At 43.3% G+C, this 288,358-nt stretch overlaps 3 protein-coding genes and 1 long non-coding RNA gene across 4 annotated transcripts in view; 2 read left to right on the top strand and 2 right to left on the bottom strand.

Annotated features, from left to right (window-relative positions):
* The window catches only part of LOC117513646 (dolichyl-diphosphooligosaccharide--protein glycosyltransferase subunit STT3B-like), a 123,395-nt gene extending 77,721 nt beyond the window's left edge, over positions 1 to 45,674 (bottom strand). Inside the window, exon 1 of the mRNA XM_034173878.1 lies at positions 45,092 to 45,674. Coding sequence (XP_034029769.1) covers positions 45,092 to 45,375 — 284 coding nt within the window. The 5' untranslated portion in view covers positions 45,376 to 45,674. The remainder of the gene's footprint in view (positions 1 to 45,091) is intronic.
* Positions 45,675 to 114,517: 68,843 nt separating this feature from the next.
* On the top strand, positions 114,518 to 144,613 carry LOC117513225 (acidic amino acid decarboxylase GADL1-like). Its single transcript, XM_034173514.1, has 12 exons — positions 114,518 to 114,617; positions 119,818 to 119,927; positions 120,042 to 120,157; positions 122,387 to 122,466; positions 122,614 to 122,668; positions 122,777 to 122,893; positions 124,321 to 124,385; positions 124,467 to 124,548; positions 124,623 to 124,822; positions 126,113 to 126,164; positions 130,829 to 130,918; positions 144,423 to 144,613. The coding sequence occupies exons 1-12, from the start codon at positions 114,562 to 114,564 to the stop codon at positions 144,594 to 144,596; spliced, it is 1,197 nt and encodes a 398-aa protein (XP_034029405.1). The 5' UTR covers positions 114,518 to 114,561; the 3' UTR covers positions 144,597 to 144,613.
* A 3,681-nt stretch (positions 144,614 to 148,294) lies between these two features.
* Positions 148,295 to 163,936, top strand: LOC117513645. The gene is made up of 3 exons (XR_004561658.1): positions 148,295 to 148,388; positions 157,756 to 157,760; positions 163,925 to 163,936. It is a non-coding gene; the product is annotated as an uncharacterized LOC117513645 (long non-coding RNA).
* On the bottom strand, positions 162,754 to 247,791 carry LOC117513644 (TGF-beta receptor type-2-like). The gene is made up of 10 exons (XM_034173877.1): positions 247,559 to 247,791; positions 237,145 to 237,289; positions 235,483 to 235,673; positions 190,638 to 190,936; positions 189,746 to 189,994; positions 189,438 to 189,551; positions 189,221 to 189,358; positions 184,269 to 184,410; positions 165,704 to 165,831; positions 162,754 to 165,254 (listed from the first exon to the last, which is right to left on the bottom strand). Exons 1-10 carry the CDS (start codon positions 247,641 to 247,643, stop codon positions 164,994 to 164,996), a joined length of 1,752 nt encoding a protein of 583 aa, XP_034029768.1. The 5' UTR covers positions 247,644 to 247,791; the 3' UTR covers positions 162,754 to 164,993.
* Positions 247,792 to 288,358: the final 40,567 nt, after the last annotated feature.

Genomic DNA, 288,358 nt, shown 5'->3' with positions numbered 1-288,358 from the left:
TCACCACACATGGATCCAGCATGGTTCCACGTTAATTTGGCACGTCGACCAATCATCAGCACAACAAACGTCTATGCAAACTAGATATACCTCCTCGGTTTGTAGCTGTGAGGATGTAGATGAAGAGATCAGAGTGAAATTAACAAGTAGAATGCTTCTACTATTCTGCAAATGCACAACAGCTACATTATTACACATTCTTATCAGAAACAAAGCAGAAAGCAGTTATTTGACCCAGAGCTCAGAACTAATGGAAACATGCTTTAAAAATCACATGTTAGCCTGGAAATGTAAAAGCATTAATGATTCCACGCAGAGCTGCTTTAATCACTTCCCTAAAGCAAAACCATATTTACTGCTGCCAGAGAAGCAGAGTCAAACACAGCCACAGTTATGACGTGCTGCTATCTATAGGCTTGTTAGTGCAGGAATACGCTGCAAAAGAAGCAGCAGCTTCCCATTATCACCACTTCATCAGGCACAAAGTGGAAACCATGGAGAACGAGTACTCAACATTCCTTCATCTGACTGGGATACGATTCATTTTCGAGAGGCATCTTACGGTGCAAATTATTGCTGCTGCAGAATGTGTTCAAATAGCTCACAAAAGAAATCCCATTCAAAGAGAGGTGTTTGAAGCAGCAGCTTTCATAGGCTGACTTTCTGCAGTAAAACCTTACAGGAAGAACCCTATGGATGTGATCATGCTATTGCACGATCAGCCCGGGACTAACAGCTCTGATCAATAAAGAGCTGCAGTTAGACTTTTGGTGACTTTTTGCAGGTTGTGCAGTGCGGAGTTAAAAGTCACAGCCAAATATCAAATCATCTTTAATACGACAGTTATTTTACTATTTATTTATTTATACCAAATCCATAAGTGGGCACTGCCAAACACTAAACATACAGAATTCACTGTGATTAGGAGAAACAGTGAATTAATGGAGTCAGTGAGTAGGTCTGCAAAATTTCCATAACTAATCCTGATGCCCCCACGAATCTTAATTGGAGTAAGATCAGAATCAGAATAGAATTTTAATTTGCATTGCAACGAGATTTGAGTGCAACTCCAAAAGGTGCTTATCCGAGGTGCAAGTAATTATTAGCCAAATAAAAGCTAATAAAATAAATGTTAACAAAATAAATTATCTAAATATATGTATAACTAAAAATAAAATGTGGACAAAATATAAAATGTAAAATGAGAAATTATGTACAACTGTGGAATGATATTGCACGGGAAAATATTGTACATGGGTACAGATATTGTAGGAGATGAATGAATGAACGAACGAACAAACGAACTCCAGAGGCTGAGCCAGAAGGAAAGGCTCTATTTTCACTCCTACCCTCACCTATGGTCAGGAGTTTTGGGTACTGACCGAAGAACAAGGTCGTGGAGACAGTCACCAGAAATTAGGTTTCCTTCGTCAGGTAAGTGGGATACACTCAGGGACAAGACGACAAGCTCCATTATCCGGGAGGGACTCGAACTATAGCCATTGCTCCTTCACAATGAAAGGAGCCATCTGAACTAGTTTAGGAATGTAGTGAGGACGCACCCTGGTAGTGTCACTGATCATGTCTTTCAGGCATGCCCGCCGGGGAAGAAACCCCAAGAAAGACACAGGGCACGCTGGAGGGATTATATATCCCGACTGCTTTGGGAATGCTTCAGGCCAACAGTCCCTCTGGTCAAGCTAGGATTTGTAGTTAACACTTTGTATCAGGTTAAGATTTTAGCTCCAAATGGGGCCAGGAGATTAATGTGTTAATAGTCCTGTTCATGTGAAGTTTTTCTTTAAAAGTTCTAGCATTAATTGTGGTACACACAACTTTACCAGAGTAAACTATACCCCAGTGGGCAATTTCACAGTAACCCTACATTAGGTTTTATGGCTGATCTCAACACTTATCCTGCCCTCCTTTAAATATTAATTGGCTGTAACAAAAGTTATTCTGTATATGAGCAGATAACATGATCCACACACATACACAATGCAGTATGTGGATGTAAATATAAATATTTATGGATGTATGTACATCCATATATACACATATAGCTGCACCTATATATACACGTTAAAATAATAAAAAGACCCACAGACCTCCGGCACAACAGCATGTCGAAAACAGCTTTTACTTGGGACATAAATAAACTGAGGAAGCCTAATGACCTAATTCCCAAGGGGAGACTGCTCTATAGTCTGGCACGAAGGACAGAAAAATGCTCAATCTCCTTGTGTCTTCAGTCTTGAGAGGGGTATGACTAAAAGATGTTGAGATGATCTGAAGGGCCTAATGAAGGTATTGAGTGCCAAAGATTCAGGTGCCAGGTTATCCAGAGAGAAGGCAGAGGATCTTAAACTGACACCAAAATGAAACTGGAAGCCAGTGATGCAAGCGGGGTGAAGTGAGAGATGGAGTTTTACTAAGTATTCTTTCTGCAGAGGTCTAGACTAACTGTAAACGGGAAAGTGGCTGTTGTTTTAGGCAGAAATTGTGAGCAATGCAATAATTTAAGCAGAAGGACACAAATGCATTAATTTTTGAATTGGTTCTTAGATAAAACTAACCGGATTTGACCTGTTTGTCAAATTTCAATTGAGAATTGAATCAAAGGTTCTACTGCTGGTAAATGAGCAGAGGTGTGAATCGGTGTGTAAGGAAATGTGGCCAGGGTGTAAACAATAGGAAACAACAGGAAACTTGCCAAGAAATGTACAAAACTGCAATGCTGATGGAGATACAGGCTCCTCCCCAAACCTGAGGGGCCTCTGTACTGAATAAAAGGCTTATAGCTGAACCTATACAAATGATGGATGAGGTGTCTGACAGAAAGGAAGGAAAAAAAAAAATATATATATATAAAAAAAATCCTAACTCATCTGCTGGCTTAATGTAGTTTAGAGGAACCACTGTTCATGAAATCACATTAACAATAATGCACACAAGCAAAAGGTTATCATCTTAAAAAAACATTTAGGAGAACAGGAGAGAAAACGTGCCCTCGCTGTGAAACATAATGGCACATTCTCACATGTTTGAAATGTCAATCGATTTCCTGCCTCACATTAGACCAAAGCGCTGCCTGGGTGCTTTTCATATCCTCTGTCAGCTCAGACACTCGCCGTTTCTTTTCAAGCAAATCCTGTTGAAACTGCATTTTCCTGCTGCAGCAGTCACCCAACACGCACGGTCGATTCCGACACACGTAAAGTTACACTCGTTGCTGTAGCAGGTGGGAAAAGGTGAAAAACTATAACGTCTCCAATGCGGCTGCCGCTCTCACGGTCAGCACTGGCGGAATTTTCCAAAGTAAATATGTACACATGAATGAATGATGAAGCAAGGACAGACATGAACATATTTTCTAAGACAGACATCATGTGCCACCTATTGGTAGCATTTTTGTTTAGATTTTTTTTTTATCACTATCAACTGTTTAACTGTCAGATTGTTCAAACCCATAACAGTCTATATTTTACACTTTGTTTTTTCAGACAATTTTGTCATTATTATGCTCTCCCACCCGTTTCCCCCCCCCCCCCCCCCACTTAGTGCTCCATATTTCAAGACTCCGGTTCAGGTAAAATTTTGAATGGCCCTGAAAACAGACTGCAATATTCCAGAATTTTACAGAATTGCAGAAACTGTGCTCTGACATAAAGGACTGTTAGATTAAAAAAAAAAAAAAAAAAAAAAAAAAAAAAAACAATGCCAGTGAGGTCCATTAGTAGGGGTGTGCGACAGCAGAACGTGTGTCCAACCATTGGACTGGTCGCACATATAGTCTACAATAATACTGTGATTGTTGTTTTAAGAATGGCAGCACAGTGGCTTAGTGGTTAGCACTGTTGCCTCACAGCAAGGTGGTCATGGGATCAATTCCCACCTTTGGCCTTTCTGTGTGGAGTGTGCACATTCTCCCTGTGTTTGCATGGGTTCTCTCTGGGTGCTCCGGCTTCCTCCCACATCCACAGACACGTATGTCCTTCGATATCTGGCCCTGTGATGTGGGGCATCCTGTCCAGGTCCTATCCTCATGCCCCATGACTGCTGGGATAGGCTCCAGCCCCCCGCGACCCGATCCTGGACAAGTGGTTGAAGGTGTGTGTTTTTAAGGATGTGCAATCTGACACTTGAGTATTTAAGTTCCTAATTGCAGCAGAACAATGTCTGATTTGGCATTTTTTTTTATTTTGTTTTCTCAGCTGAAGGCAGCTGCAATAGACCGGCATCCTGTCCAGGGTCTACCCCGACCTATGGCTCCAGCTTACCCGTGGTCTTTGATTGGAGTGAGTGAGTATAGAAATTAATGAACAGCCATTGAAAATCAGCAGCTCTATCTGACAACACTGCACTGAGTCATGATCTCTTACTGCAAGACTGAAGAATATTGCTAATTTTTAAAAAGGCTCATTTTTATTTTTCTCCATATTTTTGCTTTCACTTGCATAATGAAAGGCCAACTTGTGTAAATAATAATACAATAACATGCTTTTGGAGGGCGGTATGCATTTTCTGAGTCCCTCCGTTCATGCCCAGTCACCCAAAATGACCGATATTCGCCCGAGTTAGACATATCAGTCATTTTGGGTGACTGGGCATGAACGGAGGGACTCAGAAAATGCATACTGCACGACAACAGCATGTTATTTGCATTATCGTCACTTTACTGAGATACACAACAACGCATACATAACAAGTTGGCTCACTTTAACTTTTGTCATGTCGGCTGGTGCGCGCTGCTCTCCAAATTCGGCAGTGCATCCTCATCAAGCTGGCTGCTTTGGCTGCGCTGTTCATTGTCGTACTATCCGTGAGAAAATCATTCAGAATATCCATATTGGGACCAACACACACTTCTCGCCTTTTTATGTTTTCCTCTGTGGACAGTTCTTGGGCTGCGCGCTATGACGTCATTTGTTTATGCACAGTGGGCGGGTATAGCCAGATAGCGTCGACATAAATCTACAATACCGGCCTAGCAATGCCTCGGTAAAGTGATAATGTCCAATAATGAGGTCTGGAATTATGGTAAACAATAGCATTTTATCTTGATGCTTTAAAAAGTTATTACTAAAAAAAAGTGGCCACAGGAGTATAACATTTACAAGGCTTACAGCATTACATTCCTGACATATTTAAAACACCTGAATATCTGCAGAAGAATACAACTGCTGTTTTCCCCCCTCCCCATCATACCACACATCACAACTCCTGAAATAAGACAAAGCAGAGGATGTACAAGAATAATAATCATGACTGTAAATTCTGTGACACTCCTAACACTTTATTTTCCATACCTCTGGACATTATTTGAAACAAATTAGCTTCTGATTATGCAAGTGAATGCTAAAAAATGAAGGGGAAAATGAAATTTGCCTTTTTTTAATTACTCATATGTAATATTTGTATGTGTATATATAATCACAGCGAAGAATATGAAAGGAAAGCTTAAATCAGCTGAGGTCCCTGTGCAACACACAAAGTTTATTTGACCCAAGTAGCATCTGCACTTGTGATGAATGTTTTTGGTTTTTAACTTTCATTCTTAAGTTTTAAGGAAATCAACACGAGCCGTTTTCCTTAAACACTGTGCCCATTAATGTCATTACTAAGCAATAATTAATGCCTAACAGCAGTAAGACTTTTATAAACACATTTTTAGAATATCACCTATCATCAAAGTCACAAAAAGATATTTTTGTCCATATCGCACAGCTCCATCAATCAGATACATAGCTCATACACAGAGATGAAAAAAGATGACTGATTTTAAACAAGTCAGAAGTATTTACAGTGCTTTTTCGACATTTAAGAAGAAAACAAGCATTCAACAGCAATCTCATCGTAAAGTTCTGATCTAAAAAGTGAATTCCCAAAGTCAGGAAACAGACTTATTTTTCATATCTGTCAAAGAAATATGAGCATAAACTTAAGTCCCGAAGCATCATACTGACTGTATCGTGATCCGTCTCACATCGGTAGCTAATGGACTTTGAAGTGCAGGATCGGTGTATTCCAGGCTTTCATATTTCCTACGGAGTTATGAGTCCATTTCCGTTCTGCACTTTTGTAACCGATGTGCTGCTTGTTGGCATCACCTTATATTCCCGCGAGCGTGTGTATGTCCCGTCTGCTACTTAACGCCGAGTGTGAAACACAGCACTCAGGAATATAAATGCAGAAAGGTTCAGCTTTGCTAACCCGAGCGAGCAGCAGAGTTTATGTCAAAAACACTTTTTAGCTTTGAGAGATTAAAGAGAGGCGGTGGCCCTGCTGGCTTGTTTACTCCACTACTGAGCAGACTAATCATCCCAATGAGAATAAAGTGCATCCTCTGAAAATTCTGCCAAGATCATGAAAGATAAAATAGTGGTGCAGCTTAGCTAAAAGTTGTTCTTTTTGTGATAAAAGCATGGAATTTCACACACATATTCTAAATGAACTAATGTTTATTTTCAGATATGGAGCCATCCTGAAGCTGACCTCTAATGAGCTACAGGGGTCAAAGAATTATACAGGGGTCAAAATTTAAAAATTCTCCAATCGTGTTGAAAACTACACCACATTATTTGTCTGATCATACCAATTCCATAAAGGTATAGTTTTGACTATCTATGACTGAAGTCCATGGAGTTATGGGGTAAAACCAGTAAAAATTGTGCCAAAGGCCGGTTTCAGTTTGTACATGGGTGAAAAGTTAAAGTTGCTCCAATTTTGGTAAAATAAACAGTTAATTTAGAATGTGTGCACCACTGTCCATGCTTTTATCACAAAATGAACAATTGTTTTGCTATGCTGCCCCACTAAAATGGGGCCTTGGCCGCTACAATTCAACGTCATGTGGCAGATTTAAAAAAAAAAAAAAAAAAAAAAAAAAAAAAAAAAAAAAAATCAAACCTAAAACTAATTAGTGATCCTACACAGACAGAAAATGAGTGTCATAACTGGAGCAATTTTTCACCTACTCATATTGGCCCACTCTGAAAACAAATGGCAGCTGGTCACTTTGCCTAGTTTCTTGTAGTTAATGTGACCAAGGAGTCATGGGGTTCCCAGCCATGCTTGACAACATTGTTTACAATGTTTTAACATGAAAAAATACATGCGTGTGGTAATCAATCAATCAAATCAATCAATTTTTTTTTTTATATCGCGCCAAATCACAACAAACAGTTGCCCCAAGGTGCTCTATATTGTAAGGCAAGGCCATACAATAATTATGTAAAACACCAACGGTCAAAACGACCCCCTGTGAGCAAGCACTTGGCTACAGTGGGAAGGAAAAACTCCCTTTTAACAGGAAGAAACCTCCAGCAGAACCAGGCTCAGGGAGGGGCAGTCTTCTGCTGGGACTGGTTGGGGCTGAGGGAGAGAACCACGAAAAAGACATGCTGTGGAGGGGAGCAGAGATCAATCACTAATGATTAAATGCAGAGTGGTGCATACAGAGCAAAAAGAGAAAGAAACAGTGCATCATGGGAACCCCCCAGCAGTCTACGTCTATAGCAGCATAACTAAGGGATGGTTCAGGGTCACCTGATCCAGCCCTAACTAAAAGCTTTAGCAAAAAGGAAAGTTTTAAGCCTAATCTTAAAAGTAGAGAGGGTGTCTGTCTCCCTGATCTGAATTGGGAGCTGGTTCCACAGGAGAGGAGCCTGAAAACTGAAGGCTCTGCCTCCCATTCTACTCTTACAAACCCTAGGAACTACAAGTAAGCCTGCAGTCTGAGAGCGAAGCGCTGTATTGGGGTGATATGGTACTACGAGGTCCCTAAGATAAGATGGGACCTGATTATTCAAAACCTTATAAGAAGAAGAATTTTAAATTCTATTCTAGAATTAACAGGAAGCCAATGAAGAGAGGCCAATATGGGTGAGATATGCTCTCTCCTTCTAGTCCCCGTTAGTACTCTAGCTGCAGCATTTTTAATTAACTGAAGGCTTTTTAGGGAACTTTTAGGACAACCTGTTAATAATGAATTACAATAGTCCAGCCTAGAGGAAATAAATCAAATAAATAATCAATTCATTCATTCATTCTACTGTAAATGCAACTTCAAAATTAATGTATAAACTTGTTACCACGATATTTGACAATTGTCCCATTACAGTACCACAAATATTTCATTGGCTTCTTTTCCCTTCCTGATCACTGCCAATGACAGATGACATTTTGAACACTTTAATCCATGCAATGCTTGAAAACACATCTATGATAAATTAAGCGACTCACCTTTGTACCCTGTGCCTTACTCTGCAGACAGGTTATGAACAGTTTAACCTGCAAAGCAGAATGACGCGCCCCAAACGCTCTTACTCTTCAGATCCTGACCTGGGCGACATGGTTTCAAAACAGTCATTTGACTTTGACACCTAAACAATAATGCCAGATTTATGCAATTACAGAGTGAGTGTGTCCTGTCATCTATCTCATAAGCCATCTCCAGGCACAACATACAATCAAAGTCTAGATCCTGCCCATTCCCATGAGCAAGGAAATTAACAGTGGCAATAAAATAAATAAATAAAAAAAAAAACCTCACTCAGGCTTTTTTTTATTATATGAAGAAACTTTCTGCTTTGGTCATGTAGTGTTAAAATGATGCAGCTGATCATCCACAAACAGTCCAGTGTTGACAATAATAGATTGAAAAGACAACCAGGAGGTGATTGGGTTCTATATAGCTTCTCAAAACTTGATACAAAATGATTCATATCACTGGACACCTGATACTCATCATGATATTGATACATTCATGTGCTTAACACTGCTTATATAAATTTGATTTAAATGCGTGCATAAATTAGTGACTGTGTTGGCGTGTAAGCCAGCTTTTTGATATGTCAGTTGTATTGTTTAATGTGAATAGTATTAACATGTTCTTTTGCACATTTTCATCTTTTCTTCGCCTTTAACCAAGAGCCTTAATCTTTTTCATATTTACGGCTTCCCTAAACGTAACTGAACTGACCTGATTTTAAGGCTAGAACCCCAAACAGACCCAGTTATGTCCTAGCTTAAGTAAGTTCAATATAGGCCCTAAGGCCCGCGGATGAGAGTCTATGACTCCACCATGTATGAGATGCCAGGCTACTTCCCAAGCCGAGGTAGGTACCCATTTACAGCTCTGTGGACTGAGACAATGTAGATTAAGTGCGCTGTCAAAGAACACAGACAGATAGCACAAGCAGAATTCAGACCCAGGTCTAGTCATTGGCAGGCCAGCTCTTTATCCTACCTGCAACCTGCTCATCACTTTAAAAGACAAAAGTACTTCACATCCCACTAGTTATTCATAAATGTTAAATTAAACTTATTTTCATATGGCTCATCAATTCCACTTAGTGCAGAACTGTAGTAAAACAATGGTGCAGAATAATACAGATGAAACATTTTAGTTATTATTATTAGTTGTAGCAGTAGTAGTAGTAGTAGTAGTGTGCCATCCTCAGAAAAAGACTGTGCATAATTTTTTTCGTGGGGGACACACATGAACACACCTAGCTCAGCCGGGTGTGTTCAGCCAGTCAACACCTGGCTGGACAATGGATTTGGCTTATTACGTGCAGGTAGAGCAGGGAATTTATCAAGAAAAAATAAATAAATAAATAAAAGAGTGCTCTGAGAGTGGAATATCCCCCGCTGGCAAATGCTGCTTTGGTACAAGTGCTTGCTACATTCTGATAACATTTCAAGGTATGTGACAGTTGATTTCAGAACGCAGACACCCACTCATGAAACTGGCAGTGTCTAGGTTTGTTAATCAAGGGCCATAACCTTTTCCAAAATGTTTCTATCTTGTACAATATGCATATTACCAACCTATAACAAGGGATTGTAGCAGGGTTTCCCAAAATTCCTACTAAAAATGTGAGGACTTGATTTCAGAATGCAGGCACCCACTCATGAAACTGATAGAGTCTAGATTTGTTAATCAAGGGCCATAACTCTGATAAACAGGGGGCCCAATTTGAACAAACCTATAAACCAACCTATAACAAGGACTTTTACCAAGTTTCAAGAAATTCCTCCTATAAATGTGAGAGGAGTTGACTTTGGAATAATTATACCCTCTTTTGGAGGGAGGGATGGACAGAAGATAGACGAGACAGATGGACTGAAACTGCTACAACATAATTCCCCTTCGGACCTTTGGCCAGTGGGGGACAAATGCTGTTGGACACAGACATGAGGTTATACTGAACATTACTGAAATAATGAACTGCTCTGCATTCAAAATGCTTCTACAGTGACTGTGAGAAAAGAGAGAAAGCACGACAGCCAGGCTACAACTGCTTACACCTCAAATGAGCCAAGACAAATCCTCTCTAGCCAAGTGCACAAAGGATATACATACAGCCAACAAAGCTCATTTGATTCCAAACAGACAGCAAACAGACCAAAGCCGTTACGGAGGACTTTCTTCAATCTCACGAGCCAATCTGCAAGCGCAGCAAATTCACCCTACATTGATGCCGTTACAAGAGCTCGGTGCTAAATCAGACGTCGACTTTGATTCCCCCTTGCCTCTGTCAAGCTTCAATGTACAAACACAAAACAACCAACACCACAAGAGCAGACGCACAAGTACAGCATTCAATATTAACACTTAATGCACAAGCACAATTTGAAGTTTAAAAGGGTCATTATTTTCTCCTTGTTCGCATGGAACTCAATGACAGACAACGTTTGGCTTTCTTCAGGAATCCTCTGAATGTTCCTCCAGTGGACGCATGAAACACATTCATGTTCGTACAAAACCGTTGACAGAATGTGCACTCAGTGTCTGAGAGGATTATGAGGAGTACTCGTAAATTTGGTGTGGGGGGCAAAAAAAAAAAAAAAAAACAACAATGATGCAGAGGTTTGGCATTTCAGCCAGTTGCTTCAACAAAGTGTCAAAGCTTGAAGCCACATTTAATAACTCAGTAATACTGGATTTTTTGCAACATTTCTTTGCTTGTTACATCCGCCAAGGACACAACAAATTCATCTGCCTTTATTTATTTATTTATGTGTCTGTCTGTTAGCAACATTACATCAAAACTACTGCACAGATTTTGGTGAAACTTTCACCAGATAGATATTAGGCCAAGGAAGACTCCCATTAAATTTTGGAGGTGATTCAGATCCTGGATCAAGTTTCACTTTACATACAACCCCAATTCCAATGAAGTTGGGACGTTGTGTAAAATGTAAATAAAAACAGAATACAATGATTTGCAAACCCTCTTCAACCTATATTCAACTGAATACACCACAAAGACAAGATACTTAACGTTCAACCTGGAAACGTTGTTTTTGTGCAAACATTTGCTCATTTTGAAATGGATGCCTACAACACGTTTCAAAAACATCTGGGGCAGTGATATGTTTACCACTGTGTAGGGATGGGTATCGAGAACCGGTTCCTTTCGGGTATCGGTAAGAAATGATTCGATCCACCGACATCAATAAGCTTTGTGCTTAACGATTCTGTTATCGGTCCTTCAGAATGGCCGTTGTTTTGGGGGGTGTTTGTCAGGAAAATGATAATTTCTCTACATTGATTACAGACCCTGCAGCGGGTACGTAATCAACTTTTCTGCTGCACGGCTTTGCTTTGAACCTTGAACCAATCGAAGCAGTGGTTCGCAGATTGAAGCAATGCTTCGATCTATTGCTTCGTTTATTCTTTCGCTTAATTTTCCCCCGCTAAAACCCTAAAGAGCATACGTCTGAGTATTATTTACCTTTTCTATGTTAAACCAACCTGTTATGGTCTTCTGAAACAGTTGATAGATGTATTTTATAACAAAAACGGGAGCGATGCTAACGTGTTAGCATGTCTATGGCATTTTCAATGTTAAAAGTTAGCATTAAGCAGTTGCAGCTCGTCACGTTCGGGTGCATTCATTTTCAAATTGTAATATTTCTTAAATTTATTTTTGTTTATATATTAATAATCTAATGATTATTATATACAATTTTAGAGAAAGAGACAAAAAGAACCTGAATAGAAACACAACAGAAAATATAAAAGCAACCAACAATGAACATACATAAATAAATACATACAGAAATAAATAAGTGTTTCCTGTGAACACCTAGTGACTCTTACACCTCCATTTCATTCCTGTCTTATTTAAGTTTAATGACAGTTTGTTTCGGTCAAACCATATTTTCAATGTGTTAATTTCTTCAGTGATTTCCTCCAGAACTATCTGCCAAACTTGAAAACTGCTACATCCTAGTAAGAGCAGAATACTACTGGAATGAATCTGAATAAGGAAAGTTGTTTTTTTTTCCCCCTCACTAAATGGATGCTGCACTCCCTCCAGTTTATCATCTGGAATAGTCCCAGATTGCATTTCAGAGCTTCTAGAATTGAAACATTTTCGTGCACGTGGTGTTGGGGGGTAATTTTGGTTACAGCTTTTTTTGTTTTTCACCACTTTCATCCCTGAACATGTCAATCGTGAGTCACGTTTGTGCGGATTAAAGCTACTGAGACTCCTGTCTTGTTGCGAGAAAGAAATGAGAATCGTCCTCCATTCTGTTCACACAGCTCCAAACGTTGCGCAGCTCTCTGACGAGTCAAGTCAGAACGACAGAACCAAATCTGAATTAATAACTTCAAAGTGAAACACCGTTTTGTTTATTTTTATTTATGTCCAGAGATCAAGGATACAGTGACCAGTTTCATATTTATTTACTTTAAGACTCAATGAAATACATAGAAAACCTGTAAAGCCTACTTTTAGTACAAAGTTCATGAGGTATCGATAAGGGAATCGATAAGAAATCAGATCGATAAGCAGAATCGATAATGGCATCGATAGATAAAATCTTATCAATACCCATCCCTACCACTGTGTTACATCACCTTTCCTTTTAACAACACTCAAGCGTTTGGGAACTGAGGACCTTAATTGTTGAAGCTTTGTAGGTGGAATTCTTCTCTTTCCCAATCTTGCTTGTCTAGTACCCGCACTCTTTTACTACAAAGCCACGCTGTTGTAACACGTGCAGAATGTGGCTTGCCATTGTCTTGCTGAAATAAGCAGGGGCGTCCCTGAAAAAGACGTTGCTTGGATGGCAGCATGTGTTGCTCCAAAACCTGGATGTACCTTTCAGCGCTGATTGTGCCATCACAGATGTGTAAGTTGCCCATGCCATGGGCACTAACACACCCCCATACCATCACAGATGCTGGCTTTAGAACTTTGCACTGGTAACAATCTGGATGGTCTTTTTCCTCTTTTGTCACAACGTCCATGATTTCCAAAAACAATTTGAAATGTGGACTCATCAGACCACAGCACACTTTTCCACTTTGTCTGTCCATTTCAAATGAGTTCAGACCCAGAAAAGGCGGCAGTGTTTCTGGATGTTGTTGATGTATGGCTTTCACTTTGTATGGTAGAGTTTTAACTTGCACTTGTAGATGTAGCGATGAACTGTGTTAACTGACGATGGTTTTCTGAAGTGCTCCTGAGCCCACACAGTAAGATCCTTTACACAATGATGTTGGTTTTTAATGCAGTGCCACCTGAGGGATCCAAGGTCACGGGCATTCAATGATGGTTTTCAGCCTTGCCACTTATGTGTAGAAAGTTATCCAGATTCTCCAAATTATATTATGGACTGTAGATGGTGGAATCCCTAAATTCCCTGCAACTGAACGTTGAGAAATATTGTTCTTAAACTGCTGGACTATTTTTTCCACACAGTTGTTCATAAAGTGGTGATCCTCATCCCATCTTTGCTTGTGAATGGCTGAGCCTTTTGGGGATGGTCCTTTTATACCCAATCATGACACTCACCTGTTTCCAATTAACCTGTTCACCTGTGGAATGTTCCAAACAGGTGTTCTTTGAGCATTCATCAACTTTCCCAGTCTTTTGTTGCCACTGTCCCAGCTTTTTTGAAATGTGTTGCAGACATCCATTTCAAAATGAGCAAATAATCCCACAAAAACAAAAAAGTCCATCAGTTTGAATGTAAAATACCGTGTCTTTGTGGTGTATTCAATTGAATATAGGTTGAAGAGGATTTGCAAATCATTGTATTCTGTTTGTGTTTAAATTTCACACAATGCCCCAACTTCATTGGAATTGGGGTTGTAGGCTTTGAAGGATTATGTCAAACTACTTCATGAATTCTCACCAAATTTTCACCACGGATGCATATTAGACCATGGAAGATTCCAATGAATTTTGGAGGTGATCCAGATCCGGATTCTGGATGAAGTTTTTCCTTATATAGGCTTTGAAGGATTACTTCAAATCTACTCCACAGATTCTGACCAAATGTGCACCACAGATCGATTATATCATAGGCATGGAAGTCTCCACTGAATTTTGGAGGTGATCTGGACTGGCAGAAATATATACCACGATATGAATTTTAAGTCACATCACCCAGCCCCACTCGCATGTACCGGACAGATCAGTTTGGACGTGCCCAGTAAGAAAGGTATGAAATTAAGTTCAGTGGTACCATATTTCCGTGAATAAAAGGCCGGCAGTTTATTTTTTCCCAAACTGTGCCCAGACACAGGACCTAAACGAGGCAGGGCGTAATTTAAGGCTCGTGATTATTAACAAAATGCTGCTGGTTGCCTCTTTGCGTGACTGCGAAACCTCCCCATGACATGCATCTGCAAAGTGACCGAGACTGCAAAAGGCTGTGATTTGTCACTTACATTGTCATACCTTCCTCTCTAGTCATATTTTAATTTGCAGTGAGCCCGCAATTACATTTCGATCATGGATCAAATACATTTGGCAGTAAAGTCCGCAAATATGACCAGCTTCCCAATATGGAGGCGGAAACATCACTGCATGGCCATGGAGCTGGAGAAGCATAAATCAGGCTTTAGGATTTTAAGGTACCACTCCGCAGCTGACCTAGAACAAAAACAGTGGCTTGAGTAAAAGTAATCTTTTTAATGCACAAAAATGTCTGGCGCTTATTTAAGGCAGGCGTTTTTTTCCCCCCCAGACGAAGTTTTGACCAGGTCATTAAATGATATATATATATATATATATATAAAAATAAAATCTCTTCTTGGCACCGGGCCTTTATGAAAATGTGAAGACACCCATTCCAGACCACACCAAACATTTTCACCAGCTTCCTTAAAATGTCCTCATTAGTAAAACCAAAGCTTTTTTTGTCCATTATTATGAATTTAATAAATCTGCTCAGTTGAATACATCAGTCTGAAATTATTTTCTTTCCTGTGCATCTTCACATGGTGCACTCCCACTGTGAAATTCCATCAAAATCCATGAGATGGTTTTAGAGAAGCTGTAATGACACAATTTATGGACAGACGCACAGACTGGATGACTCCTATATTTTTGTTTGTTTGGGTACAAAAAGTGCAAGTGTCCTTTAAAACAAAACCAGCGTTGGAGTTATGGTGCAATCAGCTATAGGCCACTCCAATGACAACCACGGGTGACATCACATAAACATCATTGACATGATCAAATGACGGCCAGTGTGGACACGCGGTGTTATTGAACAGACGTTTCATCATCACCTGCCGTTAGTGCTCCTTCACACCATTTATACTGTAGAGAGCAAAAAAAGGGAGGAAAAAACAAAGTGTTCTTGGGTGCAATTCATGCACAGCCATACCTCAGCAGCTTACAGAGCTACATGCACAAGTGCACATGGCAGACATGCTTGAGAGAATAAAAGCAGTCAAGGTACGAGAGGATCGGAAGGCAACCAGCAATGATGGAAAAAGTAAGTGTCAGGCAGTGTGAAGCTCACAGCTGAAAGTTAAAAAAAAACAAAAAAAAAAAACAGGCAGATCACAGTGCAGATGGTCACAATGCTCATGGTCCAATGCAAAACTCAAACCACAACATCTGCATCATTCCAATGCAGGCAAACGCCACACCCAACATTTTGCATTTACAGTAAAAATCTATGGCTTCACTATTATGGGAAAGAAGGGGTTTTTTTTTTAATTAGTATTAGATTTTATAAGCTATTTGGACAGAGTGGTGGGCAGGGCGGTGGCATAAGCTGGTACTGTACTTGGTTTTAAAAACAAATGGTTCCCATTCAGAAAGTGTGCAATAATTCTTTAAACAAAATTAGGCAGGTGCATAAATTTTGGCACACCAACAGAAACAAATACATCAATATTTAGTAGATCCTTCTTTTGCAGAAATAACAGCCTCTAAATGCTTCCTATAGCTTCCAATGAGAGTTTGGATTCTGGCTGAAGGTATTTTGGACCATTCTTCTTTACAAAACATCTCAGGTTTGTTGTTTTCTGAGCATGGACAGCCCGCGTAAAATCATACCACAGATTTTCAATACTGTTCAGGTCTGGGGACTGAGATGGCCATTCCAGAATGCTGTACTTGTTCCTCTGCATGAATGCCTTAGTAGATTTTGAGCAGTGTTTAGGGTTGTTGTCTTGTTGAAAGATCCAGCCCCGGCGCAACTTCAACTTTGTCACTGATTCATGAACATTGGTCTCAAGAATCTGCTGATATTGACTGGAAGCCATGTGACCCTCAACTTTAACAAGATTCCCAGTACCTGCACTGGCCACACAGCCCCACAGCATAATGGAACCACCTGCAAATTTTACTGTAGGTAGCAAGTGTTTTTTCTTGGAATGCTGTGTTCTTTTTCAGCCATGCATACCGCGCCTTGTTACGTCCAAATAACTCAATTTTAGTTTCATCAGTCCACAGCACCTTATTTCAAAATGAGGCTGGCTTGTCCAAATGTGCTTTAGCATACCTCAAGCGACTCTGTAGCATGTACGCAGAAAAGGCTTTCTCTGCATTAACTGATTAACTGATTCCAGCTGTTCAAAGTAATATTAATCAGTGAAATCACCTGGTGGAGTCAGTGGCTGCAAAGAAAACATGCATCCTCTAGGCCCTTTATGGAACAAGTTGCCCACCCCTGCCCTAAACCATGATGTTGAATAATCCTTGTTTTCAGGTCATTTGAGAGCTGTTTTTGCGACTCATTAGAAGAGATGCAAAGAGGGGAAACATTTGCAAATGGCCACCTTAAATACCCTTTCTCATGATTGGATTCACCTGTGTAAGGCGGTCAAGGGTCAATGAGCTTACCAAACCAATTTTGTGTTCCAATAATTAGTGCTAAATGTATTCAAAGCAATAACATGACAAGGGTGCCCAAATTTATGCACCTGTCTAATTTTGTTTAAATAATTATTGCACACTTTCTGTAAATACTAGAAACTTCATTTCACTTCTCAAATATCAGTGTGTTGTTCTGCTATATGACATATTTAACTGAATTTTTTGATTCAGACAACCAATGATTTATAAAGGAAAATCATGAAAATTATCAGGGGTGCCCAAACTTTTGCATACAACTGTATCATTGCTTCAGTTTTTTTTTCCCCTACTGTACACTTTCCCTCCAGACCTGCTGAACTCTGTTGTCTCTCAGATACTTCATTATTATTATTATCATCATTATCATTATTATCATCATTATTATTATTTTATTCACCGTAAGTAATGACTGAAACAACAAGATTGTGGATGCAAGTGGCAGAAATGAGATCCCTCCATTGGGTAACTGGATTTACATTACAACTATCTGGGAGGGACTCTGAGTAGAGTCACTGCTTCTTCGTATTGAAAGGAGCCAGCTGAGGTGGTTCAGGCATCTGGTTGCCCCCTGGTCCTCTCCCTAGGGAGATCTTCCATGCACTTCAAGCTGGGAAGTGGCCAGACGAAGACCCAGGACACAGTGGAGGGATTATATTTCCCACCTCGCTTGGGAACACCACAACCTGGACAAGCTGTAGAAAATGAATGGATGAACGAACGAACGAACGAACGAACATGTCTTTATGTGAGTCATGAAGCAACAAAAATATTTTAACTTTACCAGGACTTTGTTTGATCAGCAATGTCATTATTCAGTACCTCGACTCCAAGTCCAAACGACAACAACTACTCTCAGTTTTGCCAAAAGCCATTCTGCATGGAGCATGAGCAGAAAACTGTGAGCAGAAAATTACAAGTCAATCGGCTGTTTCTCTGAGAGACGATAAGTTCACAAACCATTAGCTTTTAGTGAGTCCGACAGAAATAGGCGTCCATCTTGCTATGCGTTATTTTTCCCTTCCTGATTCATGCGGCACAAAAACCATGCATAAAAATCTACTCAAGGGCCGGCTGCCTGACGCTCATTCTGATCCGCTCTGCTGTCAGATGTAATGGTTCGCTCCAGCGCGTGTGAGGGGAAAAGCATCATTAACTAGCCACATCAAAGAGAACATCAGAGAGTGTAAGTGAAGGAGATAAAGGGATAAGAAGGAGAAGAAACGGGGTGACAACTATTAGCGCTCCTCCTCTCCTCTAAAGATAAGTTACAGCCTGACGGCAACCTCGCACTGAGGTCGCAGCGTTTCTGCCATCCAGCAGTGATCAGAAAACCTTGTAAACCAAAGCTCTGAAAACTCACTGCCTTTTATCCCGCTGACTGGTTGACACGCTTAAAGTTTTTTTTCAGTGAGACATCTGAAGAAATCTTTTATACATTAGAAATCTGTTTGACAGGAAGAACTTCAGGCCAATATTTCCATTTACAGCGGAGACATAGCTTGTTTGTGCTATATGTGCATAATGTCATGCACACACAAACATGTTCATCCTTCAATTAAAGGAGACTGACTGTTCCCCAACTTTGAGACTTTCTCCACCTTGAGGTCAGATACTTTGCATTAGGTTGTGATGATCTCGGAATTTATGCAAACTCGGGTCACAGTGTGGAGCAGGTCTATGAGTGGATAAGGAGCTGGCCTGGGTTTGAATCCCACTCATGCTACCTGCCTGTGTCTTTGGACAAGGCACTTGATCTACATTTAGTCCATGAGCCAGTTGACAATTTTGACCTGATTAGTGTCGCTTATGGGGACTAAGTGACACTTACAATCCAGCCTCAGTGTAATGTATGGTGGTCATCCCAGGATGTCAGCTGTAGGCAGGTGGGTGGTCAAAAAGGAAGTACACAGGGCTCAAAATCTAAAAATACTCCAATAGGAGCCAATAAGATTTATTTTTTATTAATACAATAGTTTTGACCATTTTGAATGCTTGGGCTCCAAAGTAAAAGATCAAACAAAGTGAACATCCATCAGATTCTATGACATTATCACGTTACCCCGTAACATAACTAATAATTTGCATCACTTTTTACCACAATTGGAGCAACTTTAATTTTTGACCCCTGTACAAACTGAAATTGACCTTTGTCACCATTTTTGCTGTTTTTACCCCATAACATAAATAGTCGCTGGGAGACGAAGTGGTACTGAAAACCAAACCCTAACCCACCCAGGGTGAGTTGTAAACTTTCATCTGCTTGATGCTAGTAATGGGGCTGATCCGATCGAATATTGGGATCTAGTTCCGATACCAATGTAATTCATGGATCGGAATCTCCAAATACAACCTGGTAAGATTTCCGATCCTGGACCTGTCTGTGTGTGAGCTGAAAGTCTGACTGCTGTGCACTGCTGCTGGGCTGCTGCTGTGTGCGGGGTGATTAACACTGGTCACTCTGACATTTAATGAGAGGAAGGATCCAACCATTTATCCAGACGGACTTCAAACATGAGTAAATTAAGTACTTTTATTTCTGATTTTGGCCCTGTGACAGACTGGTGTCTTGTCTGGGGTGTACCCCGCCTTGCGCTCTGTGACTGCTGGAATAGGCTCCAGCCCCCCATGACTCTTAATTGGATTAAGCAGTTGAAGATGAGTGTGCGTGTATTTATGGTTTGTCGCATTTTAAAAATGCGCATGTTTCAGCATTTTAAAAAGAGATAATTTCTTGGAGAGAGACAGACGAAGAGAGCACGCGAGCACGAGAAAGAGACAGACAGACAGACGTAGAGACAGCACACGAGCAGGGAAGAGAGAGAGGACTTAATTTTTATCTTTTGCTCTATGTAACACTTGTTTTGACAATGTAAGCGCATTTCCCCTGTCAATACAGCACCACTGAAACTGAAATTGAGAGGGAGAGAGTGCTGTCTTTCTCTCTATAAAAGTGTTTTGTTTTTGTTTTTTTTTTGCCATTTTTCATCAATCAAGATTTGATTGAGTTGATTTTTTTTCACAGGGGTGCCCCAAAACGTGTGTACAAGTATGTGTACTGTTTTGAGGAAGGTGCATTTCCAAAATGCCACAAGAAACCACCACCACACACACACAAAAAAAAAAACAACCATCAATTCTTTTACCAAAACATTAAACCTAGGCTTGCATTCTTACATGTACCTTCTGGCAAACTGTAGCTGAACTTTCAGGTATTCTTTTTAAGAAAATCCTCCTCTATACCACTTTATCATGAAGCTGTATAACTGGGGATAAAAAATATCCTCATATGAAATCAACAATAATGACGATAACAACAACAACAATAATAATGATAAAGCAAACACAGCTCTAGTATTGGAATAGTATCGGTATCGGCAGATATCCAAATTCAGGTACTGGGATTGGATCGGAAGTGAAGAAATGTGGATTGGCGCATCCCTACTTGACGCTGTGGAATCCAGACTTAAGCACTGGCACCATTGGGCCTATATGAGACTTACACTGGAGCATCGGTAACCTTGACGGTGCTCACAACCAAAATTACCAAAATGTTCAATTTGATGCAACAAAAACAATCTTTGGCAACTTGCTATTTTAAGCGCTTTTGTGTCTCCAAGCAACATTGTTCAATAATCTGTTACACATGTATAAAGTCTAACTGGTGACACAGTTAGGACGATACTCACTGGACACACTATAAAGTTTGGAGTTATGTTGTTTAAAAAAAAAGTGGATGAAGAATAGCAGTTAAAAGCAGAACAACATTCCAACAGAAGCATCAAAGTAGTGCAGATATGAATCTCCACTTGCAGTCAAATTTTTCAAAATAAAATTAGAATGCACATATTTCTGAGCTGGGGACTTTAGCCTAAGTTGGTCTGATTCAGATGTGGATTATGATTCCACTCCAAAATACTGTCATATGATCTGGCCAGACTGCGCACCCCGAGCTACTCCGGTCGTTGTGGTCCTGTAATCACTTAAGATTTTCAGCTGTTCTCTGCGTTGCTGTAATGTCCGGTGAGCCGGGCGCAGCCAAAGACTGGGAGATTTTCTCATTTCAGATTGCTTCATCCACCTCTCTGTATTCTCTCCTCCGCCACCAAACACAAACATCCGCAACTCATCCACAGACCACGGTGTGGTTTTGTGCGAGAGGAAAAAAAAAAAAAAAAAAAAAAACTCGCCGTGAAACGAAAGAAAAGTACGTCACTGTAACGCCACTGTGAGTATTTAAAAATGGCGGGTTTTGATTTTCATCTCGGACGGCGCGCTCATGACTCATCCAGTGACGACATTCTCTGACCAATAAGTGGCCGGCAGCCTGTTGACGTCACATTTTAGTATCGGCTTGGCTCGCTTGGAACCGCTCCTGAGCAGGTACTAAAAAAAGCACCCGGTACCAGGTACTAACCCTAATGGAAAAGCAAAAAAAAAAAAACGAGTAGAGTCGAGCTGAGTAGTGCTACTTTTGTGAAGTAGAAAAGCGCCTTTAGAGACCAACCTCTAACTTGTGCAAGGCCCTCTCTCTGTACAATCTACAGTGGGAGATTTTCATCATGATCCATGAAGTCCTTGTGATATTATCTCATACAAAAGGTTTCAGAAACTGTGACCTCTGTTGGCCACAATTAGAATTTAAACACATCCAACACTGAACATGTCTAAGGTCTAAGTGAGTTGGCCTTGTATACCAACTTTCACAGTGATACCTGAAGTCTTTTTCAAGATATCTTGTACTCAGATCACTCAGAAACACACAGAGTCAAGCCTTTCCTAGACCTGCTCTGCCTTTGACAATGCCAGTTTATTTATATATGTATATAAAATATTTACACCAAGACTCCAATCTGTGTTTCACTTTAACAAATGCACTGTGTGTGATCTTTTAAGATCCTCTCAGGGGAAAAACACTGGCATACATACACTCGAGGTCTATAGTTCAGTTTACATAATGTTGCCAGTCCAAAATGAAAGGAAACTGTCAGAACAACAAAGCAGAATATGAATAAATTTTACTCCATGTCAGACCATGTTAGGTTTTCAGACAGCAACACACAAACTGAGGGATTCTTGTCTCGCTAAAGCTTTCAAGCCTTTTCTTTTATTCAGTAGACAGACATGAAGCTGACAGTTTAATCCACATTGCCGCTCTCACAATAATATTTAAATGCTTCCAGTGATGCAACGCAGTCATTGACCATGCAACACCGCATTAGTATGCAAATAAAAAGCATGGGCATTTTTGGCAGAGACCAAGCTGGTTTGGGGTAGGCATAATGCAACCCAGTTTATTCTGAAGTGGTTCTCTATCAGAGGTTCGAAATGAGCTGGAAGGGGATACAACAACAAGTCCAAAACTAGTCAAGCTCTCAGCGGTGGTTCTTGCACATTAACTCGTCGATAACTTCAGCTGTCACAGTTCAACTGTAAGCTGATGTTGGACACAGCGTGAGAAAATCCGCTTCATGTTTATAAACTAGACATTGTGCTTCCAGAGAACACTCCAAGGCTCATAAGGCCTCATTACAAAGTGGAAAAAAATGTCAATAATCACAATTTTCTGACTTTGCTCATTTCTGCAAACTTACACAATTCTTAGTTCCCACTACTTGATGTGGCCTAACAAAACCTATACAGGCCCTGAGGATCACTGGTGCCGGTGGTCATCTCCAGAATTATAGTGTGTAGTGCCCAAGAGTCTACAGTCATCACAGATTACTTTTTCAGCCAATGCTGGTACCCATTTGGACAATGCAGATCAACTGTTCAAGGACACAGACCAATAGCATGACTGGGAAGTGAACCTGTTTAAACACATTAAAGAACGCAAAGATTTTTCAACTGGAGCAGACAGACAAAATCAACCAGGCTACAACAATTTACTCAGACTGACTTCAAATATGAGTAAATTAAGTACTTATTTTTTGTGGGGGTTTTCTGTTGCATTTTAAAAATGAGAAGAAGCACTCAGACCATCCTGAAAACATTCATGTACAACCCCTGGCAAAAATTATGGAATCACCGGCCTCGGAGGATGTTCATTCAGTTGTTTAATTTTGTAGAAAAAAGCAGATCACAGACATGACACAAAACTAAAGTCATTTCAAATGGCAACTTTCTGGCTTTAAGAAACACTATAATAACAAAAGATTGTGGCAGTCAGTAACGGTTACTTTTTTAGACCAAGCAGAGGAAAAAAATATGGAATCACTCAATTCTGAGGAAAAAATTATGGAATCACCCTGTAAATTTTCATCCCCAAAACTAACACCTGCATCAAATCAGATCTGCTCGTTAGTCTGCATCTAAAAAGGAGTGAACACACCTTGGAGAGCTGTTGCACCAAGTGGACAGACATGAATCATGGCTCCAACACGAGAGATGTCAATTGAAACAAAGGAGAGGATTATCAAACTCTTAAAAGAGTAAATCATCACACAATGTTGCAAAAGATGTTGGTTGTTCACAGTCAGCTGTGTCTAAACTCTGGACCAAATACAAAACAACATGGGAAGGATGTAAAAGGCAAACATACTGGTAGACCAAGGAAGACATCAAAGCGTCAAGACAGAAAACTTAAAGCAATATGTCTCAAAAATCAAAAATTGTACAACAAAACAAATGAGGAACGAATGGGAGGAAACTGGAGTCAACGTCTGTGACCGAACTGTAAGAAACCGCCTAAAGGAAATGGGATTTACATACAGAAAAGCTAAACGAAAGGCATCATTAACACCTAAACAGAAAAAAACAAGGTTACAATGGGCTAAGGAAAAGCAATTGTGGACTGTGGATGACTGGATGAAAGTCATATTCAGTGATGAATCTCGAATCTGCATTGGGCAAGGTGATGATGCTGGAACTTTTGTTTGGTGCCTTTCCAATGAGATTTATAAAGATGATTGCCTGAAGAGAACATGTAAATTTCCACAGTCATTGATGATATGGGGCTGCATGTCAGGTAAAGGCACTGGGGAGATGGCTGTCATTACATCATCAATAAATGCACAAGTTTATGTTGATATTTTGGACAATTGAAAGGATGTTTGGGGATGATGAAATCATTTTTCAAGATGATAATGCATCTTGCCATAGAGCAAAAACTGCAAAAACATTCCTTGCAAAAAGACACATAGGGTCAATGTCATGGCATAGGGTCAATGTCAATGAGCAGATCTGATTTGATGCAGGTGTTAATTTGGGGGATGAAAATTTACAGGGTGATTCCATAATTTTTTCCCTCAGAATTGAGTGATTCCATATTTTTTTCCTCTGCTTGGTCTAAAAAAGTAACCGTTACTAACTGCCACAATCTTTTTTTTCTTGATTTCTTGTAGTGTTTCTTAAAGCCAGAAAGTTACCATTTGAAATGACTTTAGTTTTATGTCATGTCTGTGATCTGCTTTTTTTCTACAAAATTAAACAACTGAATGAACATCCTCTGAGGCCGGTGATTCCATAATTTTTGCCAGGGGTTGTAGTCAGAGCAGGTGTGCCATCTAGTGTTCAAGAAATGAAACTTCAGCCACTGACCCAACAAGACGGATGTACACCAGGTTTTGGTGCATACACAGGCTTTGTACATGAGGCCCCTGGTCACCAGGGTACCAACAAGAAAACATCTGTCATTATGAGTCGTTAGTTCTGGTCAGGTCAGTACAAGGACATTGCAGACTTTACTGGTAAGATCTTTATAATATATTAAATGTGTATCACAGTATCAAGGTTAATTTCCTATGGCACAGAAACTGTACCCCTTGCATTTTATGTATATTATAGCACACACCCATTAGGGCTGTAGTTATCAATTATTTTAGTAATCGAGTGTTCTACTGATTCTGGCAATTAATCAAATAAAAAGTACTTTTGTGTTTTTAAACATCAACAGTCCAGGGCCCTCCCTAAGCAATGGCACAATGTCACTGCGCCACCACAGTTTGTCAAATTTTGTATATCCCTTTGTTTTCCTGTGAAATTAATTATTTTTTCACATCTTTACAAGTTTTGGATCTTTCCCAGTGTCAGGCCCTCAGCCAAAGTCAGGCCAAAGTCTTGATATTTTGCAGAAATGGCGATGGGATGTGGCTTTTTCTTTTTTCTTTTCCCCAACTTGTAAAATTTAATCAAGGGGTTTTTTTTTTTTTATAAAAAGGTTGGTGGACTGGGTCCCTGCATGAATTTTTTTTATCCCTCTTTCTCTGCAATTCAGCAGATGCATTTCAGCTGGAGGTTGAACATGCAAGCCTCAGTCACTTTTTATTATTATTATTATTTTATTTAAGTTTCTGTATTTGTGAAGCATTGTGTGTTGCCCAAAAAGAGAAAATTAAAAAGCGAAACACAGGGTGAAGAGAAGAGTGACTATTCAGAGTGACTATTCATCTCTGAATAGTCACTCCCCACGTAGAGCGGAGAGCAGCCAGGGGACGAAACTGTTTTGTTTTTTTTAAAAAACAGAAACACACTGTGCTTTAAATGCATAAGATATTTCATTTGATCAGCGTGGACCGTCTTTCTCCTAAAAGGCTTTATTTAGTGTCACATTGGAAAGCTGTAGCTTTTGTGCTAAATGGCTTAGCGCTTACACGGCTAAAGTGCATGCTTCTGTTTTTCTTCTGTTTTTTTTCTGGGGACGTTACAGCGCCACACACAGACTTGGCATATGTTCCAAAACATTTTTTTTTTGTCATTTAAGTTTTTGTTATTTTAACAAGAAGAACATAAATACATAACATAAAAATAATATTTTACAGTGGCACATTTCAAGGATCAGCTCTGAGTCCTTTTCATGTTTGCAGTGGTGATGGACAGGTTGACGGATGAGATCAGACAGGAGTCCCCATGGACTATGATGTTTGCAGATGACATTGTGATCTGTAGTGAGAGTAGAGAGCAAGTTGAGTCTAGTCTGGAGAAGTGGAGATATGCTTTGGAGAGAAGGGGAATGAAAGTCAGTAGAAGCAAGACTGAGTACATGTGTGTGAATGAGAGGGAGCCCAGTGGAATAGTGCAGTTACAAGGAGTAGAAGTGGTGAAAGTAGATGAGTTTAAATATTTGGGGTCAACTGTTCAAAGTAATGGAGAGTGTGGTAGAGAGGTGAAGAAGAGAATGCAGGCAGGGTGGAGTGGGTGGAGAAAGGTGGCAGGAGTGATTTGTGACCGAAGAATATCAGCAAAAGTGAAGGGGAAAGTTTACAAGACAGCAGTGAGACCAGCTATGTTGTATGGTTTAGAGACGGTGGCACTAACAAAAAGACAGGAGGCAGAGCTGGAGGTGGCAGAGGTGAAGATGTTGAGATTCTCTTTGGGAGTGGCAAGAATGGACAAGATTAGGAATGAACATATCAGAGGGACAGCTCAAGTGGGACGGTTTGGAGACAAAGTCAGAGGTGAGATTGAGATGGTTTGGACATGTGCAGAGGAGGGACCCAGGGTATATAGGGAGAAGGATGCTGAGGATGGATCCACCAGGCAGGAGGAGAAGAGGGAGGCCAAAGAGGAGGTTTATGGATGTGATGAGGGAGGACATGCAGGTGGTTGGTGTGACAGAGGAAGATACAGAGGACAGGGTGAGATGGAAGCAATTGATCTGCTGTGGCGACCCCTAACGGGAACAGCCGAGAAACAAAGAAGAAGACATTTCAATTAAAGTACAGTAAATTCAGCAGAGTTAGATCCTTTTACAAATTCAAAAAAATACGTCCAAATCTGGCTTGTTTTATCCCGAGTGTCATGAATTTTTGATAACAGTTTCTCATATGAAGCAGTTTCTGTCATCAATCTAAGCCAGTCCTCTACTTGTGGTCTGTGGGGGCTTTTCCAGATTCGTAAAATTAAACATGCAGCAACAAGAAAACCAGTCACAGCAAACCTGTACGTTTCTATAGTGAATCCAGGAGGCACAAAAGATTTACCGCCAAGAAGACACATTTGCGGTGATGCTGGGATAGGTAAACCGACACATTTTTTCAAATACTTTACAACCTCTGTCCAAAATGAAGCCACCAGAGGGCACTCCCAGAATACATGAATATATGTACCAATGTCACAATTACATTTCCAGCAGGTGTCATTCTGTAATAAACCCATTTTGAATAATTTGGATGGTGTAAAATAAAATCGCTGAACAATTTTATAGTGAATAAATTTACTTCTCGCTTCCCTGGTGGCCCATCCTACATTAGAAACAACATCTTCCCACACATCTTCCTTAATAATAATATTTAAATCTTTTTGCCAGCTCAGTCTTAAACCTTCACATATTGCACCCTGGTTACTTAAAAGTTTCTTATAATGCGATGATGCAGTTTGCACATTATTTGATAAGTTTAGCCAGGCCTGTAATGTATTTTCTTTTTGCATATTGCTCAAATCAAAAACTGATCCTACACTACTTCTAATTTGAAAATATTTTATGTTCTACAACATTAAACGAAGCTTTGAGGCACAGAATTTGCCTCAAACATTTTTTTGTAATCAAATTATTCGAGTTACTCGACTAATCGTTTCAGCCCTACCTGGCATGCAGGGTTCTAGCTAGGACCATTTTAGTGCCAGGTAAATTATGTGATTGCAGCTTATAGCTATAGGGAAGCTATAGGGTTTTATACAACTAAAACATTATTGGCAAGCCTTATTTTAACTAATTTTGGGTGGTTTTCGATGCATTGAAAGGAAGAATAAACAAAAAAAATTACATTTATGTTGTAATATTTAAAAGATCAAAGTTCTTTTTTGCAAGTTTCTGTCAAAGCCGAAGTTAATGAATTAAATAACATTGAAAAGGTTGAAAACACATTAATATTTGATGGACATAGCATTTACTCGCTTCTTCAAAAATGACACACAGTAGCTTTTAATCCAGTGAAGCAGGCAGTTTTTCTGTCATCCTGACAGTTTTTGGGGGTTTTTTTTCCCAACATTTTTGAGTGTAATTGCATTACGTTTTCTTTTTAAACAATACAACACCTAACTGTCTTGTTTGAACAAGAGCTGAATCTGGACTGATTTGTCAAACCTGCTCATTTAAATGAAAAACTTTCTCAATCAGTTTATAACTTTCCTCTTTCACTGACGCTGTGCCCCTCCTCCTCTCCACCCCTCCTCCTGGTCTCTCTCTGACTCCCCCTCCCTCGCTGCGCATTCACGCCGTCTGCTGTTTATCAAACTCGGAGCCGTTTGAAAACACGAAACCTTTCAACTGTAAAATAAACTGTAAATTTCTGAATGTATGATCAGATATGGACACAGAAAGACCTCTGGATTACTTAATTTAGGATTTTGATCGCAGGTTTTTTTTTTCCCCTCAGATCAGAGCGCAGCAGAGACGCTGTTTTCAGCTGCTGCTGTTCACTGCACTGTAGCCACAGAACATGCTGACTCTCTGATCTCTGCTGTTTGTAATTTGATATAAAGAAATTGATAAGAAATATTTATTACTTTAATTATTGGTTTAAAACTGCAAAACTATGACTAAGCTTGAAATACAATTTAATTGGTACATTTTCAGCATCATTTCAGTTCAATTTTTAGAAATTCTATGCTGGGTGGCACATCCAATTTGAACCCGAGTGCTGGGCGGAAATGTGCAGTACCAGGCAGTGCCGCCCGGTCCTGCCCACCGTGACTAGAACCCTGCCGGCATGGCATAGAATATGGACCCGGTGAAAATCACCATTTCTAACTAAAACATTCAATCAGTATTACACAGTGTCCTAGTTTTACTCCTACAATATATATATAAAAATTTTTTTTAAATATTTAAAAAAAAATAAATGTTTACTTTAAAAAATAAATAAATAAGTAAAACTGAAAGGAGTAGCGTTTATTAAAAGGTGATTTTGCTTCCCCCTTAATGCATGGCAGAGCTGTTAACTTGTCAAACATTCAGAATGGATTGATTTTTAATCCCCTGGAGTCAACTGACATGGTGAAGCGTCAAAGTCACATGACCGAATTAAGATGATGTACCATCAAATAGACTACAGTTTCAGTCTTTGTTTGAATGTGTCTTGAAAGTGCGGACTTCAAGCTATATTACAGTTTTTAAATTGTGTTGATAGGCCTAGCAAAACCTGAATCATGATTAATAATTTACACCATGTTTGTTTCTGAATATTATATTATGGTCATGTTTGGTGTGTGTTTCATGCAGAAATGCCCTGCAAAAAAGGAGTTTCTCTTCCTTTTTCTATTCTCTCTCATCTGAGCAATTGCAAGGAGGAAAGAAAACATGAATTCCCCTTAATCATTAGTGGAAAAATGCATGATCTAAACCAATCAAAAATGATCACCAACCCACATATTTGGTTGCTGAGGAAGGAAAACACCGCGGGAGAAAGAGAGACACTGATGGCGATTAGAAAGTTTTGATGTTTGTGATATTTAGTGTGTTTGAAGTGTACAGTTAGTGTGTAGTAGAGTGTATTTAGCATGCAGTATAGTGTGGTTAGTGTGTAATGTCTTTTTATTCTGTGCATCAAAACAATGAGGTGACTTACGAATGTGGAGCAGGCCCTTCAGCTCTTTTTTGAGCTGGAAGCTCAGAGAGAGTTTGAGCCAGAGAGTGAGGATTCTGACGATGAAGTGGATGAACGCTCTCATTTTGGAAGAGGGGTGAGAGGACGAGGAGCCACGGACATGCGCACAGAGCGCTACACGGAAGTCTGCATGGTATCGAGAACCAGTTCCTTTCGGGTATCGTTAAGAAATGATTCGATCCACCGACATAAATAACCTTTTTGCTTAACGATTCCCTTATCGGTCCTTCAGAGTGGCCATTGTTTTTGGGGGTGTTTGTCAGGAAAATAATCATTTCTCTACATTGATTACAGACCCTGGAGCTGGTCTGTAATCAACTTTTCTGCAGCGTGGCTTTGCTTTGAACCAATTGAAGCAGTGCTTCGATCATTGCTTCGTTGGTTCATTTTTTTCTTTCGCTTCATCTTAATTTCCCCAGCTAAAATCCTAAAGAGCATATGGCTGTGAGTATTATTTACCTTTTTTTTATGTTAAACCGACCTGTTATGGTCTTCTGAAACAGTTGATGTATTTTGTAACTTACAAACAGGACCAATGCTAACATGTTAGCATGTCTATGGCATTTTCAATGTTAAAGTTAGCATTAAGCAGTGGCAGCTGTCAGCACGTCCGGGGTGCATTGGTTTCTGTATAATAAGCGTTTGTCGTCGTAAAAGAGTCAAATGTATTACAAATTGTAATTTTTTTTTGTTTATATATTAATAATAATAGCAACCACAACAATAATAGTAATAATAACTAATCTAATGAGTATATACAATTTTAGAGAAACAGACAAAAAGAACCTGAATAAAACAGAAAATATAAAACCAACTAACAATGAACATACATAAATAAATACATACAGAAATAAATAAGTGTTTCCTGTGAACACCTAGTGACTCTTACACCTCCATTTTATCCCTGTCTTATTTACAGTTTGTTTCGGTCAAACCATATTTTCAATGTGTTAATTTCTTCAGCGATTTCCTCCAGCACTATCTGCCAAACTAGAAAACTGCTGCATCCTATTAAGAGCAGAATACTACTGGAATGAATTTGAATAAGGAAAGATTTTTTTTGGGGGGGGGGGTTCCTCACCAAAATGGATGCTGCACTCACTGCAGTTTATTGTCTGGAATAGTCCCAGATTGCATTTCAGATCTTCGAGAATTTAAACATTTTCGTGCACGTGGTGTTGGGGGGTAATTTTGGGTTTCAGCTTTTTTTGTTTTTCACCACTTTCATCCCTGAATATGTCAATCGTAAGTCACTTTTGTGCGGATTAAAGTTACTAACTGGGACTCCTGTCTTGTTGCGAGAAAGAAACGAGAATCGTCCTCCGTTCTGTTCACACAGCTCCAAACACTGCGCGGCTCTCTGCCGAGTCAAGTTAGAATGATAGAGTCCAGTTGGAATTAATAACTTCAAAGCGAAACACCATTTTGTTTATTTTTATTTATGTCCAGAGATCAAGGATACAGTGACCAATTTCATATTTATTTGCTTTAAGACTCAATGAAATACATAGAAACCTGTAAAGCCTACTTTTAGTACAAAATTCACGAGGTATCGATAAGGGAATCGATAAGGAATTGGATCGATAAGCAGAATCGATAGATAAAATCTTATCAATACCCATCCCTACATCCCTAGTCTGCACAGAGGATGGGATGCCTCTACTTCCAGGTCCAGATCTCCGCTGGCTCAGCCAACAGAGCCACGACCCTGGAAGACAGAAGGATGCGGACACTGCCCCAGCAACAATAAGCAGGTCCCCGCCACAGAGAACATCAGGAGCACAGGTAGAGACACTTTCCCCCACAGTCCAAAAGACATTTTTCTATTGTTTTGTAACCACTGACACAGTCAGGACAATCTGCAGCAACACAGCAAAAATGCTGCAAAAAACAAGGAATTATGGAAGAAGTACAAATGGACTAGTTTTCTGGTCTTCTGATATACACGGTGTCACCGCCAAGTTTCCAAGAATGCTGGAGACAGAACCACATTTTATCTGTGTCCCTTCCAGCAAAAGTGATGACAAGAGACAGGTTCCGATCAATATTTATCCATCTCAGTGATGTGGATGAGGATGTAAAAAATAAAAAGAAGGGAACACCAGGCCATGACAAACTGTTTAGAGTCAGGCTTCTTTATGACAACATCCTCAGTGCCTGCCAGGCTTAATACCACCAGAGGAAAGAGCTGGCAGTGGGTGAATCGATGGTGGCAATGAAGGCAAAAAACTGGCATGACGTAATACACAAAGGACAAGCCAACTAAATGGGGCACGAAACGTTTTGTATTGGCTGATTCGAGCGGTGGCTACACCATCAGGTTCAGCATCTACACTGGGAAGACTGTGGGCTGTCTTGGCACTGGATACCATATTTTAGGGGCGCTGGGGAAAAATAAATAAATCGATTCACGTCCGAATTGCGATTCTGAATCGATCCAAAATGTCCAAGAATCGATTTTTAAAAAGCATTTGTTTAAACATTTGACATGACTTATGCAGTGTGCAAAATCAAAGTCAAGTACTTCGGAAACACTTCAAATCCGCAAGTCCACATGCTACGCCATCACCCAGAGCTAAAAGAAGTGGAGCAGCGGTCTCTGCCCACTACTGACCAGTGCTTCGCTAAACCGCCAGCCAACTCTGAACGAGCAAAGCAGATAATTTATATCTTTAGAATCACTTGATTAACCTTGTAAAGCTGCATTTTCTTAAACTTTTTTTAAGTAATATAACTATTTCTCAGAGCTCTTTCAATCGAAAATTGATTCTGAATCAAATCATCACCCCAAGAATCGGAATCGAATTGAATCGTGAGTTGTTGTAAGATTCAAATCCCTACCATATTTATATGCACAATTTTTATACCAGTTCCAAACTGTTCATGGACCTGGCCAACATGACATTTTAGAGCATGTGGCACACACAGAGAGAACAGAAAAGGATAACCCCAGAGGGAGAGCAAATGCTCTCAGAAACTGTGGAAGGAGACCTGTGAAGTGGAAGGACACCCAGGAGGTGTCTGTGTGCTCCATCATCCATCCTGCATTTTCAGGTGAGATGGTGCGGAGAAGGGCTAAGGACAAAAAGAATGGACACTGAACTATGAAAGACATTCTCTGTCCTACACCAATCATGGCGTTGACCTGTCAGACCAGCTTATTCAGTCCTACTCCACACAGAGAAAAACTGCTCGCTGGTAAAGGACCACGTTGCTGTACTTCCTGGACACTGCAATGACAAATGGCTTCATTGTGCACTGTGAGATGAGCAGTGCCAAGCAGGTGCAGCCAATGGCACACAAAGACTTCATGGTGGAGCGTCTGTGTCAGTTTTGTGTGTCTTCTTTTGACAAGGCAGGTATCCCCCTCAAAGCAGGAGAGAGGATCACATTCCTGTGCCCACTGCCACAGCCACAGATGCTGGCCAAAATGCCACCAAAGGCAGACTGCAAATTTTATTTAAAAATCATACATAAATTTTTTTTTTTTTTTTTTTTTTAGATTCTGTCTCTCACAGCTGAAGTGTACCTATGATGTGAGTTACAGACCTCTCCATTCATTGTAGGTGGGAAAATTTGTAAACTCAACTGGGGGTCAAATACTTATTTGCCTCACCCTACAGATATACGTATATCTCTCAATCAAGATTTACTTATAAAGAGCTTTACAGCACCAGATGGTGTCCGAAGTGCTTAACAGTAATAACACAGATTCACAAAAACAAAGCACATATACAATAAATTAAAAATAGCAAAATAGCGCAACATTTTATATTGCAATTGAATGTTGAGAAACATTGTTCTTAAACTGCTGGGCTATTTTTTCATGCAGTTGTTCACAAAGTGGTGATCCTCGCCCCATCTTTGCCTGTGAACGGCTGAGCCTTTTGGGGATGCTCCTTTTATATCCAATCATGACACTCAATTAGTGTCCTCAGTTCCTCAGGCAGGTGTGTATCAGAGGGTGATTCATGACCCCCTCAGATTTGTGCCAAAAACATTTTTATGGGTAGATGTATGTTAGAAAGGAACAAAATCTATTTTTTTTTATATCCTTGATAGGTTCTGCTTTATATATATATATATATATATATATATATATATATAAAAATTTGGGGTCAAAATGAGCTAAAATAACAAAAATCACAAAATTTAGGTTTTCGAATGCTCATATTTCCGTGTGCCCTTAGTGAGTCAAACTGATTTTCATTTATGTTCGTCTATCGGGTATGGACTCTCCAAAAAACACACACACACACACACACATATACATACATATACACTTTATTTTACTCTTTGTCGCATTGGAAAGCGGTAGCTTTAAGAGCTAAATTATTAGCTGTTATGCTGCGTTCACACCGGGCGCGACATGAGCGACAGCAGCAACAGGTTGCCATGTAATCCCTATAGAACAACGCGTTTTGGCGCCAAGTCACGCAGCGCGACGCGTTGGACGCGAATGAAGCAACGCGAGTGAAGCGATTGAGCGATTGGCGCCTTTGTGGCGCGATATTGCGTCGCATCACGTCGCGTTGCCCTCCTCCCCAAGTTGAAAAATCGGAACATTTTCGTCTCATCGCGCCGCGATGACCAATCAGGGACTGAATATGTAGTGACATGGAGATGTCTGGAGTTTGACTGAAGATGTGAACATGTCCTGTATCTGGTGTCTCTTTTGTCCTTTATTTCATAATTATGACAGTTTTTGGAGCGAGCAGAAGCCCTGCAGCAGCGGGAGCGGAGTTTCTTTTTCTTTACGTGCGCGCGCGAGATTATTTTACTTATTAACTACACAGATGTATAATAAAACAAATGTTGACTGGTTTCTAAACACAATTATGACAGAATTGTTGGGGGAAGAGTGAGGAGCAGCCCCGCAACAGGCAGCAGAGTTTCTTTTTTTTTTTTTTTATATTGTTTACATGTGTGCACGTGAACGGGACAGGAGGTCCTCAAACTGGGTCCCACAGAGGTGGAAGCACCGCTGAAAGCGGTCGTCATCCAGACGCAGCTCCTGCAGCAAATAATGATACTCCCTGAATTGGGAACGTCTCATGACGTTTGTCAGCTTTCCACAACAACTCGCTCCGTGTGATCAAGGTCTGTCATGTTAACTTGACTGACAACCGGAGCCGGCAAGCGGAATGGAAGCTCCTCCTATTTGATGACGCACCGGGGCAAATTTTCGCAGCAAAAGCAGAGCGACACACCGGGCGATGGTGGCACGTCCGTCGCCACGCGACCCCCGCAAATTTGTAGTGTCTGATCGCGCCCGGTGTGAACGTGGCATTACACGGTCTGAGCGCATGCTCTAGTCTTCTTCTGTTTTTCTGGGGACATTTCAGCACCACACACAGGCCTGGCATATGTACTACAATGTTAAACTAAGCTTCAAGGCACAGAATTTGCCTCGATCACTTTTTTTTTAATCGAATTATTCAAGTTATTCAAGTAATCGTTTCAGCCCTAGTTTGAACATTAAATATCTTGTCTTTGTGGTGTATTCAATTGAATATAGGTTGAAGAGGATTTGCAAATGGGTCAGTCCATCTCAAATCACCCAAAAAGAAAAAGGAAAAAAAAAAATGGCATTTTTAAACCTCACCCCCTCCAATTTTTATGAAATTTGGTATATAGGTAACACATAGCCAGAAACTTTTTCGCGAAAAAGGGTGCAGCCGGCAAATTTCAAATTACTGTAACTCAGCAACCACTGGTCCAATTTTTTTTAAGACATTTCTGTAATGGGGAGAACCTAAGGAATGTGGCATTGTTTTGTGCATTTCGGGTACTTTTTGTTGGATGACTTTTTGACCTATATTTTGACCCTAAAATTGACACTGAGGGACACGCCCGACCACTTCGGCCTCAGTATGAAAAATGTAGCCCTATATGCCAACTACAACATATAAAAAAAAAAATTGGAGGGTTTTTTTTTTTTATTTTCTTGTGGAAGTTTTCATACCCATTTCTTCAGAGATCCATTCAGTGTCCATTCTGTATACTTCAGTACATTTATATACATGGTGTCTCAAGTTGATGTATTCCACAAAATATTGCCCGTCAAGTTAAAATTTGAAATTCTGGCTTTTCCGGCTATGAGTTACCTATATACCAAATTTCATGAAAATTGGAGGAGGTGGGGTTTAATTCACTGGTTGATCTGAGATGGACTGACCCAAAACAATGTATTGTGTTTTATTTACATTTCACACAACATCCCAACTTCATTGGAATTGGGGTTCTACACAAGAGACATATTTCTCTCAAATATTGTTCATAAATCTGTCTAAATTTGTGTGTGACATATCAAGATGCTGATTACACACCATGATTATTGCACAAGTGTGCCTTAGGCTGGTCACAATAAAAGGCCACACTGAAATGTGCAGTTTTATAGGCTGGTCACAATAAAAGGCCACAATGAAATGTGCAGTTTTACTTTATTGGGGCGAGTCTCAGGGAGTCAGAAATCCAGTCAGTATCTGGTGTGACCACCATTTGCCTCACGCAGTGCAACACATCTCCTTCACATAGAGTTGATCAGCAGCCAGACTTCATCGAATTTGAGCATTTGCCCACTCAAGTCAGTTACAATGAGGAACTGCAGTCAGGTCGAGACCCCAGTGAAGATGACGAGCATGCAGATGAGCTTCCCTGAGATGGTTTCTGACAGTTTGTGCAGAAATTCTTTGGTTCTGCAAACCGATTGTTGCAGCAGCTGCCTGGGTGGTTGGTCTCAGACGATCTTAGAGGTGAACATGCTGAACGTGGAGATCCTGGGCTGGTGTGGTTACACGTGGTCTGCGGTTGTGAGAACGAATAGAAGTACTGCCAAATTCTTTGAAACACCTTTGGAGACTACTTATGGTAGAAAAAAAAGAACATTCCATTCACAGGCAACAGCTCTGGTGGACATTCCTGCAGTCAGCATGCCAATTGCACGCTCCCTCAAAACGTGAGACATCTGTGGCATTGTGCTGTGTGATAAAACTGACATTTTAGAGTGGCCTTTTATTGTAGCCAGCCTAAGGCACGCCTGTGCCTTATTATGCTGTCGAATCAGCTTCTTGATATGCCACATCTGTAAGGTGGGATGGATTATCTCAGCAAAGGAGAAGGGCTCACTACCACAGATTTAGACAGATTTGTGAACAATATTTCAGGAAAAGTGGTCTTTTGTGTATATGAAAATGGCATGAATGCCTAATCTATGCCCTCCTTTTAACTAGGGGAGATAAAAATGTTGCCTCTGCAATAACTGTTGACCTCCTGAAGGTTAAAGGTTAGAATGGTTGACAAAATCATCACATAATGTATTGTGGTAAAATTCAGCTCAATAACAAAAAGTGTTGGACATTTATACACAGTATGGACTGAGATAACTACACAGCAAAAAAATTAACACCAACACTGTCTGCAGATCAAAGTGCACAATCATTTCATGCTGCAAAGCATTGCTGTTTGCCACCGGGACCAAAATCAAGGTAAGCAACACACAAAAAAAAAAAAAATGTTTGAGATATCGGTGGTGAGGAAAGCACTAAATAGATTGAGAGAGAGAGAGAGAAGAACCAGTGAGAGGGGGTCAAAAATTATAAAAGCCAACTCGCATCTTTCTCTATAGCTGAGAAAATCAGTTAGTGAAACAACAAAATAAAGCCAAAGAGGCACTGGTGTCCAAACAGAGATTAACAAAACTTGGCCCCACTGAAGTCCCAAGCACTTAATTTGTAATAAAACAAAGACAAATACATTGTTAATCGGGTATTAAAAGTGTCTTCATTCCTGGTTTTCATTTTCATTTCTTGAACTGACTGAGTCTATGTACATCTTTGCAGACATGTGGCCTTCATTTGTAATCATAAAATGTTATCAAGTTTAATCTGACAATTCCTGTCTGTATTCACCTTATTCAGGAAGTCAGGGTGGGCGGCTCCATTTTGTCAAACAACTTCTGGTTTGTCACTGCTTCTAATGATTATCTACGTGGGAACACAATAGGCTAGAAGTACCCCAACATGAGCAGCATTAATTGTTCAGTTAGTGGGTGCCACAATAACTGGAAAAAGAGGAAACTATTTCAGAACGATGTTTTGACATGGAAAGGAGAGATCTGAGTGCTGTGGACGAGCATTTAACTTGTTCCCTCCTCCATTGAAAAGACGAGGATCTCCATTGCTGGCTAAAAGCGCTGAATTTGAAAAATCCAAACGTCCCTATGGCTGTTCTTTTCATTTTATGAAGAAAAAACCCACACCACTGAATCCTTACCCAGAGAAATTATTGGACTATAACGCTCCATTGAAGAAGCCACGGCGGATGCTAATGAAATAAACAGGTAAGCTGTGTTTGTAGCATTAGCTGCTATCTAATTTACGCATTTTCTGGTGTTTGATACAACCAAACACTGCATGAAATAACACCATATGTACAACCCCTGGCAAAAATTATGGAATCACTGGCCTCGGATGATGTTCATTCAGTTGTTTAATTTTGTAGAAAAAAAAGCAGATCACAGACATGACACAAAACTAAAGTCATTTCAAATGGCAACTTTCTGGCTTTAAGAAACACTATAAGAAATCAAGAAAAAGATTGTGACAGTCAGTAACGGTTACTTTTTAGAACAAGCAGAGGAAAAAAATATGGAATCACTCAATTCTGAGGAATAAATTATGGAATCACCCTGTAAATTTTCATCCCCCAAACTAACACCTGCATCAAATCAGATCTGCTCATTGACATTTACCCTATGCCATGACATTGACCCTATGTGTCTTTTTGCAAGGAATGTTTTCACAGTTTTTGCTCTATGGCAAGATGCATTATCATCTTGAAAAATGATTTAATCATGCCCAAACATCCTTTCAATTGTCCAAAATATCAACGTAAACTTGTGCATTTATTGATGATGTAATGACAGCCATCTCCCCAGTGCCTTTACCTGACATGCAGCCCCATATCATCAATGACTGTGGAAATTTACATGTTCTCTTCAGGCAGTCATCTTTATAAATCTCATTGGAACAGCACCAAACAAAAGTTCCAGCATCATCACCTTGCCCAATGCAGATTCGAGATTCATCACTGAATATGACTTTCATCCAGTCATCCACAGTCCACGATTGCTTTTCCTTAGCCCATTGTAACCTTGTTTTTTTTTCTGTTTAGGTGTTAATGATGGCTTTTGTTTAGCTTTTCTGTATGTAAATCCCATTTCCTTTAGGCGGTTTCTTACAGTTCGGTCACAGACGTTGACTCCAGTTTCCTCCCATTCGTTCCTCATTTGTTTTGTTGTGCATTTTTCGATTTTTGAGACATATTGCTTTAAGTTTTCTGTCTTGATGCTTTGATGTCTTCCTTGGTCTACCAGTATGTTTGCCTTTAACAACCTTCCCATGTTGTTTGTATTTGGTCCAGAGTTTAGACACAGCTGACTGTGAACAACCAACATCTTTTGCAACATTGCGTGATGATTTACCCTCTTTTAAGAGTTTGATAATCCTCTCCTTTGTTTCAATTGACATCTCTCGTGTTGGAGCCATGATTCATGTCAGTCCACTTGGTGCAACAGCTCTCCAAGGTGTGATCACTCCTTTTTAGATGCAGACTAACGAGCAGATCTGATATGATGCAGGTGTTAATTTTGGGGATGAAAATTTACAGGGTGATTCCATAATTTGTTCCTCAGAATTGAGTGATTCCATATTTTTTTCCTCTGCTTGGTCTAAAAAAGTAACCGTTACTGACTGCCACAATCTTTTGTTATTATAGTGTTTCTTAAAGCCAGAAAGTTGCCATTTGAAATGACTTTAGTTTTGTGTCATGTCTGTGATCTGCTTTTTTTCTACAAAATTAAACAACTGAATGAACATCCTCCGAGGCCGGTGATTCCATATTTTTTGCCAGGGGTTGTATATTAACGTTACATAATCTTGGCATTACGGTGACACTACGTGGCGGGTAGTACTTTAACTTGATTGTGCTTTTATACAAGCTTCAGTGGTGCTGTGCGGTGTGAAGCTTGTAGTTCCTCATAGCCAAACCATCTGCGCCGAGTGACAACACAAAGTAGTTAAAAATAATCGAGGGCCACTTTTTCATGTCATCTTCCCCACTCTGTTATGACCCGTGGGTGAACCAGAGTCGATCCCTTTGAGCTTTTCAAAAAGGTTTTTGTTTCTACCCATGGAATATCTTCCGTTGTTCTATATTGAAAACACTGCTCACCAGAAGTCCTAAGGCAAAACTTAAATGCCTCTGTTGTAAAAGTGGGCGGGACTGAATAAGGTGAATAGGACCAGTAGAAGACAACTTGTCACATGTTCAACAGAACAATTTGACTGTCCAGAATGGCCAGACAAACATTACTGCCAAGACTAGACACACAATGCAAGATAAAGTATACTTTATTGTCCCCAAAGAGGAAATTCATCTTGGGCTCCGGTCACTGGATCACATAAAAATATTGTACTACACAGCAACAGTCTAAATGATCACACAAACTGTATTCAATAATATACAAACAATTCATATTTATGAGTGCAATGGCAATATTTGTATGAGTTGAATGGAACAGTCTAGCAGTCTTTGGCTTACACAAACAGAAAACATTTATTTTATTTAAATACAGTCAAGGCAAAGTCCACATGTTGCAGATGGCTTCCTCGTATCATGGGTGGATTCTTATAAAAAAGGAAGTACAGTCAAAATGGAGCAAAATGTATGGATGTATGGGGAGGTGATAGTCTAGTGGTTAAGTGTTAGGCTTAAGACCAGAGGATCCTCAGTTCAAAACCCAGCCTGACTGGAAAATCATTAAGGGCCCTTGGGCAAAGTCCTTAATCCCCTAGTTGCTCCTGGTGTGTAGTGAGCACCTTGTCTGGCAGCACCCTGACATCGGTGTGCAAGTGTGTTTGTGTGAATGGGTGAATGTGAAGCATAATTGTAAAGCTCTTTGAGAGTCTGATGCAGATGGAAAAGTACTATATATATATATATATATATATATATATATATATATATATATATATATATATATATATATATATATATATATATATATATATAAATGCAGTCCATTTAACCAAACTGCATGAAAAATCACAGACTACAGCCTGGGTCACACCATGACAGATAAAGGAATCAGTCTGTGATCATTTTTGTCTTAAAAAAGCAGGGCTCGACATAGCCATATGCCCGCTGGCCAGGCGCCAATTCGGCCCACTTTCAGGCCAGTACAATTTATCAAATGATGACCCGCTCGGGCCACTACAAAAATATGCAAAATTCTATTTATTTTACCATATTTTGCGGCGGCAAAGTCGAATTTCTTCACATCTCCGTGTCATCAAACTTCATCGAGTCCACCATGTTTGTTTTGGTCTTCTTCTTTGTTTGTTTGTTTTGGTCTTGCACCACATCCCGCATCTCGGGTCGGGTATCATTAAGAAATGATTCGATCCACCAATATCAATAGTCTTTTTGCTTAACGATTCCCTTATCAGTCCTTCAGAGTGGCTGTTGTTTTTGAGGGTGTTTGTCAGGAAAATTATCATTTCTCTACATTGATTACAGACCATGCAGCGGGTCTGTAATCAACCGCTTCTGCAAAGCAACTGCACTGTGAAGCATGAACCAATGGTTCGATCCGCTGGGTCGTTGGACTTTATCTTAATTTTTCCCCGCTAAAACCCTAAAGAGCATATGCCTGTGAGTAATATATATCCTTTTATGTTAAACCGAACTGTTACGGTCTTCTGAAAGAGTTAATAGATGTATTTTATAACTTAAAAACGGGACAGATGCTAACGCGTTAGCATGTCTAGAGTATTTTCAATGTTATAGTTAGCATTAGCTGTTGGCATTTCAGCACATTTGTGTGCATTTGTTTTCTGTATAATAATTAATGGCTCAGCACTTGTTGTAAAAGAGTCAAATGTATTAAAAATTTTTTATTTTTTTATTTATAAATTATTAATAATAATAATAGTAATAGCGACAACAACAGCATTAATAGTAATAACTCTTCAGAAGCGGCAAGTCTGTTTCTTAACTCCTCTCAAAGCCAATATAATATGTCAATCTTGACTGTGAGTCACTTTTGTGCAGTTTAAAGTCGCTAAGTGGGATCTTGTCTTGTTGCAGTCAAGAAACGAGAATCGTCCTCCGTTAGGTTGGCACAGCTCCAAACACTGCGCGGCTCTCTGCTGAGACAGAGTCCAGTCTGAATTAATAACTTCAAAATGAACTGCCGCTTTAAATAAAATGACACCTCTTTCCAAATGCTGTAATACAGAAAATAAACTACAATCGACTAAAATGTTTTTTTCCTCCCAAAATGAGTGTCCGAAAGGAAATGCTTTTGACAAAAACTACAGATTCTGTTTATTTCTATTTATATTCAGAGATCAAGGATCCACCACGTAGAGTTTATTTAGGTCCAGAGTTTAAGGATCCAGTGACCAATTTCATATTTATTTACTTTAAAGACTCAAAATGTTGTTGACATAGAAAACCTTTAAAGCCTACTTTTAGTACACAGAAAATTCACAAACGGTATCGATAAGGAATCAGATCGATAAGCGGAATCGATAGATAAAATCTTAGCAATACCCATCCCTAACCACGCTCCATGCCCCCGCACAATCTTGCGCATATCGAAATGTATGTTGTCGATGCGTGGAGCGTGTGTTTGGCCGTTTCCGTCACCAATCTTCGGCAATGTACGTTAGCATCTTTAAATGCACAGGAAGCTGCAAGAAACGAAGACGAACAAGATGCAAATCTAACAGAACGCTTTGAAATTAGAATTGAAATATGCTTAAACTACATCCAACCAAACCCGGACAACAACCAGGAAAGAGTTTTGCTAAAGGAATTGGCCAGAAGAGGAAGCTTAGTGATGATGAGTTAAGGGAGAGAGACAGGCTATACGTAAGAAACAAGAGAAAGTGAGGTTTTGTGCCGACCTGGCCACAGAAATGGCCGTGGCTTGGTCATAACCAAGAGAAGAATGAGGTTTTCTGACAAATCTGCAGGGGCTATCTGTCGTATGATGACAAGTAAGTAAAGTATATGCTTGGTCCTGGTAGACCCTGGCTGTTTTGAAGCTAGTTTAAAAGTCTAACCAGCTTGCCTTTGTGGAAACCCCAGGGTGACATTAGCAAAGGAGCCAAGCATATTTTTTTCAATTTTTAGATCTATAACTCCAATCCAAACAAGCCATACTTTTTAGTTTGATATGGACCTACATCTGTATTTTACATTTCTGACTGTGAGTTAGCCAACTCTGAGGGTTGCTTAAAAAATGCCCTCTAAATTTTATGGAAGTCACTATTTTTTTACACTTGAGAATGCCCTCTGATAATTTTTTTTTTTTTAATTTCATGGTCCATAGATTATTTTATGGTTTTTCTGGATTGGTTTATATTATATAGGCAGTTTTATTTGCAGGATTACAAGGTGGAATATCATGAACTCTTGCGTGCAAAACCATAGGCCAGTGCTCCTACACTGTGGGCCACTAAGTTCTAAATTTTACTTTTTTAGTGGGGCAAATTGGTTCATGTCAAGCCCTGAAAAGTCTTTTTCCCATCCGCAAAATGACTTCCTTGTCAACTGATGTCTGAGAAGTCCGTCAAAAGGTTTTATACGGGTGCAGAAATTTGAGTAGACATCAAGCAGAGAGCTTTCATGCTGCCTGCATGTTTGTTTACCATTTTGTCCTCTACTTGTCATTTACTTTTATGATATTCATGCATTCATATCCTGTGGCTGTCCGATGCTTCACATTGGGCTTCTGACTGGCCAAAGCTAGAGCACGGGGTGTGAATTCTGCACAAGCAGACAGAGGACCATTAACGACACAGCAACATGTAGCGCGGCAGTTCATTTAGCCAAGTTCACTGAAGAAAAAGACAGTGCAGTTGTGTGCATTTTTTTTTTTTATCTGGACATCAAGAGTGTGTTCTGAATTCTCTCGGCAAGGAGGTGGTGCAGCTTGTTTGATGTCCTCACTGCTGTAGCCACAATGAATACCAGCACAGCTATCAGAGCAGGAACATAGTGAGGAAACATAATATCATGATCCTTGAGCAAACCAGATTCTATCCACATTTGTGGACAGAACTCGGCAAATCCCACTCAAATCCTGCTACTCCCACCTCACACATATGTCTTGAAACCGGGAAAACCATCCTGCTTGAATGCAGCTCAACATCATCTGTCCATCAGAGCCCCAAACCACAGGAGACCAACAGACTGAGCGATATTGCCACCAGACAAAATATTCAATTGCATAAGTAATACATTTGCTCTATCCATCACAGTGTGACAACGGCTTATTTTTCTACACAACAGGACAACTAATCAATGCCATGTGACAAACAAGCCACAAATCAAGTGCCCAGGATGTATTTAGACATAATAAATGACAAAACAACCAAGCCATAATATTCCAGAGTGTGGGCCACACCTAGCCCGTGTGCAATGGATCAATTGTTACAGACAGCAAGTTCCTAATCTGATATCGGTCCATTCAGATTTATATCAAACTGCAAGCTTCATTCAGGAGTTTATGATAGTTTCTAAAAAAACAGTAGTACAGTACAAGCTTCTACCTGCTGGCTGTGCACTCGTGAACAAACTGCAAAGTGGCTATGTCTACATAGCTGTACTAATACAAAAATCTATTTGTACATGGTGCAGTTGTGTTAATCTCGAATTCACAAATCTCAAATTCTATTTGTACGTAGTGCTGCCTTGTTATGGTTAGTGGGTAACATAATTTAGAACTCTATATCACGATACTCCTCATGATGTCATCAATCTGGTCACGTGGGTTTACTGATGATCTGGAAGCCTACAAAGAGCTTCGTTATAGGTTAGCACAGAGAAATATATTGCTTTTGCGGTACTATCTAGGTTTCAAATGTATTCAGAGACCGCCGAATCACTTCCTGAACTTGAAGACATCATACTTTTTTCTGTCATGTTAATTTACACGCGTTCTTGCCAACCACGTCAATGCACATGCTTGTGACATCAATGCTTATAAACAAGAAGTACCACTATAGCAAATACATGTACAAGTACGAGCCTCATGATCATGTGACCTATTCTGACCAATGACAGAGACGCTACATACCAATACAAGTTGTAGGGATAGAGCCAAGGTGTTTGAAAAATGTTTCAAACATAATTTGAAGGAACTGTTCCGGCTATTACTTTATTTTCTGATTCTGGTTGCTAAACTGGAGATCCCCCCCGCCTCTTTAACAATGAATGTGTTTGGCTCTGGAAAATGTCAGAGACGAAATAAACTTAAAAAATAGTATTAACTGAATCACACAGACTTGATGGCGAATAGGTTTCCTTGTTAAACCACAAACTTTGTTCACGTAGCGTGACAGAAGAACTCACCAGGGGTCGAACTCGTGGATGATGCTCTCGAAGCGGATGACAGCGAACAGCCTGGAGCTGAAGCCGGCCAGCCAGGCCAGGAAGAGGACGGTGAAGGAGAGCAAGGACTGCCAGCCGGCTGGCTGCGACAGGCCGCCGGACAGACCGCCTCCTCCTCCGCCGGACAGACCGCCTGCTCCGCCGGGCACCGCCGCCGCGCTGCTGCGCCCGTTCCCCGCGTACGTCGCTCCGGAGTTCAGCGCAGATTTGTGTTTGCTGTCGGAAACCTGGTGATGCTCCGCCATGTTCTACGTCAGTCCCGTCGAGGCAAACGAGAAGCCAGTGTGAAAAAGCCGCCTTCTTCCGTCTTTTCGCCACGCTCCGTGTCCAAAAACCACTTCCACCACCTTCCTGACGCGCCCCCGAACTCCGGCTGGAAACCCGAACTTTCCGACGGTCGCCCTGAAGTAGTCAAGTGTGCTCAGAGAGGACTCACATATTCGCACGGTCGGTAACTGCTGCTGCGGACTGGAAAATACACACACGCGGCTGGAGCGGTGCGTCCTTCCTTCCTTCTTTCCTCGGAGCTGGACGGGGAGGCGGGAGCAGGAAGAGCCGTCAGCCTGTCACAGCCAGACAGGTAGAGCCAACGGAGACACGCTCCCAAAGGAAGCCAATCACAAGAAAGAGCGGGCCTACCAGACAGGTGTCGCGACCAATGAGAGAACAGAACTCCGAACTGAACACGCTCCACCGCGAGAGTCCGGGCCTGCGCTGTCAGAGGAGCACAAAGCAGCCGGGGTCCCCGGGCTGAAGCCCCCTCAACCCGCATCCACACTGCTCATTGAGCCGCTCTCGTTGGAGCGACATCTCTGCTATTTTGGCATTGTGGAAAAGCTCGCCGGACTACTTTCGCATGACCCAGCACTGAATGAGAAGATGCTCATTTAGGCGTAAAAACACACGAGATACACAAGTTCTTGTGCCAGATACACTCCTTATGTTTTTGTTACCCATGAAAACACACTGTCATCGCAAATACAGCATTGTTTGGGAACTACTTTTTGCGCAGGAATTCATCAAGCACGTGGCCACGGGTGCGTACTAACATACAAAAAACTGTATGGTTGTTCGCCAAAACCAGTGTCCACTTTTAGCTTGCCATAAGCTAGTGGCGTGTGTGAGAGTATGTCACACAGTCTGACAAAATCACTCATGAGTCATGACTAAATATAAACAAACACAAAACATCAATATATAAAATAAAATGGATAGCAGTGGCAGTGATGTAACACTTAAAAACGGCTCAAAAACAAACCTGTCAACACAGGTGAGCTGTACAGAATCTCATGTTTTGTTTTAATTTATTTATTGTAATTGTTTGTTGCTGTGTGTGTCTGGTGACTACAGACACACAGCTTTTAGCTAAATCTGGCATATTTACACCAAGGCATGAAAATGTACAAATTGCATTGTCCTCATCAAATAAACGATAAATAAATAAATAAAAGCATGTTTCCCACTAAGGGTCTCTACCAGGTCAAGGTATTATCAATATTCCCATCTCCATATTTTCAGTATATCAGCACAGGATGTGGAGAGCCTCAGAGCTGTTAGTGTGTTGTTTTGTGTAGCAGCTCCAAGCTGAAAAAACAGTTTGCACCTTCTGATCGTGTTTCACATCGCAGTGATGACACAACAAACAAGTAGCACACCCACAGTGAGTTTTAGAAGTTTATTTAAGCTTTCCTTTCTTTTAAAGTTTGCACATGTCCTGTGGTTGTGTTAGTACAAAGCTGATAGCAGGTTAAAAACAGAACAGCAGCACACCTGCAAAGGGGTTAAAAAATAACAAGCAAGGAAAGGAAAAGTTCCCCGCGGTTCTGCCAAGCACAACAATCTGGTGCAACAAATAATAGAGATAATTTTAGCCATGTCATTGTATATTTGATGTCCCTTTTGTTAAGGTGTAAGTTTGCATTGCATAGTGTTTGTGGTCATCATTCATTTTCAATGAATTTGTGACATTCATGACACTCAAGTGAATTCAGATTCAGAAAACTTTATTTACCCCAAGGGGCAATTCAGTTTGCAGTCATGGGTTTCAGCAAAGGACGTGACATTATCACACACACAAACATACCCTATATTGCACAAGAATGTTACAAAACAGGATAAAACATCAGCCAAGAATGATAATAAAAAAGGTGATAGCATGTCATATCACTGTAATGTTCTGGCACACTATATACACTATAAGTTATATAGGGTGTCCCCAAAAAATATACAACATTTAAAACACTCGGTTTGATCCTTAAATGCTACAAACTTAATCACTTATGTTTCTTTTTTACTTGCAGAGACCCTGAAGTTTATGTTGATGCCAAGCATCGATGCATTGAAGGAAAACATCTGCCGAGAAATCTGAAACGTTCCTCAGGACACTTTCCCCAAAGCGTTTGCAGGCCGTAATTGGCCAACACAGGGCCTACATTGAACATGTTGTCTAAGAGACTGACAAAATGCAGGGCCAATATTGACACTGGTATGAAAAACTTCAACCTTTCAGCTTTCTATCCAGCCATAAATTTATTTCCTAGACATGTGCTTTGACCATTTTCTTTGCTGATAAAATGTTGCATATTTTTTCGGGACACCTGATATGTAAATATACATATATCTGGCTTGGAAACTCTACAAAGCTCTACATCTCTCCAAATCATGTAACTGTTCAATGTTCTGGAGCTGATGTATGTTTGTAGGGCTTGGGTTTAGTTCTTCAGTTTTACAGTGGGCCAAAAGGCAAGTCGAGGAGCACGAGCTGGTGCCATACCCACCACACCACGGAACCACCTTGGATGATTGATATCAACCACCCAGACAGATAATCAGGTCATGTATCTGATGCAGACAGGTGAAACATGGGCATGTCTTTGGCCTTCGCCAGTCACTGGAGCAGAGAAACGCACCACATGGTCAATTTGTCATAGGTGGCATTCCCTCATGATGCAAATGATACTCCACTCCATGTTCCAGTGGTACCCAAGGACCCTCTGGGAGACTTAGTACCAAAGATATCCAGCCATGGCCTGTGAGTGTCCAAGTCTCACAACCATGCAGGAAGACAGGAAGCACCAGGACCTGAAGGACTTGGCTCTTCATTCTCCAGCATCATCAAACACCTCTGTCCAGAGACCTCATGACTCCATGAGCTCTTCCCAGGTTTTCTGAATCTCAATGCTGATATAAGTGGATGTCTCTTCAAGTTCACTGCTCACATGTATACCTCATACTTCTGATGGCACATTCTAGAACGTCATTGAAAGCCTAGAGCTTAATCTTGATCCAGGACAATCGCAAACACAAACACTCCCATTCCTCACTCAGCTCCTCAAGTGTTGCAATCAGAGTGTCCATTGATCCCACAAAGATCACAGCATCATCTGCAAAGTCAGCAACAGTAACATTTCCTTGCCCCTGGGCCACCAGACGTATTAAAGACATTCTATTCCACCCATCTACAATCATTTATTTCCAAGAGAGGCAACATCTTCAGTGGCTCAACAAGGCTTGGTTTCTCTGATCGTTTGGGGAATCAGAGACTCATAGATGCTTGTGTCTCAGTCAGATATGAGCAGACAGACTGAAGAAGCCCAACAGAAGAAAAGAGCAGGAGGATCCTCTCAAAATCAAAGAGCCACGCTGCTTCAGGAGCAGCTCGATAATTTATCAAAGCTCTGCTGGGATGAGAGATTCTGCAAAAGAACACGTTTGGAGCATCACCCCTGTGTTTTTATAGAGATCATTCCTGGATTTACCCTTGTGCTGGTCCATAGATGTTCTGACTATTCAGAAACTGTTATTTATGGTGGGGTTAAATACTGTATCTGTCAGGTGGTGTCACTTTAGAAATTCATCACTCTGCCACAGCTTCATAATGCAACGTGTCTTTCTTGAGAAACACGAGAGAGGAAATGCTGTAATCTCCAGATCTGCCAGAGTGGCAGTTTTACACTGAGGAACACTTTGCAGAGTGTTTCTGTGTTTGTGTCAGAATCAGAATAGCTTTTATTCGCCAAGTACCCACAGTATACAAGGAATTTGACTTTGGTTTGAGCTATGTGTGGACAAGATGATTCAAAAATGGCCTGACAGATTGCCTTTAAACGTGGTGGGAATATTACTTGAAAATATGTCTACAGCTGATTAGATTTTGGAGCAATGTGGTCAAAGGTCAAGGAAAAATGGTTTGAAAAACACACACACACACACACACACACACACACACACACACACACACACACACACACACACACACACATATTTATATATATATATATATATACATATATATATATATATATATATATATATATATATATATATATATATATATATATATATATATATATATATATATATATCAAGGGCACAATTTAGAACTAGAAATTGGGGGGGAGAAAGTGTGAGGCCCACAGGGCCGAAGCCCATAGGCCAGGGGTCTAAAGGTTTCTAGATAAGCTCAGATGCATTCTGAGCATCCAGAACAGTAATTTTAATGATTTGAGAAGACCATAAAGTGGACACCATTTGACTTATACAATTTGAAACTGTGGATATAAGTACTTTATTCTGAGAATAGCCAGCATTGATTTTATTAACATCCTGGTGTAAATAAGGTATCACCACATGTGTAGAACTCAAAAAGAATGATAGGTTGAGTTTTCATTTAAAAAACAACTACAATGTGGTAAAATGTATTCATAAATATGAAAGAACAGGCTCTTAATAATTATTAACTATAGCATACTGTATTTTTTTTTCTCAAGATTTGTTTTTGCTTAAGTTTGAAAAAAACAACAGATCATAAGTTCAGGATAAATTACTTATGAATTTAATTTTCAAAGTGGCACTAATGACAGCACTCATACTGAACATAATTTCGCTTGCACAGACTGATTTTGGAGATCAAGCAATAATTGCAGATGGGCTTTCTGAGGTCCCAGATAGCTTTTTTGATTTCCTTTTCTAACTTTCAAAATTTAGTAAATTAGCATATGGTCCATTGATACTTATGTGTGTAGACACTAGTCCCTAGAGGCAACTATTTTTGGTTTCAGATCTGGGAAAATGCAGTCTCAGAAAATTCTGAATGTGACAAACAAGAAACAGGTGTTGTAAACAAGTCAATGCTGCTAAAAATACAAACTTGCAGAAACAAAGATACTATTCTGACATGGTTTGCACATAGAATAGAATAGAATAGAATTTATTATTATCATTGTACATGACACCAGGAAAAAAATACTGTACATGACAATGAAATTAAAAACAATCTCTTAAAAGCACATTTAAAATAAACATACAGTTCCTCTAATGAAGGCAAGAGACAACCACTGATCTTCTGGGCTGTGGTGACGACCCTCTGGGGAGCTTTCCTGTCTGTGACTGTGCAGCTGGAAAACCACACACACAGACAGTAGGTCAAAATGCTCTCTATGGAGCAGCGATAGAAAGACACCAGCAGTCTCTGTGGCAGATGGTTATTCCTGAGAACCCTCAGGAAATAGAGTCTCTGCTGTGCCTTCTTGATGGTAGCCATAGTATTTGTGCTTCAAGTTAGGTCGTCTCTCAAATACAAGTACACGCCCAGAAAACAAAATTCAGAGACCCACTCCACACAGTCCCCATTTATGACCAGTGGCTGGATGACTGTTTTCCTCCTTCTATAGTCCACCACCATCTCCTTTGTCTTTGAGGTGTTGAGGATCAAATTGTTCTCCCTACACCAGACCGACAACCACTGCACCTCCTCTCTATAGGCGGACTCATCCTCACCAGAAATGAGTCCCACCACAGTAGTATCATCAGCAAACTTAATGATATTGTTGCTGAAGTGACAGGGGGTGCATTCATAGGTGTAGAGAGTGTAGAGCAAAGGACTCAGCACGCAGCCCTGAGGGGAGCCGGTGCTGAGGCTAATGGCCGAAGAGATGTGAGGGCCAACTTTCACCCTCTGAGAGTGGTCTGTGAGGAAGTCCAAGATCCACCGGCAAATGGAGTGGGACACCCCCAGGTCCAACAACTTAATCACCAGCCTGCTTGGAAGGATGGTATTAAATGCTGAGCTAAAGTCCACAAAGAGCAGCCTCACATAGCTCCCCTGCTGCTCCAGATGGGACAGAGCAGCATGTAGAGCCATAATGATGGCATCCTCCGTGGACCTGCTTGCACGATAAGCAAACTGGTGAGGGTCAAACCCAGGGGGAAGGCAGGAGATGATGTAGGCCCGGACTAACTTTTCGAAGCACTTCATAATAATCGGAGTTAGTGCCACCGGGCGATAGTCATTCAGATCACTGAGCCTGGTCTTCTTAGGGAGGGGGACAATAACAGAAGACTTCAGGCAGGGGGGGACAGCAGCCTGGTTCAGGGACTGGTTGAAAATGTTTGTAAACACACCAGCTAACTGAGCTGCACATTCCCTCAACACCCGTCCAGAGACGCCGTACGGACCTGTAGCTTTCCTTGAATTCACCCCCCTCAACACCCGTCCCGAGACGTCGTCCAGACCTGCAGCTTTCCTTGAATTCACCCCCCTCAACACCCACCTCACATCCTGTTCCTCCAGCGTGAGGATGTAGCTGTTGAGGGCAGGTGAGGGGACGACGACTGTCTCTGGTGGCTGCACCTCAAAACGGGCAAAGAAGCTATTAAGGTTCTCTGCCAGTGAGGCATCACTGTAGTCTGCCAACAGGGTGCTGGGTCGGTGGTTCTTGATGTGCTGAACATCGGGGATGGTAATCCACGGAGCGCCCGGAACTCTAGTGATGTCCTCCAAAATGTTATGAGAGCGGAGAAACTCGGCTGTAATCATCTGTTTACTGCTTAATCCAATCTGCAGGAGCTGAAGTCTGGTGTACATGATGCTCGCCCAATGAAACGACAAATAAAAACAACGAAAACACACACAAACACACTTGCACTTAAAAGAGACCGCAAGCAGCTGCGTCTGAACGCGCCGCCATCAAAAAAACAAAACTAAAAAAGACACATAAGACTGGCATAGCATGTTTCAAGTACACACATATATGTCAGAAGGTGGGGGGACATACCATATTCTGTCCCCCCTGGTTGAAAAGGTGGAGGGGACATGTCCCCCCTATCCCCTACCAAATTGCGCCCATGCATGAAGCCTAGATACGAGGTCTGTTAGAAAGTAACGGACCTTTTTATTTTTTGCAAAAACTATATGGATTTGAATCATGTGCGCTTGCATCAGCCAAGCTTGAACCTTCGTGCGCATGCGTGAGTTTTTTCACGCCTGACAGTTGCATCATTCGCCTGTGGGCAGGCTTTGAGTGAGCACTGGTCCAGCCCCCTCGTCGGATTTTCATTGTCAGGAAAATGTCTGAACGATTGGAGCAGCGCTGCATCAAATTTTTTCAGAAACTGTGAGAGACAGCCAGGTGGAAACCATTCTGAAAATTCAGATGGCTTTCAGTGAAGATTCTATGGGTGTCACAAGGATTAAGGAGCATTACAACCGGATTAAAGACGGCCCACAGCGGCTGAGGGCGCGCCGCGCTCAGAGCGGCCATCGACAGGCTGAAATGACCAGATCATTTCCAAAGTGAAGGCTGTGTTGATCCGGGACGTCGTGTGACCCAGAGAAATTGCGGAAGAGGTGCGCATAGCCATTTTTCGGCACATTCCACTGTTAAAGGAGATTTTGTAATGAAAGACATGCGGCGGAATTCGCGCGTCGAGATGAAGCCGCAATGGCGGGGAACAAAAGCAAGTCCGTGTTGGAAGTCTCACAGGACATGTTGACATGCCCAGCTCTCCACAATTTCTTGGATACTCACTCGACTAAAAAGCCACTGAAAGCCATCTGAATCTTCTGAATGGTGGAAGACATGTCCCGTGAGACTGATCTGGTCATTACAGCCTGCCGATGGCCGCTCGGAGCGCGGTGCACCCTCAGCCGCTGTGGGCCGTCTTTAATCCGGTTGTAATGCTCCTTAATCCTTGTGACGCCCATAGAATCTTCACTGAAAGCCGTCTGAATTTTCCGAATGGTTTCCACCTGGCTGTCTCTCACAGTTTCTGAAAAAATTTGATGCAGCGCTGCTCCAATCGTTCAGACATTTTCCTGACAATGAAAATCCGACGAGGAGGCTGGACCAGTGCTCACTCAAAGCCTGCCCACAGGCGAATGACGCAACCGACAGGCGTGAAAAAACTCACACATGCGCACAAAGGTTCAAGCTTGGCTGATGCAAGCGCACATGATTCAAATCCATATAGTTTTTGCAAAAAATAAAAGGTCCGTTACTTTTCTAACAGACCTCGCAGATGTTCTGATCCAAAGTAAATTTTGGAGAGTAAAATATGCTCTGCCAGGATAACATTTGGTCTCAGTCCAAATAGAGTTAAATCAACTCTATCACCGTGTAAAATCAACTCCATCATGCTGTGAATGACTCTTATTGGAGTAGAAAAACTTAATTTGACAAGACGGTAGAGCTGATTTCACTCTATAATAAAGTGTATTTTACTCTGTGTAGACTGGGACCAAATGTTATCCCGGCAGAGTATAATTTTACTGTGTATTGATCAGCAAAATATCAGTGATTGATTGGGGTGAATATTGTGGTTTGTGGAGCACGCTGGGTAAACATCAGCCCCCTGATACCTTTCATTCTAATAGTTAATTGCTGCTTGCTGCACTTTAAATTGCACCCTATAGCACTCGACTGTTTTTGCATTTGTGTAATATTTGAATTAATAAGCATAATGTAATACTGAATCATGCACATGTGTGGTTGTGCAGTTTCTAACACATCAGTAGTAATGTATTTCATCTTTGTTGCTGTTTCATATATGTGTATAAATAATGTTTTTATTATGTTTGTCTCATAACTTTTGTTTCAAAATGTTTCAGATCGGGCGCTGATAAGTAACATTTGGAGACAGTTTCTCTTGCAGACTAAATCTCGTAGTTCCTTTCTAGAAAAGTATCAAATGTTTGCTTAAATGCATTTGATAATAAAGATACATTTGTGGTCTTCCTCTTGCAGACTTTTCTGAACGTTGTTCAGCGTGCGCTTTGTGCACATGCAGAGACGGAAACCATCGTATTATCAACCGCAAACACGCAGAGTGCCTCAAAACTGCACTTCCTCTTACACATCCACAACCAAATGGTGAAAGTGAGAAAAAGATGTACAAATGTGTTGTGTCATTCACTCTGTGTGACATGTGAAGCTGAAAGTAACAGCCAATCAGATTCATGTTTCACATTTGTCCAGTGAAAGCATTTTTTGTTTTCATAATGTTTGCCACTGATGTGAGATTTTGTAGCTTTTGTTAGAGATTTCAGCTGCATTTTTATCCAGAACAGCTTCCAGTTATAAGGATTTAATGCCTTGCTCAAGGACATTACAGATGTGAGTACAGAGGACTTGTTTAAGCGCCGCTGGAGGTCTCCCAAAAAAAAAAAAAAAAAAAAATCAAAAGTGCTCGGACGGCACAGCAACACCACGCCCCCAGTGCAAAGTATCAAACATCACATGATAACTTCAGCAGTGTTTGTTTGCTGGTTTGTTTGTTTGTTTGTTTGTTCTTCTTCTCCTTCCAGACCCTTTGGCCAGTTTCCTTTGGCCAGTTTCCTTTGGCCAGTTTCCACCAAATCTGATATGTGGACAGCAATTAAACCCAGAATTTCCCTTAGAGGATTTGTTTTTTGAAAGGTCAACACCAGTGGGGCCAAAGGTCAAAATTTTAGTTTTCTCTCCACTGTCCACCAAAGGTGGGTCTGGTTGAGTGAGTTCTGGAATTACTCAGCAAGGGCAAAATGGCCAAAGGTCAGTCATTGATGCCAAGGTCATGTTTGACTGTCTGTTTGTTGTCTGACTCTTCCCACGTCCTTTTGTGGATTTCTGCCAAACTTGGCATGTCAATGAAGGTTGACCCCGAAAATACCCTTAAAAGGGAATTCTGTCATTTTACTCTTGGCTCCATTTTTAGATGTTTTGCAGGGCATCTTTTCTCTCTGTACCAAAATAAAAAATAATCAGCACATTTTTTATCTAGAACACAAACACCTTCATGGGCTAACCAGCTAATTAACGCCGTGACGCAGGCAGTCAGAAGCATTCACAGTAAACCGCTTCTTGTCATCGCTGAACAGGTGAAAGGTCATCAGAAATGCCTGGTAGCACGGTCAGGGTCCTTGTTTACCTCACCAATTACCTCCGCCAAGGAGGTTATGTTTTCGGTCGCGTTTGTTTGTCTGTCTGTCTGTTTGTCAGCAGGATAACTCAAAAAGTTTTGAACGGATTTTGATGAAATTTTGTGGAGTGGTTGGAAATGACAAGAGGAACAAGTGATTAAATTTTAGTGGTGATCCGGATCACGATCCGGATCCAGGAATTTTTTTAATGATTCTTCATCATTGCGGGATAGGGGGAATTTTGACATTGTAGTTCCTAACTCCACAAAAACAAGGCAGAAAGGCTTGAAAAAAATAGGGTGTAACATAGTCAAATGTTCTATCAAACAACAAAGTTTGGTGATGATCGGATCCAGGAGCTAGATCCAGAAGAAAACCGCCATTACCGAAAAATGGCTTTTATACAATAACTTTTGAACTAATAAAGACATAAAAGTGATTCCAAGTTCTAGTGGTGTGTTTTCATGGTCAAGCATGTCAAATATAAAGGAAAGAAAAGTGTATGTATCATAGTTTTGGTTGTAACACTGAACTGTTGAATAGATCACTGTGCCAAGGAGGGAATCTCTTTAGGGTCAGTGACCCTATGGCATTGTTTAGAGAAGTGTTTCATAAATGTTAAAAAATTCATATATTTGCAGTTTATTTGAATAATAAATTGAATTTTGTCTCTTATTTGTTTTTGTCTATAAGCACATGCAATATCAATATCAGTGCTCAGATGACAGTAGCTTCTGGGAAAGGTGCAAGTTGCAATAAACTGTGATGCCAAGCACTAAGGATACATGCTATCCAGTCACAGCAGATGAAACTTTTTTATTACTGAGCAAACATCATTGTTAGACTTTTTTAGGTTCAATGATTCCACGGCGTGTAGATGTTATGGCGTCAGTGACCCCATGGCCTTGGCGGAGGTTTGCACTCTCTGAGTGCTTCTAGTTTTATTATTATTTTTTTCTGGCTGGGCCTTACTTAGGACTGAAAACTGCTTTTTGTAATATTTTCTTAAAAAAAAAAGACTGACCTCTGAGAAAGTACATGACTATATTTTAAAAAATTGTCCACAACATTGTTGTGAATGTTTTATTTCAACAGTGTACCTGATTGATGGCATTAAATGGAGATTTCAAGGTCAGTGTAAAGGTCAGAGTATAACTTTATGCATTTTTCAGGTTTCATGATAGATGGATGTTTGACTCACATTTGATCTTGACATGGCAAAGTGACCTTTAGATTTAAAAAAAAATGTTAAAAGATAAAGCTGAAGGGAACCCACAGTGTGTGCAGACAGGACTCTTTTGTCCAGGACGTCAGTGTGTGTCTCCTTGAACCAGAAGCTTCGATTGACTAAATGTGTCGACTCTGCACTTGCTGTTCTTACTGTTCCTGTGGTCACAGATTGTGTATCAGATAATTTATTGTCCACAGACACAGTAGGTCAGATTTAACATTTCATCAGCGAATCACAAGACTTCTGCACAAACAGCTGCACACAGCTGCAGTGCCACCTTTAGCCACCTGATGGCGATATAAACCCGTTTTATGGTAATATACAGCAAGTTGTCTGCAGAAAATCCTGCTGCATTTGATTAATGCAAACAGAATATTTTAGACTTGAAGCAAAACAGCATCACGGCGGAGCTGCTCATAATCTACTGAATCTACTAAAATAATGTAGCTGATGATCCAGCTGCAGGAATTAATGATCACTTTCCTTAATGTTAGATATCAGTCACACAGTATCTTGATTAAAATGTACTGTTAGGGTGCACAATATGAGTTGCACAACTGATTGCAATTTGCTCTGTTTTGAAGGCAGACTGGCCCTGCAACAGACTGGCATCCTGTCCAGGGTCCACGCCCTGTGACTGCTGGGATAGGCTCCAGTGGCCCCGTGACCCTAAGTAAGCGGTTGAATGAGTGAGTGAGAAGGCAGATTCTTGACTCATTGATAAAGTGCGCTCTCTACTGGCTGCTTATCACACTACTACAATTATGGATACATTTGAAACAGTGATCAAAACCAAGGAAACGTTGGAATTACTTCCAGCTCACAGGAGTGGGTCAACCCAAAACTGCACAAGCGGAATTCATCATAATGCTCCCAGGAGAAATAACAACACCCAGGAAGGAGGCAGACAAGTGGTGGATCTCACACATTTCTGCTTTTACAAAATATAAAATAACCTCTGCTGTCTTCTTTATAATTTGCAGTTGTTTAATTACTTATTAAGATCCTATTGTCTTCCGTACAATTTGTACATGTTCAATAAAGCCCCTCTATCAATCAATCAGTCAGTCTGTCATAAACAATATTTACATTTTAATGGAATCTGCAGAAGGGCGTGGATGTGCGGCATGTACATGAGCTTTTGACAAGAGTGGAAGTTATCTTTGAGTTAGCAGAAATTAGCTTTCACGCTGGCGTCCATGAAATGTCTTGTAAATCACTCCATAGACGTTAGCAGGCTACAAAAACAGCATTTTCAAATGGACTGCATTTGACTGCCAACCCGGACAGTGGGAATACCACCTCAACCGGCAACTTAGTCCCGCGACTGGACAGCAACAACGTCCGAGGCCCGCCCAATGTGGTGAATTCACAGAGGCCGCGTGCTGCGTCATTAAAGCCGCGCGTCACGAGTGCCGCTTCCCCGAGGCCTTGTGCAGCCACCGCGGATCCATCAGCGCGGAAACACCGAGGCCGTGCGGCACCAGCGCAGTGCAGATCCATCCCGGTGACAAACAACGCAGGCTGTTAACATCGGCGATCGTCAAGCTGCCCATAAGCCGACCATGGGGCCTAAGAAGGTTCTGACAGCGGAGGAAGGTGACGATATTAAAAAATCTCTGGACTTTCTATCAGAGGAGATTTCTGTTGTGAAGCAGCAACAGAAATCAATCATGGATCTGGTGAAGGAGGTGAAGGCATTATGGCTCCAGAACGCTGAGAAAGACCGGCATCTGGTGCAGCTGGAAAATAGAGTGGCTGAACTGGAGCAGTACACCAGAATCAACGACGTCATCATCACCGGTCTTCACATCAAACCACGGTCCTACGCACGGGTGGTAACAGATGAGAGCGGAGGGGAGCTCAGTGAACAGGAGGTCAGCTCTGTGGAAAAACAGTTGTTGATTTCCTCCTATCTAAAGGTATAGAAATGGATTTAAATAACATTGAAGCATGCCACCCTCTGCCCCAGAGAAATGACGGTGATAAACGAACCGTCATCATGAGATTTATCAACAGAAAACACAGAAAACAGCACTGTTAAAACAAGGAAGAAAACTGAAAGGGACAAACGTATTCATCAATGAACATCTCACCAAATGGAATGCCGACATCGCCAGGAAAGCACGCTTCTTAAAGAAACAGGGAAAAATCCAGCACACATGGACTTCAAACTGTAAAATATTCATCAAACTGAACGGATCACCAGAACAAGCAAAGGTTATGGCAATAAGGAACATCGAGGAGCTGGACAAATATGAACAATAGGTATGAGGACTCAAACACATCACAGCACCATGATGCAGACTGGAGCTACCCACTCATCCACATCATCTACACCCGGAGACAAGAGAGACATAATGAGTAAGGATAATGATCCGTTTATTTCTGCCCAGGAGCTCTGTCTAGATACATTTAATTATAATAACTCTGCTAACCACCCCTTCGAATCTGAAAATGATCCTGATACCTTTTTCAGTGAGAATATTGTGAGACAGTGCAAATATTTTACAGAAGAACAATTCAAAAATTATAAAATCAATGATGAAGATTTTTCAATTATACATTTCAACAGCAGAAGTCTCTCTCGTAATCTGTCCACTATTAATGATTGTATGAAAACATCCAAAAAACGTTTTTCAGTTATTGCAATTTCAGAAACATGGTTAAATGAGGATAATAAAGATCTGGTATATCTTGATGGTTATGAATTGTTCCTGGTTAATAGGCAGACGAGAAGGGGCGGAGGCATTGCATTGTTTGTAAAGTCAGATTATAACTGTAAACTCATTAACAACATGTCATTTACAGTGGACAACATCATGGAATGTGTTACCATAGAAATTACATCTATAAACTCCAAAAACATAGTTGTTAGTTGTATTTACAGAGCTCCTGGGACAAATATTGACACCTTTGAAGACATTATCTTAGGAATGTACAACAAAATCAACAGAAATAAGCATTTATTTGTCTGTGGAGATTTCAATATAGATTTTTTAAATCCTCACAATCATCCACAAATCACTTCATTTATAAACACCTTGTACTGTTTAGGACTGTTTCCAACCATCATTCATCCTAGCAGAATAACTATGGACTCAACAACTCTCATTGACAATATTTTAACTAACGTTATATCCGGTAATCTTAGTGGGGGACTACTGGTCATTGATATCAGTGATCACTTGCCAGTTTTCTCAGTCTTTGCATTGGAGGGTTGTTGTATGTATCGAAGCAATATCAAATTCATGAGTAGAAAAGTAACACCTGAAACAATTGATAATTTAAGGGAGGATTTATCAAGTCAGAATTGGTCAGATGTTTTTATTGATGATGTTGACAGGTCATATGATGCTTTCATCTCCATTTTTTCCAGTTTGTATAATAAACACTGTCCATTTGTTGACAAAATATACAGAAATCAATATAGCAACAAACCATGGATAACTAAGGGGCTTCAGAGGGCATGTAAAAAGAAAAACGTACTATATAAACAATTCATAAAACTACGAACTAAGGAAGCTGAAAGTAAGTATAAAACATATAAGAATAAGTTAATCAATATCATGAGACTCAGTAAAAAAAATATATTATGAGTTACTTGTCAAAAATAGAAATAACATCAAAAACACATGGAACATATTAAATGAAATAGTAAAAAAGAATAGAGTAACTAGAGATTATCCTTCATTTTTTCAGAGTAACAACTACATCACGATTGATAACGACGAGTCTGTTGCTGAACACTGAAAAATCTTGCCAGTAAAATTGACTCATTAACTAATAACTTCTGGGTAAATAATTCAACGTTTAACAAATCTGTTTCAATGTTCATTGGTGGTACTCATGAAAGGGAAATACTTGATCTGGTTCATGGTTCAAAAAGTAAGAAATCGACTGATTTTAATAATTTGGATATGGCTTTATTAAAAAAAGCTATTGATTGTATAGTAAAACCGTTCAATTATATTTGCAATATGTCACTAAGTACTGGTAAATTTCCTTCTCAAATGAAAATAGCCAAAGTAATTCCTCTGTTTAAAACTGGTGACAAACACAGTTATAGACCTATATCACTCCTGCCACAATTTTCCAAAATTTTGGAAAAAATATTTGCTAAAAGATTAAATGATTATTTACTGAAGCATAACATCATTTGTGAAGAACAATACGGATTCAGAAGATCTCGAACTACATCACATGCTTTGATGGACTTTGTGGAAAGTATAGCAACTGCAATTGACAATAAACAATACACAATAGGTGTTTTTTTTTATTTACAGAAAGCGTTTGACACAATTAACCATGGAATACTATTAATTAAACTGCAGAAATATGGAATCAGAGGTCTGGCATATGAATGGATAGCTAGTTATTTACAAGGCAGATTTCAGTATGTTCAATTCAATAATACAAATTCTGAACTCAGGGATGTCACATGTGGGGTGCCGCAGGGCTCAGTGCTGGGTCCTTTGTTGTTTATAATCTATATAAATGATATAAGTTGGGTGTTGAGTTCACTGAGATGTGTCCTTTTTGCGGATGATACAACTGTGTTCTGTAGCGGTGAAAATCTTGAACAGCTTCTGGACATAGTGGAGAAAGAACTGGAAAAATTTAAGGTTTGGTTTGACGCTAATAAGTTGTCACTCAACCTTGGGAAAACTAAATGTATTATATTTGGAAATAAACAGGCACCCAAATGTAAAAATTTAACTATAAACAATAAGGAAATTGAGTTAGTAACAGAGAATACATTTTTAGGTGTTATAATTGATAATAAACTTAGCTGGAAACCACATATAAATTATGTGAAATCAAAATAGTCAAAAACTATAGCCATTCTGTATAAAGCCAAAGACCTACTGCCGCAAGAAGGGTTACTTACTTTATATCATTCTCTGATGGTACCATATATGACATATTGTGTTGAGTCATGGGGAAACACTTACAAATCAAATACCAATCCAATATTCCTTTTGCAAAAACGAGCCATACGAATCATCTGCAATAAACAATATCGTGAACCAACTCATTCTTTATTTGTGTCTTTAAATTTATTAAAATTCATAGATTTGGTCGATTACATTACAATTCAAACTTTATTTCGAGCGAAAAACCAAGCCTTACCGAGACATGTCCAGAGTCTGTTCCGATTGAGGGAATCCAGATATAGTTTAAGAGGTTGTGCAATTTTTATGAAACCACCAGTAAGAAAAAATGTAAAGGGGTTTTGTGTGTCTGTGGTTGGGGTGAGGAAATGGAACAAATGTTCAACAGAGGTTAGAATGAGTAGTACCTTAGTAAGATTTAAGAAACTACTCAAAAAGTACATCATGTCTAAGTATCATAAAGAAGCAAATATAATTTGATTTATATGGAATGTTCAATTTATAAGTGGGACTTATTGTATATTTGAATGTGTGGGTATGTATATGCGTATGTAGATATATAGATATGGGTAGGTGTATATGTATATAAGTGACTGTGTATATGTATGTATATATTTATGTTTGTAAAGTATATAAGTATGTATATAGGTATATATGGCACAGCCCAAGCAGAGGGTCACCCCCAAGAGCCTGGTCTGCTTGAGGTTTCTTCCTTATAGGGAGTTTTTCCTCACCACAGTTGCCTAGTGCTCGCTCTGGGGGTTGATAAGGTTAGTCCTTACTGGCGTAAAGTGCCTTGATTCGACTTTCTTGTGATCTGGTACTATATAAATATAATTATAAGTGAATAGTATATTGATGTGTATGTCTGTGTGTCGACATGTAGTAGTGAATTTGTATTTATGTAAATATGACTGATTAAAATTGTTGGACTTGTACGAGCAGGGGTGGGCGCTAATAAGCTTTGCTTCAGCCCACACCCTTTCGGACTCACTAGTTTTGTCTGTGTTTGTTTGTGGAATTGTTCATTTTTTTCTATTTGAATATTTTGTGTGCCGAATAAAAACTTTGTCACTTGTCACATATAGCCATTTCCATCTGTATCAGACGCTCAAAGCGCTTTACACATCAATGCCTCACATTCACCCCGATGTCAGGCTGCTACCATAGAAGGCACCAAGGTTTTCAGTTTTAGAAGTGTTTATTTCTCGCTAGCTTTCACATAATATATGACAAAGAGGTTATATTTACACACGAATGAAACATAGTTTGCAGCTAGCTAGACCAGCCTGTGATGTCACCACACTAACGTCCATAAAATGTCTTGTAAATCACTTTGAAGATGTTACTAGGTTACAAAAACATTTTCAGTTTTAAAAGTGTTTATTTCTCGCTAGCTTTTACATAATATGACAAAGAGGTTATATTTACACACAAATGAAACATAGTTTGCAGCTAGCTAGACCAGCCTGTGATGTCACCACGCTAATGTCCGTAAAATGTCTTGTAAATCACTTTGAAGATGTTACTAGGTTACAAAAACGTTTTCAGTTTTAAAAGTGTTTATTTCTTGCTAGCTTTTACATAATATGACAAAGAGGTTATATTTACACACAAATGAAACACAGTTTGCAGCTAGCTAGACCAGCCTGTGATGTCACCACGCTAACGTCCGTAAAATGTCTTGTAAATCACTTTGAAGATGTTACTACGTTATAAAAACAGTGTTTTCGGTTTTAAAAGTGTTTATTTCTCGCTAGCTTTTACATAATATATGACAAAGAGGTTATATTTACACACAAATGAAACACAGTTTGCAGCTAGCTAGACCAGCCTGTGATGTCACCACGCTAACGTCCGTAAAATGTCTTGTAAATCACTTTGAAGATGTTACTACGTTACAAAAACAGCGTTTTCAGTTTTGGAAGTGTTTATTTCTCGCTAGCTTTTACAAGAAAAGAACTAATGCCAAAACTGAAAGCTGCACATGAAAGAGGTGACATCGCTTATCTCCGACATGATAAGCCTATCATCCGTCCTCGTTCCAGCACTCCAAAGTAATCTCTGAACTTTAAGGTTATGATGACACAAAAGTTCTTTTTTTAATCGTTATATGACTGACACAATCACATCACAACATGGATTACCAAAGAGGGGGCTGAGAATCGCACATATTAACATTGTTGTTTGCTGTTACTACCACATCTGGATTTACTCAGGTTATTAATAAACCTACAAGAATATATGTTAAGAATGATGGTGCCAGAATATCAGCATGTATTGATCACATTTTTACTAATTCTCCTAAGCGGTGTAGTAAAGAAATTTCTGTTCCCATTGGCTGTAGTGATCATAACCTGATCATATAATTGTATTAGCTGCGATGGTAGGTAGACCTGGATCCACAGTTATATTCAAGAGGTCATATAAAATGTTTAATAATGAGAAATTTGTTGATGATGTGAACGCCATTTGCTGGTGTGCGGTGTTGTCTATTCATAAACCTGAAAGTGCACTTTCAAGATTTAATATCTTATTCCTGACTCCTTTGAAGAAGTTTACTGTCAGGAATATAGTCACACCCTGGTTAGATGATGAAATTAAAGACTCTATTAAAATGAGAGATCAGATGAAAAAGACGGCAATTAAAACAGGAAATAAATCTGACTGGGACCTTTATCATAAAATGAGGAACCAAATTCAATAAAAATAAAAAGAAAGTTTTTTTGAGGGTAGAGATCAGAAAGCAGGAACTGACAGTAGAAAGATATGGAATGTTTTAAATGTTTTAAAACAGGTAAGAAAAACAAAATTAACCTGTGCTTTCTTGAGGTAGATAAGAAATTCATAACAAAGCCTGTAGATATTGCTAATTATATTAATGATTATTTTATAAGCAACTAGACAAATTAAGAGAAAATATGCCTAATCCAAGTAATGTTAAATCGTATCTATTGATAAGAAATAAAATTATGAATAATAAAAACACCAGGATTAAATCTGAAAAAGTAAGTACAAATAAGGTAAAGGAATTCCTGAAATCCTGTAAAGACAAGTCCCACGGGTGTTGACGGTCTTGACAGTAGGCTTCTCAAACTAGCAGCTGATTGTATTGCTCCTGTTTTACAACCCCTGGCAAAAATTATGGAATCACCGGTCTCGGAGGATGTTCATTCTGTTGTTTAATTTTGTAGAAAAAAAGCAGATCACAGACATGACACAAAACTAAAGTCATTTCAAATGGCAACTTTCTGGCTTTAAGAAACACTATAAGAAATCAAGAAAAAAAAGATTGTGACAGTCAGTAACGGTTACTTTTTTAGACCAAGCAGAGGAAAAAATATGGACTCACTCAATTCTGAGGAATAAATTATGGAATCACCCTGTAAATTTCCATCCCCAAAACTAACACCTACATCAAATCACATCTGCTCGTTGACATTGACCCTATGTCATGAAATTGACCCTATGTGTCTTTTTGCAAGGAATGTTTTCACAGTTTTTGCTCTATGGCAAGATGCATTATCTTCTTGAAAAATGATTTCATCATCCTCAAACATCAGAAAAGTGTCCAAAATATCAACGTAAACTTGTGCATTTATTGATGATGTAATGACAGCCATCTCCCCAGTGCCTTTACCTGACATGCAGCCCCATATCATCAATGACTGTGGAAATTTACATGTTCTCTTCAGGCAGTCATCTTTATAAATCTCATTGGAACGGCACCAAACAAAAGTTCCAGCATCATCACCTTGCCCAATGCAGATTCGAGATTCATCACTGAATATGACTTTCATCCAGTCATCCACAGTCCACGACTGCTTTTCCTTAGCCCATTGTAACCTTGTTTTTTTCTGTTTAGGTGTTAATGATGGCTTTCGTTTAGCTTTTCTGTATGTAAATCCCATTTCCTTTAGGCGGTTTCTTACAGTTCGGTCACAGACGTTGACTCCAGTTTCCTCCCATTCGTTCCTCATTTGTTTTGTTGTGCATTTTCGATTTTTGAGACATATTGCTTTAAGTTTTCTGTCTTGACGCTTTGATGTCTTCCTTGGTCTACCAGTATGTTTGCCTTTAACAACCTTCCCATGTTGTTTGTATTTGGTCCAGAGTTTAGACACAGCTGACTGTGAACAACCAACATCTTTTGCAACATTGGGTGATGATTTACCCTCTTTTAAGAGTTTGATAATCCTCTCCTTTGTTTCAATTGACATCTCTCGTGTTGGAGCCATGATTCATGTCAGTCCACTTGGTGCAACAGCTCTCCAAGGTGTGATCACTCCTTTTTAGATGAAGACTAACAAGCAGATGTGATTTGATGCAGGTGTTAGTTTTGGGGATGAATATTTACAGGGTAATTCCATAATTTATTCCTCAGAATTGAGTGAGTCCATATTTTTTTCCTCTGCTTGGTCTAAAAAAGTAACCGTTACTGACTGCCACAATCTTTTTTCTTGATTTCTTATAGTGTTTCTTAAAGGCAGAAAGTTGCCATTTGAAATTACTTTAGTTTTGTGTCATGTCTGTGATCTGCTTTTTTTCTACAAAATTAAACAACAGAATGAACATCCTCCGAGGCCGGTGATTCCATAATTTTTGCCAGGGGTTGTAGCCCATATAATAAACCTCAGCTTTACTTGCAATACATATCTGCAAGCGTGGAAACAGGCTAAAATTATCCCACTACCGAAAAATAAGAAAATTCCTTTCTCAACTTTAAATAGTCGACCCATGAGTATTCTACCTGTGTTAGGAAAAATTATGGAGTCTGTATTAATTGCACCTGTTTGAACTTGTTACCTGGAAAAAAGACACCTGTTCACAAACTCAAATCAATCACACTCCAACCTGTCCACCATAGCCAAGACCAAAGCGCTGTCTAAGGACACCAGGGACAAAACTGTAGACCTGCACATGGCTGGGATGGACTACAGGACAACAAGCAAGCAGCTTGGTAGAAGACAACAACTGTTATGATTATTTATTAGAAAGTGGAAGAAACACAAGATGACTGTCAATCTTCCTCGGTCTGGGATTCCATGCAAGATTCTCACTTTGTGTGGTAAGGATGATTCTGAGAAAGCTCAGAAATACACAGGAGGACCTGGTCAATGACCTGAAGAGAGCTGGGACCACAGTCACAAAGATTACATTAGTAACACATGATGCTGTCATGGTTTAAAATCCTGCAGGGCAGCAAGGTCCCCCTGCTCAAGCCAGCACATGTCCAGGCCCATTTGAAGTTCACCAGTGACCATCTGGATGATCCAGAGGAGGCATGGGAGAAGGTCATGTGGTCAGATGAGACCAGAATAGAGCTTTTTGGAATCAACTCCACTTACCATGTTTAGAGGATGAGAACAACCCCAAGAAAACCATCTCAACCGTGAAGCATGGTGGTGGAAACATCATACTCTGGGGGTGCTCTTCTGCAAAGCGGACAGGACGACTGCACCGTATTGAAGGGAGGATGGATGGGGTCATGTATTGCAAGATTTTGGCAAACAACCTCCTTCCCTCAGTAACAACACTGAAGATGGGTCATAGCTGGGTCTTCCAGCATGACAATGACCCCAAACACACAGCCAGGGCAACTAAGGAGGTGCTCCGTAAGAAGCATTTCAAGGTCCTGGAGTGGCCTGGCCAGTCTCCAGACCTGAAGTCATAGAAAATCTTTGGAGGGAGCTGACCTCCAAACCTGACAGATCTAGAGAAGATCTGTATGGAGGAGTGGAGCAAAATCCCTGCTGCAGTGTGTGCAAACCTGGTGAAAAACTACAGGAAACGTTTGACCTCTGTAATTGCAAACAAAGGCTATTGTACCAAATATTAACATTGATTTTCACAGGTGTTCAAATACTTATTTGCATCAGTAACATACAAACAAATTATTAAAAAAAATCATACATTGTGATTTCCGGATTTTTTTTTTTTTAGATTATGTATCTCACAGTGGACATGCACCTAAGATGAAAATTTCAGACCCCTCCATGATTTCTAAGTGGGAGAACTTGCAAAACCGCAGGGTGTTCAAATACTTATTTTCCTCACTGTATAGCACTTAAGTGCAGTTATAGGACAAATATCATTTGCATAAAAATTTAAACTGGCTGTTAGTCAAAGACAAACTTTTATATTCACTGATCATTTTTACTAGAAAGATTATTGTCACTAAGTTACCTTGTATTTTGTTTAGGAATTTTTCTTTCAGTTCAGAAAATCATAGATACATAGCCAGACATGCTGTGGTGGGAAACTTTACGCTACCTGCAGCTAGAACTAATGCCATTAAGAACATTGTCATCTTTAGGGGTATGAATGAATGAATGAAAGAATTTATTACCTGAGCACATCAAACTCATTACAAAAAAAAAAAAACAACAACAACAAAAAAAAAAACCGTCTAAAACTGCATTTATTGACATAACGAGCAACTTGGGTGAAACCTTTAAACATATATAGACAATTTTTTTTATATGTATATAGACTGACCATGTGTGATGATTCATTTGATTGTATATATATATATATATATATATATATATATATATATATATATATATATATATATTTGAATGCAATTTTGATTTATGTATATTATGTATATTGTGTTTGTAAACCTGTGTGGACCCCAGGAAGAGTAGCTGCAGCTAATGGGGGTCCAAATAAATAAATAAAATATGATGAAGACGATATATTTGCACACAAACGAAACTGAGTTTGCAGCTAGCTAGACCAGCCGCTGACGTCACGGTACCACTCCATTTTGATTGGCTGTTACCAACTGTGAACATACCAAAAATTGATAACTCTGTTGGGACATGTGGAGACTACAAAGTGTCTATAAACCCTTGGTTGACGGTAGATCAGTACCCCATTCCAAAACCACAAGACTTGTTCACAAAGTTGGCAGGAGGTGACAGATTCACCAAATTAGATTTGCAACAAGCATGTCAACAAGTAGAACTGGATGAAGGTTTTAAACAGTACCTAACAATGAACACTCACAAAGGCCTGTATAAAGTAAACAGATTTCCTTATGGGATGGCCAGTACACCTCCAATCTTCCAAAAATTGATGGATCAAGTTTTACAGGGTTTAGATGGAGTCATATGTTAATTTGATGGTATATGAATCACTGGACAAGACAGAGAACAGCACATGAAAAACTTGGAAGAAGTTCTGAAAAGGTGGCAAAACCATAACCTTCATGTCAACAAAGACAAATGTGCCTTTTCCCAACACAGCGTGTCTTATTTAGGACACATGATCGATCCAGAGGGAATCCATCCTATGCAAGAAAAATGTGAGGCTATTGTTAAGGCCGCAATCCCAAGTAATGTAATTGAGTTAAGTCTTTCCTCTCTCTATTGAGTTGCTATGGGAAGTTCATACCAAATGTGTCTACATTAATCAATCAATCAATCAATCAACTTTTTTCTTGTATAGCGCCAAATCACAACAAACAGTTGCCCCAAGGCGCTCCACATTGCAAGGCAAGGCCATACAATAATTATGAAACACAGTCTACGTCTAAAGCAACATAACCAAGGGATGGTCCAGGGTCACCCGATCCAGCCCTAACTATAAGCCTTAGCGAAAAGGAAAGTTTTAAGCCTAATCTTAAAAGTAGAGAGGGTATCTGTCTCCCTGATCTGAATTGGGAGCTGGTTCCACAGGAGAGGAGCCTGAAAGCTGAAGGCTCTGCCTCCCATTCTACTCTTACAAACCCTAGGAACTACAAGTAAGCCCGCAGTCTGAGAGCGAAGCGCTCTAATGGAGTAATATGGTACTACGAGGTCCCTAAGATAAGATGGGACCTGATTATTCAAAACCTTATAAGTAAGAAGAAGAATTTTAAATTCTATTCTAGCATTAACAGGAAGCCAATGAAGGGAGGCCAACACGGGTGAGATATGCTCTCTCCTGCTAGTCCCCGTCAGTACTCTAGCTGCAGCATTCTGAACCAACTGAAGGCTTTTTAGGGAACGTTTAGGACAACCTGATAATAATGAATTACAATAGTCCAGCCTAGAGGAAATAAATGCATGAATTAGTTTTTCAGCATCACTCTGAGACAAGACCTTTCTGATTTTAGAGATATTGCGTAAATGCAAAAAAGCAGTCCTACATATTTGTTTAATATGCGCTTTGAATGACATATCCTGATCAAAAATAACTCCAAGATTTCTCACAGTATTACTAGAGGTCAGGGTAATGCCATCCAGAGTAACGATCTGGTTAGACACCATGCTTCTAAGATTTGTGGGGCCAAGTACAATAACTTCAGTTTTATCTGAGTTTAAAAGCAGGAAATTAGAGGTCATCCATGTCTTTATGTCTGTAAGACAATCCTGCAGTTTAGCTAATTGGTGCGTATCCTCTGGCTTCATGGATAGATAAAGCTGGGTATCATCTGCGTAACAATGAAAATTTAAGCAATACCGTCTAATAATACTGCCCAAGGGAAGCATGTATAAAGTGAATAAAATTGGTCCTAGCACAGAACCTTGTGGAACTCCATAATTAACTTTAGTCTGTGAAGAAGATTCCCCATTTACATGAACAAACTGTAATCTATTAGACAAATATGATTCAAACCACCGCAGCGCAATGCCTTTAATACCTATGACATGCTCTAATCTCTGTAATAAAATTTTATGGTCAACAGTATCAAAAGCAGCACTGAGGTCCAACAGAACAAGCACAGAGATAAGTCCACTGTCCGAAGCCATAAGAAGATCATTTGTAACCTTCACTAATGCTGTTTCTGTACTATGATGAATTCTAAAACCTGACTGAAACTCTTCAAATAGACCATTCCTCTGCAGGTGATCAGTTAGCTGTTTTACAACTACCCTCTCAAGAATCTTTGAGAGAAAAGGAAGGTTGGAGATTGGCCTATAATTAGCTAAGATAGCTGGGTCAAGTGATGGCTTTTTAAGTAATGGTTTAATTACTGCCACCTTAAAGGCCTGTGGTACATAACCAACTAACAAAGATAGATTGATCATATTTAAGATTGAAGCATTAAATAATGGTAGGACTTCCTTGAGCAGCCTGGCAGGAATGGGGTCTAATAAGCATGTTGATGGTTTGGATGAAGTAACTAATGAAAATAACTCAGACAGAACAATCGGAGAGAAAGAGTCTAACCAAATACCGGCATCACTGAAAGCAGCCAAAGATAACGATACATCTTTGGGATGGTTATGAGTAATTTTTTCTCTAATAGTCAAAATTTTGTTAGCAAAGAAAGTCATGAAGTCATTACTAGTTAAAGTTAATGGAATACTCAGCTCAATAGAGCTCTGACTCTTTGTCAGCCTGGCTACAGTGCTGAAAAGAAACCTGGGGTTGTTCTTATTTTCTTCAATTAGTGATGAGTAGAAAGATGTCCTAGCTTCACGAAGGGCTTTCTTATAGAGCAACAAACTCTTTTTCCAGGCTAAGTGAAGATCTTCTAAATTAGTGAGACGCCATTTCCTCTCCAACTTACGGGTTATCAGCTTTAAGCTACGAGTTTGTGAGTTATACCACGGAGTCAGACACTTCTGATTTAAAGCTCTCTTTTTCAGAGGAGCTACAGCATCCAAAGTTGTCTTCAATGAGGATGTAAAACTATTGACAAGATACTCTAACTCCCTTACAGAGTTTAGGTAGCTACTCTGCTCTGTGTTGGTATATGACATTAGAGAACATAAAGAAGGAATCATATCCTTAAACCTAGTTACAGCGCTTTCTGAAAGACTTCTAGTGTAATGAAACTTATTCCCCACTGCAGGGTAGTCCATCAGGGTAAATGTAAATGTTATTAAAAAATGATCAGACAAAAGGGAGTTTTCAGGGAATACTGTTAAGTCTTCTATTTCCATACCATAAGTCAGAACAAGATCTAAAATATGATTAAAGTGGTGGGTGGACTCATTTACTTTTTGAGCAAAGCCGATAGAGTCTAATAATAGATTAAATGCAGTGTTGAGGCTGTCATTCTCAGCATCTGTGTGGATGTTAAAATCGCCCACTATAATTATCTTATCTGAGCTAAGCACTAAGTCAGACAAAAGGTCTGAAAATTCACAGAGAAACTCACAGTAACGACCAGGTGGACGATAGATAATAACAAATAAAACTGGTTTTTGGGACTTCCAATTTGGATGGACAAGACTAAGAGACAAGCTTTCAAATGAATTAAAGCTCTGTCTAGGTTTTTGATTAATTAATAAGCTGGAATGGAAGATTGCTGCTAATCCTCCGCCCCGGCCCGTGCTACGAGCATTCTGACAGTTAGTGTGACTCGGGGGTGTTGACTCATTTAAACTAACATATTCATCCTGCTGTAACCAAGTTTCTGTTAGGCAGAATAAATCAATACGTTGATCAATTATTATATCATTTACCAACAGGGACTTAGAAGAAAGAGACCTAATGTTTAATAGACCACATTTAACTGTTTTAGTCTGTGGTGCAATTGAAGGTGCTATATTATTTTTTCTTTTTGAATTTTTATGCTTAAATAGATTTTTGCTAGTTATTGGTGGTCTGGGAGCAGGCACCGTCTCTACGGGGATGGGGTAATAGGGGGATGGCAGGGGGAGAGAAGCTGCAGAGAGGTGTATAAGACCACAGCTCTGCCTCCTGGTCCCAACGCTAGACAGTCACAGTTTGGAGGATCCCAAAAAATTGGCCAGATTTCTAGAAATGAGAGCTGCTCCCTCTAAAGTGGGATGGATGCCGTCTCTCCTAACAAGACCAGGTTTTCCCCAGAAGCTTTGCCAATTATCAATGAAGCCCACCTCATTTTTTGGACACCACTCAGACAGCCAGCAATTCAAGGAGAACATGCGGCTAAACATGTCACTCCCGGTCTGATTGGGGAGGGGCCCAGAGAAAACAACAGAGTCCGACATTGTTTTTGCAAAGTTACACACCGATTCAATGTTAATTTTAGTGACCTCCGATTGGCGTAACCGAGTGTCATTACTGCCGACGTGAATTGCAATCTTACCAAATTTACGCTTAGCCTTAGCCAGCAATTTCAAATGTCCTTCGATGTCGCCTGCTCTGGCCCCCGGAAGACAATTGACAATGGTTGCTGGTGTCGCTAACTTCACATTTCTCAAAACAGAGTCGCCAATAACCAGAGTTTGATCCTCGGCGAGTGTATCGTCGAGTGGGGAAAAACGGTTAGAGATGTGAATGGGTTGACGGTGTACACGGGGCTTCTGTTTAGGGCTACGCTTCCTCCTCACAGTCACCCAGTCAGCCTGCCTTCCCGACTGCACGGGGTCTGCCAGGGGGGAACTAACGGCGGCTAAGCTACCTTGGTCCGCACCGACTACAGGGGCCTGGCTAGCTGTAGAATTTTCCACGGTGCGGAGCCGAGCCTCCAATTCGCCCAGCCTGGCCTCCAAAGCTACGAATAAGCTGCACTTATTACAAGTACCGTTACTGCTAAAAGAGGCCGAGGAATAACTAAACATTTCACACCCAGAGCAGAAAAGTACGGGAGAGACAGGAGAAGCCGCCATGCTAAAACGGCTAAGAGCTAGTAGCTACGCTAAGCTAGCGGATTCCCAAACAGGGAATCCGACACTAGACAGGCTGTGGAGCAGCACAGGTAACGCACGACAACAGTGCTAAAATAAAATAAAAATCCACTAGACAGGCTGTGGAGCAGCACAGGTAACGCACAACAACAGTGCTAAAAAATAAAATAAAATAAAAATAAAAATTCACAGGACAGGCTGTGGAGCAGCACAGGCAACGCACGACAACAGTGCTAAAACAAAATAAAAATCCACTAGACAGGCTGTGGAGCAGCACAGGTAACGCACGACAACAGTGCTAAAACAAAATAAAAATCCACTGGACAGGCTGTGGAGCAGCACAGGTAACGCACGACAACAGTGCTAAATCAAAATCCACTGGACAGGCTGTGGAGCAGCACAGGTAACGCACGACAACAGTGCTAAAACAAAATAAAAATCCACTAGACAGGCTGTGGAGCAGCACAGGTAACGCACAACAGTGCCAAAAAATAAAATAAAATAAAAATAAAAATCCACTGGACAGGCTGTGGAGCAGCACAGGCAACGCACGACAACAGTGCTAAAACAAAATAAAAATCCACTAGACAGGCTGTGGAGCAGCACAGGTAACGCACGACAACAGCGCTAAATAAAAATCCACTGGACAGGCTGTGGAGCAGCACAGGTAACGCACGACAACAGCGCCAAAAAAAATAAAAAAATAAAAATAAAAATCAAAATCCACTGGACAGGCTGTGGAGCAGCACAGGTAACGCACGACAACAGTGCTAAAAAATAAAATAAAAATCCACTGGACAGGCTGTGGAGCAGCACAGGTAACGCACGACAACAGTGCTAAAATAAATAAATAAATAAATAAATAAATAAATAAAAAAAAATAAAAAAATAATAATAAAATAAAAATCCACTGGACAGGCTGCGGAGCAGCACAGGTAACACACGACAACAGTGGTAAAAATAAAATAAAAATCCACTAGACAGGCTGTGGAGCAGCACAGGTAACACACGACAACAGTGCTAAAAAAAATAAAATAAAAATCAAAATCCACTGGACAGGCTGTGGAGCAGCACAGGTAACGCACGACAACAGTGCCAAAAAATAAAATAAAAATCCACTGGACAGGCTGTGGAGCAGCACAGGTAACGCACGACAACAGTGCCAAAAAACAAAACAAAAATCCACTGAACAGGCTGTGGAGCAGCGCAGGTAACACACGACAACAGTGCCAAAAAATAAAATAAAAATCCACTGGACAGGCTGTGGAGCAGCACAGGTAACACACGACAACAGTGGTAAAAAATAAAATAAAAATCCACTGGACAGGCTGTGGAACAGCACAGGTAACGCACGACAACAGTGCTAAAAATAAAATAAAAATCCACTGACAGGCTGTGGAGCAGCACAGGTAACGCACGACAACAGTGCCAAAAATAAAATAAAAATCCACTGGACAGGCTGTGGAGCAGCACAGGTAACACACGACAACAGTGGTAAAAATAAAATAAAAATCCACTGGACAGGCTGTGGAACAGCACAGGTAACGCACGACAACAGTGCTAAAAAATAAATAAAAATCCACTGAACAGGCTGTGGAGCAGCACAGGTAACGCACGACAACAGTGCTAAAATAAAATAAAAATCCACTGAACAGGCTGTGGAGCAGCACAGGCAACGCACGACAACAGCTGCTAAAAATAAAATAAAAATCCACTGAACAGGCTGTGGAGCAGCACAGGTAACAGCACGACAACAGTGCTAAAAAATAAAATAAAAATCCACTGAACAGGCTGTGGAGCAGCACAGGTAACGCACGACAACAGTGCTAAAAAATAAAATAAAAATCCACTGGACAGGCTGTAGAGCAGCACAGGTAACACACGACAACAGTGCTAAAATAAAATAAAAATCCACTAGGCAAGCTGTGGAGCAGCACGACAACAGTGCTAAAAAATAAAACAAAAATAAAAACGAAAGCGTTAGCAAGCTAGTTAGCCTGCCAACGCTGATGAAGGCCAGCTGATAAAAGTGCTCCGTCGCGATGCTTCGACCGTTAGAGGTCTTCCTTAGGCGTTGGAGCACGGTGAAAAAGTAAAAAAAAGTAAAAAAGTCTTGAAAAAGACTGTTAATTCAAAGAACTCAAACAGCTCAGTTCAAACAGCTAACAGATACAGCAGAACACCGCTGTGCTCCGGAACAGGAAGTCAACTGATGAAACTCCATCCACACCAATGCAGTCAGAGCCAGAGTCATCAAGCCCATCAATTAATAGCACCAGTGTATGGGTTGCTATGCAAAGATGTCAAGTCAGAGTGGACAGAATCATGTCAAAAGGCTTTTATGGAAGCTAAGAAACAACTGATTTCAAACAAAGTCTTAGTACATTTCAACTCAGATCTTCCACTTTTATCGGCCTGTGATGCTTATTGGCCTGTGATGCGTCACCAGTAGGTGTTGGTGCAGTGATACAGTTGTATGTAAACATTTGGGCACCCCTGATGATTTTCATGATTTTCCTTTATAAATCATTGGTTGTTTGGATCAGCAATTTCAGTTAAATATATCATATAGCAGACAAACACAGTGATATTTGAGAAGTGAAATGAAGTTTATAGTATTTACAGAAAGTGTGCAATAATTTTTTTAACAAAATTAGGCAGGTGCAGAAATTTGGACACCCACCCCCCCCAAAAAACATCAATATTTAGTAGATCCTCCTTTTGCAGAAATAACAGCCTCCAAATGCTTCCTATAGCTTCCAATGAGAGTCTGGATTCTGGCCGAAGGTATTTTGGACCATTCTTCTTTACAAAACATCTCAGGTTTGTTGGTTTCCGAGCATGGACAGCCCGCTTAAAATCACACCACAGATTTTCAATAATATTCAGGTGTGGGGACTGAGATGGCCATTCCAGAATGTTGTACTTGTTCCTCTGCATGAATGCCTTAGTAGATTTTGAGCAGTGTTTAGGGTTGTTATTTTGTTGAAAGATCCAGCCCCGGCGCAGCTTCAACTTTGTCACCGGTTCATGAACATTGTTCTCAAGAATCTGCTGATATTGACTGGAATCCATGTGACCCTCAACTTTAACAAGATTCCCAGTACCTGCACTGGCCACACAGCCCCACAGCATGATGGAACCACCTTCAAATTTTACTGTAGGTAGCAAGTGTTTTTCTTGGAATGCGGTGTTCTTTTTCAGCCATGCATACCGCCCCTTGTTATATCCAAATAACTCAATTTATTTTCATCAGTCCACAGCACCTTATTCCAAAATGAAGCTGGCTTGTCCAAATGTGCTTTAGCATACCTCAAGCAACTCTGTTTGTAGCATGTATGCAGAAAAGGCTTCCTCTGCATTACAGCATCATACAGCATCTGTTTGTGCAAAGTGCGCTGTATAGGTGAACGATGCACAGAGACACTATCTGCAGCAAGATCATGCTGTAGGTCTTTGGAGCAGGTCTGTGGGTTGACTATGACTGTTCTCACCATCCTTCGCTTCAGCTTATCTGAGATTTTTCTTGGCCTGCCACTTCAGGCCTTAACTAGTACTGTGCCTGTGGGCTTCCATTTCCTCACTATGTTCCTCACGGTGGAAACTGACAGCTGAAATCTCTGAGACAGCTTTTTGTATCCTTCCCCTAAACCATGAACAATCTTTGTTTTCAGGTCATTTGAGAGTTGTTTAGAGGCTCCCATGTTGCCATTCATTAGAAGAGATGCAAAGAGGGGAAACATTTGCAAATGGTCACCTTAAAGGAGACCTGTTGTTATGTGTCGGACGCAGCCCGGAGAACCGACCAGCGTTTGAAGGACCCAGTATAAAATAAGCAGAGCACGGTACAAAGGATAACAGAGTTTAATGAACATAACAGTGCTGTGAAAAATATAAAAGTGCGCGGTCTGGCGTGGTGGATTGCGGTGCGCTCCCAGCAGCGCTAACGGTCCGGAGCCAGAACTGGTTCGGACCCAAGGACCCCGCCGACACCCCCCAGGTGGCCGCGACAAACCCAGTCTGTGAAAGAAGGAATCATTATGTGAGTCCACACTCAACACACAGAGAGAACGCTCAAAGGTGCACAAACAGCAAACACTTCCTGGCTTAATTACTAATCAGCTTCCCACCCTGCAGGCATGGAACATCCAGTTCACAAAACTCCACTGCAGTGGAAGCTGATTTAAACGACCAACATACAGCTCAATATAATAAGGTGTGAGGGACACCACATTTACTGACTGTATAAATGTTAGTCACAAAATCTAACGTACCTCAGGAAGTGTGCTGACGAGCGTGAGACCTCACCCTCTCCTCTTTCACAGACCATGCATCAAACCTGGACGTTCTCTGCATCCACTGATGATGAGATGGCTCCCGAGACGACGATCTCACCCGTCTGGTCACAAGGTCGAGTCTCTGGCCAATACACACTGTGTACTCCAGTCTTAAATGCCACCATGTTCCAATCCATGTAGATGCACCACAGCTGTGAGTCCTGATGAGCCGCAGGTGATCAGCCTCAGGTGATCAGGGTGAGGTCCTGACAAACTCAGCTACACAGCCACTCAGTCCCAAATGCAAGCCACCTGGAAGGAAAAACAAAAGACAGGACAAAAGACAAACAAAAAGGCAGCCAGGCCCCCCCAGCCATACAACAGTACCCCACCCTCACGGGAAGCCTCCCGGCGACCACACAAACCTGGCCCAGGAGAAACACCCCCCTCCAGGGACCATGGCTGGAAACCGTATCCGCCTTCGTCTTCCAACAGAATGGTTGATGTCTTCTCCTCTGGCTGCATCTTTGCCTTTGTTTCTGTCAGTCACTTAGCACAGGTGTGGCCAGGAGTTCTTAAACCTGTGCGGTCAGCCTTTGTCCAACCATGTTCACAGTCTGATTAGTCATAAAACAAAAAAGACAAACACAAACAACCAAAACACCCCCCCCCCTCCCCAGGGGACCGTCCCATCAAACCCCGGGAAGAGGAGAAAAGAAAAACACAACCCAAACTTAAGCTTACAAATAAAAATGCTAACACCCCCCCCCCCCCTCCCCAGAGGACCGTTCCATCAAACCCCGGGAAGGGGAGAAAAGAAAAACAACCCAAACTTAAGCTAACAAATAAAAACACTAACACCCCCCCCCCCCCCCAACGACATGTAGGGACCAACACCCCCCCAGAGGACATCCCGCCAGCTCCAGGAGTAATAACCACAGCTGAGGTCCCTCTGGGATCCAACGTCACCCACGGGGACTCCCAGCGCCTCACAGAGGACCATTCCATCAACCCCAGGAGATGCCTCCCCGCACGACCAACGGACCCAGCCCCGGCCGTCTATGGCTAGATGGACCCACAGCCCTTTCCCCCCCAGAGGACACCACAGTCAAACCCTGAGGGCGGAAACTGGGGGGAAAAAACAAAAAGAGAAAAAAAAAACATACAAACAAAACAACCCCAACCCCACCCCCTTGGCGCAGTGGAAACTGGAAGCACGTCCAGTGTCACCAACCGTGACTATACCCCAGAAGCCAACCGGGAGGAGTGGAACAACGGTTATGGCAGACGGCACAAAACGGCGCCACTCCTCCGACTTCCAAACCAGCCACCAGCTGCGGGTATATCCCACTGCCCCAAACCTCAGCCACGCCGATGGCAGATGGCTCAAAGGCGCGCTGAAGCCGGAGGTGGAACAGGGAATCAACAAACAAAAACACCCCCCCCCCCCAGGTGCAGAGGTTACCTGGGAAACGCCCAGCATAACCAAACTGCACCACTCCAGCAACGCCGACACTATGGCTCACACGGCTGGAGCCAGAGGAGAAGAGAGGGCATAACAAAAAACAAAACAAAAAGAAAAAGAAACAACAACCCAATTACCCCCCATCACCCCCCAGGGGACCGTCCCATCAAAACCTGGGGAGGTGAAACTAAAAGGAATAAAAAGAAAGACTAACAGACTAACATAAAGTTGCTTGGGTCCTGTTTTGTTGCTCCAAACAGGCTGCAGGGTCACAACCCCAGACACTAATAGTGGAAAAAAAAAAAATAAAATAAAATCCCACACAAAAACCAACTCAAAAAATGAACTAACACAAAACAAATAAGTGATTTATACCGTCAAGCTCAAACAAATGGAACACACCTGTTCCAACTTAAGAGCTTGACGGTAATGTGACTCAGTCACCAACAGAGGGAGCCAGAGTGCTAAAAATGAAAAACCCTCTTTGGTGACAGAGAAAACAAACAAGCTGCTTTTCTGTGCGCAGCTGTGTGCAACACACAACCAAAAATGTGATTCAACTAAATAACACCGGAGCTGACACAACAGACGCAGTAGCTATCATTACCCGGGGAAACGGGGCTACGACTGTAACACAGGAAGCACCGCGACCCGTGCCACAGAGCTCCGCCGTGCGCGTTCACGCATTACAGACCCACTCCTGCAGCTCCCGTTCAAACCTCTTATCCAGTCGAAGTGCGACGCGAGGCCGTCACCAGTCACACTCCACCACGACCCACGGATAAGGCACAAACACAGGAACACGGCTGCACGAGCGCTCAAATCAGTATTCAGTAATGGGTTCTCCAACGCGCACCATCCGGGCGGAGAGCACCCGCAACTGATCCGGATAACTTCTGAACGTCTGCTGCCGCCTTCCCGGCGCGTTACCGTCTCTGCTACCGCTAGGTCCGTGATGTTTGGCCAGAGACTACTGTTATGTGTCGGACGCAGCCCGGAGAACCGACCAGCGTTTGAAGGACCCAGTATAAAATAAGCAGAGCACGGTACAAAGGATAACAGAGTTTAATGAACATAACAGTGCTGTGAAAAATATAAAAGTGCGCGGTCTGGCGTGGTGGATTGCGGTGCGCTCCCAGCAGCGCTAACGGTCCGGAGCCAGAACTGGTTCGGACCCAAGGACCCCGCCGACACCCCCCAGGTGGCCGCGACAAACCGAGTCTGTGAAAGAAGGAATCATTATGTGAGTCCACACTCAACACACAGAGAGAACGCTCAAAGGTGCACAAACAGCAAACACTTCCTGGCTTAATTACTAATCAGCTTCCCACCCTGCAGGCATGGAACATCCAGTTCACAAAACTCCACTGCAGTGGAAGCTGATTTAAACGACCAACATACAGCTCAATATAATAAGGTGTGAGGGACACCACATTTACTGACTGTATAAATGTTAGTCACAAAATCTAACGTACCTCAGGAAGTGTGCTGACGAGCGTGAGACCTCACCCTCTCCTCTTTCACAGACCATGCATCAAACCTGGACGTTCTCTGCATCCACTGATGATGAGATGGCTCCCGAGACGACGATCTCACCCGTCTGGTCACAAGGTCGAGTCTCTGGCCAATACACACTGTGTGCTCCAGTCTTAAATGTCACCATGTTCCAATCCATGTAGATGCACCACAGCTGTGAGTCCTGATGAGCCGCAGGTGATCAGCCTCAGGTGATCAGGGTGAGGTCCTGACAAACTCAGCTACACAGCCACTCAGTCCCAAATGCAAGCCACCTGGAAGGAAAAACAAAAGACAGGACAAAAGACAAACAAAAAGGCAGCCAGGCCCCCCCAGCCATACAACACCTGTATTGAAAAAAATGACTTACATTTACATATGAGATCCTTCTGAATGTAGTAAAGTAAATCTGCAAGCCCAGATCTGTCATTCAATGGAGAAATCTTCATTTGAAAATGACAAATTTACAGCTAACATTTAGCCCTCCGCAAATTGTCCCTCTCATCATGGACGCTGCCGAGACGTCACGGACAAGACCCTCTCCCAGCATGCATTGCGCCAATTGTAATTTGTGGATTTACGTCAGTTTGCATCTGCACCTTTTTCTTGTCTTATACGGAAGGATCTACTTTTTTTTAAAACTTCATATTGTCTTGCTGTTGGGGAAAGTGTAGTGACACGGACCCACAACAGGGGGCGCAAATGAACGGTCAATAGATGAGCCAAAAGGTAACAATTTAATGTTGTGAATGTGCACAACGATTATACAGACGATCACAGAATCTGATAGCAGTCAATACACCAAGGTGACGTGTGGGCAGGCTCGAGGATAGAAGATGTCTGTCCTGAAAAGAGCCGGGACCACACGATTTCCACCGCCACAGAACCTGGTGAATACTGGAGCCGCCAAGTCCCGAATTCCCAGGTGATCACCGTCCCCGACTGTCGGATCTGGTACTGCTGGCGAGGAGCACAAACAGTGAGATGTGGGTGTGTGCAGACCCAGTAACAAAAAACAGTCAGAAGGTGGAAGGTGGAAAGTCACCTCCACCTCTAATCACACACTCGTGCAGCTCCTGTTAAATCACTTATCTGGTTGGAGTGTGAAGCGAAGCCGTCGCTGATCACACTTTACGCCAATCCACAGATAATGAAACGCCACAGGAATACGGCTGCAAAGAAGTTCAGGTTATTACTCAATGATTTAAGTCAGCAGAGAAAAGTACCTTCACAGGTAGATGATATCTCGGCAACGAGGTGGAGACGACGTCCGGTCTTTATGGAGTGAGATGATGTAGTGTAGATGGGTGACAGCTGTCAAGAGATAATGAGTGACAGCTGTCACCCTCGGCTGTGTCCGTGGCGGCAGCGCCCTCTCGTGCCTGAAGCCCGCACTTCAGGCAGGGCGCCCTCTGGTGGTGGGCCAGCAGTACCTCCTCCGGACAGCCCACACAACAGGACCCCCCCTCAACCAGGCTTGTCCGGGTGACGGCGGTAGAAATCGTCCAGGAGGGCCAGATCCAGGATGAAGCCCCTCTTCACCCAGGAGCGTTCTTCGGGTCCATACCCCTCCCAGTCCACCAAATATTGGAACCCCCGGCCCATCCGACGGACGTCCAGGAGCCGGCGCACCGTCCAAGCCGGCTCCCCGTCGATGATCCGGGCAGGAGGCGGCGCCGGTCTGGGAGCACAGAGGGGTGAGGTGTGGTGAGGTTTGATCCCTGACACATGAAAGACTGGGTGGATCCGCAGTGAAGCCGGGAGTCGGAGCTTCACTGCGGCAGGGCTGAGGATTTTGAGGATTTTGTATGGTCCAATATACCTGTCCTTGAGTTTCGGGGAGTCCACCTGGAGGGGGATGTCCTTCGTGGATAGCCACACCTCCTGCCCGGGCTGGTAAGCAGGGGCCGGGGATCGCCGGCGGTCTGCATGGGTCTTCGCCCTCGTCCGGGCCTTCAACAAGGCAGAACGGGCGGAGCGCCACACCCGACGGCACTTCCGCAGGTGGGCCTGGACTGAGGGCACACTGACCTCTCCCTCCACCACGGGAAACAATGGGGGCTGATACCCCAAACACACCTCAAATGGGGAGAGGCCGGTGGCAGAGGACACCTGGCTGTTATGCGCATACTCGATCCAGGCCAGATGTTCACTCCAGGCCGTCGGGTGTGCGGACGTCACACAGCGCAGGGCTTGCTCCAATTCCTGATTGGCCCGTTCTGCCTGTCCATTGGTCTGCGGGTGATACCTGGACGAGAGGCTCACAGTGGCCCCCAGTTCCCGGCAGAAGCTCCTCCAGACATGTGAGGAGAACTGGGGACCACGATCAGAGACAATGTCGGTAGGTATCCCATGCAGACGGACGACGTGGTGGACCAGGAGGTCTGCAGTCTCCTGGGCCGTGGGGAGCTTCAGGAGGGCCACAAAGTGGGCCGCCTTGGAGAACCGGTCCACTATCGTGAAGATGGTCATCATGCCCCGGGACGGCGGGAGGCCCGTGACAAAATCCAGACCGATGTGGGACCAGGGGCAATGAGGCACAGGAAGTGGCTGAAGAAGTCCCTGTGCCTTCTGGTGGTCTGCCTTGCCCCTGGCACAGGTGGTGCAGGCCTGGATATATTCCCGGACGTCGGCCTCCAGGGACGCCCACCAGAAGCGCTGCCGGACCACTGCCACGGTCCTTCGCACCCCCGGATGACAGGAGAGCTTAGAACCGTGACAGAAATCCAAGACAGTAGCCCTTGCCTCTGGTGGGACGTAGAGTCTGTTCTTCGGCCCTGTTCCGGGATCCGGGCTCCGTGCCAGGGCCTCCCAGACGGTCTTCTCCACGTCCCAGGTGAGGGTGGCCACGATAGTGGACTCCGGAATGATGGGCTCCGGTGGATCCGACAGCTCAGTCTTGACTTCGTCTTCATGCACCCGGGACAATGCATCCGATCTCTGGTTCTTGGTCCCGGTGCGGTAGGTGATTCGGAAGTCAAAACGCCCGAAGAACAGTGACCAGCGGGCTTGCCTGGGGTTCAGCCGCTTGGCGGTCCTGATATACTCCAGGTTCCGATGGTCAATGAAAACCGTGAAAGGCACAGACGCTCCCTCCAACAGGTGTCTCCACTCCTCAAGAGCCTCTTTCACCGCAAGGAGTTCTCGATTGCCGACGTCATAGTTCCGTTCAGCTGGGGTCAACCTGCGAGAAAAGTAGGCACACGGGTGAAGAACCTGGGATAGCATGGCTCCTATCCCTGAGTCAGAGGCGTCCACTTCAACCACAAACTGGCAGCTAGGGTCGGGCTGCACCAGAACTGGTGCAGACGAGAACCGGCTTTTCAACTCCTTGAACGCGGCTTCGCACCGATCCGACCAGGTGAAGGGGACTTTTGGAGAGGTCAGGGCTGTCAGGGGGCTAACTACCTGACTGTAGCCCTTAATGAACCTCCTGTAGAAATTTGCAAAGCCGAGGAACTGTTGCAGCTTCCTACGGCTTGTTGGTTGGGGCCAATCTCTCACCGCCGCAACCTTGGCCGGATCAGGGGCGACGGAGTTGGAGGAGATGATGAACCCCAGGAAGGACAAAGAGGTGCGGTGAAACTCACACTTCTCGCCCTTCACAAACAGCCGGTTCTCCAACAACCGCTGCAGGACCTGACGTACATGCTGGACATGAGTCTCAGGGTCCGGGGAAAAGATGAGTATGTCATCCAGATATACGAAGACGAATCGGTGCAGGAAGTCCCGCAAGACGTCATTTACCAATGCTTGGAACGTCGCGGGGGGCGTTAGTGAGGCCGAACGGCATGACCAGGTACTCAAAATGACCTAATGGGGTGTTGAATGCCGTCTTCCATTCATCTCCTTCTGGATCCGAACCAGGTGGTACGCATTCCTAAGGTCCAGTTTGGTGAAAATTTGGGCTCCATGCAGGGGCATGAACACTGAATCCAACAGGGGTAAAGGGTATCGATTACGAACCGTTATGTCGTTCTGCCCCCTATAATCAATGCATGGACGGAGTCCGCCATCTTTCTTGCCCACAAAAAAGAAACCTGCACCCATCGGGGAGGTGGAATTCCGGATCAACCCGGCAGCTAATGAGTCCCGGATGTAGGTCTCCATTGATTCGCGCTCAGGACGTGAGAGATTGTACAGCCTGCTGGACGGGAACTCAACGCCCGGGACCAAATCAATGGCACAATCGTACGGACGGTGCGGGGGAAGGGTGAGCGCCAGATCCTTGCTGAAGACGTCAGCAAGATCGTGATACTCAACCGGCACCGCCGTCAGATTGGGAGGGACTTTAACCTCCTCATTAGCATGTACACCGGGAGGAACCGAGGATCCTAAACAATTCCAGTGGCAGGTTTCGCTCCACTGAGCCACAACCCCAGACGGCCAATCAATCCGGGGATTGTGTTTAATCATCCATGGGAAGCCCAAAATCACGCGGGAGGTAGAAGGAGTTACAAAAAACTCAATCTCCTCCCGGTGATTCCCAGACACTACCAGGGTTACAGGTAGTGTCTTGTGTGTGATAAAAGGGAGAAGAGTGCCATCTAGTGCTTGCACCTTCACTGGCGAAGAAAGCGCCACCAGAGGGAGCCCTACCTCCCTTGCCCATCTGCTATCCAGCAGATTCCCTTCTGACCCGTGTCCACCAGTGCTGGGGCTTGAAGGGTTGTCCAATCGTGCAGCTGCAGCAGCCCCCCCCAGCTCAGCTGTGCTGTATTTCTACTGCGGCCTACACTCACTTTGCCTCAGTAATTGTGGATTAATTGTATTTTTGTCTGAGGTAATTGGATGCGAAGATAATTTCGTCACACTTGTGCAATGCCAATAAATCTTCATTCAAAAATTTCCAAGGTCAAATCCAATGTTTTGAGCTCAGCAGATTACATGTGAAACTGAGAGATCCCACACTGGCAAATGTGAAACAATATGTTTTGTCAGGTTGGACAAAACATGTCTGATGAGGCTTTTCATGTGAGACGAAAATCTGATCTGACCGTGGAAGATAATTGTTTACTTTGGGATTCATAGAAGTCATTTCAGAGAGCCTGAGAAACAGGTTAAAGCATGGTGAAAATGAAGTCTGTGCCTAGGAGCTTATAGTGGTGGCCTTCATTGGATGAACACACTGAAAATGAGGTAAATCAGTGTGACATCTGCAAACATCAGCGTAGTGTTCCAGCTCCAGCACCAGTGCATACGTGGAAATGGGCTTCAGGTCCATAGGAGAGAATACACCTTGGCTTTGTAGAGTCCAAGAAGCAAATGTTTGTTGTGGTGATAGATGCGTACACCCAATAGCCTGAAATTATCCATATGGAAACTGTGTGCAAAACAACTGAAGTCTTGAGAAATCTGCTTTTGGGTTACCTAAAAAAGGTGGTAACTGATAAAGGATGTCAATTCATTGCAAGTGAATTTGAGACATTTTCTGAAGCTAAATGCTGTGAAGCATATTAAAACTCTGTCCTACCACCCAGAGGCTGGTGCAAAACCGCAAAAGGTCCTTAGCCAAAAGCAGAGCAAGTGGTGGTATGTCGCTGCAACACTGTATTGCAAATTTCTTGTTTGGTCATCTAAATATGCCATACATGACCACCGGAGAAATGCCAGCAGAACTATTTTTGATAAGACAGGTCTGCACCAGGTTATCTTTGCTGGAACCAAATTTCTCTGAATTTATCCCAAGTCGACATGTACAGAAACAGTTAAATGTGAAGGGAAGACTCAGGAGTTTCTCTGTGGGACGTTCTTGTACGAAACTACAGGGGAGGAGAGAAATGGGTAAATGGTGGAATTACACAGGTTTTGGGCCCTGATACATGTTTGGTGTCAGTAAATGGGAATTGTTTCAAAAGACAGGAATCAATTACTGGAAGAAAAGAAAAAGGATGTAAATAAATCCAGGCATTGTGAATGATGATGATGATTTTGTTTTTGAATTTGGTAATGAACTGAATGATTCAGAAAAGGAGTCAAAGGTCACTGCAAATGAACAGTTAAACTGTCCTCAGAATGATGTTCCTCAGGTTTTGGTGGAAATGAACCTGTGAATGAATGAATCCTGTGGGTGCACAACGTGTGGCGTGTCCAAGAAGAACTGGACTGGACATCTGGACTTATAACAATGTATGTTAAAAGAGACTGCACGTGTAATTGTGTAAATAGAAAAGAAACAAGTGCAGTTAAAGTCCACAGGGGAGGACTGGTATTCTGGAATGGTCTGAGATGCACTAACCAGGGTTACCTGCAGGGGCGCTATGTGCCAGTATAAAAGGCTGTGAGTTGAGCTGTGTGGAGACCTGTGCTGCTAAAGCTGGGTAATAAAGTTTGTCATGTTCCTGTGCAAAACACTTTGGATTGGTTTTGTGTTTCCTGGGTTCCTGCGGCTGCTCCACACCATCATTCTGCAGATTTGATCTGTGCAGCTCTTGCTGTATTGGTGTCAGCAAAGACAACAGTCACCAAAATGGACAAATCAATAAAACTGCTCCACATGACTGAACTGGAGACACAGTAACTTTCCACATCAGCAGCACGAGAGCAATGTTCAGTCTGAGGTCATATGTCACAACAAGCAGAACCCAGTCGATCAGTGTTGCACTCGTTAGTCTCAGTCCGCGTGTCCTGCAGGAGGGAAACCTGCCGCTTCCATAATGACGCTCAGCCCTCGGATCATCCTCCACATTCTGTCCAGCAAAACCACAAACACAATCTTTGACCAATTCCAACTCAGAACAGTGGAGTGTTTGACTTTCTGCTGAAGATTCAGACAGACCTCACAGCTCTATAGGTCATAGGTCAGAGGTCATTAACTGTTAACAGCTCTAAGGTTCATCAGCGTACGTGAGGAAGAATTTCTCTCTGATGTTGTCTGCTGTTTGTCTCTCATTGCTGTCAGCTCAGCAAAACACTGAGCACTGTGTCAAAAGATAAACTTGAACACGTGATGTTTAAGTGGAACAAGGCGTCTTTTCAGTTTTTTGCTCGCTCCTGGTTGCTGATTCTGGAGAACTTTCTGTGTTTAAATACCGACGGCATCCTGAGAGCAAGAAAACCTCTGCAGCATCACACACAACCATGGATGCACACATGAATGGTAAGACACAAAAGCTTCACCAGAGTGCAGGCATATGTTCCATCAGGTCCGAGCCGTGACCTGTTCCAGCTAAAATATACTTTATATTTGGAAACAGCAACAGAAAAGATGACAGGTGCTGTCAGTTAATTTAATTACTTGTTACATCAAAGTCATGTAATTATTGTAAAATGTTTGATTGATGTATTCTTTGTAAATGTTTCATATATGATCTATTGTCTCTGCAAAACTTTTACAAAAAAACTTAAATACTGTTGTCAGAAGTGTAACGCAGCAGTCCAGCAACAGCCCAAATTAGCAAGGGAAATAAAGCGCGTGGCCATCAGTCTTCAGCATGACAGGGACTTTGGTTTATTAGCTTAAGTCATCATATGAGCGACAACAGGTCAGAGGTCATCAAAAAATAAATATATGTACAATTTGAGAGCACAACAGCAAAACACCAATAATAATAATTACAAAATATTAACTCCCCCACTTGCTCTCAGATTGCCAGACTCTGTCAGAAAAAGTAGAAAAATTCCAAAATATACAAGGTAATACACTCTTAGTAACACCCAAAAAGAATTTTAGAGAACTTAAGTAGCTATGCTTGTAGCAGGTTTTGTCATTATATCTGCTAGCATCTTCTCTGTTGGACAATAATGTAATGTCACATTTCCTTCATTCACATTTGATCTTACAAAGTGATATTTGATGTCAACGTGTTTACATCTTTGCCTGCTCACTGGATTTTTAGCCGATGCAATAGTACCTTGATGTCTTCTAGGATTTTGGGTGATGCAAATTCACATTTATCAAAACCCTTGAATAGTTGTGTCAGATACAAACATTCCTGTACAGTTGCCGCGAGTGCCATGTATTCTGCCTTGCAAGTAGATAACACTACTGTCGGCTGCTTTCCAAGACACAACGGACCCATTTTCATTTAGACATATACAGTATCCTGTAGTACTGCGTCTATCCATGGCATCTGCTGCCCAGTCAGCATCACTGTAGGCATAAATACCCATTTTATTACTGTCACTTTTCCTGTAACATAACGCTTTGTTCTTTGTCCCTTCAAATACCTGAGTACATGTTTAGCAGTAACCCATTGTTCCTCTGTAGGATTGGTAAAGTACTGGGATAGCCTGCTTACTACAAAGCTTAAATCTGGTCTTGTACAAGTAGTAAGGTAAATAAGGCTTCCTACTGCTTCTCTGTACTTTTGCACGTCATTCATCCCATTTGCATAAACTGTATAGTTAAGTTTTTGTTCACAGGGCGTTGAACGAGGTTTACTGTCCTGCATGTTAAACCTTTCCAATAGCTTCTCAAAATATTTCTTTTGTGACATTTTTACATATTCATTTGACTGTTCAAAATCAATACCTAGAAAATATTTGAGTTTGCCCAAATCTTTCATCTTGAATTTAGTAGTGACTAAATTCAAATAGTCACTTGCTGCTATGAGTAAGTCATCAACCCAGATTATTATTATGATCTTATCATTTGCTGTCTCTTTTGCATAAATACAATGATCTGATTGGTGTTGTGTGGGCCGCTGAAGAGGAGGTACTGCTGGCCCACCACCACCAGAGGGCGCCCTGCCTGGAGTGCGGGCTCCAGGCACCAGAGGGCGCCGCCCGCCTCACGGGAGCAGCCTCGGTGACAGCTGTCACCCATCACCTGAGACAGCTGACGGCAATCATCAGTGGGGTATATCAGCAGGACGGCATCTCCACCTCATTGCCGAGATATCGTTTCTACCGGAGAGGTAACGTATCGAAGCAAACGGAGTGTATCTTTTTGGATTGAGCTAGTTTTTGGATTACTGTTCCAACGAGAGGTGGAGGTAACTTTCCTGCTGTTCGGAGTCCTGGGTGCAAACGCGCCCCCATCTAACTGTTCTTTGTTCCTCGCCAGCAGTACCAGGTCCGACACGCGGAGGCAGTGGCCACCTGGGAGTTCGGGACTTGGCGGCTCCAGTATTCCCGGGGTCCTGTGGCGGAGGAAGCCGTGTGGTTCCGGTCTTACCTTGGAGAGGCGTCTCCTATCTTCGAGCCTGCCCACACGACACTTTTGTGAATTGACTGTTGTCCATTTCTGTGATTGGTTGTATTCGTTGTGCACATTCACAACAGTAAAGCGTTGTTATTTTGACTTACTCCATTGTCCGTTCATTTGCGCCCCCTGTTGTGGGTCCGTGTTCCTACACTTTCCCAACAGGATATCTCGGCCAGCGTCATGGATCCCGAGGGGCGTCAACCGGCTGTTGAACGGCCAATGGAAGAACAAGGCGCACAGGCATCCGCAGGAGGGGTAATCGGTGAGTTGCAGCGGATCCTCACCGCTTTCACGACTCGGTTGGATTTGATGACCGAGCATAATGTCCTCCTGAACCGCAGGGTTGAGGCTCTCGCCGCGCAGGTGGAAGCGCGCCCTCCGGGTGCCGCTGCGGCTCTCCCTCCCGTAGACCCTGTGCGTAACAGCGACGTTCCACTGGTTGTCCAACGACCCCTCCCACCTTCCCCTGAAGCATACATAAGCCCCAGAGCCGTACGGAGGCTGTGTGGAGACGTGCGCGGATTTTCTTATGCAGTGTTCGCTCGTCTTCGCACAGCGTCCCGTCATGTACGCGACCGACGCTAGCAAAGTAGCTTATGTGATAAATCTGCTTCGTGGTGAGGCACGCGCTTGGGCTACAGCGCTCTGGGAGCAAAGTTCACGGCTCCTTCTGACATATGATGGGTTTGTGAGGGAGCTCAGAACGGTGTTCGATCACCCTAATAGAGGAGAGACCGCTTCAGCCGTGCTGCTGTCAATGGGACAGGGGCGCCGGAGCGCAGCTGCCTATGCAGTCGACTTCCGCATCGCGGCTGTGAGGTCCGGCTGGAATAGCACTGCCCTCCGCGCCGCCTTCGTAAACGGACTGTCGTTGGTCCTCAAGGAGCACCTGGTGGCTAAGGACGAACCGTGGGATTTAGATGGGCTTATCGATCTTGTCATACGATTAGACAATCGGTTAAATGAGCGCCGTTGGGAACGAGACGAAGGGCGTGGCCAGGCACGCGTCGTCCCTCTCCCTTCCGGTTCCGACCGCGTTCCGCCCTCCCCACGCTCCACGGCCCCTGCGCTCCGTGCGGTTACAGCCCCCCCTGCTGACGAAGCTATGGACACGAGTAGGGCAACATTTAGGGCACCGGTCACACAAAGGAAGCTGGCCCGCGGGGCGTGTTTTGTTTGTGGCTCGATTGAGCATCAGGTAAGAGACTGCCCCGAGCGGTTAAACACCAACGCCCGCCCCTAGAAACTGGGCTAGGGGTGGGCCGAGACGTTCACGTGGGACACACCCACATCGCCACACGACTCCCAGTTACAATCCTTTATGAGGATTTAACCCTGAAGGCCCCAGCACTGGTGGACACGGGCTCAGAAGGGAATTTGCTAGACAGCAAATGGGCCAGGGAGATAGGGTTCCCTCTGGTGGCGCTTACCTCGCCTGTGCAGGTACGGGCGCTAGATGGCTCCCTACTTCAGCTTCAGGAGGGCCACAAAGTGGGCCGCCTTGGAGAACCGGTCCACTATCGTGAAGATGGTCATCATGCCCCGGGACGGCGGGAGGCCCGTGACAAAATCCAGACCGATGTGGGACCAGGGGCAATGAGGCACAGGAAGTGGCTGAAGAAGTCCCTGTGCCTTCTGGTGGTCTGCCTTGCCCCTGGCACAGGTGGTGCAGGCCTGGATATATTCCCGGACGTCGGCCTCCAGGGACGCCCACCAGAAGCGCTGCCGGACCACTGCCACGGTCCTTCGCACCCCCGGATGACAGGAGAGCTTAGAACCGTGACAGAAATCCAAGACAGTAGCTCTTGCCTCTGGTGGGACGTAGAGTCTGTTCTTCGGCCCTGTTCCGGGATCCGGGCTCCGTGCCAGGGCCTCCCAGACGGTCTTCTCCACGTCCCAGGTGAGGGTGGCCACGATAGTGGACTCCGGAATGATGGGCTCCGGTGGATCCGACAGCTCAGTCTTGACTTCGTCTTCATGCACCCGGGACAATGCATCCGATCTCTGGTTCTTGGTCCCGGTGCGGTAGGTGATTCGGAAGTCAAAACGCCCGAAGAACAGTGACCAGCGGGCTTGCCTGGGGTTCAGCCGCTTGGCGGTCCTGATATACTCCAGGTTCCGATGGTCAATGAAAACCGTGAAAGGCACAGACGCTCCCTCCAACAGGTGTCTCCACTCCTCAAGAGCCTCTTTCACCGCAAGGAGTTCTCGATTGCCGACGTCATAGTTCCGTTCAGCTGGGGTCAACCTGCGAGAAAAGTAGGCACACGGGTGAAGAACCTGGGATAGCATGGCTCCTATCCCTGAGTCAGAGGCGTCCACTTCAACCACAAACTGGCAGCTAGGGTCGGGCTGCACCAGAACTGGTGCAGACGAGAACCGGCTTTTCAACTCCTTGAACGCGGCTTCGCACCGATCCGACCAGGTGAAGGGGACTTTTGGAGAGGTCAGGGCTGTCAGGGGGCTAACTACCTGACTGTAGCCCTTAATGAACCTCCTGTAGAAATTTGCAAAGCCGAGGAACTGTTGCAGCTTCCTACGGCTTGTTGGTTGGGGCCAATCTCTCACCGCCGCAACCTTGGCCGGATCAGGGGCGACGGAGTTGGAGGAGATGATGAACCCCAGGAAGGACAAAGAGGTGCGGTGAAACTCACACTTCTCGCCCTTCACAAACAGCCGGTTCTCCAACAACCGCTGCAGGACCTGACGTACATGCTGGACATGAGTCTCAGGGTCCGGGGAAAAGATGAGTATGTCATCCAGATATACGAAGACGAATCGGTGCAGGAAGTCCCGCAAGACGTCATTTACCAATGCTTGGAACGTCGCGGGGGCGTTAGTGAGGCCGAACGGCATGACCAGGTACTCAAAATGACCTAATGGGGTGTTGAATGCCGTCTTCCATTCATCTCCTTCTGGATCCGAACCAGGTGGTACGCATTCCTAAGGTCCAGTTTGGTGAAAATTTGGGCTCCATGCAGGGGCATGAACACTGAATCCAACAGGGGTAAAGGGTATCGATTACGAACCGTTATGTCGTTCTGCCCCCTATAATCAATGCATGGACGGAGTCCGCCATCTTTCTTGCCCACAAAAAAGAAACCTGCACCCATCGGGGAGGTGGAATTCCGGATCAACCCGGCAGCTAATGAGTCCTGGATGTAGGTCTCCATTGATTCGCGCTCAGGACGTGAGAGATTGTACAGCCTGCTGGACGGGAACTCAACGCCCGGGACCAAATCAATGGCACAATCGTACGGACGGTGCGGGGGAAGGGTGAGCGCCAGATCCTTGCTGAAGACGTCAGCAAGATCGTGATACTCAACCGGCACCGCCGTCAGATTGGGAGGGACTTTAACCTCCTCATTAGCATGTACACCGGGAGGAACCGAGGATCCTAAACAATTCCAGTGGCAGGTTTCGCTCCACTGAGCCACAACCCCAGACGGCCAATCAATCCGGGGATTGTGTTTAATCATCCATGGGAAGCCCAAAATCACGCGGGAGGTAGAAGGAGTTACAAAAACTCAATCTCCTCCCGGTGATTCCCAGACACTACCAGGGTTACAGGTAGTGTCTTGTGTGTGATAAAAGGGAGAAGAGTGCCATCTAGTGCTTGCACCTTCACTGGCGAAGAAAGCGCCACCAGAGGGAGCCCTACCTCCCTTGCCCATCTGCTATCCAGCAGATTCCCTTCTGACCCGTGTCCACCAGTGCTGGGGCTTGAAGGGTTGTCCAATCGTGCAGCTGCAGCAGCCCCCCCCAGCTCAGCTGTGCTGTATTTCTACTGCGGCCTACACTCACTTTGCCTCAGTAATTGTGGATTAATTGTATTTTTGTCTGAGGTAATTGGATGCGAAGATAATTTCGTCACACTTGTGCAATGCCAATAAATCTTCATTCAAAAATTTCCAAGGTCAAATCCAATGTTTTGAGCTCAGCAGATTACATGTGAAACTGAGAGATCCCACACTGGCAAATGTGAAACAATATGTTTTGTCAGGTTGGACAAAACATGTCTGATGAGGCTTTTCATGTGAGACGAAAATCTGATCTGACCGTGGAAGATAATTGTTTACTTTGGGATTCATAGAAGTCATTTCAGAGAGCCTGAGAAACAGGTTAAAGCATGGTGAAAATGAAGTCTGTGCCTAGGAGCTTATAGTGGTGGCCTTCATTGGATGAACACACTGAAAATGAGGTAAATCAGTGTGACATCTGCAAACATCAGCGTAGTGTTCCAGCTCCAGCACCAGTGCATACGTGGAAATGGGCTTCAGGTCCATAGGAGAGAATACACCTTGGCTTTGTAGAGTCCAAGAAGCAAATGTTTGTTGTGGTGATAGATGCGTACACCCAATAGCCTGAAATTATCCATATGGAAACTGTGTGCAAAACAACTGAAGTCTTGAGAAATCTGCTTTTGGGTTACCTAAAAAAGGTGGTAACTGATAAAGGATGTCAATTCATTGCAAGTGAATTTGAGACATTTTCTGAAGCTAAATGCTGTGAAGCATATTAAAACTCTGTCCTACCACCCAGAGGCTGGTGCAAAACCGCAAAAGGTCCTTAGCCAAAAGCAGAGCAAGTGGTGGTATGTCGCTGCAACACTGTATTGCAAATTTCTTGTTTGGTCATCTAAATATGCCATACATGACCACCGGAGAAATGCCAGCAGAACTATTTTTGATAAGACAGGTCTGCACCAGGTTATCTTTGCTGGAACCAAATTTCTCTGAATTTATCCCAAGTCGACATGTACAGAAACAGTTAAATGTGAAGGGAAGACTCAGGAGTTTCTCTGTGGGACGTTCTTGTACGAAACTACAGGGGAGGAGAGAAATGGGTAAATGGTGGAATTACACAGGTTTTGGGCCCTGATACATGTTTGGTGTCAGTAAATGGGAATTGTTTCAAAAGACAGGAATCAATTACTGGAAGAAAAGAAAAAGGATGTAAATAAATCCAGGCATTGTGAATGATGATGATGATTTTGTTTTTGAATTTGGTAATGAACTGAATGATTCAGAAAAGGAGTCAAAGGTCACTGCAAATGAACAGTTAAACTGTCCTCAGAATGATGTTCCTCAGGTTTTGGTGGAAATGAACCTGTGAATGAATGAATCCTGTGGGTGCACAACGTGTGGCGTGTCCAAGAAGAACTGGACTGGACATCTGGACTTATAACAATGTATGTTAAAAGAGACTGCACGTGTAATTGTGTAAATAGAAAAGAAACAAGTGCAGTTAAAGTCCACAGGGGAGGACTGGTATTCTGGAATGGTCTGAGATGCACTAACCAGGGTTACCTGCAGGGGCGCTATGTGCCAGTATAAAAGGCTGTGAGTTGAGCTGTGTGGAGACCTGTGCTGCTAAAGCTGGGTAATAAAGTTTGTCATGTTCCTGTGCAAAACACTTTGGATTGGTTTTGTGTTTCCTGGGTTCCTGCGGCTGCTCCACACCATCATTCTGCAGATTTGATCTGTGCAGCTCTTTGCTGTATTTGGTGTCAGCAAAGACAACAGTCACCAAAATGGACAAATCAATAAAACTGCTCCACATGACTGAACTGGAGACACAGTAACTTTCCACATCAGCAGCACGAGAGCAATGTTCAGTCTGAGGTCATATGTCACAACAAGCAGAACCCAGTCGATCAGTGTTGCACTCGTTAGTCTCAGTCCGCGTGTCCTGCAGGAGGAAAACCTGCCGCTTCCATAATGACGCTCAGCCCTCGGATCATCCTCCACATTCTGTCCAGCAAAACCACAAACACAATCTTTGACCAATTCCAACTCAGAACAGTGGAGTGTTTGACTTTCTGCTGAAGATTCAGACAGACCTCACAGCTCTATAGGTCATAGGTCAGAGGTCATTAACTGTTAACAGCTCTAAGGTTCATCAGCGTACGTGAGGAAGAATTTCTCTCTGATGTTGTCTGCTGTTTGTCTCTCATTGCTGTCAGCTCAGCAAAACACTGAGCACTGTGTCAAAAGATAAACTTGAACACGTGATGTTTAAGTGGAACAAGGCGTCTTTTCAGTTTTTTGCTCGCTCCTGGTTGCTGATTCTGGAGAACTTTCTGTGTTTAAATACCGACGGCATCCTGAGAGCAAGAAAACCTCTGCAGCATCACACACAACCATGGATGCACACATGAATGGTAAGACACAAAAGCTTCACCAGAGTGCAGGCATATGTTCCATCAGGTCCGAGCCGTGACCTGTTCCAGCTAAAATATACTTTATATTTGGAAACAGCAACAGAAAAGATGACAGGTGCTGTCAGTTAATTTAATTACTTGTTACATCAAAGTCATGTAATTATTGTAAAAATGTTTGATTGATGTATTCTTTGTAAATGTTTCATATATGATCTATTGTCGCTGCAAAACTTTTACAAAAAAACTTAAATACTGTTGTCAGAAGTGTAACGCAGCAGTCCAGCAACAGCCCAAATTAGCAAGGGAAATAAAGCGCGTGGCCATCAGTCTTCAGCATGACAGGGACTTTGGTTTATTAGCTTAAGTCATCATATGAGCGACAACAGGTCAGAGGTCATCAAAAAATAAATAAATGTACAATTTGAGAGCACAACAGCAAAACACCAATAATAATAATTACAAAATATTAACTCCCCCACTTGCTCTCAGATTGCCAGACTCTGTCAGAAAAAGTAGAAAAATTCCAAAATATACAAGGTAATACACTCTTAGTAACACCCAAAAAGAATTTTAGAGAACTTAAGTAGCTATGCTTGTAGCAGGTTTTGTCATTATATCTGCTAGCATCTTCTCTGTTGGACAATAATGTAATGTCACATTTCCTTCATTCACATTTGATCTTACAAAGTGATATTTGATGTCAACGTGTTTACATCTTTGCCTGCTCACTGGATTTTTAGCCGATGCAATAGTACCTTGATGTCTTCTAGGATTTTGGGTGATGCAAATTCACATTTATCAAAACCCTTGAATAGTTGTGTCAGATACAAACATTCCTGTACAGTTGCCGCGAGTGCCATGTATTCTGCCTTGCAAGTAGATAACACTACTGTCGGCTGCTTTCCAAGACACAACGGACCCATTTTCATTTAGACATATACAGTATCCTGTAGTACTGCGTCTATCCATGGCATCTGCTGCCCAGTCAGCATCACTGTAGGCATAAATACCCATTTTATTACTGTCACTTTTCCTGTAACATAACGCTTTGTTCTTTGTCCCTTTCAAATACCTGAGTACATGTTTAGCAGTAACCCATTGTTCCTCTGTAGGATTGGTAAAGTACTGGGATAGCCTGCTTACTACAAAGCTTAAATCTGGTCTTGTACAAGTAGTAAGGTAAATAAGGCTTCCTACTGCTTCTCTGTACTTTTGCACGTCATTCATCCCATTTGCATAAACTGTATAGTTAAGTTTTTGTTCACAGGGCGTTGAACGAGGTTTACTGTCCTGCATGTTAAACCTTTCCAATAGCTTCTCAAAATATTTCTTTTGTGACATTTTTACATATTCATTTGACTGTTCAAAATCAATACCTAGAAAATATTTGAGTTTGCCCAAATCTTTCATCTTGAATTTAGTAGTGACTAAATTCAAATAGTCACTTGCTGCTATGAGTAAGTCATCAACCCAGATTATTATTATGATCTTATCATTTGCTGTCTCTTTTGCATAAATACAATGATCTGATTGGTGTTGTGTGGGCCGCTGAAGAGGAGGTACTGCTGGCCCACCACCACCAGAGGGCGCCCTGCCTGGAGTGCGGGCTCCAGGCACCAGAGGGCGCCGCCGCCTCACGGGAGCAGCCTCGGTGACAGCTGTCACCCATCACCTGAGACAGCTGACGGCAATCATCAGTGGGGTATATCAGCAGGACGGCATCTCCACCTCATTGCCGAGATATCGTTTCTACCGGAGAGGTAACGTATCGAAGCAAACGGAGTGTATCTTTTTGGATTGAGCTAGTTTTTGGATTACTGTTCCAACGAGAGGTGGAGGTAACTTTCCTGCTGTTCGGAGTCCTGGGTGCAAACGCGCCCCCATCTAACTGTTCTTTGTTCCTCGCCAGCAGTACCAGGTCCGACACGCGGAGGCAGTGGCCACCTGGGAGTTCGGGACTTGGCGGCTCCAGTATTCCCGGGGTCCTGTGGCGGAGGAAGCCGTGTGGTTCCGGTCTTACCTTGGAGAGGCGTCTCCTATCTTCGAGCCTGCCCACACGACACTTTTGTGAATTGACTGTTGTCCATTTCTGTGATTGGTTGTATTCGTTGTGCACATTCACAACAGTAAAGCGTTGTTATTTTGACTTACTCCATTGTCCGTTCATTTGCGCCCCCTGTTGTGGGTCCGTGTTCCTACACTTTCCCAACAGGATATCTCGGCCAGCGTCATGGATCCCGAGGGGCGTCAACCGGCTGTTGAACGGCCAATGGAAGAACAAGGCGCACAGGCATCCGCAGGAGGGGTAATCGGTGAGTTGCAGCGGATCCTCACCGCTTTCACGACTCGGTTGGATTTGATGACCGAGCATAATGTCCTCCTGAACCGCAGGGTTGAGGCTCTCGCCGCGCAGGTGGAAGCGCGCCCTCCGGGTGCCGCTGCGGCTCTCCCTCCCGTAGACCCTGTGCGTAACAGCGACGTTCCACTGGTTGTCCAACGACCCCTCCCACCTTCCCCTGAAGCATACATAAGCCCCAGAGCCGTACGGAGGCTGTGTGGAGACGTGCGCGGATTTTCTTATGCAGTGTTCGCTCGTCTTCGCACAGCGTCCCGTCATGTACGCGACCGACGCTAGCAAAGTAGCTTATGTGATAAATCTGCTTCGTGGTGAGGCACGCGCTTGGGCTACAGCGCTCTGGGAGCAAAGTTCACGGCTCCTTCTGACATATGATGGGTTTGTGAGGGAGCTCAGAACGGTGTTCGATCACCCTAATAGAGGAGAGACCGCTTCAGCCGTGCTGCTGTCAATGGGACAGGGGCGCCGGAGCGCAGCTGCCTATGCAGTCGACTTCCGCATCGCGGCTGTGAGGTCCGGCTGGAATAGCACTGCCCTCCGCGCCGCCTTCGTAAACGGACTGTCGTTGGTCCTCAAGGAGCACCTGGTGGCTAAGGACGAACCGTGGGATTTAGATGGGCTTATCGATCTTGTCATACGATTAGACAATCGGTTAAATGAGCGCCGTTGGGAACGAGACGAAGGGCGTGGCCAGGCACGCGTCGTCCCTCTCCCTTCCGGTTCCGACCGCGTTCCGCCCTCCCCACGCTCCACGGCCCCTGCGCTCCGTGCGGTTACAGCCCCCCCTGCTGACGAAGCTATGGACACGAGTAGGGCAACATTTAGGGCACCGGTCACACAAAGGAAGCTGGCCCGCGGGGCGTGTTTTGTTTGTGGCTCGATTGAGCATCAGGTAAGAGACTGCCCCGAGCGGTTAAACACCAACGCCCGCCCCTAGAAACTGGGCTAGGGGTGGGCCGAGACGTTCACGTGGGACACACCCACATCGCCACACGACTCCCAGTTACAATCCTTTATGAGGATTTAACCCTGAAGGCCCCAGCACTGGTGGACACGGGCTCAGAAGGGAATTTGCTAGACAGCAAATGGGCCAGGGAGATAGGGTTCCCTCTGGTGGCGCTTACCTCGCCTGTGCAGGTACGGGCGCTAGATGGCTCCCTACTCCCTCCAATCACTCACAAGACACCACCAGTAACTCTGGTGGTGTCGGGGAATCACCGGGAGGAGATCGAGTTTTTCGTGACTCCGGCCACCTCCCGTGTGATTTTAGGTTTTCCCTGGATGTTGAAACACAATCCCCGGATCGATTGGCCGTCCGGGGTAGTGGTTCAGTGGAGCGAGACCTGCCATCGGGTATGTTTAGGTTCCTCGGTTCCTCCCGGTTCCCAGGCCAGGGAGGAGGTCAGAGCCCCGCCCAATCTAGGGACGGTGCCGGTGCAGTACCATGACCTTGCGGAGGTGTTTAGCAAGGATCTGGCGCTCACCCTTCCCCCGCACCGCCCGTATGATTGTGCCATTGATTTGGTTCCAGGCGTTGAGTTCCTGTCCAGTAGGCTGTACAACCTCTCACGACCTGAACGCGAATCAATGGAGACCTACATCCGGGACTCTTTGGCTGCCGGGTTGATCCGGAATTCCACCTCCCCGATGGGTGCGGGTTTCTTTTTTGTGGGGAAAAAGGATGGCGGATTACGTCCATGCATTGATTACAGGGGGCTGAACGAAATCACGGTTCGTAACCGATACCCCTTACCCTTGTTGGATTCGGTGTTCACGCCCCTGCATGGAGCCAAGATATTCACCAAGCTTGATCTTAGGAATGCGTATCACCTGGTTCGGATCCGGAAGGGAGACGAGTGGAAGACGGCATTTAACACCCCGTTAGGTCATTTTGAGTACCTGGTCATGCCGTTCGGTCTTACAAACGCTCCTGCGACGTTCCAAGCATTAGTTAATGACGTCTTGCGGGACTTCCTGCACCGATTCGTCTTCGTATATCTAGACGACATACTCATCTTTTCTCCGGATCCTGAGACCCATGTCCGACATGTACGTCAGGTCCTGCAGCGGTTATTGGAGAACCGGCTGTTTGTTAAGGGCGAGAAGTGTGAGTTTCACCGCACCTCTTTGTCCTTCCTGGGGTTCATCATCTCCCCCAACTCCGTCGCTCCTGATCCGGCCAAGGTTGCGGCGGTGAGAGACTGGCCCCAACCCACAAGCCGTAGGAAGCTGCAACAGTTCCTCGGCTTTGCGAATTTCTACAGGAGGTTCATTAAGGGCTACAGTCAGGTTGTTAGCCCCCTGACAGCCCTGACCTCACCAAAAGTCCCCTTCACCTGGTCGGATCGTTGCGATGCCGCGTTCAAGGAGTTGAAACGGCGCTTCTCGTCTGCACCCGTTCTGGTGCAGCCCGATCCTAGTCGCCAGTTAGTGGTTGAAGTGGACGCCTCGGACTCAGGGATAGGAGCTGTGCTGTCCCAGAGTGGGAAGACCGATAAGGTCCTTCATCCGTGTGCCTATTTTTCCCGCAGGTTGACCCCGGCTGAACGGAACTATGACGTCGGCAACCGAGAACTCCTTGCGGTGAAAGAGGCTCTTGAAGAGTGGAGACATCTGTTGGAGGGAACGTCCGTGCCATTCACGGTTTTCACTGACCACCGGAACCTGGAATATATCAGGACCGCCAAGCGGCTGAATCCCAGGCAAGCCCGCTGGTCACTGTTCTTCGGCCGTTTTGACTTCCGCATCACCTACCGGCCCGGGACCAAGAACCAGAAATCGGATGCCTTGTCCCGGGTACACGAAGACGAGGTCAAAACGGAGTTGTCGGATCCACCGGAACCCATCATCCCGGAGTCCACTATCGTGGCCACCCTCACCTGGGACGTAGAGAGAACCGTCCGGGAGGCCCTGGCACGAAGCCCGGACCCCGGGACTGGACCAAAGAACAGACTTTACGTCCCACCAGAGGCAAGGGCTGCAGTCCTGGACTTCTGTCACGGCTCTAAGCTCTCCTGTCATCCAGGGGTGCGAAGAACCGTGGCAGTTGTCCGGCAGCGCTTCTGGTGGGCGTCCCTGGAGGCCGACGTCCGGGACTATATCCAGGCCTGTACCACCTGCGCCAGGGGCAAGGCCGACCATCGCAAGGCTCCGGGACTGCTACAGCCGCTGCCCGTGCCTCATCGCCCCTGGTCCCACATCGGCCTGGATTTTGTCACGGGCCTCCCGCCGTCCCAGGGAAACACCGTCATCCTCACGATAGTGGACCGATTCTCCAAGGCGGCCCACTTCGTGGCCCTCCCGAAGCTCCCAACGGCCCAGGAGACAGCGGACCTCCTGGTCCACCACGTCATCCGCCTGCATGGAATACCATCAAACATCGTCTCCGATCGCGGTCCCCAGTTCTCCTCGCATGTCTGGAGGAGCTTTTGCCGGGAACTGGGGGCCACGGTCAGTCTCTCATCCGGGTATCACCCCCAGACCAACGGGCAAGCAGAGCGGGCCAATCAAGAAATGGAGCAAACGCTACGTTGTGTGACAGCCGCGCACCCGGCGGCCTGGAGTACTCATTTGGCCTGGATCGAGTACGCCCACAACAGTCAAGTGTCATCAGCCACTGGCCTCTCCCCCTTTGAGGTGTGTTTGGGGTATCAGCCCCCATTATTCCCGGTGGTTGAGGGAGAGGTCGGTGTGCCCTCGGTCCAGGCCCACCTGCGGAAGTGCCGTCGGGTGTGGCGTGCCGCCCGTTCTGCTTTGCTGAAGGCCCGGATGAGGGCGAAGACCCATGCAGACCGGCGGCGGACCCCGGCCCCTACGTATCGCCCCGGGCAGGAAGTGTGGTTGTCCACCAAGGACATTCCACTGCAAGTGGCCTCCCCAAAACTGCAAGACAGGTACATAGGTCCGTTTAAAATTCTCAAGGTCATCAATCCCGCCGCAGTGAGGCTTCGGCTTCCAGCCTCACTGCGGATCCATCCAGTATTTCATGTGTCAAAAATCAAGCCCCATCACACCTCGCCCCTCTGTACACCCGGTCCGGCACCACCTCCTGCCCGGATCATCGATGGCGAGCCGGCTTGGACAGTGCGCCGGTTGTTGGACGTCCGACGGATGGGCCGGGGCTTTCAATATCTGGTGGACTGGGAGGGGTACGGTCCCGAAGAACGCTCCTGGGTGAAGAGGAGCTTCATCCTGGACCCGGCCCTCCTGGCCGACTTCTACCGTCGCCACCCGGACAAGCCCGGTCGGGCGCCAGGAGGCGCCCGTTGAGGGGGGGGTTCCTGTTGTGTGGGCCGCTGAAGAGGAGGTACTGTTGGCCCACCACCACCAGAGGGCGCCCTGCTCAACGGGCGCCTCCTGGCGCCCGACCGGGCTTGTCCGGGTGGCGACGGTAGAAGTCGGCCAGGAGGGCCGGGTCCAGGATGAAGCTCCTCTTCACCCAGGAGCGTTCTTCCTGGACCCGGCCCTCCTGGCCGACTTCTACCGTCGCCACCCGGACAAGCCTGGTCGGGCGCCAGGAGGCGCCCGTTGAGGGGGGGGTCCTGTTGTGTGGGCTGCTGAAGAGGAGGTACTGCTGGCCCACCACCACCAGAGGGCGCCCTGCCTGGAGTGCGGGCTCCAGGCACCAGAGGGCGCCGCCGCCTCACGGGAGCAGCCTCGGTGACAGCTGTCACCCATCACCTGAGACAGCTGACGGCAATCATCAGTGGGGTATATCAGCAGGACGGCATCTCCACCTCATTGCCGAGATATCGTTTCTACCGGAGAGGTAACGTATCGAAGCAAACGGAGTGTATCTTTTTGGATTGAGCTAGTTTTTGGATTACTGTTCCAACGAGAGGTGGAGGTAACTTTCCTGCTGTTCGGAGTCCTGGGTGCAAACGCGCCCCCATCTAACTGTTCTTTGTTCCTCGCCAGCAGTACCAGGTCCGACACGCGGAGGCAGTGGCCACCTGGGAGTTCGGGACTTGGCGGCTCCAGTATTCCCGGGGTCCTGTGGCGGAGGAAGCCGTGTGGTTCCGGTCTTACCTTGGAGAGGCGTCTCCTATCTTCGAGCCTGCCCACACGACACTTTTGTGAATTGACTGTTGTCCATTTCTGTGATTGGTTGTATTCGTTGTGCACATTCACAACAGTAAAGCGTTGTTATTTTGACTTACTCCATTGTCCGTTCATTTGTGCCCCCTGTTGTGGGTCCGTGTTCCTACACTTTCCCAACAATTGGTTTTGGACAAACTTATTTTCAATCAACCATGAATGTAACATGATTCCAATTACGACCGGATTGTTTCAATCCGTAAAGTGACTTTTCAAATTTATAAACCAGCTTTTCTTTGGAATGTGTTTTTATCTCATACCCCTCTGGCTGCTCAATGTAGAGTTCACAATCTATGGGTGCATGGAGATAGGCAGTCTTAACGTCCATCTGGTGTAAAAGTAAGTTTTCCTGAACTGCTTTCTGCATTAGTACTCTCACACTGGTCATATCTGCTGTTGGAGAGAATGTTTCATCATAATCCACTCCATACTTTTGACTATATCCCTTTGCCACATAACGTGCTTTAAATTTATCAGCGCCATCTTCATTCTTTCTGATTGCGTATACCCACTTACCCCCCACTGCAGTCTTGCCTCTGGGTAAAGTGGTTAGTGTGAATGTCTTATTGTCTCTCAGTGACTCGATATCATTGTCCATTGCTCTGATCCAGCTGTTGGAGTCAGACGACTCCACTGCTTCCTGGAAAGATTGTGGTATTCCACAGGCCAGTCTATGACAATAGTCAATGTTAGTGAGCACCTGATCATCACTGTCCATGTCAGTATAATACTCACCCAGGTAACTTGGCTTCTTTCTGATTCTGGTTGGATACCTTGGACTCTTAGACTCATTAACCTGTGCCTCACCATCCATCACAGGCTTTTCTGATTCTTCCTGTAAACTAGTCTCTAAGGACATGCTAGGTTTAGGTGCCTGCCTGTAGACAGGTTTGGTTCTCTCATAATCGTCATCATCGTTTGTGTCTCCTGTTCCACATTTTTCTTTGACACAAATTTTAACAATCTGTTCTTTTGGACTTTACCACTGTCTGGATAATAAACCAAGTAAGCCGGGCTGTTTTTGTCATACCCAATGAACACTCCCTTTTCACACCTAGTGTCCAGTTTCTTTTTGTCTTGCTTGTAAGCATAGCACACAGACCCAAATTTTTGCATCCTTGAAACATCTGGTTTCCTTCCAGTCAACATATAATATGGTGTTTGCCGGTTTCTGATTACTGCCGCTGTTTGTACAGCAAATGGCCACAATGTTTTTGGCAGATCACTTTCAATCAACATACACCTAGCCATATCAAATAATGTCCTCCAATTCCGCTCTGCTGTGCCGTTTTGGTGTGGTGAGTATAGTATATTTTGAAATAAACTCAGTCCCATTATCAGATCTAATACACTTGACCTTCCCATAGGGGGCAGTGTCAGCCAAGAATCTCTCTGTTGCACAGACAGTATCACTCTTTTGTTTTAGGAAGTAAACAAAAACTGCACTGGAATAATCATCAATGAATGAAACCGCATATCTGTAACCATCTGTGGACACAGGATCTATAGGCCCTGCTAGATCAGTGTGTACCAACTGTAACACTTCTTTGGCTCAAGCATCAGGCTCCCTGTTTCTTGTCTGAACAAACTTTCCCTGAATGCACACTTCACATGGTGGTATAGGTTTTTCTACTTTACCCTTAATGGTCATACCTTCAACCACTTTTGACAATTTCTGAACATCATTATGGTTACAATGACTGAGTATTTCATGCCATGTCTGTAAGTCAAAACAACCATTACACATGTCATTACCTTCATTTGTTGTAGTAGGAAGGTAGTACAATTTGTTTAGTACATTAATGGGGAAAACAGTACCATCTTTGTGTTTGAGGGCGTCATTTCCTTCCTTAAAGATCACCGTTGCTCCACTAGCCGTAAAGCGCTCCTCAGTGTGGCTGCATGGTGCTGCCCTTTGGTGTCGATCAGGACCACCTCTGCATCTCCGCGCTGCTTGGCCACTCCCTGGTACCTGGTTCCATTGGCCAGCTCCACACAATGAGTCTCTGCCTTGAAGCTTGCATCAAAACTTTTGAACTTTGTCTCATCCGTGATTATGTGTGATGTTGCCCCAGCGTCAATCATTAGGCCTTTCATCTTAACTCCTCGCCCTGGATAGGTGTCCACTTCTGCGTCCCTCCTCAGGAAAGCATAAGCCGTGTTTCCACTTTCCTCCTCAGACACCTGTCTGGCATTATCTCGCCTCGGTCTGCGTCTGCAGTTTGCGTCTCTGTGTGTAGCATTTTTACAAAAGCTGCACCACTGCTTTCGCTGGCATTTTCTAGCTTTGTGTCCTTTAATGCCACATTTGAAGCACACCATGTCTGCCATGTTCTTATCTTGCACACTTGTGGATGCGGGATATGTTTTGGCTTTGATCTTCATCACGTTATCCCTGGATGGTCGCACACACATCTTCTCAGTGTCTTCAAATGACCTTAACTTTGTTTTAAAGTCTGAAAACGTCATGCTCTCATCACTTTGTGTCACATAGATAGCGAATGGCTTGAACGGCTCCGGTAGGCCTTTGAACACCATGGCAATGAGCAGATCATCGCTCATAGCTTCCCCTGCATTTCTCAGTGCTGTTATAATAGTCTCTGCTCTAATAACGTACTCTGTCACGCTTTCACCACTTGATTTCTGGAGATTGGTCAGCTCAGTATAAAGGCTAATAATGCGTGGCTTGCCTTTACCTGCATAATATGCACGTAGTATCTTCAATGCTTCTCTCCCATCATCAGGGGCTTCTCTCATGATCAAGCTCAAACTTTTATCGTCCAAGAACTGTATCAACTCAGCATACGCCTCTGCGTTTTTCTCTTCATCAGTATCATCATCGCCACGAGGTTGATAAAGTATTGTATCTTTGAGCCCTTGTAAATGCAAATGTCCCAGGAATTTGGTCTCCCAGAGTTCATAACCTTTTTCATCTCTGTCGAAGACCAGGCGGGACCATCTTCCACCTGACTGCTCCATCCTCTGGGCACACATGTCGAGGCTACCACGCTATAACAGCTTCCCTTTGCTCTCGGAGCACGCGGTCTGTCGCGACTTTCTCCTCTCTCCTCGGCGCTCAACTTTTGCCAAAACTTTATCTGTGGAGCTTCCTGGGCCCATAACCTGTTGTCAGAAGTGTAACGCAGCAGTCCAGCGACAGCCCCAATTAGCAAGGGAAATAAAGCGCGTGGCCATCAGTCTTCAGCATGACAGGGACTTTGGTTTATTAGCTTACGTCATCATATAAGCGACAACAGGTCAGAGGTCATCAAATAATAATAAAAACAAAAATAAATAAATGTACAATTTGAGAGCACAACAGCACAACACCAATAATAATTACAAATATTAACAAATACCCTTAGGTGGATTTTTAGGGATAAACTACAAATAAAGCAATGTTTTGTAAACTGAACAATGCAAAAATAGTTTTTGGCTTCTTCTGCACATAGTCTGAGGCTGAGGCAAAAACCTCGACAGGGATTAACTTCACTCATAAACAGTTGTACATATTTGCGAATATGTACAACTCAGGGCAACTCCCCGCAGAACAGCTCATATGAGCGCACCACGGAACATCGTGCCGATGGGCAGGCGTGCACGATGCCGCTGCAATGGTCCGTGCATGCGGGAACACAGCAGCTGCTGTGACGAAACAATGAAAAATAATATCAAAAAACAATAATACTTGCTGCGATGGTCTCGTACACATGGGAACACAGCAACCACACATTTTATAAGTGCCAAATGAGCGGTGTTAGATGTTCATGTGTGTCACCTGGAATTTGGCCAACACCTGCCACGAGAGGGTTCGATGGGCTTGCACAGCACACACTCTCTTTCAGCCGCTGGTGTGCACAAATAGTTGTAGTAACAGGTGTATGAGGCGTTGGATGCAGCTACGATTTTACACGTTTTGCATACGATTCCTGCTTCATGCACAAATCGACCAAATTTGCACTGTGTGGAGGGGCCCTTACATGGCTTTGAAACACCGGAACTCTGTTGGTGCCGCGGTGCATTCTGGGAAACACAGGGGGATTATAGGAAATGTTAAAGTACTGAATAGTAATGTCGTCTCTGTGAACCAAAATATGGTTTTAGCTCAGCCTTGTGACCAAATTGCATCATTTCCACATGTGTACCTGTCTGCTGCCTGTCTTGGATTGCTTCAGGGAATAATCTTATCATCACATGCATGATGGAAATTAGTGAGGGTTGTATCTCACTGGGGCCAACACTCACGCCAAAACAGGCAACAACTTTGTCATGTGGAATCTCACTGAATTGGTCCTACTGACACGCAGAGGTGGAAACCTCCGGCTTCAGAAAGTAAAAGTCCACCCACATACAAGTATTTGTTCCATCTTCCTAATAAACTGGCTGATTGTTATCAGTTCAACTCTTCAGACAGGTGGATGAGCTAATTATTGAGATCACCTGTTTTAGGCACACAGGTAGAAGTAATACATGGTAGGACTTTATTGAACTTAATTTAACTTAATTTAACTTAATTTTTGAAGGTGGAGTTTTCCACCTCTGCCAGCTGTCGGCTGAATGACATCCGGAGTTGTGTCAAAAATACAGCCACAAATCTCAAGCAGTCTCCACACATATTGTGCAATGGCCACTGACATGGCACGCACAACACATGCGAAAGTCAAGCAGCACTGGTACGGCCTTTTCAGGTGAAAGCATTTGTGTGTGAATACTGCACAGCACTGATATTACACTGTTATTATATGAAAGACGCTGTGAAAATTCCCGACTTTAGGTAGAAAAAGCACTGAAAATAATAATAAATAAAAAACAATTAATAATAATAATTTAAAAAACAAGAAGAAAAGTGTGAACAACCACTCGTAGACTTACAGAATGATGTCCAGGAGCTGCATCGCTCAGCTTCCATTAACATCCTCAATGATGAAAATAAAAATAATAAATCCGGATTGCATTGTCGACATTCTTCACACAGGTGTAGCCCGCTGTCCCTGCATGCATGAGAATCACCACCGACCCGGCAGCATTAGTCTTATTTTCATGTGGTCTTCAGGAAAATAAAAAATTAAGAGGAAAAACACATTAAATCCAGTTCATGTGGCTCTTCTGTGGCTGGACAGCACGTGTCCAGGAGACTGACATGTGTTTGTGCACAGCTGGACTGTGCGTGCACAGCTGGGCCATGCATAAAACTTAATTCCATTAGATGGTGCAGCAAATCTGTGGGTGAATAGGATGCACAGGCACTGTGATCCTTTGGAAACTCTCAGATAAATGTCGCTGGCCTGGCAACATTACCCTTTTTTCCAGGTGCTCAATATATATATACGAGGTCTATTAGATAATAAACCGACCCTTTTATTTTTTTTTAACTATATGGATTTGAATGACGTGCGATTACACCAATCATGCTTGAACCCTCGTGCGCATGCGTGAGTTTTGTGTCGGTGACGTCATTTCCCTGTGGGCAGGCCTTGAGTGAGATGTGGTCCCGCCCTCTCGGCTGAATTCCTTTGTTTCACACGCTGCTGGAGACGGTGCGCGTTGCTTTATCAAAATTTTTTCTGGACCTGTGAGGAATATCCGAGTGGACACTATTCGAGAAATTAAGCTGGTTTTCGGTGAAAAGTTTAACGGCTTATGAGAGATTATGGGGTGTTTCTGTCGGTGTAAGGACTTCCCACGGAGCCGGACGTCGTGCAGCACTTCCAGGCGCCATCGTTTCGCCGAGATTCGCCGAGTCGTTTCCGCGACGACTCGGCGAATCTGTGTGCGCCACGACAGGAAAAACACCTCCGTGTTGAAAACCATTTGTAAAATTCAGGCGGCTTTTGATGGCTTTCAACAAGTGAGTAACTGAGAAATTGTTTAACAGCTTGGGCATGTTCCACCTTACCCGTTAAGGTTTCCAACGGAGGTGTTTTTCCTGTCGCGACCCCCCGCGGTCGGGTCTGGCCCGACATGCGACTCTGCTCGCACGTTCTTTCATTACAAAATGTCCGTTAACAATGGAATGTCCGAATAAACTCCTCATGCCGACGACTTCTGAAAGTTCTCTGTTCTCTGACGACTTACTGGGTCAACAGAGCCTAAAATGTGGATGTTTTCAACTTGAAACGGCGAGACGCTGCCGCCTGGAAGCGCAGATCGCTGTCAGGCACCGTGGGCCGTCCTTATGGCGACACTACCAGACCAAAATCTCTCATCAGCCGTTAAAATTTTTACCAAAAACCAGCTGAATTTATCGAATGGTGTCCACTCAGTTGTGCCTTACAGTTTTGAAAAAAATTTGATCAAACAAAGCAGCAGTCTCTGAGCCATTCCTAAACAATGAAAAAACGACGAGAGGGTGGGCCAAAGACTGCCCACAGGTGAATGACGTAACCGACAGGCGTGAAAAAACTCTCGCATGCCCACGAGGGTTCAAGCATGTCTGATGTAATCACACGTTATTCAAATCCATATGGTTTTTGAAAAAAATAATAAGGTCGGATACTTTTCTAATAGACCTCATATATATATATAAATAAATAAAAGAGAACACCACAATGAGTCTGGTTTATGCGGCCCCTCAATGGATAGACAGGATGGATCCAGCCCGCTGACGTGCGTGCATGACGGGTGGGCGCCACCCCCAGCTGCAGAGCCAGGTGACTGGAGGCTGCTGGACTCGCTCAGCTACTTCCAGAAGCGCTGTTCCTCTCCCATCATACAAAAAGGAAAGTGTGTGTCAACTCCTTATAAGTTGTCTCACATGTTATGCACATTCTGAGTTGTGGAGACTACATGGAGAGGGGTAGAAGACGCACACCTGAGTATCTGGTGAGAAAGTTTGTCGTGCAATTTTTTTGGTCTGTTCAAAAATCAAGTCACACGTGGTCGCCGCCCTGCGACTCAGGTGAGGGGATGGTGAATGGTCGCAGCCCAGTGAGATACTACCTTGAAGTTACATAAAAAGAACTCAATTGGTGCAACTTTTACACCGGATGCCCTTCCTGATGCATCTCCACACTGCGTGGAGAAACAGCACCACCACCCCTGCTACCTTTAAGTTACATGTAACTTTAAATAAACTTGCCAGTTTCATTCATTTCCAGAGCTGCTGCTTGTCAAACAAAATACAGACAAATATTTAAAACAGTTAATGAAATGTTTTTAAAACATGTTCTCGTTAATCTGTGCTGATGTTTTAAAGGACAGACTGTATCTACGTGTTTGTTATTTGTAGAGAATCTCAGTGACCGTGAGAGTACTGCGGCTGAGCCTGGACACACACCAGCACGTTGTCCCATTCGTCAAGATGTCACCCTGAGTGGATCGACTGTGGAAAACTTCATCCTCCAGTCCATGACCATCATTCTGGAGGACGCAGTGAAAAAAGCCACTGACGTCACAGAAAAGGTCAGAGCCTGATCAATCATTTACTCACGTATCTGTCAGACACACATACGTTAAGTAGATTTTTAGTTAATGGCAAAAAGTATGCTGTGATATTGTTGTGGCTACAAAAAGGAACAAAAACTGTCAGATTACAAAGGCTAGAATAACGTTAAATTTTAATCTTTCTTTAAATCATTTACTTTATTTACACTTTTTTTTGTCTGGCAGCTATAAGTTTAAATGAACTGAAGTACAGACAGTTTGCCTTTTGATAAGAAAAAGTGTTTTGTAGAAAATCACACCCACTAGTGTGGTGCCTGTGGGGATCCACGGGCTCTAGATTGGGTAGTGTTTATAAAATAAGTAGCTGACATTTTTCAACAGTGGTAATGAATTATGCTAAGTTTCTAGTATAATGAGTTGGAATGGTGCATGGGTCCAGAATGTTTTTGGAACATTAGACCTCAACAGTTTTTTGAAGAAAGTGTTGAAGATTCCACACTTTTATTTCCTTTTAATTATGTATTTTTATGTTAATTTACTGTCTTAATGTATTTATAAACTGTTTAGGTTCTTGTTATCATATACTCACTATTATCATCATCATTATTATCATTATTATTATTGTTATCAGTATTATTCTAATTATTATCTTTACTTCTGTTTTGTCGTTAGATTTTTAAATGGACCATAATGGAAATAAGTGTTTTCACTTTCATCTGTCATCCATGTATTTTTAATATATTTACAGTTATATTACATACATTGAGCTTACTAAATAAAATCAAGTGCACTTTTAATATATAGATGATTTACCGCCCCCTGCTGGATTGGCGCGTGAGTCCTCATTCAGTGTTGTTAACTAATATGTGTATGTAGGTTCTCTAAAAATATTACTTCTATCAATGTCTGGTTTTGGTGCCACACATTCTTGACCCAAAATACATAAGCATACCAAACATAAAATGTCAGCTCTCCCTTGTTTGCGTATGATCAAAATTACGCACGCGTTTGTATTTTCTGTATGCTGCTGTACACAGGTGCTTTTTACTTGACAAAGACAGACAGTGGCAGAAGACATTCAAAGTGTTATACATTTCACTCATGGTGCCAGCATGACACTTAACTCACTCATGGAATGGCAACATAACACTTAACTAAACTAATTAAGCCAATTGAACTACACAAACACAATAAATAAATAACACGAACAACACTGTTAAACTAACATAAACCACAATAACATTTAAAACCCCAAAACCCCAAACTCCCATGGTGCATTGCAGCACAACGTCCACGGTTTACTTGTTAGCTAAAATTGCTCATTTCTCCAAAAATATTTGTCCTATCAACTTTCTGTCTTTGCAGCGTGCATCCTTGACCCAAAATACATAAGCATACTAAACGGAAAATGTTAGCACTCTCCGGTTTTTGTGTGATTGAAGCCATAAACACACACGCACACACAGAGGACACTTGGGTATTATACTGATCAGGCTCAGGAACCAGAGGAGGCTGGACACAAATGCTTGAGTCAGACTCAGGCGTTTGGCATTTAAAAGGGTTTAATCTGGTCACAAGCAAGATTCTGTACACAAGAAGGCAGTCAAAGATCAGCAACGGTACCAAGTACATTAGGCAGGGCGTGGTCCAAAAAACAGGCAGGTGGTCAAAAACACAGCAGGCAATCAGAACTAGGACTTGGACTACAAAAAAAAAAAACAAAAAAAAAAAAACAGAGAAGGCTGGAAGTGACGGCAGTTAGGCATAACAATCTGGCATTGGAGGACTGAAACAAGACTTAAATAGAGGGAGTGATTACAGCAAATCAGACACAGGTGCGGGAGACAAGCAGGGAAGGGTGTGGCAAACAAAGGGAACAGACACACCCAAACCAAAGCCCACACTGAAAGGCAAGAGAGTGCAGTCAAAGAAACACAGACCAGAAAACAAAGCCACACAAGAACTGAATAGTAGACAAAATAGAATATACCACCAAACAAAACCCCAATCATGACAATAATATAGATTACTGAAGGTGTTTTGTGTCTTTATGATGTCACAAAGACACCATATTGGCACTGATACTAGACATTTAAAACATATGACTGTACAGTTCACATGCAATATGTTTTTTTTTCCTGTAGGTTTGTGAGTGGCGTTCCCCCGAGCAACTGAAGGACCTGTTGGACCTTGAGCTGAGAGACGGCGGAGAGTCTGAGTCCAAGATCCTGCAGCGCTGCAGGGACACCATCAGATACAGCGTGAAAACCAGTACTTCTCCTCCCACCTTCTTTAACATTTCAGTCTCTTTGTGCCGCACTGTGCACAACCTAACGAGTGTGGTTGCAGCAATGCAATGCTTCTTCTGAAGAGCAAGACCAAAATATAAGGAAATAAATAAATAAAACATCATTTCAGAAGCTCAAAGTCCAACCCACAGCTCTGTGAGGTCACCTGATGACTCAGGAGACTCTAAGCTGCTGATTGGCCCACACACACCTGGCTGAATTTAATTGGATGGGAGGATCACAGCGCTGTGTTCAGCCTCTGCAAACGTAATGAAATGCAAATTTAAACAGAAATGAAGGTGCACGCCCTGCTGTTACGCTTTAACTACGGCAGCTGAGAAAGTCATTCTTGGTGTTTAAGTATGAGAATAGTACATCAAAATACTCTTGGTTTTACAGTTGCTGCCTTTACCCCGCAGAATAGCAGAGAACATGGGGTCAAGGATTCCATGAAAACTCATAATTATGGTGATGATCCAGTATTGTGCAGCATTTCAGGTGAAAAAAACTGTTACTGCACAAAAATGCAATGCATAAAACTTATGTAAATTTTTACAATACCGCCATTTCCAGGTCACAGCTTTTTGCACTTCCATTTCTGATATAGGCCATTTCCTGGATTTTTTCCACTTTGCAAATTTGGTAGAACATGTGTGCAGCCTTTTTGCACAGGCCCATTTGCATATAAGCCCGTGCTGATTGGGTAACGTACCGCAAAGCTCATCGCACTGTTGTGTGGGCCGCTGAAGAGGAGGTACTGCTGGCCCACCACCACAAGATGGCGCCCTGCTTGAAGTGCGGGCTTCAAGCACGAGAGGGCGTCGGAGCAACCAGGAGTGACAGCTGTCACTCATCATCCGTACCAGCTGTCACTCATCCACTACTCATCACCACCACCATAAAGGCCGGACTGCAACTCCACCTCCCCGCCGAGAAATCAACTACCCTTCAGGTAATTTCTCTGCTGACTGACACTTTGTGTGTATAACCTGAACTTCTGTTGCAGCCGTTTTCCTGGAGTGTTGCCTTGTCTGGGGAATTGGCGTTTGGTGTGACAGCGACGGCTTCGCCTCACATCCCAACCCAGATAAGTGGTTAACCAGGAGCTGCACGAGTGTGTGATTGGAGGTGGAGGTTCTCCCTCCTTTACTGAACACAGACTGTGGGATTACTGAGTGTGCGAACTCACACTCATCAGGACTGTCTCTGTTTTCTGCCAGCAGTACCGGGTCTGACTGCTGAAGACAGCGGCCACCTGGGGCGCAGGGCTTGGCGGCTCCGGTGTTCTTCAGCTCCGTTGGTGGTGGAAGCTGTGTGGGGATCCAGCTCTTCTCTCGCCAGACGTCTTCTATCGTCGAGCCTGCCCACACGTCACCTGGTGTATGATTGACAGTCCACCATATTGTTATTGTCTGTACGTCGTTGTGCGATTCACAACATTAAATTGTTACTTTTGGCTTATCCAATCTCCGTTCATTACCGCCCCCTGTTGTGGGTCCGTGTCACGTCACTTTCACAACACGCACATTGTTTCAAGTAAGCATGTAGCTCAACCTGGAAACTGTAGCAATTACATCTGAATAAATACATGAAATAAAATCAGTGTTTTGTGATTGCTAATTGTTTTTTGTTTTAATGCTCAAATATTGCTACCAGAATAAAAATTTATATTTTTCTCATTCTGAAGTTCGTGCTTTTCCTGTGCAGGACCTCAAACATAACATTAATGTTAAGAATTCAAGGCTGAGTAAAGGTCATGAACATTAATGTGAAGGTGGAGCGATGGATGAAAAAGGCAGCGTTCAAATAAATCAACAATGAGACGTTTTCTGTGTCATCCCTGTAGCTCATCCTCGCTTCTTCAACCAGCTGTATGCAGGGATGGAACCTTATTCCATGGTGGCGAGCTTCATCACTGAGGCCATCAAGACCAGCATGTAAGTCACCTGACCAACAGAGGCAATCACAACCCGTGTGGACGTCCAGGGACACCAAAAAGGGGAGAATAAGGAGAAAGATTCTAGGGGCCCATGATTGACTGGGGCCCAGAGAGGCCCTTACTGCAATTATAATGTTGACAGTATAATATGACACTCAGTAATAAACAATCACACATATATTTTATTTACAATATATTGGTAACACTCAGTTTATTTGGTTTGGAAAAATTTTTATAACGCTCATCCCCCCTCTGTATTTAAGCTAAAATGGTTCAGTCCATTTTAGCCTAAATACGGATGCCCCCTGGACGCCTCGCTGGATAGGTGTTCCAGGCATGTCCCATTGGTAGGAGGCCCCGGGGAAGACCCAGGACACGCTGGAGGGACTACATCTCTCGGCTGGCTTGGGAACGCCTTAGGGTTCCCCCGGAGGAGCTGGGGGAGGTGTGTGTGGATCAGGAGGTCTGGGCGGCTTTGCTTGAGCTGCTGCCCCCGCGACCCGACTCTGGATAAAGCAGAAGAAAATGGATGGATGGATGGATGGATGGTTCAGTCCACCTGCTCCATCAGTCTGCGGCAGAGTGTAAAGGCGCCTTGACACTAGCACAAATTTGATCCACTCACTGGCACGCAATCTGCCGTGCCAGAGAGTAAACTTGTTGTAAACTGTTTGCGGCTTCGTGCAAGTGCGCAAAGAAATCACAAATATGGGAATGATGTTTAAAAATATCATTAAAATGCATACTTTTATGTAAAACGGTATAAAAAATTTCCACTGGCCTTTTGGCCGGATATGGGATAGTGGGCACCGTAACATTTCTTTTCATGGAGCCCAAAATCCCTGGTGGCGCCCCTACGTACATCACATGGCCCACAGACGGTATTAAAACCACTGTGTAAGTTGTCTGCAGAGGCCATAAAAACCAGTGTGAAAGCAGTGGTGGGCACAGTTCAGTTAATCCGATAACAGGTAATTATCAAAGCTAATGTTTTTGCTAGCGGATTAGTTTTTCAGATAAGTTTTAAAACCATCATCATCATCATCATCATCAATTATCTTACAATAAATTTAGTTCTGATAACTTTCTATCTGATAACATTTCTTTAGCTGGTAAAGCGAGCAAAGTTTAACGGTCAAAAACATTTGTAAACCCTAAGATCAAGCATTTTAGTCTGTCTTTTGTGTGTCTGTAGCAGATTGGCTGCTTGTCACTTGCTGATGATGTCATCATTAAGCGTAAAACGTGATTGGCCAGTCGACGCAGGGAGCATTGTGGGTAGTGTAGTTCAGGTTCACTTTGGACGTTACAGTGACTTGTCCACTCGACACAAAAACAAAACAACTAATTTTAACATTATTTTGTTTTATTTCTTTGTGGCTGTAATTTAATCGCCAAGACTCGGTGGGGAGAGGAGCTCTCATGGTGCAGCTGTGTGTACAGAGGGACTTTTCTTCACGTTTAGACACTGTTTTGGATTTTTTTTAAAAGGATGCTTTATGTGGATTATTTATTCAGATGAATCCCACTTAAACTAACAGGTAAGAATTTATATTTACTGTGTGTATTTTACTCTGCCAATCATTGCATTAATGGGCATATTTCAGTTGTTTAAGCCGCAGGTTTGAAAGCATGTGAAAAAAGCAGCAGCATTTTAGTTCGTAAATGACAGTGTATATAATACCGAGATAAACTGTGACTTCTAATACTGTGTTTTACTGCTTTTGAAAGATGATGACAGTGTTTGGGGTTTTATTTTTTCATTTATCCATTTTTTTGTGCGTTCTTGGTGTTTGTGATCCTTGAATTTCCCAGCAGTGAAAAGTGAAAGTGAAACTGGTTTATCAGAAGCCGACAGTGTAATCTGATGTGGCTGCGTCTGAATAAAAGTTATAAAGATACATTTTTTAGCAGTTTATCAATTTAGCGTCATAAAAGATAACTTTTCAGTTATCGGATTAATGGTTATCGAAGCTTACATTTTGGTTAGCTGTGCCGGGCTGGACTGAAAGGTACAGAATGCGCAGGAGCCAAAAATATCGCAGGAGTGTGCAGGAGGCTGGAAAAAAAAAACACTTGTGTGTTGTGGTGGCTGCTGTATCAATTGTATTATGTAGCCATATACTTATATTGATTTATAACACAAAGTGGTCTAAAGGGGTAATTATATATATAAGTATAAAGATGATTGAATGTCAGTCCATGTGAACGTACGCTGCTGCGTTCATGTGCCATCGGAAATTACAGGACTTTTTTGTTGTTTCAAACTCAGCAGTTGCTTGTGGCAGGAGAGTGTTTTTTCTTTTATTTTTGGTAAAATAATTAATTGTATCCACACAAAAGACAAATTCTGGCCTATTTAAGGTAGGATAGTTTATTGATCCCCCGAAGGAGAAATTTGGCTGTCCATCAGCAACACATAGTTAACTTAAAAATCACTAACAAGTAAAACACAAATGTTCAGACCAAGCTGTTATAAAGTCTTATAGCAGAGGGGACAAAAGACCTCTTATATCGTTCTGTTCCTCATCCTCCTCTCCAGCACAGCACCCACAGAGTCTGTCCTCCTCCCCATCACTGACCCCCACTTCCTTATCAGCTTATCCAGCCGATTACTATCTCTTAGGGTCATACCCCCCTCCCCCCCCAGCAGACAACCCCAAAAAACTCAGCACTGGCTACGACAGATTGATAAAAAAATGTACAACATTTCACTGCTGGAGCCTCCTCAGGAAGTATAGTCTACTCTGTCCTTTCTTATACAAGGCGCTTGCATGTACCGACCAGTCCAGCTTGATGTCCAGATGGACTCCCAGAAATTTATAGGACTGGACAACCTCTATCACCTCACCATCAATGGTGATTGATGTATGGAAGGGCCTTCTGCTGAAGTCAATAATTATCTCCTTGGTCTTGGTGGTGTTTATGATCAGACCATTGCTCCTGCTCCAGTCTGTAAATGAGGAAATGACTCTTCTGTACTCCATCTCATCCCCTCCCTTCACACATCCCACAACAGCCGTGTCATCAGAATATTTCTGAATGTGGCATGTCACAGAATGATATGTAAAATCGGCAGTGTACAATGTAAAAAGGAAGGGAGACAGTACTGTCCCCTGAGGTGCCTCAATGTTGCTCACCAAAGTGTCCGACATGCTGTCCCCCAAGTCTGTCATACTGCGACCTCCCAGTGAGATAGTTGTAGATCCAGGTGGTGAATAGAGGATCCACTCCAATACGCTATAGTTTTGCCTTTAGTAATTTAGGCTGGATTATATTGAAGGCACTCGAGAAATCGAAAAACATCAGCCTCATATAGTCTCCTGACCCCTCTAAAAATGACAGGGACCAGTGCAGCAAGAAAAGGACCGCATCATCCAACACAGTATTCTCCTGGTAGGTGAATTGTAATGGGTCCAAAGCCCTCTCCAGCTGGGGTCTGAGCAGTCAAAGTAGCAGCCTCTCCAGAGTCTTATTATCACAGACGTAAGGGCTTCTGGTCTGTAGTCCTTCATCCCTGCAGGCCTTAGCACCTTGGGCACTGTTACAAGGTATGATGTTTTCCACAAGGCAGGGACAAGTCCACTTAGAAGACTCCAGTTGAAGATGGTATGTAGAAGGAAACACCAACTCCGCTGCACAGCCCTTCAAGAGCCTTGGAGCTACACCATCAGGACCAGCAGACTTCCCTGGGTGAACTCTCCTCAGCTCATCACGCATCTCCTCCACTGTGAAATAACACTCACAAGCAGCAGGAAAGATGGAACAGCCCCCAGGTGGAGCACAGCAGGAACCAGCAGCAGCAGAGATGGAACAGCCTCTGGGTGAAGCACAGCCGGAGCCTGCAGCAGCAGTAGAGGTGGAACAGCCACTGTGTGGAACCCAGCAGGAGGCAACAGCAGGAGAGATGGAGGTGCTGCTGGATGTACATGTCCATGTCAGAGGAGCAGAATCAAACCGATTATAAATACGGTTGAACTCATCCGCCATATCCCCATTACCCCCCCCCCCCCCCCCCCATAGCCTGTGATGGCTCTCATGCCCCTCCACACTTCCTGTGTGTTGTTGTTCTGCAGTTTCCTCTCAAGTCTCTCTTTGTAGACTCTACTGGCCCTCTTCGTGCTCCTCTTCACCTCACGCTGCACCATCCTAAGCCTGTCCCAGTCTCCTGACCTAAACATCTCCTTCTTTCTGTTTAGGAGTTGTTTCATGTCGCTTCTAATCCAAGGTTTATTGTTTGGAAAACATCTAACAGTTTTCATAGGTGCCACGACATCTGCACAGAAATTAACGTAGCCTGTAATACAGTCCACAACTCCATCCATGTCAGAGCTGGTCTCCCCTGAACCCAACATTATGTCCCAAACAGTAGAAGAAAAACAATCTCTCAGAGCATCACTAGCCTCTGGGGTCCACTGTCTGAAAGATCTCCTTATTATGGGCAGTCTCATCACACATGGTTTGTATGACGGTCTGAGGTGGATAAGATTATGGTCAGACTTGCCAACGGGAGACAAAGCCACAACATTGTATGCATTCTTAAGATTAACATAACATAGATCTAAAATATTGTTATGCCTGGTAGGACAATCAACATATCGTATAAAACCTCTTAAATGAGAGCTCACATCAGTATGGTTGAAGTCCCCTGATATTATAATCAATGGACCTGAATGTTGAGACTGACTCTTCGCAACAGCCTCCTGTATGACGTCACACGCAACAGTAGGCTCCGCTCGGGGCAGGATGTAAACAACAATGGCGATGATGTGAGAAAACCGCCGGGGTAAGTAGTATACTAGTTACTAGCTACTTATACTAGTTACCAAAAGCTCCACATCTCGACAACAGCTCTTGTGCTTCACAGTTATGTAACGCCATCTGTTGTTCACCAACAAAGTAAGTCTACTCTGCTTTGTTGTTGACAAAGATAAAGACTCCTGCGATATATTTGCCTCCTGTGTGTCCTGCACCTTTCAGTCCAGTCAGCTGTGCACATCACTGCGTGAAAGTGACCCGCAGAGGCCATTAAAACCAGTGTGTAAGTCATGTGACCTGCAGAGGCCATTAATACCACTGTGTAAGTGACCCGCAGAGGCCGTAAAAACCAGAGTGTAAGTCACATGACTCAGTGAAACCCGTCTCACTGTGTAAATTTTAATTTGATGATGAGACATCATGCATGTAGTGTTTAACAGATATACTTACGAGGTTGCGCCTGTCTTCATCCTGACGGAGGAGGCTGTGCTGAGGAAGATGATGGAGGTAATTGGCTGGGAGGAAGGAGGAGACGGTATCTTTAACCCCGGTAATCACACCTGTCAGAATTTTCCTCTCTTTGTCTCTTCTTTAATCTGTCCATATAAATGCATCATAACAATTAACACAAGGTTACAATAATTCTTAATTTCTTTGCTTGTAGGTGGTTCGATGTCCAACATGTATGCTGTGAATTTGGCCAGGTTCCAGCACTGTCCTGACGTTAAAGAGCTTGGACTCTGTGGGGCGCCACGACTCGTCATATTCACATCACAGGAGGTGAAACAGTTTAGAAACTGACATCAGAAACTAGAATTACACTCAACACAAACACACACAGATGTCTGCTTTTATCGTCTTTGATCAAAGGCATCAATAGCAAAGTGAAAGTGAGATTAAAGGCAAGTTCAATCCGTTTTCGCAATAGCTACATGCTACTTCCAAGCTAACTACAGTGTGATCAAACAAAAAACAAGAACATTCGGCAACACGCCTTTGCAACATTTTTACACTGACATACTGTAATGAGGTAAAAGGTCAAAGTTTAGATTTTAGGAAAACTTTCCCTCCATCACAAGAAACAAATCTCTGGATCCCTGGTATATTGGTATTATTGACCTCTGACCTTTAAAAAAAGCTAAATGTATTTTTTAAAAACAGCACCTTCCAAATGAGGTGATGAAAACAAAATGAATGTTTGCCACACCCACAATTAAAGTATTATTTATGTAGAGAACATGTCAGATGGGCTTTTAAACACTAAGGTTCAAAATATGACTCTGACTCATTTCCATTAAATGAGTCATTTTCCTTTGTATAAACACAAGCCCAGACATTTGGTCTTGACCTCTGACCTGTAATGGTGAGTACAAAGATGTGACCCCAGTGAGGAGAACAGACCAAATGATTTAAGTCCAGAATTCTTTACTCTTAAACTGGAGGCATTCCAAGGTCATACACGTGAGATCATTCCAAAAAGGTAACAGTCTTTCACAGGGAGGCAGCAGAGGGACATCAAAAACAGGCAAAATTCAGTAACAAGGACATTTCATAATCAGTCAAAAATAACAGTTAGAGGTCAGTAATATGGATCAGCAGAAAAGGTCTGTAAGAGATCAGTGGTGTGGAATATAACAGAAGACAGTGGAAACACAAGAAGAAGTAAGTCTTGCATCAGCCCTGAGGCCTGTTGGTGCCAGTCAGACCAGAGTCTATGACTCCCCCTGGAAGGGGTACCAATCCAACGCAGGCTACTTCCCAGCTGAGAATAGTACCCATTTACAGCTGGGTCAAGTGAGACCATGTAGATTCAGTGTCTTCTCCAAGGACACAGACAGATAATGTGAGCGGGATTTGAACCCAGGTCTAAATATTGGCAAGCCAGCTCCTTATCCTCCACTCATCCACCTACTCCACTATAGGAAACAAAAATGCTAAATAATCTAGCGAAGATGGTAATAGAGCAAGACACTAAAATACTACCACAGAAGATGACAATCGCAGCCAACTGAATGAATTACTGAATGAACGCATGTGAAGTGGGATAGCCCAGAAAGAGGACACAAGCTGGAGCCAGAGACCAGATAGAGAGTGAGGGAGAAAAACACAAACCCAGAGGTCAGAGAAATAATGACACACAGGAACAGTAACAAGAAAAAGATGATTAACAATGAGGGAAAATTAAGCAGATAACACGGAGACCGGAAAACAAACCAAAACACCAAAACTTGGTCAATGACATGACCAATCCAAACCAAAATCATATCACCTGTTCTCATCCATAGGCCCAATGTACCTGCCAAATTAGATCAAAATAAATTTTAACATTCACAGAGGTGCTGTTTGCCAACAGGCAATGCAGAAAACTGCTTGGGGCCTCGGGCCAGAAGGAGCCTCCGAAGGTTGTCAAACATTATACTACAGCCACAGCCGCCTGTTGCTTAGGTGGTTTGGACAAATGCTAGGGCTCTACATGAGAGAAAGTTTATTTTTACCTTACTGTTTTGCTTTTAACTAATACTATTTTGATACTATTACTAGAACAATTAATGGTTAATATGCCCCCCCCCCCCAAAAAAAACCCACCAACAACAAAAAGTTGGTGACATGATGACTGACAGTAAAAGACAAAGGGCTGCACTTATAATTGTGATAAATGCTGGATGATGGGGGCCCTTGTGAATTTTTGCCAAGGGCCTCAGCAGACTGTAGAATCCCCACTGGGTCTTCATAAGATATGTTGCTAACATAATTACAAACATAGTTACATGGAGACCAAAATGATCGTTAAAAAACAATTCTTCCAGTGGTGCTGTGAACAAAATCAGTCATCACACACCCACTAACCCGTCTTACACACGGGTTCTGACCGCGGTTCCAAACTAGGGCCATGTCCTTTTTGTCTAAGCAAACACATTTGCAGTGTAAAGTGCAAAAGCTGAAATGAGATTATTTTGTTGATTTGAACAAATAATGAGACGCTGACATCACTTGTTTATCATGTTTCAGTGCCATTACTCGATCTCCAAATCAGCAGCATTAATGGGCATCGGTACGAAGAACGTTTACGCTGTGGCTACTGATGATCGGTAAGCTGTTTATATTTATTTTTTAAAATTTATTTGTTGTTAAAATTGTCCTCTGTGCCTGACACTCATTGATTCAGCTGGCCTCTGCAGTGAACTCTGATTCATTTGCTGTCAAACTGATTGAATGAGTGATTTGGTGTTTGTCAGAGGGAAGATGATTCCAGCGGCGCTGGAGGAGCAGATACAACGTGCCAAACATGAGGTGACATATTCCAGATGACGTGAACAAACCTTGTTTCATGTTGTCACTTGTTGAAGTGTTTCATGGTTTCACATGTGCGAACGTTGAACCCTGTGGCTGTGTTCTAAGGGTGCAGTGCCCATCATGGTAAATGCCACAGCAGGAACCACAGTGCTCGGAGCGTTTGACCCCATCGACCAGATCGCAGACCTCTGTGAGAAGCACAATCTGTGGCTGCACGTGGACGTATGTTCATTCATTTATTGCTTCACTTCATCTGCCAAAGTATCTGTTTTCAACTGGATCGATCAGATTGTTGACAGGTTTCAGTGCCTCAGTGATCAAAACAGCGACTGGAACTCACAAACCAAGACCTCATTTGAGTTCTGCAATTACTCACTGAAGGCACCTGTGAAAACTGATAGTGTTTCTTTGCGGCCAATTTGAATTTTTTCAAAGTGTTTGATTTGGTTTGATTGAGTTGCTTTCTTGAACATCCTGAGAATGTGGTTGATCCCCAACAATTTGCTGGACATCATAGGCAGCCTATACACAGGTACAGTGAAGGCTGTACAGAGCGGGACCAGAGACTGTGACATCTTCCGTCCTTGTTCAGTGTTTGCATGGACTGGGCTTTGGGTTGTGAAGTCCAACAGCTTAAATACCTCTGCTGGTGGATGATGCTGAGATCTTTGCAGAATCATTGGATACTCTGATTGTAAGACTTGAGAAGCTGAGTGAGGAATTTGAGTGTCTGGATTTTCTATTGTCCTGGATAAAGACTAAGATCAAGGCTTTCAGTGAGTTCCTGTATTCCTGGTTCTGTTGGCTTCATCAGGCAGTGACCTCCAATGTGTACTGGGCAGGCTTGAAGCTGAGTGTGAAGCAACTTGAATGAGGATCATCACCTCCAAATCTGACACCATGGTCCTGTACCAGAAAAGGGTGGATTGTCCCCTCTGGGTCCAGAGAGAGTTACTGCCCCAAGTGGAGGAGTTTAACTATCTCAGGAGTCTTGTTCACAAATGGGGGCAAGCTGATGTGTGAGATCGATAGAAGGATTGGGGCTACATCTGGTGTTTTATGGAATCTGTACCGGACTATCATGGTGAAGAAGGAGCTAAGCAGAAGGCGAGACTTTTGATTTACCGACCGATTTATGCTTCTATCCTCACCTATGGTCATAAACTTTGGGTACTGAGTGAAATAACAAGGTCACGGATATAAGCACAGGAAAGAAGATTCCTCCATTGTGTACCCAGGCTTCCACTCCTGGACAGGGTAAGAAACCGGGACTCAGAGAAGAGAAGCTGCTTCTTCACACTGAAAGGAGCCAGCTGAGGTGGTTCTGGAATTTGGTAAGGATGTCCCCTGGCTCTCTCCCTGGGGAGGTCTTCCAGGCACATCCAACTAGGAGGAGGCTCTGGGGAAGACCCAGGACATATTGGCCAAGGATAGGGAAGTGTGGGAGGAGCTGCTTGGTCTAATGCTACATTGACCTGGACCTGGATATGTGGCAGAAAATTAATGAATAACTGAATGAATGAATGAATGAATGAATGAATGAAAGTGATTGAGAAATGGTGGTTTACAGTTAGTGGTGTGTTAGTCCTTTATGTTGTCCAAAGTGTGCCGCTGTAGTTCCTTTATCTCATGTTGTCTCTGTTCTTCAGGCTTGTTGGGGAGGAGCAGCTCTGATGTCTCAGGAGCACAAACACTTGTTAAAGGGCATCCACAGGTAGAAGGTCTGTCAGATCCAGAGTCTGTGTGTTTTCAGTCGCTGTGATGTGTCTCTGTTATGTTGCTTGTGTTTGATCAGAGCCAAGTCTGTGGCCTGGAACCCTCACAAGATGCTGATGGCCTGTCTGCAGTGCTCTGCTTTCCTGGTCAGGGATAAAACAGTAAGTGCGAAATAATCACATCAAGCCCTGTAAATGTAATGTGTGATGCAAATAAGTTTGTCTGTACTTCTCAGAACCTTCTTCAGCGCTGTCACTCTGCCCAGGCGTCCTACCTCTTCCAGGAGGATAAATTCTACGACGTGAGCTACGACACCGGGGACAAGTCTGTCCAGTGCAGCCGGAAGCCAGACGCTTTCAAATTCTGGCTCATGTGGAAGGCTTTAGGAAGTAGGGAGCTGGAGCACAGGGTCGACAGAGCGCTTCTCATGGCCAGGTTAGACAGAACAGACACCCTGGACCTGAGCTGATATTTGTCTCCTTGAGGAGGAATGCCTTGACTTTTCAACCTGGGTCCTGTGTTAGATGTTTTTGAGATAAACATTTCACTCGGGACTAAAACATTGGTAATTGGCCCCAGGATTGATTTCCCCATCCCCAGTTTTCCTCAGGGATGTGTTCTGCCTCGAACATTGTTCAGTGCTTGCATGGAATGTGGTGGATTGGACTGCTTAGATGGATTGTGGGTAGGGTTGTGTAATCCAGCAGCTTAAGTGTGTCTGTTGGCGAGGAAAAGTTTACTGACCTTGGTTTAGCAGACATTGTCTTGATTGCAGCAGGACAATGTCTGGGGCTCCAGACATTGAATCCTGAGGTTGAGTGAGGAATTGAAGTGTTGTTGTCCCACATTAATACTAAGCTCCAGGTTTACAGTGGCTTCCTGGACTCGGCCATCAGAAGCCCATCTGAATGTGCTGAAGCTGTCTAACTGGCTGAGGCATTCACTTGTCTCTGTGACATTTTTCTCTTTGGGACCTCGGCTTTTGAGTTTGGGAAACATCTGGGAAGAGTTTATGAGGTCATGAGGTTGTGTTTGACAATGCCAATATCTTTGCAGATTGAATGTCTTTGGGTCCTAGTGCTTCCTGTCTTAGTGAGATTTGAAAGTTAAACAGTGACCAAAGGTGACAAGTAGATGTCTTTGGTACTAGGATTCTTTGGAGGACCCTTAGCTTTTGCTAGAATTACTTTGCGTCAAAGTAGTGGTTACTTAGGGAAACAATGACGAAGAGTACCATTTGCATTGGCTGGAACTGTCAGCTACCACATTTTGGCCATGTGGTGCCTTTCTCTGGTCATGATCCAACACACAGTTGCTACACTGTTGAAGACCTCAGTGGCTGGAGAAGTCCAACAGGATGCCCATGATTCACCTGGCCACAGCAGATAGCTGGTAACGTCAAGAGGTGGGGATGGACCGGTTGTCTGCCTGGGTGGTTGCCATAAAGATTCAAGGTGATTCAGTATTGTGGTGAATGCAGCAACACATGACACCCGCGCATGATCCCAAGACCAAGGCTTTGGGATATTGGAGTGGTCATGACACTCCAATTCAAGTTGCAGGACCAGCAAAACAAACAAACAAACAAACAAACAAACAACAACAGCAAAAACAAAAAAACAACCCCCCGAAATCCCCCCTAAACTAAACACAACCTATAATCTGGAAAATATAATGAATTATCCATCATAACATATATCTTAACTTGTATTTGATCTTTTGCAGATATCTTGCAGCGGAGATGAAGAAAAGAGAAGGTTTCCATCTTGTGGCAGAAGTACGTACCTGCAACATCACCTGCTATTGATTTGATTATTCCAAAAACTCAGGGCCGCTGCTAAGGTTTTGGAGACCCTAAGCATAACTGGTCAGGGAGGCCCCCCCACCCCCATACAAGAGACCCCCCCCCCCCCCACACACACACAAAAGTTCTACTCAAACCATTACTATTTATTAAAGTGTTTAAGTTTAGCGTTTAAAGCTACATCAAATCAGCAAAGCCAACGCAACCTAGCTTAAGCAACACCACTGAACATTAAGTAATCAAAACAATTTAAACCTTTAACATGTACTTACCAGCAAGGGATGCACGGGCATCATCTTTTTGTTTTTCTTTTTCCTCCGTTTTTCAGCTCCAGACTCCTGCTGTCGCTTCATTGTTTAATTGTGGCATAGTGGCAACTTGTCGTCGCATGTCAGAATCAAATGTGGGCTAGCAGTGCTACTTCAGTTAGGAGCAGGGTTGCCAGATTGGGTGTTTTCCCATCCAATTGGTTTGTTTAGGGTAAAAATATGGCACTGGAAGAGGTTTTTTTTGTATAAAATTGCCACACACATTTTAAAAATCAGTTCAAATTGCGCAGGATTTAGTGACTCCATGCATTTTTGAGCATTTATTGGACTGGAAATCGTCACATCTGGCAACCCTGGTTAGGCGACACAGCGAACAGAGAAAGATGCAAACAGGGCTGTACCATTTCAGGGAATCGGGGCGGGGGTGGATGGGGGCTTTATATTAGGCAAAAAAAACAAAACTGTTAATTTACCTCAGTTAAGTAATGGGGTAGGGAGTCTACACAATGTTTAAAGACAAAAACGATGGGCCTATTCATAAATAATTCATATTGATTTTGAAATGTAATAATCAGTGTTGCCACAGTTACTTTGATAAATTATATATTATTATAAAATTTTATTACAGAGATTAGAGCATGCCATAGGTATTAAAGGCACTGCGCTGCGGTGGTTTGAATCATATTTGTCTAATAGATTACAATTTGTTCATGTAAATGGGGAATCTTCTTCACAGACTAAAGTTAATTATGGAGTTCCACAAGGTTCTGTGCTAGGACCAATTTTATTCACTTTATACATGCTTCCCTTAGGTAGTATTATTAGACGGTATTGCTTAAATTTTCATTGTTACGCAGATGATACCCAGCTTTATCTATCCATGAAGCCAGAGGACACACACCAATTAGCTAAACTGCTGGATTGTCTTACAGACATAAAGACATGGATGACCTCTAATTTCCTGCTTTTAAACTCAGATAAAACTGAAGTTATTGTACTTGGCCCCACAAATCTTAGAAACATGGTGTCTAACCAGATCCTTACTCTGGATGGCATTACCCTGACCTCTAGTAATACTGTGAGAAATCTTGGAGTCATTTTTGATCAGGATATGTCATTCAAAGCGCATATTAAACAAATATGTAGGACTGCTTTTTTGCATTTACGCAATATCTCTAAAATCAGAAAGGTCTTGTCTCAGAGTGATGCTGAAAAACTAATTCATGCATTTATTTCCTCTAGGCTGGACTATTGTAATTCATTATTATCAGGTTGTCCTAAAAGTTCCCTAAAAAGCCTTCAGTTAATTCAAAATACTGCAGCTAGAGTACTGACGGGGACTAGAAGGAGAGAGCATATCTCACCCATATTGGCCTATCTTCATTGGCTTCCTGTTAATTCTAGAATAGAATTTAAAATTCTTCTTCTTACTTATAAGGTTTTGAATAATCAGGTCCCATCTTATCTTAGGGACCTCATAGTACCATATCACCCCAATAGAGCGCTTCGCTCTCAGACTGCAGGCTTACTTGTAGTTCCTAGGGTTTGTAAGAGTAGAATGGGAGGCAGAGCCTTCAGCTTTCAGGCTCCTCTCCTGTGGAACCAGCTCCCAATTCAGATCAGGGAGACAGACACCCTCTCTACTTTTAAGATTAGGCTTAAAACTTTCCTTTTTGCTAAAGCTTATAGTTAGGGCTGGATCAGGTGACCCTGAACCATCCCTTAGTTATGCTGCTATAGACGTAGACTGCTGGGGGGTTCCCATGATGCACTGTTTCTTTCTCTTTTTGCTCTGTATGCACCACTCTGCATTTAATCATTAGTGATCGATCTCTGCTCCCCTCCACAGCATGTATTTTTCCTGGTTCTCTCCCTCAGCCCCAACCAGTCCCAGCAGAAGACTGCCCCTCCCTGAGCCTGGTTCTGCTGGAGGTTTCTTCCTGTTAAAAGGGAGTTTTTCCTTCCCACTGTAGCCAAGTGCTTGCTCACAGGGGGTCGTTTTGACCGTTGGGGTTTTACATAATTATTGTATGGCCTTGCCTTACAATATAAAGTGCCTTGGGGCAACTGTTTGTTGTGATTTGGCGCTATATAAAAAAATTGATTGATTGATTGATAAAGTAATCCAATTACTGATTACTCCTTGAAAAAGTAACTTAGTTACTTTACTGATTACTCAATTGTAAAAGTAACTAAGTTAGATTACTAGTTACTTTTTTAGTTACTTTCCCCAGCTGCTGACAACAACCCTCTGCCACCTCAAAATGACAATGATACCTGTTTTGCCAAAACTCACTTTATAGTCACCCTTTCTTGACTTCAATGAAAATAAATACTTGTTTTATAAAAAATAAAATAATCTTTCTTGACCTCATATTTAACTGTTGACAGCACTGTAACAGTAAAACTTGCAATTTCTAACCTACATTGTTTATAAATGTAACTATTAAATTCTAACATTTTTCTAACATTTAAATTCTCTATAAACATTTTACTTATTAAGTAGTATTAGTAGTTGTAGTAAAAAAACGGCTTCAAAACTGGACCTTTAATCTAGGGGTGTTGTGGGGGGGGCACATCCCTGCCCCACGTCCCCATTCCATCTGGATTCGCCCCTGCTTTGGCGTTTGAGCACAAAGAATGGATAACATTTATTTATGCAGAAAACATGACCAGATTTACAGGTAAGAAAGTTTTATTGCGTTTTCACATCATGTGGTCCTCAGAAAGAGAGTTTAGGTGCATTGAGTGGAAAATAGTGTTAGTTGTTGACGCGTCGCGGAGGATCAGCTGTTTTTAACGAGACGATACGGAGCGGCTCAGCTCAGAATTCTAAATAAAGGAGAAAAATAAAGCATAAAAATGACTTTGTAAAGCTCAGTGCAGGTGTGCTGTTGTCACCATGCTTTAAGAGGTGAGGACGAGTCGTAGCTGATGAAAAGCTCACAGCTCGCTTAAAGTGGGCAGTTCAGTCAATCTCTGACCTCCTGCCCACGGACCAAGTTTAATGCTGCTGTCGACCCACAATGTAAAAATAATTGTAACGCACAGTGACTTGAAGAAGTAACTTTAATCTGATTACTCATTTGGAAAGATTAACGCGTTAGATTACTCGTTACAAAAAAAGTGGTTACATTAGATTAGGTTAGATTAGAAATTAGAAAATTAGAAAGGTCTTGTCTCAGAGTGATGCTGAAAAACTAATTCATGCATTTATTTCCTCTAGGCTGGACTATTGTAATTCATTATTATCAGGTTGTCCTAAAAGTTCCCTAAAAAGCCTTCAGTTAATTCAAAATGCTGCAGCTAGAGTACTGACGGGGACTAGAAGGAGAGAGCATATCTCACCCATATTGGCCTCTCTTCATTGGCTTCCTGTTAATTCTAGAATAGAATTTAAAATTCTTCTTCTTACTTATAAGGTTTTGAATAATCAGGTCCCATCTTATCTTAGGGACCTCATAGTACCATATCACCCCAATAGAGCGCTTCGCTCTCAGACTGCAGGCTTACTTGTAGTTCCTAGGGTTTGTAAGAGTAGAATGGGAGGCAGAGCCTTCAGCTTTCAGGCTCCTCTCCTGTGGAACCAGCTCCCAATTCAGATCAGGGAGACAGACACCCTCTCTACTTTTAAGATTAGGCTTAAAACTTTCCTTTTTGCTAAAGCTTATAGTTAGGGCTGGATCAGGTGACCCTGAACCATCCCTTAGTTATGCTGCTATAGACTTAGACTGCTGGGGGGTTCCCATGATGCACTGAGTGTTTCTTTCTCTTTTTGCTCTGTATGCACCACTCTGCATTTAATCATTAGTGATTGATCTCTGCTCCCCTCCACAGCATGTCTGTTTCCTGGTTCTCTCCCTCAGCCCCAACCAGTCCCAGCAGAAGACTGCCCCTCCCTGAGCCTGGTTCTGCTGGAGGTTTCTTCCTGTTAAAAGGGAGTTTTTCCTTCCCACTGTCGCCAAGTGCTTGCTCACAGGGGGTTGTTTTGACAGTTGGGGTTTTTCCGTAATTATTGTATGGCTTTGCCTTACAATATAAAACGCCTTGGGGCAACTGTTTGTTGTGATTTGGCGCTATATAAATAAAATTGATTTGATTTGATTTGATTTGATTAGAGTAACAGCGGCATGACTGGTAATAATGTAATAATTTCAACACATTTTTCAGTCAATTGGAGGCCCTGCAAACTAGTGCAACATGGTTGGTGCCCCACGCAGGCTATGTAGTCTGCTTATGCCGAACGGCGGCGCTGCAAAAACTTATCAGTAGAATAATGAATTTTAAGAGAATGTGTAAAATCTTTCAGCAATCACTTGATCTGACAAAGTATAGGATAATTCTGAAACTCTGGTTTTCTGTCTACAGCCTGAATATGCAAATGTTTGTTTCTGGTACATTCCTCCCAGCTTGAGAGAGATTCCAGAAAGCCCGGAGTTCTGGAAAAAACTCCACAATGTAAGTGATTCATTTAAATAGAAGTCATACTTGGATAATGGACTGGACAAAAAAATCAATCAAATTTACAATGATATGAACAAAATGGTCATAAATGTACAAATTAAAACTCATCACAGTATTTATTCTAATTTATAATAACAATTTCATGTCATAAACACATTTCCTGGAAAACATTACTAAAACATTAACCAGAAAATTATGAGCTGGTTTTAAAAATTTCAAGAAAATATCAACTCTGTCACATGAACACAACAAACAAACAAACAACAATGACAGCAATGAATTAATGAATCAATCAATCAATAAATAAATAAACATTTTTAAAAATGAGGGGGAAGGGGCTGTTTTTTGTGTAACTTTTTTTCTCAATGAATTTGTTGGGATGAGGACAATTTGTGTCCCAAACTCTTGCAGCTGCCAGTGAGATGAAGTTTGTACTTCTATTGTTCTGCAGGTTGTTTTTTTGTTGTTGTTGTTGTTTTTTTTTTTGTTTTTTTTTACTTTATACAAATTTTTAAGTTTGCTTTTTGAACCTGAAACGTTTGGAAATTGTTCTACATTTTTATGAACTATCCTTGTTTTGCACAACAAATGCATTCTGTACCGCCAAAAGAATGGTGGCTTTCACATTAACAGGGTAGAACCCCCTACTGGATGGGAGGAGTAAATGTAGCATAACCTGAGAGCTTTAAGAATAATTTTAATATCAGTATATATTAATTTTCTAATCATGGTGAGAGGCAGGGTTCACCCTGGACAGGAAGGAGTATTTTGATCATTAACTGTTGTGAAGGTGTCGTAGCACGGACCCACAACAGGGGGCGCAAATGAACGGACAATGACTAAACCAAAAGGTAACAATTTAATGTTGTGACGCTACACAACGTAAAGACACAAAAATATGCACAGTCAATTAGCACCAGGTGACGTGTGGCAGGCTCGAAGATGGGAGACCCCCCCCGACGAGAGAGAAGCCGTACTCCACACGGCCTCCCACCACCAACGGTCTGAAGAACACCGGAGCCGCCAAGTCCCGAGTCCCCAGGTGGCCTCTGTTCCCGGCTGTCGACCCTGGCACTGCTGGCAGAAAGCAAAAACAGGATATGTGAGTGTGAGTCCACACACTCAGTAATACACAGTCCAACACTGATGGGAGGGAGCACCTCCACCTCCAATCATACACTCAAGCAGCTCCTGTCAGTCACTTATCTGGAGGGAGTGGGAGGCGAAGACGTCGCGGTTCCCACAACACGCCACTCCGACAAAACTGTCCCACAGGAATAAACAGCTGCAAACAGAGATCAAAACGTGGATTAATCCGAATACTGCAGAGAAGGATTACCTCAGGAATGGTAGTTGATTTCTCGGCGAGGAGGTGGAGTTGCAGTCCGGCTTTTATGGTGGTGATGATGATGAACGAGTGACAGCTGGGGCAGGGGATGAATGACAGCTGTCACTTCTTCTAGGTCTGGCGCCCTCTCGTGCTTGGAGCCCGCACTCCAAGCAGGGTGCCCTCTGGTGGTGGTGGGCCAGCAGTGCCTCCTCTTCAGCGGCCCACACAACAGGACCCCCCCCCCTCAACGGGCGCCTCCTGGCGTCCGACCAGGCTTGTCCGGATGTCTTGCGTAGAAATCGGCCAGGAGGGCCGGGTCCAGGATGAAGCTCCTCTTCACCCAGGAGCGTTCCTCAGGTCCATACCCCTCCCAGTATCTCAATATCTCCACCAGATATTGGAAACCCCGGCCCTTACGACGGACGTCCAGGAGCCTGCGCACTGTCCAGGCAGGCTCCCCGTCGATTAGCCGGGCAGGAGGCGGCGGTGGTCCCGGAGTACAGAGGGCCGAGGTGTGGTGTGGCTTGAGACGGGAAACATGAAAGACGGGGTGAATCCGCAGTGAAGCCGGGAGTCGAAGCTTCACTGCGGCCGGGTTGATGATCTTGAGGATCTCAAATGGTCCGATGAATCTGTCTTTCAATTTAGGGGAGGCGACAGACAGAGGGATGTCCTTGGTTGAAAGCCACACCTCCTGCCCAGGCTGGTATGTGGGGGCCGGGGAACGCCGGCGGTCCGCATGGGCCTTAGCCCTCGTCCGGGCCTTGACCAATGCAGAGCGGGCGGCCCGCCACACCCGGCGGCACCTCCTGAGGTGGGCCTGGACCGAGGGCACACCGACCTCTCCCTCCACCAACGGGAACAACGGGGGCTGGTACCCCAAACATGCCTCAAAAGGGGAGAGGCCGGTAGCAGACGAAACTTGGCTGTTGTGGGCATACTCGATCCAGGCCAGATGGTGACTCCAGGCCGCCGGATGCGCGGAGGTGACACATCGGAGGGCTTGCTCCAACTCCTGATTAGCCCGCTCTGCCTGGCCGTTGGTCTGGGGGTGATACCCGGATGAGAGACTTACGGTGGCCCCCAGCTCCTTACAGAAACTCTTCCACACCTGTGAAGAGAACTGGGGGCCCTGATCCGAGACGACGTCCGACGGTATCCCATGCAGCCGCATGACGTGGTGGACCAGGAGGTCTGCTGTCTCCTGGGCCGTCGGGAGCTTCGGGAGGGCCACGAAGTGGGCCACCTTGGAGAACCGGTCCACTATCGTGAGAATCACGGTGTTGCCCTGGGACGGCGGGAGGCCCGTGACGAAGTCCAGGCAGATGTGAGACCAGGGGCGATGAGGCACTGGCAGGGGATGGAGGAGTCCCGTCGTCCTCCGGTGGTCCGCCTTACCCCTGGCGCAGATGGTACAGGCCTGGACGTAGTCCCGGACGTCGGTTTCCAGGGACGTAGAGTCTGTTCTTGGGGCCGGTCCCCGGGTCCGGGCTTCTTGTCAGGGCCTCCCGGACGGTCTTCTCCACGTCCCAGGTGAGGGTGGCCACGACAGTGGACTCGGGGATGATGGTCTCGGTGGGGTTCGACAACTCCGCTTTGGCTTCTTCTTCATGCACCCGGGACAATGCATCTGGTTTTTGGTTCTTGGTCCCGGGGCGGTACGTGATCTGGAAGTCAAAGCGCCCGAAGAACAGAGACCAGCGGGCTTGCCTGGGGTTCAGCCGCTTGGCGGTCCGGATGTACTCCAGGTTCCGATGGTCCGTGAAAACCGTGAAGGGCAACGACGCCCCCTCCAGCAGGTGTCTCCACTCTTCAAGAGCCTCCTTCACCGTGAGGAGTTCCCGATTGCCGACGTCATAGTTCCGTTCAGCTGGGGTCAACCTGCGGGAAAAAAAGGCACAAGGATGGAGAACCTTATCAGCCTCCACGCTCTGGGACAGCACGGCTCCTATCCCTGAGTCAGAGGCGTCCACTTCAACTATGTACTGGCGATCAGGATCAGGCTGCACCAGAACTGGTGCAGTCGAGAACCGGCGTTTCAACTCCCTAAACGCGGCTTCGCACCGATCCGACCAGGTGAAGGGGACTTTGGTGGAGGTCAGGGCAGTCAGGGGGCTAACTACCTGACTGTAACCTTTGATGAACCTCCTATAGAAATTTGCAAAGCCGAGGAACTGCTGTAGTTTCCTACGGCTTATCGGTTGGGGCCAATCTCTCACCGCCGCAACCTTGGCCGGATCAGGGGCGACGGAGTTGGAGGAGATGATGAACCCCAGGAAGGACAAAGAAGTGTGGTGGAACTCGCACTTGTCGCCCTTCACAAACAGCCGGTTCTCCAACAACCGCTGTAGGACCTGACGTACATGCTGGACATGGGTCTCAGGGTCCGGGGAGAAGATGAATATATCGTCCAGATATACGAAGACGAACCGATGCAGGAAGTCCCGCAAGACGTTGTTTACCAAAGCTTGGAACGTCGCGGGGGCGTTGGTGAGGCCGAACGGCATGACCAGGTACTCAAAGTGACCTAACGGGGTGTTAAACGCCGTCTTCCATTCGTCTCCCTCCCGGATCCGAACCAGGTGGTACGCGTTTCTAAGATCCAATTTAGTGAAAATTTGGGCTCCATGCAGGGGCGTAAACACAGAATCCAACAGGGGCAACGGGTATCGGTTGCGAACCGTGATCTCGTTCAGCCCTCTGTAATCAATGCATGGACGGAGTCCACCGTCTTTCTTGCCCACAAAAAAGAAACCAGCACCCATCGGGGAGGTGGAGTTTCGGATCAGCCCGGCAGCTAAGGAGTCCCGGACGTAGGTCTCCATTGATTTGCGTTCCGGACGTGAGAGGTTGTACAGCCTGCTGGACGGGTACTCAGCGCCCGGGACCAAATCGATGGCACAATCATACGGTCGGTGCGGGGGAAGAGCGAGCGCCAGATCTTTGCTGAAAACGTCAGCAAGATCATGGTACTCCTTTGGCACCGCCGATAGATTGGGGGGGACTTTGACCTCCTCATTAGCCGTAGTGCCGGGAGGAACCGAGGATCCTAGGCACTCCTGGTGGCAGGTTTCGCTCCACTGCGTCACAACCCCAGACGGCCAATCAATCCGGGGATTGTGCTTCACCATCCATGGAAAGCCCAAAATCACTCGGGAAGTAGATGGTGTGACGTGGAACACTATCTCCTCCCTGTGATTCCCAGACACAACCAAAGTCATTGGTTGAGTCTGATGTGTGATTAATGGAAGCAGGGTGCCGTCTAGTGCTCGCACCTGCAATGGTGCCAGCAGAGCCACCAGGGGGAGCCCTACTTCCTTTGCCCATCTGCTGTCCAGCAGATTCCCTTCCGACCCTGTGTCTAATAGTGCTGGGGCATGAAGGGTTAAATCCCCACTCAGGATTGTTACTGGGATTCGTGCAGATTTGCAGGGTTTTCCCGCGTGCGTATTATGGCCCACCCTTAGCCCAGTTTCTAAGGACGGGCGTTGTAGTTTGACCGTTTAGGGCAGTCCCTCTGCATGTGCTCACATGAGCCGCAGATAAAACACTCCCCGTGGGCCAGTCTCCTTTGTCTGATGTTTGTTTTTACTTTGGCCCTGCTCGTGTCCATAGCCTCCTCAGCAGGGGGAGCTGTAGCCACACGAAGCTCTCTGGCAGTGAAGCGTGGGGACGACGTCACTTTGTCGGAACCGGAAGGAGGAGGGACGGCTCGTGCCCGGTCACGCCCCCCGGCCTGCTCCCGACGATGCTCGTTTAAGCGGTTGTCTAAGCGTATAACTAAATCAATAAGCCCGTCAAAATCCCGCGGTTCCTCCTTAGCCAGTAGGTGCTCCTTGAGGACCGGTGACAGTCCATTTACAAAGGCGGCGCGGAGCGCAACGTTATTCCAGCCGGACCTCGCTGCTGCGATGCGGAAGTCGACTGCATACTCGGCTGCGCTACGGCGCCCCTGTCTCATCGACAGCAGCACGTTCGAAGCGGTCTCGCCTCTGTTGGGATGATCAAACATTTGTTTGAACTCCCGTACAAACCCAGTATAAGATGTTAGGAGCCGTGAATTCTGCTCCCAAAGCGCCGTAGCCCATGCGCGTGCCTCTCCTCGAAGCAAATTGATCACATAAGCCACCCGGCTAGCGTCTGATGCGTACATGACAGGGCGCTGTGAAAAGACGAGCGAACACTGCATGAGGAAGTCCGCGCACGTCTCGACACAGCCCCCGTACGGTTCCGGAGGGCTTATGTATGCTTCAGGGGACGGTGGGGGGGTTCGTTGAACGACCAGTGGAACATCTGATACAGGCCCAGGACCAGCCAGAGGAGCGGCTGCAGCAGCGCCCTGCTCGTGCGCTTCCACCCTGGCGGTGAGAGCCACCACCCTCCGATTAAGGAGGACATTCTGCTCGGTCACTAAGTCTAACCGAGCTGTGAAGGCGGTTAAGATCTGCTGCAGCTCACTCAACATGCCTCCTGCTGACGCCTGCGCTCCTGGTTCTTCCATTGGCCGTTCAAGCTCGGGTTGACGCCCCTCGGAGTCCATGACGATGGCCGAGAAATCCTGTTGTGAAGGTGTCGTAGCACGGACCCACAACAGGGGGCGCAAATGAACGGACAATGACTAAACCAAAAGGTAACAATTTAATGTTGTGACGCTACACAACGTAAAGACACAAAAATATGCACAGTCAATTAGCACCAGGTGACGTGTGGCAGGCTTGAAGATAGGAGACCCCCCCCGACGAGAGAGAAGCCGTACTCCACACGGCCTCCACCACCAACGGTCTGAAGAACACCGGAGCCACCAAGTCCCGAGTCCCCAGGTGGCCTCTGTTCCCGGCTGTCGACCCTGGCACTGCTGGCAGAAAGCAAAAACAGGATGTGTGAGTGTGAGTCCGCACACTCAGTAATACACAGTCCAACACTGATGGGAGGGAGCACCTCCACCTCCAATCATACACTCAAGCAGCTCCTGTCAGTCACTTATCTGGAGGGAGTGGGAGGCGAAGACGTCGCGGTTCCCACAACACGCCACTCCGACAAAACTGTCCCACAGGAATAAATGGCTGCAAACAGAGATCAAAACGTGGATTAATCCGAATACTGCAGAGAAGGATTACCTCAGGAATGGTAGTCGATTTCTCGGCGAGGAGGTGGAGTTGCAGTCCGGCTTTTATGGTGGTGATGATGATGAACGAGTGACAGCTGGGGCAGGGGATGAATGACAGCTGTCACTTCTTCTAGGTCTGGCGCCCTCTCGTGCTTGGAGCCCGCACTCCAAGCAGGGCGCCCTCTGGTGGTGGTGGGCCAGCAGTGCCTCCTCTTCAGCGGCCCACACAACAATTAGCCATCATAGTAACAGCTCTTAATATTACCATATTGCAGTTGAATCCTGGAAAGAAGTTTGTTTCTGTTGCACTTCATGATTTCAGAAACGGCCTCAAGCCAACATGACTGCAACAGTATGGCAAATTTACACCTTTACGACAATGTTACATCATTACAACAAGGTTACAGCGTTACGGTGATGTTACCACACCATTACAGCATTGTGGCTGTGTTATAGGAATACAGTGTTTTGTTATGGCAGTGTTACAACAACATTACACTGTTATGAGAATGTCACATCATTACAACAACATTACAGCATTACTGTAGTGTTACTGCACTGTTACAGTGATGTTACTGCACCATTACCACATTGTGGCAGTATTATAGGAATATGTTTTGTTACGACAGTATCACAACAGTGTTACACTGTTATGAGAATGTCAGATTATTGCAACTACATTACGGCAATGTTACTTCACTGTAACACTGTAACAGTGCAGTAACACTGTAACAGTTACAGTCATCAACACTGTAACAGTTGCAATGTCACATCATTACAACAACCTTACTGCAATATTACAGTGTTACATTTATTTTACTGCACTGTTACAGTTTTACAGCTGTGTTATAGTAATATATTTTGTTACGACAGTGTTACAACAATGTTACACTGATATGAGAATGCCATATCATTACAACATTACTGCAGTGTTACTCACTGTTACAGTGTTACAGCTGTGTTATAGCAATATATTTTGTTACGACAGTGTTACTACAGTGTTACACTGTTATGATAATGTCACATCATTACAACAACATTAATGTTACTGCAATGTTACAATGATGTTACTGCATCATTATAGTGTTACAGCAGTGTTATAGCAATACATTTTATTGCAATAGTGTTACACTGTTATAAGAATGTCACATCATTACAACATTACTGCAGTGTTACTTCACTGTTACAGTGTTACAGTGATATTTTTGCACCATTATAGCTTTACAGCCCTGTTATAGCTATATGTTTTGTTATGATAGTGTTACATTGTTATGAGAATGTCATTTCATTACAACAACATTACTGTTATGTTACTGCACTGTTACAGTGTTACGGCTGTGTTATAGCAATACAGTGTTTTGTTATGGCAGTGTTACAACAGTGTTACACTGTTATGAGAATGTCACATCATTACAGCAGTGTGACAGCATTACAACGATGTCACTGCACATTAGAGTGTCACGGCAGTGTAATAACACTTTTAAGAGTTAACACAGCACTGTAAGTTTTAGATGTGCCACTGCATTCGATTTCTATTTAATCCACTTGATGGCGGATGCAGCCTGTGAGCTGTTGCCAGCAGCTGCCATCTTGCTTAGTGTTATTCCGTGTTGACAGACATTAGATTAAATAGAAATATGATGATGCTGTGACTTTAACTTGTGTTAAAGTGATCTGAAAATACTGTTTTGTGCAGGGTTCGAGGACAGTGACAAGCTGACAAAGGATTATTAGCTGGTTAAATAAAGGTTAAATAAAAAATAAATAATAAATTCTGTAGTGAGCTTTCATAAGTGTGTATTATATGTAATATAAATGATGTGGGGAAATTACTGAAATTGTTGAAAAAAGGTTAGAAAATTATTTCTTTTTGCTTTGATCTGCATTCTGTAAAGTAGTAACTTCAGTTTTACTGCCTGAATGTTTTGTGATAAATATCTCACCATTCGTTTCGTGATTCAGTTAGAAGTCTCACTTTCATAAGTCTCAGTTTACCCCCTTTTAATAAGCCTTGTTTTTTTTCTTCACATCATGTTTTCCATCCTGAGATATTCTGTTAGAACAAATTGATAGAATGGAAATGCTTATTCTCTCAATTTGGTGGGTCACGACAGCCACTTATTCTACTGATATCATTCTTCCCTTCTTGCTTGCCTCTACTGGTGGTTGGCTCTCACTGCGGTATTGTATCACTTCCTGTTCCGGAGCACAGCGGTGTTTTGCTGTATCTGTTAGCTGTTTAATCTGCGCAGTTAGATTGATCTAGTTATCTAGATTACGATTTGTTTCCCAGTGTAATCTTTACGTGCCTTAACTAAAGCACTCCCTCTGCTGAATCACCTCTAAATTATTTACACATTATTCACTTTGCGTGTTTTTAGGAATCCGCTAGCTTAGCGTAGCTACTAGCTCTTAGCCAATTTAGCATGGCGGCTTCTCCTGTCTCTCCTACACTTTTCTGCTCTGGGTGTGAAATGTTTAGTTATTCCTCGGCCTCCTTTAGCAGTAACGGTACTTGTAATAAGTGTAGCTTATTCGTAGCTTTGGAGGCCAGGCTGGGCGAATTGGAGACTCAGCTCCGCACCGTGGAAAATTCTACAGCTAGCCAGGCTCCTGTAGTCGGTGCGGACCAAGGTAGCTTAGCCGCCGTTAGTTACCCCCTGGCAGATCCCGAGCAGCCGGGAAAGCAGGCTGACTGGGTGACTGTGAGGAGGAAGTGTAGCCCTAAACAGAAGCCCCGTGTACACCGCCAACCCGTTCACATCTCTAACCGTTTTTCCCCACTCGACAACACACCCGCCAAGGATCAAACTCTGGTTATTGGCGACTCTGTTTTGCGAAATGTGAAGTTAGCGACACCAGCAACCATAGTCAATTGTCTTCCGGGGGCCAGAGCAGGTGACATTGAAGGAATTTGAAACTGCTGGCTAAGGCTAAGCGTAAATTTGGTAAGATTGTAATTCACGTCGGCAGTAATGACACCCGGTTACGCCAATCGGAGGTCACTAAAATTAACATTGAATCGGTGTGTAACTTTGCAAAAACAATGTCGGACTCTGTAGTTTTCTCTGGGCCCCTCCCCAATCGGACCGGGAGTGACATGTTTAGCCGCATGTTCTCCTTGAATTGCTGGCTGTCTGAGTGGTGTCCAAAAAATGAGGTGGGCTTCATAGATAATTGGCAAAGCTTCTGGGGAAAACCTGGTCTTGTTAGGAGAGACGGCATCCATCCCACTTTGGATGGAGCAGCTCTCATTTCTAGAAATCTGGCCAATTTTCTTAAATCCTCCAAACCGTGACTATCCAGGGTTGGGACCAGGAAGCAGAGTTGTAGTCTTACACACCTCTCTGCAGCTTCTCTCCCCCTGCCATCCCCTCATTACCCCATCCCCGTAGAGACGGTGCCTGCTCCCAGACCACCAATAACCAGCAAAAATCTATTTAAGCATAAAAATTCAAAAAGAAAAAATAATATAGCACCTTCAACTGCACCACAGACTAAAACAGTTAAATGTGGTCTATTAAACATTAGGTCTCTCTCTTCTAAGTCCCTGTTGGTAAATGATATAATAATTGATCAACATATTGATTTATTCTGCCTTACAGAAACCTGGTTACAGCAGGATGAATATGTTAGTTTAAATGAGTCAACACCCCTGAGTCACACTAACTGTCAGAATGCTCGTAGCACGGGCCGGGGCGGAGGATTAGCAGCAATCTTCCATTCCAGCTTATTAATTAATCAAAAACCCAGACAGAGCTTTAATTCATTTGAAAGCTTGACTCTTAGTCTTGTCCATCCAAATTGGAAGTCCCAAAAACCAGTTTTATTTGTTATTATCTATCGTCCACCTGGTCGTTACTGTGAGTTTCTCTGTGAATTTTCAGACCTTTTGTCTGACTTAGTGCTTAGCTCAGATAAGATAATTATAATGGGCGATTTTAACATCCACACAGATGCTGAGAATGACAGCCTTAACACTGCATTTAATCTATTATTAGACTCTATTGGCTTTGCTCAAAAACTAAATGAGTCCACCCACCACTTTAATCATATCTTAGATCTTGTTCTGACTTATGGTATGGAAATAGAAGACTTAACAGTATTCCCTGAAAACTCCCTTCTGTCTGATCATTTCTTAATAACATTTACATTTACTCTGATGGACTACCCAGCAGTGGGGAATAAGTTTCATTACACTAGAAGTCTTTCAGAAAGCACTGTAACTAGGTTTAAGGATATGATTCCTTCTTTATGTTCTCTAATGCCATATACCAACACAGTGCAGAGTAGCTACCTAAACTCTGTAAGTGAGATAGAGTATCTCGTCAATAGTTTTACATCCTCATTGAAGACAACTTTGGGTGCTGTAGCTCCTCTAAAAAAGAGAGCTTTAAATCAGAAGTGCCTGACTCCGTGGTATAACTCACAAACTCGTAGCTTAAAGCAGATAACCCGTAAGTTGGAGAGGAAATGGCGTCTCACTAATTTAGAAGATCTTCACTTAGCCTGGAAAAAGAGTCTGTTGCTCTATAAAAAAGCCCTCCGTAAAGCTAGGACATCTTTCTACTCATCACTAATTGAAGAAAATAAGAACAACCCCAGGTTTCTTTTCAGCACTGTAGCCAGGCTGACAAAGAGTCAGAGCTCTATTGAGCTGAGTATTCCATTAACTTTAACTAGTAATGACTTCATGACTTTCTTTGCTAACAAAATTTTAACTATTAGAGAAAAAATTACTCATAACCATCCCAAAGACGTATCGTTATCTTTGGCTGCTTTCAGTGATGCCGGTATTTGGTTAGACTCTTTCTCTCCGATTGTTCTGTCTGAGTTATTTTCATTAGTTACTTCATCCAAACCATCAACATGTTTATTAGACCCCATTCCTACCAGGCTGCTCAAGGAAGCCTTAATGCTTCGATCTTAAATATGATCAATCTATCTTTGTTAGTTGGCTATGTACCACAGGCTTTTAAGGTGGCAGTAATTAAACCATTACTTAAAAAGCCATCACTTGACCCAGCTATCTTAGCTAATTATAGGCCAATCTCCAACCTTCCTTTTCTCTCAAAAATTCTTGAAAGGGTAGTTGTAAAACAGCTAACTGATCATCTGCAGAGGAATGGTCTATTTGAAGAGTTTCAGTCAGGTTTTAGAATGCATCATAGTACAGAAACAGCATTAGTGAAGGTTACAAATGATCTTCTTATGGCCTCGGACAGTGGACTCATCTCTGTGCTTGTTCTGTTAGACCTCAGTGCTGCTTTTGATACTGTTGACCATAAAATTTTATTACAGAGATTAGAGCATGCCATAGGTATTAAAGGCACTGCGCTGCGGTGGTTTGAGTCATATTTGTCTAATAGATTACAATTTGTTCATGTAAATGGGGAATCTTCTTCACAGACTAAAGTTAATTATGGAGTTCCACAAGGTTCTGTGCTAGGACCAATTTTATTCACTTTATACATGCTTCCCTTAGGCAGTATTATTAGACGGTATTGCTTAAATTTTCATTGTTACGCAGATGATACCCAGCTTTATCTATCCATGAAGCCAGAGGACACACACCAATTAGCTAAACTGCAGGATTGTCTTACAGACATAAAGACATGGATGACCTCTAATTTCCTGCTTTTAAACTCAGATAAAACTGAAGTTATTGTACTTGGCCCCACAAATCTTAGAAACATGGTGTCTAACCAGATCCTTACTCTGGATGGCATTACCCTGACCTCTAGTAATACTGTGAGAAATCTTGGAGTCATTTTTGATCAGGATATGTCATTCAATGCAAATATTAAACAAATATGTAGGACTGCTTTTTTGCATTTGCGCAATATCTCTAAAATTAGCAAGGTCTTGTCTCAGAGTGATGCTGAAAAACTAATTCATGCATTTATTTCCTTTAGGCTGGACTATTGTAATTCATTATTATCAGGTTGTCCTAAAGGTTCCCTGAAAAGCCTTCAGTTAATTCAAAATGCTGCAGCTAGAGTGCTGACAGGGACTAGCAAGAGAGAGCATATCTCACCCATATTGGCCTCTCTTCATTGGCTTCCTGTTAATTCTAGAATAGAATTTAAAATTCTTCTTCTTACTTATAAGGTTTTGAATAATCAGGTCCCATCTTATCTTAATGACCTCATAGTACCATATCACCACAATAGAGCGCTTCGCTCTCAGACTGCAGGCTTACTTGTAGTTCCTAGGGTTTGTAAGAGTAGAATGGGAGGCAGAGCCTTCAGCTTTCAGGCTCCTCTCCTGTGGAACCAGCTCCCAATTCAGATCAGGGAGACAGACATCCTCTCTACTTTTAAGATTAGGCTTAAAACTTTCCTTTTTGCTAAAGCTTATAGTTAGGGCTGGATCAGGTGACCCTGAACCATCCCTTAGTTATGCTGCTATAGACTTAGACTGCTGGGGGGTTCGCATGATGCACTGAGTGTTTCTTTCTCTTTTTGCTCTGTATGCACCACTCTGCATTTAATCATTAATGATTGATCTCTGCTCTCTTCCACAGCATGTCTTTTTCCTGGTTCTCTCCCTCAGCCCCAACCAGTCCCAGCAGAAGACTGCCCCTCCCTGAGCCTGGTTCTGCTGGAGGTTTCTTCCTGTTAAAAGGGAGTTTTTCCTTCCCACTGTAGCCAAGTGCTTGCTCACAGGGGGTCGTTTTGACCGTTGGGGTTTTACATAATTATTGTATGGCCTTGCCTTACAATATAAAGCGCCTTGGGGCAACTGTTTGTTGTGATTTGGCGCTATATAAATAAAATTGATTGATTGATTGATTGATTGATTGATATAAGAATATACACAAATTAGATTAATTTCCCTATGATGTACTCCGTGTAAACTGTGAAATGTTTGGCCACCACCCCTGCAATGACATTAATTACGGATCAGACTAGTATCTGGTGTCGTGGCAGACATTGTGTGTTTGACAAAGTGATGGTATTATTTTCTATCTGGACTGGAACTAACAAATTCATTAGGACCGAACTTGGCCACCCCTGATCTAGTGGATTAAATAATAATATCCTTTGATCATCCTGTAGGTGGCACCAGTGGTGAAAGAGCGCATGATGAAGAAGGGCAGCATGATGATTGGCTACCAGATGCACGGTGACAAGGCCAACTTCTTCAGGATGGTCGTCCTCAACCCTCAGGTCAGCCGAGAGGACATGGACTTTGTCCTGGATGAGATCCACAATCTGGGACAGGACTTGTGATCAACTTTAAACTAAGTTACCAGAGGAAAAGAAACTGTATCAGCAGTACAAACAAAAATGCCTTATCTTAAAGAAAATAACATATCCTGAAGTGAAAAACAACTTCCATAAGAGTCACAAATGAATTCTGAGCAACAAAAAAATTATAAAAGTCAAATATTTAACATTTTTCCTTCTCATGATTTTTGTCATGCCCGGCTCTGATTTAGGCTTTGATCCCTATTTTGCCCCTTTTCTTTTTCTCATCTTCTGTTCCCGCTTTGATTTATTAGTTGCTTGTTTACATTATGTGTTTATTCTATGTTCCATTTTGCTTTGTCACTTTGTTTTCTTTGTTGCTTTTTACTTTGGCCTTTCGTTCAGTTCTGTTCTAGTTTTCTTCAGTCAGTTGTGTTTTCATTTATTGTTCATTAATTTATCACTTGTTTATTTAGTTCCTCTCATTTGTAATATCTGTTGTACTTTAATGTCTGTTATCGTTTAGTCACTGCTTTTCCTATGGTTTGTTTTACCACATTGTTTTCTTAGTCAGTTTCTGTTTAGTTTAGTTTTAGTATTTATCTCTATTTATTCTCATGTAGTTTTCATTAGGTTATCTCTTGTTTATTTTGCTGTTGTCATTATTGTCACCAGTTACGCTAAATTGTCGGGTTTTGCTTTCTGTTAATTATTTAGTCTTTGATTATTTCTGTCATCTGTTTATTTCCCCGGTTCATAGTTGTATTATATTCTGTCTTAGCTCTGTTCTCAGTTTGACCTCATGCCCATGTGTTTGTGTTCACTCCACTGCACCTGCCATCATGTCCTTCTCTCACGCTTTCTGCTTTGTTTCCTTTCACTCACACTCTCGCACCTGCTCACGCTTCTTTGTCTCTTTCATCAGTCCTCCCTCACTATCTTGCACAGTACATGATCTTTGGTCAGTAGCCACGCCCCTTTCTAGATCTTTCCTCATGTGCAGCTTGTTAATGCTACCTGTTCCTCGTCTCACATCCTGATTAGTCCACCTGCATTTAAACGTCACAGTCCTTCACTTCCCTGCCAGATTGTTGTCTCTGTACACTTTCCAGCGCCCGTTTATCAGTCCTGTTTTTGCCAAGTCATGTACAGTGGTCCCTCGCTATAACGTGGTTCACCTTTCGCGGCTTTGCAGTTTCGCTGATTTTTTTAGTCCAATTTTGCATGCTTTTTTTTTTTTTTTTTACAGTGCATTGTGTTCTGCGTCCTCATCAAGCAGGCCGGTCGAGGCACCGTGAAGGCAGAGCACGCGCATTGTGTTCTGTTTATAAGAATCTTCTCGCCCAGAAGAAAAAAGAGCACCAACAACTACCCGTAACTGTGTTCTTCACTCGGAAAAATACACCTGCACCGAGGTGTCACTCAGTGGAAAAAGACGCTACAGCGGAGCGGCGCCAGGATGCAGAGGCGCGATCAGAGGAACTGTGAAATACTGGTGAGTCACTATTAATAATTTCTTATGTGTCCAACCTCGTAGGTTGACCGTTAAAATTAAATTTGTTAGTTCTAAAAGCCATCATAATTATTTATAGGAAAACATTCTATTTTTATTTCTCAAACAAATGTTTGGGCCTGAAAACAGGTTGGTCTTATTTTTCTACTAAGGTTTGAATTTTGAGAGTGTTTACACACGAGAGAAAAGTGAGAAAATGTTAATGCCTGTTTGAGAAAAGTGTATAAAGTGTGTAGTGAGAGGTTTTACAGCCTTAAAACATCTATAATAATTGTAAAAAAATAACGCTGACTACTTCGTGGATTTCACCTATTGCGGATTATTTTTATAACGTAACTCCCGCGATAAACGAGGGGCCACTGTATTGAATTACTGCTCTGTGTTACCTCGACCATGCCTCTTGCCTCATCCTGGATATCTATGTTTGCTCGTGCCATTGAACCCTGCTTGTCAATGACTGCATCTCAGCCTAACCCAGTACCTTTGCTCCGCTGACTGACCACATGTGTACCGAACCTGAGCCTGAATTAAAGACCATGTTTCCTCTTACACCAAAGCCTAGTCTGGGAGTTTGTATTGCGGGTTCTGCTGCTCCTGGGGCCGGGTTGCCGCCTGTCATGACAATTTTAAAGTTTTCTAATTCTAATTATTTGCATTTAAAATATACCCAGACAGCAAATAGATCCAGGCCGGATGTAGTCCAACATCTGGTACCAATCCTGAAAACAGAACCGGTCCAGACAATTTTTGCACCCTGGCCCAGATCCGGCACAGCTCCACTTTACAGTTCTGGAACAGATCTGGACCAGATCTGAACTGGATCCGCAAAAGGCCAACCATTTACCATTTATCCAGTTTCACGATTGGTACTGAATGTTGGACTACATCCGGCCCTGATCCATTTGCTGTCTGGGTAACGTGTTCATCTGAAATAAACATCAGAGGTTTTATTGCATTTCATATCTGTATTTGTGAACAATTAGCTGTATGAGCAGGTAGCTGAGTAGATCTGGAACGGAGGTTTTGGTCTCCCAGTAAGTAGACCCAGGTTCAAACCTCAGGCACCCTCCTCATCTGTCCTTGGTCAAGACACCAGGTCTGGATGGTGCAAACAGCTGCAAACGGGTACCGGCCTCGGCTGAGGAAGTAACCTGTGACGGAATGAAGTCCCGAACAGGTGGAAGTCATAGACTCTCTTCACACTATGGAGTCTGGAGATAAGGACCAGTACCAGCGGATCACAAGGTCTATAAAGGACTAAAGTGTCTCTGAGGGTGAGTACATAGTTTCTAAAAGTAAGTTTGAGAAAGAAAACTGATTTTTTTTTTTTTTTTTTAAAGATGCTGCTCCAAGCACGTGCTTATGCTTAGTGTGTGTGTGTGTGTGTGTGTGTTAAAATAATGTTTAAAGTGCATATTTCTAGTAAATGAAATGTTAAATGAACTGACTATTCTTAATAAATATGAATGATCAAAATTTTGATGTATTGCATTTTTGGTACAATATGCCCTGAGATATTATAAACATAAACATGAGGTATTTTACTTGATTTCATCTGCTATTTGAAACATCCAGATTTGTTAGCCTGTGAGAAATGTTGATTTGTGTGATGTCACCTTGGGGACTGCCCTCCAGAGACATTTTGGCCTGTGTACTGAAACGGATGAGAAGAAAGGATTTTTACAGGTGCAATTAGGTGTTTTTGGTGGAGTTTCATGTTGAATATGTTGTAATGGTGAACAGGTGTGTTGTGGGAGGATGCATCAATACCAATTGTGATGTTTATAATGTGCACAGTTTTCCCAAAGATAGAAAAGTGGGAGCTGTAGAGGAAAAATTGATGGTTGCCTCACATCACTTTTGATACTCTGTGTGCCTCTTGCCCTGTGTACTGCTATACAGTGCTGCTGGAATCTCAATTTCCCTGAGGGAGTCTTCCCACGGGATCAGTAAAGTTCTATCTAATCTAAACTCGTCAGGGCAGGACGTACCTGTCCATGTTTATTAAACATTTTGTGTTCCTCCAACTTACAATTAAACATCTAATCATGGCCCTGACTGGCTAAAGGCTACGTTTGTGTTCTGATTCTGTTTTGTTAGAGCAGAGGTCTTTAACACGGGTCTCTGCTGAATGGAAAGTCAGATGGCTCAGTGGGTGCATTGCATGTGGTACCTTTTGAACTTCTCCAGGTGCATTTGTTTTCTGCTTTGACCAAACATAAATCTCTCTGCATTGATACATCTGACTCCTGAATGGTCCTTTGTTGCATGTCTCATTTTATGCTGACATCATCACAGAAATTCCACAACAGGAGCGTTTTGTCCGTGTCACCCAGAAAGACTGAAACACACAGCCAGCACAGCATGGAAAATGGACTTTAAAAAACAGTTGGGTCTAAAATAGGATGCCATCCCTTCCATCTGTGTGGCAGCTGAACGGCAGCAAAGCGTGTTGTCCCTCCCAAAGCGTGGAACGGGATGTGTTTGTGTCGCCATCATGGAGGTGTGTCATCTCTCCCACGCTACGCTAACCTATGCCGGAAGCCAGTGAGTCTCACGCAGAGAGCTACACAAGCTTATCCAATTTTAGAGAAGTGCGACCATGAAGAGTTGGAGAGAAATTATTGAGGGATTATAATGATGAATGGCTGTGATTATGATCTTAACAGGAGAGCTGTGATGTGGACACGGGACTTGAACCAGCTCCCAGCCGTTTGTTTTACTAATGTGGACGTTTTACATCATGCATGGCTACTGTGTGCGAACATGAGTAAAATCAGCAGATGCAAGTATCTTTCAGGGTATATATTTATTACAACTCCAATTCCAGTGAAGTTGGGATGTTGTGTAAAATGTAAATAAAAACAGAATACAATGATTTGCAAATCTCTTCAATCTATATTCAATTGAATACACCACAAATGTTGTGAAAGTGGCGTGACACGGACCCACAACAGGGGGCGGTAATGAACGGACAATGGATAAGCCAAAATGTAACAATTTAATGTTGTGAATCGCACAACGAAGTAAAGACAATAACAATATGGTGGAATGTCAATTATACACAAGGTGACGTGTGGGCAGGCTCGAAGATAGAAGACGTCTGGCGAGAGAAGAGCCGGATCCCACACAGCTTCCACCACCAACGGATCTGAAGAACACCGGAGCCACCAAGCCCTGCGCCCCAGGTGGCCACTGTCTTCAGCAGTCAGACCCGGTACTGCTGGCAGAGAACAGAAACAGTATTGATGAGTGCGAGTTCGCACACTCAGTAATCCCACAGTCTGTGTTTAGTTAGGAGGGAGAACCTCCACCTCCAATCACACACTCGTGCAGCTCCTGTCTAACCACTTATCTGGCTGGGGTGTGAAGCGAAGCCGTCGCTGATCACACCAAACGTCAATCCCACAGATAAGGCAAACACCACAGGATAACGGCTGCAAAAGAGTTCAGACTATTATTCAGTTTTAAGTCAGCAGAGAAGTTACCTGAATGGTAGCTGATTTCTCGGCGGGGAGGTGGAGTTGCAGGCCGGCCTTTATGGTGGTGGTGCTGATAATGAGTGACAGCTGTCACTCCCGGTTGCTATGACACCCTCTCATGCTTGAAGCCAGCACTTCAAGCAGGGCGCCATTTGGTGGTGGTGGGCCAGCAGTACCTCCTCTTCAGCGGCCCACACAACAACAAAGACAAGATATTTAATGTTCAAACTGATAAACTTTATTGTTTACCACTGTGTTACATCACCTTTCCTTCTAACAACACTCAGTAAGCATTTGGGAACTGAGGACACTAATTGTTGAAGCTTTGTAGGTGGAATTCTTTCCCATTCTTCTTGAGTCTCCGTTGTCGTATTTTGCGCTTCATAATGCGCCACACATTTTCAATAGGCGACAGGTCTGGACTACAGGCAGGCCAGTCTAGTACCCACACTCTTTTACTACGAAGCCACGCTGTTGTAACACGTGCAGAATGTGGCTTGGCATTGTCTTGCTGAAATAAGCAGGGACGTCCCTGAAAAAGATGTTGCTTGGATGGCAGCATGTGTTGCTCCAAAACTTGGATGTACCTTTCATCATTGATGGTGCCATCACAGATGTGTAAGTTGTCCATGCCATGGGCACTAACACACCCCCATAACATCACAGATGCTGGATTTTGAACTTTGCACTGGTAACAATCTGGATGGTCTTTTTCCTCTTTTGTCCGGAGGACATGACGTCCATGATTTCCAAAAACAATTTGAAATGTGGACTCATCAGACCACAGCACACTTTTCCACTTTGTGTCTGTCCATTTCAGATGAGCTCGGGCCCAGAGAAGGGGGCGGCGTTTTCTGGATGTTGTTGATGTATGACTTTTGCTTTGCATGGTAGAGTTTTAACTTGCACTTGTAGCAGATGTAGCAGTGAACTGTGTTAACTGACAATGGTTTTCTGAAGTGTTCCTGAGCCCACACAGTAAGATCCTTTACACAATAATGTTAGTTTTTAATGCAGTGCCGCCTGAGGGATCAAAGGTCACGGGCATTCAATGTTGGTTTTCGGCCTCGCCACTTACATGTAGAAAGTTCTCCAGAATCTCTGAATCTTCTGATTATATTATGGACTGTAGATGATGGAATCCCTAAATTCCTTGCAATTGAATGTTGAGAAACATTGTTCTTAAACTGTTGGACTATTTTTTTTTTTTTTTTACACAGTTGTTCACAAAGTGTTGATCCTTGCCTTATTTTTGTTTGTGAATGGCTGAGCCTTTTGGGGATGCTCCTTTTATACCCAATCATGACACTAACCTGTTCAAAACAAAAAAATGTCGATTAGTTTGAACATTAAATATCTTGTCTTTGTGGTGTATTTAATTGAATATAGGTTGAAGAGGATTTGCAAAGCATTGTATTCTGTTTTTATTTACATTTTGCACAATGTCCCAACTTCACCGGAATTGGGGTTCTACTATTATTACTTATAACTACTTTGTTTTGGGGAGGTGATGGTCTAGTGGTTAAAGCGTTGGGCTTGAGACCAGAGGATCCTCGGTTGAAATCCCAGCCTGATCGGAAAATCACTAAGGGCCCTTGTGTGAGGTCCTTAATCCCCTAGTTGCTCCCGGTGTGTAGTGAGTGCCTTGCATGACAGCACCCTGACAAAGCGCTTTGAGTGTCTGATGCAGATGGTAAAACACTATATAAATGCAGTCCATTTACCATTTGTTTGTGCTTATTCAATGTTATTTAGATGTATTTCATGTTTGCTTTTTTTATTTTCTGAACACACCGCAGGTTACAAAGGAGGCGGAGAAAGAAATATGTTTGTTGATGGGCAAAATGCAAGAATTTGACTTGAAAGCTGAACTACATTTGTATACAAAAAGCAACTTGGATTGACTGTGTGTACTGGTGTTAGTCCATGCAGGCAGAGGCGGAGCTTCAGGCCAGTCCCAGCTCCAGACAGATTTGCAGAGGGGCCAAGCATTGCTCTGAGGGGAGCACATTGTTTTTTATGCCGGAACTGTAAAGTCCTATTTAATCGGGGTTTTCTCCCCCGGGATATTTAAAATTTGAACTGTTGATGTAGTTTGAGAAGGAAAGGGTGAACTTCTCATGTTTGACTCATGTGAACAAAGTGCAGCGCAGATTAAACACATGCAGTTTAAATGCACCTCTAATATCAGGCTACTGAATAGGATTTAAAAACTTCATACACCTCCTTTATGCACCAAATGTAAGTATAAGCTAAACTATTATTGTTACTAGCAGGACACACAACTCAAACCCAACGTGAGTTTGTCTGATAAAATTCACAGTTTCTTTCAGTCTCTTAAAGAAATGCCGTATATCCATTTTAAGTTCAGCGTAGTTTTTTTTCACTTCCCGCTCTCCTTCACAGCTAGGCCCAGTAGTTACAGAAGCGCTTTGCATTCACTGAAAAAAAAATTAGACAACTTATGTCGTTATTATGAGAAAAGACCGGCAGATCTGCACCACCTTTCCTGATCTCATCATTCCGAGAATTTTTCTCGGAATGACGAGATCAGGAAAGGTGCCACATGGACCACTGCTTCAATCAGAACCACACACTGCACATCCAGAGCAACACGCTGCACATCCAGAGCAACACGCTGCACATCCAGAGCAACACGCTGCACATCCCAGAACCACAAGCTGCACATCCAGAACCACAAGCTGCACATCCAGAGCCACATAGTGCACACCCAGAACCACACGCTGCACACCCAGAACCACACGCTGCACACCCAGAACCACACGCTGCACACCCAGAAACACACGCTGCACATCCAGAGCCACAAGCTGCACATCCAGAAACACATGCTGCACATCCAGAGCCACACGCTGCACACCCAGAGCAACACGCTGCACACCCAGAGCAACACGCTGCACACCCAGAGCAACACGCTGCACACCCAGAGCAACATGCTGCACACCCAGAGCAACACGCTGCACACCCAGAGCAACATGCTGCACACCCAGCAACACGCTGCACACCCAGAGCAACATGCTGCACACCCAGAACCACATAGTGCACATCCAGAGCCACATAGTGCACATCCAGAGCAACACGCTGCACACCCAGAGCAACACGCTGCACACCCAGAGCAACACGCTGCACACCCAGAGCAACATGCTGCACACCCAGAACCACATAGTGCACATCCAGAGCAACACAGTGCACATCCAGAGCAACACGGTGCACATCCAGAGCAACACGGTGCACATCAAGAACCACGCACTGCACATCAAGAACCACGCACTGCACATCAAAAACCACACACTGCACACCCAGAGCAACACGCTGCACATCAAGAGCAACACGCTGCACATCCAGAAGCACACACTGCACATCCAGAAGCACACACTGCATATCAAGAACCACACACTGCACATCCAGAACCAAACACTGCACATCCAGAACTACACACTGCACATCCACGAAGAAAATGTCTTTATGCAGTTCCATTGCTTTCAATACTTCAGTAATGACAAGAGTTAGAATTCCCGAGTCATAATCGAAAATCGGCTGATTTACAACCAGAGACGGTGCGCTGTGATCAGACACAAAGTGTGGATTTTCCCCTACGGTGTCCCTGGACGAATGAAATTCTTCCAGGGTGGACTGACATGCGCCCAGCCGGGGCTGAACCCCTCTTTGTCGATTGATTGATTGAAGGTTTTATTTTGGACGTGAAAAACAAAACAAATATAGAGGAAAACAAACAACTAACATAGAAAAGGAGCAAATCACTAAATAAAAAAGCAAAACAAGAAACAATGTCAATATAGCGTGTCCGAAAGGGAGAAGGAAGAAGCTGTCAGGATTCAGCCCATTCAGGGTCTTTGTCAGGATTTGATCATCTTTCCCTGGTTCTGTCTTTGATTATCTGCTTGTGGTTTCTGTTTATCTTTTTCTTCTGTGTTTAATTATCTGGTACTGTTCCTTTAGTTTTGTTGTGAAAGTGTAGGAACACGGACCCACAACAGGGGGCGTAAAAGAACGGGCAATGGATAAGCCAAACAGTAACAATTTAATGTTGTAAATTGTGCACAACGGAATACAGACAACAATCAGTTTGGGACTATAGTCAATTACACGTTGGGTGACGTGTGGGCAGGCTTGAGGATAGGAGACGCCCGTCCAGAACCGAGCCGGATCCCACACGGCCCTCACCGCCAACGGATCTGAAGAACACCGGAGCCGCCAAGTCCTGGGTCCCCAGGTGGTCACTGTCTCCAGCTGTCAGACCTGGTACTGCTGGCAGAGAACAGAAACAGCACAGGTGAGTGTGAGTACGCACACTCAGTAATCCCACAGTCTGTGTTCTTTTGGGAGGGAGCACCTCCACCTCCAATCACACACTCGTGCAGCTCCTGTCTAACCACTTATCTGGTTGGGGTGTGAAGCGAAGCCGTCGCTGATCACACCAAACGCCAATCCCACAGATAAGGCAACACCCACAGGAAAACGGCTGCAAAGAAGTTCACACTATTAGTCAGCATTAAATACAGCAAAGAATATTACCTCCAAGGTAGCTGATTTCTCGGCGAGGAGGTGGAGTTGCAGTCCGGCCTTTATGGTGATGAGTTGACTGACAGCTGGTGCTGATGATGAGTGACAGCTGTCACTCCCAGTGGCTCCGGCGCCCTCTCGTGCTTGAAGCCCGCACTCCAAGCAGGCTGCCATCTGGTGGTGGTGGGCCAGCAGTACCTCCTCTTCAGCGGCCCACACAACAAGTTTTTGGTTGCTTTCTCGGTTCATCGTTTATTTTCTATTTAGTCATTAGTCTTTTTTCCACTTTATTATCATTAATTGTATCATCTTTTATTCTTCAACCACCATGAGTTCCGTTCTAGTTTTCGTCCAGCTTGTGTTTACTTTTATCACGTATCATTAGTTGTAGCACTTGTCGGTTTTGTTTTGATCATATGTCTGTTATCTGTTTATTCTGTTTTTGCCACCTGTGAGTTCTAGTTTAGTCTTTGCTTTTTATTTTCTCATTGTGTTTGCACTCTGTCTTTCACTGTAGTCATTAGTTGTATTTCCTTTATACTTTAGCCACATGGTGAGTTCTGTTCTTAGTTAAGTCTCTGCCTTTTATTTTTTGGGTCCTCTCACATGAGCACTTTAGTCTGTGGTTTTCAGTTCTTGTTTTCTCTGTTGGTTGTTGGTGTGTCACTTCAATCAATCAATCAATCAATCAATTTTTTTTATATAGCGCCAAATCACAACAAACAGTTGCCCCAAGGCGCTTTATATTGTAAGGCAAGGCCATACAATAATTATGTAAAACCCCAACGGTCAAAACGACCCCCTGTGAGCAAGCACTTGGCTACAGTGGGAAGGAAAAACTCCCTTTTAACAGGAAGAAACCTCCAGCAGAACCAGGCTCAGGGAGGGGCAGTCTTCTGCTGGGACTGGTTGGGGCTGAGGGAGAGAACCAGGAAAAAAGACATGCTGTGGAGGGGAGCAGAGATCGATCACTAATGATTAAATGCAGAGTGGTGCATACAGAGCAAAAAGAGAAAGAAACAGTGCATCATGGGAACCCCCCAGCAGTCTACGTCTGTAGCAGCATAACTAAGGGATGGTTCAGGGTCACCTGATCCAGCCCTAACTATAAGCTTTAGCAAAAAGGAAAGTTTTAAGCCTAATCTTAAAAGTAGAGAGGGTGTCTGTCTCCCTGATCTGAATTGGGAGCTGGTTCCACAGGAGAGGAGCCTGAAAGCTGAAGGCTCTGCCTCCCATTCTACTCTTACAAACCCTAGGAACTACAAGTAAGCCTGCAGTCTGAGAGCGAAGCACTCTATTGGGGTGATATGGTACTACGAGGTCCCTAAGATAAGATGGGACCTGATTATTCAAAACCTTATAAGTAAGAAGAAGAATTTTAAATTCTATTCTAGAATTAACAGGAAGCCAATGAAGAGAGGCCAATATGGGTGAGATATGCTCTCTCCTTCTAGTCCCCCGTCAGTACTCTAGCTGCAGCATTTGAATTAACTGAAGGCTTTTTAGGGAACTTTAGGACAACCTGATAATAATGAATTACAATAGTCCAGCCTAGAGGAAATAAATGCATGAATTAGTTTTTTCAGCATCACTCTGAGACAAGACCTTTCTGATTTTAGAGATATTGCGTAAATGCAAAAAAGCAGTCCTACATATTTGTTTAATATGCGCTTTGAATGACATATCCTGATCAAAAATGACTCCAAGATTCTCACAGTATTACTAGAGGTCAGGGTAATGCCATCCAGAGTAAGGATCGGTTAGACACCATGTTTCTAAGATTTGTGGGGCCAAGTACAATAACTTCAGTTTTATCTGAGTTTAAAAGCAGGAAATTAGAGGTCATCCATGTCTTTATGTCTGTAAGACAATCCTGCAGTTTAGCTAATTGGTGTGTGTCCTCTGGCTTCATGGATAGATAAAGCTGGGTATCATCTGCGTAACAATGAAAATTTAAGCAATACCGTCTAATAATACTGCCTAAGGGAAGCATGTATAAAGTGAATAAAATTGGTCCTAGCACAGAACCTTGTGGAACTCCATAATTAACTTTAGTCTGTGAAGAAGATTCCCCATTTACATGAACAAATTGTAATCTATTAGACAAATATGATTCAAACCACCGCAGCGCAGTGCCTTTAATACCTATGGCATGCACTTTATTGTTTTGTCTGTCACGCCCACCTGTCTTTCCTGTCTTGTCTGGCCACACCCCTTCCAGAACCTTCCCCGCACCTGCTCCTCATCACGCCCTGATTGCTCCCCCTGTATTTAAGTCCTCACTGTCTCTCTGTCCCCTGCCAGTTTGTTGATCTTGTTTCCACATCCTCGCATCCTTGTTTCAGTCTTGTTTGCCTTGTTATGTGTCGGACGCAGCTCGGAGAACCGACCAGCGTTTGAAGGACCCAGTATGAAATAAGCAGAGCACGGTACAAAGGCTAACTGAATTTAATACATAACAGTGATACAAAAATAACAGAAAGTGCGGTCTGGCGTGGTGCGCTCCCAGCAGCACTAACGGTCCGGAGCCAGAAGCTGTTCGGACCCAAGGACCCCACCGACACCCCCCAGGTGGCCGCAACAAACCGAGTCTGTGAAAGAAGGAACCATTTTGTGAGTCCACACTCTACACACAGAGAGAACACTTAAAGGTGTACAAACAGCAAACACTTCCTGGCTTGATTACTAATCAGCTTCCCAACCTGCAGGCATGGAACATCCAGTTCACAAAACTCCACTGCAGTGGAAGCCGATACATGACTAACATACAGCTCAATATAATAAAGGTGTGAGGGACACCACATTTACTGACTGTATAAATGTTAGTCACAAAATCTAACGTACCTCAGGAAGTGTGCTGACGAGCGTGAGACCTCACCCCCTCCTCTTTCACAGACCGTGCATCAAACCCTGGACGTTCTCTGCATCCACTGATGATGAGATGGCTCCCGAGACGACGATCTCACGCGTCTGGTCACAAGGTCGAGTCTCTGGCAAATACACACTGTATACTCCAGTCTTAAATGCCACCATGTTCCAATCCATATAGATGCACCTCAGCTGTGAGTCCTGACGAGCCGCAGGTGATCAGGGTGAGGTCCTGATAACCTCAGCAACACAGCCACTCAGTCCCAAATGCAAGCCACCTGGAAGGAAAAACAAAAGACAGAAACAAAAAGGCAGCCAGGCCCCCCAGCCATACAACAGTACCCCACCCTCACGGGAAGCCTCCCGGCGACCACACAAACCTGGTCCAGGAGAAACACCCCCCTCCAGGGACCATGGCTGGAAACCGCATCTGCATTCGTCTTCCAATAGAATGGTTGATGTCCTCTCCTCTGGCTGCATCCTTGCCTTTGTTTCAGTCAGTCACTTAGCACAGGTGTGGCCAGGAGTTCTTAAACCTGTGCGGTCAGCCTTTATCCAACCATGTTCGGTCTTTAGTCATAAAACAAAAAAAGAAACACAAACAACCAAACCACCCCCCCCCCCCCCCTCCCCAGGGGACCGTCCTATCAAACCCCGGGATGAGGAGAAAAGAAAAACCCCAAACTTAAGCTTACAAATAAAAGCGCTAAAACACCCCCCCCCCCCCCCCAAACGACATGTAGGGACCAATACCCCCCAGAGGACTTCCCGCCAGCTCCAGGAGTAATAACCACAGCCGAGGTCCCTCTGGGATCCAACGTCACCCACGGGGACTCCCAGCGCCTCCCAGAGGACCACTCGTCAACCCCAGGAGACGCCTCCCCTCACGACCAACGGACCCAGCCCCGGCCGTCTATGGCTAGATGGACCCACAGCCCTTTCCCCCCCAGAGGACACCACAGTCAAACCCTGAGGGCGGAGACTGGGGGGAAAACACCCCCCCCCCCCAGGTGCAGAGGTTACCTGGGAAACGCCCAGCATAACCACACTGCACCACTCCAGCAACGCCGACACTACGGCTCACATGGCTGGAGCCAGAGGAGAAGAGAGGGAACAAAAAGAAAATACCCCAAACCCCCCCCTCCCCTCCCGGGTGCAGAGGTCACCTGGGAAACGCCCAGCACAACCTAACTGCACCACTCCAGCAACGCCGACACTATGGCTCACACGGCTGGAGTCAGAGGAGAAGAGAGGGCATAACAAAAAACAAAACAAAAAAAAAAGAAAGAAAAAACAACAACCCAAATACCCCCCCATGACCCCCCAGGGGACCGTCCCATCAAACCCTGGGAGGTGAAACCGAAAAAAATAAAATAAAAAAGACTAACAGACTGACATAAGGTTGCTCAGGTCCTTTTTTTTTTTTTTTTTTTTTGGCAGAACTGCAGGGTCACGACCCCAGACACTAAATAGTGAAAAACAAAAAATAAAATCCCACACAAAAACCAACTCAAAAAACACCCACACAAAATGAACTAACACAAAACAAATAAGTGATTTATACCGTCAAGCTCAAACAAATGGAACACACCTGTTCCAACTTAAGAGCTTGACGGTAATGTGACTCAGTCACCAAAAGAGGGAGCCAAAGTGCTAAAAATGAAAAAAACCCCTTTGGTGACAAAAAACAAACGAGCTGCATCTCCGTGCGCAGCTGTGTGCAACACACAACCAAAATGTGCTCAACTAAATAACGCCGGAGCTGATACAACAGACGCAGTAGTTATCTTTATCCGGGGAAACGGGGCTACAACTGTAACACAGGAAGCTCAGCGACCCGTGCCACAGAGCTCCGCCGTGCGCGTGCACCCATTACAGACACACTCTTGCAGCTCCCGTCCAAACCTCCCATCCGGTCGGAGCGCGACGCGAAGCCGTCGCCAGTCACACTCCACCACGACCCACGGATAAGGCACAAACACAGGAACACGGCTGCAAGAGAGCACAAATCAGCATTCAGTAATGGGTCTCAAACACGCACCATCCGGGCGGAGAGCACCCGCAACTGATCCGGATAACTACTGAACGTCTGCTGCCGCCTTCCCGGCGCGTTACCGTCTCTGCTACCGCTGGGTCCGTGATGTTTGGCCAGAGACTACTGTTATGTGTCGGACGCAGCTCGGAGAACCGACCAGCGTTTGAAGGACCCAGTATGAAATAAGCAGAGCACGGTACAAAGGCTAACTGAATTTAATACATAACAGTGATACAAAAATAACAGAAAGTGCGGTCTGGCGTGGTGCGCTCCCAGCAGCGCTAACGGTCCGGAGCCAGAAGCTGTTCGGACCCAAGGACCCCGCCGACACCCCCCAGGTGGCCGCAACAAACCGAGTCTGTGAAAGAAGGAACCATTATGTGAGTCCACACTCTACACACAGAGAGAACACTTAAAGGTGTACAAACAGCAAACACTTCCTGGCTTGATTACTAATCAGCTTCCCAACCTGCAGGCATGGAACATCCAGTTCACAAAACTCCACTGCAGTGGAAGCCGATACATGACTAACATACAGCTCAATATAATAAAGGTGTGAGGGACACCACATTTACTGACTGTATAAATGTTAGTCACAAAATCTAACGTACCTCAGGAAGTGTGCTGACGAGCGTGAGACCTCACCCCCTCCTCTTTCACAGACCGTGCATCAAACCCTGGACGTTCTCTGCATCCACTGATGATGAGATGGCTCCCGAGACGACGATCTCACGCGTCTGGTCACAAGGTCGAGTCTCTGGCAAATACACACTGTATACTCCAGTCTTAAATGCCACCATGTTCCAATCCATATAGATGCACCTCAGCTGTGAGTCCTGACGAGCCGCAGGTGATCAGGGTGAGGTCCTGATAACCTCAGCAACACAGCCACTCAGTCCCAAATGCAAGCCACCTGGAAGGAAAAACAAAAGACAGAAACAAAAAGGCAGCCAGGCCCCCCAGCCATACAACATGCCTTGTGTTTTTGACCTTGCTTGTTTTCTCTGATCTCCGTCACGTTGTGAACCTGACCCCTGCTTATTTGCTGAACTCCGAATCTGCCTCGTCTGGGCCGCCGCCCCGCTGAATACCTCACTGTGTACCGTTCCATTACCTGTTTTCTTGTTGAAGCCTTTTATTACCTTTACACCTCAGCCTGCAAGTCTGCATCGTGTTTCCTACCTCCTTCTGTGCCACGCCACACTGAGCTATGTCAGTAGTATGATTATGACAGAGGGGCTCATCCCCGGCCGGGCGCACATCAGTCTGAGGGCCCCATGACCCACCCTGGAGGAATTTCATCATCCAGAAACACCTTAGGGAAAAATCCACATTTTACAGTGAGGCAAATAAGTATTTGACCCCCTGTCAATTTTGCAGGTTTTCTCACCTACAAAGAATGGAGAGGTCTGTAATTTTTATCGTAGGTACACTTCAACTGTGAGAGATAGAATCTAAAAAGAAATCCAGAAAATCATATTGTATGATTTTTAAATAATTAATTTGCATTTTATTGCATGAAATAAGTATTTGATCCCCTAGAAAAACAGACCTTAACAATGGTACAGAAACATTTGTCTGCCATTACAGAGGTCAGACGTTTCCTGTAGTTCTTGACCAAGTTTTCACACACTGCAGCAGGGATTTTGGTCCACTCCTCCATACAGATCTTCTCCAGATCTTTCAGGTTTGGAGTTTCAGCTCCCTCCAAAGATTTTCTATTGAGTTCAGGTCTGGAGACTGGCCAGGCCACTCCAGCACCTTGAAATGCTTTTTACGGAGCCCCTCCTTAGTTGCCCTGGCTGTGTGTTTGGGGTCATTGTCATGCTGGAAGAACCAGCTATGACCCATCTTCAATGCTCGCAATTCATGACCCCATCCATCCTTCCTTCAGTACGTTGCAGTCGTCCTGTCCCCTTTACAGAAGAGCACCCCCAGAGTATGATGTTTCCACCCCCATGCTTCACGGTTGGGATGTTTTTTTTGGGGGTGGGGGTTGTTCTCATCCTCTAAACATGGTAAGTGGAGTTGATTCCTAAAAGATCTATTTTGGTCTCATCTGACCACATGACCTTCTCTCATGCCTCCTCTGGATCATCCACATGGTCACTGGTGAACTTCAAACAGGCCTGGACATGTGCTGGCTTGAGCTGCCCTGCAGGATTTTAAACCATGACATGATCATATGTTACTAATGTAATCTTTGTGACTGTGGTCCCAGCTTTCTTCAGGTCATTGACCAGGTCCTCCTGTGTAGTTCTGAGCTTTCTCAGAATCATCCTTAACCCACAAAGTGAGATCTTGCATGGAATCCCAGACCGAGGGAGATTGACAGTCATCTTGTGTTTCTTCCACTTTCTAATAAATAATAATAACAGTTGTTGTCTTCTACCAAGCTGCTTGCCTGTTGTCCTGTAGTCCATCCCAGCCTTGTGCAGGTCTACAGTTTTGTCCCTGGTGTCCTTAGACAGCTCTTTGGTCTTGGCTATGGTGGACAGGTTGGAGTGTGATTGATTGTGTGAACAGGTGTCTTTTATACAAGTAACAAGTTCAAACAAGTGCAGTTAATACAGATAAAGAGTGCAGAATAAGAGGGCTTCTTGAAGAAAAATTAACAGGTCTGTGTGAGCCAGAATTCTTGCTGGTTGGTAGGGGGTCAAATACTTATTTTATGCAATAAAATGCAAATTAATTATTAAACAAATCATACAATGTGATTTTCTGGATTTTTTATTTTTTTAGATTCTGTCTCTCACAGTTGAAGTGTACTGACAATAAAAATTACAGACCTCTCCATTCTTTGTATGTGGGAAAACCTGCAAAATTGACAGGGTATCAAATACTTATTTCCCCCACTGTATGGCTGACCAAAGGGCACCTCGGCAGTTACAAATTAGCCAATTTTCCATTATGACTTGGGAATTCTCATGATTGCAATGGAACTGCATAAAGATGTTTTCTTCATGGCTGTGCACTGTGTGGTTCTGAGACAAGCAGTGGTCAATGTGACACCTTTCCTGATCTCACAATTGTGAGATCTGTTCTCATAATTACGAGATAAGGTAAATCCAGTGAATGTGATGCTCTTCTTTAAGTAGTCAACACTCTGCACATATCATTTCTGTTTTATCCAGATCATTTCATGAACCAATCAAATCATTCACAATTATCAGATAAATGGTAGTCAGGAGAATATAGGAAATTTGTATAAATTGGGCCAGGCACCCTAAGGACCACCCATGACGCTCGGACTGCTTTAGGCAGCTAAAAACTGCTGGAGCAAATGTATGTGGATCTCGCTTGTATTTTTCAGACGCACTCTGACTTATTTTACTTTTACCGGCTGTATCAGGGCCCAGACAAATTAAAGTCTTGGAAGAAATTATTTATATTCTGAAAAATAAATAAATAAATAAATAAATAAATAAATAAATAAATATATATATATATATATATATATATATATATATATATATATATATATATATATATATATATATAGTGTTGACTGAGGAGGAAACTCACCCTGACGCAGATGATGGAAATAATTCAGGTGAGGGGGTACAGTGCCCTTTTTGGTGGGTTTTGGGGTCATTTCATTATGAGTTCCAGCAAAAAAAAAAGCATTAATGAATTTATTAATTCATTTAAAGAGTTGGTATTGGAGCTGTCCTGGTGGTGCTGGAGGCAGCTGTGAGCTTTTTATTTTATTTTATCATTGTTAAGAATTAGGTGGATTACAGGAAGAAAAAAAAAAATCACAAATATATTTTATTTAATCACAGATTTACAATTTTTTACATGTCACACATATGCAATGCTGGGTACAGACCTTTGACAAACACCTCAACAACTGTTAACATACAAAGAAAATATACACAAATGTTTTGAAAAAATACATGAAGTCTTAATTACTGCATTTAAGTAGCCAAGAATACGCTGTGTTTGGGGCTAATTTGATTCTTACAGTTTGTACAGTTATCCTCTATGTACACTGTGTGTGTAAAAACTCTGCACACATTGGTGAATTTGTGCCGTGATGACGAAACTCACATCATCGTTAGTGTTACGGCAAAGCTCCGTCTACACTTTAGCTCAAAGTGTGATTTAAAAACAAGGCACTTATTCCGATACAAACATTCGTATTAAACTGCAGGCGGGATGCCACTCTCAAAAATCAAAGCGACAGCCGCACGTTGCAACGCCCACGTCAGCCACGGGAGGCAATGTTGCCACACAAGACTATCAACGAAGAAGAAATAGATGAATCAACAACAAAAATAAAACGAAAACGTCGATAGCAGCAAACATTTCAGAGAAGCTAGTGTGAAAATCAGCAATGAGATAAAGATCTTCTGCCGACACACAGGGAAGAGTTTCAGGTGATTCAGCTCTGCTGCCCCCTGGTGGAAATACTGCCTCTTAATGATGGACACATCAAAAAAACAAAGTCCTGCATCACAGGAATAAAATGCACAACAAAAGTCTTTGGTTTCAAGCTGCTGCTGGTTTTGTTGAGTTTTTTTTTTTTTTTTTCCATCAAGGTGTAATGATGCGCCACTCAAATAAAGTTTGGTGTAAAGTCTAAAGTTTTATTTTGAGGCTGAAAAATGAATCACGGCATCAAGACTTTAGCGAGTGACGCACTGATGACCTGTGATTAATTCTGAGAGCTTCTGAAGTTTCTGCTTGCTGTTAACTGTTTGTTTGTTTGTTTGTTTGTTTTTCAGAGGGCGGGGCTGAGATGGACGGTGGGATGAGCCACAATTACTAATTAAAGAGTAACTGACCAGTAGTGCCTTATTTTAAAAATACATTTAAGCTTATTGCCTTTAAACACACAAACTCAGTGCTACTTGGTTTAAAAAATAAGGTTGTTTGTTTCAAAGAAAATATGCACTGCCAATTAATTAACTCCGCTAACGGAGAGGTGTTTTCTGGTGCCCAGACAAAACAAACAAAAACAAACAAAACAATAATAAACAGATTTTAATGAAATCTGGTGAACAGACAGACAATGTGCCAGGAAATGAGTGATTAAAATTTGAAGGTATTCTGGACTACATTCTAGAACTGAGATCCAGAAGGATGTTTGGCACATAGCAACATTTAACTCCAAGAGTTGTGAGAGGATGTTGATTAAATTTGATGAGCAGATGAATAATGCTCTAGAAAATGAGGGATTTCATTTTGAACATGATCTGGATCATAGTTTGGATCCAGAAGACGTTTTAAGCGTTCAGGAACGTGAGGCCATGGCGGAGGTTTGCGCTCTCTGACTGCCTTCTAGTTGTAAATGTAATTATTGGATTAACGAGTAATAAAAGTAATTCATTGCAGAATACTGATTATACATGAAGGCGTTTCTAACAAGGCAGCACGGCGGATTAGTGGTTCACACTGTTGCCTCACAGCAAGAAGGTCGTGGGATCGAGTCTCACCTGGGGCCTTTCTGTGTGACATTTTCCCCCGTGACACTTAATTGGAGTAAGCAGCTGAAGATGTGAGTTTCAAACAATTCAATGTTGTAATATCCATATGAACCATGGGGGGGGGGGGGGGGCAGTGTTGGCAGACAAAATGAAAATGTCGGAGTTCAGTATAAATGTTTTGGTTTTACACTAACTTGTGCTCCAGTTGAAGAGCGAGTTGCATCGTTACACCTCTTCTTGGTGACTTTCGGTTACTGCGTCCGTGATCAACCATCACTTTGGAACTTTCCAGTTAATTGTCCATTAGTTGGCTTTTTGGCTCATTAGCTTTGCTGCTGGTCACAGTGAGTTATTGCATTGGTATCTTTTGAAGTTAAATCGGCAAACATTTCTGACTTTTTAATCTAATAAGCGTCTTCGCTGGACTACGGTTTCCTATGACACTGTGGCTCAAAGACCTGCAGGAGCTCAGCTCTGTGGTTTCCTCCAAAAGGCTGCCGTCTATCATCCTGTCAACTGAAAATATATCTCTGAGTCCATGAAGGTGAAGCCACTCAGTTTGTTCCGTCACTTCTCATCACTCACAGAGCAGTCCACAGACAGGATGTCCTGTATTTCAGTCAGTTTCAGCTCCTCTGCTAAGATCTCCACCTCTGTAGAGATCTTCAGCTCTTCTGGGATCTTCTCTGCCGAGGAGCTGCAGCTGGAGAGTTTGTCCATCTCGTCCTCAAGCTCGGAGAGGCGCTCAGCCACACAGTGGGCGGTGAGGCGGGCCTCGGGGTCGTGATCCCAGCATTCTTTGATGGTGGCGCATATCACCGCCAGGCCCTGTAGAGGGAGCCACAGAGCTGCTATGTGAGCCTGACTTTGTAAAAGAACACAATTAGGATTTGACACCCTGCCATTCAGTGTGACTGACTAGAGCTATGAAATGACATGGTGTTTAATATTCTCAAGTTCAAAACACAACATTTCAAAAGCAGAAAAGAACATTTTCCTCATTCCTGATTCTAATCTGATGCCGATGTTGTCGTTTAAAGACAGATATAATGCTTTCAAAAGTTTCATTGGGTTTTCTGAACTGCTGTTGTGTTTTCTCTGTTTGTGGTTTATGGAATGCTAGGACTTGCACTTCAGGGCCACCGTACTTTGGGAATAAAATCCAACAGGGGACTGAACCCCTATAAACAACAAACTCAGTCTTTTTGCTCTAATTAAAGTGTATTTGTGCCGTGGGTGTTGTGGTCATGCTGCTGATCAGCTGTGGTGAGTCTCACCGGGTGTCTGAGCCAGCTGTCGGGGATCTCTGGTCGTCCTCTGTCTCTCAGCACATTGTCCTTCATGCTCTCCATACAGGTGTTCTCTCGCACTTTGGAGCCGTAGGCCGGCTCGTAATCCTTCACCTCTGCAAACATATAGCGGGCCAGATCAGAGAACGGACACAGTCTGCAAACCCATCACCTCAGTATCAAAACGAGGGCCTAGAAATGGATCAGACGACTGACACCATCTGCAAACCCATCACCTCGGTGTCAAAACAAGGGACTAGAACTGGATCAGACGACTGACACCATCTGCAAACCCATCACCTCAGTGTCAAAATGAGGGACTAGAACTGGATCAGGCGACTGACACGGTGTGCAAACCCATCACCTCAGTGTCAAAATGAGGGACTAGAACTGGATCAGGCGACTGACACGGTGTGCAAACCCATCAACTCGGTGTCAAAACGAGGGTCTAGAACTGGATCAGACGACTGACACCATCTGCAAACCCATCACCTCGGTGTCAAAACAAGGGACTAGAACTGGATCAGACGACTGACACCCTCTGCAAACCCATCACCTCGGTGTCAAAATGAGGGACTAGAACTGGATCAGACGACTGACACGGTGTGCAAACCCATCACCTCGGTGTCAAAACGAGGGTCTAGAACTGGATCAGAGGACTGACACCATCTGCAAACCCATCACCTCGGTGTCAAAACAAGGGACTAGAACTGGATCAGACGACTGACACCATCTGCAAACCCATCACCTCGGTGTCAAAACAAGGGACTAGAACTGGATCAGACGACTGACACCATCTGCAAACCCATCACCTCAGTATCAAAACGAGGGCCTAGAAATGGATCAGACGACTGACACCATCTGCAAACCCATCATCTCGGTGTCAAAACAAGGGACTAGAACTGGATCAGACGACTGACACCATCTGCAAACCCATCACCTCGGTGTCAAAACGAGGGACTAGAACTGGATCAGACGACTGACACGGTGTGCAAACCCATCACCTCAGTGTCAAAACGAGGGCCTAGAACTGGATCAGACGACTGACACGGTGTGCAAACCCATCACCTCAGTGTCCAAACGAGGGCCTAGAACTGGATCAGACGACTGACACGGTGTGCAAACCCATCACCTCAGTGTCAAAACGAGGGCCTAGAACTGGATCAGACGACTGACACGGTGTGCAAACCCATCACCTCGGTGTCAAAACGAGGGCCTAGAACTGGATCAGACGACACGGTCTGCAAACCCATCACCTCAGTATCAATACAAGGGACTAGAATTGGATCAGATGACTGACACGGTGTGCAAACCCAAGTAGATTATTTCAAAACCAGCTGATGAAAACACTTTGAAGTGAAAACATTTTGAAAATACTTTTTTGTTTTGTTGTTGTCCTTTTTGTAAAAGAAACAGTGAAAATGAAAAACTTTGAAACACCTGTAGTTTTGATGAGTCAGATCTGTAATAAAACAGCAACAGTTGAGCATTAGAAATCCAACATGACATTTAGAGGTTCTTCAAACTATGATGTGAGGAACTGAACACATGTCTATCTGGAGCCTGGCCTTCACTCCACAGGGATCTGTTAATCTCACAACCCTCTCATGCAAGATCAGAGGGCACTGACCTTCACCTACTTTTTCTGGGTCAGAACCAAGAGGATGCAAATGTCTCCACAAATCTGGCAGGAGGTACAAGTCCTTCAAGAAAGATCTCTTGTTGTAGTTATACATCATTGGACATTCACTATAAATATTTTCTACTTCTAATTCAAGGTATCTTTATTTTGACAAATTATAATATGGGGTTTTAAGGCATTTTCTTAATTTTACCATACTTTCAATAAAACCTGTTTTAAGGTACTTTGGTTAAGTATAATGACTGTGTTGCATATCAAACTGTTCAGAACAATCCCAGCTTTCTGAATATGTGACAGATAACTGTCTATAACACTATATAGACAAAGAGTTTTTAGAAATTATTGAAATTTCGTGAATATACAATTTTAAATCAAATCAAATCAATTTTATTTATAAAGCGCCAAATCACAACAAACAGTTGCCCCAAGGCGCATTATATTGTAAGGCAAAAGCCATACAATAATTACAGAAAAACCCCAACGGTCAAAACGACCCCCTATGAGCAAGCACTTGGCGACAGTGGGAAGGAAAAACTCCCTTTTAACAGGAAGAAACCTCCAGCAGAACCAGGCTCAGGGAGGGGCAGTCTTCTGCTGGGACTGGTTGGGGCTGAGGGAGAGAACCAGGAAACAGACATGCTGTGGAAGAGAGCAGAGATCAATCACCAATGATTAAATGCAGAGTGGTGCATACAGAGCAAAAAGAGAAAGAAACACTCAGTGCATTATGGGAACCCCCCAGCAGTCTAAGTCTATAGCAGCATAACTAAGGGATGGTTCAGGGTCACCTGATCCAGCCCTAACTATAAGCTTTTTCAAAAAGGAAAGTTTTAAGCCTAATCTTAAAAGTAGAGAGGGTGTCTGTCTCCCTGATCCGAATTGGGAGCTGGTTCTACAGGAGAGGAGCCTGAAAGCTGAAGGCTCTGCCTCCCATTCTACTCTTACAAACCCTAGGAACTACAAGTAAGCCTGCAGTCTGAGAGCGAAGCACTCTATTGTGGTGATATGGTACTATGAGGTCCCTAAGATAAGATGGGACCTGATTATTCAAAACCTTATAAGTAAGAAGAAGAATTTTAAAATCTATTCTGGAATTAACAGGGAGCCAATGAAGAGAGGCCAATATGGGTGAGATATGCTCTCTCCTTCTAGTCCCTGTCAGTACTCTAGCTGCAGCATTTTGAATTAACTTTGGGTCACAAAAGTAGTGTAATATAAGAAAAAAAATATTTTAAATCATTTTATGAATTAAAAAATGTGCCATGTAGCACAGCAGCTCCATGTATGGTGGAGACCCAGTACATTCAAGCAGAGGTGGGAGGAAGTCACCATCGTCATTCTCAAGTCATGAATCAGCAAGTCCCAAGTCAAGTCTCAAGTCAGAATGACTACCAATTGTTTGCAAGTTGACTTGAGACTTGACTTGGGACTTGCAGATTGATGACTTGAGAATGACTTGACAGTGACTTCATCCCACCTCTGCATTCAAGAGCACAGTTGTAAAATAAAAGCAGTCAGAAGTTCCAGCTCGATGTCTTGAGTCTTTAGTGGATAAATAAACGTCCAGGAATATCAGTGATGCAAACTTGGAAGTCCATCACAAAAATGTACATTTGCTGAGTTTGGTGGTTGAGGTGGGGCGGGGGGTGGGGGTGGGACTGTTGGGCTGCACTCATGTTGGAGAGCAAGGGGGCAGACAGACCCATGTGACCTTCTCCAGCCTCTCGGATTGGCTGTGAATCAAAGATCTTCAACAGCAGAGATTGAGACAAGAGCTCACACTCTGTTGTTTCAGGAAGTGGTCGAACAGCGTCTCTGTCACACTGAGTCGCTACTTTATTACTAGATATAGGATAAAAAACAGACCTGGACATGTTGGTGCGTCCATGAACCCCAGAGGGTGAAAATAAGGTGTCTGAAAAATCACAAAATTTGAAACGGAATCCTGGATCTCACTCCTTGTCCATTCAGTCTTAAATTGTTACAGTGTGTTACATTCTTTGGACTGTACATGAATTTATTTCAGGTATCTGCAGATTTCTGTCTTATTGAAATCCATGAAATTACTCTGTACGGTTTTGGCATTGCTGCTAACAATATGCAGATAAAATTTCTCATCTCAATAATGACAAGAAAACTGGATGATCATTTCTAAAAATGACCAAACATTTTGTGCTAAAACGAACATTTACTCCCAAGCTCACAATCTGTAATTTTTATTTTACATGCTGGAAAAAGCAGCAGAAAAGAGAAATGCTCCTGAGGTCTAACCCTCGGAAAAACCAAAGTTCTGGGACCGTCTCCAGACCTCATGAAAGCGAACAGCTGCAGCGTGTCGGCACAAAGCTTCCAGGATCTGTAAAATCATCTTCACATTGCAGCCGGAGCCAGAAAACCATCCAGACAGCATAAAATCAAACTCTGTGCCGCTTCTCATCTTCTTACGCTCAAAGTTTTTTTTCGTCTTGCACAATGTGTGGATTGTATTTAGTTTTCAGGGCGTGTCTTTTTTGTGGGCATTTACAATGAAATAAAAAAGCTTTAATGTGCACCGTAAAAAAGCAAATGACCGCCACAGGACCGGATCCAGACAGGATTAAACAGACCCACCCACGCAGAGTGCAGACACCTGCCAGCCCACGACACGCCCAGAAATTACATTACTATGGCATATTTCTTACAACAACTTTATGAACTTTACTTTGTTCTTTCACCGTAATACTGCAGATAAGCAACAAACTTCATCAACAGTTCATGAACCACAGTTCAGCACCACTTCATGAAATCAGAAAACAGTATGTCTTTAGAAAAAACACATAATAATAATACATGAAATAATAATAATACATTTATTTATATCACACTTTAAGCAGAAAAAAATTACAAAATGCTTAACGTAATTCACAGAATAAAACCGTTCATAAAATGTCAAATAGAAATTAGATTAAAAAGAGCAAATATGGTTCAATAAATTATTAATAAATTGTTTTGGGAGCTTTTATTTATTCATTTATTGCACAACCTCAGTACAGGATATAGTAAAAAGCATTTTTTGTATTATCTATATAAAATGTTGTACAAAGTATTTGTCCTGTATATGCCTTAAAATAATGTTACTGTATTTTATTTTGTGCAATCAGAGATCTTAAAAATAGTGTGGTTGTAATGTTATAGTTTGTAATGTTTTGATCTTTGTTTAAAAAAAAAAGCGTCTTCATATTATTTCAACTCACGTTATCAAAAACACCATTAAGTGTGTGTGTGTGTGTGTGTGTATATATATATATATATATATATATATATATATATATATATATATATATATATATATATATAGGTATTTGCCCTTTTGTTTTTTGTTTTGTTTTTTGTTTTTTTTTGCTGCCGTGTGTAAAACGTTGAAGTCAGTAGCGACATTAGCGTTTGAGTTTGGACCACTGACAGGAACTCCCCTTTTCCCTGTTTGTGTTTTCACAGATTTTCACACCTGCAGGACTTCAGCGTTTTCTACGAGTCATATTCAAGCAGCACGTAAAGAGCGGATAAGTTCAGGAAGAGCTGCCTCGGTTTCAGATAAATCAGGCCTCAAACACAGGAACTGCAGAGGAACCCTCGGGCAGGAAGCTGCAGGGCCGGGATCAAGACTCTGCAGGACTGCTCTTCCTGTTTTTGACATTTGGATGGAACTTTCCCGTGGTTTTCTTTTTTTTAAACCCAAGCCGTGAGGTTATTTATTGTCCTCAGAGTTCTGCAGTTTAGAACTCTTGCTGAGGTCTGGTGACCTGCTAAAAGTACCACAGAACACAAGCCAACCTTAAACCACAGAAAAGAAACAAGACCGCCATCATTTTTAAGCACAAAGATGCCAAACTGAATTTTAAAATAGTTACGTGTGTGACAAAAACACCCACAAGTAATTAAAAAAACTAAATATAAGGATTATTTTCAATCATCACTTTCACAGCCAGTTTTCTTTAGACCAGTAAGAGAATGAACACATGAAAAAATACAAACAGTATGGTCCTGTTTGTTAAATCTGTGTGGAGTACTCAGTCACCGTGCAAGTCAAAGACAAGTGTGGGAAGCCACCAAAACACCCAGAACACTCTGAAGGAATTATAGGCTTCTGTGGCTGATGCAGCATCTGTCTGCTGCACCTCCAGAAGAACAGAGAACAAGAAAACAAACATTCGATCCCTCTCGCGGCAGGTGTTGGCCAAACAAACAAACAACAAAACAGATAAAATCTAGGCTCGAGTCTCCCATGTGCCTTTTGGCAAACTGTAGCTGAAATTTAACAAATTCTTCCAGGCTTGGACTGGTAATGTTGTGTGGGCCGCTGAAGAGGAGGTACTGCTGGCCCACCACCACCAGATGGCGCCCTGCTTGGAGTGCGGGCTTCAAACACGAGAGGGCGTCGGAACCACTGGAGTGACAGCTGTCACACATCATCAACACCAGCTGTCACTCATCACCTTCATCCTCCATAAAAGCCGGACTGCAACTCCACCTCCCTGCCGAGAAATCAGCTACCATTCAGGTAATTTTCTCTGCTGAACAAAACATTGTGTAATAGTCTGAACTTCTTTTGCAGCCGTTTTCCTGTGGTGTTTGCCTTATCTGTGGGATTGGCGTTTGGTGTGATCAGCGACGGCTTCGCTTCACACCCCAACCAGATAAGTGGTTAGACAGGAGCTGCACGAGTGTGTGATTGGAGGTGGAGGTTTTCCCTCCTGGAGGATTCACACACCCACCACTAACTGTTTCTGTTTCTGCCAGCAGTACCGGGTCTGACTGCTGAAGACAGTGGCCACCTGGGGCGCAGGGTTTGGCGGCTCCGGTGTTCTTCAGATCCGTTGGTGGTGGAAGCTGTGTGGGATCCGGCTCTTCTCTCGCCAGCCGTCTTCTATCTTCAAGCCTGCCCACTGTGTATAATTGACAATCCACAATATTGTTATTGTCTGTAATTCGTTGTGCGATTCACAACATTAAATTGTTACTTTTTGGCTTATCCATTGTCCGTTCATTAACGCCCCCTGTTGTGGGTCCGTGTCACTACACCTTCCCAACAGGTAATCTGTGATTTTGGGCATTTGCCCGGTGGGCCGCTGCACGTTTAGACGTGCGTGGGCCGGCCATCCCATATTTATAGAGATTATGGAAATATACAGTGTTCTCGAACCGCGCGCTGCTGTCAACATGAGGAAAATCCGTGATCGGTGAAGCTACAGCATTTAATCGGCACAGCTGCAAAGCTACAGTCTTATTCTAGGTTTCAGTTTTGTTTCCGTTTGATCACACAACAGAGACTTACATCGAGCACAATGATTGACATCACCAACAGCCGATGACAATGGAGAAGCATACAGGGTGGCCAATCAGATTGCAGGAAGAGCAGGTTGCCGCTCTCGCCCCTGTGAATGAATTGAGTCCCCGGCGCCTGGACTTCTCTCCGCTCTTCTACTGATACAAGGTTGGAATCGTTTCTTTTATCTTAATTAACTGTGCTTTACTTTTGTTAGTCTTTAAATGCAACAGCTACGGACTTCAGCTCCTTAATTTGCTGCTGTGTGAATCCTAGCAGTGGTTACACATTACCTCTCTCTCTCTCTCTCTCTCTCTCTCTCTCTCTCTCTCTCTCTCTCTCTCTCTCTCTCTCTCTCTCTCTCTCTCACTCACACACACACTTTGGAGACACAAAAACCTTTTTTCCGCTTGTGTGCTTTTGCTTCCGTTATGTCATACCCGGCGCCAGAAAAAAAAAAACAAAAAAAAAAAACAAAAAAACAAAAAAAAAAAAAACAAATATATATATATATATATATATATATATATATATATATATATATATATATATATATATATATATATATATATATATATATATATATATATATATATATATATATATATATATATATACAGGGGGCGGGGTCGCCCCCCCCCCCCAAAAAAAGTGCGCACCGGAGGAGACGTGCGCTCCTGGAAAGCTCGTGTATTTACGCTGCACCGTTGTAAGAGACTGACTAAGAGTGAAGAGTGATGAAAGTATTTTTTTTTTATTATTATTTGAACGTATAGACCCTCGGTCAAGTGATCTCCTACATACCACACAGAGCCGGTGTTCTGTCAAGATGAGGTGCACCAACTTTCGACACTCTGAGCTGTGACGTACCTTGGCATTGTCCAATAGGAACGACGCGTCGGGCCAAAACACGGAAGACTCGTGGCAGAAACCACTGATCTCTACAAAATGGATTGGACCAATCCGATTGGTGCAGCAACCACTGATCTGTACAAAACATTAACGTGTGACAGGACTGCTCATTTATAGAGCAGTTTTCTGAAGAAAAATCATTGGAAATGTTTTTTTGTTGTTGTTACCTCAAAATTTCTGATTACTGTTAAAAAAAAAGTTTAGAACACCTGTAATTAAAACAGGTAAATAAATCAATAAATGGTTCTTTAGAAACCTTTCATCTGTAAATTAAAACCACCTGTTATTTCAGATTAGATAATTTCTTGTTTAACATAAGGAACCTCAGACATTTATTTTTAGACAAATAAAATAACATGGAAACGTGTATATTTTTTGAAGTCTGGTAGATTATTTATCTTATTTCAACCAGAAAAACAAACACTAAATAAATACAAATGTTTATTAAAAATGCAAAAGGAAATAATTTAACAATGATTGCAGTGTGATTGTAAAGTAGGATTTCTGTGACATGAACCTCATGATGTTTATATATATATATATATATATATATATATATATATATATATATAGTCATTTAAACTTGTAATTTTGTCAAAATATGTAATTGCCTTTAATGTTATCAGGACGCCCCATCGTGACGCCGGGTCCGTGTTTTGTACTATGATCAAGGTGAAATGACAGTGAAAGTGTGTGTTTAGGTGTGTGTTCATGGTGTTTAGGTGTATAGTATTTGTTCATTGGGGGTTCGGTATGGACAGGTGGGTGTGCGTGTTTGGGGGTGGATTCGTCGGGCCAATAGTGGGCTGGTCCAGAGGAAAAATGCCAGGGCCGAAATTTGTTCCCAGTCCGACCCTGAATTCTTCTCTGTGTGGTTACACAGACCAATGCTGCAGCTTTACCAATTCCCAGACTGGGGTTCGAGTCCCGGTTCATGCTTCAGGCTACCCGTCTGAGTCCTTGGACACATCATCTGCAGCGTCTCTGTCCACTCAGCTGGAAATGGGTGTCGGCCTTGTTTTGGGAAATAAACTATAAAGGACGGGTGTCCTGTCCTGGGTGGTCACAGACTCTCACTCGTCCCCTCATCCATGTCTCACTATGTGTCCGTGGAGGCATTAAAGAGAGTCTCCAGAGACAGATCCAAATCAGGACACAGTGAAATTCAGTCTGACATATCAGCAGACACAGATCTCCACAATGTTAAAAATGACCCACTTTTCAATGTGCATTACTAATTATTAATTAATGATTTCAAATAACGGAAACTGGAGTGAGTGGACGATCCAGTCCAGCATAGTTTGAGGATTATTATTATTATTATTATTATTATTATTATTATTATTATTATCATTATTATCATTATTATTATTATTATTATTGTTATTGGTATTAATCAGACATGAGGTGTGCTAAAGGCTCGTGGTGGATCAGCCAGGCAGAAACATGTCCCTGAGCGGGTATAATGTGTAAAACCCAGCACCTGATTGGAGGAGAGGAAGTGGTTCTGGTCAGGAATCTGATTTTCCTTGTTTATTATATCTGGAGAAAAATCATAAAAGCTGTGGACGGTTCAGAACCACAAGAAGAATTTCTTCCAGTTCCAGAGCAGGTTTGAAGGAAGCTGTAACCAGATCCAGAGCGGGTCCTTGTCTGGCTGTCTGGGACCTGCAGTTAGAATCCGTCCTTATCCAGTCGGACTGAGGGAAGCGGTTTATGGCAGTTTCCTTTTCAGATTATCTGTCTGAGACCTCTGTGGCCTGGAGGTCCACACAAACCTCCGCGACTGGCGGCACTGTCTGGGATCTGAACAAGAAGCTCTGCTCCGCATTTGGCTTTGAAAACCTCTACAAACGTTGAACATGAGCTGCTGGAACTGATCCCTCATCAAAGCGGGACAAAGTGATGGAAAGCAGAGCCGGAGCACGTCCTGTCATCAAAGCCAAACCCTCTTCCTAACCAATCAGAAAGCACCCGCCCTTCCCGGAGAAAGCGGAGGGCTGAATTCCTGTGGCGCGTCTGTGGGTAACACGTTACGGGGCTGTGGAGGACCGTCGGAACACAAACATGACCCAGAGGAACTCCTTCATTTTCTCAATTCCTGCACTTTTGGCAGAACTGTCACTGAGCAAAATTTTATTAAAGATAAGCGAAAACACAAAACACATTTTTGCGCCTTTGTGAAAATAGTCAAGCAACTTTATTGTTTAAACAATAATCTCAGCAATTAGTTTAATTCGATTAGAAATTGCAGCTATTAGTGAGAATCTTCTCCAGTATCTTTTTAGGAGTGACTGCCATCAAAATGTCAACAAGATTCATGTAACAGTCTGAAAAGAACCCAGATGACCAGTAAAGGAACTGCAGACCTGCAACATCTCCCGTAAGGTCAAAGTTCACGATTCCACCCCTGACAAAAAAGAGGTTTATCCACGTTTACGAGCAGTGTACCGCTTTTAAACTAAAAATAATAGTACACTTTAAAATTAGCTTATCAGATCTGTACTTCATAGATTATACTTAAAGTATGCTGGGTGCCTTGTTGCTGCTCCTGTTTGTTCACGGGCACCACAGCAGGCCCAGCGCAATATATTGAAATAATACACACAAGTATGCGTGTTTCTCCAGGTGAGACTGGATTTGCGTCAGGAAGGGCATTTGGTGTAAAACTTGTGGCACATATCAATGCGGATAGGTGGTATCTGTTGTCGCGACAGGGAACCAACAGGAGCAGCCAAAATGACAACAACAATACACAAGTACGAGGTCTATCAATAAAGTATAGGTCCTTTTTATTTTTTTCAAAAACTATATGGATTTCATTCATATGTTTTTACGTCAGACATGCTTGAACCCTCGTGCGCATGCATGAGTTTTTCCACGCCTGTTGGTGACGTCATTCGCCTGTGAGCACTCCTTGTGGGAGGAGTCGTCCAGCCCCTCCTCGGAATTCCTTTGTCTGAGAAGTTGCTGAGAGACTGGCGCTTTGATCAAAATTTTTTCTAAACCTGTGAGACACATCGAAGTGGACACGGTTCGAAAAATTAAGCTGGTTTTCAGTGAAAATTTTAACGGCTGATGAGAGATTTTGAGGTGATACTGTCGCTTTAAGGACTTCCCACGGTGCGAGACGTCGCGCAGCGCTCTCAGGCGCCGTCGTCACAGGAAAAACACCTCCGTGTTGATAACCATTTGTAAAATCCAGGCGGCTTTTGATGGCTTTCAGTGGAGTGAGTATATGAGAAATTGTTTAACAGCTGGACATGTTCCAACTTGTCCTTAAGGCTTCCAACAGAGGTGTTTTTCCTGTGGCGGAGCGTCGCGGCGGCTGCGAGCCGACGCTGCAATCCGTCCGCACATCTTTCATTAAAAAAAATCTCCTTTAACAGTGGAATATCCGGCTAAAATGCTGAAATCAACTTCTTCTGAAACTTCTCTGTTCTCTCACGACGTCCTAGATCAATAGAGCCTGAAATGTGGAGGTTTTCAGCTTGAAACAGGCTGACGACGGCGCCTGAGAGTGCTGCGCGACGTCTCGCACCGTGGGAAGTCCTTAAAGCGACAGTATCACCTCAAAATCTCTCATCAGCCGTTAAAATTTTCACTGAAAACCAGCGTACTTTTTCGAACCGTGTCCACTTCGATGTGTCTCACAGGTTTAGAAAAAACTTTGATCAAACAAAGCGCCAGTCTCTCAGCAACTTCTCAGACAAAGGAATTCCGACGAGGGGCTGGACGACTCCTCCCACAAGGAGTTATGAACAAGAGATATGAACCTCCCACAAGAGATAGGAACCGTTTCTGTCCTTCAGCCTGAACATCATCCATCTGGTGACTGCTGCCTCATTTTGAGGACCTAAAGGCGTGTGTTTAGCCTGAGATGTCTGTGTGCTCTGCTGTGTCAGCGTAACCCTGATCACAAAGTGCACACAGGCACGGCCGCGCCTGCCAGGCTAATTCAGGACACGTAAATAAAATGTTTGGAGAAACACAGCTGAGGAAAAAGAGAGGGAGAGACAGACAGACAGTATGTCTGTGACCACCAACACAAGCTCATGTTTCCGTGCACCAATCCGCCCCCTGCTGGACGTGTGGAATAACAGGAGACGACAGAGATAACTGAATAAATGTTAAGGCCCCAGGGACATGGTCCCAAAGGAAAATGTGGCATTTTCACATCCATACTTCATCCTGATTACATCCTGATTACTGCCATTTTCTCTCATCATCTCACATCATCCATGTGCACGATCAAGGACACACCTTATGCAATTTGTTCTCACAACGTTCTTTCTATGAACAATCACATCCTGTGCTGCACCTTTTCATTTGTTCTGCAAGTTTTCTTGTGTCCACACATAGAAAAACAGCTGTCCTACTCAGCGCACCCGTCTCTTTTAAAACACGTATTTAAATATGCTCTGTTTGTGCGGTCTTAGAACTAAACATCGATTTGAATGAGTAGGTGGCGGAGGATGCCCCCCCCCGTGTTTCAGCCCCAGACAGTGACGGCACATTTCATTCACAAAGAAGTTTACAAGCTGCTGCTATGTGAGACTGTCCATGCCACACATAGTATAAGTGTCCCTACTAGGTTTCCTTAGAGCCCTGTCACACCTTGACAATTTAGCCAGCGTATGAAAAATGCGCAGAATACGCTGGATACATCAAATAATTTATGCAGCTGTCACACCATGAAGATTTAGCCAGCATATGCTGACAGCCCCATTTCCACCTAGCCGTCTAGGTCAGTACTGCACGTTATGGTACAGGTCTGAACCGTTAAATCATGGAGCATGTGTATGCTATCGCTCGGCCTCTCCCCTGCACATAGAGGCAAAACAGAGTAATTTAACATCGTTTTTTTATTTAATTTTATTTAATTTTTGTCTTGGTGGATCATGGTATTTATTTTCACGGCGTGCAGAATGCTGAAGAATTGACTGATGTCTCTGATAAATGCTGATGTAAATGAACTTCTGTAAAGCTAATTTTCTTGTTGTAGCACAAAGCACCAGCATTCTCTGGTTCAGGCTAAGAAATGCACCGGGAGCTGACAAACACAGAGGGACTTCTTAAAAATACTACGTTTCTTCAGCCACAACAAGGAATTAAAGTATTTTCAGACATCATTTTCCAAAATCAGGACGCTTTATGTGGATACATTTTCATCAGGCTGTGATGATGAATCGGACTGAAACGAACAGGTCAGATTAAGACTCTATATTTACTCTGTGTGTGAATGGTTTTAATATTTGAAACATTCTGAATTATTCACATGAGGTCTGCAGCTTTCAGTTGTTTAGCCAATCAGTGGACAGCATCAATGGATGTATTTCGACTTATGAGTAAATTACACGAAATGTGTGTCAACAATTGCATAAGTTACCTACAAATTATGTCCCGCGTATGCGGGATGTATCAGACATACGCTGTCATGCGTCAAAAATATTGTGCATACCCAAAATTTTCAAGGTACACGCCGTATTACGATGTATATCACTGTGCTTCAACGTGCTCTTAACTTATACAAAACTTACCCATAACTTATTAGATGTACACCAGCATTTTTAACACCCTTGGTATATGCTGGCTAAATCGTCAAGGTGCGACAGAGGTGTTACATTGTTAATATGTCAATTCCATCATTACAATGCCATTATTTAGTTCTTACTGCATCCTGATTCAACCATGTCCTCGCTGCGTATTTTTTAACCGGTCCAAAATTTGACCATGTCCTCCAGGCCCACACTGTACAGGTTCTTACTGCATCCTCACAGCTTTTGTGGATGCTGTGGAAACGTGGCTGTGACGGGTTATTAAAAAAAAGTGTTTGCAAAAATCTAACTTTGCACTGATTTGACTGCATTAAAACTTTGGCATTTCTGAATGTTTTTGATACCTCTTCATGTGGACAGGTGAAGCCAGGTCAGGTGAGGTCAGGGGGCACGGGCTGGTTTCACATGGCACCACATCAAGTGCATGCTCCATCCATTTTTTTTTAGTTTGTTTAATATTTGGTTTGTTGACACACAGGGCCAAAACTTTGCAAAAAGACTATTTGTCTCTCTTCAAAAATGTAGTTTTTCAGGTAGACAATTCATGGTAAAATATTTTACCAACATAATCTGCTCAACTGTAAATTAATTAAATAATGAGCAACTGGACAAGACTCAACTGATGAAGAAGTTATATAATTATAACAATTGATATTTTAAACTGGGAATGGCATACAAACTGCACACACAGTAAATGTGCTGCTCCACTTGATATCGGTGTTGAATTGAAGTCAGTCTGCTGCACTTTTAACCACAAAAACATCACTTGATGTCCAAATACCTTTGGTCCGATCTGGATCCGTAGTCTGGTAAACACATGTCTGTCCGTGTGTTGACAGGACTGAACAAAAACTATCAGGCTGATTTTGGGGAAACTTGGACGATCATGAGGCGAAGATATATTAGAATAGAAAAGCATAATTTTTCATTCCTTTTTGAATCATTTCTCACTAAATATGGATCTTTATGAAAACCTTAAGGTGCACTGATAAAATGTATGAAAGGGTTGGATTTAGTGCAAATCAGGACAAACGTTCAGATTCATCTTAATTCAATCAATGCACAGTAACTATTGCAGAGCAAAAGGCCGCTGGCCCTGAAGGAGGCCTGCGCTGTCTGAGTGCCGCTCTAGTTATTATAAAAAAACTGGTCCTGACAGTGACATGGGACTTGGACACGCACTTTGTGGGATTTAAAGTCCGTTTACAGAGGTTCATATCTGGCTCTGTTGTTCCGTGCAGCAGAGTCCAGACTGTGTCTGTCACATTCCGGACATTCTGCAGATTCCTGCAGCAGACCTGAAGCAGAGGTGTAGTCCAGCAGGCGAGACGTCACCCAGAACATCACAAAACCTCACACACACACACACACACACACATGTATGCACACTGGCTGCAAGCATGGAAAGAAAAAATGCTTAAAGTGTCCATGAGAAAAATCACACTTTCAGTGCATGAGAAAATGCACACGTTCAGTGGAAGCAATAAATTACACATTCAGTGTACAAGAAAAATCACACTCGTTCAGTACAGGGGATAAATCACACATTCAGCACCAGTGGTCTGCACAGTTCCGATAATCCGATAACCGATAATTACCGAAGATAATGTTTTCATTATCGGATTATCTTTTCAGATAACTTTAAAAACCATTATCGGACTATTTATGGTTCAAATTTTAACCAAACTAATTTCGGACAAGTTATTTAAATTAACGTCACATCTGAAGTTTTATTAAGTGAAAATATCAGATATATGTTTTAGTTTTAAAATAATGAGCAAATTTTTAAGGTTTTAGTGTGGACATGCTGTGCCCAGTGCATTATGGGTATGATAGGGTAATCTCAGTATGTTTACGACATGAGAAATGCATTTGAGACGCTCTGATCAGGCTCCACAGACAACAGCATTAAACTCTAGTGCCTAAAACTCCCGTGAATATATTCTCTGGGTTTATCGACATTGTTATTGTGTTTGCGTTTATTAAATTCCACGCATCTTAAACATAGCAACACAGATTATCTGGAATTTTGTTTTGGCAAGTTTTCACAGTCTCTACTGCCATCTACTGGCCAGTAGTGTTCATGGCAGTATTCGCCCTGAAGCTGGGCTGATATTTTCAATCACTGTACTTGGTTCCAGATCAAACTGTACCACAGAACTGCACGGTGTAAAAGTTCAGAGCGCACGATTTATGTTCTCACACACATTGTACATTCAAAAACCACATGTCGGACTCGTGTTTCCAGAAGCAAAACGTAAACAGAAGCTTTTTTTCAAACTTAATTTACAAAAACTCTCGATGGGAGACATCAAAGTTAAAAAAAAAAAAATTACAAGACAGGTCTGCAGTGTTTGCACAGGCACAGTGCGAGAGGTTGGATGCTTGTAGCGATTCAGCAGCGGGATACCCTCACGACGTCCAACCAGAATATCAAACAGGTTTGATTTTCATCTGACCATACGGTCGCCGATCAGGAGGTGGTCGTGAGATGTTAAATGCAGCTCGTTACTCCATGTATACTAAACGATGCAGGACGCGCGATTAACCTGAAACTCAGTGAGGTCCAAAAAATTCTAGAACAAATGAAAAATCATCTGAAAAGGGGCCAAAACTCGCACTGGCACCAGTAGATGTTGCCAGTGTTCTATTTATTGTGACACCGGTTATATCAGACGGTTGTCTAATTACAACTTCTTTGTTTTTTTTTTTGAAAATGCCTTTTTTTACAAATAAAAAATGGCATATTTTACAAAAGCGCATTTATCTGTAAACACCAACACATGACACACCTCACATTAACGTGTTGCTTTACATAGAATGAATGAGTCAACCAATCCGTGTTAGCGGAGGCACATTTTACCCAGAATCCTTTGCGATCTGTCTGTGTTTGTTACAAAACTTCAGAATTAGTGCATTATTCAACATTAAAAGATATATGTTATATCTTAACTTTGCACAAATGACAGAATTGATATTAATAGAGTTATTCTATCAGTATTCATTTTATTTACACCAAACCATAAGTCAGCATTGCTTTATTTTCCAAGATCTCCGCCTGACGCGATCATTGTGATTGAGTAGGGAGTTGAGCTTTGTGGCTCCTCTTGGTGGCGTTTGTGCTGGAAGCCTCATAGTAAACTGGAGCTTCCAGCAGGGGGAAAGATGCTCAAAGACAGAAGTGCTGACTCATTTGGGTCTGTCGTCACCTTTGATGCTACCAGAAGCGATCGTGGTGTTAAAACTAAAAATGAGCTTGTTAGTAGTTGTAAGTGTACTGGAGACATTACTGGAAGTTATCGTTTATCTGTAATTTCGATACATTTTTGGGTGGTTTATCATTTTAACTTTATCAAAGATAATTTTTCAGTTATGTGATTATCTGTTATCGAAGTTAATTTTTTGGTTATCTGTGCCCACCACTGTTCAGCACATGAAACAAATCACACGTTCAGTGCACAAGATGAGTCCCACATTCAGTGCATAAGATATATCACATGTTCAGTGCACGAAACAAATCACACGTTCAGCTCATGAAACAAATCACACGTTCAGTGCTCAAGATAAATCCCACATTCAGTGCACAAAAAAAAATCACACGTTCAGTGCATGACACAAATCACACATTCATCTCCACCTTTCATAGGGATCTGATTTTCCAAATGAATCAGTTGGATTTGATTTTGTTCTGCTGACTAACATTTGTTTGGTTCACTGAACCAGATGAACCCACATGACAAACTGCTTTGTTTACACTGTGTTGAAGCTCGCGTTCCATCTCACCAGCTGTAACAGCTGTTGGTTTCACTCCTTTTTCTTCAACTTTGATTCTTCTGGCTGCTCCTGCACGGATCCACATGTGGATCTGGCACAAATTTGACACTGGGTGTAATTTGTGAACAGAGCAAGGAGGCCTTGTACTGTTTGTTGACCTTCTTATTGGGAAACAATGATCGCAACGCCGCGACACTGCAGTGACACCATGGGACGATGTTTCCCACAACGACCAACAACACAGGCTTAGGTAGAAGACGAGTTGTTGTTATGTTGTCGTCCATTCAGCTGCTCCTGTTTTTTGTTCAGGGTCGCCACAGCAGATACAGCCAGATCCGCATTGGTATTTGGCACAAGTTTTGCGCTGGATGCCCTTCCTGACGCAACTCCAGTGTAACCTGGAGAAACACACAGCTGCTGGTGTTCCAAAGAGGTCTCCCATCCAAGTACTAACCAGGTCCCGCACTGCTTAGCTTCTGAGATCTGACAGGATCAGGTTGACACAGAGCAGAGCTCAGTAAAAGACAAGCACCATAGTATCATAATTTGAAGTCTGGTTGGTGTTTGTTTGTTTGCTTCTTTGTTTGTTTTTAGCCCTTATGCATCACAAAATGCCAGAAATTTGACTAATGACAGCTGAAGGATTGGATGAGGGAGGATGAGTGAGAAAAGCCCACAAAAAGTAAAAAAAGTAAAAAGTGACACATTTCTAGAAAAGTAGCTATTTAATGTTTTTTCTTTGATATTAGCACACTAAATCATGTCTTTGTGAAATAAAAACAAACATAGATGCACAGGATTCATCAAGACCAGACATATTTGCTGTTGTTCTTGGGGATTCCCTGTGACATCACTGGGTATTCCCTGCTCCCCACACAGGGAGCAGTTGGGGCTGCACATGAATAAAGGCGTCCACTCAAATCTAATGCTGTGTTCTTTCTGTTTCATGAGCACATATCACTTAAACTTAATGAAGGTGTGATTTATTTATTTTTTATCATGATGGTTATCAAAGCACTACTTTTATAATAATTATAAAAAGATCCTGCATCTTCCTAAACTAAAATTCTTTCTTTTTTCCCCAAGTAAATTTGATTATAACTCTTTAATAAATACATTTTTAATTAACTTAAAACCTTATTTTTACAGATATAATTACAGTAACAAGGAAACGATCAGACTGCGGTTTGCACTGCTCTCACACGGATGTTGCCATGACAACCTGAACCTCTTCAACCTCAAACCTCAACATCGGGTCATTTCATTGGTCGTCACATTTCCCGTGTGATGCATTTTTGTTGTGATGATTTCCCACAGTGTGATGGTGTGTGTTTGTGCGAGTGTGTTTGTGTGACCTCTGACCTCCGATGGCTTCACACCTGGACGTCATTTCCCACAGCACCAGCGCCATGGAGTAAATGTCTGTCTGTTTGAAGGACTCAATGTTCTCCAGGTTCAGCCGAGCCTCCAGCACCTCTGGAGCCATGTAGCGCGCCGTGCCCACCTGCAGTGCACACAGCACCCAGAGTTAACACGCACACACACATACAAAACCACAGGAACACATACAAGATGTAATGTGTGCAGGCCCTCTCACAGATGTTGTGAAGACTGAGTTTTTCCTTTATGATGTAAATCCTTTTGTCACCTTCTGCGTGTTGAAGCTCTACTTACTATATAAGCTCTTTGTGCAAACCGTCACCTTTAATTTCAGGTAAACGTCCTCACGACCAGGCGAGTAGCTCAGGAATTATAACACTTTTTGTGTGTTTCTGCACTTCGTAATGTGCTGCCACAACGAAAACAACTTTATCCAAGTCCACATAAATATGGACCTAACTGGCTCCGGGGATCATACGCCAATCAAAGTGTCACGCTGACTCAAAGCCGCCTGAGGGGGCGCTTACATTGCAACAACACCTTTCTTTTTTTAATCTCTCAATCATCGTCCGTCTGTCAGATCTTCAGCAAACAAAGTAATATGATCTCCAAGAAAAAGAGACACAAAACAAACACGTCCTGCTCAGATCTCACTGAGAAACCAGAAACCCAAACCGCAGCTGTTACAGCGACGACACGTGCAGCACTTTGATGCAAACACACACACACATACAAGCAAACATGCTCAGAGTTACTGCAGGAGAAGAACAGATTCCCCTCAGGTCCAACACAAAATCAAAACATTTCATTTTCTGCTGAGCAGTTTTTATTGATTAAAGAGTCAGTTCATCCAAATTACTACACAAACCTGAAGGTGTAGTTTTCTGTTTGGTGTTTGAAATTTCTTTCATCCCAACAAGTTGGTGATAAAAGAAATTTCCTTAGTGGTGTTCAACTTTTTTTTCCTCTCTATAACAAAACATCAAGCAACTTCAAAACTAAACTAAATAAAATAAAAATCATCATGTCATAATGTTAACTTTATAGCCTAAAGCTGCAGCAAGTAGCAGCTTCGGTGGCTGTGATTGGAGAGCTTGTGCACAACACAGCGTCGCGCAGCCACAAAAGAACTCACGACGACTGTGGACGACAGAAAGGGATGAAAGTCGCTGACCTTTTTAGTGGCAAGTAGGCTGGGCCAAAGGCACAGCCACAAATTGGCCGTATGCAAGGCCCAAAGCCACCACAGGGGGTCTGCAGGAACCCCGCCCCCCCCAAACCCCTTTCACACCGGGCCTGCTTCGAGTTGCATTAGCTGCGTATCTAATAACACAGGAATGTCTGCGTCAGTTGTGCACAGCAGGGGGTGAGAAGCTTGAGGGGAGTGCAGTGGAGCTGCAGGCAGACTGTGTGCGCTCTGATTTCTCTTCTAGTTTATATTTCTTCTTGTGCTGCGCTGCAGGGATGCGCTCTGATTTCTCTTCAACCCTAATTCCAATGAAGTTGGGACGTTGTGTAAAATGTAAATAAAAACAGAATACAAAGATTTGCAAATCCTCTTCAATCTATATTCAATTGAATACACCACAAAGACAAGATATTTAATGTTCAAAATGATAGACTTTTTTTGTTTTTGTGCAAATATTTGCTCCTTTTGAAATGGATGCCTGCAACACATTTCAAAAATGGCTGGGACAGTGGTATGTTTACCACTGTGTTACATCACCTTTCCTTCTAACAACACTCAATAAGCATTTGGGAACTGAGGACACTAATAAGCGAAGTGCACATCTCGGGCCACGCGGTGCATTATGGGTACGCTAAATTTTTCGACTACCAATCCACAAGCTATGATGGCAGAAAGCAGCGAGGAGTGCTATGATTTGGATAATTTCAACCGCTGGAAAGTTGACGATTTAAAGCGTTTTTGTAAGCTCCGCGGATTGCCTGTTACAACTACAAATACGGCAGTAGACAGAAACAGAAAGAAGAGCTGGCTGCGCTTGAGTGTGCTGCATCATTACAGAAGCTACCGTTGGTGCAGACAAAGGAGGAAGAGAGAGCTGCTGTCGAAAATGACCAGTCCTTGTTGATAGTTGGAGACACACAAATTTCTGACCCCTTGAAGGCAGCTGACAGATGGTTAGACGAAGTCCAGAGTCTGAAACTGCGGATATTGCAGAATATTTGCTAAGCAGGGATGAGAAATTGCTACTCCGCCGGCTTCATAATGACTACAAGGAAGGTGAGTCTCACATATAACCTCTTTGGTGTCACATTTGTTTTGATAAGTTGACAGACATACGATATGTGCATGCATGCAGTTCGTTTATAGAACATGTCAATATTACAATATTACGCGCCACGTCATTCATTGCGCAACATTACAGTCATAAGCCGACGCACAAAAACGTCGTCATCAGCCACATTATAATTTGGCACACTTTCAGGATATTGACAAAATAAATGGGTGCAAGAAACTTACAATTTTAGTCCATGTTTTACGACCGTCTGGATCTTTCTTTTCTGTGGGGAAATTGTGTAGAATGAATGGAGGTTTACAACCACATTTCTTCTTCTTTCCGTCTTTGTGTGGACTCGGTGGAGCTTTGCAATCTGTGTTTTCAGCCAACTTTCAAGCCTATAAATTCCGTTCGAGCATTTGAAAACAGCACAATGCGCACCTGTCATTATTGTATGTGTCGCTTAAGCCTTAAAGCCTTTGAAACAATCCCTGTAAGCCTTAATTTTTACAGTCCGCTAATGCTACTGTATACGAAATGCAATGGGAGCGGTGTGAGTTTGGTAGTTGGAATTTTTGCCCCTGTTTGACCCACGCATGCGCAGATGCGTTGTGCACTTCGCTTATTGTTGAAGCTTTGTAGGTGGAATTCTTTCCCATTCTTGCTTGATGTACGACTTCAGTTGTTCAACAGTCCGGGGTCTTCGTTCCGAATCTTCTCCAGATTCTCTGAATCTTCTGATTATATTATGGACTGTAGATGATGGAATTCCTAAATTCCTTGCAATTGAATGTTGAGAAACATTGATCTTAAACTGTTGGACTATTTTTTAATGCAGTTGTTCACAAAGTGGTGATCCTCGCCTCATCTTTGCTTGTGAATGGCTTTTGGGCCTTTTGGGGATGCTCCTTTTATACCCAATCATGACCCTCACAATTAGTGTCCTCAGTTCCCAAACACTTATTGAGTGTTGTCAGAAGAAAAGGTGATGTAACACAGTAGTAAACATACCACTGTCCCAGCTTTTTTGAAATGTGTTGCAGGCATCCGTTTCAAAATGACCAAATATTTGCACAAAAACAACAAAGTTTATCAGTTTGAACATGAACTTGAGGAGGTGAACGCAATGAGCTGCAGTCAGGCTGTAATGAGCATTTTTTTTTAAATTGTTCACATGTGCTCTTTGAGCGGTGTAGTTTTACTGCATTGTCTACACTGTATAAAAGGTTTGACAACAATCCTGCATGATTTATAGCTCGGCAACAATGGAGCACAGCAGGAATCATAAATTGGCATTGGGTAACATTATATTGTGTGGGTGTGGCATCCAATCACGTTAAGTATCATTAAGTTGCCTCAACCTGCGAGAAAACTACTTCCTTTCTGCATCCTGTGCTTGACAGAGAAAAAATTAAACATGTTTAATTTTTGTCGTTTGTTTCCCTTCGCCCTTTGCATCCCTCATGGTGTTGTGGCACTGAGCTGCATCAACTCGGCACTAGGTTGCATCAACGTGGCGTCATGATGCAACTCAAAGCAAGCCCAGTGTGAAAGGGGCTTTAGAAATGATTTCAACACTCAAAAATCTGAAATTCATTCATTCATTTTCTGCCACCTATCTGGGTCACTGCGGCAGCTCATTCCACACTCCTCTACCCTCAGCCAAGTCCTGAAAGTCTTCCCGGGGATCCTGAAGCGTTTCCAATGAAACTGATATTATTATATTCATTCCAACAATATATGTGTTGCTGAACACCCTAAAAGATGTTATGACATCATATGAAGATACAGTGCAAAAATAATTAGGAATATAATCTAACAATATAATGGATATTATTCTTAAATGGACCACTCCACATAAAGCTACAAAAAGCACATAAAGTTAAAGTACTTTTTGTACTTTAACCCTCAAGCGACTGAGTGGGGTCATTTATGACCCCGGGCACACATTTCTATACACTGTTTTTCTAATTTTAATAAGATAAATGTTTCCTACCATGAATTTGTCAAACTATTTGTCCTGCATTTGTTCATGGAATTTTGCAAGGATCGGCCGATCTGTGTGGCAGGCATAATCCAAACTTGTGCACATATGACCCCGGGAAGATCTACGAGATGTTTGACATTATACCTTCAGATGGTAGTGTAATTTTCCAACTCTAATCATTAGATTTTACTGTTTTGCAGGAAAGCCAACAGACCCAGAATAGCAAAAAAGACTGATTCTTGATGCCTGGAGTGAGGATGAAAAGGACGATGGACAAATATATGACAGAGTGAAATAAATATGAAGAACCCTAAAACCATCATTTATATATCAGTGTTCCAATATAAAGTCAGTGGTGTCATAAATAACTGCACTCGGTTGTATTAGTGGCTAAACTAGCTGGTTGCTTGAGGGTTAAGTATATTTGATAGAATTACTTCTGCAGTTTAACTTAAATAACATTTTAAATGCAGGACTTTTGCTTTTGTGGCATCAGGTGTTTTCCTGAGCATCTTTTTTCCAGTTGCTCTTTGAGACCGGAGCGTATGCTGCCGTATGTGGCGGCTGAGAGGAAACACACCACACTTTTTTCTTTTTTTAATCCAGCTGCTCTGAGCGCTTTAACCTCAGCAGGTCAAAACTGTCTGTTATTCTGGGAGTTAAAGTGTCATTACGTAAAGCGTGGTGACAATGTGCTGTCTGACCTGTCCGCTGTTGGCGAGCTCATCCACAGACAGCGAGCTGTCCAGCCGGAGTGCCAGACCAAAGTCGCACAGGCAGCACGTCACGTCATTCTTCACCAGGATGTTGGAGCTCTTCAGGTCACGGTGGACGATCGGCACCTTCGGGCAAAGACGTGGAAAAAAATGACTCCAAGCACTCAAAGGTAAGCAGGTGACGGGTAAATTCAGGCCGTCTCACCTTCGGGCGTCCACAGGGCAGGTGGTCACTGTGAAGATGGGCGACACCCCGGGCCAGAGAGCTGCCCAGCAGCTGCAGCTCCCCCCAGCTGATCACGTGATGGGTCAGATACTCCTGTGAAAGATGCAAATCGGTGAAATCCAAAATGAGAAAAACTCGGAAGAAGTTCAGGGTTGAAGTTAAACCAGCAGAATACTGAGTATCTGTGACCTGTTGTGTTGTTTTTGTGGTCCCTCGTGCAAATTCTGCACAAAAATATCAAACAAACACAAAGGCTCCTCGGTGGCCTGCGCTCGGTGGCGTCTCACCTGCAGGTTTCCTCTGGGGTGGAACGCTGTAATCAGCCAGTACTGTTTCTCCACCTTCCTCTCCTCAGCAGTCAGGAAGTGCAGAACGTTCTCATGCCGGAGGTCTGTGTCGGAGAAGATGTCCTTCTCATTCTTCCAGGAGGCGTACTCCTCGTAGGGGAAGATCTTCACAGCCACAGTCTCAAACTGATCCGACGTGCTTTGTTTCAGCTTGGCCTTGTACACCTGAGCAAAGCGACCTTTTCCAACCTGGATGGAAGGAGAATTTAGGACGTTCAGCAGCGTACTGTGGAAATAAGTGAAATGCCGAATCTACTGGAGCAGCACTCATCAGATCTGGATCGAAGCCTGCTGCATTTAAGGACAATCCATCATTTTATCTTCCAGTGGTTCCAAACTACAGTACGTACATTCATGTCTGAGTCACTGAAAAAAAAAAAAAAATACATTTTTATGTTTTGCAAAGTGATAATTCCCCCCAGTGGTGATACGGGGGATAAGAGATCATGATCACGTGGCTGTCTGTTCAGGCAAAAATGTCACTGCATGGACATAAATATTAAAAATATTCAAAGTCTGACTGTTAATGTAGACATCTAGTGCCCCCTGGTGGTTGTATGAAGGCTATGACATTTGGCATCCCTTACTGGTTGGCCATCCTCACTGAGAGATGTGGGAATGGACCACCCGGGACCCAAGGCAGGTTCCATTACGTCGTAGATGTGGCGAAGTGCGGCAGCAGGACATGCTCTCAGACTTGACCTGACTGGTTGTCCTCATCACCCAGCAGGAGGTGTGAATTAGACCTGATTTATCTTCTTGACCTTTGGACCTGAATTCTGATCCAGATCATCTCAAATGATATAATTCAGCAGACAGTGGAGGTGTTTACCAGCAGGTCGAGGCCTATTGGCAGCGGCTCAGTGTTGTGGTTCAGGTTGTTGGCGTGTGTGGAGCTGCTGTCGGACCGGTTGTCGTCAATCATGATGGCGCACACGTCGCTACAGTCCAGCCCGCCAGGCTTTGGTTTGCGCTTCTTACTGCTGCTCTCCCATTCTTGGCTGAGCAAGCGACGCCGATAGACTCTGTACCAATAGAACATTCCAGCAATGGCCAGCAGCACCACCAGGACCGGCAGGAGGCTCACCAGGATTACTGAGAGCATCAGGCCATCCTCAGTCGGGTCCACAACTGGAAGAACAACAAGAGAAAGTATTAAGCTGTGAAAGTGGAGGTGACATCAGTCCTGGACTAAATATACACGACTGTCAGAAACAGTTTCCACAAACTTATGTATAAGATGTTCTTTATTGTCATTTTGGATACTCAAAAATACAAGCACAAATTAAAGTGGAAGGATTCACACAGTCAGGGAACATACTCTGCAGTTGCACGTTGCTGCATTGCTATTGGATGCTCCCCACCAGGCTCCGCCCCTCATGGGTGTTGAAACAAGCTGAATGTTTTTGAGGCTAATCCTCCATCAAATCCCAGCAACTAGACTTTCTCAGGCTTTGGATGTTTAATTTCATGATCATAGCAAGTTCAGAGTAATTTTGGGATTTCATCACTTTGCACAGAGACCGGTGTGACCAGGATTTGAACCCTTGACCTGTCTGTTGGCGGACGGGCCGCTCCACCCACTGAGCTGTGATCTGCTTTTTCATTCAGAAAAGCAAAATATTCTCCTGAGTAACGTGGAAATATTAAAACACTGACTTCTTTAGAACCCACTGGTTTACACTGACTTTTCCAGTCTTGATACCTTTGACCTTTGACACCCTGGAATCACCATCTACAACGGAGGTCATGTTAGCTTGCCTTTAGCATAAAGAATAAAATCCTGCTTTACTGAACTTGAAAACATTTCAAAACCAGATTGATTTAGTTTGCAGCCACTAAAATCCTCCTGCAAACGTAACAAGTGACTTATTAGCCAGCTAGCGAAGTTGCACAGACAGCTAAAGCCAGCGTGAGCCGTCCGGTGGAAATGTCTGCTGAGAGACAATAATGTTTTTATGAAAAACACACTTTCCATTGTAAGAATGATTTAAAAACACATTCAGCATGTGGCTGTGTGTCTTTAATGTTCTGATCTCTGCAGGGATCTGGATCTGCTTCCAGCAGGACTACAGTCCAGACTGCTTCATTAGCTCCAGCATTAAATACGGCCTCTGACTCGGCTCCAGCCCGGACCTAACAGCAGCCAACCCTCAGGGATCCAGAAGTGGGGGGGAAAACAGTTGAGAGCCTGTCTGCCTGGGTTTGGCCCGGCTCGGTTTGCTTTGACTGGGCACCTTTTCAAAGAATGTCTCACTCAGACAGGAACCTTCTCATGCAGCCAAACTGGACAACAAGAACCTCTCAGAATCAGTACTGACCATCGAAGACGTCTCACTAATTTTCCACACAGATGAAAACTGTTTCCATCAGAATAAAAATATGAAATGCTTCACCTTCTTTCCTCATTATTAATAAATTCATAATCATTCTCTGTGTGTCTGTTAGCTGTTAGCCTATCCCGTGAAAAACTCAAAAAACACACATCATCAAACTGTCATTTTTTTCAGGCAGCATGTAATATTACCTGAAGAGGTGCAGTAAGATTTTTCTAAGCAAAATTTAAACTCATTATAATTAAGCACATTATAAAAATTATTGCTCACAGTGGAGGCTATCAGCTCATGCTAATGTTAGCCCATTAGCACCACGTTATTACATGGGATTTTATGCTTACATTAGCCCATTAGCATCATATTATGTGACCTTAGCAAGTGTTCATGCTAAGATATGATAAGATAAAATCAATTTTATTTATCCCAAAGAAAATTCTTTTGCCAGAGTACCAAAACAGTAAGCATTTTGACAATAACTACAGCAAATTTAAATGTAATGATTGACATTTGCACAAGATGTTCAGTAATATTGCACAGAACTCTGAGTAACTGAATAACTCTGTTCATTATGTATTCATCCTGCAGAAGGGGGAGGAATTATACATTCTGATTGCTACAGGTAGGAAAGACTTCCTGTGCCATTCTGTGGTGCACCTCGGTGGTCTCGGTAGCGTTCTGTGGCTGAAGGTGCTCTGGCAGGACATCAGTGTGGCATGCAAGGGGTGGGAGGTGTTGTCCAGGATGCTGAGCAGTTTCCTCAACATCCTCCTCTCTGACACCTCCACTACAGGCTAACATTAGCCAATGAGCATTGTGTTGTGATGCTAGCAAGCTTTTATGCTCATGTTACTAGCATTGCGTGTACGATGAAGTTCATTAGCATTATGTTGTGGGTGCGGGGGGGTGACCAAGTGGTTTGCCTGCTTGGTTTCAGTGCGGAAGGTTCTTGGTTACAATCCCACCCCGCCACATTTCTACATGTAATGTGGCGTTGCATCAAGAAGCGCATCCAGCGTAAAACTTGTGCCAAAATCAACATGCAAATCCACCTTGGATTTGCTGTGTTGACCCCGAGTGAAAACAAGGGATCAGCCAAAGGGACTTAAATTAGCATCATGTTGTGACACGAATTAGTGTTCATTAACATTAATTCTGGCGGATCCAGCATCAGATCTTGCTTGCCTCTACTGGTGGTTGGCTCTCACTGCGGTATTGTATCACTTCCTGTTCCGGAGCACAGCTGTGTTTTGCTGTATCTGTTAGCTGTTTAAATCTGCGCAGTTAGATTGATCTAGTTACCTAGATAACGATTTGTTTCACAGTGTAATCTTCACGTGACTTAACTAAAACACTCCCTCTGCTGAATCACCTCTAAATTATTTACACATTATTCACTTTGTGTGTCTTTAGGAATCCGCTAGCTTAGCGCAGCTACTAGCTCTTAGCCGGTTTAGCATGGCGGCTTCTCCTGTCTCTCCTGCACTTTTCTGCTCTGGGTGTGAAATGTTTAGTTATTCCTCGGCCTCCTTTAGCAGTAAAGGTACTTGTAATAAGTGTAGCTTATTCGTAGCTTTGGAGGCCAGGCTGGGCGAATTGGAGACTCGGCTCCGCACCGTGAAAATTCTACAGCTAGCCAGGCCCCTGTAGTCGGTGCAGACCAAGGTAGCTTAGCCGCCGTTAGTTTCCCTCTGGCAGATCCCGAGCAGCCGGGAAAGCAGGCCGACTGGGTGACTGTGAGGAGGAAGCGTAGTTCTAAACAGAAGCCCCGTGTACACCGCCAACCCGTTCACATTTCTAACCGTTTTTCCCCACTCGACGACACACCCGCCGAGGATCAAACTCTGGTTATTGGCGACTCTGTTTTGAGAAATGTGAAGTTAGCGACACCAGCAACCATAGTCAATTGTCTTCCGGGGGCCAGAGCAGGCGACATTGAAGGAAATTTGAAACTGCTGGCTAAGGCTAAGCGTAAATTTGGTAAGATTGTAATTCACGTCGGCAGTAATGACACCTGGTTACGCCAATCGGAGGTCACTAAAATTAACATTGAATCGGTGTGTAACTTTGCAAAAACAATGTCAGACTCAGACTGTAGTTTTCTCTGGGCCCCTCCGCATTCGGACCGGGAGTGACATGTTTAGCCGCATGTTCTCCTTGAATTCCTGGCTGTCTGAGTGGTGTCCAAAAAATGAGGTGGGCTTCATAGATAATTGGCAAAGCTTCTGGGGAAAACCTGGTCTTGTTAGGAGAGACGGCATCCATCCCACTTTGGATGGAGCAGCTCTCATTTCTAGAAATCTGGCCAATTTTCTTAAATCCTCCAAACCGTGACTATCCAGGGTTGGGACCAGGAAGCAGAGTTGTAGTCTTACACACCTTTCTGCAGCTTCTCTCCCCCTGCCATCCCCTCATTACCCCATCCCCGTAGAGACGGTGCCTGCTCCCAGACCACCAATAACCAGCAAAAATCTATTTAAGCATAAAAATTCAAAAAGAAAAAATAATATAGCACCTTCAACTGCACCACAGACTAAGATAATTATAGTGGGCGATTTTAACATCCACACAGATGCTGAGAATGACAGCCTCAGCACTGCATTTAATCTATTATTAGACTCAATTGGCTTTGCTCAAAATGTAAATGAGTCCACCCACCACTTTAATCATATCTTAGATCTTGTTCTGACTTATGGTATGGAAATTGAAGACTTAACAGTATTCCCTGAAAACTGCCTTCTGTCTGATCATTTCTTAATAACATTTACATTTATTCTGATGGACTACCCAGCAGTGGGGAATAAGTTTCTTTACACTAGAAGTCTTTCAGAAAGCGCTGTAACTAGGTTTAAGGATATGATTCCTTCTTTATGTTCTCTAATGCCATATACCAACACAGTGCAGAGTAGCTACCTAAACTCTGTAAGTGAGATAGAGTATCTCGTCAATAGTTTTACATCCTCATTGAAGACGACTTTGGATGCTGTAGCTCCTCTGAAAAAGAGAGCTTTAAATCAGAAGTGCCTGACTCCATGGTATAACTCACAAACTCGCAGCTTAAAGCAGATAACCCATAAGTTGGAGAGGAAATGGCATCTCACTAATTTAGAAGATCTTCACTTAGCCTGGAAAAAGAGTCTGTTGCTCTATAAAAAAGCCCTCCGTAAAGCTAGGACATCTTACTACTCATCACTAATTGAAGAAAATAAGAACAACCCCAGGTTTCTTTTCAGCACTGTAGCCAGGCTGACAAAGAGTCAGAGCTCTATTGAGCCGAGTATTCCTTTAACTTTAACTAGTAATGACTTCATGACTTTCTTTGCTAATAAAATTTTAACTATTAGAGAAAAAATTACTCATAACCATCCCAAAGACGTATCGTTATCTTTGGCTGCTTTCAGTGATGCCGGTATTTGGTTAGACTCTTTCTCTCAGATTGTTCTGTCTGAGTTATTTTCATTAGTTACTTCATCCAAACCATCAACATGTCTATTAGACCCCATTCCTACCAGGCTGCTCAAGGAAGCCCTACCATTATTTAATGCTTCGATCTTAAATATGATCAATCTATCTTTATTAGTTGGCTATGTACCACAGGCTTTTAAGGGGGCAGTAATTAAACCGTTACTTAAAAAGCCATCACTTGACCCAGTTATCTTAGCTAATTATAGGCCAATCTCCAACCTTCCTTTTCTCTCAAAAATTCTTGAAAGGGTAGTTGTAAAACAGCTAACTGATCATCTGCAGAGGAATGGTCTATTTGAAGAGTTTCAGTCAGGTTTTAGAATTCATCATAGTACAGAAACAGCATTAGTGAAGGTTACAAATGATCTTCCTATGGCCTCAGACAGTGGACTCATCTCTGTGCTTGTTCTGTTAGACCTCAGTGCTGCTTTTGATACTGTTGACCATAAAATTTTATTACAGAGATTAGAGCATGCCATAGGTATTAAAGGCACTGCGCTGTGGTGGTTTGAATCATATTTATCTAATAGATTACAATTTGTTCATGTAAATGGGGAATCTTCTTCACAGACTAAGGTTAATTATGGAGTTCCACAAGGTTCTGTGCTAGGACCATACTGTGAGAAATCTTGGAGTCATTTTTGATCAGGATATGTCATTCAAAGCGCATATTAAACAAATATGTAGGACTGCTTTTTTGCATTTACACAATATCTCTAAAATTAGAAAGGTCTTGTCTCAGAGTGATGCTGAAAAACTAATTCATGCATTTATTTCCTCTAGGCTGGACTACTGTAATTCATTATTATCAGGTTGTCCTAAAAGTTCCCTGAAAAGCCTTCAGTTAATTCAAAATGCTGCAGCTAGAGTACTGACAGGGACTAGAAGGAGAGAGCATATCTCACCCATATTGGCCTCTCTTCATTGGCTTCCTGTTAATTCTAGAATAGAATTTAAAATTCTTCTTCTTACTTATAAGGTTTTGAATAATCAGGTCCCATCTTATCTTAGGGACCTCATAGTACCATATCACCCCAATAGAGCGCTTCGCTCTCAGACTGCAGGCTTACTTGTAGTTCCTAGGGTTTGTAAGAGTAGAATGGGAGGCAGAGCCTTCAGCTTTCAGGCTCCTCTCCTGTGGAACCAGCTCCCAATTCAGATCAGGGAGACAGACACCCTCTCTACTTTTAAGATTAGGCTTAAAACTTTCCTTTTTGCTAAAGCTTATAGTTAGGGCTGGATCAGGTGACCCTGAACCATCCCTTAGTTATGCTGCTATAGACTTAGACTGCTGGGGGGTTCCCATGATGCACTGAGTGTTTCTTTCTCTTTTTGCTCTGTATGCACCACTCTTCATTTAATCATTAGTGATTGATCTCTGCTCCCCTCCACAGCATGTCTTTTTCCTGGTTCTCTCCCTCAGCCCCAACCAGTCCCAGCAGAAGACTGCCCCTCCCTGAGCCTGGTTCTGCTGGAGGTTTCTTCCTGTTAAAAGGGAGTTTTTCCTTCCCACTGTCGCCAAGTGCTTGCTCACAGGGGGTCGTTTTGACTGTTGGGGTTTTTACATAATTATTGTATGGCCTTGCCTTACAATATAAAGCGCCTTGGGGCAACTGTTTGTTGTGATTTGGCGCTGTATAAATAAAATTAATTGAATTGATTGATTGATTAATGTTATCCCATTAGCACTATGTTATGTGACGTTAACATTGCATTGTGACACCAGCACGTTTTCATGCTAAGGTTAAGTCATTAGCATGTCAATATGTGAAGTTCATTAGCATTACGTTGTGACATTAGCTGCATTTCATGCTAATGTTATTCCATTAGCATCACGTTATGAGACACCTGTTAGCATTGCGTTCTGACACAAGCAAGTTTCCATGCTAATGTTAGCCCATTAGCATTGTGTGATTAAAAACTAGACTGTGCACACCTGTCAATACACATACGTTACATGTGAAGTAAATTCGGTACACCAGAAGGTTTTGTGATCATAAAAAGTAAAAATATTTCCCTGCATATGAAAGAATATCTTCAAATTTGACACTGAGTGTCATAAGATAATGGGTGTGGGCTATATCAGGAGAAGGATGCTGAGGATGGGAGGCCAAAGAGGAGGTTTAAGGATGTGCTGAGGGAAGGTGTGCAGGTTGGTGGCGTGGCAGAAGAAGAAGATGAACTGAGTGCACATAGATTTTAGATTTGCTACACCATCAAGGTTTGACTGTAAAATAAAGACGGCCAGACCTGTCTTCTCCTCATTCACGTTTCCCTATGTGTGTTTAAGGGTTTTAAGACTCATTTCCTCTCTGTTTTTTTGGCCACAACTGCAGCGTGTGAGTATGTGTCTCAACCAATCAGACGCTGCCAAGACAAACTGGCACTCAGGCTTGTGTTGCCTTTTCCGATCCGAATGCCAAAGATTTTTCTTGCACTTCAGAGAGTTTTGACACTTCGCTCAGATTAATGGAAGAATCTTGTCCAGCATTCTCCTGATCTCTTGGATCCTCAGACGGTTGCACAAATGATAAAGTACAAAACAAGAGTTTTTTATTTCTCTGGAAATCAAAGAGACATAACCTTGTGTTGAAACCAGGCAGCGTCTGGACAGATGGACGCCAGCATAAACACAAAACAACATTGAATTACACTTCAAACAGACGCACAGTGTATCCAAAAAGTATTCACAGCACTTCACTTTCTACACATTTTTACTCAAGGCTTCAGCTTTCAGGCTCCTCTCCTGTGGAACCAGCTCCCAATTCAGATCAGGGAGACAGATACCCTCTCTACTTTTAAGATTAGGCTTAAAACTTTCCTTTTCGCTAAGGCTTATAGTTAGGGCTGGATCGGGTGACCCTGGACCATCCCTTGGTTATGTTGCTTTAGACGTAGACTGTGTTTCATAATTATTGTATGGCCTTGCCTTGCAATGTGGAGCGCCTTGGGGCAACTGTTTGTTGTGATTTGGCGCTATACAAGAAAAAAGTTGATTGATTGATTGAAGGCCATCAAATATGCCCATTAGGTATTGTGAAGACTTTGCGTCTGTCTGTCTGTGCTCAGCATAAGTCCAGTTCTATTACTGCCAGAGTCTTCAAATTCACAGGGAACATGTATATATATAATGAATGTAAATAACAATAAATGCATAATAAATTTTATATATATATTATATATACGAGGTCTGTGATAAAAGTAACAGACCTTATTATTTTTTTCACAAACCATATGGATTTGAATCACGTGTGATTACATCAGATATGCTTGAACCCTCGTGGGCATGCGAGAGTTTTTTCACGCTTGTCGGTTACGTCATTCGTCTGTGGGCAGTCTTTGAGTGAGGAGTGGCCCACCCTCTCGTCGTTTTTTCATTGTTTAGGAATGGCTCAGAGACTGCTGCTTTGTTTGATAAAAATTTTTTCAAAAGCTGTAAGGCACAACTGAGTGGACACCATTCGATAAATTCAGCTGGTTTTCAGTAAAAATTTTAACGGCTGATGAGAGATTTTGGTCTGGTAGTGTCGCCGTAAGGCAATCTGCGCTTCGAGGCGGCAGCGTCTCACTGTTTCAAGTTGAAAACCTCCACATTTCAGGCTCTGTTGATCCAGTAAGTCGTCAGAGAACAGAGAACTTTCAGAAGAAGTCGGCATGAGGAGTTTATTCGGACATTCCATTGTTAACGGACATTTTGTAATGAAAGAATGTGCGGGCAGAGTCGCATGTCGGGCCTGACCCGACCGCGGGGGGTCGCGACAGGAAAAACACCTCCGTTGGAAACCTTAACGGACAAGTTGGAACATACCCAAGCTGTTAAACAATTTCTCAGTTACTCACTTGTTGAAAGCCATCAAAAGCCGCCTGAATTTTACAAATGGTTTTCAACACGGAGGTGTTTTTCCTGTTGCGGCGCACGTCTTTCATTACAAAATGTCCTTAAACAGTGGAATGTCCGCACAAAGTCCTCATGCCGGCCTCTTCTGAATCTTCTCTGTTCTCTCACGACGTCCTGGGTGAATTAAGCCTTAAATTAGGATGTTTTCAGGTCGAAACAGGCCAACGACGGTGCCTGGAAGCGCTGCGCGACGTCCAGCTCCGTGGGAAGTCCTTACACTGACAGAAACACCCCATAATCTCTCATCAGCCGTTAAACTTTTCACCAAAAACCAGCTTAATTTCTCGAATAGTGTCCACTCACAGGATATTCCTCACAGGTCCAGAAAAAAGGTTGATAAGGCAACGCGTGCCGTCCGCAGCAGCCATTCAGACAAAGAGATTCTGACGGGCGGGGTGGAGCACTCCTCACTCAAGGCCTGCCCACAGGCGAAAGACGTCACCGACACGCGTGAAAAAACTCACGCATGCGCACGAGGGTTCAAGCATGTCTGACGTAAAAACATATGAATCAAATCCATTTATTTTTTGAAAAAAATAAAAAGGACCGCTTTTTTCATCACAGACCTCATATATATATATATACACTTTGCACTGGGATACCAATTAAACAACTTGAAATTATAAAGAACACAATGCGGCCGAGGGTATTTTAGCATTGCGTTGTAGTTTATGATACAGTAGTATTTCAAAATGGGTCAAATACATTTTTTCCTAGAAAACTCTACAAACAACACCCCATAATGATAATGTGAAAAAGTTATTTTTTAGCTTTGTTTAGCTTTATGCACATTTATTAAAAACAAAAAAACGACAAAATCACATGTATATAAATATTCACAACCTTTGCCATGAACCTCAAAATTGAGCTTAGGTGCATCCTGTTTCCATCATCCTTGAGATGTTTCTATAGCTTCAATCAATCAATCAATTTTATTCATATAGCACCAAATCACAACAAACAGTTGCTCCAACGTGCTTTATATTGTAAGGCAAGGCCATACAATAATTACAGAAAAACCCCAATGGTCAAAACGACCCCCTGTGAGCAAGCACTTGGTGACAGTGGGAAGGAAAAACTCCCTTTTAACAGGAAGAAACCTCCAGCAGAACCAGGCTCAGGGAGGGGCAGTCTTCTGCTGGGACTGGTTGGGGCTGAGGGAGAGAACCAGGAAAAAGACATGCTGTGGAGGGGAGCAGAGATCAATCACTAATGATTAAATGCAGAGTGGTGCATACAGAGCAAAAGAGAAAGAAACACTCAGTGCATCATGGGAACCCCCCAGCAGTCTAAGTCTATAGCAGCATAACTAAGGGATGGTTCAGGGTCACCTGATCCAGCCCTAACTATAAGCTTTATCAAAAAGGAAAGTTTTAAGCCTAATCTTAAAAGTAGAGAGGGTGTCTGTTTCCCTGATCTGAATTGGGAGCTGGTTCCACAGGAGAGGAGCCTGAAAGCTGAAGGCTCTGCCTCCCATTCTACTCTTACAAACCCTAGGAACTACAAGTAAGCCTGCAGTCTGAGAGCGAAGCGCTCTATTGGGGTGATATGGTACTATGAGGTCCCTAAGAGAAGATGGGACCTGATTATTCAAAACCTTATAAGTAAGAAGAAGAATTTTAAATTCTATTCTAGAATTAACAGGAAGCCAATGAAGAGAGGCCAATATGGGTTAGATATGCTCTCTCCTTCTAGTCCTCGTTAGTACTCTAGCTGCAGCATTTTGAATTAACTGAAGGCTTTTTGTTATGTGTCGGACGCAGCTCGGAGAACCGACCAGCATTTGAAGGACCCAGTATGAAATAAGCAGAGCACGGTACAAAGGCTAACTGAATTTAATACATAACAGTGATACATAAAAATACAAAAGAAAGTGCGGTCTGGCGTGGTGCGCTCCCAGCAGCGCTAACGCTCCGGAGCCAGAAGCTGTTCGGACCCAAGGACCCCGCCGACACCCCCAGGTGGCCGCAACAAACCGAGTCTGTGAAAGAAGGAACCATTATGTGAGTCCACACTCTACACACACAGCAAACACTTCCTGGCTTGATTACTAATCAACTTCCCAACCTGCAGGCATGGAACATCCAGTTCACAAAACTCCACTGCAGTGGAAGTCGATACATGACTAACATACAGCTCAATATAATAAAGGTGTGAGGGACACCACATTTACTGACTGTATAAATGTTAGTCACAAAATCTAACGTACCTCAGGAAGTGTGCTGACGAGCGTGAGACCTCACGCCCTCCTCTTTCACAGACCGTGCATCAAACCTGGACGTTCTCTGCATCCATTGATGATGAGATGGCTCCCGAGACGACGATCTCACCCGTCTGGTCACAAGGTCGTGTCTCTGGCAAATACACACTGTGCACTTATGTCTTAAATGCCACCATGTTCCAATCCATGCAGATGCACCACAGCTGTGAGTCCTGATGAGCCGCAGGTGATCAGCCTCAGATGATCAGGGTGAGGTCCTGATAAACTCAGCAACACAGCCACTCAGTTCCAAATGCAAACCACCTGGAAGGAGAAGCAAAGGACAGAAACAAAAAGGCAGCCAGGCCCCCCCAGCCATATAACACTTTTCAGGGAACGTTTAGGACAACCTGATAATAATGAATTACAATAGTCCAGCCTAGAGGAAATAAATGCATGAATTAGTTTTTCAGCATCACTTTGAGACAAGACCTTTCTAATTTTAGAGATATTGCGTAAATGCAAAAAAGCAGTCCTACATATTTGTTTAATATGCGCTTTGAATGACATATCCTGATCAAAAATGACTCCAAGATTTCTCACAGTATTACTAGAGGTCAGGGTAATGCCACCCAGAGTAAGGATCTGGTTAGACACCATGTTTCTAAGATTTGTGGGGCCAAGTACAATAACTTCAGTTTTATCTGAGTTTAAAAGCAGGAAATTAGAGGTCATCCATGTCTTTATGTCTGTAAGACAATCCTGCAGTTTAGCTAATTGGTGTGTGTCCTCTGGCTTCATGGATAGATAAAGCTGGGTATCATCTGCCTAACAATGAAAATTTAAGCAATGCCATCTAATAATACTGCCTAAGGGAAGCATGTATAAAGTGAATAAAATTGGTCCTAGCACAGAACCTTGTGGAACTCCATAATTAACCTTAGTCTGTGAAGAAGATTCCTCATTTACATGAACAAATTGTAATCTATTAGATAAATATGATTCAAACCACCGCAGCGCAGTGCCTTTAATACCTATGGCATGCTCTAATCTCTGTAATAAAATTTTATGGTCAACAGTATCAAAAGCAGCACTGAGGTCTAACAGAACAAGCACAGAGATGAGTCCACTGTCTGAGGCCATAAGAAGATCATTTGTAACCTTCACTAATGCTGTTTCTGTACTATGATGGATTCTAAAACCTGACTGAAATTCTTCAAATAGACCATTCCTCTGCAGATGATCAGTTAGCTGTTTTACAACTACCCTTTCAAGAATTTTTGAGAGAAAAGGAAGGTTGGAGATTGGCCTATAATTAGCTAAGATAGCTGGGTCAAGTGATGGCTTTTTAAGTAATGGTTTAATTACTGCCCCCTTAAAAGCCTGTGGTACATAGCCAACTAATAAAGATAGATTGATCATATTTAAGATCGAAGCATTAAATAATGGTAGGGCTTCCTTGAGCAGCCTGGTAGGAATGGGGTCTAATAGACATGTTGATGGTTTGGATGAAGTAACTAATGAAAATAACTCAGACAGAACAATCTGAGAGAAAGAGTCTAACCAAATACCGGCATCACTGAAAGCAGCCAAAGATAACGATACGTCTTTGGGATGGTTATGAGTAATTTTTTCTCTAATAGTTAAATTTTATTAGCAAAGAAAGTCATGAAGTCATTACTAGTTAAAGTTAAAGGAATACTCGGCTCAATAGAGCTCTGACTCTTTGTCAGCCTGGCTACAGTGCTGAAAAGAAACCTGGGGTTGTTCTTATTTTCTTCAATTAGTGATGAGTAGTAAGATGTCCTAGCTTTACGGAGGGCTTTTTTTTATAGAGAAACAGACTCTTTTTCCAGGCTAAGTGAAGATCTTCTAAATTAGTGAGACGCCATTTCCTCTCCAACTTACGGGTTATCTGCTTTAAGCTGCGAGTTTGTGAGTTAAAGCTCTCTTTTTCAGAGGAGCTACAGCATCCAAAGTTGTCTTCAATGAGGATGTAAAACTATTGACGAGATACTCTACCTCACTTACAGAGTTTAGGTAGCTACTCTGCACTGTGTTGGTATATGGCATTAGAGAACATAAAGAAGGAATCATATCCTTAAACCTAGTTACAGCGCTTTCTGAAAGACTTCTAGTGTAATGAAACTTATTCCCCACTGCTGGGTAGTCCATCAGAGTAAATGTAAATGTTATTAAGAAATGATCAGACAGAAGGGAGTTTTCAGGGAATACTGTTAAGTCTTCAATTTCCATACCATAAGTCAGAACAAGATCTAAGATATGATTAAAGTGGTGGGTGGACTCATTTACATTTTGAGCAAAGCCAATTGAGTCTAATAATAGATTAAATGCAGTGTTGAGGCTGTCATTCTCAGCATCTGTGTGGATGTTAAAATTGCCCACTATAATGATCTTATCTGAGCCAAACACTAAGTCAGACAAAAGGTCTGAAAATTCACAGAGAAACTCACAGTAACGACCAGGTGGACGATAGATAATAACAAATAAAACTGGTTTTTGGGACTTCCAATTTGGATGGACAAGACTAAGAGTCAAGCTTTCAAATGAATTAAAGCTCTGTCTGGGTTTTTGATTAATTAATAAGCTGGAATGGAAGATTGCTGCTAATCCTCCGCCTCGGCCCGTGCTACGAGCATTCTGGCAGTTAGTGTGACTCGGGGGAGTTGACTCATTTAAACTAACATATTCATCCTGCTGTAACCAGGTTTCTGTAAGGCAGAATAAATCAATATATTGATCAATTATTATATCATTTACTAACAGGGACTTAGAAGAGAGAGACCTAATGAGACCCAAACCTCACAGATTGTTGTGATTCAGCAGCACGAAATATACATTAATCTATTTGTTGGTCATATTATCACGAAAAGTGCAAAGTTTTCATGATGGGACCACAAATTCATTCTAATTCATTCCGTCATGGCTGCACGTAATTAAAAGTGCAGCGGGGTGGGGGGGTGTTGGGTGGTTATGGTTAGGGTTAGGGGCTGGAGTAGGGTTAGTAATAGTGAGTTAAAAAAACCCTGCCACAAAAATTTGAATCATTTCGTGACGGGAGGACAAAAAAACAAAAAAACTAAAACAAACAAACAAAAACGTGAGACGGCTGACATATAAGGTCCCACAGCTGACAATGCATGTCAGCGCACAAACAAAGCATGAAGTCAAAGGAATTGTTTGTAGACCTCCGAGACAGGATTGCTGAGAGCAGAGGTGCCAAACAGATTCCAGAAAGCATCAAGAGGGTGCAGGTTTTCTTTGCAACCACCCACTCCATCAGGTGAGTTCACTGATTAACTGATTCCAGTTGTTGTTAACCACCAGGACCCTTCCTGCAGCTGGCCACCTGTCTAAACTGAGCGATCGTGGAAGAAGGGCCTCAGTCAGGGAGGTGACCAAGAGGCCGATGGTCACCTGATGGTCAGAGCTGCAGAATTCCTCTGTGGAGAGAGAAGAACCTTCTAGAAGGAGAACCATCTCTGCAGCAATCCACCAATCACGCACATGGCAGCCCACCTGGTGTTTGTCAAAAGGCACCTGAAGGACTCTCAGACCACGAGAAACAAAATTCTCTGGTCTGATGAGTCAAAGATTGAACTCTTCGGTGTGAATGCCAGGTATCATGTTTGGAGGAAACCATACCTACAGTGAAGCATGGTGGTGGCAGCATCATGCTGTAGGGATGTTTTTCAGCAGCAGGAACTGGGAGACTAGTCAGGATTGAGGGAAAGATGAATACAGCAATGTACAGAGACATCCTGGATGAAAACCTGCTCCAGAGCGCTCTTGACCTCAGACTGGGGCGACGGTTCATCTTTCAGCAGGACAATGACCCTAAACACACAGCCACGATATGAAAGGAGTGACTTCAGGACAACTCTGTGAATGTCCTTGAGTAGCCCAGCCAGAGTCCAGACCTGAATCTGATTGAACATGTGTGGAGAGATCTGAAACTGGCTGTGCGCCGATGCTCCCTATCCAACCTGATGGAGCTTGAGAGGTGCTGCAAAGAGGAATGGACAAAACTGCCCAAAGATAGGTGCACCAAGCTTGTGGCATCATATTCAAGAAGACGTGAGGCTGTAATTGCTGCCAAAGGTGTAAACAAAGTATTGAGCAAAGGGTGTGAATACTTATGTACGTGTGATTTCTTAGTTTTTTTAATTTTCATACGTTTGTAAAAAAAAAAACACAACAAAACCTTTTTCATGTTGTCATTATGGGGTGTTGTGAGTAGAATTTTGAGGGGAAAAAATAATTTACTCCATTTCAGAATAAGGCTGTAACATAACAAAATGTGGAAAAAGTGAAGCGCTGTGAATATTTTCCAGATGCACTGAATTTTCTGCAACGCGTCTAATGAGACTTTATCATCTTTCACAAGTCAGACCAGATCGTTCCAAGCTCGTCCTGAGGTTGTGTTGTGCAGTGCATGTTTTAAATCCAGGCTGAAGCACACTTGCTGTGCTGTTGATCTGACAAGATCGAGTTTTGTCAGTAGATTTTTGTGTGTTTCTGTTGCACACCTGACATCTGCCAACTGTAACACTGATATGGAGCCAATAATCTAACAGCTAACAGGTGAAGGCTGATGTCACATCTGGAGGATTTTATGGCCACGTATTGAAAATATCAGCTTTCTGATCAAACGCTGCTGTATGATTTTCATACTGATGTTTATTTTCCATATCAGTCAAACACTGTACTCATGTATTGATATTGTATTGATCACACAGCCACTGTTAAAAACTCTAGAAAATGTTGAATTAATAAAGAAGGTTTGGGTATGACAGCACCAAAAACTAACCATGTGACACCCCCCCCCCCCCCCCCCCCAAAGTGACATCTCCTCCCCATAAACACACACATAAATAAATACATAAATTAAAGAAGCATATGCAGGTATATTCTGCCATCTTCCAAAAATATATATGGGAATAAAATAACCCAGGTTGGTTGTTACCCTGGGATATATTTTGGACTCAGCCAGACAATACCCCTCTAGCCCACATTCTGCCCCTTTTTTCTTTTTTCACAAATAGGTTTGTCTTTCTGTGGAAAAAAAAAAGAGGTGTTCCGGGCATATCCCATCAGGAGGAGGCCCTGGGGAAGACCCAGGACACGCTGGAGGGACTGCGTCTCGCAGCTGGCTTGGGAACGCCTTGGGGTTCCCCCGGAGGAGCTGGGGGAGGTGTGTGTGGATCGGGAAGTCTAGGCGGCTTTGCTTGAGCTGCTGCCCCCGCGACCCGACCTCGGATGAAGTGGAAGAAAATGGATGGATGGATGGATGGATGGATGGATGGATGGATGGATGGAGGTCTGTCTTTCAATGTCCAAAGCTTTTTATTAATTTATTTTTATTAAAAAAATTATTCCGGGGTAGAAAATCTCACTTTTACCACGGATAGAGTCACCTTGGGTTGTTCTTGGGTTGTGGAGGGGTAACAAGCTAAAAAAGGCGGCACAAAGGTTCATCTGCCCGGCCAACTTTGTCCAGTCAGGTTCCTTATCGAATGATTCAAAGTGTAGCTTTGCTAAAAGTTTTTGGAGATTTGGAAAACTACACATTTTTAGAAAACTTAATAAGGGGTCCAAAAAAATCATTTTTTTCAAAGGTTGTTACGATGGCCAACTTGAATTTAAAAAATGGAAACCTTCAAAAACTAACGTTTCGTTTTCTGGATTTCTGGTCAACCTCAGATCACATGTGAATCGACTAAATAAGAATTTTGGAGGGAAAGGATTTGGATACTAATTACAAATTACCGAAGCTGATGAATAGGAATAGTGTGTGTAGCTGACGTCAGTGTAGTTGACGTCAGTGATCTGTGGGACAGTGGAACCTGATCCATGAGGGCATCCTTTCCTTATTAATCAGATCCAGATATTTGTAACGGTCTATAATTGAAATGTATTCAGTCCTTCTTGGAATCTGCAATTAAGGTTATGAACGTTTAAACCAAGAATGGTGCCATTATTTGTTAACTGTGCATCGCAAACTTGACCCACAAATAACCAGAAGTCAAGAAAGTGACAAGTTAGTTTCCAAAGGTCGTCTCTTTGCTGTTTCACAGCTATCTCGTGGTCTGTGACTCATGCGAGAGGTCCGTTTCAGCAGAGTTCTGGTTCAGGGCACAATGTAAACAAACCTCATGAAGTATGGACAATAACAGAACATCGCAGAAGCAGAAGTCCATCACAGGTGCTACACCTCCTCCAGATAACCTTCTCAACTTGGGAGAATGTGACATCATCATAATCGCCCGTGAACTCACTGGATCAACACCATCCACATCCTCGCTAGCCATTGTTTACATGCGTTGTGAGATGCTGGACCTATTGAGAAAACCTTTCCAAATTAAATTCTACTTCATCTTTTCAGCGTGAAGGAGTAGTGGTTGTATTTTGAACTCCTTCCAGAGTCTTTAAGGATGAACCTGGCTACCCTGTAAAGGAAAAAACTCTTTGCTTGTACCCGTTATCTCACTGCTCCAGTTAATACCCAAAGGTTACGGTCCACAGGTTGGACTTTGAATATAAATTAGCTGGTAAATGAAGTGCTGTTTCCTGACTTTGGTCTCTGTTCCACTCAACAGACCATGTCAGTACCATCCTGACGAATTAACCCATCCAACCAGTCACTCTGTTGACCTCACAGACTATTTCCCCTCAGCTACAAACAAACCCCCAAGATACTTAAAGATCGCCACTATGGCCCAAAATGTGCTTCCAACCTGGAAAAAGTGATCCACCATTTCCAGACGGCACACCGTGGCATCAGATTTAGAATACAACTATGTCACACTGTAAAACGTTCCAGAATGCACTGCAGATCAGGTTCTGCTGAAAGTAATCCTCCAGGATGGACACTACACGCTGACTTACACAAAAAAGCAGCAAAATCCTCAAACCTGTTTGCTTTACATGGCACTTATTACAGGGCATGAAGTCACAAATGTTTTCATGAATGTTTTAATGACAGGCATACGGTATACACGCGTCCGACGTACCTGAAATCACGCTGCCTCTAATTATGCTAGCTAGCAGTACTGAATGCTGGGGTGGTGGGTGGAGCTAAAAATGTTTTTAAATTAAAAAAATATTTTTAGATTTTATTCTGTGTGTATTTTTGACAACTTGAACTATTCAAAATAATAGTGAAGACACCTGACCAGCCACAGTCGGGTATACTGGAGTTTTTTTGGAGTATATAAGTTGGGGACATCCCAAACTGGTCAAAAAACAAGCAAACTGTGGTTTCTACTCTGGAAAACAATGTACTTTTCACATGGCTGAGGGGGTTAACACCTGCCGGAAACCACAGTAACGCACTGACATCATGATTTTGAATTCAGTGATGCACCTCCACAAGCAAGAAGAGTGACCAATACAAGCCATGTGTGTGCACACACACAGGAACCAGTGTTGTGGGCGAGTCATAGTCCTGGGTCTCTGACGCCAAAGCCAAGACAGTCGCCACAACTTGAGACCAAGGCAGAGTATTATACAAAGTCAACCGTAGTTGCCGTGGTCTGTTCCCAGAGACTCACCCGCAGTTTGAAGCTGTGCTAAGTGAGTCAGATGCGCCTCGTAGATTCTTTTTCATAGTTTCGTGATGCAGTGTGTTGAGATTAAAGACATGAATACATTAGCGAGGTGAAGGAATATAATGATGTTTGAGTTGCAACAAGGCTGTTTCAGAAGATTTTTATATGTTAGCAGTTGTTGACATAGTGTAGCATAGTATGGCGTAGTATGTGTCTGTGTGCGTGTATTGTACAGTGGTAACTAGAAAACAATGCATTCAGGCACTGCGCACATTGACCATTGTATGCTAAAAGGTAATATGAGTTGTGTTTTTTTTTGTTTGGTGGGAAGTAAACACTGAAAATTGGCTAAAAACGAGCAGCCCCCCCCCCCCCCTCCAAAAAAAAAAAAAAAAAAACGGCCTCAAGACTTTTTACACGGCCATGGAGAGACTCCAGGTTGTGTGACGGGGCTAACAGGAGCGCTGTGCAGCTAATGTCAGTAAGCCACACTCCCCAGCGCCAAAAGATGCTCTAAAAACAGACAACAGAGCATGTGGGTTTTAGTAGAGTCCCTTTATTCCGAAAGTAGCATCAGCTGAGAACATGGCGCCATTTTGGAGCCAATTGTGTTGAACTACTGAATGAACCTTTTATGTTTTCAACATTTTATTTTTAAAACATTTAATCACATACAGCAACACATCCAGGTACAGGTGCTAGCAAAATAAATATTAAATTAGTTAAGCTATCAAATTTGGATAAATGAACAATTTATGATGATTTATTTAATTAATTTAAAGCCTGATTTATGCTTCTGCAGCTCTGTGACTCTGTGTCACGCTATGGCGTGTGTGACAGTTTTAAAGTTCTCCATCGCTGGATTATGCTTTATTCTGGACTAATTTGACCCTCAGTGAGCTTTTCTTTCATCACCTCCAGTTCAAAGGTAAGCTGTACAAGTTCCTCTTTTCCTGACTTTGTGCTGTAAATGTGCAGACTTTTCTGATCCATCTGTAATCAGCGTGTGCACTAAAATATGATGGCAGGTGAGGTAGTGAAAGCAGAAAAGTGTCAAATCACAGCCTTTTGTGTCTGATTTAACAGGTGCACGTCACCTTGCTGGTTGGAGTCTGAGCACAGTGTGAAAAAATAAACGGTTTGGCTTTTAATCACAGTAATGACTGCAGTCACACTTGTCTCAAATCGGCGAGTGTCAGATTGCTGAACTTTAATTTGTACCTCTGTTACTGTGCACATCCAGGCTGCTCTGGGTTTTCAATGGAAATACATTGCGATCGGACAGGACATTTTATCAGATGTTATACAAAATCTGTTATATACACGGTGTTTATTACATGGAAAATACAAAAACATCCGGGTTACACGATGACGATTTAGGTGAGTTTTACTGTACATGAGACTAAACACTAAATTTACCTCTCAGCGAGGACGTCTCTTCCATCCCACACGACTGACTTTATTTTCCCAACTTTTTCTTCTGTTCAGATCTGAAGGGAATCTGTGCATCTTGAAGTCCTTGTTGTGTCTATTTGTGCATCCAGATGCACAACAACCCAACACTTTCAGCGAATAAATAAATAAAATAGCTGAATTTACATGCAGACAGATTAACAGCGAACACTATTTTGAACCCAAGATGGCACCATGAGTCACGTGACCATTTTAGCCTTGTGGTTAGAGTGCATGCTTCCTGTCCAGTAGGTTCAAGTTGAAGCCCCGAAGAAGAAACACAACATAGAGGTTAAACAGGTGTGTAAATATTTACATTATAATAAAGACATATTTTTTATGTTCATAATATAAAACACGACCACGTGTCAGTGACTGAAGTCATCATCGCCTCACCTGCACGTTTCTGACAGACTTCACTAAATCACGTGTCATGTCTGTCACATGACTGCGGGGGTTTTTTTCCTGAGGTTTTTTACTGCAGCACTTAAATCTGACAGTGAAGCCGTGTCTCATTAGGAGACTTGTTTACCGTGTTTACCGGCAGAATTTCAAGCCTCCTAATCGTTTTATAAATATCCCATCTTTATCTGGACTGGTGTCATATGATGGTGACGCTCAGAGGAATCTGACCACACCGACGCCCCCGCAAGCGTGGGACATTTAATAACAAACACGTACAGTCAGGTCCACTTATATTTGGACACGGACAACTTTTTAAAAAGGTTTTAACTGCCTGAGTTTTTTGGAGCTGAAAGTACACTCAAAAAAAATATAAACGCAACACTTTTGGTTTTGCTCCCATTTTGTATGAGATGAACTCAAAGATCTAAAACTTTTTCCACATACACAATATCACCATTTCTCTCAAATATTGTTCATAAACCAGTCTAAATCTGTGATAGTGAGCACTTCTCCGTTGCTGAGATAATCCATCCCACCTCACAGGTGTGCCATATCAGGATGCTGATTAGACACCATGATTAGTGCACAGGTGTGCCTTAGACTGCCCACAATAAAAGGCCACTCTGAAAGGTGCAGTTTTATCACACAGCACAATGCCACAGATGTCGCAAGATTTGAGGGAGCATGCAGTTGGCATGCTGACAGCAGGAATGTCAACCAGAGCTGTTGCTCGTGTATTGAATGTTCATGTCTCTACCATAAGCCGTCTCCAAAGGTGTTTCAGAGAATTTGGCAGTACATCCAACCAGCCTCACAACCGCAGACCACGTGTAACCACACCAGCCCAGGACCTCCACATCCAGCATGTTTACCTCCAACATCGTCTGAGACCAGCCACTCGGACAGCTGCTGAAACAATCGGTTTGCATAACCAAAGAATTTTTGCACAAACTGTCAGAAACCGTCTCAGGGAAGCTCATCTACATGCTCGTCGTCCTCATCGGGGTCTCGACCTGACTCCAGTTCGTCGTCGTAACCGACTTGAGTGGGCAAATGCTCACATTCGCTGGCGTTTGGCACGTTGGAGAGGTGTTCTCTTCACGGATGATGCGAAGGAGATGTGTTGCACTGCATGAGGCAAATGGTGGTCACACCAGATACTGACTGGTATCCCCCCCAATAAAACAAAACTGCACCTTTCAGAGTGGCCTTTATTGTGGGCAGTCTAAGGCACACCTGTGCACTAATCATGGTGTCTAATCAGCATCCTGATATGGCACACCTGTGAGGTGGGATGGATTATCTCAGCAACGGAGAAGTGCTCACTATCACAGATTTAGACTGGTTTGTGAACAATATTTGAGGGAAATGGTGATATTGTGTATGTGGAAAAAGTTTTAGATCTTTGAGTTCATCTCATACAAAATGGGAGCAAAACCAAAAGTGTTGCGTTTATATTTTTGTTGAGTATAGATAATGAATATGAGGTGTGGGCGCAGACTGTCTGCTTTAATTTGTGCATGATTACACAAAATAATGAAAGTTGTGAACAAGAAGACATTAAATCCAGGCTAGAACCTCCCATTCTGTGTAAAGTGTTTCTGTGCTGCACCGCACCATGAAGTTGTGACTGAAGAATTCAACAAGCAAAACAAACTTTCCTGTAACTCCTTCAGAGTTGCATAGGTATCGTGATGGTTTCTCTTGCTTGTCTCCTTCATGCACGCTCACTCTGCTTTTTTGTTTCTAGTTCTGGACGAAACTACAAGAGGCTTGTAACACTGAAAATCAACTCTTGGCCTTTGAATTGGTCGATGTGTCAACTAAAGAAAGTTTCCCCATTATTTAATTGACAAAGGCTCACAGGTGATGAGTAGTCCAATTACTTTTGGTCCATTTAACAACAAGGTGGGGGGGGGGGCAGACACAAAATATTGACACCTTCACCAGATGAGGAACTACTCTCAAATGAACACTGGCAGCCTTCACTTTCTACTCGACAGATAAAATACCAAACACGGTGTCGATGTCCAAATATTTATGGACTCACGTGTGAGTCTCTACTTCACCCTCCATCCCTACATCCCTGTCTCTGTCTGTCCTCTTCTCAAATGTTCTCCTCTTTGCTTCCTGTCTGTTTTTGTTTGTGTCTGCTCGATGGCCCATGGGCGTCTTTTCCTCTGTGACAACGCCAAGATTCCACAGCCGAGGATCTCTCCATATCTCGCTGCTTTTTATTCCTGCTCCTCCTTCTGCTCGTCAGGAAACATTCTTGCAAATGTTAAAACAGCTACAAAATAATAAAGAGTAACTATGCAGAAAAAATGAGTGTAATTATTAGTTCTATGTTGCTGATTTTATTGAGTGATGAGTCCAAACCCCAAAACACACAAAGAAATAACCAGCGCTGAGTTTTGAAGCTGAGGTTCACTTGGGACATGACTTTGTGCTGATCCTGAGTGATCCTGAGCTGCACTTTGAGACGGTAGAATTAGAGATCATCCAGCTCAAAAGAGTATCAGCTTTAGAGTGTCCTGATGTGCTGCACCATGAAAGCGTTTCAACACCTCTACTGGTGGTTGGCTCTCACTGCGGTATTGTATCACTTCCTGTTCCGGAGCACAGCGGTGTTTTGCTGTATCTGTTAGCTGTTTAATCTGCACAGTTAGATTGATCTGGATAACTAGATAACGATTTGTTTCACAGTGTAACCTTCACGTGCCTTAACTAAAGCACTCCCTCTGCTGAATCACCTCTAAATTATTTACACATTATTCACTGTTTTTAGGAATCCGCTAGCTTAGCGCAGCTACTAGCTCTTAGCCGGTTTAGCATGGCGGCTTCTCCTGTCTCTCCCACACTTTTCTGCTCTGGGTGTGAAATGTTTAGTTATTCCTCGGCCTCCTTTAGCAGTAATGGTACTTGTAATAAGTGTAGCTTATTCGTAGCTTTGGAGGCCAGGCTGGGCGAATTGGAGACTCGGCTCCGCACCTTGGAAATTCCTACAGCTAGCCAGGCCCCTGTAGTCGGTGCGGACCAAGGTAGCTTAGCCGCCATTAGTTACCCCCCGGCAGATCCCGAGCAGTCGGGAAAGCAGGCCGACTGGGTGACTGTGAGGAGGAAGCGTAGTCCTAAACAGAAGCCTCGTGTACACCGCCAACCCGTTCACATTTCTAACCGTTTTTCCCCACTCGGCGACACACCCGCCGAGGATCAAACTCTGGTTATTGGCAACTCTGTTTTGAGAAATGTGAAGTTAGCGACACCAGCAACCATAGTCAATTGTCTTCCGGGGACCAGAGCAGGCGACATTGAAGGAAATTTGAAACTGCTGGCTAAGGCTAAGCGTAAATTTGGTAAGATTGTAATTCACGTCGGCAGTAATGACACCCGGTTACGCCAATCGGAGGTCACTAAAATTAACATTGAATCGGTGTGTAACTTTGCAAAAACAATGTTGGACTCTGTAGTTTTCTCTGGGCCCCTCCCCAATCGGACTGGGAGTGACGTTTAGCCGCATGTTCTTGAATTGCTGGCTGTCTGAGTGGTGTCCAAAAAATGAGGTGGGCTTCATAGATAATTGGCAAAGCTTCTGGGGAAAACCTGGTCTTGTTAGGAGAGATGGCATCCATCCCACTTTGGATGGAGCAGCTCTCATTTCTACAAATCTGACCAATTTTCTTAAATCCTCCAAACCGTGACTATCCAGGGTTGGGACCAGGAAGCAGAGTTGTAGTCTTACACACCTGTCTGCAGCTTCTCTCCCCCTGCCATCCCCTCATTACCCCATCCCTGTAGAGACGGTGCCTGCTCCCAGACCACCAATAACCAGTAAAAATCTATTTAAGCATAAAAATTCAAAAAGAAAAAATAATATAGCACCTTCAACTGCACCACAGACTAAAACAGTTAAATGTGGTCTATTAAACATTAGATCTCTCTCTTATAAGTCCCTGTTAGTAAATGATATAATAATTGATCAACATATTGATTTATTCTGCCTTACAGAAACCTGGTTACAGCAGGATGAATATGTTAGTTTAAATGAGTCAACACCCCTGAGTCACACTAACTGCCAGAACGCTCGTAGCACGGGCCGAGGAGGAGGATTAGCAGCAATCTTCCATTCCAGCTTATTAATTAATCAAAAACCCAGACAGAGCTTTAATTCATTTGAAAGCTTGACTCTAAGTCTTGTCCATCCAAATTAGAAGTCCCAAAAACCACTTTTATTTGTTATTATCTATCATCTACCTGGTCGTTACTGTGAGTTTCTCTGTGAATTTTCAGACCTTTTGTCTGACTTAGTGTTTGGCTCAGATAAGATAATTATAGTGGGCGATTTTAACATCCACACAGATGCTGAGAATGACAGCCTCAACCATTTAATCTACTATTAGACTCAATTGGCTTTGCTCAAAATGTAAATGAGTCCACCCACCACTTTAATCATATCTTAGATCTTGTTCTGACTTATGGTATGGAAATTGAAGACTTAACAGTATTCCCTGAAAACTCCCTTCTGTCTGATCATTTCTTAATAACATTTACATTTACTCTGATGGACTACCCAGCAGTGGGGAATAAGTTTCATTACACTAGAAGTCTTTCAGAATGCGCTGTAACTAGGTTTAAGGATATGATTCCTTCTTTATGTTCTCTAATGCCATATACCAACACAGGGCAGAGTAGCTACCTAAACTCTGTAAGTGAGATAGAGTATCTCATCAATAGTTTTACATCCTCATTGAAGACAACTTTGGATGCTGTAGCTCCTCTGTAAAAGAGAGCCTTAAATCAGAAGTGCCTGACTCTGTGGTATAACTCACAAACTCGCAGCTTAAAGCAGATAACCCGTAAGTTGGAGAGGAAATGGTATCTCACTAATTTAGAAGATCTTCACTTAGCCTGGAAAAAGAGTCTGTTGCTCTATAAAAAAGACATCTTACTACTCATCACTAATTGAAGAAAATAAGAACAACCCCAGGTTTCTTTTCAGCACTGTAGCCAGGCTGACAAAGAGTCAGAGCTCTATTGAGCTGAGTATTCCTTTAACTTTAACTAGTAATGACTTCATGACTTTCTTTGCTAATAAAATTTTAACTATTAGAGAAAAAATTACTCATAACCATCCCAAAGACGTATCGTTATCTTTGGCTACTTTCAGTGATGCCGGTATTTGGTTAGACTCTTTCTCTCCGATTGTTCTGAGTTATTTTCATTAGTTACTTCCTCCAAACCATCAACATGTCTATTAGACCCCATTCCTACCAGGCTGCTCAAGGAAGCCCTACTATTAATTAATGCTTCGATCTTAAATATGATCAATCTATCTTTATTAGTTGGCTATGTACCACAGGCTTTTAAAATGGCAGTAATTAAACCATTACTTAAAAAGCCATCACTTGACCCAGCTATCTTAGCTAATTATAGGCCAATCTCCAACCTTCCTTTTCTCTCCAAAATTCTTGAAAGGGTAGCTGTAAAACAGCTAACTGATCATCTGCAGAGGAATGGTCTATTTGAAGAGTTTCAGTCAGGTTTTAGAATTCATCATAGTACAGAAACAGCATTAGTGAAGGTTACAAATTATCTTCTTATGGCCTCAGACAGTGGACTCATTTCTGTGCTTGTTCTGTTAGACCTCAGTTCTGCTTTTGATACTGTTGACCATAAAATTTTATTACAGAGATTAGAGCATGTCATAGGTATTAAAGGCACTGCGCTGTGGTGGTTTGAATCATATTTATCTAATAGATTACAATTTGTTCATGTAAATGGGGAATCTTCTTCACAGACTAAGGTTAATTATGGAGTTCCACAAGGTTCTGTGCTAGGACCAATTTTATTCACTTTATACATGCTTCCCTTAGGCAGTATTATTAGACGGCATTGCTTAAAATTTCATTGTTACGCAGATGATACCCAGCTTTATCTATCCATGAAGCCAGAGGACACACACCAATTAGCTAAACTGCAGGATTGTCTTACAGACATAAAGACATGGATGACCTCTAATTCCTGCTTTTAAACTCAGATAAAACTGAAGTTATTGTACTTGGCCCCACAAATCTTAGAAACATGGTGTCTAACCAGATCCTTACTCTGGATGGCATTACCCTGACCTCTAGTAATACTGTGAGAAATCTTGGAGTCATTTTTGATCAGGATATGTCATTCAATGCAAATATTAAACAAATATGTAGGACTGCTTTTTTGCATTTGCGCAATATCTCTAAAATTAGCAAGGTCTTGTCTCAGAGTGATGCTGAAAAACTAATTCATGCATTTATTTCCTCTAGGCTGGACTATTGTAATTCATTATTATCAGGTTGTCCTAAAGGTTCCCTGAAAAGCCTTCAGTTAATTCAAAATGCTGCAGCTAGAGTGCTGACAGGGACTAGCAAGAGAGAGCATATCTCACCCATATTGGCCTCTCTTCATTGGCTTCCTGTTAATTCTAGAATAGAATTTAAAATTCTTCTTCTTACTTATAAGGTTTTGAATAATCAGGTCCCATCTTATCTTAGGGACCTCATAGTACCATATCACCACAATAGAGCGCTTCGCTCTCAGACTGCAGGCTTACTTGTAGTTCCTAGGGTTTGTAAAAGTAGAATGGGAGGCAGAGCCTTCAGCTTTCAGGCTCCTCTCCTGTGGAACCAGCTCCCAATTCAGATCAGGGAGACAGACATCCTCTACTTTTAAGATTAGGATGTTTCTTTCTCTTTTTGCTCTGTATGCACCACTCTGCATTTAATCATTAGTGACTGATCTCTGCTCTCTTCCACAGCATGTCTTTTTCCTGGTTCTCTCCCTCAGCCCCAACCAGTCCCAGCAGAAGACTGCCCCTCCCTGAGCCTGGTTCTGCTGGAGGTTTCTTCCTGTTAAAAGGGAGTTTTTCCTTCCCACTGTTGCCAAGTGCTTGCTCACAAGGGGTTGTTTTGACCGTTGGGGTTTTTCCGTAATTATTGTATGGCCTTGCCTTACAATATAAAGCGCCTTGGGGCAACTGTTTGTTGTGATTTGGAACTATATAAATAAAATTGATTTGATTTGATTTGAACAACAGATCGATGCATGTTGCATTCAGGTACAACGTAAAACTGGACATTACAAGCACGTTCAAGTCACTAAATTATTGGGCCCAGTGCACAACAGGGGCCATTGCACAACAGGGCCCAGCGCACAACAGGGCCCATTGCATAACAGGGGCCAGTGCACAACAGGGCCCAGCGCACAACAGGGCCCATCATAAAACAAGGCCCAGCGCACAACAGGGCCCATCATACAACAGGGCCCAGTGCACAACAGGGCCCAGCGCACAACAGGGCCTAGTGCACAACAGGGCCTAGTGCACAACAGGGCCCAGCGCACAACAGGGCCCAGTGCACAACAGGGGCCAGTGCACAACAGGGCCTAGTGCACAACAGGGCCTAGTGCACAACAGGGCCCATCATACAACAGGGCCCAGTGCACAACAGGGCCCAGCGCACAACAGGGGCCAGTGCACAACAGGGCCCATCGCAAAACAGGGCCCAGCGCACAACAGGGGCCAGTGCACAACAAGGCCCATCGCACAACAGGGCCTAGCACACAACAGGGGCCAGTGCACAACAGGGCCCATCATACAACAGGGCCCAGCGCACAACAGGGCCCAGCGCACAACAGGGCCCATTGCACAACAGGGGCCAGTGCACAACATTGCCCATCATACAACAGGGCCCATTGCACAACAGGGCCCAGTGCACAACAGGGCCCAGCGCACAACAGGGCCTAGTGCACAACAGGGCCCAGTGCACAACAGGGGCCTAGTGCACAACAGGGCCTAGTGCACAACAGGGCCCATCATACAACAGGGGCCAGTACACAACAGGGCCTAGTGCACAACAGGGCCCATCATACAACAGGGCCCATTGCACAACAGGGCCCAGTGCACAACAGGGCCCAGCGCACAACAGGGCCTAGTGCACAACAGGGCCCAGTGCACAACAGGGGCCAGTGCACAACAGGGCCTAGTGCACAACAGGGCCCAGTGCACAACAGGGGCCAGTGCACAACAGGGCCTAGTGCACAACAGGGCCCATCATACAACAGGGCCCAGTGCACAACAGGGGCCAGTGCACAACAGGGCCTAGTGCACAACAGGGCCCATCATACAACAGGGCCTAGTGCACAACAGGGCCCAGTGCACAACAGGGGCCAGTGCACAACAGGGCCTAGTGCACAACAGGGCCCATCATACAACAGGGCCTAGTGCACAACAGGGCCCAGTGCACAACAGGGGCCAGTGCACAACAGGGCCTAGTGCACAACAGGGCCCATCATACAACAGGGGCCAGTGCACAACAGGGCCTAGTGCACAACAGGGCCCAGTGCACAACAGGGGCCAGTGCACAACAGGGGCTAGTGCACAACAGGGCCCATCATACAACAGGGCCCAGTGCACAACAGGGCCCAGCGCACAACAGGGCCTAGTGCACAACAGGGCCCATCATACAACAGGGCCCACCGCACAACAGGGCCTTGTGCACAACAGGGCCCAGCGCACAACAGGGCCTTGTGCACAACAGGGCCTAGTGCACAACAGGGCCTTGTGCACAAGAGGGCCCTGTTGTGCAGAACAGGACCTTGTGCACAACAGGGCCCAGTGCACAACAGGGCCTTGTGCACAACAGGGCCCATCATACAACAGGGCCCAGTTCAGCAGTGGTTTGTTTTTTGTTAAAGCACAGAGTTTGAGGTTGTAATTTTTAAAGCGGAAATCCTGACTTGTGACTTTATGGAACACAGTACAGAGCCAGTTCACGTGTTCAAATCCCACACGAGGCCTGACTGCTGAACCGCTTCGCAACGTTCATCTGAACCGCCAGAGCCGCAGGATCATCTGTGATCACTTCTGATGACAGACAGGAAGCCACAAAGATATTAGTCATGTTCACACTAAGAAGATGCCTGTTTGCTGAAAGCTGCACTTTTCTGTTGCTTCTTCTTCTTTTTGGCAAACAATAAAATATCGCAAGTCATTAATAATAGAGGAAAAACAGGAAGTGCTGCACTGCGTGAAAATGCGAAGGTTAAAAATGTAAATTCAAATGTTTAAAAAATAAACAAACAATCAGATGAACTCGCAAAAACCACTATAATAAAATGTACAACAGCCAAAAAAAGAGGGCCCTTTCTATTCAGCCGTTTTAGATCATTCAAACAAAATACTATATTAGCGCCACCATCTGGTCAGCACGAGCATCAACAACTTGGGGTGCGATTTGAGATGAATGTGTGGAAAAGCTGGTTTTCCACTAAAATGTGTGCACAATGAAATGGTACGTCTAATCAGCCCTTTACGGTAACAGTGCTCTCCGAGTTTGGTATCAGGAGGTCTCAAATACACAAATTTCAGTGAAATTTACTGTCACACTCGCAGGAAGGCACATTGACAGTCATGTGACACATTTGACTGACAGGTGTCTCTGACATCAGCAGAGTCCTTGAAGAAAAACTGAAAGAAAATTTGAAACCATCTCGAATACTGTTTAATGAATGTAAGAGTCACAGCCAGATCAAAGTCACACTCTGATGTCACAAACGCCCGCCTTCACTTTGATGATCCACAAAGATCATCAAAGTAGTGCTTCCTCAGTTCATTCATTCCTGATTTTGTAGAGATCACATTGTTTAGCTGACACTGCTTTTTCTTGTGAGCATCTTCTCACCGCTGTGACTCACTGACAAGTTGAATTACCGACACGTTGACTTGGTAACACATTGACTCATTGACTGACTCGTTGGCTCACTGACTTGTTGACTTGCTGACTCGTTGACACATTGACTCGCTGAGACGTTGAATCACTGAGACGTTGACACGCTCACTTGTTGGCTTGCTGCATCACTGACACGTTGACTCACTGACTCGACTCGACATGCTGACACGCTGACACTTTTGCCTGAAAACCTGTTAGTGTTTGCTGTTGTGTGATCACGTTTGGAGCGAGCGAGCGTGTGAGCAATAAATCAAACGCCCAAATACCTTCACAAACACGTCATGAGAATTTGCGGTGGCAGTCGTCCAGCAAATAAAGACACTATCCTGTAAGAGAAGGAAACAACCGCGGCCTCGTCCTCAGGCTACGAGCCTCAAACAACCACACGTCCATCACATGATCAGTGACAAAAAATATGCTTCTAAGACTCCAAACAGTGACAGTTAGATCACAACATGTGAACCTCTGAACAACAAACAAACACATTTTTCACTAAAGACGTGTTTCAGATCCTCGGATACACAGTTTGTTTGGTTGGTGAGGTTTTTTAAATTGTGCTGTTGGGCAAATAGCAGCCAAGACATAAAGTCCAAAACCGACATGATGAGCAATCAGAATCAAACAAGAGTGGTCAGGAAGATCAAAGATCAGCATCAAAGTTTAGTAAACCCGATGGCAAGGTCAGGTGAGGTCAAGTTCTAGATCTATGGTCAGTATCAAAGATAAGTGATCAATATCAAAGTTGAGCAATTAGGATATAAGGTCAGAATCAAAGATCAATGATCAGGATCAACGTTCTGGATATAAACTCAGGATCAAAGCACAGTGATCAGGATCAGCTTTAGGAATGTAATGTCAGGATGAATTTTCAGCTATCAGGATGTAGGTTCAGGTTCAATGAGGACCAGTGTTTTGGTTCTAGAAATCACAATAAAAGATAAGTGATCGTGATCAAAGTTCAATAATCAAAATACAAAGTCAGGATCAAAGATTAATTATCAGGGTCAAACTTGCATGATCAACATTAAACTTCAGCAATCAAGATATAGTGTCAGGATCAAAGATGAGTGATCAGGATAAAACATGAAAAGGAATGGGCCTCCAACGGTGAAAAACACAAAGTTAAAAGGATAAAGTTAAACATTTATCTGGTCAAAATGAAGAAATATGTTAAACTTTTTACATTTTTCTCATTAAATAGCTAATAATAAATAAGACGTTCTGTTATTGTCAGTGTCCCATTGAGTGAGCTCCAGCGTGTCTTTAATCACTGTGCGGGTGAAAGTTGCACTCTGAGCTCCAGTCCCGTGGAGGTGTGCATGTGCGAGGCCTGCTGGCCACGTGCTGGAGATGGTTCTGATTTGACTTGGACACAGACAGGAAACCACACGTCTGAGCTTTCCAGCGTGGCTGCTGCGCACAGCCACAAACAGAGTTTCTTCTCAAACAAACACCCATCTGCATCTGTAAGACCACGCCCACGCCCACGCCCATGCCCACGCCCGCGCCCGCGGCTGCCATTCCCTCGCCAGTGTTTACACGCAACACAAACAACACGTTTCCACGTCCTGTTTGTGATGACAACGTCAACCTGGGCAACTTTCCACGCCAAAACACATGCAGACTTTCCTTTTCTGTGGGTGTGTGAGGAACGATGAGTTAATGGTTAATAAAAGATAAACCGCTGGTTACTCTGAAAGCAAAGGAAGCTGCAGCAGCTGAAAAATCCATGCGGTCGCTCACCAGGAAGTGTTTCGATCGTGGAAATAATGATGCAATTCTGAACTGGATTGAAGAAAATCTTCCTCAAGAACAGAACAGAATGAAAAAAATTAGTTAATGATTGGAAACAAGGTTCCCATTGATTTTTTTATATAAAACACAGAAAACACACAAAAAACTTTCCTTCCTGTCATAAGAGAAGAAGACTGATATCAAAGAAAGTCAACTCTGACTGTAGCCACAGTGCAGCAGGCAGATCCAGATCACCCGCACCAAAAATGGATCACTTCACTAAAGGACCGTTTTTCCACAAACTAAAATCAGAACCTGTCAACCAGGATATGAGGTTCCTGCTTCCAAACCTCCACATGGCTCTGTCAGTTAGTACAGGTGAGGAGAAGACCCTTAGAGAGCACTTTAATCTGCCATGACCCAACAGCCTGTCCAAAGTATACAACCCCTGGCAAAAATTATGGAATCACCAGCCTCGGAGGATGTTCATTCAATTGTTTAATTTTGTAGAAAAAAAGCAGATCACAGACATGACACAAAACTAAAGTCATTTCAAATGGCAACTTTCTGGCTTTAAGAAACACTATAAGAAATCAGGAAAAAAAATTGTGGCAGTCAGTAACAGTTACTTTTTTAGACCAAGCAGAGGAAAAAAATATGGAATCACTCAATTCTGAGGAATAAATTATGGAATCACCCTGTAAATTTTCATCCCCAAAACTAACACGTGCATCAAATCAGATCTGCTCGTTAGTCTGCATCTAAAAAGGAGTGAACACACCTTGGAGAGCTGTTGCACCAAGTGGACTGACATGAATCATGGCTCCAACACGAGAGATGTCAATTGAAACAAAGGAGAGGATTATCAAACTCTTAAAAGAGGGTAAATCATCACGCAATGTTGCTAAAGATGTTGGTTGTTCACAGTCAGCTGTGTCTAAACTCTGGACCAAATACAAACAACATGGGAAGGTTGTTAAAGGCAAACATACTGGTAGACCAAGGAAGACATCAAAGCGTCAAGACAGAAAACTTAAAGCAATAAGTCTCAAAAATCGAAAATGCACAACAAAACAAATGAGGAACGAATGGGAGGAAACTGGAGTCAACGTCTGTGACCGAACTGTAAGAAACCGCCTAAAGGAAATGGGATTTACATACAGAAAAGCTAAATGAAAGCCATCATTAACACCTAAACAGAAAAAAAACAAGGTTACAATGGGCTAAGGAAAACCAATTGTGGACTGTGGATGACTGGATGAAAGTCATATTCAGTGATGAATCTCGAATCTGCATTGGGCAAGGTGATGATGCTGGAACTTTTGTTTGGTGCCGTTCAAATGAGATTTATAAAGATGACTGCCTGAAGAGAACATGAAAATGTCTACAGTCATTGATGATATGGGGCTGCATGTCAGGTAAAGGCACTGGGGAGATGGCTGTCATTACATCATCAATATTTTCTGGCAACAGCAATCAGAGAAAGTTGGAGCCAGACTGATGAAGAGTACTGTTTGTCACTCCTTTAAGTCCATGCCTCAGAGACTGCAAGTTGTTATAAAAGCCAGAGGTGGTGCAACAAAATACTAGTGATGTGTTGGAGCTGTTGTGTGGGCCGCTGAAGAGGAGGTACTGCTGGCCCACCACCACCAGAGGGCGCCCTGCCTGGAGTGCGGGCTCCAGGCACCAGAGGGCGCTGCCGCCTCACAGGAGCAGCCGGGGTGACAGCTGTCACTTATCACCGACGACAGCTGTCATCAATCATCTGATCTTCAGTGGTATATCAGCAAGACGGCATCTCCACCTCATTGCCGAGATATCGCTCTACGAAGAGGTAAATTCTCAGCTGACTGTATTGTGGAATAACTGTTGCTTGTGTGACTTGGACAGCATTTACTCTGTTCCTTTTTTTGACGAGAGGTGGAGGTGATTTCCCACCATACGTGTTGCTGGGTGCACAAGCACCCACTTCTAACTGTGTTTGCTCCTCGCCAGCAGTACCAGATCCGACACGCGTAGGCAGTGGCCACCTGGGAGTTCGGGACTTGGCGGCTCCAGTATTCCCGGGGTTCGGTGGCGGTGGAAATCGTGTGGTTCCGGTTCGACTTGGACTGACGTCTCCTATCTTCGAGCCTGCCCACATAACACTGTGTATATTGGAGTTCATATTGTAGTCTGTCGTTGTTGTTGTGCAATTTCACAACAGTAAAGTGTTGTATTTGGCCTTGTCCATTGTCCGTTCATTTGCGCCCCCTGTTGTGGGTCCGTGCTCTTACACTTTCACAACAGGATATCTCGGCCATCGTCATGGATCCCGAGGGGCGTCAACCGGCTGTTGAACGGCCAATGGAAGAACAGGGCGCACAGGCGGCCGCAGGAGGAATGATCAGTGAGTTGCAGCGAATCCTCACCGCTTTTACGGCTCGGTTGGATCTAATGACCGAGCAGAACGTCCTCCTTAACCGCAGGGTGGAGGCTCTCGCCGCACAGGTGGAAGCGCGCCCTCAGGGCGAAGCTGCGGCTCTCCCTCCTGTGGACCCTGTGCAAAACAATGACATTCCACAGGTCGTTCAACGACCCCTCCCACCATCCCCGGAAGCATACATAAGCCCGCCAGAGCCGTACGACGGTTGTGTGGAGAAATGCGCTGATTTCCTTATGCAGTGTTCACTCGTCTTCGCACAACATCCCGTTATGTACGCGACTGATGCTAATAAAGTAGCTTATGTCATAAATCTGCTTCGTGGTGAGGCACGCGCTTGGGCTACAGCGCTCTGGGAGCAGAATTCACGGCTCCTTCAGGTGTATGATGGGTTTGTGAGGGAGTTCAGAACAGTGTTCGATCACCCAAATAGAGGTGAGACCGCTTCAGCCGTGCTGCTGTCAATGAGACAGGGGCGCCAGAGTGCAGCTGCTTATGCAGTCGACTTCCGCATCGCGGCTGCGAGGTCCGGCTGGAATAGCACTGCCCTCCGCGCCACCTTTGTAAACGGACTGTCACTGGTTCTAAAGGAGCACCTGGTGGCTAAGGACGAACCGCGGGATTTAGACGGGCTTATCGATCTCGTCATACGATTAGACAATCGGTTAGAAGAACGCCGTCGGGAACGAGATGAAGGGCGTGGCCGGGCACGCGTCGTCCCTCTCCCTTCCGGTTCCGACCGCGTTCCGCCCTCCCCACGCTCCACGGCCCCTGCGCTCCGTGTGGTGACAGCTCCCCCTGCTGACGAAGCTATGGACACGAGCAGGGCCACATTTAGGGCATCAGATAGACAGAGGAGGCTGGCCCGCGGAGCATGTTTTGTTTGTGGCTCGATAGAGCATCAGGTAAGAGACTGCCCCGAGTGGTTAAAACACCAACGCCCGCCCCTGGAAACTGGGCTAGGGGTGGGCCGAGACATTCACGTGGGACACACCCACATTGCCACACGACTCCCAGTTACAATCCTGTATGAGGATTTAACCCTGAAGGCCCCAGCACTGGTGGACACGGGCTCTGAAGGGAATCTGTTAGACAGCGGATGGGCCAGGGAGATAGGGCTCCCTCTGGTGGCTCTTACCTTGCCTGTGCAGGTACGAGCACTAGATGGCTCCCTCCTCCCTCCAATCACACATAGGACACCACCTGTAACTCTGGTGGTGTCACGAAATCACCGGGAGGAGATCGAGTTTTTTGTGACTCCGACTACCTCCCGTGTGATCTTGGGGTTCCCCTGGATGTTGAAACACAATCCCCGGATCGATTGGCCGTCCGGGGTAGTGGTTCAGTGGAGCGAGACCTGCCATCGGGTATGTTTAGGTTCCTCGGTACCTCCCGGTTCTCAGGCTAAGGAGGAGGTCAGAGTCCCACCCAATCTAGGGACGGTGCCGGTGGAGTACCACGACCTTGTGGATGTGTTCAGCAAGGATCTGGCGCTCACCCTTCCCCCCCACCGTCCGTACGATTGTGCCATTGATTTGGTTCCAGGCGGTGAGTTCCCGTCCAGCAGGCTGTACAACCTCTCACGGCCTGAGCGCGAATCAATGGAGACTTACATCCGGGACTCTTTAGCCGCCGGGTTGATCCGGAATTCCACCTCCCCGATGGGTGCAGGTTTCTTTTTTGTGGGTAAAAAAGATGGCGGACTTCGTCCATGCATTGATTACAGGGGACTGAACGAAATCACGGTTCGTAATCGATACCAGTTGCCCCTGTTGGATTCGGTGTTCACGCCCCTGCATGGAGCCCGAATATTCACCAAGCTAGATCTTAGAAATGCGTATCACCTGGTTCGGATCCGGAAGGGAGACGAGTGGAAGACGGCATTTAACACCCCTTTAGGCCACTTTGAGTACCTGGTCATGCCGTTCGGTCTTACAAACGCCCCTGCGACGTTCCAAGCTTTGGTTAATGATGTCTTGCGGGATTTCCTGCACCGATTCGTCTTCGTATATCTGGACGATATACTCATCTTTTCTCCGGATCCTGAGACCCATGTCCGACATGTACGTCAGGTCCTGCAGCGGTTGTTGGAGAACCGGCTGTTTGTGAAGGGCGAGAAGTGTGAGTTCCACTGCACATCTTTGTCCTTCCTGGGATTTATCATCTCCTCCAACTCCGTCGCTCCTGATCCGGCCAAGGTTGCGGCGGTGAGAGACTGGCCCCAACCCACAAGCCGTAGGAAGCTGCAACAGTTCCTCGGCTTTGCTAATTTCTACAGGAGGTTCATTAAGGGCTACAGTCAGGTAGTTAGCCCCCTGACAGCCGTGACCTCACCAAAAGTCCCCTTCACCTGGTCGGATCGTTGCGATGCCGCGTTCAAGGAGTTGAAACGGCGCTTCTCGTCTGCACCAGTTCTGGTGCAGCCCAATCCTAGCCGCCAGTTAGTGGTTGAAGTGGACGCCTCGGACTCAGGGATAGGAGCTGTGCTGTCCCAGAGCGGGAAGACCGATAAGGTCCTTCACCCGTGTGCCTATTTTTCCCGCAGGTTGACCCCGGCCGAACGGAACTATGACGTCGGCAATCAAGAACTCCTTGCGGTGAAAGAGGCTCTTGAAGAGTGGAGACATCTGTTGGAGGGAACGTCCGTGCCATTCACGGTTTTCACTGACCACCGGAACCTGGAGTATATCAGGACCGCCAAGCGGCTGAATCCCAGGCAAGCCCGCTGGTCACTGTTCTTTCGGCCGTTTTGACTTCCGGATCACCTACCGTCCCGGGACCAAAAACCAGAGATCGGATGCTTTGTCCCGGGTACATGAAGACGAAGTCAAAACGGAGTTGTCGGATCCACCGGAACCCATCATCCTGGAGTCCACTATCGTGGCCACCCTCACCTGGGACGTAGAGAGAACCGTCCGGGAGGCCCTGGCACGAAGCCCGGACCCCGGAACCGGGCCGAAGAATAGACTCTACGTCCCACCAGAAGCTAGGGCTGCAGTCCTGGACTTCTGTCACGGCTCTAAGCTCTCCTGTCATCCAGGGGTGCGAAGAACCGTGGCAGTTGTCCGGCAGCGCTTCTGGTGGGCGTCCCTGGAGGCCGACGTCCGGGATTATATCCAGGCCTGTACCACCTGCGCCAGGGGCAAGGCCGACCATCGCAAGGCCTCGGGATTGCTACAGCCGCTGCCCATGCCTCATCGCCCCTGGTCCCACATCGGCCTGGATTTTGTCACGGGCCTCCCGCCGTCCCAGGGCAACACCACCATTCTCACGATAGTGGACCGATTCTCCAAGGCGGCCCACTTCGTGGCCCTCCCGAAGCTCCCAACAGCCCAGGAGACAGCGGACCTCCTGGTCCACCACGTCGTCCGGCTGCATGGGATTCCAACAGACATTGTCTCCGATCGCGGTCCCCAGTTCTCCTCGCACGTCTGGAGGAGCTTCTGCCGGGAACTGGGGGCCACGGTCAGTCTCTCATCCGGGTATCATCCCCAAACCAATGGGCCAAGAGATGGAGCAGACCCTGCGTTGCGTGACAGCTGCGCACCCGGCGGCCTGGAGTACCCATCTGGCCTGGATCGAGTATGCCCACAACAGCCAAGTGTCGTCCGCCACCGGCCTCTCCCCTTTTGAGGTGTGTCTGGGGTATCAACCCCCGTTGTTCCCGGTGGTTGAGGGAGAGGTCGGTGTGCCCTCGGTCCAGGCCCACCTGCGGACGTGCCGTCGGGTGTGGCGTGCCACCCGTTCTGCTTTGCTAAGGGCCCGGATGAGGACAAAGGCGGCGGACCCTGGCTCCTACGTATCGTCCTGGGCAGGAAGTGTGGTTGTCAACTAAGGACATTCCACTGCAAGTGGCCTCCCCAAAATTACAGGAACGGTACATAGGTCCATTCAAGATCCTCAAGGTCATCAGTCCCGCCGCAGTGAGGCTTCAGCTTCCGGCCTCACTGCGGATCCATCCCGTGTTCCACGTGTCAAGGATTAAACCGCATCACACCTCACCCCTCTGCACTCCGGGTCCGACACCACCTCCTGCCCGGATCATCGATGGCGAGCCGGCTTGGACAGTGCGCCGGCTTTTGGATGTCCGACGGATGGGCCGGGGCTTCCAGTATTTGGTGGACTGGGAGGGGTACGGCCCCGAAGAACGCTCCGGGGTGAAGAAGAGCTTCATCCTGGACCCGGCCCTCCTGGCCGACTTTTACCGCCGCCACCCGTTGAGGGGGGGGTCCTGTTGTGTGGGCCGCTGAAGAGGAGGTACTGCTGGCCCACCACCACCAGAGGGCGCCCTGCCTGGAGTGCGGGCTCCAGGCACCAGAGGGCGCTGCCGCCTCACAGGAGCAGCCGGGGTGACAGCTGTCACTTATCACCGACGACAGCTGTCATCAATCATCTGATCTTCAGTGGTATATCAGCAAGACGGCATCTCCACCTCATTGCCGAGATATCGCTCTACGAAGAGGTAAATTCTCAGCTGACTGTATTGTGGAATAACTGTTGCTTGTGTGACTTGGACAGCATTTACTCTGTTCCTTTTTTTGACGAGAGGTGGAGGTGATTTCCCACCATACGTGTTGCTGGGTGCACACGCACCCACTTCTAACTGTGTTTGCTCCTCGCCAGCAGTACCAGATCCGACACGCGTAGGCAGTGGCCACCTGGGAGTTCGGGACTTGGCGGCTCCAGTATTCCCGGGGTTCGGTGGCGGTGGAAATCGTGTGGTTCCGGTTCGACTTCAATCAATCAATCAATCAATTTTTTTATATAGCGCCAAATCACAACAAACAGTTGCCCCAAGGCGCTTTATATTGTAAGGCAAGGCCATACAATAATTATGTAAAACCCCAACGGTCAAGACGACCCCCTGTGAGCAAGCACTTGGCTACAGTGGGAAGGAAAAACTCCCTTTTAACAGGAAGAAACCTCCAGCAGAACCAGGCTCAGGGAGGGGCAGTCTTCTGCTGGGACTGGTTGGGGCTGAGGGAGAGAACCAGGAAAAAGACATGCTGTGGAGGGGAGCAGAGATCGATCACTAATGATTAAATGCAGAGTGGTGCATACAGAGCAAAAAGAGAAAGAAACAGTGCATCATGGGAACCCCCCAGCAGTCTACGTCTATAGCAGCATAACTAAGGGATGGTTCAGGGTCACCTGATCCAGCCCTAACTATAAGCTTTAGCAAAAAGGAAAGTTTTAAGCCTAATCTTAAAAGTAGAGAGGGTGTCTGTCTCCCTGATCTGAATTGGGAGCTGGTTCCACAGGAGAGGAGCCTGAAAGCTGAAGGCTCTGCCTCCTATTCTACTCTTACAAACCCTAGGAACTACAAGTAAGCCTGCAGTCTGAGAGCGAAGCGCTCTATTGGGGTGATATGGTACTACGAGGTCCCTAAGATAAGATGGGACCTGATTATTCAAAACCTTATAAGTAAGAAGAAGAATTTTAAATTCTATTCTAGAATTAACAGGAAGCCAATGAAGAGAGGCCAATATGGGTGAGATATGCTCTCTCCTTCTAGTCCCCGTCAGTACTCTAGCTGCAGCATTTTGAATTAACTGAAGGCTTTTTAGGGAACTTTTAGGACAACCTGATAATAATGAATTACAATAGTCCAGCCTAGAGGAAATAAATGCATGAATTAGTTTTTCAGCATCACTCTGAGACAAGACCTTTCTGATTTTAGAGATATTGCGTAAATGCAAAAAAGCAGTCCTACATATTTGTTTAATATGCGCTTTGAATGACATATCCTGATCAAAAATGACTCCAAGATTTCTCACAGTATTACTAGAGGTCAGGGTAATGCCACCCAGAGTAAGGATCTGGTTAGACACCATGTTTCTAAGATTTGTGGGGCCAAGTACAATAACTTCAGTTTTATCTGAGTTTAAAAGCAGGAAATTAGAGGTCATCCATGTCTTTATGTCTGTAAGACAATCCTGCAGTTTAGCTAATTGGTGTGTGTCCTCTGGCTTCATGGATAGATAAAGCTGGGTATCATCTGCCTAACAATGAAAATTTAAGCAATGCCATCTAATAATACTGCCTAAGGGAAGCATGTATAAAGTGAATAAAATTGGTCCTAGCACAGAACCTTGTGGAACTCCATAATTAACTTTAGTCTGTGAAGAAGATTCCCCATTTACATGAACAAATTGTAATCTATTAGACAAATATGATTCAAACCACCGCAGCGCAGTGCCTTTAATACCTATGGCATGCTCTAATCTCTGTAATAAAATTTTATGGTCAACAGTATCAAAAGCAGCACTGAGGTCTAACAGAACAAGCACAGAGATGAGTCCACTGTCCGAGGCCATAAGAAGATCATTTGTAACCTTCACTAATGCTGTTTCTGTACTATGATGAATTCTAAAACCTGACTGAAACTCTTCAAATAGACCATTCCTCTGCAGATGATCAGTTAGCTGTTTTACAACTACCCTTTCAAGAATTTTTGAGAGAAAAGGAAGGTTGGAGATTGGCCTATAATTAGCTAAGATAGCTGGGTCAAGTGATGGCTTTTTAAGTAATGGTTTAATTACTGCCACCTTAAAAGCCTGTGGTACATAGCCAACTAACAAAGATAGATTGATCATATCCAAGATCGAAGCATTAAACAATGGTAGGTCTTCCTTGAGCAGCCTGGTAGGAATGGGGTCTAATAAACATGTTGATGGTTTGGATGAAGTAACTAATGAAAATAACTCAGACAGAACAATCGGAGAGAAAGAGTCTAACCAAATACCGGCATCACTGAAAGCAGCCAAAGATAACGATACGTCTTTGGGATGGTTATGAGTAATTTTTTCTCTAATAGTTAAAATTTTGTTAGCAAAGAAAGTCATGAAGTCATTACTAGTTAAAGTTAATGGAATACTCAGCTCAATAGAGCTCTGACTCTTTGTCAGCCTGGCTACAGTGCTGAAAAGAAACCTGGGGTTGTTCTTATTTTCTTCAATTAGTGATGAGTAGAAAGATGTCCTAGCTTTACGGAGGGCTTTTTTATAGAGCAACAGACTCTTTTTCCAGGCTAAGTGAAGATCTTCTAAATTAGTGAGACGCCATTTCCTCTCCAACTTACGGTTATCTGCTTTAAGTTACGAGTTTGTGAGTTATACCACGGAGTCAGACACTTCTGATTTAAAGCTCTCTTTTTCAGAGGAGCTACAGCATCCAAAGTTGTCTTCAATGAGGATGTAAAACTATTGACGAGATACTCTATCTCCCTTACAGAGTTTAGGTAGCTACTCTGCACTGTGTTGTTATATGGCATTAGAGAACATAAACAAGGAATCATATCCTTAAACCTAGTTACAGCGCTTTCTGAAAGACTTCTAGTGTAATGAAACTTATTCCCTACTGCTGGGTAGTCCATCAGAGTAAATGTAAATGTTATTAAGAAATGATCAGACAAAAGGGAGTTTTCAGGGAATACTGTTAAGTCTTCTATTTCCATACCATAAGTCAGAACAAGATCTAAGATATGATTAAAATGGTGGGTGGACTCATTTACTTTTTGAGCAAAGCCAATAGAGTCTAATAATAGATTAAATGCAGTGTTGAGGCTGTCATTCTCAGCATCTGTGTGGATGTTAAAATCGCCCACTATAATTATCTTATCTGAGCTAAGCACTAAGTCAGGTAAAAGGTCTGAAAATTCACAGAGAAACTCACAGTAACGACCAGGTGGACGATAGATAATAACAAATAAAACTGTTTTTTGGGACTTCCAATTTGGATGGACAAGACTAAGAGACAAGCATTCAAATGAATTAAAGCTCTGTCTGGGTTTTTGATTAATTAATAAGCTGGAATGGAAGATTGCTGCTAATCCTCCGCCCCGGCCCGTGCTACGAGCATTCTGACAGTTAGTGTGACTCGGTGGTGTTGACTCATTTAAACTAACATATTCATCCTGCTGTAACCAGGTTTCTGTTAGGCAGAATAAATCAATATGTTGATCAATTATTATATCATTTACCAACAGGGACTTAGAAGAGAGAGACCTAATGTTTAATAGACCACATTTAACTGTTTTAGTCTGTGGTGCAGTTGAAGGTGCTATATTATTTTTTCTTTTTGAATTTTTATGCTTAAATAGATTTTTGCTGGTTATTGGTGGTCTGGGAGCAGGCACCGTCTCTACGGGGATGGGGTAATGAGGGGATGGCAGGGGGAGAGAAGCTGCAGAGAGGTGTGTAAGACTACAACTCTGCTTCCTGGTCCCAACCCTGGATAGTCACGGTTTGGAGGATTTAAGAAAATTGGCCAGATTTCTAGAAATGAGAGCTGCTCCATCCAAAGTGGGATGGATGCCGTCTCTCCTAACAAGACCAGGTTTTCCCCAGAAGCTTTGCCAATTATCTATGAAGCCCACCTCATTTTTTGGACACCACTCAGACAGCCAGCAATTCAAGGAGAACATGCGGCTAAACATGTCACTCCCGGTCCGATTGGGGATGGGCCCAGAGAAAACTACAGAGTCCGACATTGTTTTTGCAAAGTTACACACCGATTTAATGTTAATTTTAGTGACCTCCGATTGGCGTAACCGGGTGTCATTACTGCCGACGTGAATTACAATCTTACCAAATTTACGCTTAGCCTTAGCCAGCAGTTTCAAATTTCCTTCAATGTCGCCTGCTCTGGCCCCCGGAAGACAATTGACTATGGTTGCTGGTGTCGCTAACTTCACATTTCTCAAAACAGAGTCGCCAATAACCAGAGTTTGATCCTCGGCGGGTGTGTCGTCGAGTGGGGAAAAACGGTTAGAAATGTGAACGGGTTGGCGGTGTACACGGGGCTTCTGTTTAGGGCTACGCTTCCTCCTCACAGTCACCCAGTCAGCCTGCTTTCCCGGCTGCTCGGGATCTGCCAGGGGGGAACTAACGGCGGCTAAGCTACCTTGGTCCGCACCGACTACAGGGGCCTGGCTAGCTGTAGAATTTTCCACGGTGCGGAGCCGAGTCTCCAATTCGCCCAGCCTGGCCTCCAAAGCTACGAATAAGCTACACTTATTAACAAGTACCATTACTGCTAAAGGAGGCCGAGGCCGACTTGGACTGACGTCTCCTATCTTCGAGCCTGCCCACATAACACTGTGTATATTGGAGTTCATATTGTAATCTGTCGTTGTTGTTGTGCAATTTCACAACAGTAAAGTGTTGTATTTGGCCTTGTCCATTGTCCGTTCATTTGCGCCCCCTGTTGTGGGTCCGTGCTCTTACACTTTCACAACAGGAGCGTTCTTTTCTTTTTCATGATTCCATAATTTTTTCCTCAGAATTGAGTGATTCCATATTTTTTTCCCTCTGCTTGGTCTAAAAAAGTAACCGTTACTGACTGCCACAATTTTTTTTCCGGATTTCTTATAGTGTTTCTTAAAGCCAGAAAGTTGCCATTTGAAATGACTTTAGTTTTGTGTCATGTCTGTGATCTGCTTTTTTTCTACAAAATTAAACAACTGAATGAACATCCTCCGAGGCCGGTGATTCCATAATTTTTGCCAGTGGTTGTAGATATAGCCCATCTTTATGACATCAGAAAGCAAGTCTGCACCCCCACAAAAAGATTTTTGGAAATTTAATTTTTGAAGAAGAGCTGAACTCCAAATGTAAATTCCTCATGTGCATTAAGATTTTTTGACCACAAACAATCAGAGGTCATCAGATGACCTCTGCTCTTCCTCCATCAGGTGCGGGGAGAAAAACACACAAACTGTGGCTCACAGGTTCTCATGTGACTTTAGCACAGTGATTAGCCTTTGATGTTGCTCTACTAGGAGGAAAGCTGTTGCCATGGAGATTATATTTTTATTATCCCCAGAAGAAGGATAAAGAAATACACCAAATCACACGTTCCTATGCCTGTGATAACTGGAACAAAACGGATCAGATTTTCACAAAATTTCAAGTGGACATCCCAAATGCTTGAAACTCAAAGGAGTCTGAATTTGAGCCCGATCCGGTTCCACTAAGACCCTCTAAGGACCGCCCACTTTACAGAACAGTGTAATGGTTCTTATTATTGTCAGGCAGCAGGATTGTAGAAAAAGCAGCTGTCACATTTTTCATTTAGATTTCACTTGAATTTGATTTTTGAAATATGTCAGTAAACTATAGTGAGTCTGGATGAAGGAGTGAATCCAGACTTTATTTTAATTTTGATTTCTCAGAAAATATTTCGTGGGTTTTATTTTTTAAAAACCAGACACATTTATTTGGTTATATCTATGAATGTGCAGGATTTAGTGCAGATCCAGATGCAAATTTTGATCCACTAAAATATATATATATATATGTAGCCATGGGATGGGGTCAGAGGTCATTGCCTTGATAATGATGATGACAAGGGCGATGGACCACCTGAACCCTTTGACTGGTTCTGATATTGAGCCCGACCCGGTCAACCTGGGGAGGGTTTTGTGAACTCACTGGGGGAGAAGAAGAGCTTGTTGTTGCACTCCTCGGCCGTGCAGGCGCACAGGTGGACCGTCCCATGGGTGCTGTTCTTTTCCTTCATCACACAGGTGGAGCTGTTGTAGTCGTCCAGCAGAAGCCCGTAGAGCAGCCTGGCTGGGTCGTGGCACAGAGTCTCCACATAGAAGCTGCTGCTATTCTTCCACCTGAAAAACACGCACTCGGGTTCAAATGTATTTGGACACTGACACAGTTTGTTATTTTAGAATAAATAATATGAGCTCAATGTGCAAAATGTCAGCTCTGACTGGAGGAGAATTTAATACAAATCAGGAGAAAAATGCAACTTACAGCATTTTTATTGGGCCAAAAGTATTTGGACAGTTTGCTCATTACTTCAGTTATACGTCCCACACACTAAAAGTTCACTTCATGTGTTACACACGTGACAGGGCTTAATTAAACCAACTGTGAAGACATGTAGAGTTTGATGCAGCACAGTGAATCTATCTAGAGAAATCCGTCTTCAGAAACTGAATGAGCTCGCACAGTGGAGACAAGTGAGGGAAGCCACCAAGACACTCATGCCAACAAGCTCCAGTGGCTGTGATTGGAGAGACATTTGTGTCTTGATTCTGCTGTTGCAGCATCACAGTTAAAGCCACCAAAACATCTACAGACCGACACTATAACAACAAGCTTCTGGGACTGTGAACGTCAGTCAGTCATTTTTATGTTTCTTCTCCAGTCACTGCTTTAAGTAACATGCAACATTGAAAAACTTTAATTTCTTACTTACTTACATTCCTACTTATTTTCTTACTTTCTTACCTACTTTAACTTTCCTTCCATGGGGAGGTGATGGTCTAGCAGTTAAGCGTTGGGCTTGAGACCAGAGGATCCTCGGTTCAAATCCCAGCCTGACTGGAAAATCACTAAGGGCCCTTGGGCAAGATCCTTAATCCCCTAGTTGCTCCCGGTGTGCAGTGAGCGCACCCTGATATCAGGGTGAATGTGAGGCATTATTGTAAAGTGCTTTGAGCATGTGATGCAGATGGAAATGCGCTATATAGATGCAGTTGATTTGCAATTTTCTTACTTACATACTTTTTAACCTACTTTCTTACCTACTTTTTACTTACTTTTCTTACTTATTTTCTTACCTACCTTCTTATTTGCTTTTCTTACTTTTTTGTACTTATTTTCTTACCTACCTTTTTACTTGCTTTTCTTACTTTTTACTTATTTTCTTACCTACTTTCTTACTTACTTTTCTTAGTTACTTTCTTAATTTTTACTAACTTACTTGGGTTTACTTACTTGAATTTACCAGAAATTCGTAAATTCAAGCCCAGCCTCAATATTTTGAGCTCATTGTCATGATTTTCTTTTATCCTAACATGCTAAAACTGAGGTTAGGTTAGATTAGGGAAACTGAGGTTCCAGCAGCACTGTGTAGCAGCAAACAGGGTAAGAAGCACACAGAGTATCAAAAGTGAAAGTAAAAAAGAAAAACAGTTTGCAAATATACAATATAAATACACAATATAAATACCAGAAGTACTGATCAATACTGGTTTACTGGCTGGTTTACTGATAATGAAACTTCACGAAGTGAAAGTTATTGCATGGAGGTGTAACAGCTCATCCACACAGATTCAGTTTTTGGGTACGCACCAGATTGCGACACAGACCTCGTCCTTCTCCAAACAGGTGGAGCTGATGGAGCAGTTGGTCATGCAGGTTCCTGTACCATGACAGGATGAAGGCTCCACATCACAGAATTTACACAGTTGATGCATCCCAAAAGGAGGAAGCATACCTGAAGAAAACACAAAAACAAATCAGTCAGGTTGCTTTTGGAAGAAAACAATGACGCGACAAAGGGAACAGTGAAAAGAAGAACCATCATAAAGTAAAAGCAATATTTTCAAAGATTGCAGTGGAATGGAGTGTAGCAAAAAGACAAGAAGGACCTTCAGCATTTGACAGCAGAATTATGAAAAATAAAAATGAACAAATTTGATGAGAATGAGTTTGAGTTTTTTCTGTGTAACATTTAGTCAAACAGGTGGAGTCGGGAAAAGTGAAACTCATTTTAAATTATGAAAAAAAGTTACATTAATGCAGACACGTTTTCATAAATTGGTTGAAATGCCAAGAATATCTTGAAATGGATTCCATTAAATTTGGGGGTAAATTTGCTTAAAGGGTAATCTTGAAAATGAAAAATTTAGATACTGGGACTGATTTTATATTTAAACTTGGTGAAAACTGGCTATGTTACAAACAGGTGGAGAAAATCTAATTATAAATATTAAATTAAATGACATATTCATTTGCTGTGGTGTAAAACCAGACCTGCAACTAATAACTAGTTTTGTTATTAAAGAAATTTTGTTTTGATTTATCAATATTCCTGCATGTAACACAGATCCAATTTTGTTTCTAAGCAGTGTGCGAATATGCTGAAACTGATTCTAGTCTAGTCACATGATTGATCTGATTCGAGTTCCTGCTGTGAGATCAAAGGTCATAAACTGGCAGCCTGATGGCCAGAAGTGGTCTACACGCTACAATTTTACCGCCTTGTAACGAACTGTTACAAGTAATTGCATATTTTGTTTTCCATTTAAACCACCAAGTCTTATGGAATCAGTTGACATAAATGAGGTGAGCCTGTGAGTGAGTTCAGGCAGACAATATAAACAGCTCTTATTCCATACACACTGACATGCCTCACTACACATAATTACCTCATAATTATCAGATACTTCCTACAAAAACACACTGTCTATATAAACTAAACACTCCCTCCAAATTGGACAGGCTATTTCAAATACAAATTTCCCAGTTCCCCTTCTGCCTGTCAAATGCTGCCAAACTGCTACATCCACGTCACTGCCGCGACTCAGCCCCGCCTCCATCCCGCCATCCACCTGTGGGATCCGACTGGGGAAATGTGTATATGAAATCACCACTCCCCAATATCACAAGCAAGCACCTGCAGGGAGTGATGAGGTCGGAGCCGAGATGCCAAACTCAAACTATGCTCTACTGTTGGAGTAAATACACTCTAAGAAATGAAACACTGGTTTTAAATGTAATTAATACTATTATTTTCAATATACTTGCAATTGTTAATTTTAGGGATTTAAGTAATAATGTTTCATTTGATTTAATTAATTTCAACTACAGTGTTGTTTTGCACTTAATTGAGAATGTTATGTGGAAAAAGTTACATTAACTTTACCAATTAAATTCAACATTTTATTTCTTAGAGTGTACGCTTAAACCTGAGTTGTGTGACTGAATGAGATTAACTAAATACATCATTTAATTTTTAACAGTGCAACTTTTTTTGTTCTTGTGTAGAAAATTCCATATGTTGCATAGTTTTGTTTAACAGAATTTTTAAAATGTTTTTTAATTCTTGAGGTCGGCGCCCACGTGCCAATCTGAAGGCAAGAATTTGTACTTCCGTGACCGGCCCCTCGGTGACAACACTGTTGGACTGTATGCTTTAACTTCCTTCTAACGGCCAGCTGACAACTATCATTGCCTCGAACAGTGAGATTTATTCACTAAGATGACCTGAAATGAACCACTGTACATTAAATTGACTTTACTGATGAGTCTGACCCCTTTGAAAAGTGACCAAATTACATGCATTTATTGAGCTCGGCAATGTTTTCACCGAGAAAACCTGCTCCGAGGTTAAATGACCGGATGGCCAACCTTGAGAATACGCTAATCATACAAATCAACCAACATACAAATCGACCAACTTGGTAAGTGGATGATGGTCGACCCTGGAATTGCTCTTGAAAAGCAATTGTTCTGTTTAGCAGGAAACTATATCCTAAAGAAAGTGACCACATCCTTATTGATGTAATAACTACCTTTCATTACACTTCTTGTAATAATTAAAAAAAAAAAATTGCATTACCTTTACATTGATTTAACCAAGCAATCAAATGCTTTCCATCACAGGCTGCTGTGTTAGCGCGCTAGCTAACAGCTAGTTAGCATGAAGCTTTCAGCTTTGATTTGTTCGACCAATCTGACAGAGTTCCCAAAGACACAAACAGGTTCACTTTCACTATTTTAACACAAAAGAAACAAGTGTCAGGTTATGCATTTACTGTGCGGCGAGCTTACAATGGAAGATTTAAAAATTACTCCGCAGGAGGCAGATTAGTGCCCAGTCATCTCTGGCCATTTCTATTTACTCACACTAGATTTCAGCCAGAGAGCTGCCATCTTGGTTAGCGTCTAATAACCAGACATAAATAGAAATCAATGGGCATGATCATTGTTCTCAAGAGAGAGTTTCAGGGAAAAGCTGCATTTTCCGTGCTGTTACTGTGCTGTTATTGTTATGTTTAATACTATCCCAGCCACTGAAGTCATTAACTTTATCAAGATAGAAAATAATACCATCAGTTTGTCAAACACATGATGTCTGCCACGAAACGAGATACTAGTCTGATCCTTAATTAATTTCATTATGAAGTTAATGATAGGAAATAATCAGGGGTGAAAGTAAGAGCTTCGCGCACTAGCAGGCTTTCCTCTTTAAGCGCCGCTTTTACATAGCGCTCAAACAAAATAAATAAAACGGAACAGTCATGGCCGTCAGTTTTGCCGGTACTGAAGTTTTCCCCTTAAGTGTGTGTGTTACCTCCGATCGTGTGTGCTCCACTCCAGCGGGATCTGAAAACACAACACTGGAATATGGATTTAACATATTCTCATTGATTAATCTCACTTGCGTATATTCTTATATTAGTAGAATATACAAAGTCAAAGTGACTGTCAAGTGACCCACCAAACTGAGAGAAAAAACATTTCCATCTATGAATTTTCTCTTACAGAATATCTCAGGATGGAAAACCTGATGTGACAAAAAAAACCTGAGGCTAATTAAAAAGGGATAAACTGAGACTAAAAGAATGGTGCAATATTTCTCACGACAAAGCATTCAGGTAGTAAAACTGAAGTCACTACTTTACAGAATACAGATCAACAATTCTTTGTCAGCTTGTTGCAGCACCCAAACTCTGCACAAAATGGCATTTTCAGATCACTTTAACTCAAGTTTAAGTCAGCGAATAATCAATTTCTATTTAATCCAATGCCCGATGATATGTAACAACGCTAAGCAAGATGGCGGCTGCCTGGCAACAGCTAGAAATCGATGTCTGGCTGACGGGGGGATTTCTTATTGGTGATGCCACTGCCGTTGTGGACAGTTTGTTGAAACTTTAGCATTTTCTTCTGTGTTGCCTTCCTGTAATTGTGCTGCCATCACTGTTATACTGCCCCCACAGCTCACTGTGGTACTGCAGCATTACAATAATTTAGACGTGCACAAAAAAAAAAAAAAACAACAACAAAAAAAACGAATGTACCTTGAAGCAGTGTTTATGAGCATTTCTAGAATTAGGGAATAACCCTGTTGTGTCTGATGATTTGTGGACTTTCATGCTGGATTTTATGGTCGCAAATTGAGTTTTACCAGCGACGTGTTAGTTGAGCCGGTAAAACGGCTATTTGCGACTGTAATTCAGCAACCGGGGGCAGAGTAACACATCAAATGTGAAACGGTTTTAATATTTTGCCACCGTCCATGCGATATTTTATGGTCTGAAATCTCACACGATTAACCAATCAGATTTGCGTAAAAATGTAATTGGATGAGAGTGTCGTATTCATATCATCTGTTCATTATGTGTGTCAAAGAATCAGTGTGTTTTCAGATCAATCAATCAATCAATCAATCAATTTTTTTATATAGCGCCAAATCACAACAAACAGTTGCCCCAAGGCGCTTTATATTGTAAGGCAAGGCCATACAATAATTATGTATGGCCTTGCCTTAGAATGAGGTCTTCACATCTGGGTGGGAGCAGGTCTTGACACTTCCGCCGTTGGGTGTCACCGCCGTATAAAGCAGGTTGAAAAGTAGCAATTGCAGCACGTTGTTGCGTGCTGCCCGTCTAATCAGTCAGATCTTATCTGTTGGCTCCAGCCTGCTATGACTCCCTGATCACTGCCAGACCTGAAACATGTTCAGACCCGCCTCAGGCTGCTGGACGGGGACATTCCGGGCACAACACCCTGAGTCTGTCCTAACACAGACAGAGGTGTCGTCGGTCACACTCAGAGTGTCGTTTTAAGTGTAACAGCAACATTTCAGCCGAAAACCAGCACTTGGATGTTGCGATATGTTGTTCATGTATGAATCTTAACCAGTGAAGCTGTTCTGTCAGACTGATAAATCTGAGATGTTTGAACGAATCAGAACCCTGAGCCGCAGACAAAACAAGTGTGCAAAGTAGCGTCTGCATTATCTGAAAAATCACGATCTCTGCAGAGCCAATCCAGAGGAGCACAACTCTCTGCCACACGCCAAACCTTAGCAATCATCCTTTAATATCACTTCCTGGTTGGTATTGTTAGCACGCACAGCGACTCATTTGGCAGGAATTGGACTTAAAACTCTCTCCAACTCATAGGCTGCAGGACGGTGAAGAAATAACTTACAGCCATGAAACAAAAACCCCACAGACAAATAAAATCTGGTGATTTACTGCAGCAAAGCACCACAGCAGCACAGGAGGAGGATCCCACAGTTTTTGGTGAATCCTTTTTGCAGATGACGCTGTGTTATATCTGTGCACTGAGTGCACTCATTAACTGAACACTGTTTGTTTTGTTATTACCTTCTTGTGATAGTCTCTTTGTGGTGATATATAATGGTGAAGGAAAAACATCTTATCAGCCCCACTTTTATTTTGTCTTCTGGGTTTAAAACATCAGTGCATCTTGAAAAGCTTCACTTTGAAGTTCCGGCCCAGTTACTGTCCTGGTGCCATACTTTAAAGTGTAACTGAAGGTCTAGGGTAGAATGTGGGTCATTGTTCCAGCTGTTAAAACACTTTCTCTTTTACATCTGCCAAATCTCCAGACAAATTCCATGCGTAGAAATTACTGCATGAAAACAAACGTGAGCTCGATGCGTCACAGGAAAGTGGAGGAGGGAAGCGTGGACCACCGTTAACACCGACTAATAGCTCCTGAAGGAGTGATTATTGAAAGCTGATATTTTGCTGTGCGGAAAGGAAGCTGTGCTACTGTGACCTGCTTCCTTTTGGCAGCCCGGCCAATGAAAACCTTGATGATCTCAGTGACTGCTATTAGCATGTTACCACCTGACGGTAAGATGCAACATGAACCTGTAACAAATAAGGCCTTTCCTAAAGGATAAATAGTGTTTCATCTAGTTTCAATGATATTATTTTTGCCTAAGCAAAATGACCATATTGACAAGATTATAGGACGACCCCGCTTATAAGGCAACCCTGATTACAGGACAACCCTGATTATAGGACAACTCTGCTTATAAGGCAACCCTGATTATAGGATAACTCTGCTTATAAGACAACCCTGATTACAGGACGACCCTCATTATAGGACAACCCTGCTTATAGGACAACCCTACTTATAAGACAACCCTGATTACAGGGTGACCTTGCTTATAAGACAACCCTGATTACAGGACAGCCCTCATTATAGGATGACTCTGCTTATAACTCTGCGGAGTTCGGGGTATTCATTAGCTCTGGGGCTGATGGAGATCTCATGGACTGACACCTGGCACTGCAGGTCTTGGTTCAGTTCACAGTACTACCTTTGCCACTCACCACCAACATACTGCATGGATGAGTTCTGTGTCACTTGACCAATTGGACCAGACCCTTGGGGAAGCTTCTGTCAGTTAACCATTTTGAGACAATCTCCTTTCACATCATTGGTTCTTCTATGCATGCTGTTAGTCTTGGTTATCATTGGCTCACTAAACGCCACCCCCCCCCACCCCACCCCCCCACCCCCACATGTGGACTGGGAGCCTGGTTGGGTTCTGGGATTGGAGTCACCACTGTGTTGTCATGTATTCTGCTGTCTCCCTTTGAGTTCCCCAGTGCTCCAGTGACCTCTTCGGGCTTTTCTGAACTCTCAGGTGCCAAGAGGACATCTTCATGTTGTCCACTCTACAGCAAAAATCTATGACAGACTAGATTTAGGCAGGTCTGGCAGCTGGAATCATTGCCATTCATCTCATGCAGGACCAGGATTTTACTTCACAGATACGAGGTCTATTAGATAAGAAACCGACACTTTTTTTTAACTATATGGATTTGAATGACGTGCGATTACACCAATCATGCTTGAACCCTCGTGCGCATGCGTGAGTTTTTTCACGCGTGTCGGTGACGTCATTTCCCTGTGGGCAGGCCTTGAGTGAGATGTGGTCCAGCCCTCTCGGCTGAATTCCTTTGTTTCACACGTTGCTCGAGACGGCGCGCGTTGCTTTATCAAAAATTTTTCTGGACCTGTGAGGAATATCCGAGTGGACACTATTTGAGAAATTAAGCTGGTTTTCGGTGAAAAGTTTAACAGCTGATGACAGATGTTTCTGGGTGTTTCTGTCAGTGTAAGGACTTCCCACGGAGCGGGATGTCGCTCAGCGCTTCCAGGTGCCATCGTCGGCCTGTTTCGACCTGAAAACATCCTAATTTAAGGCTTAATTCCCCCAGGACGTCATGAGAGAACAGAGAAGATTCAGAAGAGGCCGGCATGAGGACTTTATGCGGACATTCCACTGTTTAAGGACATTTTTTAATGAAAGACGTGCGCGCAAATTCACCGAGTCGTTTCCGTGACGACTCTGCGAATCTGTGTGCGCCGCGACAGGAAAAACACCTCCGTGTTGAAAACCATTTGTAAAATTCAGGCGGCTTTTGATGGCTTTCAACAAGTGAGTAACTGAGAAATTGTTTAACAGCTTGGGCATGTTCCAACTTGTCCGTTAAGGTTTCCAACAGAGGTGTTTTTCCTGTCGCGACCCCCCGCGGTCGGGTCCGGCCTGACATGCGACTCTGCCCGCACGTTCTTTCATTACAAAATGTCTGTTAACAATGGAATGTCCGAATAAACTCCTCATGCCTGACTTCTTCTGAAAGTTCTCTGTTCTCTGACGACTTACTGGGTCAACAGAGCCTGAAATGTGGAAGTTTTCAACTTGAAACGGCGAGACGCTGCCGCCTCGAAGCGCAGATCCCCGTCAGGCGCCGTGGGCCGTCCTTATGGCGACACTACCAGACCAAAATCTCTCATCAGCCGTTAAAATTTTTACAGAAAACCAGCTGAATTTATCCAGTGGTGTCCACTCAGTTGTGCCTTACAGTTTTGAAAAAATTTTATCAAACAAAGCAGCAGTCTCTGAGCCATTCCTAAACAATGAAAAAACGACGAGAGGGTGGGCGACTCCTCACTCAAAGACTGCCCACAGGCGAATGACGTAACCAACAGGCGTGAAAAAACTCTCGCATGCCCACGAGGGTTCAAGCATGTCTGATGTAATCACACGTGATTCAAATCCATATGGTTTTTGAAAAAAATAATAAGGTCGGATACTTTTCTAATAGACCTCGTATAAAGGATAAGACTCTTCATCTCTGCGTCGGCTACCATGGCCTGGACGACATTGCCATCGAGAACATGTAAGCCATCCCACTCATCTCCTGTTTCTGAACTACTTCAAGGTACTACGGTTTAAGGAATGCTTATCATGTGGTGTGGATGAGTGGAACACTGCACTTAATCCACCCTGCAGACACGATTAATATGTGGTAACACCTCTTGGGTTCTCCAATGCCTTAGTTATTAACTTTTGAGTATTTGTTTTTGCATATCTTGATTATATTCTGACCTTTTCCAACTGCTAAAATTTGTTATCAGTTATAGCCATTTAAATTTTACTTTAAAATGCATATGTTAACATTTACCCCGCGGCCCGATGCCGGATAAGCGGTTGAATGTAAGCATGCAATGAGCACATTTACTACAGACTCATCCACTAAATACTCACGCCCCCACCAAGCTCAGGAAACAACAACAACAAAAAGCCTGGAGCCGCCGGTGTTCACTCAAGCTGAAAAAGCAGATACACACAAATCAGGACAAATTAACTATTCGGTTAGTATTTGCTCTAAATACTGTGGCTTCATGTGAAATCAGGGACTGTGTTTGTCTCTCACACACACACAATGCAGCGTGACCACACAGTCCTTTTGGTATGTGGGTTGAAAATAGGCTCCACTGTGGGAGGAGGGCAGCAACAAACAGTAGGGTGGGGTCCGATCCTGTTAAACTGGCAGAGTTAATGATTAGAGAGCGATACTGAACTGCAGCCGCAAATATTTAATCACAACTGAAATGTTTCATCCAAAATTGGAGGAAAGACCCAAACTGAACCTGTGTACCATGGAACAATTCTCCAGTTTCTCCAGTTTAAGATTGATCATTTAGATCAATACAAGAAGTGTATATTTCACGGGAACAGATCCTGAACTGGACCTGGATTTAAACAAATATTCACCTGCTGAATGTGTCATTAATGACATGGTGAAGTCAGAGGATTTTTTTTATGAGAAAACTGATCAAAGTGTCCCAAAATAAATCAATAAATAAAACCTTCATGACATAAAATAAAGTGTATAGAGAAAGCGATCCAGAATCCACAGCTGGATTTGGATCAGAACCAATCTTTAAAGAATTCTTCCTTTGATCCTCCAGAAAACACAGAGAAATTATTCTTTGTTCTTTTTTTTTTCTTTTTTTTTTGACACTTTGATGTATTTTTAAGCCAAATGTAATAAACATGTCGTATGGATCAGTGTTAAATATTGGTCATGTTCAGGAACTTGGATTATTTATGAATGTATCTTCAAGACAGTCTCTCAAAGGCACTTTCACTGTGCACAGATACACTTCTGATAGCTGAGTCCAAGAAGTCATTGAAAGCCTGAATCTCAGTCTTGATCCAGGACAATCACAAGTCCAGACAGGCTGATTCCTCACTCAGCTTCTCAAGTGCTTCGATCAGAGTGTCCAATGATTCTGCAAAGATCACAGCATTGTCCAGAAACTCAAGGTCAGGAAATCTTTCCTCATCAACAAAAGCACCTAAGCTACTTGTTCCCACAACCCGAAACAAAAACCCAGTCCATCACCCGGTCCAACAAGTGAAGACTGAACAGAGGATGTGATACACCTGAGAAGAGCTTATGGAGTCATGAGGTCTCTGAACAGAGGTGTTTAGGAGAATGAAGGTCCAAGTCTCTAGGGTCCTGGTGCTTCCTGTCTTTTACTGTCTGGTTGAGTCTTGGCTGCATGTCTTTGGTACCAGGTCTCTTTGGAGGTTCCCTGGTTCCTCTGGAATGACTGTGTCAAATGAATGGTTACTTCGGGAGACTCAGATGGATCACTGACATAGTGGTGTGGTGGATGCAGTGACACGACATTGGTTCATATTCCCTCACCTGACCTGACCTCAGTGACACAGAGCAGTGAGAGATAATAAAGTAAATAAAGTGCAACGTCCTGCAGCCCCACATTTGGAGCTGCAGGACACTGATGTGAACCATGATGCAGAATGTGAGCTGGGTTTGGCTGAGGTACAAACTCTGAGTTGCAGATTAAATCTCTTAAGGATGTGAACTGTGTGGTGGAGTGTTATTTTGTGACACAACTGAGCCAAATCTGAAATTATTAGCCTATTTGAGAAAAAAAGAAAAGAAAAGAAAAGAAAATGCAAATTAATGATGATGTAAAATACTTGTATCTGTGTCTCACGTTAAAATCAAATGTCAGGTGTTTCCAGACTTTTTGGGACGAGTTTCTCGGCACGTGACGCGCTGTCGTGTTGAAAATGGGACTGGAACCACACTGTCTGCTGTGCAACAGACTGAGGTGTATGTGATCTGATGTATGTGCAGAAACATTTCAGGTCCCGCACGAGCGGCTGACCGTGTGAGTCACCTGTCGCGCGCCCGGCTCTTCATGCTCTCCACAGAGCCGTGCGTACTGGGCCCGGTGCCCAACCCACGCGACCCATGCTTTCTTTTAGTTTGAAGCAAGCGAAGACAGAAGATCTTCAGTGAAGTTCGCGTGCTGTGTAAAAAAGTTTGTGATTGTGTGTGTAAAAAAAAAAAAAAAAAAAAAAAAAAAAAAAAGAACTTACCGTTGGTCCCCGGCTCCAGGAGCGCAGCGGCCACCAACGCGCACAGAACTCCGTGGAAGTGTAAAGACGCGCGCTGTCGCTCCATGCTCACCAGTTTGTGCCGATTCTCATTCACATCGAGAAAACGTCCAGCGGAGAGAAGGAAAAAAGCGCAGCAGCGTGAGAGCGGTGCGCGCCCGCTGTGCGCAAAGACTCACTGCTGAAACAACCGCATAAACTGTGCGTAGGAGCGCACACAGAACTGTAACAGGAAACCACGGGGAGGCAGGACTCTCTCTCTCTCTCTCACACACACACAGAAGTGATCTGACATTTGTAGGGGAGACTGGGATTGTTGTCACATCTTCGACTTTAACACTCAATGAAGAGGCCTTGAAGATAGTGGCCTTCTCTTTAATTTGTCACACCAGGACAGATTAAGGAAACGTTTGAGGAACTGAATTTTAATGTCCGTTTGTGTTTGATTTTGTCAGGCAAAAGTCCTTTACCCATTTGCTTCTCTCAGCTCATGTCCAGCGAGTTTGTCGGAAAGTTTTGTGCACGCTCAAAGCTTTGAGCAGACATTAGGCAGGGAGCTTTCCCGGTGCCTCCATGTTTATTTACCATTTTGTCCTGTACTTGTTTTTTTTTTTTTCTCTTTAACGATACTATAGTAAGATCCTTCAGCATCTCTGTTGTGTGGGCCGCTGAAGAGGAGGTACTGCTGGCCCACCACCACCAGATGGCGCCCTGCTTGAAGTGCGGGCTTCAAGCACGAGAGGGCGTCATAGCAACCGGGAGTGACAGCTGTCACCCGTCATCAGCACCAGCTGTCACTCATCCACATCATACCACCACCACCATAAAGGCCGGACTGCAACTCCACCTTCCCGCCGAGAAATCAGCTACCTTGGAGGTAACTTCTCTGCTGTATTCAACTTTGACAAATAGTCTGAACTCTTTTTGCAGCCATTTTCCTGTGGTGTTGCCTTATTTGGGGAATTGGCATTTGGTGTGATCTGCGACGGCTTCGCTTCACACCCCAACCAGATAAGTGGTTAGACAGGAGCTGCACGAGTGTGTGATTGGAGGTGGAGGTGCTCCCTCCCAAAAGAACACAGACGGTGGAATTACTGAGTGTGAACTCACACTCATCAAAACTGTTTCTGTTCTCTGCCAGCAGTGCCAGGTCTGACAGCTGGAGACGGTGGCCACCTGGGGCTCCAGGACTTGGCAGCTCCAGTATTCTTCAGATCCGTTGGCAGTGAGGGCCGTGTGGGATCCGGCTCGGTTCAGGACGGACGTCTCCTATCCTCAAGCCTGCCCACACGTCACTCAACATTTAATTGTCTGTGATACCAAAAACTGTATTTGTCTGTATTCCGTTGTGCACTTCACAACATTAAATTGTTACTGTTTGGCTTATCCATTGTCCGTTCATTTAACGCCCCCTGTTGTGGGTCCGTGTTCGTACACCTTCACAACAATCTCCCTTGTTTTCACTCAGGGTCACTATAGCAGATCCAAGATGTATCTGCATACTGATTTGACACAAGTTTTACACTGGATGCCCTTCAGGACATAACTTTGTATTGGAGAATGAGCAGGGGTGGGATTTGAACCAGGAACCTTCCACACTGGCAACAAACGCACAAACCGCTTGTCCACTTTGGCAATAATCATGCATTTAAAGCCTGTGGCTGTCCAATCCTTCAGACTGGACTTCTGATTGACCAAATCACTGGTACATGGTGTAAATTCTGCAAACAGAGGATATATCTTGATGCAGTAAGGCTAAACACAGCCAAGTTTACTGAAGAAAAGGGGAGTATGGTTATGTGCATTTTTATCAGGACATCAGAGAGCAACTGGTCAGTTCTCTTGGTGAGAAGGTGCTGCAGAGAAATAAGGTTGTTTGTTGTCCTCACAACTGCTGCTGCACTGAACGCCGGCACAATGCGAAGATGCTGCAGTGCACAAACGTAGTGAGGAAGTATGGCATCATAATCCCTGAGCAAGCCAGATTCTATACATACGAGGGATGTCCGTAAAGTATAGGTCCTTTTTATTTTTTTCAAAAACTATATGGATTTCATTCATATGTTTTTACGTCAGACATGCTTGAACCCTCGTGCGCATGCGTGAGTTTTTCCATGCCTGTCGGTGACGTCATTCGCCTGTGAGCACTCCTTGTGGGAGGAGTCATCCAGCCCCTCGTCGGAATTCCTTTGTCTGAGAAGTTGCTGAGAGACTGGCGCTTTGTTTGATCAAAATTTTTTCTAAACCTGTGAGACACATCGAAGTGGACATGGTTCGAAAAATTAAGCTGGTTTTCAGTGAAAATTTTAACAGCTGATGAGAGATTTTGAGGTGATTCTGTCGCTTTAAGGACTTTTCACGGTGCGAGACGTCGTGCAGCGCTCTCAGGCGGCTTGATCAGCCTGTTTCAAGCTTAAAACCTCCACATTTCAGGCTCTATTGATCCAGGACGTCGTGAGAGAACAGAGACGTTTCAGAAGAAGTCGGTTTCAGCATTTTATCCGGATATTCCACTGTTAAAGGAGATTTTTTTAATGAAAGATGTGCGGACGGGTCCGCACGTCGGGACGCAGCCGACGCGGCGCGGCGGCACAGGAAAAACACCTCCGTGTTGATAACCATTTGTTAAAATCCAGTTGGCTTTTGATGGCTTTCAGTGGAGTGAGTATATGAGAAATTGTTTATCAGCTGGAGATGTTCCAACTTGTCCTCAAGGCTTCCAACAGAGGTGTTTTTCCTGTGACGGAGCGTCGCGGCGGCTGCGAGCCGACGCTGCAATCCGCCCGCACGTCTTTCATTAAAAAAATCTCCTTTAACAGTGGAATATCCGGATAAAATGCTGAAACCGACTTCTTCTGAAACTTCTCTGTTCTCTCACGACGTCCTGGATCAACAGAGCCTGAAATGTGGAGGTTTTAAGCTTGAAACAGACTGATGACGCTGCCTGAGAGCGCTGCGCGACGTCTCGCACCGTGAAAAGTCCTTAAAGCGACAGAATCACCTCAAAATCTCTCATCAGCTGTTAAAATTTTCACTGAAGACCAGCTTAATTTTTCGAACCATGTCCACTTCGATGTGTCTCACAGGTTTAGAAAAAATTTTGATCAAACAAAGCGCCAGTCTCTCAGCAACTTCTCAGACAAAGGAATTCCGACGAGGGGCTGGATGACTCCTCCCACAAGGAGTGCTCACAGGCGAATGACGTCACCGACAGGCGTGGAAAAACTCACGCATGCGCACGAGGGTTCAAGCATGTCTGACGTAAAAACATATGAATGAAATCCATATAGTTTTTGAAAAAAATAAAAAGGACCTATACTTTACGGACAGCCCTCGTATTTGTGCTCAGACCTCTGCAAATCCCATTCAAATCCAGCTGCCCCAGCTCACATATATTTTGTGAAACTGTGTTTCCAATGTGGGAAGTTTCACTCAAAGCCAGAAACACACACAGCAAGTGTCCCGTTCATGTTATGGCAAAGTTGCATGTTGATTTTCATGTTAACAGATTTAACTTCAAAGACCACCAGGATCAAGGACACACCTGTCCAAGAAATGTCTGCTGCATCGCGTGTAACACGCTTCCCGAGAGAACACACCAGGTGCCTATTTTTCACAAACAGAAACATGTTTGTTGTGATTTGGCGCTATATAAATAAAATTGATTTGATCTAAATGGACAAAGTTGATGGAGTCTACATGTACTGACAAGGTATTCACGTTCTTAAGTTTATATATTACAAAACAACCGACATGAGGTCTTTTTCAGAGAAGTACTGTTTGGTGGACGGCCAGTTAAAAAAGAGAATAAAGTACACACACACACACACACACACACACACACACACACACACACACACACACACACACAGGAGAATAGCCCCAAACTGAAAATTTGGTTATTTAATTAAAGATGTGCAGCACGGGCAGCACGGTGGATTAGTCGTTAGCACTGTTGCCTCACAGTGAGAAGGTTGTGGGTTCAATTCCTGTGGCCTTTCTGTGTGGAGTTTGCATGTTCTCCCCGTGTTTGCATGGGTTTCCTCTGGGTGCTCCGGTTTCCTCCCACATCCAAAGACATGCGGGTTAGGTGGATTGGAATCTTTAAAATTGTCCGTAGGTGTGTGTGGGTGTGTCTGTGTTTGTTTGTCTATTTGTGGCCCTGCGACAGACTGGCGTCCTGTCCTGGGTGTACCCTGCCTCGCGCTCTATGACTGCTGGGATAGGCTCCAGCCCCCCGCGACCCTTAATTGGACTAAGCGGTAGAAGATGGATGGATGGATGTGCAGCATGTGGAACTGATGTGTTTTTGTGTTTGTTTGTTTACATTGTGTTTCTGTTGAAAAAAAGTTTCATTGTTTATTGTCCTGAAAAGTTAAATGTGTGAAACTTGTTTTTGGGGTTCCAGGTGTGTGTCTGTGTTGCACAGATCTTTCTCTTATTCTGACATACGGATGTTTATTATCACTGCAACAGGCCGACTCAACCCGAGACGCTTTGCGTCAGATGGAGCAGATTTTGCTGTTGCCATGGTGACAGCGACATCTTGCTCTGTGACTGAGGGTCTGACTGACTGATCCGTGGCAGCTGAGCTGTTTTGATGTCAGCAGAGAATCTGAGCTGAGTGACAGAAAGATAATGAATCATTCTGTTGGTTGTGCGCGGCAGCAGGTCTGGACTCGCTGATCCTCATCAGCCCCTCCTAAGAAAACCTCTGCAACCCTTCACTCTGTACTCTGCTTTTTCAGCTTTCTGCCTCAAATAAAAAGTTCTGTCAGATGAAAAACATAATTTATTATCACTGTGTAGAACATTATGGCTCCACCCACATCTCTTTTGAATGCTTTCTTTTTTTTTTTACTTATTATTATTTTTGTTTGTTTTTTATTTTGTGGCAACTCTGATTTAAAGAGGCACATCTCTGAAATTTCTGAAATCACAAAAGTTACTTTTAAAACTGTTAAAAATATTACCAATTATATATATATATATATATATATATATATATATATATATATATATATATATATATATATATATATATATATATATATATACACACACATATATGGTGCTGATGCTGCAGCTGTGTGTCTCACATTGGCAGGTCTAGAACCAGAACCGCACATGTGCCGTTTGCATGTTCTAACAATCCAAATACTCTGTCAGTTTGAGTTGATGTCTGTCAGTGTGAGCTGATATCTGTCAGTGTGAGTTGATATCTGTCGGTGTGACCTGATATCTGTCGGTGTGAGCTGATATCTGTAGGTTTGAGTTGATATCAGTCGGTGTGAGTTGATATCTGTCAGTGTGAGTTGATATCTGTAGGTTTGAGTTGATATCTGTCAGTGTGAGCTGATATCTGTAGGTTTGAGTTGATATCTGTCGGTGTGAGTTGATATCTGTCGGTGTGAGTTGATATCTGTCAGTGTGAGTTGATATCTGTCAGTGTGAGTTGATATCTGTCGGTGTGAGTTGATATCTTGATGTCTGTCGGTGTGAGCTGATGTCTGTCGGTGTGAGTTGATGTCTGTCGGTGTGAGTTGATATCTGTCGGTGTGAGTTGATATCTGTCGGTGTGAGTTGATATCTGTCAGTGTGAGTTGATATCTGTAGGTTTGAGTTGATATCTGTCAGTGTGAGCTGATATCTGTAGGTTTGAGTTGATATCTGTCGGTGTGAGTTGATATCTGTCGGTGTGAGTTGATATCTGTCAGTGTGAGTTGATATCTGTCAGTGTGAGTTGATATCTGTCGGTGTGAGTTGATATCTGTCGGTGTGAGTTGATATCTGTAGGTTTGAGTTGATATCTGTCAGTGTGAGCTGATATCTGTAGGTTTGAGTTGATATCTGTCGGTGTGAGTTGATATCTGTCAGTGTGAGTTGATATCTGTCGGTGTGAGTTGATGTCTGTCAGTGTGAGTTGATGTCTGTCGGTGTGAGTTGATGTCTGTCGGTGTGAGCTGATGTCTGTCGGTGTGAGTTGATATCTGTCGGTGTGAGTTGATATCTGTCATGTGAGTTGATGTCTGTCGGTGTGAGTTGATGTCTGTCAGTTTGAGTTGATATCTGTCAGTTGGAGTTGATATCTGTCGGTGTGAGTTAATGTCTGTCGGTGTGAGTTGATATCTGTCAGTTTGAGTTGATATCTGTCGGTGTGAGTTAATGTCTGTCGGTGTGAGTTGATATCTGTCAGTTTGAGCTGATATCTGTTGGTGTGAGTTGATATCTGTCGGTGTGACTTGATATCTGTCAGTTTGAGTTGATATCTGTCAGTTTGAGTTGATATCTGTCGGTGTGAGTTAATGTCTGTTGGTGTGAGTTGATATCTGTCGGTGTGAGTTGATATCTGTCAGTTTGAGTTGATATCTGTCGGTGTGAGTTGATATCTGTCAGTGTAAGTTGATATCTGTCAGTTTGAGTTGATATCTGTCGGTGTGAGTTGATATCTGTCAGTTTGAGTTGATATCTGTCGGTGTGAGCTGATATCTGTCGGTGTGAGTTGATATCTGTCGGTGTGACCTGATATCTGTCGGTGTGAGTTGATATCTGTCGCTATGAGCTGATATCTGTCGGTGTGAGTTGATGGCTGTCGGTGTGAGCTGATATCTGTTGGTTTGAGTTGATATCTGTTGGTGTGAGTTGATGTCTGTAGGTTTGAGTTGATGTCTGTCAGTGAGAGTTGATGCCTGTCGGTGTGAGTTGATATCTGTCGGTGTGAGTTGATATCTGTCGGTGTGAGTTGATGTCTGTAGGTTTGAGTTGATGTCTGTAGGTTTGAGTTGATATCTGTTGGTGGAAGCTGATATCTGTTGGTGTGAGTTGATATCTGTTGGTGTGAGCTGATATCTGTCGGTGTGAGTTGATATCTGTCGCTGTGAGCTGATATCTGTCGGTGTGAGTTGATGCCTGTCGGTGTGAGCTGATATCTGTCGGTTTGAGTTGATATCTGTAGGTTTGAGTTGATATCTGTCGGTGTGAGTTGATGTCTGTAGGTTTGAGTTGATATCTGTCGGTGTGAGCTGATATCTGTCGGTGTGAGTTGATATCTGTCGGTGTGAGTTGATATCTGTCGGTGTGAGTTGATGTCTGTCGGTGTGAGCTGATATCTGTCGGTTTGAGTTGATATCTGTAGGTTTGAGTTGATATCTGTCGGTGTGAGTTGATGTCTGTCGGTTTGAGTTGATATCTGTCGGTGTGAGCTGATATCTGTAGGTTTGAGTTGATATCTGTCGGTGTGAGTTGATGTCTGTAGGTTTGAGTTGATATCTGTAGGTTTGAGTTGATGTCTGTAGGTTTGAGTTGATATCTGTTGGTGTGAGCTGATGTCTGTAGGTTTGAGTTGATATCTGTAGGTTTGAGTTGATGTCTGTAGGTTTGAGTTGATATCTGTTGGTGTGAGCTGATGTCTGTAGGTTTGAGTTGATATCTGTCAGTGTGAGTTGATGTCTGTCGGTTTGAGTTGATATCTGTCGGTGTGAGTTAATGTCTGTAGGTTTGAGTTGATATCTGTCGGTGTGAGCTGATATCTGTAGGTTTGAGTTGATATCTGTCGGTGTGAGTTGATGTCTGTCGGTTTGAGTTGATATCTGTCGGTGTGAGTTGATGTCTGTCGGTTTGAGTTGATATCTGTCGGTGTGAGTTGATGTCTGTAGGTTTGAGTTGATATCTGTCGGTGTGAGCTGATATCTGTAGGTTTGAGTTGATATCTGTCGGTGTGAGCTGATATCTGTAGGTTTGAGTTGATATCTGTCGGTGTGAGTTGATGTCTGTCGGTTTGAGTTGATATCTGTCGGTGTGAGTTGATGTCTGTAGGTTTGAGTTGATATCTGTCGGTGTGAGCTGATGTCTGTAGGTTGGAGTTGATATCTGTCGGTGTGAGTTGATGTCTGTAGGTTTGAGTTGATATCTGTCGGTGTGAGCTGATATCTGTAGGTTTGAGTTGATATCTGTCGGTGTGAGCTGATATCTGTAGGTTTGAGTTGATATCTGTTGGTGTGAGCTGATATCTGTCGGTGTGAGTTGATGCCTGTCGGTTTCAGTTGATGTCTGTCGGTTTCAGTTGATGTCTGTCGGTGTGAGTTGATGTCTGTAGGTTTTAGCTCTGTGTCAGCTGTGGGAAGTTCCCGCTCTGTGCAGTTCAGCATGGTGATGACTCAGCACTCACACACTCACCGCGGCACAGGAGAAGTTCTGAAACATGCTCATTGACTGACACGTGTTTGATCACAGCTCCTGAGTGAGTCACATTTGGCCTTTTCTCTCTGACAACACGTACATTCCTGTAGGTTGCTGTAATTGCTTTTCTCCATGACAACATGCCCAACATGGAGCCGCGAGCTGACCCGCGTGTTCTCAAAGCAGCTGCAGCATGTTAGCAGCTAAACCCACGAGGAGTGTTGCAGGACAAATTTACCACCGCTGTTTGGGTCCGAGCATGATTACTCAGAAAGTTTCGAAGTGATCGCCAGAAAACTCTGTAGACTGAAAATCACTATGACTGCTGGGATAGGCTCCAGCCAATCAAATCAAATCAAATCAAATCAATTTTATTTATATAGCACCAAATCACAACAAACAGTTGCCCCAAGGCGCTTTATATTGTAAGGCAAGGCCATACAATAATTACGGAAAAACCCCAACGGTCAAAACGACCCCCTGTGAGCAAGCACTTGGCGACAGTGGGAAGGAAAAACTCCCTTTTAACAGGAAGAAACCTCCAGCAGAACCAGGCTCAGGGAGGGGCAGTCTTCTGCTGGGACTGGTTGGGGCTGAGGGAGAGAACCAGGAAAAAGACATGCTGTGGAGGGGAGCAGAGATCAATCACTAATGATTAAATGCAGAGTGGTGCATACAGAGCAAAAAGAGAAAGAAACACTCAGTGCATCATGGGAACCCCCCAGCAGTCTAAGTCTATAGCAGCATAACTAAGGGATGGTTCAGGGTCACCTGATCCAGCCCTAACTATAAGCTTTAGCAAAAAGGTAAGTTTTAAGCCTAATCTTATAAGTAAGAAGAAGAATTTTAAATTCTATTCTAGAATTAACAGGAAGCCAATGAAGAGAGGCCAATATGGGTGAGATATGCTCTCTCCTTCTAGTCCCCGTCAGCACTCTAGCTGCAGCATTTTGAATTAACTGAAGGCTTTTCAGGGAACTTTTAGGACAACCTGATAATAATGAATTACAATAGTCCAGCCTAGAGGAAATAAATGCATGAATTAGTTTTTCAGCATCACTCTGAGACAAGACCTTTCTAATTTTAGAGATATTGCGCAAATGCAAAAAAGCAGTCCTACATATTTGTTTAATATGCGCATTGAATGACATATCCTGATCAAAAATGACTCCAAGATTTCTCACAGTATTACTAGAGGTCAGGGTAATACCATCCAGAGTAAGGATCTGGTTAGACACCATGTTTCTAAGATTTGTGGGGCCAAGTACAATAACTTCAGTTTTATCTGAGTTTAAAAGCAGGAATTTAGAGGTCATCCATGTCTTTATGTCTGTAAGACAATCCTGCAGTTTAGCTAATTGGTGTGTGTCCTCTGGCTTCATGGATAGATAAAGCTGGGTATCATCTGCGTAACAATGAAAATTTAAGCAATGCTGTCTAATAATACTGCCTAAGGGAAACATGTATAAAGTGAATAAAATTGGTCCTAGCACAGAACCTTGTGGAACTCCATAATTAACCCTAGTCTGTGAAGAAGATTCCCCATTTACATGAACAAATTGTAATCTATTAGATAAATATGATTCAAACCACCGCAGCGCAGTGCCTTTAATACCTATGGCATGCTCTAATCTCTGTAATAAAATTGTATGGTCAACAGTATCAAAAGCAGCACTGAGGTCTAACAGAACAAGCACAGAGATGAGTCCACTGTCTGAGGCCATAAGAAGATCATTTGTAACCTTCACTAATGCTGTTTCTGTACTATGATGGATTCTAAAACCTGACTGAAATTCTTCAAATAGACCATTCCTCTGCAGATGATCAGTTAGCTGTTTTACAACTACCCTTTCAAGAATTTTTGAGAGAAAAAGAAGGTTGGAGATTGGCCTATAATTAGCTAAGATAGCTGGGTCAAGTGATGGCTTTTTAAGTAATGGTTTAATTACTGCCACTTAAAAGCCTGTGGTACATAGCCAACTAATAAAGATAGATTGATCATATTTAAGATCGAAGCATTAATTAATGGTAGGGCTTCCTTGAGCAGCCTGGTAGGAATGGGGTCTAATAGACATGTTGATGGTTTGGAGGAAGTAACTAATGAAAATAACTCAGACGGAACAATCGGAGAGAAAGAGTCTAACCAAATACCGGCATCACTGAAAGCAGCCAAAGATAACGATACGTCTTTGGGATGGTTATGAGTAATTTTTTCTCTAATAGTTAAAATTTTATTAGCAAAGAAAGTCATGAAGTCATTACTAGTTAAAGTTAAAGGAATACTCGGCTCAATAGAGCTCTGACTCTTTGTCAGCCTGGCTACAGTACTGAAAAGAAACCTGGGTTTGTTCTTATTTTCTTCAATTAGTGATGAGTAGTAAGATGTCCTAGCTTTACGGAGGGCTTTTTTATAGAGCAACAGACTCTTTTTCCAGGTTAAGTGAAGATCTTCTAAATTAGTGAGACGCCATTTCCTCTCCAACTTACGGGTTATCTGCTTTAAGCTGCGAGTTTGTGAGTTATACCACGGAGTCAGGCACTTCTGATTTAAGGCTCTCTTTTTCAGAGGAGCTACAGCATCCAAAGTTGTCTTCAATGAGGATGTAAAACTATTGACGAGATACTCTATCTCACTTACAGAGTTTAGGTAGCTACTCTGCACTGTGTTGGTATATGGCATTAGAGAACATAAAGAAGGAATCATATCCTTAAACCTAGTTACAGCGCTTTCTGAAAGGCTTCTAGTGTAATGAAACTTATTCCCCACTGCTGGGTAGTCCATCAGAGTAAATGTAAATGTTATTAAGAAATGATCAGACAGAAGGGAGTTTTCAGGGAATACTGTTAAGTCTTCAATTTCCATACCATAAGTCAGAACAAGATCTAAGATATGATTAAAGTGGTGGGTGGACTCATTTACATTTTGAGCAAAGCCAATTGAGTCTAATAATAGATTAAATGCAGTGTTGAGGCTGTCATTCTCAGCATCTGTGTGGATGTTAAAATCGCCCACTATAATTATCTTATCTGAGCTAAGCACTAAGTCAGACAAAAGGTCTGAAAATTCACAGAGAAACTCACAGTAACGACCAGGTGGACGATAGATAATAACAAATAAAATTGGTTTTTGGGACTTCCAATTTGGATGGACAAGACTAAGAGTCAAGCTTTCAAATGAATTAAAGCTCTGTCTGGGTTTTGGATTAATTAATAAGCTGGAATGGAAGATTGCTGCTAATCCTCTGCCTCGGCCCGTGCTACGAGCGTTCTGGCAATGACCCTTAATTGGAGTAAGCAGTTGAAGATAAGTGTTTGTGTGTGAGGTTATGATTGAATTGCTGTATTTTCCAGAGTGCTCTTTAATTTTGAATTTTTTGCATTGTAGTGTCCTTATTATTATTATTATTATTAGAAAATGCATGATTTTCCAGTACAGTGCATCCTGAAAGTATTCACAGCACTTCATTTTTTCCACATTTTATGTTCCAGCCTTATTCCAAAATGGAATTCAAAATTCTACTCACAACACCCCATAATGACAACATGAAAAAGTTTTTTGCAAATTATATAAAAAAAATTAATAAATCACATTTCCATAAGTATTCACACCCTTTGCTCAATACTTTGTTGATGCACCTTTGGCAGCAATTGCAGCCTCAAGTCTTTTTGAATATGATGCCACAAGCTTGGTGCATCTATCTTTGGGCAGTTCTGTCCATTCCTCTTTGCAGCACCTCTCAAGCTCCATCAGGTTGGATGGGGAGCGTAGGTGCACAGACATTTTCAGATCTCTCCAGAGATGTTCAATCGGATTCAGGTCTGAGCTCTGGCTGGTCCACTCAAGGACATTCACACAGTTGTCCTGAAGCCACTCCTTTGAAATCTTTGCTGTGTGCTTAGATCTGTTGCATAGGACTAGATGTTGTTATCCCTTAAAAAATACTTGATACTTTTGATCCTACGCTGTCCTTTTACTTACACATTAGCGATATTACGAGGAGTGCTTTCTTCCACCTGCAAAACAAAGCGAAGGTTCTTCCCATCCTCTCTATGGCTGATGCTGATGGCATTTCTTTCTTCTAGATTGAACTACTGCAATGTTCTAGTCTCTGGTTTACTGCAGTCCAGCATTAGTGGTCTACAATTGGTTCAAAATGCTGCTGACAGGCTCTTGACAGGAAGCAGAAAGTTTGACCACGTTACACCCATTTTGGTGTCTCTTCATTGGCTTCCTGTCCCAGTGAGATCAGATTTTAAGGTTCTGCTACTAACCTATAAAATCGTTCACGGACTGGCACCTCCCGACTTAGCTGACCTAATTAAACCCTATGTACCGGCCTGGGCTCTGCGTCCTCAGGATGCAGGACTACTTTGTGTCCCTAGGATGAATAAAAACTCTGCGGGTCACAGAGCGTTCTCTTATCATGCACCTGTTCTGTGGAATGATCTCCCTGTGTCAATAAAACAGTCAAGAGACTTTCAAGTCCAGACTTAAGACGCATTTGTTTTCTCTCTCGTATGGCTAACATACTGGCATAGTATGGTACTATGCTTCCTATCCTTTTAAACTGATTTTATTCATAAACGGAGAAGGTCTCTGCCTCAACTTTATCTAAACTCTGGGTCTGTTATGAAGCTTAGGGCTAGCGGCCCGCGGTTACCTTAGTATTTTCTCTGCATTTCTGCTGCTTAATGCTGATGAATTTTACCGTGGGTGTAGTTTTTCTGGCTGACTGTTTCTGCTTTTTTCTCTCTGTCCGAGGTGCAGATGACATCATAACATCACGTGCTGGGTTTGACGACTGCATACTTTCTGAAACGGACATCGAATAGACTCTGCCGGGGGAACAGGCCCACTGAATGGCATGATGGATGACCCTTGCCTGTGAATCCCACTGATCCAGGTTCTAGATCTCATCAACTCACTTGATGCCCAAACAGAGTCCTTTCTCTTCATCCACAGCCGCTGGATCCCCCTCTCAGCAGCCCTGGAGAGGTCTTTGATTGCCTCCCAGTGGGCCTTCCCTCACACTCCCATCTCCCTGAGTAGCGTGGAAGTTGAGGTGCCTATGAACCCTCTGCAGCCTACTTCCAGTGGGTGTGCCTTTGCATTCCAGCCTTGTTGTTGTACAGCTGCAAGTTCAGCATACCTCATCTTCTTCCATTTGTAGGCCTCCTCCACTGCACTGTCCCAGGGCACCGTGAGCTCGATGATGTAGACGAGCTTGAGCGAGGGTGACCACACAACAAGGTCTGGTCGCAAGTTGGTGGATACAGTCTCAGCTGGAAAGCAGAGTTTCTTGCCCAAGTCTGCCAGCAGCTTCCAATCCCTCGCTCTGCCCAGTGTCTAGTCTTATGGTGGTGATACTAGCTTGCCCCTCACCCTCCCAAACAAATGGTGTTGTTTGCCTACAGGATAGAGGGGGAGAAAGGGTGTGCCTGTCGGCTTTCCAGCACTGCTGCAAGATACTTTAGCACCTGGTTGTTCCGTCAGGTGTAGCCTTGGGTGCCGTTCTTGTATCCCACTAAGATGTGCTTCAATGTTACTGGACTTGGACATAGAGGGCATGTGGGGTCTTTGCATCGTGAGCAACCCTGATGGTAAAGCTCACCTTGAATGCCTCCATCTCCCCCAGCTCTTTCCAGGAGATCTTCCTTTTCTGTACTCCTTCTCAATGCCATCTACTGCTCTTACTTTATCTGTGCCACAGTATGTGTGGACTTTCTCGCTTCCAAGCCACTCCCTTATGTATGAGCTAACCAGTCTCTCCAGCTTTTCCACGTTTGATAGTGGGACTTCATAAAGCAGCCACAGAAGCTGTGGAAGTATTCCATACTGCATGCACCAGAACTTCAGCTTGCCAGGAAGTAGGGTTCTATTGATGTTCTCCAGGCTGCTGTACTTGCTCTTTGTCTTTGACGGAGGTGTCATACCAACAACCTAGGCTCTTCACAGGCTTCTTGGAGACCACTGGAATGAGTTCCCAATGTAGAAGCAGTGGTCTGACAGTTTCCGCTTGATGATGGAGATGCTTCAGGACTTGCAGGGCTTGATCTTCATGCGAGCCAGTACTATGGTTTCCTGGAGCTTTCAAAGTAGCCATACAGTGCAAGCCTTGGTCATGGCGAGTGTTGTGAGGTTGTCCATGTAAACTCTAAAATGAATTTTTTAAACATTTTCTCTGATTAAAAACTGTGATTTTTATTATCCATCCATTCATGTTCTATATGCGCTTATGCCAATTAAGGGTCGGGGGGGGGGGGGGGGGGGACAAAGGGTACTGGAGCCTATGCCAGCAGTCATAGGATGAGGTAATTTTTTTTATCACATAGAGAGCAGATTTCTGCACACTTTGACATACAGTGGATCCAGAAAGTATTCACAGTGCATCACTTTTTCTATATTTTGTTATTTTACAGCCTTATTCCAAAATAAATTGAATACATTTTTTCCTCAAAATTCTACACACAATACCCCATAATGACAATGTGAAAAAGTTTTTTTTTTAGATGTTAGTATTTTTATTTTTAATATATTTACAAAGAAATCACATGTACATAATTATTCACAGCTTTTGCCATGATGGTCAAAATTGAGCTCAGGTGTGTCTTGATTCCACTGATGATCCTTGAGATGTTTCTACAGCTTAATTGGAGTCCACCTGGGGTAAATTCAGTTAACTAGACATGATTTGGAAAGATACACGCCTGTCTACATATAAGGTCCCATAGTTGGTCTAACCTGAGCAATCGGGGGAATAGGGCCTTAGTCAGGGAGATGACCAAGAACCTGATGGTCATTCTGTCAGAGCTCCAGCATTCCTGTGTGGAGAGAGGAGAACCTTCCAGAAGGACTATCTCTGCAGCGATCCACCAGTCAGGTCTGTATGGTAGTGTGGCCAGATGGAAGCCACGGCTTAGTAAAAAGGTACATAACAGCCCACCTGGAGTTTGCTAAAAAGCACCTGAAGGACTCTCAGACCATGAGAAACAAAATTTTCTGGTCTAATAAGACAAAGATTGAATTCTTTAGTGTGAATGACAGGCGTCATGTTTGGAGGAAACCAGGCACCATCCCTACAGTGAAGCGTGGTGGTGGCAGCATCATGCTGTGGGGATGTTTTTCAGCAGCAGGAACTGGGATTAGTCAGGATTGAGGGAAAGATGAATGCAGCAATGTACAGAGACATCCTGGATGAAAACCTGCTCCAGAGCGCTCCTGACCTCAGACTGGGGTGACGGTTCATCTTTCAGCAGGACAGTGACGCTAAACACACAGCCAAGATATCAAAGGAGTGGCTTCAGGACAACTCTGTGAATGTCCTTGAGTGGTCCAGCCAGAGCCCAGACCTGAATCTGATTGAACATCTCTGGAGAGATTTGAAAATATGCACTGATGCTCCCCATCCAACCTGATGGAGCTTGAGAGGTGCTGCAAAGAGGAATGGGCCAAACTGCCCAAAGATTGGTGCACCAAGCTTGTGGCATCATATTCAAGAAGACTTGAGGCTGTAATTACTGCCAAAGGTGCATCAACAAAGTATTGAGCAAAGTGTGTGTGTACATGTGATTTCTTAGGTTTTTATTTGTTTGTTTTGTTTTGTTTTGTTTTTTTTTTTACAATTTTTGCAACAATTTATACAAAACATTTTTCATGTTGTCATTATGGGGTGCTGTGAGTAGAATTTTGAGGGAAAAGTAGAATTTTGAGGGAAAAATGACTTTACTCCATTTTTAATTTGGCTGTAACATAACAAAATATGAAAAAAGTGAAATGCTGTGATTACTTTCAGGATGCACTGTATATATGTTTCAGTGGCGTATAGGTCACTGGAGTTCCCAGTAAAATACATAGTAAAAAAACAAAAACAAACAAACAATCGACAATTTGTACTCCAGAAAATATGGTATTTGAGTTAATTGAAGTTTACTGGTTTGAGGTACACAGTTTCCTCAAAATTTGTGAGTTGAAATAACCTCACAGATTTTACAGAGCACAATTATTGATCCATCGTATCAAACAGAACTTTAAACACAAAGAGATAGTTGCAGATTTAATAGTGAAAACGTGAAAGTGTTGCTGTGGCAATACATAAGAATGACACCTGTCTAATACTTGGTTGTAGCTACATTTCGGTAATGGGTAGGGTTTTGGCATGTTGTAGTTATGGTAAAGGTAAAGTTAGGTCACCAAAATCACACAAGCATAGTGTGTGTGTGTGTGTGTGTGTGTGTGTGTGTGTGTGTGTGTGTGTGTGTGTGTGTGTGTGTGTGTGTGACTTTAGTTTTGTACATTTAATTAACATTTTAAATCCTCTGCCACTTTTTCAAAGGACTGTTTGAAAGCTGAAGGTTAGTTTTTGGGTTCGAGTGACGGTTAGGGGCTGTTGGGAGAAGAAGATGACAATATAAGTCCTGACAAGGCTACATGAACAAAAATATGTGTTTGCTGCTGGAAGTCCGACAGATTCCAGTTTGGAATGTTGAGAACAGCTGTGGACACGGCAGAGGGAATTTACACAGAAACATAACCTCACGATGGAATTGCATGCACATGCACATGCACACACACACGCACACACACACTTTAGTCTGTGCCAACATTTAAAAGGTGCAATACAAACATGCGTTCCTCTAAGTATGAGCAAACATTGATGAATAATGTCCAAATCTGTTGCAACATTACTTTGTTTTTCCATAGTGAGAGGTTTCAAATTTGTGTGTCTATATATATACAGTAGTGTTCAGAATAATAGTAGTGCTATGTAACTAAAAAGATTAATCCAGGTTTTGAGTATATTTCTTATTGTTACATGGGAAACAAGGTACCAGTAGACTCAGTAGATTCTCACAAATCCAACAAGACCAAGCATTCATGATATGCACACTCTTAAGGATATGAAATTGGGCTATTAGTAAAAAAAAGTAGAAAAGGAGGTGTTCACAATAATAGTAGCATCTGCTGTTGATGCTACAAACTCAAAACTATTATGTTCAAACTGCTTTTTTAGCAATCCTGTGAATCACTAAACTAGTATTTAGTTGTATAACCACAATTTTTCATGATTTCTTCACATCTGCGAGGCATTAATTTTGTTGGTTTGGAACCAAGATTTTGCTCGTTTACTAGTGTGCTTGGGGTCATTGTCTTGTTGAAACACCCATTTCAAGGGCTGATCAATGGTTGAGTCTTTGCCATTCTGGTTATTCTTCTATCCATTTTGATGGTTGTTTTCCATTTTCTTTCACGCGTCTCTGTTTTTTTTTTTTTTTTTGTCCATTTTAAAGCATTGGAGATCATTGTAGATGAACAGCCTATAATTTTTTTTGCACCTGCGTATAAATTTTCCCCTCTCCAATCAAATTTTTAATGAAACTACGCTGTTCTTCTGAACAATGTCTTGAACATCCCATTTTCCTCTGACTTTCAAAGAGAAAAACATGTTCAACAGGTGCTGGCTTCATCCTTAAATAGGGGACACCTGATTCACACCTGTTTGTTCCACAAAACTGACGAACTCACTGACTGAATGCCACACTACTATTATTGTGAACACCCCCTTTTCTACTTTTTTTTACTAATAGCCCAATTTCATAGCCTTAAGAGTGTGCATATCATGAATGCTTGGTCTTGTTGGATTTGTGAGAATCTACTGAATCTACTGGTACCTTGTTTTCCATGTGACAATAAGAAATATACTCAAAACCTGGATTAATCTTTTTAGTCACATAACACTACTATTATTCTGAACACTACTGTATATATATATATATATATATATATATATATATATATATATATATATATATATATATATATATATATATATATATATATATATATAAAGAATTTTGAAGTAAATGCTGAAAATAAATATTACTGCCATTGCCATCAGCAAGCATTAAATAAGAAACCAGTACAGTGTCTAAGAAGATACAAAAGCATGGGAAAAGAATATTTGCATAAAGTAAATTTTCTTGATAAGATTCTATCCAGGCTGAGCAGTGTACTGGTGTCACTCTTTAACGTCTACTTCCTGCAGTGATTAGGTTGCTGAGATCCAGACACACGCACACACGCGCACGCACACACACACACACATAATTGAAAGCAGCTGTTTGCAGGGTGTTGATGGTTGTGCAACATTTGTCTGTCCACCTGTTGTCTTGTGGACTGAGGCAACACTAACGTGCTAATGTGTCCTGAGATGTTGATTAAATAATGTGAGTGACAGCAGTTCATCTCTTCACATTTTTTCAGTCTTAACCTCAGAGTATTTTCGGTGTTTGCTCGGAATGACTGCAGGAGAAGCAATAATCACTTTAATAGTTTGTGCATATGTGTTGTGGTTGGGTTAAACTGAGACACAAATTAGCACCGACGTCCAGCCGCAGGGTGTCTTTTAGCTCAGCTGACAATTTAGGCGGTGGAAGCTAACTGTGAAAAATGGCTATCATGAGCAAGTCATGTTGAACTTGATCAAATCCTGGTCGGCTGCTCCTGTTAGACTCTGTGATGCAAAAGGTGGTTAGACACAACGGTAGGATTCAGACGTGAGTTTGACAGCGTTTGATGAGAGTTCGAGCAGGGTTCAGTACAAAACACTCAGAGGAAACGCTTGAAAGAAGGCACACGGCAGAACGATCTTGCAGAGAAGTGAGGTGAAACTAATAAAGAGAGAGTGATTAGCAGGAAATGCAGGACAGGTGTGGTGGACGGATCTGGGACAGGGCGTGGCAAGCAGGAAGGTGGACAGGAGGGAAACGGCCAACACCAAACACCAGACAGGGAAAGTGAGTACTGCGTAGAGTGGGAGCAGAAACTCTGAATGTTTCCCAGTGAACTCTGGTGTTCATCAGGGATGTGTTCTGGCAGTTCAATGTTTGCACGAACTGGGTGTTGGGTCAGGCTGTGTAAACCAGTGACTTAGAGAGGAACGGTTTACTGACCTTGAGTTTGTGGGCGATGTGGTGATCTTCCTGGTCTCAGCCATCAACAGTGTATCTATATGTGACAAAAGTGTTGAACTTGTACAGATGTTGAATTATCTCTACAGTGACATTCATGTGTCTGGGTCCTTGGCCTTTGAGATGAAAAGGTGCCTGGACAGAGGTGTTTGGCGATGCTAATACCTCTGCAGGAGACTGAAGGTCCAAGTCTTTAGGGTTCTGGTGCCTCCTGTCTTACTGTGTGGCTGTGAGATTTAGATTCTCAACAGTGACCCAATGCAGTGATTGGATGTTTTTGGTTCCAGGTCTGTCCGGAGGATGATTGAGTACCACTGCACTGCATTGACTTTGTGTCAAACATATGGTGACTTAAGGGGACTCAGATGTGGAGCGTCACTTGCCTTGTGGGGGAACATCAGCTATTACATGTTGGACATGTGGAACTTATTTCTGGGGACAATCCAGCACACTGTTGCCTCAGTGTGGAGGATCCTAGCGGTCGGAGAGCGGCAAGGACATGCCCATGCCTTACTGCGACTTCAGAATTGTTGGTATTTATCCAGCGTGGTTGTGCCCAAATAATCCATGGGCAGTAATGCAAATGGGATGCACTCCCAGTGTCAAGAGTTTGGAGCCACTTACACTTTGGTAGGGTTGACTTTTTAAAGAAAAGCGACAGCTGGCTCGTAAGACATGAAATGAATTGAAGTACTGTGTAAAGTTTCTGGGTTGTGAGTGTCATAAAGCAGAACATCTTTAGCTTCAAAACAATGGACACATTACTTTCAGCTCACATTATCTGCTCAGTCCATTGTTCAAATGCTGGTTTGAGTCCAGAAAGGAGTCATTCTGTGGAAGAATATAGAGTCTATTCATTTCACATCGGACCCAGTGGAAACTCAAGAACCTTTCATGGTCTCCTCACTCAGCACTTCTTCATGCTTTGGGAAGTACCCTCCACCCCCACCCTTCATTCTTCTCCCACCCAGCAGCTCTGAGGAAGGACCATTGTTCAAGCCAAATAACTCATTCAATCAATATTACACAAATACAGTTCAGCTGAGAAAGAGGTTCTAGTCTGGGGACATTTTATGCTGTAGGCAGGACGTCGCCCTTCACCTCTGACCCCTAAAGTGCATGTGTGTGAAAGGCTCAAATGCCAAAGAGCAATTATAACAGCACAAAGCAGCACCAGTATGTAACATATGTGGAATACAATGATACAACTATATGCAAGCAAATAACGAGCTCAACACACACACACACACACACGCACACACACACACACACACACACTGCATGCAAAATTATTAGGTGAGTATTCTGACATCATAATTTCAATGCATATTTTTTCATTCCAAGCTGTATATAGCCGGTAAAATAAGTATTGAACACGTCACCATTTATCTCAGTAAATATTTCTAAAGGTGCTATTGACATGAAATATTCAATAATCATATTCAGATCACACACACACACACACACACACACACACACACACACACACACACACACACACACACACAAAGAAACCAAAACACATATGTTCAGAAATTAAGTTATATGTAATAAAATGAAACGACACAGGGAAAAAGTATTGAACACACTTACTAAAATTTAATACTTTGTATAAGAGCCTTTGTTGATATTGAAGCTTCAAGACGCCTCCTGTATGGAGAAACTAGTCACATGCATTGCTCAGGTGTGACTTTGGTCCATTCTTCAACACAAACAGACTTCAAATCTTGAAGGTTCTGTGAACCTCTTCTATGAACTCTGATCTTTAGTTCATTCATTAGATTTTCTATTGGATTCCAGTCAGCTTGTTGGGAAAGTGTAGGAACACGGACCCACAACAGGGGGCGCAAATGAACGGACAATGGAGAAAGTCAAATCACAGTTTTACTGTTGTGAATTCACACAACAAACACAACAGATTACAAATACAGCAGTAACCGAATTCCAATGGTGTCGTGTGGGCAGGCTCGACGATAGGAGACGTCTGTCCGAGTCGAACCGGAACCACCCGATTTCCTCTGCCACCGAACCCCGGGGATACTGGAGCCGCCAAGTCCCGAACCCCAGGTGGCCACTGCCTCCGCTCGTCGGATCCGGTACTGCTGGCAAGGAACAGAAATAGTCAGGTGTGGGTGCGGCTGCACCCAGCAACACACAGGGTGGAAACACCACCTCCACCTCTTGTCAGGAAAATACTGGTGAGTGCAGGAGTGTGAGTACTTATCCAAGAAGTCCAATAATATCTCCCGCTGTACTATTCACTGTCTGCTATCCAACACACAAGCAATAAAGTATTATTTGTCAAGAACACAATCGGCTGAGCACGTTACCTCCTTAGTAGAGCGATATCTCAGCAATGAGGTGGAGATGCCGTCCTGCTGATATACCTCCCTGTTGATTGATATCAGCTGTCTCAGGTGATGGGTGACAGCTGTCACCCTGGCTGCTCCTGTGGGGCGGCAGCGCCCTCCGGTGCCTGGAGCCCGCACTCCAGGCAGGGCACCCTCTGGTGGTGGTGGGCCAGCAGTACCTCCTCTTCAGCGGCCCACACAACACAGCTGATTGGCTGGTCCATTCTAGCAGCTTTATTTTCATTCTCTATAACCAGTTGAACCAGTTTCCTTGTCTGTGTGTTTAGGATCGTTGTCTTGCTGAAATGTTCACCCTCGTTTCATCTCCATCATCCTGGTAGATGGCAGCAGCAGATTTTTTTTGTTTTGTTTTGTTTTATAAAGAATGTGTCTGTACATTTTTCCATTCATCCTTCCTTCAATTATATGAAATCTGTCAGTGCTGTTTGCTGGAAAACAGCTCCAGACCATGATGTTCCCACTTCACTGTTGGTGTGGTGTTTTTGGAGTGATGTGCAGTGCCATTTATGGCATCCAATGAGTTCAATTTTGATTTAATCAAACCAGACTAGATTCTCCCAGTATTTCACAGGCTTGTCTAAATGTCGTGCAACAAAATTTAAACGAGCTTCAACATGATTTTCTTCATTGTGGTCTTGCGTGGTGAGCATGCATACCGGCCCATGGTGGTTGAGTGCATTACTTATTGTTCTCTTTGAAAAAAATTCTTCAGCTGCTCTTCACCAGTGGTCCTTGGCTCTTGGACAGTTCTTCTACATTCTTTTCACTCCTCTGTCAGAAATCTTGTGAGGAGCACCTGGTCATAGCTGGTTTATGGTGACATGATGTTCTTTCCACGTTCAGATTATGTCTCTAACAGTGCCCACTTGAACATTCAGGAGTTTAGAAATCCTTCTGTAAACAATGCCATCAGTATGTTTCGCAATGATAAGGTTGCAAAGATCTGGAGATAGTGCTTTGCTTTTACCCATTGTGAGATGTTTCTTGTGTGACACCTTGGTAATGAGACACCTTTTTATAGGCCATCAGTTGGGAATGAACCATCAGATATTAATTTGCACTGACAAGGGGCAGGATTGCTTTTTAATTACTGATAGATTTCAGCTGGTGTTTTGGCTTTCCATGACTTTTTGCACCTCCCTTTCTTCAGGTGTTCAATACTTTGTCCTTGTGTCATTTCACATTATTACACATAACTTCATTTATGGATGTCTATGGTTTGATTTCTTTGTGTGTGTTGATTACCTGGGTTGTTACTGACATCTGGTGAAAATTTCATATCAATAAACCTTTAGAAATATATTGGCTGAGAAAAATGGTGATGTGTTCAGTATTTATTTTACCTGCTGTAAAATTGAATACTGATTGGATTTAAGCATTCTCAGATGATGTGCATTTGTGTAAGGAAAGAGCGTGTGGCCTAAAGTGATTAGTAGGCAGTAGACAGTTCTCAAAAAATGAGTGACCATGCTGGAAGAAGCCACCAAGACACGCTTGACAGCTGTGAATGAAGTATAGGCTTCTGTGGTTGTGAGTGAAGAAACTGGGAATGGTGCAACATTTGCCTGTTGCATCATCATAGAGTAGAGAAGGACTGTAAAAGTGGAAAACAGACCTAATCTAGGCTTGGGCTTCCTACGTGCCTGCTTTCAAACTACAGCTGAAATTTCACGTTCTTTTTGAAGAAAAACCCTAATCTATACTACTTCATCATGAAGCTGTAGAACTGGTGATGCAGAGACAAAAGTTGCATTGTGCACAGTTTCTCCAACCACAGAAGCCAGTAACTTCTTCAGAGTTGTCTGGATGTCTTGGTGGCTCCCCCACTAGTCTCTTTTCAGCATGGTCAATCACTTTTTGAGAACTGTGGCCTTGACAGAAATCTACCCCACAGCAATATACTGTATTAATAACGGATGTAAATGAAGTTCATGACACATTCAGTGACTTGGAAATCTTCATGTGTTTATCCCTGACTTGTTCCAGTAAAACTGACTGTAAAAGTGATGGGTTAATCCATATATATACTAGAATAAACTGCCACACCCCAACGGAGAGTATCTGGGCTTACACTCCACGATCTGGGAGGGACTTGAGTAGAGCCACTGCTGAGCCCTGAACCACCTGAACTGTAACCAGTTTAGGTGGTCCAGGCATCTGGTGAGGATGGCCCCTGGTTATCTCCATAGGAAGGTCTTCCAGGTCCATCCAACTGGGAGGAGGCCCTGGGGAAGACCCAGGACATACTGGAAGGATTATTTTTCCCATCTATCTTGGGAAAGCCTCAGGATCCCCTAGGAAGAGTTACAAGACTTGGTCAAGGATAGGGAGGTGTGGAATGAGCTGCTTAGTTTGCTGCCACCATGACCTGGACCTGCATAAGCAACAGAAATGAATGAATGAATGCCCTGTCCCAACTTTTATGGAATATGTTGCAGACCTCAAACATAGATTTATATTAACAAATGTAATGACGATGCCCATAAAAACATGAAATATCTTGGCTTCATGCTGTCTGCATTGAAACAGAAGTCAAAGTAAATGGAAGAATCTGTGTGTGTGTGTGTGTGTGTGTGTGTGTGTGTGTGTGTGTGTGTGTGTGTGTGTGTGTGTGTGTGTGTGTGTGTGTGTGTGTGTGTGTGTGTGTGTTTTCATTTTCCATATTGTCCCCACCTTGTCCAAGTTGGGGTTGCAGAAAGTCTTGCTTTAAGATTATGTTGAGACTCTTTTTTATTCGTCGGAGACTCAGCCAGAGGTTTGACTGCAGAACCAACATGTGTCTTCATGGAAACTGTCCTTATATCCCGTCTAAAGGAAGGTATGTGGAAAAACGCTGAAAGTTCCCCCGTGAGAAGTCTATAAACGGCCCTGTCAATGTCACACGGTCTGAGTGATGCATCGTCTGTGACAGCAAGGGAAGTGCAAATGTGAAGTTTATCAGGGTCAGTCCCGTCCCAGGGACCCGTGTGCCCTGGAAACACACTGCCATTGTCCTGCCGAGAGGTGGTGGGAGAACTTCCTGTCTCAGGTGTGTAAGGTCCTCATTATGATCAGGATCTGGTCTGGTTCCAAGTTCAAGGTGCACAGTCCCAAACTCTCCTGCTTTCTCTTTGATCCTGCACGCGGGCAGTGTTTGTCCATTCAGCAGAATGGTTTTCCTTTACTTCTTCTGCAGCAGAAGCGGCGTGGAATGCCCTGTGGAATGCAGCTAACAGGAAGGACAATCCTTGCAGCCAAGAGACAGGAGAAACACCAAAAAAGGAGGCACTGAAAAGCAAAGATGAACTGCAGGAAGCAGAAGACTGACAGGTCCACCACAGAGCCAACCAGAGTGCATTTGGAAGACACTTGCTGAAAATGAATGAGATTTGATTTAGTGCATGTAAATAATAAAAAATGAGTCACAAATCTTCTTATTTCCACTGAGTAAGAGACAAGTAAAAGATCATTTCTAGATGATATTTTCACGTCACTGAACAGCTGTGACCGTGTTCCGCAATTAAAGGAGGCCCCAGTCAACCTGTGTGTCTGTGTGTGTGTGTGTGTGTGTGTGTATGCGTGCAACACTTTAAATACATTTAAATTAAAAAAAAAAAAAAAGTGTTCCCGTTGCGTGCCAAGACGCGTGTCAGCAGGTGTTGTCTGTAGAGGTGGACAATACCGGGAATTTTGGTATTGATCCGATACCAAGTAAATACAGGCCCAGTATCGCCGATACCGATACTTTTTCATATTTAAGCTTCATAGATCCAAAGGATCCAAAAGACCAAGAATAAAATTTCGCCAAACATTGTACGTGACAACAAAATACTTTATCACAATCAACATTTTTGTTTAAAAAAATGTCACTCAACACAACTTAAAACAAAATATCTTGAGGTACACAAAATTAACACACCACAACAAAATTGGCTAGCGCCGCTGAGCCACGTGACGGTGCAACAACAAAAGACCAGAGGGGGGAGGGTGCGCTGCTCTGTGTTGTGTGACACAGTGCAGCTCTGCTCTTACAGACAGGGAGTAGACTTTGATGAATCTGCGTGCGCAGCAGTCAGTGCGTGCGAGAGAGAAAAAAGCTTGAGTATCGATCTTTTTACACGAGGATGGTTCAATATCAATACCAGCGTTGGTATCGATATTATCGATATTACAATCGATCCGCCCACCTGTAGTTCTCTGCAGCAGCAACACACTCACATTGTTGGAACTGCGTTCTGAGAGGCCAACGTGAAATATGCAAAGAAAACATCTGCTTCTTTGTGCTACTAGTCTATAAAATTTTTCACGGACTGGCACCTCCCTACCTAGCTGACCTAATTAAACCTTACGTACCGGCCCGGGCTTTACGTTCTCATGGTGCAGGACTACCTTGTGTTCTTAAGGTGAATAAGAAGTCTGCGGGTCACAGAGCTTTTTCTTATCGTGCCCCTGTTCTGTGGAATGATCTCCCTGCGTCAATAAAACAGATTCTGTGGAGATTTTCAAGTCCAGAATTAAGATGCACTTATTTTCCCTTTCATATGGCGAGCATACTGGTATAGTTTTGTTTTACACTTTTTACTCTTTTAATTCATTTATTGGTAATTGGAGCGAGCTGCAGCCTCAACTTTACCTAATTTCTGGGTCTTTTAGTGAAGTTTAGTGCTAGTGGCCGGCGATCACCTTAGTATTTCTCTGTTTTTCTTGTTGTTTAATGCTGGCAAATTATACAGTATTTTTTTGTCTTTCTGATGCCTGATTCTGTTTTTTCTCTGTTTAAGGTGCAGCTCCATCCAGAGATGGGAGTTGTATTCGTGTTGGCGATCCTCATGTCCTGTGCGCCAATAGCATTTCTTGTATATTTTTCCGTGAATTGTTCTGTGAATTGTTTCTGTAATTTATGTTTGTAGCATGGCTCAAGCAGAGGGTCACCCCTTTGAGTCTGGTCTGCTTGAGGTTTCTTCCTCAGAGGGAGTTTTTCTTTACCACTGTTGCTCTGGGGGTTGGTACGGTTAGACCTTACCTGTGTGAAGCGCTTTGAGGCAACTCTGTTGTGATTTGGCGCTATATAAATGAAAATAAATTGAAACTGAAAATTGAAATTGTAAGTTTTTACTGAAAAGGATTTTTAGCATAAAGCGTCACGCTTCCACTTATGTATAGAAATGTTTGACTTCACTTAAATATGAGCGTCTAGAAATCTATACTAGCACATTATTAGAGATTATATGGACTTTCTGCAGATTTGGTTGTGCCAGTGGTAGACACAGTTCCGCTAATCCGCTAACCGCAAAGTTTTCTTTCTCTTTTCAGCTAACTTTGAAAACAAGTATCAGTGGACCAATTAGCTTCTGCTAAATATAGTTCTGCTTTTTTTTTTTTTGCTGGTAAAGTGAGTAAGTGAGTTTAATAGTCTAAAATGTTTGTAAACCCTAAAATTATGCATGTAAGTTCCTGTCTGTTGTGTGTCTGCAACAGTCAGGCTGGTGTTCTGTTGAGATGAGCTCCCATAGTGTAAATTGACAGTTGTTGTGGCTGCTTTAAAGTGAAAACATACTTATTCCTGTATTTTTATGTAAAGATAAAAGTTAGGTGGGGAAGCTCAATGCTGCGGATGAGGCGTAGATTTTTCCAGTTGCACTGAATGCAACACGGGTGAGCCGTTCCTGTGTTTATAAATACAATACATAGATAAACTATGACTGTTAATATGCAATTTACTGATTTTCATAAAGACAGTCACTGTTGTGACAGACCGAACAGTCCGTCCCTAAAAATTGGTCCACCTTGCCTCCACTGCACATGCGTCATTTCGGAGCTCAGCCGCTCTTCTGAGACGGACTCTCTTCACCCAAAGTGATCAAATGGATTAATGGGATTATTAACCATCACATAACAAGGTAAAACCTCTTAAATCATTCTAAAGTCAGTTTTAAGTAGAAGCAAGGCCGTTTTAAGCAGAAACGAGTCGTACTCTGTGACGCTTTGAAATGACCGATGCACAGTGAATGCAGCAGCTAGCAGCTCGTGTAGCCGCGGTGCTCTTATTGCTTCGTTCATCTTTTATTATGAAATAATGCTGAATTTATCTGGTAAGGATTGTTGTACAAAAGCTTCAGATATCTATCGCTGAGATAGATGATGACTGGAGAGCAGTCTGAAGCACAAACAAGGTGATAAACCATGAACTGCGGCTAATGGGGCTAATAGGGGGTACGGTTTGTGTTTGGGTTTATATTATTTATTTATTTTCCTTGCATTTGTTTTGTGTTTGTGAATGCAGCTCTGTTAATGGTTTATAAATATATAATATAAACTGTGACTTATAATACTGTGATTTACTGCTTTTGATAAAGATGATGACAGTGTCTGGGGTTTTATTTTTTACTTATTTATTTGTTGTACGTTTGTATTGTGTTTGTGATCCTGAATTTACCCAGCAGCCCCTGCAGTGGTTAAAGTCGAAACCTTCTTATCAGTAGTTGACAGATGTGGCCACGACCAAATCAGTACTAAAAGTTAGCAGTAACTTCCACAAAATTTTTTGCGGTTTAACATTATAAACGTTCATTGTTCAGTTAGCGGATTAATGGTTATCTTTTCGGTTAGGTGTGCCCACCACTGGTTTGTGCACTTTATATTATTCATATTTATATATTGTTTATACTAGGGATGGGTATTGATAAGATTTTATCGATATCGATACCATTATCGATTCCGCTTATCGATCCGATTCCTTATCGATACCTCTTGTGAATTTTCTGTGTGCTATAAGTAGACTTTACAGGTTTTCTATGTCAACGACATTTGAGTCTTAAAGTAAATAAATATGAAATTGGTCACTGGATCCTTAAACTCTGGATATAATAAACTCTACATGGTAGATCCTTGATCTCTGGACATAAAAAGAAATAAACATAATCTGTAGTTTTTGTCAAAAGCATTTCCTTTCAGACATTATTGGCATGAATGTCTTTCCATACCTCTGAGCAGAGCGCTTGCAGCTGGCTGCGCTGCACGTCAGGATGTAATTCATAAAGAATGCAGGACGTCTCATTTTTGGAGGAAAAAAATGTTTTAGTTGATTGTAGTTTATTGTCTGTATTACAGCATTTGGAAAAATGTGTCATTTTATTTAAAGCAGCAATTCATTTTGAAGTTATTAATTCTGACCGGACTGTGTCTCAGCAGAGAGCGACACAGCGTTTAGAGCTGTGCCAACAGAACAGAGGACGATTCTCGTTTCTTGACTGCAACAAGACAAGAGTCCACGTTAGTGATTTTAATCCACACAAAAGTGACTCACAATTGACATATTTTAATTGCTTTGAGAGGGGTTAAGAAGCAGACTTGCCGCTTCTGAAGAGCAGCGAATCAAAGAACCAACGAGCCAGCGGATTGAAGCATTGCTTCTTTGGTTCACACTTCAAAGTGGAGTCGCACTGCATAAGAGGTTGATTACAGAGCTGCTGCAGGGTCTGTAATCAACGTAGAGAAATGATCATTTTCCTGACAAACACCCTCAAAAACAACGGCTGCTCTGAAGGACTGATAAGGGAATCGTTAAACAAAAAGACTATTGATATCGGTGGATCGAATCATTTCTTAACGATACCCGAAAAGAACCGGTTCTCGATACCCAACCCTGAACTACTTTATATCTATTGCTTTCATTCACAATGGCAAACAGTGGTTTGGAAAGTTTTTCACCCGTTGTTTCTCTTAATAATGATGATGCAATGGAAAAAAACTGAAGCGATTTTGACAGTGGAGAGCCCAGGTGGTGTCCAGCCTCACAAGGTTTGAGGATCATCTGGTCACAAGCCCAGAGTGAAGGCTCATCTTAAGAATATTGCAACTTGCTAGTGTCCATGTCGTCAGAATGATTCTGTGATCTCGCGCCATTTTAAAAGCTGGCTGAAATGTAATGCAGCAATGTGCCTTTTTCCTCCCAATTAGAAGGTTGCTGGTTCCAGTCCCAGTCATCCTGACCATCTGAGCTTGCATCACAGAAGGACATCCATCATTAAACTAGTGACAAATCAACATGCAGATCCATGTCTCATCCATTTTGGTGATCCTGAACCAAACTGGTTAGAAGTTACCACATTTTGTGCTGTGCCATTTGGACACATTGAAATACTCAAACATACTCTGGGCATCCAGAAACTATTCACAGCACTTCACTTTTTACACATTTTATGTTACAGCCACTAGACCATCACCTTCTTGGGGGAGGTGATGGTCTTGTGGTTAAGGCATTGGGCTTGAGACCAGAAGGATCCTTGGTTCAAATCCCAGCCTGATTGGAAAATCACTAAGGGCCCTTGGGCAAGGTCTTTAATTCCCTATTGCTCCCGGTGTAGTGAGTGCCTTGTATGGCAGCACCCTGACATCGGGGTGAATGTGAGGCTTTGAGCGTCTGATGCAGATGGAAAAGCGCTATATAAATGCAGTTCATTTACCATTTATTAAAAATGGAGAAAATTAATTTTTACCCTCAAAATTCTACACACAACACCCCATAATGACAACATGAAAAAAAAAGTTTGTTGAAATTTTTGCCACTGTATTTAAAAAATTACATGAACATAAATACCATTTGCTCAATACTTTGTTGATGCACCTTTGGCAGCAGTTACAGCCTCAAGTCTTCTTGAATATGATGCTACAAGCTTGGTGCACCTATCTTTGGGCAGTTTGGCCCATTCCTCTTTGGAGTACCTCTCAAGCTCCATCAGGTTGGATGGGGAGTGTTGATGCACAGCCATTTTCAGATCCCTGCAGAGATATTCAATCGGACTCAGATCTGGTCTCTGGCTGGGCCACTCAAGGACATTCACAGAGTTGTCCTGAAGCCAGTCGAAACAGGATGCACCTGAGTTCAATTTTCAGCTTCATGGCAAATGCTGTGAATGCTTATGTACATGACTTCTTTGCTTTTTTTTCTTTTTAATAACTCTGCAAAATCTCACTTTTTCACATTGTCATTATGGGGTATTGTGTGTAGAATTTTGAGGAAGAAAAAGAATTTCATTCATTTTGGAACATAACAAAATATGGGAAAAATTAAAGTGTCATGAAAACTGTCTGGATACACTGTACTTCCACATCTGACGCTTAGAAATGTTCACCCTGCAGGATCTTGTTTTCATTGTTCAGTGTGTGTGTGTGTGGGGGGGGGGAGCTCAGAGGGCATCTGGGCTGGTGATTTTGTGGTGTCACATATCATCCCTAATGATTAGTAGTAGCTTCTGTGTTTCTGTGCAACCTGAGGCCGGGATTAATGTGAGTATGTGAACAAATAACAGCTGATAAGAGTGGGAGGAGGCGCCGAAGGAGTGTGCATGTGTTCATGTTGGTTCTTCATGCTGTAGCCCCGTGCGGAGCAGCTGTATGTATTTCAGCTCACCATCATGCACTTTGTCAGATCCACTTTTCAAACACATTAGTCATGAAAAACAATGCTTCAAACTCACCAACTACCCTTAATTTGAAAAAACAGCGAGCTGTCACAGGAAATGATGAGACGTGATTCATCCTCGTCCCAAACAGGACGTATAAATAGAACTCTCACTATCGCTATCTTATTAAGAGCCACCCGTCAGATTGGGACATAATCTCCTCTCAGTTCTTCCTGCGTTTCCTTCTCTGCTCCGTCACTTATCTCTGTTTTCCTGGCATGGATGCAGGAAAATCCGACGTCAGCACGGCGGTCCGAGGGGCTGCTGGGAAAAGTGGCATTGAGTTGCCAAATAGGGCATCAATCAGAAAGCAACGGCACTAATGCAAAGCGGGCAGATAGCATCGTTCTGTTTCAAACCGGCTGCACTTAAACGCTTTTCCGTCACTTCCTGTTGGCGCTGATGTCACCAAGGCAGCAAACCTCAACCAGCAAAACAAGAATGTGTTTGTTGTGTTTATTATTGAATGAATGTTACTTGATGTCACCGTGGATCAGATGTAAAGATTCTGAAGTCATGTTTTGTTGTCAGGCTGCACACGCGGACATGCTGATCTCAGTTCTGTCTGTCTGTGTGCGTTTGCATAAGATAGGTCAAAGAACTTTGACCCATCATCAGCAACTGTTGGTGGAATGACTGAAGGTCATTCAAGAATAAGGCAATTCAATTTTGAAGGTCAGAATTCTGTTCTGTTGTTTTTATACAGCTGAGGAACTGGTTAAAGATACACTTATGGTTACTGTTAAAAACTAATGTGAAGACAAAGTTCACCTTTCTATAGGCCACATGACCTTTGACCTCAGGTGAACTTGAAAGGTCAAAGACATTGTGGTTGGAGGGACTCAAAAACTGCCTCTTCATTTTGCACTGGTCGCTTTGTGCAGAATGTCTCCTGGTTCCAAGAAGAAGAAGAAACTGAAATTATGGAGATCAGTTTGCAGAACGTCAGTCAGGAATTCTGAGTATTTTCACTTCTGGAGAATTTGATTTGTTGTTTCCCATAGTGGCCCACAGACGCTGAACTCAGCATGGCGGTTTGAGGCACGCGGCGCGAGTCAGGTCATGGACGTACAACCACAGACTGTAAAATGTAAATGTAACTCATTTCTCAGGACAGCGGTGCTCCGAGCACAGCCGGTCAGACCATCAGAGACAGACAGCATCGAACTGAGCCGCGGCAGCTACTGACCACACTGCAAAAACAAATACTACAGACACAACACCAAACGCAATAAAGACAGAACGACAGACACAGAACCAGATACTATTAACAGAGAACGACAGACACAGAACCAGATACTGTTAATAGAGAACAACAGACACAAAACCAGATACTCTTAAGACAGAATGACAGACACAGAACCAGATGCTGTTAACAGAGAACAACAGACACAAAACCAGATACTGTTAAGACAGAACGACAGATACAGAACCAGATACTGTAAAGACAGAACCAGATACTGTTAACAGAGAACAGACACAAAACCAGATACTCTTAAGACAGAATGACAGACACAGAACCAGATGCTGTTAACGCAGAACGACAGACACAGAACCAGCCAGCTACTGTAAAGACAGAACCAGATATTATTAACAGAGAACGACAGACACAGAACCAGATACTGTTAACAGAGAACAACAGACACAAAACCAGATACTGTTAAGACAGAACGACAGACACAGAACCAGCCAGATACTGTAAAGACAGAACCAGATATTATTAACAGAGAACGACAGACACAGAACCAGATACTGTTAACAGAGAACAACAGACACAAAACCAGATACTGTTAAGACAGAACCAGCCAGATACTGTAAAGACAGAACCAGATACTATTAACAGAGAACGACAGACACAGAACCAGATACTGTTAACAGAGAACAACAGACACAGAACCAGCCAGATACTATTAACAGAGAACGACAGACACAGACCCAGATGCTGTTAACAGAGAACAACAGACACAAAACCAGATACTGTTAAGACAGAACGACAGACACAGAACCAGATACTGTAAAGACAGAACCAGATACTGTTAACAGAGAACAACAGACACAAAACCAGATACTCTTAAGACAGAATGACAGACACAGAACCAGATGCTGTTAACGCAGAAAGACAGACACAGAACCAGCCAGATACTGTAAAGACAGAACCAGATATTATTAACAGAGAACGACAGACACAGAACCAGATACTGTTAACAGAGAACAGACACAAAACCAGATACTGTTAAGACAGAACCAGATATTAACAGAGAACGACAGACACAGAACCAGATACTGTTAACAGAGAACAACAGACACAAAACCAGATACTGTTAAGACAGAACAACAGACACAGAACCAGCCAGATACTGTAAAGACAGAACCAGATACTATTAACAGAGAACGACAGACACAGAACCAGATACTCTTAAGACAGAATGACAGACACAGAACCAGATGCTGTTAACGCAGAACGACAGACACAGAACCAGATACTGTTAAGACAGAAAGACAGACACAGAACCAGCCAGATACTGTAAAGACAGAACCAGATATTATTAACAGAGAACGACAGACACAGAAACAGATACTGTTAACAGAGAACAACAGACACAAAACCAGATACTGTTAAGACAGAATGACAGACACAGAACCAGCTGTTGGGAAGGTGTAGTGACACAGACCCACAACAGGGGGCGGTAGTGAACGGACAATGGATGAGCCAAAAAGTAACAATTTAATGTTGTGAATTGCACAACAGAATACAGACAATTGCAGTTGAGGAGTTCAGTCAATCATACACAAGGTGACGTATGGGCAAGCTCGAGGATAGAAGACGTCTGTCCAGAGAAGAGCCGGATCCCACACGGCTTCCACTGCCAACGGATCTGAAGAACACCGGAGCCGCCAAGTCCTGGGTCCCAGGTGGCCACCGTCTCCAGCTGTCAGACCAGGTACTGCTGGCAGAAACAGAAACAGTTAATGGTGGGTGTGTGAAGACACACCCAGTAATCGTTCCCTGAGTAGTTCCTCCGGGAGGGAGAACCTCCACCTCCAGATACAGTATCACCCGTGCAGCTCCTGTTGGTCTCCTTCCTGGATGGAGTGAGAGACGAAGTCCGTCGTCCTCTCACTGCCCGCCAATCCAGCCTTAAATAGACCTCGCAGGAACACGGCTGCACACAGACCACTGTTAAGTCACAACAATAATTACCGCAGAGAAAATTACCTTGTTCGGTAGCTGATTTCTCAGCGAGGAGGTGGAGTTGCAGTCCGGCCTTTGTAGTGATGGTGATGAGTGACAGCTGGTGCTGATAAGTGACAGCCGTCACTCCCAGCGGCTCCGAAGCCCTCTCGTGCTTGGAGCCCGCACTCCAAGCAGGGCGCCATCTGGTGGTGGTGGGCCAGCAGTACCTCCTTTTCAGCGGCCCACACAACACCAGCCAGATACTGTAAAGACAGAACCAGATACTATTAACAGAGAACGACAGACACAAAACCAGATACTGTAAAGACAGAACGACAGACACAGAACCAAATACTGTAAAGACAGAACCAGATATTGTTAACAGAGAACAACAGACACAAAACCAGATACTCTTAAGACAGAATGACAGACACAGAACCAGATACTGTTAATGCAGAACGACAGACACAGAACCAGTCAGATACAGTAAAGACAGAACCAGATACTATTAACAGAGAATGACAGACACAGAACCAGATACTGTTAACAGAGAACAACAGACACAAAACCAGATACTGTTAAGACAGAACGATAGGCACAGAACCAGCCAGATACTGTAAAGACAGAACTAGATACTGTTAACAGAGAACGACAGACACAGAACCAGATACTGTTAACAGAGAACAGCAGGCACAAAACCAGATACTGATAAGACAGAACGACAGACACAGAACCAGATACAGTAAAGACAGAACCAGATACTGTTAACAGAGAACAACAGACGCAAAACCAGATACTCTTAAGACAGAATGAGACACAGAACCAGATACTGTTAATGCAGAACGACAGACACAGAACCAGCCAGATACTGTAAAGACAGAACCAGATACTGTTAACAGAGAACAACAGACACAAAACCAGATACTGTTAACAGAGAACAACAGACACAAAACCAGATACTGTAAAGACAGAACTAGATACTGTTAACAGAGAACGACAGACACAGAACCAGATACTGTTAACAGAGAACAACAGACACAAAACCAGTTACTCTTAAGACAGAAGGATAGACACAGAACCAGATAGTGTAAAGACAGAACCAGATACTGTTAACAGAGAATGACAGACACAAAACCAGATACTGTTAACAGAGAACAACAGACACAAAACCAGATACTCTTAAGACAGAAGGACAGACACAGAACCAGATAGTGTAAAGACAGAACCAGATACTGTTAACAGAGAACGACAGACACAAAACCAGATACTGTTAACAGAGAACAGACATAAAACCAGATACTGTTAACTGAAAATGACAGACACAAAACCAGATACTGTAAAGACAGAACGACAGACACAAAGCCACGTACTGTTAAGAGAGAACAATAGACACAAAACCAAATACTGTAAAGAGAGAATGACAGACACAGAACCAGATACTGTAAAGACAGAATGACAGACACAGAACCAGATACTGTAAAGAGAGAAGGAGAGACACAGAACCAGATACTGTTAAGACAGAAGGAGAGACACAAAACCAGATACTGTAAAGACAAGAACGACAGACACAAAATCATGTACTGTTAAAAGAGAACGACAGACAAAAACGCAAATACTGTTAAGACAGAATGACAGACACAGAACCAGATACTGTAAAGACAGAATGTGAGAAACAAAACCAGATACTGTAAAGACAGAACAACAGACAGAAAACCAGATGCTGTAAAGAGAGAATGACAGACACAAAGCTACATGCTGTTAAGAGAGAACAACAGACACAAAACCAAATACTGTAAAGAGAGAACAACAGACACAAATCCAGGTACTGTTAAGACTAAATGAGATTTGCTGCATCTTTATATTTAAAGACAAGTGGCCTCTGTACCTGTGTGTGTGTGTGTGTGTGTGTGTGTGTGTGTGTGTGTGTGTAACTTCGATCACGGAGAAACTGTGACTGCGGAGAGCTGACATTTTCCGTTTGGTATGTTTATGTATTTTAGGTCTAGGATGAACACTGTGAAAACAGAAAGTTGATAGGACAAATATTTTTGGAGAAATTAGGGATATTAGGTGACAACAGTGAACAATGGATGTTGATATCACCATGAATCCGTCCCTGGTAACCAAACAAGCTCTGAACAAAGGAAATATCTCAAACGTGTCAGTCGTAAAACATGACATCAACTAAATGTGCCAAATAATAAATACAATTATTCACAAAACTGACATTTTAATTTCCTGCACCTTCAGTAAAAATCATGATAGAATATTTGCATAATTTCTTACCACCCTTGAAAAATGTCAGATATCTATTTTATAAACACTACCCAATCTAGAGCCCATGGATCCCCACAGGCAATGTGTTAATTAATTAACTATATTAATTTTTTTTTTTCCCAAACTGTGAACTGTGTGTGGATGTGATAAAAGGCAATAATCAAAGCGTGGTGTTCTTTGACCTGATGAGGGGCCTCATTTATAAACAATGTGAACATCTCATATTGGTTTTTCTATGTTCACATTGTTTATAGATGAGGCCCTTTTGGTCGGGTCGAGGAACACGCTTTGATTGTTGCGTTTTATCACATTCACCACCCTACAGAACCTCATCTCAACAGTGACTTTCAGGACCTCTCGGACCGGCCTGGGAAGAACTTCTGGAGTCAAGAGATCACTGGACAGAGGTATTTGATGATGCTGATATCTTTGCAGGAAAATGAAGGTCCAGGTCTTGAGGGTCCTGGTGCTTCTTACTGCAAAGACATGCTCACATTTCACCTGGTTGCAGCAGATAGATGGTTATCTTTTGGAATTGGGGATGGACTGAAGGTCTGCCTGGGTGGATGGTATCCATGATCCAGAGTATTTTTTGTTTGCCATCACTAGATAATCCAATACTGATCGGACCCGCACATCGCACCCTTGTACTTGACAGAACATAAAAGCAGACCATTTCCAACTTGTGGCTTCTTCCCATCAGGACTCGCAGCCTCCGGACTTTAAACAGTGGAGGTGAAAGGTCAAAGTGGAGAAAAACAAAACAAAAACTAAAGTCGAGTCCTGACACCTGATGCCTGAGGTTACTCCAAAGAAACACATTCTCACGGCTGTCAAGCAGAGAAGAGGAAGACGAGGCACCAGGCGGCCTGCACATAGCTGAGAGGATTAGGATTACAGCATGTCATTTATTCGAAGAACAAATGTGGCCTTACAGTCTTCAAACCATTGTTTCCTCCACGTCTGTCTGATTTAATTAACTTCAACTTGATTATATCCTCAAGATCAAATTCACATCTGCTCAGAACGTGTGTACACACATTCCAACAAGCTGAATCACAATGACACAATAATACCAACAGCAAGAATCCCAATCAGAACCATGTGCAGATCAGAACCCAGACACACAACTGGTCAATCCTTGACTCTGACTAATGCTCACAGAAGGACCTGCAATGAAAAACGCTGCGTTTATTCCAAAGGACATGACACATCATCTTTTGCATTCTGGGGAACCAACATTTCTCAAGAATGTTAACTCACTGGCTGCAATGTTGAAAAACGTATACGTCATTATCGCCTCTTTAAGAGGTTTTACTGTGTCATCTGATGGTTAATAATCACATTATTCCATTTGATCGCTTTGGGTGTAGAGACTCAGTCTCAGACGTGCTGCTGTGGTCTGAAATAATGCATGTGCAGTGAAGGCAGGGCGGACCAATTTTTAGGGTGGACCACTCGGTGAGCGACATGGGGATCACAGGCATGTGGAGCAGTGGTTTGCACCCTTTCATGGGATCAGTTCCACCAGTGTCAGGGTCTTCCTGTGCACTTTGCACCGTCTCTGTATGACTGAGTGGCTTTGGGACTCTGGCAGCTTCCATCATTAAAAATATGAACTCCATGCTCCTTTCACTGATCTCCACCAAGCCAGTGCTTATAGACCTGGACCTGATCCGCGGGTGGATGGCGTGTATGGTAAATAGGATGGGTTAAATGCAGAGTAAAACATTTGATTGTATGCAATGACAAACTAAAGGCTCTCCTTCTTCTTCTACAAGACGTGACCTCTGGCTTTCTGACTGTTATCAGTTCTCTCTGGCAGCGATGTGACTATAATCAAAACCATCCTGCATGTTACTCTGATTCCACATTCACATTATACATTCTCTCCAGTCATGGTTGATCGCAGGAGGAACCTCCCAGAGAGGACAGCGGGAGATTATTGCTCTCACTGACCAGTACGTCCGCCCTGTGGGTCATATTTGTTTTGGGTGGGTCATCTCATCCTAATGAAACCCAGAGATCTGGCAAGTCTGTGGAGAACCAGCTATGCCATCAGCAGTGATTGGTCAGGGTGGATTTCTTTTAAAATGCCAACAAAGGAAGTGCACGACACTTGATCAGGGGAAATCTCGAGAAAAACACTCACGCAAGGGCAGAGCTGGCTCTAGCCATTTGGGTGACCTAGGTGAGATTATGGTTCCCCCCCCCCCCATCCCCCACCCCTCCGGGTGCACACACCACCCCAGACATTAATGGACAACAGCCGTATGACACACACCAACACACAAACAAACACACACTAAAATAACAATAAAAATAATGAAATGAAATAACATAAATGAAACCAGAATTCCTGTTGAGATGTTGTGCAAATATTTCAGAAAGTCCTGACAGCTCCCACGATATGAATAATAAAAAACACGCTATGTTCAAACAATACAAAACAGTGCAATATAATCTAAAAATGGAATGCAAAGTTCCAGTGCAGGTTTAACTCAGTCAGTCAGTCCCAGTGACATTTTCAACATCATAAATGGAAACAGTAATTTTTTGGTTATCTGTCCCCACCAGTGGGTATGTGTTACAGTTAAGCAATGTCAAATAGAACCCAAAATGCAGGCAGCAATCAAAACGGAGTCAATTCAACAGTACAAAAAGTATTGTTAAATAAGTGCGCAAAAAAAAAACCAAAATCAGGTAGGTTCAGCAACTCAGAAGACACTTTGTTGTATCATTGTCGTGGCAAACCCTCGGTGGCGTGGAAAATTGTCTCTTGATTGATTCCTGTACAGTATATCCAGTGTCAATCTAAAGATACCTGTGTGTGGGTTTGTTTAAGGTGGGAAAGTCATTGCGTGCCCACAAACACGCAGTCCTTGACAGATCCTTAGTGTGGTCTGATGGCTGGGACTGGGGAGATTCCATCCAGATGATCAGGGCCTGAGGACCTGCTGCAGCCTTCATCGCATACCATTGCCTCCTCCACCTGATCCGCCGTTGAGGAATTCTTGAATTTGCTATCAACATGTAGGTTAACCTTGACCTTTGACCCCAGAGTCAGTAGGCTTCAATGCTAAGTGGGCGTGACTATCCATTTAACCCATTTTCTGCGATGTGCAGACAGATTCAAACATGACAACAGACAGCAGTCCTTCAGCTTTGCCGATCTGACTTGTAAGTTGAGATCCATAAATTTGATGCTGAAGTTGCAGAAATTTAAAGAGGATGTGCTATTCAGTGTCTTATTGTACAGTATATTTAATTAATGTTAATGTTGTTTCATAATTATGTTTACTCAGTTAAAGCAAAAAACACAAAATTAGCACATTATTAGAGCCAAAGTTCAGGTTCGGAGGTCAGACCCATGTTTTTGTGGTTTGGACATGAACATGTTTTGAGTTGTTTTCACACCCGCTGAGTTCATGACGACGTGTGAGTACATGATGATGTTGTGCACCAGTTCAAACTTGCTTTTGCTTAAACGTTTTGTAATTTGCCGTGTGTGAAGTGATGTCTCATCTGGGAATTAGTGGAAGTTCCAACTTGACATCATTTACCAGAATGATGGAGACTGACGGGAAGCTTCAGCCGGGACGTGTTTTCTGTGCAAACACACAAACACAAACTCAGTCATGAATCTCAAGTTTGGCCTCAAATCCAGAACAAACACACTTTTTGTGCTGGAACCGTTTGGTTTGACAGTAAATGAAGTCCAGCTCAGCATGTGTGCAGATCTAATGATCTGAGATCTTGTGTGTGTTGCTTTTAGTTTTTAATCAGTTTGTAAATCAGTAGAACAGAATGCAAATATTTAATTCCATTTAAATTTTTAAAATGTATTTTAATTATAATTATGAAATGTTGCACTCTGTCATACTACTACAACTACCACTAATAATAAAATGAAATACTATGTAAACTCGCAGTAATTTTACATATGTATATTACTGTATACTGTGGCAGGGGTGGTAGCCAAGCAGTTAGTGGGCGTGTTTCCAGTGTGGAAACACTACCCATTCTCCATGTACGGTGCATCTGGGAAGTATTCACAGCGCTTCACTTTTTCCACATTTTATTATGTTACAGCCTTATTTTAAAGTAGATCATTCTACACACAGCACCCCATAATGACAATGTGAAAGTTTTTTTTAGATTTTTGCAAATTTATTAAAAATAAAAAACCCTAAAAAAAAAATCACATGTACATAAATGTCCACAGCCTTTGCCAGCTGCATCTTGTTTTCACTGATCATCCTTGAGATGTTTCTACAGCTTAATTGCAGTCCACCTGGGGTAAAATTCAGTTGGTTGGACATGATTTGGAAAGACATACACCCGTTTACATATAAGGTCCCACAGTTGA

The sequence above is a fragment of the Thalassophryne amazonica genome, chromosome 7 (assembly GCF_902500255.1).
Source record: "Thalassophryne amazonica chromosome 7, fThaAma1.1, whole genome shotgun sequence".
NCBI lineage: Eukaryota > Metazoa > Chordata > Actinopteri > Batrachoidiformes > Batrachoididae > Thalassophryne > Thalassophryne amazonica.
Note: the sequence above shows the minus strand (reverse complement) of the source record. Positions and strands in the feature narration are given on the sequence as shown.

What these genes read in the sequence shown, in the direction of transcription:
- LOC117513644 (XM_034173877.1), bottom strand. Translation starts at nt 247,643, where the DNA reads ATGGAGCGACAGCGCGCGTCTTTACACTTCCACGGAGTTCTGTGCGCG. An exon ending in CAAGCTCTTCTTCTCCCCCA is followed by an intron (nt 190,937 to 235,482) that starts GTGAGTTCACAA and finishes TTGTTCTTCCAG; the next exon opens with TTGTGGACCCGACTGAGGAT. An exon ending in CAGGTGTGAAGCCATCGGAG is followed by an intron (nt 165,832 to 184,268) that starts GTCAGAGGTCAC and finishes ATATGTTTGCAG; the next exon opens with AGGTGAAGGATTACGAGCCG.
- LOC117513225 (XM_034173514.1), top strand. Translation starts at nt 114,562, where the DNA reads ATGGAACCTTATTCCATGGTGGCGAGCTTCATCACTGAGGCCATCAAG. An exon ending in GAGGCCATCAAGACCAGCAT is followed by an intron (nt 114,618 to 119,817) that starts GTAAGTCACCTG and finishes AGTGTTTAACAG; the next exon opens with ATATACTTACGAGGTTGCGC. An exon ending in AGACGGTATCTTTAACCCCG is followed by an intron (nt 119,928 to 120,041) that starts GTAATCACACCT and finishes CTTTGCTTGTAG; the next exon opens with GTGGTTCGATGTCCAACATG.